The 227,493-nt window shown below is 53.8% G+C and overlaps 9 protein-coding genes across 17 annotated transcripts; 5 read left to right on the forward strand and 4 right to left on the reverse strand.

Moving 5' to 3' along the window:
• Positions 1 to 3,273: 3,273 nt before the first annotated feature.
• UBXN10 (UBX domain protein 10) lies at positions 3,274 to 8,377 on the reverse strand. 2 transcript variants are annotated; one of them, XM_008265776.4, is made up of 3 exons: positions 8,240 to 8,353; positions 4,593 to 4,764; positions 3,274 to 4,490 (listed from the first exon to the last, which is right to left on the reverse strand). In XM_008265776.4, the coding sequence occupies exon 3, from the start codon at positions 4,473 to 4,475 to the stop codon at positions 3,642 to 3,644; it is 834 nt and encodes a 277-aa protein (XP_008263998.1). In that variant the 5' UTR covers positions 4,476 to 4,490; positions 4,593 to 4,764; positions 8,240 to 8,353; the 3' UTR covers positions 3,274 to 3,641. The 2 variants fall into 2 exon arrangements, with proteins under 2 accessions (XP_008263998.1, XP_002716048.1); XM_002716002.5 differs by lacking the exon at positions 4,593 to 4,764 and having other exon boundaries at positions 8,240 to 8,377.
• PLA2G2C (phospholipase A2 group IIC) lies at positions 7,904 to 28,553 on the forward strand. The gene is made up of 5 exons (XM_008265775.4): positions 7,904 to 8,061; positions 16,409 to 16,525; positions 18,341 to 18,485; positions 20,597 to 20,700; positions 27,911 to 28,553. Exons 1-5 carry the CDS (start codon positions 7,995 to 7,997, stop codon positions 28,078 to 28,080), a joined length of 603 nt encoding a protein of 200 aa, XP_008263997.3. The 5' UTR covers positions 7,904 to 7,994; the 3' UTR covers positions 28,081 to 28,553.
• A 4,913-nt stretch (positions 28,554 to 33,466) lies between these two features.
• Positions 33,467 to 40,733, reverse strand: PLA2G2F (phospholipase A2 group IIF). The gene is made up of 5 exons (XM_002716048.5): positions 40,473 to 40,733; positions 39,887 to 39,939; positions 37,914 to 38,058; positions 36,945 to 37,054; positions 33,467 to 36,439 (listed from the first exon to the last, which is right to left on the reverse strand). Exons 1-5 carry the CDS (start codon positions 40,586 to 40,588, stop codon positions 36,228 to 36,230), a joined length of 636 nt encoding a protein of 211 aa, XP_002716094.1. The 5' UTR covers positions 40,589 to 40,733; the 3' UTR covers positions 33,467 to 36,227.
• Positions 40,734 to 56,355: 15,622 nt separating this feature from the next.
• Positions 56,356 to 63,819, forward strand: PLA2G2D (phospholipase A2 group IID). Its single transcript, XM_002716049.5, has 4 exons — positions 56,356 to 56,703; positions 61,179 to 61,323; positions 61,741 to 61,850; positions 63,020 to 63,819. The coding sequence occupies exons 1-4, from the start codon at positions 56,664 to 56,666 to the stop codon at positions 63,163 to 63,165; spliced, it is 441 nt and encodes a 146-aa protein (XP_002716095.1). The 5' UTR covers positions 56,356 to 56,663; the 3' UTR covers positions 63,166 to 63,819.
• Positions 63,820 to 75,709: 11,890 nt separating this feature from the next.
• On the reverse strand, positions 75,710 to 141,064 carry PLA2G5 (phospholipase A2 group V). 6 transcript variants are annotated; one of them, XM_070077030.1, is made up of 6 exons: positions 102,632 to 102,949; positions 102,208 to 102,271; positions 91,315 to 91,364; positions 89,350 to 89,494; positions 79,233 to 79,339; positions 75,710 to 78,605 (listed from the first exon to the last, which is right to left on the reverse strand). In XM_070077030.1, the coding sequence occupies exons 3-6, from the start codon at positions 91,352 to 91,354 to the stop codon at positions 78,481 to 78,483; spliced, it is 417 nt and encodes a 138-aa protein (XP_069933131.1). In that variant the 5' UTR covers positions 91,355 to 91,364; positions 102,208 to 102,271; positions 102,632 to 102,949; the 3' UTR covers positions 75,710 to 78,480. The 6 variants fall into 6 exon arrangements, with proteins under 6 accessions (XP_069933131.1, XP_069933133.1, XP_069933130.1 ...); XM_070077032.1 differs by lacking the exons at positions 102,208 to 102,271; positions 102,632 to 102,949 and adding an exon at positions 140,957 to 141,064; XM_070077029.1 differs by lacking the exon at positions 102,632 to 102,949 and having other exon boundaries at positions 102,208 to 102,498.
• LOC100351425 (phospholipase A2, membrane associated) lies at positions 124,373 to 128,799 on the forward strand. The gene is made up of 5 exons (XM_002716003.5): positions 124,373 to 124,485; positions 125,606 to 125,655; positions 125,862 to 126,006; positions 126,244 to 126,350; positions 128,357 to 128,799. Exons 2-5 carry the CDS (start codon positions 125,616 to 125,618, stop codon positions 128,497 to 128,499), a joined length of 435 nt encoding a protein of 144 aa, XP_002716049.1. The 5' UTR covers positions 124,373 to 124,485; positions 125,606 to 125,615; the 3' UTR covers positions 128,500 to 128,799.
• Positions 141,065 to 142,426: 1,362 nt separating the features above from the next.
• LOC100343913 (phospholipase A2, membrane associated) lies at positions 142,427 to 146,415 on the reverse strand. Of its 2 annotated transcripts, none has more exons than XM_002716051.5 (5): positions 146,313 to 146,415; positions 145,503 to 145,556; positions 145,178 to 145,322; positions 144,838 to 144,944; positions 142,427 to 142,841 (listed from the first exon to the last, which is right to left on the reverse strand). In XM_002716051.5, the coding sequence occupies exons 2-5, from the start codon at positions 145,540 to 145,542 to the stop codon at positions 142,699 to 142,701; spliced, it is 435 nt and encodes a 144-aa protein (XP_002716097.1). In that variant the 5' UTR covers positions 145,543 to 145,556; positions 146,313 to 146,415; the 3' UTR covers positions 142,427 to 142,698. The 2 variants fall into 2 exon arrangements, with proteins under 2 accessions (XP_002716097.1, XP_069933129.1); XM_070077028.1 differs by lacking the exon at positions 146,313 to 146,415 and adding an exon at positions 145,712 to 145,736.
• Positions 146,416 to 153,625: 7,210 nt separating this feature from the next.
• Positions 153,626 to 197,073, forward strand: LOC100344421 (phospholipase A2, membrane associated). 2 transcript variants are annotated; one of them, XM_051856757.1, is made up of 5 exons: positions 153,626 to 153,702; positions 194,199 to 194,248; positions 194,445 to 194,589; positions 194,812 to 194,918; positions 196,788 to 197,073. In XM_051856757.1, exons 2-5 carry the CDS (start codon positions 194,209 to 194,211, stop codon positions 196,928 to 196,930), a joined length of 435 nt encoding a protein of 144 aa, XP_051712717.1. In that variant the 5' UTR covers positions 153,626 to 153,702; positions 194,199 to 194,208; the 3' UTR covers positions 196,931 to 197,073. The 2 variants fall into 2 exon arrangements, with proteins under 2 accessions (XP_051712717.1, XP_002716099.1); XM_002716053.5 differs by lacking the exon at positions 153,626 to 153,702 and adding an exon at positions 192,266 to 192,522.
• Positions 153,640 to 177,887, forward strand: LOC138850437 (phospholipase A2, membrane associated-like). The gene is made up of 5 exons (XM_070077035.1): positions 153,640 to 153,702; positions 175,309 to 175,358; positions 175,546 to 175,690; positions 175,913 to 176,019; positions 177,430 to 177,887. Exons 2-5 carry the CDS (start codon positions 175,319 to 175,321, stop codon positions 177,570 to 177,572), a joined length of 435 nt encoding a protein of 144 aa, XP_069933136.1. The 5' UTR covers positions 153,640 to 153,702; positions 175,309 to 175,318; the 3' UTR covers positions 177,573 to 177,887.
• Positions 197,074 to 227,493: the final 30,420 nt, after the last annotated feature.

A 227,493-nucleotide genomic window follows, 5' to 3' on the forward strand; every position in this document is an offset into this window, starting at 1 on the left:
AGAGCCTGTTTCCAAGTAAAAAGCCGCTCTACGCCACGCCCAGACGGCAGGAAACCCACACTCCAGTATCTCCACTTATTATAAAGACCTTCATCCCGCCGGTGCTGCGGCTCACTAGGCTAATCCTCCGCCTTGTGGCGCTGGCACCCTGGGTTCTAGTCCCGGTCGGGGCGCCGGATTCTGTCCCGGTTGCCCCTCTTCCAGGCCAGCTCTCTGCTGTGGCCAGGGAGTGCAGTGGAGGATGGCCCAAGTGCTTGGGCCCTGCACCCCATGGGAGACCAGGAGAAGCACCTGGCTCCTGCCTTCGGATCAGCACAGTGCGCCGGTTGCGGCGGCCATTGGAGGGTGAACCAATGGCAAAGGAAGAACTTTTTCTCTGTCGCTCTCACTGTCCACTCTGCCTGTCAAAAAAAAAAAAAAAAAGACCTTCATCAAGCCTGGGCAGAGTGCCCTGTGTGGCCCCTGGGTGTTGGGTGGCCTCACCAAGCACCAGGAACCCACTGAAAATGGCAGGTAAGAGCACGGACCGGAGCGGAGTTTCATTCCTCCAACACCAGCCTTGGCAAAGCTGGCAATCCTGCAGGCGTCTTGAGGTCAGTACCTGGGCTGGAGCCCCTTGAGCCTTGCCTTTGTTTCCTTGTGAAGTGTGTTCCGTGGGAGCTCTGGGGTGGCCGCTGGCCCCCAGGCAGGCTCAGGGACCAGCTCTTCAGCAAGATACCCTGGCTTCACGGATGCTGGCTGGGTCCCCAGGTACTTGAATTCAAGGCCAGGACTGTTGTGTTAAAAACACCTGCCATCTGCTGGTGCTTTTTTTTTTTTTTTTTTTTTTTTGGATTCTAAATCGTGAGTCACTTATTTTCTCTTGCTGTTCCTTCAGCTGCCAGGACTGATTTACTTACTGGGCTTTGTCAGGGAATGTACTAGAATAACTTGCCATCAAGTGTCAGCCCATGCAACGTGCACAGTCCTAATGAGCAGTCTTCCCGGCGCCATCACTGGTAAAGGTGGGGGCGGGAGGGGGGCGAGACACAGCAGTGGCACAGAGCGATCCTCGCCCCGGGTACTGCATGGCTCCAGCGGCAGCCGCCCACTCCGGCCGCTCTGAGTTCAGAGTCCAGCAGGGCCTCCATATGTTCTCACCAACATTTCTCTTGCCGGCTGGGGCACCAGAGCCTGTCACCAGGCGTGGCACGGAACAGATCCTCAGAGAACACAGGTGAGATGGATGACTGAGGTCTGTGACATCAAGACAGGCGAGGCTGACCCATGCAGGGGCCCAGCGAGCAGTGGCCCAGGTGCTTAACTGGTGTTCCCCAGGTGCAGGGCCACCAAGGACTCTGCATTCTGGTAAGGGTCCGTCTCGCCAACCCTCAGAATCAGAGTGCGAGGGAGTGAGCACTCAGGAGCCGCTTCTCCCAGAGAAAAGCTAAATGCTCAGACAGGAGCTGGGGCCTCTGCAGCGGGCCTCTGAGTGTCCTGGGAGGGGGGACCCGGTGGCAGCCAGAGCCATAGCCTCGTGTTCCCAGGGAGCACCCAGAGGCTCACGTAACCGTGCCCCTCTGCCCACTAGGGGGCAGCAGCTGGAGTCTTGGGCCAAATACAAGCTGTGCTTCTCCACTGACGCGGTTCACGAAAATCAGATTTTATTGTTAGTACCATCATCTTATATCCCCCCCCCCCAAAAAAAGTTGGTGATGAGGGTTCAAATCTAGCCATAATCATACACCCCGAAACACCGTTATGCCTTGCGCCTTCCATTTTTTTTAACGCTCCCGAATTCTAAGTTAAATAAGAGCCGCAAACTCCAAGGCAGATCTGTCTCCACGCATGCTTCTTTTCCCTCAGGTTCTCCGGAGCTTTCTGCTGTGGAGACAGTGCCAGGTCCCAGGTGGGTGGGATTTTATTCTTACCACTGAGTAGGTGTGAGCATGGGAGGCCCTCCCCCAGCACCTCCCGATCAGGAGCGCAGTCACGTGTGCGAGTCCCGGTGGGAGGCAGACTCCTGTTCTGTGGGCCCCAGGCTCGAGCCACCGGCCCCTGCTGGCACGCTCAGTACCTGGAGGAGGTCGTTGGCTGCTCAGGCCTGCCTGCGGCACTGCCAGCCTGGCTGACCTTTCTGGCCCAAGGAGAGGCTCACCGAACTAGTCCAGTATTGAGAAGTCAGGCAAAACGTCCAGAAACAGCCTGTTCTCGAGAGATCCGCGTGGCGTGGGGTGCAGGCAGGACCGGGGGAGCCTCCTGCAGGGCACACAGTCGCGGCGCTAGCACGGGTGTGCAGAGGCAACATTTGCGCTGCCCGCCGCGTCGGTGCACAAGCAGCGGCATCTCACACGCTTCCAGAACCCCCGACTCCTGCCTTCTCTGGTGCCTGGAGGGGGGGCGCATGGCAGCACTCAGGGCTTCATGATGGCTGCGCCCGGGGCAGGGCGGGGGACGGCAGATGCCAGACCATCTCCACGTTCCCTACTCTGGGCGGTGATTTGGCTGTGGCAGGGATCCACGCGAGCCGCAGGAGTCTGGCTGGACTCACAGGACAAGAGAACTTTGGCAAGTTGTCCACGTCACCGCTTCAGAGTGGGGAACACAAGACTCAGTGGGCTTCGAAGCAGCTCGGGCTCAGGCAGGCAGGTGCAAGGAGCGTGGGCACCTGCTCTCAGCACGGGCACAGCGAAGGAACCCAAGTGAGGTGCCCCCCCTTCCAGAAGACTCGCAATCAGACAACTGGGGGCACTGCTGTCATCGCACCAAAGGACGGCCATGTGTGACGTAGGCAAGGCACGGATGCGACTTATCCCTGCCCAGACAAGCCGCGGGGGCTGCTGGCACACATTTGCACACATTGACAGGTGTGTGCATTTCAAACACAAAAGACTGCATGGCTGACAGAAGCCAAGGGGAAGCAGGGCGCGCTGGCTTTGCTGTCTGGGAGGCATTCTGCACGCAGACAGCAGCTCCCGGATCTGCAGACCCCGTCCCTCTCTACGGAAAAGCAGCAGTCCGCTGATCCGGGGCCCCGGAAGCCACGCCCTTTCCAGCGCTGGGACTAACTTAGGAATGCTGACCTACTGAGGGAGCCAGAGGTGTGCAGGACCCATCGGCCCCCGTGTGGTCCCCTCTCCCAAACAGTAACTTCCCAAGAATCCGTGGCCCCACCGAGCCCAGCAGAGGGGGTGCCTCCAAAGACAGGATCCACAGCCTGCTGCTCCCGGCTGCACGCGAGAACTACAATGCCAGGTAGGCCTCGCCTAAACCCTGGCTACTGACCACACCAGATCCTCTCCGGGAAGTGTTTAATCCTGCACCAAATACAGAAAGGCGAACCAGCGGTTTCAGGACAAGCAGAGTTCTGTGTGAAGGCAACCAGAAAGGGCAGCTGTTTGAGCAAGACTCGCCACCCTGGAGAGGAGTCCTAGCCACAGGGGTCTCCGGGAACAGCCTGGATTCCCTGCCAGTTCGCTCCAGGGCACCAGCAAGCTGTGAGCCCGGCACACGCATGGACCCCATAACCTCAGAGGAGACGGATCACCAGGACCACAGCGGCCCCAGGCCTGCCTGGCACTCGGATGCGGAGGTCCCAGCACTCAGCCGCGTCCCTTGCTCGGGGCCCCAGGGCCCCAAGGCCGCAGCTGGCTGTTGCGGACTCAGGGCCAGCCCTCCTCCTCTTCCCGGGAGATGCTCAGCACTGACTTGTGGGGGATTCTGCACTCCTGCAGGGACTTGGTGAGGTCGGGGAAGCGTCTCCTGGGCACCTCCACGGTCTCGATGCTGCAGGGGCGGTAGGTGGCCTGGTTCTTCCGCTCAGCCACGGCCACCACGGTCTGTAAGTCATCCGTTGGCCGGAAATAACGGATGAACCTTTGGCCTGATGGTGATCTGATGGCAAGCAGCAGCCTGGGTTCTTGGTCCGATGGTTCCTCCAGGTCCCCAGCCCTGCAGAAAGCCTGGGTCTTGGGCTGGGCGCTGAAGTTCCTCTCCAGGGCTCTGGAATCTTCGCGAGTCTTCGCGGCGTAGGAGTCCTCTGGAGCGTAAGGAGCCGGGACGCTGTCCAGCTGCAGCAAGCGGGCCTTTTCAGCCACTCTGTCCACAGCCCCGGCCGCCAGGTTCTTTCTCATGATGGAAGGAAGGACCGGGTACCTGTTGAGAGAGCAGGAAGTCCCAGCAGGCAGCTGCTGCCGCCACTCGGGGAGTCCTATGGGGGCTCCCTGGTTTGGAGACCTGGGTGCACAGGTCCCTGGCTTCTGGTTGCTCAGCGACTCGCAGGGCACGGCAGGAGGTGGAGACGCCGGGGCGCGGTGAGAGCTCGCCTCCGTGCCCTGGGCTCGGGGCAGACTCGGCCGTGTGCGGCCCTTGGCGGACTTGGGCCTTGCCACGTGCATCTGGAGTGAGTCTGGCTGCCAAAGCAGGCCGTTCGCGGCGGGGCTGACAATGGTGCCGCGCTCGGCTGCTGTGATGTTCACAGGGGCTTCTGTGGCCATCGCTTCTCAAGGCCCCTAAGGGAGCAGGAAATAAAAACACAACAACAATAAAACAGAGGAGGCCATGGTTTCACCTTCCGGGGAGTCCTGGACCCAAGCCAGTCACTCCCCAGGTACCTGGAATAAGCAAGGAGGGGCCACAGCCTGGGGGCCTTCTGTCTGGATTTCTGGCATCTGGAGAGAGACACCAGCTGCAATTCATTCATTCATTCTAGGCACTTGGACTGTATCAGTGAGCCGATGGCCATGAATCTTAAATTACTCCAGTGGGGAAAGACGGGGGAGAGACCTGGAGAGACGTTGGTGTTGTCAGTGAGCAGTCACTGCTTGGAGGAAAATCAAGTACTGCACCAGTACTGCTATTCTCACGAGGCGGGGCCTTCAGGAGGAAGGCACGTTACAGCCAGAGCAGGGGCTGGCCAACTCTTCCCACAATTCCTCTGGCTTTGGGAACCCCATGGTCTCGGGTGCAAGGCCCAGCCCTGCCGCCGGAGGTGGAGACGAGCGTGGATGGCCCGCTGAAGAAGTGACCGTGGCCTGTCCCAGCACAACTTCAGTGTGCGCCCAGCCCTGAGCCAGAGGAGACGTGTGCCTGTTGTGGGGAGGGCGAGGGCACGAGGAAGACCTGGACAGGTGGCGCGTGGCTCACCCCAGGGAATCTGCAGGCTCCCAGCGTGGGCAGCCCCCCACCCTCCCTCCCTTGGGGGTGGCCGTGGAAGCCTGCTCAGCAATGGTCCCTGGGGAAGCTACAGGGAAATGGGGTTCAGCCCCCCATTTGAGCACCACTCAAGAGCGCAGAGGCAGGTGGACCAAGTCCCCGGAGAGCCTCCCTGGCGAGGGTCGGCCTGCCCGGCCACCCCGTTTCCCCTTCCCGTCTCTCCTGCTCTCCACAGCCAGCCCCAAATTCATTCTCCTCCCTCCTGTCCTTCCTCTCAGCCTCGCGAATCACAGAACAGAACGGGGTGGGGGGCACCCCTTCACCGCCCTGGTAGTGTGGGAAGGGGCGGCGGGGTGGGGGGAGCGGAGCAGGAAGCCTCCATTGCTGGGTCTGGCCACCTGCGCTCAGATTCTAGTCCAGGGGCCAGCAAAGCGCCTGTGTCACAAGCCGGAGCCTGGCTGTGTGTGGCTGCGCAGGCCGCATGGCCTGCCCACTCCCTGCGGTGCCGCAGCAGCCGTACCCAGCACAGAGAACGGGGTGTGGCTGTCTCCCTAAAACTTCATTTATAGCCTCCAAATTTGAATTTCATGTAATTTTCCTATGTCACAGAATATCGTTCTTTTGTTCCCCCCTCCCCAAGGATTTAAAAATGTAAGAGCTATTCTTGTCTCATGAGCCATACACAGCCAGGTGCCGGGCCCAGATTTGGACCACGGGCTGTGCATTTGTCAAACCCTGTCCCAGCCAGCTCTGCGGAGGGATCTGGACACGGGCTGACTCTCCAGGAGGGCAGGGTGCCCGGCGGCGGACCACACAGCTAGCAGGTGGCAGAGCCGGACACAGAACCCAGGACTTGTACATTTAGTCCTACGTCCTCTGCACCCAGCGAGAAACCATCTCCGAGTGGCCCACTTCTCTATTCTACCTCCAAGCCCCCTCTGCCAAGATCCTGGTATCACACAACCCTGAACTAGGCATCATGGTACCACCGTGGCCTAATTTTAGGGACTACCCTCATCCTCCCCACCAAAACCGAAACCCATCACCACGCAGTGTCCCGCCTGCTCAGCTCCAAATCTACGCACAAAGCTCCCCTCGGTCCCTCATTTACTCGCGTCTACTCACAACCCGATTCCTTCCCTACTCTCATTTCCCACCTCTCCCTCGTCTTTCACACCCAATCTGGCTGCTGGTGGTAGAGGAGCCTGCTCCTTAGCAAAGCTCTGGCACCCAACAAGCCTGCCCAGCTCCATGTTAACCCAATGCCTTTGCCCATCAGCTGTGAGGGACGGCTCCCTCCCCTGGGGATCCAGTGAAGTGGCTCTGCAACTTTGGCCCCGGATGGCAGGAGGCAGCCGTAACTGTAGGCAGCCGTTGGCTTCGGCTCAGCTCTCTGGTAAAGCAGCCCCCCTTCTGCAGCCTGCAGTGGCCATTAATTTGCCACAGCTTTTCCAGATCCATCACAGGCTTGGCTCCCAACACCCACACCCGCCTCGGGAAGCCTTAACTGTCAGTAAGTTTGGTAACTTAGAAACCTCTTCCTTACAACTTCCACCATGCGTTCGCACAGGCCCCTCTGCCGGGTTATTTTTAACAGCAACACTTGAGTGTGTGCATGCACTCCTGTACCTCTCGCTCCTGTATAATTATCCGTGCTCAGGGGGAGTCATGTTCGAGCCACCCTGGTCCTAGGAGAACATGGCTGTGAGCCATCGCGGAGAGCAAGCTCAGTTATGACTAATTCCCAGGAACCCACTCACTGTTATTTACAGACCAATGTGTCCCTCAGGTGAAACAGTTCCATCCAACCTGCTTTCGCAACCCCCTGCCTCCTCCCCAGGGACCATCTGTTACCTCGACTGTCCCCCCAAGGAGGTGGGGGGGGGACAGGTGCCTGGGGATCCAGGCCAACCGCTGCCTTCATACTCACACCCGACCTCTGCCGGCCGCCCTCACCACCCCCACTCCGCTCACTTCACCACCTCCAGGCCTGGCACAGGCTCAAACACAGAGCGATCCGAGAAGATCCTGGTGGCGGTGGCGGAGTAGGTGGCGGCACATCCATCAACCGCCCGCCGCACAGGCAAGTGGCCTGTTTGCTCAGACACAATCGCTGCACCCCACGGGCTTGCTAGGAGGCAGCAAACAAACACAGAGAACTGTATCCAGGAAGCTGCCCGAAGGGCAGGTGCTCGACCCTCAAGATCCATCACCAAAAACCACAAAGCAAACTCGAAGGCAGAAGCCGAAGCCAGGGGTCAGCGTCCCGAGGCTGCCCCCGGCCACCACAGCAGGGTCAGATCAACCTGTTCCATTCGCAGCCCGACAGGAACCCTACAGCAAAGGCAGTAAAAATATAGCCACCCACACGCCATCTGCTGTGGTACACCAAGATGCATACATTCGAATTGGTCTTTTAAATGTTTATCTGTTAATACCTTCCCCCTGCCAACCAGCCCCGCTCGCGTCCCCAAAACACGCAGAGGAATCAACAGGGTGTGGTGTTGACCCAGCTCAGGGAAAACTTTGGGACCCAGCCCAGACGAATAAGAAACCACGCTGGCCTCTGCTGGCCCCAGCGCTGAGCCACAAGTGACCAAGGGGCTGGGGAGGGAACGGGCCAGTCCCAAGGTAAGAGGCAGCCGAGAGAAATCTTCCCAAGTACCGGCAGCCAGAGAAGGGACTAAGCTCCAGGAACAGAAGGAATGGCTGGGGGTGGGGCAAGGAAAACTCGGGGACGTGGGCAGGGACCTGGGTGACTGAGCGCAGGTCTGGGGGCGGCGCCATCTGCTTCCGGAGCTGGGCCGTCCCTTCCTCTCCCTGGGTCTGTGGCCCCATCTGGACAGCCCCGCCAGGCGGGCATGGCCCAACAGCCCCGGGGGTCCCTCGGCTTCTGCAGCGCCCGGGCAGCATCCCATCTCGGCCACGGTGAGCTCCGGCCCAGCTTGCTTTGCCCTTGGGGCGCAGCCACTGTCCTGTGTCCCGGGACACTCCTGGGGCCGGGTCTGGGGAGGCTGCCCCCTGGGGACACCTGTGAACTCCGGAACTGGCCTCTCCTCTCCTCTTCCAGGCCAGGAACCCCTAGGGGCAGGCGGCCCGCACTCACCTCACCGCTCCATCCGCCGCTGGCCTGCGCCCCGCTGGGTCCCGCTGGTAAACAGTCCCGTCTCCCGGGCAACCGCTGCGAGGTGGGTGGGGGCACGTGCTTCCGGCCTGAGCGCCTGACCGGAACCTTGGCCGGCTCGGGTTGGGGGAGCTGGATCTGCAAGGGCCACAGGCAGGCTCCCTGTCACAGCCAGCACCTCTCCTGGTCCTCCTTGGCCTGCATCTATTTCCATCCCCTGGGGCGGGTGGGTTTGAGGAAAAGACAGCTCTGGACAAGGGGTAGGGTAGGATTCCATCTCAGGGTCTCCAGTTTTGAAATGAGGCTGTGGGACTGGTTGATTCCTGCCGGCTGCAGCATCTGCATTTAGGGTACCCCTTTCAGCCCATGCCTCCCACCCCTCCCCTGAGGCCACATGCTGGACCTTGTGGTCAGTGGCACCCACACCTCCCCTGGTGTCCAAACTACAACTCATGCGCTTGAGCCATCTTTGGGACTTCCAGCCGCCTGGTCTGTTGAGAGTCTGGTGGTCCACACCTTAGCCCTCCTCTTGGCAAGCCTGCCCCTTCCCTTGTCCTGCTAGCTTCGCGTCCCAGTCTTGACTGGTCACTAACGCTGGTGCAGTAGACGAGGGTGGGGGGGTGATCTGCAGGCCAGCCGGACTGTCCGCCCTACACAGCAAGCCTGGCAATACCCGCCACACCCACACCCCCATCTAGTTCTCTCTCCTTTCGGCTCAAAAGCTGTCAAACCTTGACCTCCTTCCTGAAGTCTCCCTCCTGTCCCCGGTCTTGGAGAAGAACCTCAGTGCTCGGTGCAGAGAGAAGACAGAAACCCACTTGCCCAGCTTTGCCATGGAACCTACGAAGCTGCCTGCTGGTGTCCCCCCTCCTCCCTGTGCCATGGGAAGGGGCTGCCCACTGGGCGGGCGCAAGGTTGACCGCCCCTGCTTGGTGCTCAGAGCCGTCTCTGTGCCACAGCCTCACATCAGCACCTGGAAGGTTCTCTCCCCCTCCCGCCAGTCTCCTCCCCTTCATTCCCATCCCCTCTTCAACCCCAGCCTAATGAATGAAGCCTTTCTTCTCAACTGAAATTAAGACCGTTTCCAGCAGGCTCCTCACAGGACTGCTGTGTGCCGGTTGTGTTCTGGACTCCTGGAGTATGCAGACAAATTAATCTAGCAATTGTGTTACTAGAAGATTAAAAACTAGGCCTTTATTGTCTGGCCTTGTTGGCAAAATATTTGCTCTCTGGTCTGCCCCAGACAGAGGGTTGCCGTAGGCACCCAATCCCGCTGGTCTTCCTGCAAGGCGTTTGCAGTTGGCCTGGGAAGATAGGCTGTGTGCTGATAAGGCGCCACGAGTCAGATTATTTTTAATACAGTTTCAGCCAAGGCTAGAGGCGCAGGCACAGGCTGGACGTGAGCATGTGCCAAGTGACTGAGCAATCGGGAAGTTCTTTTGGGGCTGGAACAGCCGGGATGGGTTCCGTGGTGGTGGTTCTGTCCAACGCAGGGAAGCGGCTCTGGGCTTGGGGTAGCGCTGGTGACCCTGGGGCGGCCTCCTGCTGGGGCTGTCTCCCCCCTCCCCCACTGGGGACCTCAGGATGCTCTGTGGCCCCAGGATGGTGCGGGAGCTGGTGGTTTGGCAGCTTAGTGCGGGCGGCTGATTTCTTGTTAATGATGCTGTCAGGAATATCTAAGCGCTGCTTTTCAGCCCTGCAGCGCCCACCCGAAAAAGATGAAAGTGGATTCTTCCCCAGCTATTTTAGTATCACCTAAGAATTATGCAATCGTTTAGAGATTCACACTGGCTGCTCACCCTGTGTGTGCATGCGTGTGTGTGTGTGTGTGTGTGTGTGCGTGTCTCAGCACAGTGGCAGAGGCCGGGCCGAGTCTGTGTGGTGTTCCGCAGGCGATGCCTTCTGCTCTCCAGGTCGGTGGAGAGCACTGCCCCGGCGGGCGGCTGCAGAGGAGGAAGGACGGCCACCTTGGCTGTTGCTGCAGCCCTGCAGCCTTTATCGTCCGGCCTTCTTTAAAGAAAAAGCCTCCAGCGCTGGTCTGTGGCGCACACGCAGTGGCCACGATGTGTGTGTCACCGCCCTGTCCGCCGCACGGTGGCCTCGCTCTTCCTTACAGCCGTGTCTCATTCTACTCCCCATCTCTCTCTCTTTCTCTCTCTGGGCTCCAGCCAAACTGTTCCCCAAAGGGACTCATGGCTTTTCCAGCTCCAATGTCTGCTCATGTCTGTCCCTTATCCTTGATGTTAATCCAAGTGATCCTTAAAAGCCACGTCCTCCACGAGGCCTCTCCTGACCATATCCCCCCCACCCCAGCAAACCTCCTGTGCTCATCCTGGTCCCTTCTGGTCCAGCGGGTGGAGCTTAGGCTGGCGCCACACACCCTTGGTACTCAGCACTGCTGGTGACTCTCCCGGTGGAGGCTTCCTGGGCCTGGATTCGTAGCAAAGCCGAGCCCCTGCCCCCCCGCGTCCCCAGCGAATAAGCAGCAGAACCGTCTTAGAACTCACATCCAGCTGGCGGGTCTGAAGCCCACCCTGTACCCCAGAGTCCCACCTCAAACCCCTTGTTCCTGTCTCTTAAGCTGTAATCATAGGGTGGCAGGCCTGGCCTCTGGGGACCAAAGCTTGAACTTGAATCCTGGCTCTGCCACCTGCCAGCCGAGGGCCTTGGGCAGCTGATTTAAGCTGATTTCTCTGGACCTCGATTTCCGCATCTGTGGAATGGAGAGGCTAACGAGAGGACGGGTTGAGTGTGAAGGGAGAGATCGTGTAAAATGACCTGCACAGTGCCCGGTGCTGGGGAGTGCATCGTGAGGGCTGACGGTCATCGCGTGTGTTCAGCTCCAGGCACCTGTCCTGTGGTTGGTCATGGTCATGAGCGCCTCAGGGACAGGCATCCCCTGATTTGCCCCTTAATGTCTGCATAACGGTTGGCACTCAGCCCGTGAGAATGAGATGTGTGGTGACGATGATGCTGATTCCACTGCTGGCTTTCCTTCTGGGGGGTCCCAGCAGGCTGCCAATTGGTGACTGTCCATCGGCAGCTGGCTTGACCACACCCAGCCGAGCTCCCGTAGCTGGGCAGCGAGTCTCCAAGGAGCATTTGGCCCCAGTTAACATCAGTGACCCGTAGTGCCAAGAGCACCTCCAGCCTCCCGCTTTGTCAGTCCCTGAGCCATTGGATGTGTCGGGTTGAGGTCATGGATGACCCTGACACAGGAGATGAACCCAGGGAGGCCAAGAGACTGGCACTGTCCGCCACGCCTCCTGGGTGAGTGTGCTTCCCGAGGGGACCCACAGGAAGGAGGTTTCTGGGTAAGGAAACCTACCCCTGGCAGCATCGCCGTCTTTTGTTATTTGCTCCTCATTACTGGAAAATTTCTGAAATGTATTGTCTTCTTTTCAGTCTTTTTAAAGATTTATTTATTTGAAAGGCAGGGAGGGGGAGAGAGAAAAAGAGAGAGAGATTGAGAGAGAGAGAATCTTCTAAACACTGGTTTACTCCTCAAATGGCTGCAACAGCCAGGACTGGGCTGGGCTAAGCTGGGAGTCAGGACCTCCATCCGGGTCTCCTATGTGGGTGGCAGGAACCCAAGGTCGTGGGCCCTCACCTGTAGCCTTCCCAGGTGCATTAGCAGGAAGCCAGGACTCAGCCGGCACTGGGGTGTGGGATGCTGGCGGGGCAAGCAGCAGCTTAACCCACTGGGCCGCAGCGCTGGCCCCTTTCCAGTGTAATTGGTCCCGACTGCTGTTAGGAAGTGTTTTATCTTCATGAGCTGCTGGATGCTTGCCAGCACTCCTCGGGGGCCGGGGCCAGGTCTGCGGCCCACAGATGAGGCGGCCAAGGCTCCGATGGCTGAGATGGCTCTGTCTGGAGCCAGCGGAGCAGCTCCAGCCCTGCTCTTTGATGTAGAGCCCGAGTGACTTGCTCCCACCTTTGCCACGGTTTGCACAATGCAGCCTTGTCTGCACGACCACAATTCTGCTCCCGGTGCAGTCCTGTGGAGGTGGGTGAGCCGTCTGCCCCTGCACTCCACGGCCTCGGGTTCCGAGCTTTGCTGCTTCGTGTTCTGTGTCATTCCTCACTTTTCCTCCTAAGAAAGCCACTCCAGCTCCCTGCCTCTTCACCTGCTGGGCCGGAGGCGCAGGGGCCGAGCCGCCTGTTAGAACTGTGTCTAAAATAAGAGCTGTGGAACCCGGGGAGCTGCCTCAGTCGATCTGCGCTTTGTCTTCTGGGCTGTGTTTTGGATACGCACAGCCCTTGGGTGGGTGACGCATACGTGGATGCTTCAGAAACTTTGGAGAAAGGGGCAGTTGTGGCCAGCTGATTGAGGCCCCTTTGTGAAGCCTGTGTCCCCGAGCAGAAAGCCCGTTTGAATCCCAGATGCTCTGCTCTGATCCGGCTTCCTGCTAATCGCCTGGGAAGGCGGCAGGTGACGCTCCAAGCCCTTGGATCCCCGCCACCTGCGTGGGAGACCAGGGAGGAGGTCCTGTCTGTTCTGGACGTTGGGGGACTGAATCAGTGGATGGAGGAGCCCTCTTTCTCTGTCTCTGCCCTGTCACTCTGCCTTTCACATAAATAAATACAAAAGTAAGTAAATCTGTCAGCAGTTTTGTGAAAGAACAGGATGAAAAGCTGAGTTTATTATGGTGCTCTTTTTTTTTTTTAATCCATTCCTAGCTTTTTCATAGTCCTCATTTTCTGGGAACTTTTTGAAGTCCCCTCCTATGCATGAATTTCAAACTCTTTTGCACTGAAGCCGACTTATCTCTTAATTCCATTTTTTTCCAGGGACTGTGTGCGGGGTTGGAAAGTGAAGTGTGACCTGTAGGTGGCCCACCACTGCCACTGATGCTAGGCTCTACGCTGGGAGGGCCCGGAGATGAAGAGGTGACAGAGTGGGTGTGGCCTCGTCCTTACAGATTTTGCTGGCTCTTTCTCCTGGAGGGGAAGAGCCAGCCCGTGCTCCATCGGGGGCTCCTTGCTGCCCTCTGCACCAGGGAGGCCACCCCACGCTCCCTGCCACGTTTCCACACCCCGCCCCCCGATTGGGTCTCTGGTCCTCTGGCCCTGTGCTGTTGGGTTGATTTCAGCTCAGTCCTATGAGCCCCAAGCACTAACGCACGTGGAGAGAGCCGCGGCCGTCTTGCTGAATCGCGGCTGGTCTCCGTGAGGATGCGCCGACAGCTTCGGAACGCACGGCAGGCAGCGAGAGGTCCTGGCGGCGACCAGGGAGGGAAGAACGGCGACTCGGCGCTGGGGACCCGAGTGTCCGCCCTAGGCCTCCACCGCAGAGGCTGTGTGAACTTCTTTCTTTTATAAGATTTTTTGTTTATTTGAAAGAGTTACACAGTGAGAGGGAGGACAGAGGGAGAAGTCTTCCATCTGCTGGTTCACTCCCCAGATGGCTGCAACAGCCGGGGCTGGGCCAGCCCAAAACCAGGAGCCAGAGCTTCATCCCAGTCTCCCACAAGCACTAGGGCCTCTTCCACTGCTTTCCCTGGCCATTATCAAGGAGCCGGATCGGAAGTGGGGCAGCCGGACACGAACCGGCGCCCAGACGGGATGCTGGCACTGCAGGCAGAGGCGTTACGGGCTGCGCCACAGCGCCGGCCCCTGTGTGGTCTTTCTCAGGCCACTTCCCTCCAAGCCGTGGAATGTGACAGTCCCGCCACCTCCTGCCGGAAGTGTCTGCTGCCCTCTCAGGAGGCTTCTGAACTCAGGGGCACTCACTTTCACAAGCACTCGGGGCCCTAATGGGCACCACACGGAGCCCCTGGGAACAGACTGGGAGACAGAGACAGAGACAGGCGTGGCTGGGAGGCCCGGAGATGCAGGAAGTGAGCACTGGGAGACTGAGGAGAGGGAGGGGCTGGCACACGGTGGAGAAGCTGACCTGGAGAGAGAAGCTGACAGAGAGAAGCTGGCACAGAGAGGAGCTGGCACATAGTGGAGGAGCTGACCTGGAGAGAGAAGCTCACAGAGAGAGCAGCTGGCACAGAGAGGAGCTGACACATCGTGGAGAAGCTGACCTGGAGAGATAAGCTAACAGAGAGCGCAACTGGCAGAGAGAGGAGCTGGCACACGGTGGAGAAGCTGACCTGAAGAGAGAAGCTGACCTGGAGAGAGAAGCTAACAGAGAGGAGCTGCCACATGGTGGAGAAGCTGACCTGGAGAGAGAAGCTAACAGAGAGGAGCTGCCACATGGTGGAGAAGCTAACCTGGAGAGAGAAGCTGACAGAGCAGCTGGCAGAGAGAGGAGCTGGCACACGGTGGAGAAGCTGACCTGAAGAGAAAAGCTCACAGAGAGAGCAGCTGGCACAGAGAGGAACTGATGCACGGCTCTAGAAACTGACACCCCATGGGAGAGGCTGAGGTTGAGGGAGAACCTGACACACACAGGTGGCTGCTGCTCCAGGGAGCCCTGGAGCCAGAAGGAGCTTTGAGGATGGATGGACGGAGTGAGGAGACGGCCCCACCTCAGGCAGGCGCGGGCTGCAGCCACCACCCCTCCGCCCCTGCTCCGAGGGAAGGTTCGTAGTCTGGGTCGCACCGTCCCGGCTGCAGGGAGCGAGTGTGGGGGAGGGGAGCACCTGGCAGACCCTGTGTGAGCACTCCTGCGGCCGGGTTCTCTTGTCGGGGCCGAAGCTGCCTCTGGCCCAGACTCCCATCTTGGCTCCCCAGCCGGCTCGGAGCCTCCCTCGGCCAGAGTCCTGTGCTTGGAAGAGCGTCTGCCGTATCCCCGCCCACACGTGCACCCTGCCCCTCTCTTGCTGTCTCTGAGGTGTCACCGTCCCCGGCTTGTTTGAGAGACGCGAGTCCCTTCATGGTGGACAGCACCCGTGCAGATGATGGGGCGGCGAGCCTGTAGGGCCGGGGCCTCCCTGCAGCCTCCTGCCCAGCAGCCGCAGTGAAAGCCGGCCGGGGCCAGGCCTGCTCAGGACCCAGGCCTGCAGTGCTCCCCAGAATTTTGCCAGAGGTGGTGAAGAGAGCCAAGACACCGGGCTAACTCACCCAGGGTCCAGCAGATTTGCCACCGGCTGCAGCTCTACCTGCGGCTCCGCACCTGCCAGTTTCTCTGGGCTCCGCTGAGCTGTTCAAGCCCTGATGTGACCAGATTCTGCCTGATGTGTGATGGGGCCTGTAACTTGTGTGTAAAGAAAGCTGGCGCCCGGGCCTGTGACGGCTCCCCGGCAGGGACCCAAGCCCGCCTTCTCCTCTGCTGTCCCACAGTCGCAAGAATGGTGCTTTTTCCTGCGGCTGCAGTTTACCATATAAAGCAGTGTTCCTTCAGTATGACAAATGCCCCCCCCCCCCATACAACTGAGTGACTGAGGGATTTACTCAAGCTGTCTGGCCTCAGTTTCCCCATCTCTAAAATGATCATAGAGACTCAAGTTGCAGTGAGAATGGCCGAGCGTGATGTGCGTGGAGCCCTCGGCATGTCCTACAACGGTTTTGACGGCGCTGGTGGGCGTTTTTAGCGTCACTTGCAGGGGCTGAGTTGATGCGTAAGAGGAACCGTGAACCAGGAAGGAAATCTGTGGGATTGTGGTGCAAATGCCGTGGGCTCTCCCAGGCTGTGTTTTATTCTGCGGTTTAAATGTATTTTTTAAAAAAGATTTACTTATTTATTTGAAATGGAGGGAGAGAGGGAGGGAGGTAGAGAGAGAGAGAGAGAGATCTCTCATCTGCTGGTTCACTCCTCAGGTGGCTGGAACAGCTGGGCTGGGCCAGGCGGAAGCCAGGAGCCTGGAGCCCCATCCAGGTCTCCCACATGGGTGGCAGGGACCCATCTTCTGCTTTCCTAGGGTGGAACAGGCAAGACTTGAACCAGGCAGTGGCTGAACCTGCCATGCCACAGCGCCGGTCCCAGGGTAAATGTCTATGGCTGGGACAGACAGAAAGGGGGTGAAAAAAAGATGAAGGGATAGAGTTGCCCAAGAAGAAATTAAAAGAAAAAAAACTTACACTGTCCGAATAATGGAGCCATTTTTTGTTATATTTAGGTCTAGAGACCAGCAAGGACATCACGTTCACCGATAGTTAGCTTTGCAGAGGCTCTTGTTGAGCCCCCTGCCGAGGGCACGACAGTTGAGGTTTCGCACCCAAATGGCTTTGCCTCATTTTGCTCCTTGCCTGCCCAAACAGGAGCTCAGCCGGGAGCCTGCTCACGCTCAGACCACGGCAAGACCCTGGCGCCTCAGCGCCCGCCCGTCTCCCCGGGAATGAGGCTCCTCGCCGTTCTCGCCATCTTTGTGTCCTGCTGTAAGTAGCACGTCACCTGGGAGAGGACCAGGAGCTGTCCTGTCTCTGCCGGGGGGTCGGGGGGCCTCCAGGGCTGGTATCGGGTGCGGGGAAGGTGTAGCCACTCGAAAGAGAATCAGCAGTGTGGCAAAGTGCCCCTGCTTCTGCCGGACGGGGGCCGGTCCCACAGACCACGAGGGCCGCCGGACTCCTGGCCTTCTCTGCGAAGCGGGCTGTGTGACGACAGCCCTGCCACCCTCGAGGGCTGCCCGGTGCAGAAACACGGATGTGTATCTAGCTGCACTGGGAACAGTTCCTTCTTATTGGGAAGTCGTTGTCGTGGTGACTTCGGACATGAGCAGTGATTGCAAGGTGCTGCTGCTGGGAGCCCAGCTGCCGTCCCTCTGCGGGAGTGGGAAACAGCCTGGGGTCCGTGGGAGACTCAGGCAGGTGTGCAGGATCAGCGGAGGAGCACGGGAGTGGGAAACAGCCTGGGGTCCGTGGGGGACTCAGGCAGGTGTGCAGGATCAGCGGAGGAGCGCGGGAGTGGGAAACAGCCCGGGGCCCGTGGGAGACTCAGGCAGGTGTGCAGGATCAGCGGAGGAGCGCGGGAGTGGGAAACAGCCCGGGGTCCGTGGGAGACTCAGGCAGGTGTGCAGGATCAGCGGAGGAGCGCGCTCCCCACACCCCTCATTCTGTCTGCTTTGGCCGTGGAGCTGTAACTTCTGGGTTTGTAAGTCAACACTGCCCCAAATGGGCCTCCCTTCCCCCTTCGTCAGTGGTCTGGATGCCCGGTCCTCAAGCTCACGGTGCAGGGGCACGCAGCCACAGGAAGGGCCACTTCTGCAGCCCCAGAGGTTGACGTGTGCAGCAGGGGCCACCCTTGGGCTCACGGCCCCCCCTCTCTCCCCACTGCCCTTCAAGACAACAAGGCACCTAAACCCCAGTGAGACCAGAAGACACCAGGGAGAAGTCCCTGAATGCCCTCTCTCTTCTCCAAGTTCATGTTTTATTGCAAAACTCATATATGCTGGTAGTGAAAAGGGCCAATGCATGGGCACAGAGTGAGAAGACGGAGCCCCTCCCTGACCTTCCTGGCCCTCAATTCTGCCCCTGCACCCAGGTGTCACTGCTCCTGAGAGTCGGGGACCCATTCCCCTCAGGCTTTATACTCGCACGGTTAAACCCGCATAATAGAAATATGCATCATGAAAAAATCGGACGGCAGAGAAGTACACAAAACAGCCTTGCCTGTCCCTGCCTCCCAACCCTGCTGCCTCGGCACGTTGTCAAGACTCAAGGTCTTGCCGCTCTTCCCTGTGGGTGCTTTCCAGTTTTCCGCTATCACAAGTTATGCTGCAGCCAGCGCCCTGTGCTTCTGCTCGTGTCCACTTTTGTAAGCGTTTCCGAGAAGGGAAGATTGCTGGGTCCAGGTGTATTTGTTTTAATAAAAACAGACCAGGGGTGGGGATGACCTTCCTGCCTCCAGTATTTTGCTTTTCCCGCAGGATTGTTGAGCCTGTGGGGACTGGCACGTCTGGCTTTGGACTTCTCCTGTTCACGTCGCCCCAGACCTGGGGGCATCTGTCCGGCCCGGTGGTTTCCTGCTTGCAGGGGGCAGACTGTGTGGCTGGCATCCAGCGTCGTCCTAAATGGCATTGAACGGGATGTTTGTGCTGGGCTGGCCAGGAGCTGGCTGTGTCCCTAGGGAACACCTGGCCCCGTTGTCTTCTCCCCCTCCCCCACCCCAGGCAGGGCTGAGGACCCCACCACGCCCACTCGATTTGCAGCCCCCGCTCACTGCACCCTCCCTCCTCCTTGTTTGCTCGTCGGCAGGGGCAGCGCCGGCACACAGCAGCTTCTGGCAGTTTCAAAGGATGGTCAAGCGCATCACGGGGCGGAGCGCCTTCTTCTCCTACTACGGCTATGGCTGCTACTGCGGGCTGGGGGGCAAAGGGACCCCCGTGGATGACACCGACAGGTGGGTGCAGAGGCCCCGGGGCCGGCCAGCACTTGACGTGCGTTGAAGTCTACTTGGAAGCTGGAGAGGGGAGTCAGCACTCCTGCGTGGCCGTAACAAAAGCTGCTGTTGCTTCGCCTAAGAAAAGACGGAGGGGGCCTCGCAGGGGGTTGGGTGGGTGGTCTTGAGGAACCTAGGTCTGGGGCCAGCCTCTTTTGAAAAATTTTAACTATTTTCATTTTAGTTGTAAGAGAGAGAGAGAAAGAGAGAGAGGGAGAGAGAGAGTCAGTCTTTCATCTGCTTATTCGCTCCCCAAATGCCTGTAATAGCCAGGGCTGGGCTAGGCTGCACCCAGGAGCCTAGAACTCGATCCATGTGGGTGACAGGGACCCTAGTACTACAGCGTCACCTGCTGTCCCCAGGGTGCATATCAGTGGGAAGTTGGATCGGCAGCAGAGCCGGGACTTGAACCCAGGCCCTCCTATAGGGGATACAGGTGTCCCAAGAGGTGACCCTACTGTTGTGCCAGCTTCTGACTGTGTGACCGGCGGTGTCGCCCGGGGCCCGGCATGCCGAGCCCACTGCTCTGCCATCACAACATGGAGATCCTGACTAGCGGGCTCCGCATTCTCATTTTGCGCTGGGCCCTGTGGGTCAGTCCTGCCCAGCTCTCTAGAAATCTCTCACCCTTATGGCAAACGGGCTTTCTCTTGGCTCTCCGGCTTTGAGGGTTGCAGGTGCAGCAAGACTGCTTTGAGGCCTCGCAGTCCTAATACCATATTCTAGGACAGAGAGTCCAAGTGTGGCCCAGTTTGGAGAAGTCCATCTGGGCACAGTCACATGGCACAAACCTGGCTTCCAGGCCTCCTCTTAAGGATGGAGCTGGGGGAGTGTGAGTTTCTGGGGGAAGCGGAGGCTGCTCCAGTCTGGGCAGGGCCCAGGGAGGGAGAAACAGGCCAGTCTGTGTGTTGTTTGTGATGAAGAAATAAGAAAGAGAAACGCTGCTGGCTGCAGTCAACCCAGCGTGGATAAATCCGTCCCCACAGCAAGGACTAACAGTGTTCTTGATGCTCGGGTCTCCTGGGGTCATGGGATCAGGGAATGTTCCAGCTGGAAGTCCCCAGGGCCCTGGAAGGGTGCTGCTGCTTGCAAGACGCCGGTAGGTGTTTGGCACTGGCACTGGCAATTTGCACACGGCTGTAGTCCAAGCCTCACACTGAGTGTGCACGGCACAGTCCCCACCTCCATTTCACAGGTGAGGACTGTGAGGATACAAGACCAAGTCACCAACCCACACAGCTCCTAGGAGGCGAAGTCGGGGGCTAAGCAAAATTTGCTTCTTTCAGTCTCTCCCCTGTCCAAGTCCAAAGGAAGATCAGAAACATAACCCTGTTGGCCAAAAATACTAGCTGGCAAAGAGTGTGCCTAAGGGTAGGAATGAGAGAGAGAGAGAGAGAGAGAGAGAGAGAGAGAGAGATGGGAGTGGTTTTCCTGGCATTTCAGCCCTCTGTTTTGCTACCCCTCGTTCAGCGGATTAAAAATATTTGGAAAAAAGTTGCATCTGTACTGAACATGGGCAAGCATTTTTCAGTCACTCTCCCCAAAACGGTACAATGCAAGAGCGATTTCTGTAGCATTCACATCACTCAAGGGTACTTCAAAAGATTCCTGGAAAAATGCAATTAAAAGATAAGCTGCTTTTGTTGCAAAAAAAAAATGTTGAAATCCATGCATCAGTGAGGTCTTCAAGGAGCTCACAGAAAACACGTATTATGAAAATACTATGCACGGACTTCACAATTTTTGCCCTGAAACAAACCTGTCTTTTAGTTCTATTGTTCCACAGACTTCCTGAAGTTCCCTCGTAGTAGGTGTGATAAGTCATCCAGAGAGGATTTAAAATAAACGGGAGGATATGCGTGGGCTGCGTGCAAATACTGTGCCATTTTATATAAGGGGCTTGAGCGCCTGCTGATTTTAATAACTTTGGGGGGTCCTGGAACCAACCTCCCTCCTGTGGCTGTGGAGGGGCGACCGTCTCAGCCACCCCACCGGCAGTGCCTTCTCGCCTGCCCAGGGGTAGGGTGCGTCCCCGCAGGCGCAGCCCCTCACCCCCTCCCTCCTGGCCCCAGGTGCTGTCTGGCCCACGACTGCTGCTATGAGAAGCTGAAGGCACTGGGCTGCCAGCCGGTGCTGAGCGGCTACCAGTTCCACGTGGTCAACGGCTCCGTGGTCTGTGAGTAACCTCGCATGTGGGAAAGCACCTCTGAACTTGGGCTGTCCCCTAACACTCACCTGCTGCTTAGCCCGGGAACTGTTCACAAAATGGGATTAACCCCCCCCACCACCACCTCCCCGAGGGTTCTGAGTCACAGAGGGCCAATTCCAAGAATGAGAGCTCCTTGGGCGGCCCTTGTCTGGTCTCGCCCGGTGTCTTCTGCCCACACCAGCTGCCCGCAGCCCCTGTGAGCTGGGCGCCTGGCACGTGGCACGGACTCAGTGGCGATCGGGGAGGACACGGAGGTATGCAGCCGACCCCAGCAACCGTGGCCCTGGGGGATGTTGTTCCTTGTTCCTGCTGCGCGTTAACAAAGCAACACAACTGTCTTTCCGTTGAACAAATATTTAGTAAGAGCTAAGTGCTCTGCTCCGCGTTGTGGGGGACACAAAGGTAACTAGGAGGGGAGGGGCAGGGGGCTCGCGTGCCACTGAGGCTGTTTGAGGAGGAAGGGGAGAGCCGGGGGAGCAGGTGCACAGTGTGACCCCCCCCCCCCCGCCCTGCAGGGAGTGACCCAGGCACCTGCACGTTCTGGGGTCGGCAGGTGTGGGCGACTGTGGATGAAGCCACCTGGAAGGGGCTGGGCAGTAGCCCATGGAGAGGCTCTTCTGTGTGGCATGATGCCCTTTATTATTTGTGTATTTGAAAGTCAGAGTTACAGACAGAAAGAGAGAGAGGGAGAGGTGGAGGTGGAGGTGGAGGTGGAGGTGGAGGTGGAGGCGGAGGCAGGGGGTGGGGGAGGGGAGAGGAGGGAGAAATCTTCCATTTGCTGTTTCATTCACCCAAATGGCCACAATGGCCAGGTCTAGGCCAGGCCACAACCAGGAGCCAGGATCTTCTTCCAGGTCTCCCACGTGGGTGCAGGGGCCCAAGCTCTTGGGCCATCTTCTGCTGCTTTCCCAGGCCATTAGCAGGGAGCAGGATTGGAAGTGGAGCAGTCTAGACTTAAACTAGCTTAATCTGCTGCAGCACAGCACCAGCCCGTGGATGCCCTTACTGACTGCAGCTCACGACCCACCTGGCCTTGTGGGGTTGCACGGGGCATACCCACCCCAGGGGTGCTTACTCACACCTGTGAGAGCCTGGGCATTGGGCTGACTCCTTCCCTGCACTCATCTGCCAGGGCCCCTGGGGGCCTCAATCCCCTCCTACATGGAACGTTCTGTTCTCAGATCCCGGGACACCGAACAGGCCCTGGAGTCTGTGGTCTCTTGGAAACATCGGAGCTGAATGCACCCTGAGGGACGCTCCACACCAACCCCGGGTGTATAAAGGGGAGACTGAGGCTCGGGGGGCAGGGTCTGATCCGAGTAACAGGCAAGAATAAGACACGTGTCTTGAGCACACATCGGCAGGCCTAGGTTTCCTCATCCATGGAGTGGTTACCATGGCAACTGCTGTGGTTCATCTCTCCTATGAGAGATGCTTTATACACAGTGCCTTGAGACCTCAGGACAAATCTCCCAGGGGCACCTGAGGCTCAGAGAGGTTGAGTGAGTTGGCCAAGGTCACATGGCCAGGCCAGGGAGAGATGGGTGGGGATTCAGACCCGGCTCACTCTGCGTTCACACCAGCCTGCCCTGTGGGGGGCTCTCGCACCACCACAAGCCTCCCGGCCTGCAGCCATCTGGCCACCGCGTCCCGCCCTGGCTCAGAGCCAGCAAAGAGAAGCAGATGGAGTTTGGTCCCGTGGAATGATCTAGATGGCTCAGAGTCAGGCAGAGCTGGATGGGATCTCAGCTCCCGCCCTCTGCTGGCATGGCCTTAGTCTCTGCATCTGTAAAGAGAGCTTGTCACCTGCACCCCAGGATGTTCCTGGAAGAAGGCACTCAAGCAACCCCGCTAAGGGGCCGCCCTGTGGGCGCCTGGCCCACGCCCTTCCTTCCCTTTCCTTTGTGGGAAGAGCGCTGGCGTTTTCTTCCTGATTGTTCAGAGGCTTCTTGGAGGAGCTCAGTTACACCTCGGATCAAAGAGCTGCCCTTGCGAGGGTTAACCGCCTCCCCAGCCTCCCCCAAGTTCCCAAATCAGCTCTGAAGCCCAGGCCCAGGTTGCCTGGCAACCAGCAACCAGCGCTGTTCTGGGATGCGCTAGGTGAGCAGGGGAGGGAACGAAGGAAAACAACACGGTCCACCTAAATGCCACTGGGACTCCAGGGCAAAGAAAGGCCGGAACCCAAGCCCAGGGGCCAATTTGCCTGGGGCAGATGGCTGCCCAGCTGCCCGAGGGCCGCCTGGGAGGTGCTTGCCTGTCTCTGAGTGGGCTGATGGAAGTGCCTGGCCTGGAGAAAGGACATTAAGATCGCTGGGCAGTGACACCCCCCTTCCACCCACACAGCTGCTCATGAGTCCTGGGGGAGGAACTGGGTGTGGGAGGTGGAGATCGGGTCCCAGCCAAGTGTGCCACTGTCACCCCATCTCCAGGCCTCGGACGCCTCCCTCCGCCAGAGGAGGAAGGCAGCAGAAGCAGCCGGTGGAGTGTAGAGTTTGCCAGTGCCCCATCGCAAAACTCTGAGTCCGTCCATTCGCTGACAATTCACCTTTGTCTTCCTGAAGTCATCTTTTATATTTTAAAAATGTGTATTTATTTATTTGAAAGGAAGGGAGAGACAGAGAGAGAGATCTTCCATCCACATGTTCACCCCACTAATGAACACATCAGCCAGGGCTGGTCCAGGCCAAAGCCAGTCTCCTGCTCCATTCTGGTCTCCTACGTGGGTGGCGGGGGCCCAAGCACTTGGCCCTTCCTCTGCTGCCTTCCCGGGAGCATTAGCCAGGAGCTGGATGAGAAGAGGGGCAGCCAGGACTGGAACAAGCGCTCCGATGTGGGATGTCTGTGTGGCTGGCAGCAGTTCTGTGCCCTGTGCCACAACGCTGGCCCCACTCCCGTAAGTCGTCTGGTTGCCTCTGGCATCCAGTCTCCCCAGCCAGAGCGTCACTCCTCTGAGAGTCTTTCTGGGGTGCGTGGGGGACACTCACTCTCCCAGAGCTCACGGAATCCATGCCTGGACGGAGGCCACGCGGACTCAGCGTGCTCAGACCTGAACCCTCAGCTCCCGACACGTGGCCAGGCACGTTGTGGGAGCCTCGTTGTTTGCTGAATGAATGAACGCAACAACTTCATGAAATAGGCAATGCCCAGGCCATCATCTCCATTTGAAAACTGAGGCTCTGGGCTTGGAGGGGCGGGGAGAAGCACCCTGCCCGAGGTCCTGAAGCATCCCATGGTGCATCTGGAGCTGGAAGCTGGCTTCCCAGGTCCAGGCGGTGGGCTCCTTGCTCTGCCTGTCTGCAGACCAAGTAAGCGCAGCGGGTCACGACATGGACAGCTGACGACGGAGCAGTGAGTGAGCGCTTGGAGCTGGACGTCAGTGAGGAGAAAGACACGGTCGGGAGCTTGTGTCCCTTGGAGGGAGAGACCACAGCGTGTGCACTCACAGATGTGGACAGGTTACGGGATGCACAGGTGCTCCGAAGCGCCTCCACCAAGGGGATGAGCCAGGAATGATGAGGCCGAAGGAGGAAGGCGCCTACTCTAGGTGGTCCAGCAGGGCCTCTCCCAGGAGGTGGCCTTTGCCCCGAGACCTCAGAGTCAGTGCGGCAGGAGCCTTGGGAAGCAGCGAAGGGAGGCTGTGGGCGCTTCCATGGTAGAGGAGCCGTTGCAACGGGTTAGGCAGGGGATGGGCTGGTTTTGCTTTGGTAAGATCGCTGTGGCCGCTGTGCAGAGGAGTGGGGGAGCCAGGGAGGAGAGGGCAGGGCCCCTGAAGGCTGCTGCGGAGCTGTGGGGAGGAGTGGCCATGGTGCGGGCCAGGGTGGTGTCATGGCGTGGCGCAGGCCAGGGCATGGGGAGGGGCGCCGGATGCTGGGATGTTTGGAGGCAGAGGTGCAGCTGTGTGGAGGGGGGAGGGAAGGAGAGAGGCTGAGCTTGTGAAGTGAGGGAGAGCGGTGTGCACAGCCGCAGCTGTGGCATGTCGAGTCTGAGCTATGCCAGGGCTCAGCTGCGGTTGGCAGTGTCCCCGCTGGCTTCCCCCGCGGTGCGGTGGTGCTGAGAGGTGGTGGGACCTGGGGGGAGGCAGTTAGGTCACTGGGGCGCACTGCCCTTGGGAAAGGTGAAGGGGGCTCTCATCAGGCCCTAGAGAGCTCTTGCAAGGGAGCTGGTAGCCAGGAGCCCACTGGCCTCTCCCCATCTCTCTGGCCCCCTGTGTCTCACCCTGAGACTCCTTCCACCCTCCCACGTGAGGTCTCTGTGAGCTGACACAGCTGGGGGACCCTGGCCACATCCAAAGCCATGCTCTCTGTACCTTCAGCCTGCAGAACGGGGAGCTGAATAAGCCTCTTTACAAATCACCCAACTTCAGGTATCTTGTTAGAGCAACGAACAACTACTACACGATATGGGTCAGACTCGCAGGGCGGGTGGCAAGCAGACATGGGCATGGAAATCTGGGATGCACAGAGGGGCTGGGCTGGCACTGAGGACTTGAGAGCATTTAAAGTCCTGGAACCGAACAAGATCCCAGAGAGGGAGGATTCGGGGAGGCCCCGTGGAGCCTGGCAGGGTCTGGGCTGGCCACAGGCAGGCCTGCTGCCTCGTCTCTCTCGTGCCGCTGCAGCTCATGGAATGAGCACTAAGACTCGGAGCTGCCAGTGCGTCTCTTCATGCCTCAGTTTCTCCATCCACACCTTGGAGGCGGAGGCAGGATCTGGTGCTGGGCTTGTTTTTTGAAAGGTGGCTTCCGAAGAGGGCATTTCTTGGGCGGAGGTCGCCTCCGCTTCCAGGTCACGACAGGCCACGGAGAGGACAGTGCCCAGGGGAAGACACGGCTCAGAGGAGTGCTCAGAAGAACTGAAGACAGCAAAGCAGGGAAGGGCAGGAACAGAAGGAGGACGTGCAGAGGACTGTGGGGCGAGAACGAAGAGACGGCAAGGAGGAGAGGAGCGGACGCTAAGGAGAAAGGACGGGAAGGAACGGGAGGAAAGTGTCGAGGGTCAGTGTGTGTAGGGGGGTGGCGTCACCACGGAGCCACCAGTATGGGAGGAGCCTCCTGCAGGAACGTGCCTTCAAGAGGGATAGCAGCGAGCCAGTGGGTGTCGGGCCCAGTGGGAGACAGGGCCACCCATCCTGCCCAGGCCAGCGGCAGTGGCGTCTGTGGAGCCGTGCCTGGGCCCCGGCACAGCCAGGCCACCCCTCCTGTCGCCAGCAGCAGCCTCCCCACAGCCCTAGAATGCTGCGCGAGTGCGGGGCTGCCACAAGCACGGGTTAGAGTCCTCCCTTCCCCACACCCGACTCTAAGAAGAGTGGAACTGGTGTGGGGTTATTTAGAAAGGAAAGCTATACCTTACACAGCCCCCCTACATGTACATATGACACATGCACGGGCACACGTGTGTACACACAGACCTGGGCATGCACACGCAAGGCACTTGTGTGCACACAGGCACACACGTGCACATAAATGCACATGCAGGCACACACATTCTCACACAAGCATTTGCACACACAGGCATACACATGCACACTCAGGCACACATTCTCACATTAGCATACACACAGGCATGCACACACACGCACACACAGGTACACACAGACATGCACAGACACACACAAGCTTGCACACACACGCACACACAGGTACACACAGACATGCACAGACACACAGGCATGCACACACAGGCATGCACACACATGCACACACAGGTACACACAGACATGCACAGACACACAGGCATGCACACACAGGCTTGCACACACAGGCATGCACACACACAGGCACATACAGGCATGTGCACACACAGGCACACACAGGCACACACACACGCACATATAGGCACACACACGCTCACACAGGCATGCACACACACAAGCACACACAGCACTACACCAAAGGCCCCATCTAGTGGTGACTCATCCAAAGGTGGACGTTTGATTTCAAAGGTCGGAGAGGTGCCCTTCAGTTGTCCAGCGGCTGTTCCCCAGCACCTGTTCTGAATGCTGGGGAGACTGCAACGTGCCAGAGACCAGGTCCTAGCCTTGCAGAGTTCACACCCCACTGGGGAGAAGCAGACTCCGGCAGGTCAAGGAGGAAGAGAAACACAGCTTGTGGACACTGCAGCCCATGGACTTCCTGGGGGATGTGGGAGAGAGGCAGAGCGGATGAAGGGAGGAGCGAGCCAGGCCCCTCGCTGTCTGGCTCGAGCTGGTCATGGTGGCCTTGGCTGAGAGCTGATGGAGGACAGGCTCAGTGGGCAGAGGGAGGACCCCTACCACAATCCCCCTTCATCCATGGGTGACACGGTCCAAGACCCTCAGCGGATGCCTGAGACGGCAGACAGAACCAAACCCTATCTACAAGGGTGTTTCCGTTTGTGGGAAAATTGAACAAAAAGATAAGCTCACTGAGCCACACAAAACTCTGAAATCTTTCCTATAAGGGGTCTTCAGGAAGCTCATAGGAAACGCGTACCATGAAATAACTGGGCATGGATTTCAGCATTCTTTGGCACCAGCGTGAACCTCTTGAAGTCCCCTCACAGCTTATGCATGTCCCTACACATCCCCATCTAGGATGTACAGGAAACTTTATCTCTATGGTAAAGTTTCCTTTATGAATGAGGCAGGGGGCAGAGGAACAACATCCCGCAACAAAATAGAACCATTGCGACAGTTACTGGAAAAAATCAAGACCAATATCAATATTTTTAGGCCACAGTGGACTGTGGGCAACAGCAACTGTGGGAAGCAAAACTGCAGGTGGGGGCCTCATCTGGTGGAGAGGCTCCCTCTGACCAGCTCACATCAGAGATGCCAGAGACATCCGAGTGAGAGGTCAAGCAGTCAGTTAGAATTACAAGGTCAGCTCTGAGAAAACAGGTCCCAGCACCCTGGCCAGTGCACCGTGGGTGTGCAGTAATTCACGCCCCCTCCTTGAAGCCCACCCACTCTTCTCTCCTCTTTCTGTTTCTTTCTAGGCTTCTCCTCACCCCAGCATCTGTGGGCTGAGCAGGTGCAGCTGGGTGAGGAGAGGCTTGGGGGTCAAGGAAAAGGACTCCCTGTTTCTTTCTTTTGTGTCCTCAACCCTTGTTCCCCTGTAGCGAGCTCCCTGCTCTCCCCAGCCTTGCAGCCAACCCTGGGAGTGGCCTGGGAGCCCCAGTGACCCTGTGTGTCTCCACAGGTCGGTGCACCCTTGGTCCTGGGGCCAGCTGCCTCTGCGGGCTGAAGGCCTGTGAGTGCGACAAGCGTTCTGTGTATTGCTTCAGGGAGAGCCTGCCCACCTACGAGAAAACCTTCAAGCAGGCCTTCTCCAGCCGGCCACAGTGTGGCAGGCCTAAGGTCCAGTGCTAGGGGGCCTGGGCCCCCCTGGGTGTCCGCGTCTGCTCCAGCATCACTGTTCAGGGAAGGCGTCTCAAATCGCCATGGAGAGGCTCTGGTCCCTGCAGCTCAGCTCTGAGTGCCCTGGCCTGGGGTTTGTCTTGTCATTCAGCACCTGAGCTGGAGATCAGAGATGGAAAGGACAAAACTGCCTGCCCTAAGGGAGCTCACATTCTATGACATTCTACGAGGGACACGGCCCACAAATGTCTACATGTTGTAGCCTTGGGAGGATGAGAACCAAGCTGCCTCTGCCTATAGATGTGTGAGGGAGCTGAACTGACAGCTGCAGAGCCAGCCCACAGCTGCGGATGTGTGAGAGAACCCAGCCGAGACCAGAACAACCGCCCGGCTGAGCCCAGCCTAAACTGATGATGTGCAGACTGTGAGCCTATTAAATAAAGGCTGTGGGTTTAAGCCACCAAGTTTTGGTGTGGTTCGTGGTGCAACGATAACTAACTGGTGTCACAGGTCTTTAATATTCATTGAGGGTCCCATGCTCTCAGCATGGCGCCTGACTTTTGGAGGTCACCAAAATGTGGTAGCATGGCCCCTTGTCCCTGCCCTCGTAGGCATGGAAGGAGAGAGTCAGACTCATGTATTAATGACAGAGAGCTGTTCTCTCAATCCTCTGCACACCTGGCTGAGCAGCTGCAATGTGCTGGACCGCGGGGATCCACAGAGTTAAAGAAAACTGACAGAATTGGTGTAAAGATGCTGCGGAGAACCCTGACAGCTGTTGCAGCTCTTAGGAGTTACGGTACCTGGAGTCAGGACTGAGACAGGGGCAGAGGTGAAGGCAGAAGGGGGTGCAGAGGGTCTGGGAGCCAGGGCTGCTGGGCTCTGCCCACTCAGTGTGCACAGTCACACGGCCTGTAGTCTGCTGGTTCCCTACCCACACATGTGCAGGGATTTGCAACTGCAGATGCGGAGCCCGAGGTCGGCAAGCATGAGGCGCATCTGAGCCATCTGTGAAGGGCGTGGTTGGAGACAAACAGGCCTGGAGCCGGGGTGGCCAGGCCTGAGCCAGCGGGCATCTCCCTCCCTTGGTCCTGACCTCAGCAGAAACCAGCCCGGGACTGGGAAGCACTGGCTAGCACGGTGGAGGGAGAGAGGCCAGGCTGGGCTCTGTGTGAGGCACAGGTGTCCTCACGTGAGGTCCGGGACATCTCTTCCACTCCCTGGGCCCCAGCTGTAAGGCAGGCCCGTAGAGGGATTGGCGTTGTGTTTCCCCGGGGATGTGGTGTGGCTTGAATGTCTGTCCCCACCTCCCGCCCCTTCAGCGCAGGAGGGCAGCCCCACAGCCCTATGTGAAATGCTACTAGGAAGGTGGAAACTCATCCAATTGTGGTGCCTCCAGAGGGCCTTTGGGAAGTGGCTGGCCTGGATGCTTAGGGCAGAACTCCACGACTGAAGCCGGTTGGCTTTGCAAGGAGAGAGACTTGGACAGACACACGCCCTGGCTTGCCACGTGACTTTGTGCATGCTGTCCAGGCTCAGCCACTGGGAGCTGCCTGAGCCAGAGCCACACGCCTTCCTGAGAAGGTCAGCTTGCCCGGGGAATCTCAGTAGACTCCAGGCCTGGCCCTGTGCTGGGTACAGGGGAGTAAAGGCGTAGCAGACTCCAGGAACTCTCGAGACGAGGGGGAAGGAGGCACCTGCGGAGCAGCCTGGGAAGTGCTGGACTGGGGCCAGCTTCAGGACCACCCAGGAGGGTCGGGGAAGGGGCCTGGAAGAGGCAGAAAACTTGGGGCGGCCTGGGGAGGGGGGTGCACAGAGGGAGGGAGGCCAGCTCCACACAGGCAAAGGCCGGCTCCGCAGCCACCTCGCCTCTCCGATCTTGGCCCCTCCAGGCCAAAACCCTGAATGTCAGATTCTTCTTCTCCAATCCCACATCCCACATCCCACATCCCATCTGTTGCCACTACCTTCAAAGTATATCTAGATGCCGTATTTATAAAGTGCATCAGGCAAGTGTTTCCATGAAAAAAATAAAACGGGGCTGGGGGGGAGGGAACAAATCTAGAATCTGGCCGCTTCGTATCACATTCACTGCCATCTGCCGTCGGCACCTGTTCTTGCAGCTTTTCCTCATCCACCCTCGGCCCCTCCGTCTCAAGTGACCCTGCCCCTCCCTACTCACCCTCTGAGGCCGTATCTGCCCAGCGCCACCCCCGGCCCCCGGCCTCGCTGTAGCACTGCCCCCTGCTGGGCTTACGCTGACCTCTTGCTGGTGTATCCGGTCCCCGGTGGCCCCCAGGTTAGCTCCAGCCTTCACCACCAGGGCCCACAGTGCTTTCCACTGATGCTCCTGGCCTACAGTCCCCCCCACCCCACTGGAATAGCCACACCTGGGCATCCACTCTCTTCCTCTCTGTGGGTGACTCGAGGTCAAGAGAGCTTGGAAATGTCAAGGAGTTTGCGAGGAGCTCCGGGTAGGGCCCATGGAACGTGGAGGGCGGTGTTGAGAGCGAGCAAGGGAGACAAGGGTGGGACGGTCGGGTGCCGGAGAAGCCCGTGGGTGGTCCCTCTGAGAAGGCTGCCCTTGGTCCTGGGAGCAGGAGGGGTCGGCAGGGTTCCCAGTGACGCATCGCCCTCCACCTGCATGGCCTTCATCTTTTTTTTTTTTTTTTAATTTATTTGAATGGCAGAGTTACAGAGAGGCAGAGGCAGAGAGAGAGAGAGAGGTATTTCATCCGCTGGTTCACTCCCCAAATGGCTGCAATGGCTGGAGTGAGGCCAATCCAAAGCCAGGAGCCAGGAGCTTCTTCCGGGTCTCCCACGCGGGTGCAGGGCCCATGACGTGGGCCATCTTCCACTGCTCTCCCAGGCCAGGTGCTATGCCTGTGGCCCTGCCATCCCTAGGCTTGTCCCTTCTTCAGAAATCCAGGAATGCAGAGACTTGGGGCTGGGGTGACCCGGGGGCTTCGCCCAGGGGTTTAGTGCTGCCAGGGAGGGAGCCTCGGTTCTGGTCCTGGCTGGGCTGGGGAGCCCGGGAGGCGGGGGAGGGACTGGAGAGCAGGCCTGGCCCGGTGAAGGCAGCAGGAGCCAGGACGGCGTCACATGAGCATCTCGTCTCTCCGGGCCTCAGTTCCCCCAGCACCCGGAGCAGCAGGTGCTTGGGCGCCCCTGCCCCTCGCCGAGGCTCTTTCTCACCTGCTGTCTTGCAGGCCACCTGGAGGTCCCCCGACCTGCGCATCCCTGAGCCACTGAGGCAAAGGCAGGCCAGCGAGGGCCAGCGACTTGTTGCGGGCGGCCAGCAGGTGCACGATGGGGCTGCAGTGGGAGCCAGGCCTGACTCTGGTCTCCTGTCCCCGGCTCTCTGCGGAGAGGCAGTGCTGCAGGACTGTGGTCGTTGGCCTGGCTTCCCGGGGAGGCAAAGCTCACTGGGGTAAGAGGGTCAAAGAGATGACACGGGGAAGCTCCCACACAGCGCTCAGCCCACAGCAGGTGCTCAGCGAATCTTGCATACGGGGCCCCCGCAGCAGGGGGATGACTGCACCCCGCCTCTGCCCACCGGCGCTTGGTGCTTGTCTCTGGCTTTGCTTTCCTGGACAAGGAGTGGCGGCTCGCAGGCCCTGCTGAGACCAGGGCTGGGCAAGGCTCCTGGCTATGATTTGGGGGCGACACCTGCCCAGGGAGCCCCTCTCTCCATCTCCTCCTCCTGCCCCTCCTCCCTCGTCTCTCTCCTGCTCCCCCTCGTGCCTGCGTGCAGGGAGATTTTCCCCCGAGCCACAGAGCTGCTTCTGCCAGGTTTCCATGTTGGGGACATGGTCACAGGCACCCCACAGCCCCCAGCCGCGCCTCCTCCTGCCGGCCTGACCAGAGGCCCTGCCGCTCCACACGCGAGCCAAGGGCAGTGTCTGTTCCCCAGGCCCCGGGTTGGGGGCCGTCTCCTCCCCCACTTCCTGAGACCCTCCCATGCACACTCATTCCTTACCCCATGGAGGGAAGGGGCAGGGATGAGACTGGGGCATGATGGGACTTGCCGGAGATCATGTGGCCTGCAAGTGACCAGCCAGGTGCCACAGTCTGTGCCATGGCTTGGCAGGCTGCTCCTTCTAAGGCCAGGAGGTGACCCCTGGCCATTTCCGTCCTGGGCCTTCTCCGCCAGGTGTGGAGCAAAGAGCCTGTGCTGACACACAGTGTCCACCAGGTGTCGCCCACGTTCAAGACAACAGCCAGGCCCTGAAGGAGGGGCCTGGGAACTGGCAGAGGGGAAGGGAGGGGCCAGGAGTCACCAGAGACTGGGATGCACCCAGAGCCCGAGGACCCCCGCCAGGGAGGAGCGGACAGCGCCCTCAGGCCCTAGCGCGGAAGACCCCCAGGTTTCAGACGTCAGCAGGGGTCCCGAGGGACTAAAGGCCTCCAGGTTGCCACCGCTGGGGGTCCCACCTCGAACACAGGACTCCTGCTCCTAACTCCCCCCTGCCCTCAGCTGCCTTCCCAGCTCCCCACAGCCCTGTTGGGGCACCCCATGCTCTGTGCCCTTCAGTGGTCCCCCCACTGTCCCCCACACCCACTGTCCCCTCACACTCAGTGATCCCCCACTGTCCCCGACTCCCACTGTCCCCCCACAGTGATCCCCCCACTGTCCCCCACTCCCACTGTCCCCCACTCCTACTGTCCCCCCACACTCAGTGATCCCCCACTGTCCCCCACACCCACTGTCCCCCCACACTCAGTGATCCCCCACTGTCCCCGACTCCCACTGTCCCCCCACACTCAGTGGTCCCCCCACTGTCCCCCACACCCACTGTCCCCCCACACTCAGTGATCCCCCACTGTCCCCCACTCCCACTGTCCCCCCACACTCAGTGATCCCCCCACTGTCCCCCACTCCCACTGTCCCCCCACACCCAGTGGTCCCCCCACTGTCCCCCACTCCCACTGTCCCCCCACACCCAGTGATCCCCCACTGTCCCCCACTCCCACTGTCCCCCCACACTCAGTGGTCCCCCACTGTCCCCCACTCCCACTGTCCCCCCACACTCAGTGATCCCCCACTGTCCCCCACTCCCACTGTCCCCCCACACCCAGTGGTCCCCCCACTGTCCCCCACTCCCACTGTCCCCTCACACCCAGTGGTCCCCCACTGTCCCCCACTCCCACTGTCCCCCCACACCCAGTGGTCCCCCACTGTCCCCCACTCCCACTGTCCCCCCACACCCACTGTCCCCCCACACCCACTGTCCCCCACACCCAGTGCCCAGGCACCGCTCGTGAAGGGGTGAGTTCCCCGCCTGTCGCACTCCCAGGCCGCAGGCCCCGGGACGGAGGCCCCAGCTTGCTCTCGGAGTAGGGTCACAGAGCGAGTCCTGCCAGGGAGTTGAAATCTTTTTCCTTTTTTTTTTTTTTTTTTTAATTTATTTGAAAGGCAGAGACAGAGGGAGGGAGAGAGAGAGAGAGAGAGAGAGAGAGAGGTTGTCCATCTGCTGGTTCACTCCCCAAATGGCCGTAACAGCCAGGGGCTGGGCCAGGCTGACGCCAGGAGCCAGGAGCTCCTTCCCTGTCTCCCACGTGGGTGACAAGGACCCAGCTACTGAGGCGTCGCCTCTGCCTGTCAGGTGCACGCTCCGGGCAGCTGGACCAGGGCAGAGCGTCCCGAGCTTGCCCCGGGCCCCGACACGGCCAGTGACTTCCCACGCAGTGCAGCCACAGCGCTCCCTCCCGCCCCGCCCTTCACTACAGGGGGAGCAGAGTGGCTCAACTCAAGGCGGGGTGGGGCTCCTCCTCCCCAGGTCACCCCGGGGGGCTCTGGGAAAATCCATGTTTTGGTAGCAGCTGCTTGGTCTCTGCCCGCAACTGAGAAGGGGCAGGGCTGTGACCCGGGGCCCGGCTGCCTGCTGAGTTCTCCCACGGCTCCCACCCCACGTCTATATTATTGAAGGCACATCCTGCATGCAAACTGAATCCTAAGGGCGCTGACATCCAATCCCCCCCCCATTCACAACCTCACCCCTACTCCTTATCAGTGGCTCTCATAACAAGCCCATGACACTTCAGGCCTAAGACATAGACCCATTTCACAGACAGGACAACTGAGGCTGTGTGCATCACAGGCAGAGCACACACTGCAGGCTGGGGCCTTGGTCACTTGGTCACTCCTGCCACTGCTCTGGCTTGCCTGGGTCATCACTGGGGCAGAGGTGTGGGGGACCCTGCCCGGCGCCATGACGTCGGCGAGTGGCTTTCCCTCTCTGGGCCCCAGTTGTCCACTCAGAGGTGGACGCCGGTGCCTGTGGCCTCAGCCCCACCTCAGTCTCTCTCTACTGGGGTAGGACCATGGCCCCTAGGCTGGGAGCAAAAGGGGACTGGACCTTGCCGGCCACTGGGTATCAGGGAGCCTGCTTCCCCCAGCGCGGGAGGCTGGGAGGGGAGTGAGTGGCCACAGGGACGCTGGAGCCGGCCAGGGAGGGCGAGTTGGAGTGATGGCCCGGGGCCGAGGGGGCTGGGCAGGGCCCCCAGGGCCCCCGAGCCTTAGTGCTGGCCTGGGCTTTGGGAAGGGCACGGCTGGAAGCCTGGGCCCTGCAGGAGGGCCTGGGCACCCCATGCCAGCTCCACCCTGGTTTGAGGGGTTTGGTTCAGATGGCGTGAGCTGGAGCGGGGGGGCTGGGGTACTGGGAGCTAGGACCAGGAAGATCCCAGGGCCTGGCAGGCCGGGTCAGGCCCACTGGTGACCACTGTGGCCTCATACCTGGGCCGGCAGGAGGTGGCTGCTGAAGGCCCCTGTCTCAGTACCAGAGCTGCCCTGTGGGCTCCTGGGCCCATCCCACCTCTGCCTCCACCCTGCTCGGTCCTCCCGCAGCCCCTGGGGCTACGGCCTGCGGGGGCACTGCTAGGCAAGGCCCCACCAGGCAAGCCTCCTGGTGGCCTTTCTCAGGGTCTGGGGCTGGCTGGGGGTGGGGGAGGGGGCGTGGGGTCAGAGTGTCCTCAGGGCTGGCAGGGGACGAAGGCCGAAGGCCGGAGGCGGATGCAAGGCCGGGGCCGGCTGCACGGAGGCCATGGCCGCCCGGGAGGTCAGGGTGGGCGGGGCGGACAGGAAGGCGCACTGCGGACCGGCGGCTCCTGGCGGAGTGGAGAAACTGCCTGCTGTGGTCGGACCCCCACCTCTGCCCGCCGTGCCCCTTGGCCCCTGCCCCCCAAAACGCCGTCCCCTGCCGCCATCCCTTGCTGCTACTCGAGACGGCCGCCCTGGCCAGGTCTCCCCCACTCCCGACTTCTCCCCTTTCCCGCTTCACCACCCGGCCCTGCTATCTTCTGGAATGTTCTGCACAGCCTCCAGCCTTGACTCTCCCCTCCCCCCTTTGGGACGCTCTTCACTAAGGTGGGTCCAGCCCTTGGCCTCTTCCCAGTGGATAGAACTCCTGGTGTCTAGAGCTGGCCTGGCCTCCCCCTGGCAGGGACATGGGGTCCTTGCCCATTCCCCAGGGCCAGAAGGTCTGGGGAGGGCAGGGGTGTTCCCGGGAACCAGGCGGTGTTGCAGAGCAGGGTGGGGCAAACCTGTTACATGGGGGGGCCTGCGAGGGCTGGGGGCCGTGCTTGGGTGGGAGTGTCCCTGGCCACATGACCTCTCAGTGCCTGGGAGCCTGCTGTGAGGCATTCTGGGTAACAGGGCTGGGACACAGGCTGCTGGGTCCTGCCCTCCAGTGCCACCTCAGCCAAGGCCAGGTGGGGCCACCTGCTGTGCAGGGAGTTCCTAAGCAGAGGTCACCCTGAGCCACGCTGAGGGTCAGCCCGGGGTCCCTGGGGCCCCAGCTCATGCCCACACTCTCTCTCTCTCTGGGCTCTTGGCCCTAGGAGGCATCCACGCTTGGCACCTGAGCTGGCAGCTCAGGGGCTGGGACCTGAAGTCCCCAGGGAGTCAAGCTGGCACCACAACGGAAGCCCCGCCCCTTCTCTCTGGCCTCGCCTTCCCCAGCCCCCAGGAGAGACCCCCGGCCAAGCCCCACGCTTCTCACCGTGCCTAGAAACAGAGACAAGGGCACGGCCACGCCTAGCGCAGGACTGGGGGAGCCGTGGTCCTGCCAGGGCCCAGGATCTCCCTACCCCCACCTGCTCCATCCATCCGGTCTCCAGCCAGCCCGCCAGCCCCTCTTCTCTCTCAGACCTCCAGGGGGCTAGGGCGGGGCAGGGGTGGGCAGGAAGCCCAGCCCGCAGGCCACCTCCTCGGGCGGCGGGTCGTAGATGCTGCAGCTGGGCGTGCGGCCCTGGCAGTAGATGTTGAGGTAGCCGCGGTACTGATCCCTGTAGATCTGCTTCTGCAGGCACAGAACCACGCTCTTGTCACACTCGCACGTCTGCTTGTCACACTCGGTCTCGTTGAGCTCGCCTGGGGGGCGGGTGGCAGAGGCTGTGGGTAAAGGGCCACCCCCACCTCCCCAGACGGGGGGACGAGGAGCAGTGCCTGCCCTCTGGGAGCCCCCCTGGGCCAACCCACACCCCCCAGGACCCTCTCTGTGCTGTGACAACCTCTGCAAGCTGACTGTGCACCCTAAAACTGGAGAGGCAGTAAGGGAAACTGAGGCAGAAAGGGGGTGGGTTTGCCCAACTCACCCCGCCCCCTGCCAGTCTCTTTCTGCTCTCCCAGGCCCCTCCCTCTGTCTCACTCCGGGGGAAGAAAGGACTGGGAGAAATCAGTACTGACGCTAACTGCTTATGCAAATTCTTAATTGTAAGCTAATATTAATTAGCTTCATATTACCAGCTGCATTTTAGCATGGGTGTGTCGCACGCGGTATTTGGGACAGACTTCTACTAAAGCGGTGCCCGGCGTGTGCCTGCAGCCTGTGCTCTCTGGCCAGGCTGGGGGTGGCGGGGGCGGGGGAGGCACTCACTGCACAGGATCTCAGTGCTGTTCTCGATGGTGTAGTCATAGTGGTCCACGTAGGGCCGGCAGCCTTGGTCAAAGACCTTCTGGTAGCAGCAGTCGTGGGCGTGGCAGCACCTAGGGGCAGCAGAGGTGAGCGGGCAGGTGTGGCCCCGGCTGATGGAGTCCCAGTCCCTCACTGCCTGGCCGTCAGACTTCAGAGAGAGGCAGTTACTCATCTGAGATCACATGGGTTCTTGCCTGGATCCTTGCTCTTTGTTCTCACCCTTGGGGCTCCCGGCCTGCCCCCCTGGAGCCCTGATGTAGCCCGGGGGGCGGGGGTGGATCAGGTGGTCAATCAAGGGGCCAGCGTAGGAAGGGGGCTCTGTGCCTAAGTCAGTGTCAGAAGGGCACTGGCTGCACACAGAGGTCACATCTGGATGTGCCCGGCGGCCAGGGAGGGACAGAGGTGGGAAGGGTCAGTGGGTGCTGGCGGGAGGACAGGCAGGGAGGCAGCATGGCTGTCCCCTCGCCTCTGCAGGTGCCAAGGCAGTCAGTCCACATGCACCTAGCAAGCTCCCAGCAATGCCAGACTTGGTGCTGCTACTGTTAGGGAGATAGGAGCAGCAGTCTAGTCTGATGGAGGAAGCACAGCCCTGCCCTTCAGAGCCCCCTGTCCGGTGGGGGTGGCCCTCACAGCCCTTGCCCCATCGCAGAATCAGCTGCATACTGTCGCTGCCCTGTATGTTTGGGGCAGGTCAAAGGTCCCTTCCTGGAGAGAGGAGAGGGTAAGATACTCCCAAGGCCAGGACCCTGGAGATGGGCAACCGGAAGTGGCCGGAACAGGTGGAGAGGCTATGGTCAGAGGGCAGGCTCCTGGCCGCTAACTTGTCAATCAAGTCCGGTCCTCCGTGGAGGAGAGGTCGCTCTAACCTTCAGCTGTCTGCCCACCTGCTGTCCCTGGCCTGCAGTGGGATCCCAGATCTCCAGAACCTACCAGTCTACCTCGTCCATGGGCTGCCCGCGGCCGCCCAGCCCACAGTAGCAGCCGTAGCCCACGAAGGACAGGATGGCGTTTCTTCCCGTGATGGTTTCCACCATGGACTTGAGGTTCAGCAGGCTGCCGTGGGCAGTGGACAGAACTGCAAGAGAACCAGGGGCGTGTGAGGCCCTCGTTGGATGCTCACTGCGACTCTACGAATGCTGTTGTCACCCCATTTCCCAGGGGAGGAGACTGAGGCACGGAGCACTTAGTAACTCGCCCAAGGTCAGGTGGTCAAGAAATGATGGAGACAGAATTCGGATGCCCTCGGCCATGTGTCTGCCCACCCTTCCCAGGGGGCTGCCCAAGAACCTGGTGTGCAGAAAGGGGCTTTGCAAATGCCAGTGCTGTCATGAACCACAGGACTTGGACCTGGTCACCCTCTGCTTCCTGGCCTCTGCCCCCTCAGGGACTCAGGGGCCCCACCATGGTCCAGAGCTGATGCAAAGCAGGGTTAAGGCAGACAATTCAGTGCTGTGGTCTCTTAATCAAGATACAGAAAAGCCTCTATGTTACAAGCCAATACTGGCTGTGGGTTGGAAAACGGACACACACGTGTGTCACACACACACATACATGTGCACACACACAGGTAAAGCAATAGTGCAAGAACACTTCCTATCCCAGCAAAATCGCTTCCTGGCACCTGCCGGGTCTGCTGGGCTCTCTGAGCTGCCCCTGTGTTCTCCGTGTGTCTCCTGGGCTCAGTGAAAAGGAAGGCACTGGCATTCACACCCGTATCTGGGTGGAGCCACCACACCCACCAGGAGAGCTGCGCTAGTCCCATTGAATGGATGATGAAACCGAGGCTCGGAACTGGGGACGGCTTACCCAGCTCATGCAGGCTGGAAGTGGCAGAGCCCGGACGGGAGCCCTGGCTTTTGTAGCCCCGAGCTAGGAGGCTACTCAGCTTGCAGGCAGCCCCTGCCAGCACCGCCCCGTCAGATGGGCCCAGGGCGAGACGTGCAGCTCCGTGCCCTGCCCCCAGCTCTCTCCACATCTCCACTGCCCGAATGAGCAGATGTACCGTGGACGGGAGGCAGCCGAGGGACTCAGACACCCAAGGCTGAGTAGCATCCCAAGGCCACTCTTGCTTGCTTCTTGAGACTTGTTGTCTCCTATCAGTGACGGGGGGCTCACCACCTCAGGTCATGCATGGGCCCCTCTTCTGGCCTCTGTTTCTTCTCCTACGAGTGGGCTGTGTCCCTGCAGTGTCTCATAGTTTGCATGAAAAGCCAGAGAGCAATTCTGTGACAGTCCCCATGGCTGAAACACTCCGGCGTGTGTTGGGGGACAGAGGGGCTCATGCCAGACTCAGATCCCGAGCTTGCCCCAACATCCCTGGGGCGGCTGCCCCAGGTCCCTGGAGGCCTGAGCACCAGCCTTGCCCATCCACTGACTTCTGGTACCCACACGCTGTCTCCCTCTCTGCACACACCCCGTATGTGCCCAGCTGGGTGCACAGCCACAGCCATGGCCACGGGTGGACTCACAACTCTGACATTTGTTTTGTTGGTGTGTGTTGCACAGGTACACACTCCAAGATGGTCATAGCCACCTACACACAGACGCGTGCAGCTCCCTACACAAACTCATTAACTCCGTCTCACGCACACACACACACAGCACCACACACTCTGTGTACACAAACACCAGCCAACAACACTGTTTTACGATGCTTGCTCAGCCCCCGCACCCTGTTCCCTCGAGGCTCGTAAATGCCACTGAGGGTCCCTGGTGTGTTTGCAGGTGACCAAGGAATCAGCAACCCTCCGGGGTTAAGGAGGACAGGGAAGTGGAGGCCCAGGGAGAGGACGAGACTGGCCCAGGGGGTCTGGGCTACTCAGGGTGGGCAGGAACCAGGTGCCCAGGTGGCAGGAGAGAGGCTGGGCTGTGGAGGAGGAAGTCTGTGCTGAGCCTGGACTCACCGCTGCTGGCCAGGATGCTGATGGTGAGGAACCTCTTCATGCCCAGGCCGGACCTGAGAGAGGAGGAAGCCGGGAGCCTCAGTCTGTCCCCTGCACCTGTGTGGCCCCAGCCCCATTACTGTCCCCTGATGCTGTCCCAGCCCTGTGATTAGCATCCCGCACCTGCCCTGCTGCTCCTGCAGGGACACACCCCAGGCTGGCAGAGCCAGGAGGCCCCAGCACCTCCTTCCCTCCCATCCTACTTCCACTGTCTCAGATCAGAGCCTCCCCAACTGTCCCCCACCCCCGATCTGCCATCCACTCGCCAGGGAACCCTGGCACAGAGCCACATGACCCAGCCTGGTGCTGGGTCTTGAACCCAGAACCTAGCAACCCGGGTGGTGGGCTGCCCTGCTCCCCAATCAATGCTGAGTGACTGCAGGCAGAGCGTTGGACCTCTCTGGGCCACAGGTGTCTCAGAAGAGCTGATTCTATGATTCCTATGCCTCTCCTCCGGCTAGAAAAGCAGAAACCTGTCTCAGTGCACCTCACCTTCACCCCTGCCCCTCTCCCCACAGGACCCCATCCCGGGACAGCGGGCACCTACCTGGAGGTTCTCGGAGGAGAAGCGGCCGCAGGGCTTGGGCCCCTCCGCCCAGAGGGCTGTCTAACCAGCACCTTCTTCCTGAACCCTTTGTGGTTGGCCTGCGCCCCATCTGCCATGCTCTGGGCTCTGGGGGGCCAGCGACATAGGTCTCCGAGAGTGTGTGGGGTGCTCTGAAGGTGGCAGGGAGCAGGCCCCAGCTTCACGCTGCCACGCACGCTGGCAGGGTAGTGCCCAGGCAATGGCCCTGGGCAGAGGGCAGGTGACACATATGCCCTAGAAAAAGGAGGCTCCTCCCCCGACACAGCCCCGCCCCTGCTGGCTGCAGAGTCCCCGCCCCCAGTGTGCCCTGGTCTGCCCAGCTGGGGGTTTATGCCTCTGGCCAGGTGTTGGCCTCTCCTGAGAGACACTGACGAAGTAATGATTTAGTGATGCTTGGGAAAGCAACGATGGGGTATTGCAGGGGGGAGGAGAGAGCAGGCTCAACCCCAAATGCAGCAAGTCCTGCAGGTTGCAAGCACCAGGGGGCGGAGAAGGCCTGAGAGGAGACACCAGGAGGGAGAGGGGCTGCTGTCCCCGCTGCCCTAACAGGAGCCTCAGCGCGGGCGGCCAGGGCGCTCGGACGTCACTTGGGACACAGATATGGAGGATGGAGGGCGGGGTCTGCTGTAGCCACTTAGCAGGGTTCTCTCCAAGCTGGACAACACAGAGAGGAACATGGAAGTCCAGCCGGGAAGGCCAGGGCAGAGGGGGCTCAGGGGAGGCTGAGGGCAACTTGCGGAGGGAGATGTCCCTGCATTCAGGAGGCGGCTCGGTGTGGACATGCCCGTGTCTGTGGAGGACCCCGCACCCACGTCCGGAAGGGGACTGCATGCATGGGGAAGCAGGTCGGTGCCCACGTCTGTGGGGCCACCCAGGTTAAGAGTGGAGAGGCCTGGGTATGCACAACCAGCAGGAAGCCCCCCCCAAAACCGGCCCTGGCTTCCATCTGGAGGAAGGGGTCCCAGCCGGGCTGCGGCATGGCCTAGCCTATGGGTGGGGACCTCCTCGTGCACCCCGGGGTGTTGAGTGGCTTCTTCCAGCTCCCCCTGAGTTGTGGTCACCACGAATGTCTCCTGAGGTTGGGGTGGGCTCCCTTGCCTCTGCTTGAGGACCTGGTGGGCCTGGGAGTCAGTGCCACTGGCCTCTTGTCTGGGGCTGGGGCAGGACGAGTTCCAGGAGCCAGGTGCTGGTGGGTCCCTGCTTCGTGGCAGCAGGGCCTTGTCAGGCCTGTGCCCTTCCCCGGCCTCTGTGTGCCCCGCTGTGGAATGAACAGGACGCAGCCACGCGAGTGACGAGTGTGCTAGCGAGAACAGACATCACGTGGGACACGGGAAAGGGGCTTGGCTGGAGGTCTGACGGTGAGGCGCAGCCTTGGGCGTGGCGGTTAAGATGCGCGCATCCCACACGGAAGCACCCATGCTCCGCTCCTGGCTGCAGCTTCGGGCATTTGGAAAGTGAACCAGGGGATGGGCGCTCTGTCTGTCTATCTCTCCCTGTCTCTCTGCCTTTCAAGCAGATAGAAAGACAAAAAGACAAGATCTGATTGGGACAAAGTCGGAGCTGGACCTCCAGCTTGGAGTGAGCTCTGAGATGGAAGTGGGGTGAGGGATGGGGGAGGGAGAGAGCTCTTGGAAACTGACACTCCGGGTGCACCCCTCAGCTCACACTCACCTTGCTCTGCTCACGTCCCACACCTGCTGACCAGGGCAGAAGACATCCCAGCTTTGCCAACTTCCCCTTCTGCCTTCTCAAACCCGTGAGCCAGCCCTTGCCCGGCCCCCACCCTTCCTCTTCCCAACTTCCTGTCCTGGGATCCAGGCCTCTCTTTCCAGGAAGTCACCCTGGAATCCCCATCACACCTTACACGGGAAGGTGTTTATTTGCCCTTGCTGGCGCGTTCCTTCCTGGAGACCTGCGCGTGCCTTGGCTCACGGGGTCTGACTCTGCACTCGGATGGGCGACCCTGGAGAGCAGGGGCCTTTGTGTTTTCAGAAGCCCAGGGCTTCCCCATGGAGCAAGGGCTGCAACTGCCTTACCAGACTGGGAGTACGGGAGGACCAGGCCCCTGGTCTCACTTGTCAGCGCAAAGCCTGCTTCCTGGTTTTGCTTCTATTTTTTTGCACACACCTCTTCGTGATATAATCGCACTCCAAAGAAGGAAGAATCAAGAAGAAATGCCCATGGGGTCGGCGCCGTGACCCACTAGGTTAATCCTCTACCTGCGGCGCCGGCATCCCATGTGGGCGCAGGTTCTAGTCCTGGTTGCTCCTCTTCCAGTCCAGCTCTCTGCTATGGCCTGGGAGAGCAGTGGGTGATGGCCCAAGTGCTTGGGCCCCTGCACCCACATGGGAGACCGGGAGGAGGCACCTGGCTCCTGGCTTTGGATTGGCTCAGCTCCGGCCGTTACAGCCATTTGGAGAGTGATCCAATGGAAGGAAGACCTTTCTCTCTGTCTCTCTCTCTCACTGTCTGTAACTTTACCTGTCAAATAAATAAAAATCTTTTAAAAAAATGAAGAAATGCCCAGTACAGTCCGTATACTAAAGAACAAGCCTCCAACTGCAGGATCTGGGAGCCACTTAGGTCCATGTCCAAAAGGCCATGGTCAGGGCCAGCACTGTGATGTTGTGGTTAAGCCACCACTTGCAGCACCGGCATCCCGTATGGGCACTGATTCTAGTCCTGGTCACTCCACTTCTGATCCAGCTCCATGCCAATGACCTGGTAAAGCAGCAGAGGATGGCCCAAGTGCTTGAGACCCTGCACCCATGTGGGAGACCCGGATGAAGCTCCTGGCTTTGGCCTGGCCCAGCCCTGGCCATTGCTTCCACTGGGGAGTGAACTGGAAGATGAACACTCTCTCTGCCTCTGCCTCACCCTCTCTGTAACTCTGCCTTTCAAATAAATAAATAAATTCTTCTTAAAAAAATAAAATAAAATTTTAAAAATAAAGTTTGAAAAAGGCCCCAGTCAGGGAGGGCCAGGGACCCCAGGAGTCTCTCAGCAGCACCATTGCTGCTTTCCCATGGCCAATGCCCCCTGGACGCGCTGGCTGGCCCCGTCTGCGGAGAGGCCAGATCTAGGAGGGGAGGACGGGCTCATCCCACTCCCCTGCCCTCCCTCTGCCACGCACATGTGCTCAGCAATGGAGTCAGCACTAAACTGGTTGGCCCAGTAATTCCGCTTCTGGGACTGGAAACCAAGAGGCAAACCTGAGCTGTTCCCAGACAGAGGCAGACCAGAGACGGCACTGGTCGGGGTATTTCTCTGATGCCCGCCCCCTCCCCAGCTCCAAACAGAAGCAACTTAAAGTAGGCATTAGTTAAGGAAGTTATTAACCCTGCATCCATAATCATGTTTTCGAAGAATATTTGATGCTACAAACACACACACACACACACACACACACAACTATGTTTATATGGGGAAATAGTAATTAAAATAAAAGGAGGGTATGGGAGTGCACAGGTATGGGATTATCCAGAAGGATCTACTGCCCGGTATTAGTTGCGACCATCTTTCGGCTGCGGCATTGCTGGTGGTCTGTTTCCGTAGCTGTAACTTTCGGGGCTACAGTGAATGCCCTGGCTCTCAGTAACTGAGATGAGGTAATCCGCCTTCTTGGAAGGCATGAGCCTACTCCTCAAGGGAAGAAGCGGAAGCCATGGTTCAAGTTTAAGGAGCAGGTGCCTGCACTGGAGAGCTTGGTCACTCACCTAAGGGGAAAGCCTGGTCGATGGTATCAGTTTGCTAGCGTCACCGTGACAAACAGCACAGACTGGGAGCATCTACTCGCGTTTCTCACAGTCCCGGGGCTGGACGGTCAAGGTCACGGTGCCGGCAGGGTTGGGTCCACTCTGAGGCCCCTCCTGGGAGGGGGTGCTGTCTTGCTATTCCCTTGTGGCTCTCTCCTAGCTGCGTGGACATCCTGATTGTGAGGACGCTTGTTCCACTGCAGGACCCCCTGGCTATGACTTGATCGCCTCCCAAGAGGCATTATCGCCAAAGGCAGTGCCCGGGCTGCAGCCTCAGAGTTTGGAGCCTGAGGGGGCCCAAGTTGGCCCCAAATACCAATTAGACACAAATTCCTCCGAAAATTTGAAACGCAGGGAATATTTCCCAACTCATTCTAGAGAGAGAGATCTTCCATCTGCTGGTTCACTCCCCAGATGGCTGCAACAGCCAGGCTGGGCCAGGCTGAAGCCAGTACTGGATCCCTCATCCACACTCTCCCAGGCGTACTAGCGGTAAACTGGATCAGAAGCGGAGCAGTGGGGCCAGTGTTGTGGCATAGGGAGTGGAGCTGCTGCCTTCCACGTGGACACCTGTCCCTGTCCTGGCTGCTCCACTTCCAATCCAGTTCCATGCTAATGGCCGGGGAAAAGCAGCAGAGGATGGCCCAAGTGCTTCTACGTGTTCACAAAGAATAATTATTAAACATTCTTAAATGCATACAATAAACATATACAAACTTTACAATAATACCCCCAAATAGGAAATATTTAGAGATAAAACTGACAAGAAATGGGAACTCAAATACTGAAAACTATAAAATGATGCTCAGAGAAATAAAGGCAGACAAAAATAAGTGGAGGTAAATACAACGTTAATGAAGCGAAAGACTCAATATCATTAAGAAGTTAGTTTCTCTGTGTGCTCTATAGGGTCAGTGTACTCTCAATCAAAACTAACAGACTTTTTTTTTTTATAGAAATTGACAAGCCGTTCCTAAAATTCATAGGGAAATTAAAAGAATCTAGGATAACCAAATCAGCTATTAAAGGAATAAAGTTGCAATACTACTTGATTTTAAGACTTATAAACCCTATAACCCAAACACTTGTGCTGTTAGCATAAAGACAGAAGAATAAGGCCAATGAAATGGGATAAATGAATCCGAATCAGACCTGAACATGTTTAGAGAATTTGTTTCTGATAAAAATGCCAAGACAAGTCTATAGAGGAAGAATTGTTTCTGCCATTGGAGGGTGAACCAACGGCAAAAGGAAGACCTTTCTCTCTGTCTCTCTCTCTCACTGTCCACTCTGCCTGTCAAAAAATAAATAAATAAATAAAATAAAATAAAAAAATAAAACAGATCAGGACCTAAATGGAAGCCATAAGACCGACAGGAAAACACACGGGCACGTCTTTGTGACGCTAGGTTGGACGGTGGGAGTCAGTGCACAGAAGTCGCGGGCTGCAGACACACCGAAGATGATTTGAACTTCAACAGAACCAAGAATTTCGCGCTGTGAACTATGCCGTCAGGGAAGCTACAAGACAGCCCTCGGAGTCATTTGTGGATGAAATGTCTGAGCGGGAACTCGAAGCCAGAAACATTACTGAACGGTCCAACTCAACAGCAACAAGCTAACGATGCAGTTTAAAAACTGGCGACGCAGGGAGTCAGCATTTGGCATCATGGTCAAGGTGCCCACATCCTGTATTGAAGCTCCTGGGTTTGAATCCTGGCTGTGCTTCCTGCTACTGTGCACCCATGGGGGGGGCAGCAGGTGAGGGTTCAAATAGTTGGGTCCCTGCCACCCACGTGAGAGACCTGGGTTGAGTTCCCTGCTCCCAGCTTCCACCTGGCCCAGCCCTGGCTTTTGTGGGCATTTGGGGAGTGAACCAGCAGATGGGCAACCTCTCTCTCTCTCTGCCTTTTAAATGCATACACACCTACACACATAGTTCAATATAGGCAAAGGATTTAAATAGACATTCTCCGAAGAAGGATAATGATCAAAAAGCACCTGAAATGATGTTCAACCTCATCTGTGATTAGGAGAATGCAAATCCAAGGCACAATGAGATACCACTTCACACCCACTAGATGGCTTCAACAAAGAAAGGTGATAAGAGGATTGGGGAAGCTCTGCGGAAATTGGAGGCCTCATCTGTTCTGATGACAATGCAAACATGGCGCAACCCTGTGGGAAGACAATCTGGCAATTTCTCATAGAGATCGACAGACACCTGCCCCCGGATGCAGCCATTCTGGTCCTGGTTATTTATCCAGGAGAAAAGGAAGTGTGGGTTGATACAAAGACCAGTTTATTCACGAATGTCTATAGCAGCCTGAGTCATTGTAGCCCCAAACTATAAACAATCCCGAGTCCAACCACTGAAGAAAGGATCAACACCCTCTGCTCTCTCCATCCCACAGGACGCTTACTCCGCAACACCACGCACCACGCAACAGCACGGGCAAGTCTCTGAGGCAACAGGCTCGACCAAAGAATCCGGCCGCAAACCCCTGCATGTTGTTCAATTCCCTCTGCAGGAACTGTTGTCAGCCACAGCTGCCCTGACCCCGGGGGTGCGGATGGGACCGCTTCCAGGAGGCTGTGGGAGGACCCCACAGCAGTGGGCCAGTGTCATGGTGCAGCAGATTAACCGTCCGGCTTGAGTCCTGGCTGCTCCCCTTCCTATCCAGCTCCCTGCTGATGGCCTGGGAAAGCCGCGGAAGATGGCCCAAGCACTTGGGCCCCTGCACGCATGTGGGAGACCCGGATGGAGTTTCTGGTCCTGGCTTCAGCCTGGCCCAGCCCTGGCTCTTGCAGCCATTTGGGAATGAACCAGCAGATGATAGATCTCTCTCTCTCTCTCTCTCTCTCTCTCTCTCTCTGCCTTTCAGATAAATAATTTTAAAAAATAGAGAAAAGCAATATATATAGCCATTCATCAAAACTCACCAAGCTTCAAATGGGTACATTATGTTGTATCAGTTCTACCCTGAAAGGCCGATTTTAAAAGAGACCAAATGCTGTTTGTAATAGATGTTTGTCTAATGATTGTTTTGCCAACAATCCCTAATCATTAGCTCTGGAGGAGGGAGGTATCATTATTCCCATTTTATGGAGGCAGAAACTGAGGCGGTGAGCCAGGAAGCCACTGGCCTCGGCCTGTGAGCTCAGGCCAGCCCTGGACAAGGTCTGGGTCCCTTGGGGACCCCACTGCCTACAGTGCGGGGAGGCAGCAGCTGAAGACAGCCAATGCCCTATCAGCCGCTTCCTCCAGGAAGCCTCCCCGTGTGTTCATTCTTTGCTCTGGGCTCTCGCAACATCTGCGTTGGTTGGCCAGCACTGCCATGGCACAGAGCACAGACCCCGGGCCAGGACAACAGCCGTATGTTTTCTCATAGCTCAGAGGGCACACGAGTGACGTGAAGACGTGGGTGGGGCTTCTCCCCTCTCCACTGATCTCATCCTGGTCACCTCTTCCTACAGGGACACCGGGTCTACTGAGTAGGGCCCATGCCAGAGCCCGCGGCACCCCCACACCGCCCAGCCTGTGGCGAGTCTGCATCGCGGTCTGAGGAGTCGGGAACCCTTCAGAGCCCCAGCGCGTGGCCTGTGCACAGGACAGAGGGTGCCCAGCACGTGCCAGGCGAGGGGCCCTCAGGAAGCACGTGGAAAAGTGGAATTGGGGGCTCCACGTTGGTGCAGAAGCATTTGAAATCCACGCCCATTTTTTTCACAGTAAACACTTTCTGGGAACTCTTTGAACACCCTCTGGCAATCCTGCTTGAAGACTGAGCGGGACAAAATGCCGTATGTGCGGGGGTGTCACGATTTCCCGTGGAGTGAATGCTGTGTCCCACTGGGCTCGCCCCGCCCCAGATCTCACGCGCCTGTGGGTCCCAGTGGGATCATATCAAGCGGAGGGAACGTCCCTGGCCTCCTGTCCCGTCTGCTGAAGTCAGCGTCCACCGGGTCCCCTTAAAAAGGTGAAGCCTGAGTTTGCAGGGGGTGTGGGGAGCTCTCCGTCGCTCCGTTGCTCCCCCACTCCCCCGCCTGCCGATGTCCACTCACAGCTGTTGTTGGAGGCCCCGGCACCCACACAGCCTGGGCCAAGTCCAGCTGCAGACGCACAGAGGGCCCAGTGAGGCTGCCTGACCGTGCAGGTTCAGAGCTGCGCCCCAGCCGCAGCCGCAGCCCGGGTATGTCTGTAGCCTTGGACCCCCGTGCCTTGCAGGGCCCCTACCCAAGCCTGGGAGTTTACCAGGGCTGAGGGCTGGCCCACCTGACAACCTTCTTGATGGCTTCTAACACAGGGGCAAACCAACTGCATGAACATCAGAGTGAGGCCCACCCCCACCCACTGGACAGGCAGACGGGGCCGCCTGCAGCCCAGGTTCCAACCAGCGCCAAAGTGTCTGGTGGCTCCCGGGACAGGACACTGTCTGCTCAAGCAGGCGGGGACTTGTCCTGTTCTCTCTGCACCCTCAGCACGGTGCTGGGTGTGGCTGGGTGCTCAGGGAACACCTGGGGAAGGCGATCCTTTGCCGGGTCACTGTGGGTTCTCAGAGGTGGGCTCTCTGCTCTAACAGCGCCAACCCACCTCACTGGGCTCTTCTTCTTTGAGGCCCACGGCCAGCACTGTGCATGTTGGGGTCCTCCCAACAAGCCCACCAGGAGCAGAGAGGGAGTCGGGACCCAGGGCAGGGCTCTGTGAACCTCAGACTGCCTTCCGGCCGCCAGGCCCTGCTGCCTCCCAGCCTGGTGAGGCTCTGGGGCAGACAGCTGGGGTCTGGGTTAGACCTCCAAAGAAGCAAGAACCCAGGGCCGTGACCTCGAAGCGGGGATTTCAAGGGATGCGGAAAGCACCTTCTTGTGGTCTGGCTTTGAGAACTGAGAGGTCAGAGTGGAAATCCCGCTGCGTGTGTGATGTTTGGACACAAGGCTGGGTGGCGGGGTTCGGAGGGAGGTCAGGTTGCCTGCTCCTCGCCTCGGCCAGAGCCCGAGACCCTTTCTCAAGGCCAGGGGGTAGCCAGGTGTCAGGTGTTTGCTGACCACCTACAGTGTGCCATGTGCCAATCAGTGTACCTGTATCCATGGCAACAGGCCTGCGGCACCTCATGGATCCTATTATCCAGATGGGAAACCCAGGGCTCCAGGAGGTGAAGCGACGCGGCCAGAATGTGCAGCGGGAGCTGTGTGGTGTCGAAGCTGGGCTCTCTTCTGCGACACAGCCTCGGCTGCTCGTGGTCTAGGATGCCCAGGAATCTAGAGGGAAGTCTGCAATAGTCCCTGCAGGTGTTGGGTTCTTGTTGCACCTGTCCACGCATTCTACAGCCGACAAGCATTTGAGCCCTTCCTAGGGTTTGGCTAATCTCCTTGGGCTCTGCCTTGGTGCAGGAGGGCAGGGCATCGCCGTCCCATCCCCAGTCTCTCCCGCCACGCCCGTCCCCACCCTGGGAGGCCCAGCTCCAGTGCTTTCTTTGGATCTGAACACCTGCGCGGTTCTGTGCCTCGTCTCTCACCCACTCCGGCAGGTTGCTCCATCCTGGATCAGGGGTGTGGAATGTCCAGCCCGGGGGTCCTACCAGACCCGCCAAATTGTTTGGTATGGCCCTGCCAAGGCAACCACAGGTGAAACTCGAAATGCAATCCATCTATGGCAGGCTAATTTTTTAGTTGATAATTTTATACGGCCTGCGAATGATGTTGTAAATCTCCAAATGGCCCTTGGCGGAAAAGGGCTTCTCCGCCCGCCCCTGACCCTGGGTGGAATCCAGGGCGTGGAACTCTTCTGGGAAGTGGAGTTTGCAGGGAGAGGGGGCTGGAGGGAGGACTCTGGCCACTGGCCACTGCCCTCCATCCACAGGTGGGGCTCTTAGGAAAAAGGGGTCCTGTTCTTTTCTGCAACAACGCTGGGGGCAGCAGCTGTGAGCCCCACTCAGCTCTGTGGGTGCCAGGAAGGTGAGCAGGTGTGCAGAACAGAGCTCCGGGGCACAATGACTCAGCCCACAATGGGGATTAGGTAAGTGCCTGCTTACACGTACAGTGAGTGGGGTGCTTGGAACCATGCCCTATATGGGAAAAGGGGAGGCTCTGGCCCACCTGTGAGCTGATTGGAACTCTGCTATGTGGCCCTGGTCGAGTGTCCAGTGTCCTAATTGGCAAAATGGGGATAGCAGTGCGGCCGTCGTGATAACTGAGATAACAGCCGGTCCCGGCAGATGGCAGAGGCTGAGACAACAGTCACTTCTTCTTTTTTTTTTTTTTTTAAGATTTATGTATTTATTTGAGAGGCAGAGTTACAGACAGAGAGAGGGAGAGACAGAGAGAGAGAGAGGTCTTCTCTCCTCTGGTTCACTCCCCAGATGGCCATAACAGCTGGAGCTGGGCCAATCTGAAGTCAGGAGCCAGGAGCTTCCTCCTGGTCTCCCACATGGGTTCAGGGGCCCAAGCACTTGGGCCATCCTCCACTGCTTTCCCAGGCCATAGCAGAGAGTTGGATCGGAAGTGGAGCAGCAGGGACTTGAACCGGAGCCCTAGCCCCTGTACCGCAGTGCCGGCCCCAGTGAGAACCATCACTAATGGAATTTGTTTTCCAGCATCTGAGTCCTTCCTGCCCCTCCCACCTGCCGCCTGGAGTGCGGGGTGTGGGGGGGCGTGACCCTGAAGTCTCATCCAGGATTTCTCCCACAGGCCCCCAGGAAGTGAGAGCACTGAGCCCTGCTGATAAATCTCACGAAGCCACCAAGCCGCGTGGATGCTCAGGCTCCGCTGCCAGGGCATCCGGGGGCTTTAGAGGAAGGCAGGGCTGGAAAGGCCCCCCCGTCTTCAGACTCAGCGTCTCACTTCTGGAAATGATTCTAAAAAATCCCCGACAATAACAAAAGATCCAGAGATGAAACAGCTGATCAAATTAGTACACACCGAGAGTGGCATAGTAGCCGGATCGAGTCCCAGCTCCTCCTCTTCCGATCCAGCTCTCTGCTGTGGCCTGGAAAAGCAGTGGAAGATGGCCCAAGTCTTTGGGCCCCTGCACCTGCATGGGAGACCTGGAAGAAGCTCCTGGCTTTGGATCTGCTCAGCTCCGGCCATTGTGGTCATCTGGGGAGTGAACCAGTGGGTAGAGGACCTTTCCCTCTGCCTCTCCTTCTCTCTGTCTGTAACTCTGCCTCTCAAATAAATTAATAAAATCTTAAAAAAAGGACACTGAACATGGTTAACTATATTCTCTGTGTTTAAGAAGAGAAGAAGGGGCCGACACTGTGGGGTAGTAGGTTAAACCTCTGCCTGCAGAGCCAGCAACCTATATGGGTTCAAGTCCCAGCTGCACCACTTCTGACCCAGATCCCTGCAAATGTGCCTGAAAAGTAGCAGAAGATGGTCCAAGTGCTTGGGCCCCTGCCACCCACGTGGGAGACCCGGATGAAGCTCCTGGCTGCTGGCTTCAGCCTGGCCCAGTCCCAGCCATTGTGGCCATTTGGGGAGTGAACCAGCAGATGGAAGACCTCTCTCTCTCTCTCTTTCTCCCCCCTCTCTTCTCGTTCTGTATCTCTGTCTTCCAAATAAATAAAGTGAATCTTTAAAAAAGAGAGAGAGAGGCCGGCGCCGCAGCTCACTAGGCTAATCCTCTGCCTTGCGGCGCCGGCACACCGGGTTCTAGTCCCGGTCGGGGCACCTGATTCTGTCCCAGTTGCCCTTCTTTCAGGCCAGCTCTCTGCTGTGGCCAGGGAGTGCAGTGGAGGATGGCCCAAGTGCTTGGGCCCTGTATCCCATGGGAGACCAGGATAAGCACCTGGCTCCTGCCATCAGATCAGTGAGGTGCGCCGGCCGTGGTGGCCATTGGAGGGTGAACCAACGGCAAAGGAAGACCTTTCTCTCTGTCTCTCTCTCTCTCACTGTCCACTCTGCCTGTCAAAAAAAAAAAAAAAAAAAAAGAGAGAGAGAGAAGAGAAGAGAAGAGAAGAGAAGAGAAGAGAAGAGAAGAGAAGAGAAGAGAAGAGAAGAGAAGAGAAGAGAAGAGAAAGCTGGGACATGTTCAGAATGAGCACGGGAGATATAAAAAGGCCCAGGCCAGATGTACGGAGGGCGAGCCGAGCAGAGCAGAGCAGAGCCGAGGTCAGCGATCCATTGTGCTTCTCACAAGCTGTGCCGATGAAGATGAAGATGGGGCCGGTGGTGGAAGCAACCACGGCCAGCATTTAGTGGCCTCCAGCTGTGGACCGAGCCCGGTTCCTGCAGCGTCTCCTTTAATCCCCGTCCTTCTTCCACATTGGAGGAAGGAGCAGCCTGCCGCGGGTTAAGCGGCTGGGCGGCGGGGAGGCCACCTGTGGCCCCAGGCAGTCAGGGTTTGAGTCCCATCTTTCTTTAACCCCTGGGTCGGGCGGCAGCACCCGTGTTGCGGTGGCTGCGGTGGCGTCCTCTCGCTGGGCGAGGTGTAACGCCGTGTGCTTTGTGTGTGTCATCTGCAAGCCCCAGAGCAGTCAGAGAAGGGAGGGACCACTGGCCTCGTTGTGCAAAGGAGAAACCCGGGCTGGGGGCGGGGGTGGGGGTGGGGTGGAGTGCCCAGCAGCGCACAGCTGGCAGGAGAAGGAACCAGGTCTGATCCCAGCCAGCTGGGTGTTCCTTGGGGCCCCCAGCCATGGCCAGGATTTTTAAGGCCTCTTTTGGTGCTAGGATTTTATGGCCTCTTGGCAATGTCAACACCATGCCTGTTTTCCTGTGAGGGAAAAGGCTCTTGGAATCAACAAAGAGTTTGTGCTTCTGGCTGCTTATCTTATTAGTTTTTTTTTTAATTTATTTATTTATTTGAAAGACAGAGTTACAGAGAGAGAGAGAGAGAGACAGAGAGAGAGAGAGATGTTCTATCCGCTGGTTCATTCCCCAAATGGTGGCAACGGCTGAGGCTGGGCCAGGCTGAAGCCAGGAGCCAGGAGCTTCATCCAGGTCTCCCACGTGGATGCAGGGGCCCAAACACTTGGACCGTCCTCTGTTGCTTTCCCAAGTGCATCAGCAGGGAGCTGGGTTGGAAGTGGGGCAGCCAAGACATGAACCAGCGCCCACATGGGATGATGGCGTTGAAGGCTGCGGCTCAGTGCACTACGCCGCAACACCGGCCCCTGGCTGCTTTTGCTCCTGCCCAGGTGGTCCCAGAGAGGAAGGGCAGGGGTCCTGGAGGTGGCCACGTGCCCCTGTCAGGAGCCGAGATCTAGAAGGCGGTGCTCAGGGTAAAACACCCCTTGATAAGAGTGTCCAGGGTGGCTACTGAGGGCAGGTGAGGGTGGTGTGGCTCAGAACACGCCCAGCGGAGGGCACTCTGCAGGTGAGGGGTGCATCTGTGATCTCAGCAATGGGGATGGTTATCGCCAAACCCCTTGGCTTGTACCCATGAAATACACATCAATCACACTCAGTAGCGAGGCTGTGTTCTAAAAGACTTTATTTATGTGTTCATTTATTAGAGAGAGAGAGAGATCTTCTAACTGCAGAGTCACTTCTCAAGTGCCTACAATAGCCAGCACTGAGTCAGGCGGAAGCTAGGAGCCTGGAACTCCAGCTGGGTCTCCCATGTGGAGGCAGGGACCCATGTCCTAGAGCCATCGGCAGGTACATTAGCAGGAAGCAGAGTACCCAGGACTCCACATGGCATCCTGACATGGGATTCGGGTGTCCCAAGCAGTGGCCTAACTCACTGCACCACAACACCCTCTCCTCAATAATGAGGTTTTCCTTTCCTTTTTTTTTTTTTTTTTTTTTTTTTACAGGCAGAGTGGACAGTGAGAGAGAGAGACAGAGAGAAAGGACTTCCTTTGCCGTTGGTTAACCCCCGGTGGCAGGCGCACTGCGGCCAGTGCACCGCGCTGATCTGAAGCCAGGAGCCAGGTGCTTCTCCTGGTCTCCCAAGCAGGTACAGGGCCCAAGGACCTGGGCCATCCTCCACTGCACTCCCGGGCCACAGCAGAGAGCTGGACTGGAAGAGGGGCAATCGGGACAGAATCCGGCACCCCGACCAGGACTAGAACCCGGTGTGCTGGCGCCGCAAGGCGGAGGATTAGCCTATTGAGCCACAGTGCCGGCCATCCATTTTTTTTTTTTTTTTTTAGACTATACTGTTTGATATTGTCCTGTGGATTGCTGCATCACAGATGAGGTGGTCAGGTGCTTGACTGATTCAAGGAATCGAGGGGGAAATTGGATTTAAAAAGGAGAATAGAGTGGGAGAGAGAGAGAGAGGGAGAGAGAGAGAGAGAACCAACTTCCAGCAGAGACTCTTGCTGGTGCGGTTTCTCGGTGGACTGACTGGCTGGCAGCAAAGGGTCAGTCTCGGCATTGGCCTTGAACAGTCCTGTACAAGCCTCAAGAAACAAATCCCATCTTCCGTGCTCAAGGTCATCCATGGAGTCCCCAAGGCTGGTGTCTCTGAACATTGCCGATGCTATCAGCTCTTCCTCCTGGCCTGGGCTGGGCTGCGTCCTCTGCCTCGTTAGTTTTCCCACGAGATCTTCCGCGGGCTAAGGTGCCAGCACACATCAGTTGCTCTCAATTATTCTTTGACTCAACAAGTTCATGTTAGGAAACAACTCAGCTCGTGCACTGAGATCTAGAACAGTAAAAATTGTCAACAGCCCGTCTGTCCGTCACGTCGGGATTCATTGGAAAAACCGTGGAATATAAAGTGCCTTTCATGATCTTGCTGCAGAAGAACATTGAATGAAATAGAAATATGTTCAGGTTATACCCGTGATGAAAGACAGGCTACAAAGCACTACATGAGGGGCTGGGGTTGTGGCGCAGTGGGTTAAGCCACCGCCTGCGATGCCGGCGTCCCATGAGGTTCAAGTCCCTGCTGCTCTGCTTCTGATCCAGCTTCCTGCTAATGCACCCGGGAAACTAAAAGAAGATGGTCCAAGTGCTCGGGCCCTGCCACCCACGTAGGAGACCCAGATGAGGGTCCAGGCTCCTGGCTTCAGGGGAAACTTGTGGCCATTTGGGGAGTGAATCAGCAGATGGAAGAAGATTCTCTCTCTCTCTTTCTCTCTCTCTCTCCCTCCCTCCCTCCCTCTCTCTGTGTTACTCTGCCTTTAAATAGATAGATAGATAGATAGATAGATAATCGCTTTTAAAAATACTACATAAAGGCCGGCGCCGCGGCTCACTAGGCTAATCCTCCGCCTAGCGGCGCCGGCACACCGGGTTCTAGTCTCGGTCGGGGCACCGGATTCTGTCCCGGTTGCCCCTCTTCCAGACCAGCCCTCTGCTGTGGCCAGGGAGTGCAGTGGAGGATGGCCCAGGTGCTTGGGCCCTGCACCCCATGGGAGACCAGGAAAAGCACCTGGCTCCTGGCTCCTGCCATCGGATCAGCGCGGTGCGCCGGCCGCAGCGCGCCGGCCGCGGCGGCCATTGGAGGGTGAACCAATGGCAAAGGAAGACCTTTCTCTCTGTCTCTCTCTCTCACTGTCCACTCTGCCTGTCAAAAAAAAAAAAAATACTACATAAAACATTTCCTAATGTGGTCAGGGGAAAATACAGAGATAGACAGCAGACAAACATGCATGCATATGGACACAAGGGCTTTAAAAATTCGTGGAAAATGGAATTAAACGATGTTTATTGTGCTACGAAAATGTTGAAATCCACACATACAAGGAGTTCTTAAAATGTTCACAGGAAAATGCATATTATGAAAGAACTATGCATGGATTTGGAAAAATTTTGCACTCAAACAAACTTACCTTTTAATTCTATTTCCCATGATGTTTTGAAGTACCCTTGCGTATGCTACAAGTGGACCGATGGCAATGGAGCCAGAAGAGTACATAACAAAATGTTCACAGGTGCACAGGTGATTTTAAATTTCTTACTGATCATGTTTTCCACATCTTCTATACTGCAAGTATGTTTCTTTTATCAAAAAGGAAAAAAACCCAGATGTTAACATTTAAAACTCTAGCCGCAGGTGCGTGGCCTGGCAGTGGGATGCTGGTGCTGGTGCCCGGGTCTCCTCTGAGTACTTGGGTTCGATATCCAGCTCTGGCTCCCAATTCCATTTCCTGCCCGTGTAGACCCTGGAAGGCGGTGGTGTTGGCTCAAGTAATTGGATCGCTGCCACCCACACTGGGAGACCCGGAGTGAGCTTTGGCTCCTGGCTTCAGCCCTGACCATCGAGGGCATTCAGGGAGTGAAGCAGTGGACGGCAGCTCCCCACCCCCTTCTCTCTCCTCCTCTCAAATAAATAAGTAAAACTTTTAACAAGTTGCCAAGATTCCCTGGCACGGGGAAAGAGGAAGCAGAGGAGCAGGTCGCTCCCCCTGGAGCTGGGGCTGGGCCGGATGCGGGCTTGTCTGCTATAAGAGGCTGCCTATGTGCAAGGGGACTTCCAGCGGCCACTGCACGGCTCGGCGCCGGGGTCATGGAGCTTCCTCTGCTGTGCGGGCTACTGGTGATGGCTGGTGAGTCGGGCCAGGACCCGCAGCTGGGAGGGGAAGGCGGGATGCTGGGAAGCCCTGGGTTCGCTTCCCTGGACTGGGCTGCCGCTGCTCTGGTCCCCAGTGCCCTGGTTCCCTAGACCCGACACTTCTGCTTCTCATCCTGATGCCAGGCCCCTGGGATGGTGGCTTCGGCCAGAGAGCTCTGGGGGTCCCTCTGGCTGCCGTGATGGCGGGGAGCTGGGAGTCCAGCCCCTGGGCCTGCTGGGCTGCTGGTTGTGGTGCCCGGGACACAGATTACAGAAATGGGTGCCCCATCTCCCCTTGCCCACCGTCTCTCTGCCCATTTTACAGATGAGAGTATAGAGAGGTTGGGTGTGATCCTTCACATTAGCATAGTCCTCTGTTTCTAGGACCCTTTCATGTTCATCGTCTTTGCACCTAGGAAGAGAGTTCTTTTTTCATTTTTTTTCAAGATTCATTAATTTATTTGAAGGGAAGAGAGAGAGAGAGAGAGAGAGAGAGAGAGAGAGATCTGTTCCATCCATTGGTTCACTCCCTAAATGGCCTCGATGACCAGGGCACATCCAGGCAGAGGCCAGGAGCCAGGTGACAGGGGCCCAGCACTCGGGCCATCTTCCACTGCTTTAGCAGGGAGCTGGGTTGGCAGCAGAGCAGCCAGGACTGGAACCTGTGCTCTGATATACGGGATGCTGGCGTCGCGGGCGGTGGCTTAGCTTGCTGTGCGATGACCTTGGCTCCTGGGAACAGGGTTCTGTTGGTCATTGTGGGAGGGGACAGAGTGCACTCCGTGTTTAGCAGATGAGATGGAAAATTGTGGTTGCAAACTGGCTTACTCATCTCTCAAAACAGGAGCTAGTTGGAGAGATTTGCATTGGTAAAAAGTGGTCTAGGACTCTCCAGAGAAAGCCTTCTTCAGAGGTGTAGTGAAATCCATTAGGAGATTTGCGGTCAGTTACAGAAATTCATCCCTCACATGTAAAGAGAAAGTGCGCTGTGGTGTGGCCTAAGCTGCCGCCTCCGATGCTGGCAACCCACAAGGAAGGGCACCTCTTGGAGTCCCAGCTGCTGGGGTTCCCATGCAGCTCCCTGCTAATGTGCCTGGGAAAACAGCAGAGGGTGATCCGAGTACTTGGGCTTCTGCTACCCACAGGGGAGACCCAGACAGAGTTCCAGGTTCCTGGCTTCAGCCTGGGCCAGCCCTGGCTGTTGCGGCCATCTGGGGAGTGAGCCAGTGGACAGAAGATCTTTCTCTCTGTGTCTGTCTCTCTCTCTGTTTCTTTCACTCCCACTCTCTCTCTCCCTCTCTCTCCCTCTCTGTCTCCACCCCCTGCCCCATCCCATCTCTCCCTCTCTCTGTAACTCTGCCTTTCAAATAAGATAAACCAGTCTTTTATAAAGAAGAAGCAGCAATATGCCACGGGGACTCAAATGCATTGGCCCTATAGTCATCTGGCAGTGTCACCCTGGCCAAGACACCCAACCTCTCTACATTCTCATCTGTGAAATGGGCACCATTGCATGCTGTTCATAGGATTCTAGGAAAGGCTCTCCTGAGCAATCAGATGCAAAGAGCTGAGCAAGTGTCGGGAACGGCAAGGGGGCAATGGCTTCTCACGTGGCGCTGCACAGAAAATGGTGGTGACCGCCTCTCTGCCCTCACCGGAGAGAAGGGGCTCCGTCCCGCGGAGTGGCAGCCAAAGGATGAGGAAAGCACCCGAGGCAGGAAGCGCAGGCAAGCTCAGCCAGCGCCCCGAAGGCTGCGTCCCTTGCTCAGGCTGGGTTCTCCTCCCTCCGAAGTCACGAGAAGCGAGGCCACCCCACAGCACCCTGAGCCCAAGGCTGCCGCGGGCGGGCGCCTCACTTTGCTATGAGTTTGGCGTAAGTCTCCGAGCCGTGATTGAAGGGGTGAGATTATAGACAAGAAGGGGGACGGGGCACCCGGAAAGGCAAGGTTCTGCACTCAGGTCTCTGGTCTACAAGACAGGTTCTCACTCTCTCTCTCTCTCTCTCTCTCTCTCTCTCTAATTCATTTTTCCCTGGAGTTCCTGAACACGGAACGCAGGAGACTCCAGCGGGCCTGGGTCGTCAGCGCCACAGTCAGGCTTGGCAGGGTTTCTTCCTAATGTCCCATGCAGCTGGAGCCACCACGCCAGTCGGGGGTGGCGATGGGAGGCGACACGCCGGTACAGCTGTCATGTGCAGGCCAAGGCCACCTGCCCGGGATCTTGATCTCTCTCTGCCCTGGCTCGAGTCACTCCCCATCTCCGCCTCCGCCAACCTGGGGCTCACCTCCTGCTTCCTACTCACTTGGTGTGAGGCGCGCTCAGCATGACCTCCTGTGCCTGAGCTTGGGGGCGGGAGGACGTGCGCGCCCCGTGTTCTTGAAGAACCTCTTGGGTTCCGTGTCCAGCCCCTTGTCGCCTTGTTGTCTGTTTCTCCAACCTGCCTGGACCCCTTGATGCAATATCCTAACTCAGCACCACGCACGCTTCCCTCCCACGAGGTGAGTTCTCACCAGCAGCTGGTGGGTCTGGAACGCAAGCGCTGGTTCCCAAACCCTGCCGCACAAGGCCATCTTCAGCACTGGGCTTTCCCTGCAGGATGGGACAGGGGCAGGAAGAAGAGTGGAAGGGGTGTTCCTCCTGTGATGGGCGGGCAAGACCTCCATGCTCAGAGACAGAGGGACCTGGCCTGCCTTGGGTTCCAATTCTGGCTCCATTATCAGTCACCGTGACCTTGAGCGAGATTCTGAGCCTCTGTCTGCTCGTCTGTAGCAAGGGAATCACAACTAGCATCCATGCCTCTGTCTCTATCTCTGTGCTTTGCAAGAACAAAGCAAAACACAACGGGGCAGGGCAGGCATCAAGGCTTAGAGCTGCCACTTCCCATATTGGAGCGCCTGGTTCGAGTCCCGGTCACTCTGCTTGCAATTCAGCCTCTTGTCAATGCTCCCAGGAACTCATGAGGGAGACCCAGAGGAGCTCCCAGCTCCTGGCTTCTGCGTGGCCCAGCCCCTGCTACTTTGGCCACTTGGGGAGCGAGCCAACAGATGAAGATCCTCTTCCCTTTCTTCCTCTCTCTCGGTCATTCTGCCTTTCAAATAAAGCTTTTGTAAAAAGACAAGGCAAGGAACAGACAGGGTAGGGAATTGGCCTCGTGCTTAATGTGCTACATCTCCTATCTGGGGTGACGGAAACTGAGTCCCAGTTCTGTGCCCAATGCCAGCTTCCTGCGAATGGGCACCCAAGAGGCAGCAGGTGGTGGATCAAGCAGCTGGGTTCTTGCCACCCCTGCGGGAGACCTAACTCGAGTTCCTGGCTCCTGGCATCTGCCTGGCCAGCTTTGGCTGTTGTGGGGATTTGGGGAGCAAACAGCGGATAGGACATCCCTCTCTCTCTTCCTCTCTCTCTTTCCCTCTCCAAATAATAAAAAAAATTTTAAAAAACCAATGGTAGTTTCTTAGTTTTCACAATGCACTGTAATTATGTAGGCCAGTAACACTAAGAGAGACTAACACTAAGAGGTGCGTAGGAGCTCTCTGTGTTATCTGTGTGAATTATCTGCACATCTAGAATTATTTAAAAAGTTACTTGTTCTGAATAAGTTCATTTAGAAGTTCACTTATTTAAAAATAGTATTTATCTCATAGGGTGATGTCAATGAACTTACAATGCAAAAAGATCCATACTGAGCACTTGATAACTCTCACTATATATTTTTTAAATTCAAACACTTTTTACTTATTTATTTGAGAGGCAGAGAAACAGACACACACACAGAGACAGAGAGTGCCCATTTGTTGGTTCGCTCCTGAAATGCCCACAGTGGCTGGGATTCCAGCCTGAAGCAGGAACCTGGAATTCAATGCAGGTCTCCATGTTGGTGGCAGGAATCCACATGAGCTATCACGTGCCGCCTCCCGGGGCTCAGAGCAGACTGCTGGAGTCGGGGACTGGAGGCGGGACTTGAGCCCAGGGCCACTGGGCCAAGTGCCCAGCATCACTTTACTTTTTTCAAAATAATTTTTATTTTAGTTATTTGAAAGGCAGAGTTACAGAGAGAGACAGAGAGATAGATCTTCCATCTACCAGTTCACCCCCCAAACAGCCACAAGAGCCAGGGCTGGGCCAGGCCAAAGCCAGGAGCTTCTTCTGGGTCTCCCATGTGGGTGCAGGGACCCAAGGACCTGGACCATCTTCTGCTGCTTTCCCAGGTGCATTAGCAGGGAGCTGGGTTGGAAGTGGAGTGGCCAGGGCTTGAACCGGCGCCCATACGGGGTGCCGGCACTGCAGGTGATGGCTTAACACGTTACACTACAGCGCCAGCCGCCATCCTCTATTTCTAACAGCCGTAGTAGTTGTCATCGTTCTGTCACCATTCTCACTCGAGACCCCTCATTTGGGAGGGCAGAGCAGCAGTGCCCCCTGGCCCTCCCAGAGACTCACCCCTTCCCTGGCCCCTTGGCTGCCTGGCAGGTGTGATTCCAGGCCAGGGAGGGATCCTGAACCTGAACAAGATGGTCAAGCAAGTGACCAACAAGACACCCATCCTCTCCTACTGGTCCTACGGCTGTCACTGCGGCATCGGTGGCAGAGGCCAACCCAAGGACGCCACAGACTGGTAACCCCTCCCCAGGCCTGCCCCCAACCCTGGGACTCGCTCCCTTCCTCTCCACTCCTCCATTCACTGAGCGGATTCATGCTGACCCTGGGGTCAGCCAGGCCTGGCCCGCTCCCCTGAGCTACAGCTCACAGGCCGTGTGAGCTGGGGCAAGTGGCCTGACCTCTCTGTGCCTCGGTTTCTTCATCTGTGAAATGGAGCTAATACCAGCACCTGCATCATGGGGTGGTTGTGAGGATGAGAGGGTGCGTGGAGAAAGCAGAGGCCTGGACATTCTCAGTGAGTGTTAGCTCCTGGCTTCATGGGAAGGCTGGACACCTGCAGGCCTTGGCTCTTCTCCAGGGGGCAGCTGGGGGCAGACAGAGCCCCGAGTCGGCGGGGGACCCTGCTTCCCCCATACCCACGCTCCCCTTGCAGGTGCTGCCGGGTCCACGACTGTTGCTATGCCAGGCTGAAGAAGACCCACGGCTGCCACCCGCTCGTGGACAGCTACAGATACACCTTTGCCGAGGGCCACGTCCAGTGCTGTGAGTGTGGGGCCCTCGTTGCTGGCACAGGCTGGGTGACCGTGCACAGGCCGCCCAGCCTCTCTGTTCTCAGGGGTTCTGGGGCAGCAGCTGGCCTGGGTTGGGCGATGTAGAGCTGGGGAGAGGGCCTCCAGCATCCGGAAGCCAGGCCCACCACCGCCAGCCCTGTGACCACATCGTCATCTCCCTCGTCGAGTTATGGCAGGAATGAGCGGGAGACCGGAGTGAGCCTCCCTGGGGGCATGGGCGCACTCTGAACCACAGAGGGGCCTGGGTCGTCGCCTTCGCTTGCCTGGGTGTCAGCCCTGGGAACAGCCCAGCGAGGGTGCAGCAAAACCTTGGGGACCTCCATCTTGTACACCAGGAACCCAAACCAGAGTGGGGGAGTGTTTGCTGAGGTGTCACAGGCCTGCAAATGACAGTCTGGCCCCGAACCCAGGTCCCCTAGTCTCTGTGGCAGGGCCGGCCTCGGCAGCTTGGAGAAAGGCAGCGGGTCCCAGGGCTGGGAGTCCGAAGGGCCCATCGCAGCTGGCCGCTGTCCTGGAGGGCGTCATAATAATGTCCACACTTACTGTGAGCCTAGAGTGTGCCTTCCTACCACAGCCCCTAGGGGGAGCTCTTATCCCCACTTTGCAGAAGCTGGAGCTCCGGGGTCCCCCTTCCCGGCAGTCTTTGCACACACTGTTCCACTAGCCCGGAACCGCTCGGCCTCCAGCCCAGCCCAGCTTTCTGGAGGACCCTTCAGATCTCAGCTCAGCGGCTCCCTGACGCACTGGCGTGATCTCACAGCCCTGAATCTTCCCTGCTTCTCATGGCCCAGGTTGCTTATTCGCAGGGCTCCAATATCTGCTTCCCGCCCCACCCCCACCCCCGTGTCCCTTGTGTTGAGTCCTCCTGGGTGCTCTATAAGTGCTCAGGGAATGGGGAGTAGCTAAGCAGAGGAGCAGGGGTGCACGGGGGGACCAAGTGCTTGGGCCCCTGCCACCCATGTGGGAGATCCACATTGCGTTCCTGGCTCCTGGCTTCATCCTGGCCCAGGGATGTGCAGCGAGAGTCAAGGCTGCTGGGCTGGGTTCTTCCAAAACTGAGTGGGGGCTGCACCGCCTCCAGAGGTCTGAGCCCTGCCCCAGGGAGGGAGACAGACACCAAGCCCGCCCCTCCCCCCACAGCGGACAAGGGGAGCTGGTGTGAGCAGCAGCTGTGTGCCTGTGACAAGGAGGTGGCCCTCTGCTTCAAGCGCAACCTGGACACCTACCAGAAGCACCTGCGTTACTACTGGCGGCCCCGCTGCAGCGGCCAGGCCCCTGAGTGTTAGCAGGAGCCGCCCCGTCTGCACCAAGACCCACTTCGCCCCACGCCCGCCTCCACCTGCCAGGGGCCACCATGGCCTGCAGACAGTAACGCCGTGGCGAGGCGCAGATGTGTTGCAAGGGTTCAGCCTCCACTTGCGACGCTTGCATCCCATTGCCAAGCCCCAGTTTAAGTCCCAGCTGCTCTGCTTCTGATCCAGCTCTCTGGGTACTTGATAGCCGAGTACTTAGACCCCTGCCACCCATGTGGAAGACCTAGATTGTATTCCTGGCTCCTGGCTTCATCCTGGCCCAGCCCTGGCTGTTGCAGGCATTTGGGGAGTGAACCATGCAATGGAAGATCTCTCTCTCTGTGTCTCTCCCACTATCTCTGTCTCTCCCACTCTCTGACTCTCAAATAAATAAGTAAAGCACACACACACATGCACACACACACACAGGCACCATGAGAGGGGTAACTGCCCAGCCCCTCACCTCTGGGCAGGAGCTCCTGGTGCTGCAACTTCCCAGAATTCTCCCGGGATCCGGCGCCACCACGCCCCAGAGGCTCCTCCTGGAGCCACCACTCGGCTTCCTGTCTCCCCCTGGCCTGGCCTGTTTTCCTGGTTCCCTGCCGGTTTCTGTGGAGAGCACTCCCTCAATAAATCAATTGCGTAAGACGCTCTCTGGGGCCTTATGTACCGGGCACTTGGCTTCCGACGGCTCCCTGTCTCACCGAAAGACCCACACTCTGTCACTCACACTGGATGAACTGTGCTGCCAGTCAGAGGACAGAGACGCCTGGGACCACCCACACTCTGCCGTCGGTGACACACATCCGTGTGACGGCTGACGGAGCTGTTGTCCTGAAACTCGGTGGCTTGGGGGAAGCAGTCTAACAGGAATTAAGAACTCTGGGCTCTGGGTTCAGATTCCCGTTCTGTGTCGCACTCTCGGGGCGGGGTGGGGGGATATTGGTACGGAGGGAGGGAGGCTGTGCTAGAATCTATTTTTTATCTATTCTTCGAGTTATACCACTGACTCCCCATGGACCTTACACAAGGAAGCTGCTTCCTTGTGTGGAAGGCAGAGATGAACATAAGAGTACTCAGCGTGAGTACTGAATGAGATTTGTGAAGATCAAGCTCTTAGCTTGCCCAGCAGGGCTCAGACCCCTTCCATGGGCCCCACAGGATGAGTGGCGCTGTTACGTAGTGACCACCTCCGTCGTCACCTCTGGAGAGGCCAGGAGGAGAGAGTAGCCGATCAGTGGTGCCCTCTTCCCACCCAGCTGTAGAGGAGTAAGACTCCACTCGTTCACGACACGACACAGCACCAGGAGCGGGTGACTCCTGTCTGTCCGCCAGAGCTCCCTGGGGCTCAGGGACATTGTCTTCTTTCTCTCAGTGCTGGTACATGTGGCATTATCGTCCCCATCTTAAAATGCAGGGACCTGAGGCGCAGAGCATGGAGGCGGAGCCACAGCTGTGGCCCAGCCTCTTCCCGCTTTGCTGCCAGATCTCATCCCGTTGGGTCAAGAAGTGTCCATCTGAAAGCTGGAGTGATGAAGACACGTATAACCTCCCGTAACAAGGAGTCCAGACGAGAGCACCAAATACGGTTCTGCCACAGCTTGGTGGGGTCATCGAAGCCGGTTCCCTTCCTGCTCCTGGCTGGGCCACCCGCGCTGTGTTGGTTCTGCCCACGGCTGGCTTCCCTCATGGCTCCAAGATGGCAGCCGTGGTTCCAGACCTCAGGCCACAGCACCCGAAGGAGAAGACGCTGTCTCTTCCTTGTATCCCCTCACTGATCGCAGGCCACCCTCAGGACTGCTCACCCTAAACCAGCGGTGGCCCAAGACCACGGGGTGACCCTGGCTGGTTGAGATTCTTCGGGCTTTGTTTCCATCTGAGACAGAGCAGGGTCGGTGTCCGTCCCCTGGGAGGGGGCAGCTGAGAGAGTCCATGCTGGGGGGGCAAGCCCAGGGCTGAGGACCGAACATGCCTGGTCCCAGGTGGGCACGGTTGGGCGGGGAGCTGGGCAGTGCTGTGACCACCTCATCGCCTGCCGCAGGCTCAGCACCCAGTGGGTGACCAACAGGTGCTTGCTGAATGAGTGAATGAATGAATGAATGAATGAAACTCAGATTGCTGAAGTCGTGGAACCTGGGGTCAGGAAGCAGAATGGTCCAGTGGGGTCTCAGGCAGCCAGGTCGTGGGTTCCCCCAGCCCTGTGACTTTTGCACTGAACCAATTCCTAGTTGTTGAAATCGGACAAGAGGCACCAAGGAAGGAGCGAGTCCCAGGAGAGCGTAGGTGCTCCACCTGCCTCACCCAAAGACCCCGGATGGGAGCTGGTGCTGTGGCATAGCCGGTGAAGCCACTGCCTGTAACGGCAGCAACTCACTTGGGCACCGGTTCGAGTCCCGGCTGCTCCGCTTCCCATCCAGCTCTCTGCTATGGCCTGGGACAGCAGCCGAAGATGGCCCGAGTGCTTAGTTCCCTCCACCCACATGGGAGACCTGAATGAAGCTCCTGGCTCCTGGCTCTGGCCTGGTCCAGCCATGGCCACTATGGCCATCTGGGGAGTGAACCAGCAGATGGAAGACCTCTCTCTCTCTCTCTCTCTGTCTCTCCCTCTCTCTGTTTCTTCCTCTCTGTAATTCTGGCTTTTAGAAATGTTAAAAACAAAACAAAACAAAACAGGACTGAGGGAGGCAGAGCCGGGAGGATGCCGCAGCCCTGCTTCCTGCTGGCTCGGGGTCTCAGAGACCCCTGGGGCTGGGGAGGGGGCAGAGGCCACGGAACACCTGCGCTGTGCCCCAGCTTCCGCACTGCCTCAGGACGCTGGGGTTGGCGCCCGCGTTTTGCAGCTGCAGAAACGGAACCTCCCCAGTGAGTCACTTGCTGATGGGTGCCAGGGCTGGAATTTGAACTCAGGTCTCTCTGGCCCCAGGGCCGTGTCCCACCCTACCTCCCACACTCCTTCCCAGCCTGTCCCTGACTCAGTCCTGGGGGCCCCTGGAGGGGGTGGGGGATGGGATGCTCTCAGGGACCACACAGTGGGGGTGGGATGTGCAGAAGGCAGAAAGCTGGGGGAAAGGGTGATCACCCCCACCCCAGGAGAGTCCTCAGGGCTAGGAGACTTCCTGCCACCCTTGGCCCCTTCCTACCCATGGGCCACCGGGCCCAGGGCGCACTGTGGGGACAGAGTGGTGGCCAGGGCAACTCGGCGTCCAGTTCGGTTTGTGCAGCTGGGTCCTGCTCTCCAAACCCCATGTCCTGTCACCCTCCCGGCCCTGGCAGGGGTGTGTAGGGGAGGCTGGGTGCCACTGCTGCCCACACCTGCCTCAGTGTCTCCGCGAGGGAGACCGGGGGACAGTCACACTCGGGTCCCTGGCAGCCTTGCTCACTTCTGAGGTCAGCCCTGGAGCCACCCTGACCCCAGTGCCACCAGGACAGCCCAGCGTGGGGACTTGGCTTGCTCTCTCCCACTTGCAGTCTTCTCTTGCTTTGTGTGTGTGTGCATGTGTGTGTATGTGTGTGCATATGTGTGTATGTGTGTGTGCATGTGTGTGTATGTGCGTGCATGCATATGTATGCCTGTGTGTGTGTGCGTGCGTGCGTGTGTGTTTGAATAAATAAAGAGGCTTTGAGATAATTCGAGAGAGCTCAAAGCAGGTCTGAGAAGGCAGCCAAGGGGCCTCCCTGTCCCCTTCAGCTTCAGGTTCCCGGCCAGCACTTCCTCGGGGGCAGCCTCTCTGGCAAGACTGGCCCCGCCCCCTCCAGAGCTGGTCACTCCCCATTGCCTTAACCTAGCTTACTACATAGATAGATCGATAGAGATAGATAGATAGATAGATAGATAGATAGATAGATAGATAGATAGAGATAGAGCTATAGATATAAACTTTCAGAGACAAGGACAGATACACACACACCAAGAGCAAACTCCCACCCAGCCCTCTCCCCGTGGAGTGTGGGCCAGCAGCCCTCTGCCCGGCACACCTGCTCCCAGGAGACCCCTGCAGTGAGAGTGTGTCCTCCAGGTGGGCTGTCCCTCCTGGGGCTCCCAGCAGGGCCTGGGCCCGGGCTGTGGCTGGAGGGAAGCCATCCCTTCCCCTGCCCAGGAACTGTGGGCGGTCCCAGCTCTGCTGCTGGCCTCTGGGGAGTGGCCCTCCCCAGCCCCGCATACGGGAACTGCAGAGAGGGAGGAGGAGCCGGCCCGGGGCCCTGCCAAGACCCTCACATTCATCACTCCTCTGAGCTTCGCAGTGTGCAGCTCCGGCGGATCAGCGCTCTTGTCCCCATTTCGCAGGTGGGGGCACAGGCCCTGCACAACAGCCCCTCAAACCTCATGGGAGGTGTGGCTCTAGGACCCCTAAGCCTGGGTCTGCTCCCCCACAGCACAGAAAGCCAACAGCTGGCATCGGGGTGGCACAGGACAGGATTGTCACCTGTCACAGGCAGGGCAAGGAGCCAGCAGCTGTGGCTTAACCCTGGGCTCCCCGAGGGGGTGGGGGAGGTTCTTGTATGTTTCCATGGGGCTGAGAGGGGCTCGCCCGTGCAGCATGGGGGTCGGAGCTGGAGGCCTCCAAGAATCAACAGCGCAGCAGCAGTCTGGCCCTCCCGGACCCGCCTAAAGGCAGGGCGGCAGGTCCCCCGGAGGGGCTCCCCCTGCCCTCCCGAGTCCCGGGAGCGGAGAGCCATTCTCGTCATCAGAGAAGGGAGTTGGCTCCACGAGGAGTTTGCATAAACAGACCTCACATCCTCCATTTGTTCCCATGTGTTTCCTGCTCATTTTCTGCGAATGCCCGCGCACATGGATATTAATAAAAACTGCGTAGTTTCTCTTTTCTTAGTTTAATTTGCAGGCCCCCATGACTAAGCCCAAGAGGGTGGAGGGAAACTGTTTCCTCCTCATCAGCGGCCAAAGTGAAAAGGCTCAGATAACGTGAGAAAAGAAAAAACTGGCGTGGACCGCAGCCTGTCCGTCTTAACTCTGGGGAGGAAGGTAGGCGGGAGAAGCACTCTACATCATAACAAAGAGTGTGGGCTGCGAGCCCCACCCCCAGGGCTGCTGGAACCGGGGTCCCCTGACTGCTGGCCGTGGGTTCTTGGGGACAAGCATGGCAACTCTTGAGCCTCGGTTTCTTTACCTGTGCCGCAGGAAGCATCGCGTGGTCTTCACGGGGTGTTGTAAGGGACGAGTGACAGATGCCTGTGAGCGCTGGGCTTGCTGTCGGGTGGGGAAACAGACCCAGTCCGGGGCACTGTTCTTGCAGCAGCGTGGTTCTTCTGGGTACGACCACAAGTGGCAGCAGCCGTGGCCGCCGTGGCACAGCAGCCGTGGCGGCAGTTACTGATGCTCCCTGCTTTGCCCCTACAGAGCTCCTCCTCACCCAGGGCACGATCCAGCAGAGGCAGCAGCCCCTCCTTCTCTACGTCGCCTAGGGGTGTCTCTGTGGCTCGGGGGCCAGGGCAGCCTGTGGGATCCCCCAGCCAGGAGCTGCCCTGCGTGGGACAGCAGCCACACTGGCTGAGGTTTCGCCTGGGCCCCGTTGGGGCAGGGGTGGTCCCTGCCCTGGCACAGCAGGGTGCTCTGGGGTTCCAACTCTGTGCTTAGCAGCCACGGCCCCAGGAACAAACTCCCTGCCCTGAGCCTTAGTCTCTTCACGCCTAAGAAGGGACACCCGTAGCACTCCCGCACAGGGTTAACACAATCCGGGTTCAAGTCCCACCTCCAGCACCGGGAGGGGGAGCCTAAGCGGGATGCTTGCTGCAAGACTCGACATGGGGCCTGGGTTTGGAAACCCCGAGACTCATCACGTGTGGACAAGTCTGGGGAGCTCTACGCAGAGGGCAGGTGCACGAGCCAAAGTTCTAGAACTCTCCCTCGATGTGCCAGAGGACAGCACAGCCATCGGGAGGAGGAGGGGCTTCGGGAAGGTGACAGCAGGCTCCAGGTTCACACCTGGAAAGTTTATTTGAAACCTGAGTAATCTCGGCGTCCGGAAGCTTTTATTTGTAGGAAACCAGTGACGCAAAATCCCGAGTTCCCTCCATCAGCAGTTAGCCACAGCAGCTGCACAGATTTCAGGTTCTCCGAGTCAGGGCTGCTCGAACCCCAGACGTGGGATGTTTGCAGGGTCTTAGCATCTGCCACCGTGGAATCGTGGTGAGGCGAGACTTTGAGATGCAACTTCTCTCTCTGTAAGGTGCACCTCCCCCCTTTCTCCAGCTCTGTGCTGGGCCAGGAACAGGGGCAACTGTAGGAGGGTGCGGGGGTCCTACCACAGTGACCTGGAGTCATCCAGAAGACGGTCACACAGTGGCAAGGGTGCTCAAAAAGTAGGGAGGTGAGTGACATGTGTTAGGAAAACGTCGTTATAAAAGGTGAAGAGACAAGGCTGGCACCGTGGTGCAGTAGGTTAATCCTCCCCCTGTGGCACTGGCATCCCATATGGGCACCCGTTCAAGTCCTGGCTGCTCCTCTTCTGATCCAGCTCTCTGCTGTGGCTGGGAAAGCAGTAGAAGAAGGCCCAAGTCCTTGGGCCCCTGCACCCGAGTGGGAGACCTGGAAGAAGTATCTGGTTCCTGGCTTCAGATTGGCACAGCTTCGGCTGTTGTGGCCATTTGGGGAGTGAACCAGCAGATGGAAGACCTCTCTCTCTCTCTCTCTCTCTCCCTCTCGTTGTCTGTAACTCTACCTCTCAAGTAAAATAAATAAAAGGAGAAAGTTACAAAGAGCATGTATGTTGGGCAGATGGTGATGGTGACATGCTCCACTCATCGGGAGGACACGCCTCCTGCGCCTTGACCCCTGGGACCCTGTCCCAAATTTAGAAATCTGGAAAACCAGGACTGCAGGTGGCCTCATCCTCGGATGGCGATTCTTGCGGATCTCAGCAAGGGTGTCAGGTAGGCCTCACTTACCTTGGGGCCGGCAATAACAAAAGAGCATGCCAGGGGCTGGCGCTGTGGTGTAGTGGGTTAGGCCGCCACCTGCAGTGCTGGCATCCCATACGGGCAGTTCAAGCTCCAGCTGCTCCACTTCCAATCCAGCTCCTTGCTGAAAGCCTGAGAAAGCAGTGGAAGACGGCCCAGGTCCTTGGGCCCCTGCACCCACATGGGAAACCTAGAAGGAGCTCCTGGCTCCTGGCTTTGGACCGACCCAGCCCCAGTCATTGCAGCCATTTGGAGAGTGAACCAGCGGATGGAAGACCTCTCTCTGTCTCTCTGCCTCTGGCTCTCCTTCTCTGTAACTCTGACTTTCAAGCAAACAAATGACCCAGACAGCCTCCCCGCACTGTCTCTGCCCCCGGTGCCCCTACGGCTGACCGCTGTCTGCATTGCTGGAGTGCTGCTTTAGAATACAGATCCCAGCCCCTGTGGCAGCCACGGCTCTGATTCACTGGACTTTCCAAGGCAGTCCTTCTCTGGACAGGGCTTTCCCTCTCAGCACCGCCCCCATTCTCCACCCTCTCCGTGCCAACAGAGATCGTGCCATGCCCTTGAACTTGGGTTCTCTGAGCAGGACAGACAGTGCTGAGACCGTGGGTCTGGGCCTTTCCTATGCAGTGCATGGCACAGCTTGCTGCAGCGTGATGGGGTACAGGGCACCTGGCGGGCACCTGTAGGCGACAGCCTTGGGGTCCAGCTCAACATTCCTTGGCCACAGGAAGGTACTCGGGTGTCCCCCGTGTGTCCTTTCCTTAGACTGAGCCTCTTGAGGGGTGACTGATTGGAAGTGGGGTCCCCGGGGCCTAGCTCAGGCCTCGCACGAGCAGGTGCATAAGACACCTGTGTTGAAGGCCTGACCCTGGGTGTTTGGGAGCTCAGTAGGGGCAGAGCGCCCTCTGCTGGGGAAGCTGGAAAAGACCGTTGAGGAGGAAGATGGGGGCCGGGCCAGGTGCCCGGCAGGGTTTTGCAGATGGGGCAGATGCTCCCTGCTTAGGGCACCATGCAGGTAAAAATGAGAGGTGTTGTCCAGAGAACAGCTGTGGGGACACTTGCCCGGGCCTGGTTAGGGTTTCACTCCTGAGGGCCCCGCCCCATGCTCCCCTAAATGAGGCCAATACAATGATATCATCGACAGCAGCCCCAAACAGGATGGTGGTGGTTCATGGGGCAGCCAGGAACTCCTAGCTCGGCTCCTAGGTTTGTGTTCAGGGCTGAGGGCTGGCGATCCTCTCCCCGGACATGTGTCATTCGCTGAGTGCCCACAGCAGGCCAGGCACACTGGGCCGTCAGGGTCCTCTCACTCCACACTCCCCACGGTATCCTGAGGAAGGTGGTAGTAGCCCCTTTGACAGCTTGGGAAACCGAGGCTGCAAGAACTGAAATCACAGGCCTGAGGTCTCACGGCACGAAAACATCTAGAAGACCGCGTCTGAGTCTAAAACTGTGGTCCAGCAGGCTAAGCCCCGACCTGTGATGCCAGCATCCACTATGAGTGTCAGTTCAAGTCCCGGCTGCTCCACTTCTGATCCAGCTCTCTGCTAATGCTCCTTGGGAAGACAGCGGAAGATGGCCCAAGTGCTTGGGTCCCTGCCACCTTTGTGGGAGACCTGGATGGAGTTCCAGTCTCCTGGCTTCGGCCTGGCCTAAGCCTGGTTGCTTCAGTCATGTGAGGGATGAACCAGCAGACGGCAGACCTCTCTCTGTCCCTTTCTTTCTCTCTCTCTCTGATGCTCCACCATTTAAATAAATAAAAATTTAAAAGTAAAATAAAATGTGCACCACACAAGCTCTGCACAATTCAACTCAGGGGCTTGGATCTCCGTCCCCCTGAGGATCCAGGCCCCTGTGTTCACCTCCAGTCCCTGGGTTGGGTGGTTATTGATTATGTTGGGACTGAAGCTGTCGGAGGCTTGGAGACCCCCCAGAGAGAAACCAGGATCTGATCAACGTTTGGAGAGCAGGGTGAGGAGGGCCCAGGGGAGCCCTGGATGTGGGGTAATTAAGGCCCTGGTGCAGAAGTTGCTGACACCTTGAACTTGAGACAGAAAGGCCGAGAGAAACTCTGGTGAGCTCAAAGGCTGCCCAGGCCCGGGCAGGTGGAAGGACTGCCTTGGAAAGCCCAGTGAATCAGAGCCATGGCTGCCACAGGGCCTGGGAATCTGTATTCTAAAGCAGCACTCCAGTAATGTAGACAGTGCACTGAGAGTCATGCAAACAAGGGCTTCTCAAAGCCGTTCTGATGGCAACTCACAGAATGTCACACACACATGCACACACACGCACACACACACGCACACACGCGCACATAGCCACGACAGGCACGGCTGCGGGAGCAGCACTGTGCTGTGGTCGTCTGTGGACTCAGACACACCCACACACCCACGTGTACACACGGGTACGGCCCTCTAGCCAGGGCTGGGGAACCTTTTGTCTCCCATGGGCCATTGGGATATTTATAACATTCACGGGCCACACAGAATGATCAACTGAAAAATCAGCCTGCTGTAGATCTGCTGAATTTTGCGTCCTGCCTGTGGTTGCCTTGGCAATGCCACACCCAGTGATGTCCTGGGCTTCCTGCCGGACAGCCCCTGGGTTCTATGCCCACTGCTCTGGTTCTATGACCCACGAAGGGACCAGGACTGCAGCCTGAAAACACTGTCCCCGACCCATAGCGCTTGTGCAGGTGGAAATGCAGAGGCCCAGGAAGGGAAAGGGGCCTGCAAGTCCACTCCAAGGTCAAGGTCATGACCAGAACCCAGTGTCTAGTTCTTCGTACTTGTACTGCCCCACACTCTGATCTGTAGAACACCTGTGAGGGGTGTGTGCGGTTTCTGGGTGAGGTGGGCTACGAGACCCCACGCTTGGCCCCGCAGCTGCAGAGGGTCTCCTGGGCTCTGGGAGCCGGGGTCCAGAGGTCCCTGAGATGCCTGGGGCACCTCCAACAGCCACTGGCTTTCACAGAGGCCAGGCTCCCCCACACCACACTTTATTTTCATTTTATCTTTTTAGAGATTCAGGGGTCAGACTTGCTCTTCTTATATTATTTTTTGAAGATTTATTTATTTGGGGGCCGGTGCTGTGACATAGTGGGTAAAGCCATTTTTCAAAAGAGGAAACCAAAATGACCAACAGACACATGAAAAATGCTCAGGATCTCTAGCCATCAGGGAAATGCAAACCAAAACCACCATGAGGTTTCACCTCACCCCAGTTAGAGTGGCTCACATTCAGAAATCAACCAACAACAAATGCTGGTGAGGATGTGGGGGAAAAGGGACCCAAATCCACTGTTGGTGGGAATGCAAACTGGTAAGGCCACTGTGGAAGTCAGTATGGAGATACCTCATAAATATGAATACAGACCTACCATACGACCCAGACATCCCACTACTGGGAATTCACCCAAGGGAAGGGAAATCAGTAAACAAAAGTATTATCTGCACCCCCATGTTTATTGCAGCTCAATTCACAATAGCTAAGACATGGAATCAACCTAAATGCCCATCAACCGAAGACTGGATAAAGAAATTATGGGATATCTACTCTATAGAATACTATACATCAGTAAAAACAATGAAATCCAGTCATTTGCAACAAAATGGACGAATCTGGAGAACATCATAATTAGTGAAATAAGCCAGTCCCAAAGGGACAAATACCGTATGTTCTCCCTGATCTGTGATGACTAATAGCACACCTAAAGCAACATTTGTAGAAGTGCAATTGACACTTTGAAATAAAATAAATAAATTTTTTAAAATATTTATTTGAAAGGTAGAGTCACAGAGAGGCAGAGGCAGAGTGAGAGAGGTCTTCCATCTGCTGGTTCACTCCCCAAATGGCCACAGCACCCATGACTGGACTGGTCTGAAGCCAGGAGCCAGGAGCCAGGAGCTTCTTCCAGGTCTCCCACACAGGTGCAGGAGCCCAAGGACTTGGGCCATCTTCTACTGCTTTCCCAGGCCACAGCAGAGAGTTGGATAGGAAGTGGTGCAGCTGGGACTTGAACCAGTGCCCATATGAAAAGCTAGAACTGCAGGCGGTGGCTTTACCTGCTATGCCACAGCGCTGGCCCCCGGAGTGTGTTGATTTTTTTTCTAGCAACAAAACCACACCTGGACCAGCAGCTGCGGTGGGAGGCACTGCTGGCTGGCAGTATTCCACTGTCTTTCTCTCTCAGACATCTGCCTTCTACACAGGCGGCCAGACGCATTCACGTCCTCGAGTGAGAATTTAAAGCCCCAGACTCATCATTTTCTCTTCCAAGTTCTCCAAACCCTTAGTGTTCTTTCTTTCCACTGAAATGCACTGTGAATCATTTCCGGTCAGGTTTGGGGCTGTGAGGACAAGGCACCTGATAGGGTGTGTAGAAGCATTCACTTCGGTAGCTGTTTTATTTCAGCAGGCCTGAGACAGGCCATGCCCCCTTTGCCACCAAAAGCCAGTTATAAATGCTTTGAAATCAGAAGAGATAAGAAAAATGGTCCCAGAGGACTCAGAAGTGAGGCAGAGAGCCCATCCTGTCGCCCTGGTCCTCAAATTCTGTGGTAGCCGAGGGTTCAGGCCGGGGCAGGGCTGCCCAGTATGGAGCTCAGCCTTTACAGACGGGACTTGACCTTGAGCAGGTGGGGGAGCAGGGTTAGGGCTCTACAGGAAGCGGCTTCTTCTGTGTCTGGGGCTGCAGCGTGAAGTTAGCTGAGCACCCTGTCTGCAAGGGAATACGGGTGTTGGGAGGATTGGGGGAGAGAGGACACACGGAGACCCCAAGGAAGAGGGGCCGCACGGGGTGAGCCAGAGCCAGGTGGATCTCAAGCCTTGGGCTCCCTACTTCATCACCCTGCAGGAGAAGCCGGCCCCCTCACTTCCCGAACTAAACTCCCCTGGCCCCAGGGGAGGAGATGGTGAAAGCAGAGATCAGCAGGCTCCCTCCCGCCTGGCCAGCCAGCAGGTCCTGGACAAATGTGCCTGAGCCTCAGGCAGAACTGGGGCCCAGCTCTGGCTTCCCGAGTGTAGACAGAACACAGCTGCGGCTTTGCGGGTGCCTTCCAAACCTCACACAAGCACCCCCAGGGCCCTGCCAACCCCGAACTCGGCACGGAAAGAACTCTGGGAAGCAGATTTTAGCGGTGGTTACACAACCCGAACTTACCACAGCCACCCCGAAGGAACCAAAACGTGTTCTTGTCGCAAGACCTGGCCCGGGCTCCCCTCGCGCCATCTGTCCTGCAGCCTAAGAACACGGCTCCGCCATCAGGCAGCCGCTTCCCGCCCACCTGTCTTCCTTATCACCTGTGTGGTCTCAGGCAGAATACTTCGCTTCCCTGAGCTTCAGTCCCACTCCTCCCTGGGGTGGAACACCTGCCTGAGTGGGTAGTGGGGCGGCAGAGTGAGGATGACCTTGTCTGTGTGGTGGCCCGCACAGGGAAGGGACCCAGTGCACCTGCTACTGCGTCGTTTCTTCTCTCTCTGCCCTCACTCCTTCCGCCTGGACCCGTGCGCTTCCCCGGACTCCTGTTCAGTTTGGTAACAGCTAGGAGCGAACTCCTCCCCCTCCCGAAGCCACGCCCTCATCATGATCGCTTTGCACACCCTCAGAGGAGCACATTTGTATCGGAAGCCTGGTCTCAGACTGCAGCAGAGAACCTCAGACAATCTGTCCATGCAGTTTGTGTTCTCTGCCTACTCTTACACAGAGATGTGGCTTGGAGGCATGGTCTGTGCATTGCAGCACTTTCCTTTATTTTTAAAGATGCATTTATTTAGTTAGAGACACAGAGAGAGAAATCTTCCACCCACTTCTTCACTCCCCAAGTGGCCGCAATGGCTAGGGCTGGAACAGTCCAAAGCCAGGAATCTGGAACTCCGTCCAGGTCTCCTATGTGGGTGCAGGGGCCCCAGCGCCCAGGCCATCACCTGCTGCTTTCCCAGGCACATGAGCAGGGAGCTGGACCGGAAGTGAAGCAGCCAGGATTGGAACTATGGGGCTTAACCCACTGCGCCACAAGGCCAGCCCCTGCAGCAGCTTCCGGAGAAGGGCAGCCACGTGGCTTTGAGAGGGACCCGCCTTCTCCTGCCATCCCCGGCAGAGGCAAATCAGCCGGTTTAGAAGCCTCCTCCCAGTCTCGGGCCTCGCGTAGCTTTCCCGGCTTCTCCAGAGCGGCTCACGGCAGCAGACGTGGGTCCAGGGCAGCAGCAGTGGGGTCCTTCCATGGAGGACAAAGCTCAGAGCCCCGGCCAGACTGAAAGCCCAGGGGTGGCCCCTGGCCTCCGGAGAGGCAGTTAGAGCCGAGAACGAACGGAACTGCAGTCGGAGGGGTCCTCAGGGGTGGGAGTGGGAGACAGGTGAGTCCCTGAATGGCTCTGGGTCCCCTTTTCTCTTTTTGTGGTCAGAGTTGAAGGTCGAGAAGGTGGTGGTTTGGAGCCACTTCTGCTGTGAGTGTGCTGAACAACCTGGGGAAAGTCTCCCAACCTCTCTGGACCAAATGTTTTGGACTTAAATAAAAGTTCTCCATGGTTCCTTCCAGCTCAGATCCCCAGGGGTCACAGCCTCCCTCGCCTGTTTTGGCACGATGGCTCTAAGCTGGGGGGCTCTAGCGAGAAGGGCTCCACAGCCCTCTCCTGCAAAAGGAGCCAGCGAGACCACCCCACTTGCCCCTTGACCCCTATGGGGGGAGAGAGAAGCCCACCACCCAGAATGCTGAAATAGGAGAGAAATGGCTTTGGAACAAAGCTTCTCACTTGCCCCACCCACCCATGCGAAGTGATCTGGGGGACGGCTTTGATCTTAAAAATTGCCTGAACAAGTCGGGTATCAGAGCCCCACTTCTGCTGCACAGGCGGACACAGATTCTAAAGCTGCACCGGACACCTCTGAAACACCAGGGCTTTCAAGGCCATCTCAGACAGTCTCATCGCTGGAGGCTTTTAAATACAGCCCCCATGTTCTTTAAAAATTGAATTATATGTCTGCAGTCTTTTTCCATTTTTTGAAAGATTTATTTATTGGAAAGTTAGAGCCAGAGAGAGAGAGAGAGAGAGGTCTTTCATCCACTGGTTCACTCCCTAGAAGGCTGCAACGGCCAGCGCTGAGCAAGGCTGAAGCCAGGAGCCAGGAGTTTCATCCAGGTCTCCCCTGTGGGTGGCAGGGGCCCAAGCACTTGGTCCATCTTCCATTGCTTTTCTCAGATCTTTAGCAGGGAGCTGGATCAGAAGTGGGGCAGCCAGGACACGAACCAGTGCCCATGTGGGATGTCAGTGTAGCAGGTGGTGGCTTTACCTGCTACACCACAATGCCGGCCCTACAGGGCCCATGTGTCACGGGGAAAGTCTGGGGTCTGCGGGGTGCAGGAGGTGGGGGGCCTCTGCTGGGGGGGACCCTCCACCATTTGGGACTCCTTCTTCTTCCTGCAGCCTTGGTATCAGATGCCCCTTTATAAATGGTAGATGAGCTGCGTCTGTTAATGTCCTTACTTGGTAAAGATAAACCCTGTCACAGAACCCTATTTTTTTTTAATTCCTGCTCAATGCCATGCCAGAAGCTCTGCACCCCCCGGGTGGGCCTGAGGTGGGGTTCAGGAGTTTGATCTCGTGTTACCAGGAACATGATAAATTCTGCTGTCAAGCAACCGAACTTCACCCGAGAGGTTTGGGAACAGCCCCAAGGCCGCTCGCACAGCAGGGGAAGCCAGAGCTGGGGTTCAAGTGCCACCCTCTCTGTGTGAGAGCTGCCACCCTCTCTGTGTGAGAGTTGCCACCCTCTCTGTGTGAGAGCTGCGGCCACCAGGGTCACCCATACATGGAGGACGTGGCCAGGGCTGCAGAGGACCCCAGTGGCAGGGCGGTGAGCCCAAGAGGAGGCCACGTGGAGGACCTGGGGGTATCCGCCGCCACCTCCGACTCGGTCGCTGCAGGCCATGTTGGGCTCCTGCCCCGGCAGCACAGGGGGACAGTGCCTGTGTGGATTCCGCCAGCCACGGCAGTGAACTTCATCCAGCCTCTGTCTGGCAGGTGTCTGCAGCCACAGTTGCTTCTTCTTCTGGAAAACTCCTCTGGGGAAGGGGTCGAGGTGGGTGCAGGCCAAGCCTGTGGTCCGTCCCAGGACAGACCCTGCAGGTAGGTGGGAGATGGCTGCCGGTGGGAGTGGAGTGCACCCAGACCCAGAGGTTCCAAGTTCAAGTCCAGGGACCAGAGTCACTCCTGAGGGGCCCTGGGGTGGGGATGCTGGGTGGAGCGTGGCCCTGGGGCTCCTCCAAGCCCAGGATATCCACGAAGAAAGCTTGAGGGCACAGCCACGGGAGCCGGCCGTGAGAACCCCGGGGGCAGCCAGGCGGCGGGCAGGGTGGAGGAGGCGGCCTGGCCGGGGCTGGTGGAGATCAGCTAGGTGCAAAAGAAATTGGGGTAGTAGCGGTAGTGAGGGTTGTAGCTCCAGAGGTTTCTCTTCAGGCAGTAGACGAACTTGCGGTCGCAGGTGCACAGTAGCATCTGGCACAATGACCCCAGCTCTGCAAAGGGGACCCCAGCACAGGGTGAGAACAAGATGAGGCTGCACCGACTGGCACTCCCTTCTAGCCTAAGCAGGCTCCCCAGGCCGCTGCCTGCTCCAGGGAGCTCTCTGTCTAATGAGGGAGGCATGGCTGCCAAGCTAGGGAAACACATAGTCTGATGGGAGAGGCACTGCTGCTGCCCAGGGTGAGGTTTCAGTCCAGGGACACACAGCTCCTGCGTTTGGAGCTGATGGAAAAACACATCCTCTTCCCCTTGGTGGGGTACCCAGCCTGATGGTGGAGACAGCGTCTGGGCTGTGAGACTCCTGGCGGAGACACCATCCCCAGGCTTGGAGCTCAGCTCAGCCCTGGCAAGCTTTGGGCTTCAGGGCCCTTTTATGTAAAGCAGGGGCAGGGGGAGCGGGGAATGAAACTGACTCCAGGATGTGCTGGGGAGGAGCAAGTGAGAGAACCCAGCAAACGTGGCCCCGTGGCAATGGCGGGTGGCAGAGGCTGCACCACCCCTGGCAGCAGGAGTGCTGGCCCTCATCCCCGGCTCTGCCCCTCCACACATGGGCTGGCTGTTACCCAGAGCAGCTGGGATCCCGCTCTGCCAGTGGGCTGGGCGGGAAGGCAGGGGCTTACCGCAGGTGACCAAGCCCCGGGCAAAGCGGTACTTGTAGGACTGCGTCCGGATGTTGCAGGCTCTCTCCTCCAGCCGCCCGTAGCACTTGTCATGCACCCAGCAGCACCTGGCGACACAGGAGACTCAGATCCTGAGGAGGGAGGACACCCCCGCCCGCCTCGTCCCGGTGAAAGTCACCGACACCGAGATGAAAGCCTTCTTGTCAGACCCGCTTAAAGGGAGAGCTGGGGTGTTACAGAGACAGAGGGCTCACGCCTGCCTGTCTGGGTTAGCGACGCCCTAAAACCCCGCAAGAAATTCCACGCGCCTGTGCTTTGCACGCCTGGCACAGAGCATGCACAGCTTTCTGGAACAAGGTGTATCTTTAGCAGTCTTTATCCCACACCTGACTCGGAGGACACACCCAGGACAGAGCACCCGCCCCGCGATGGCACCCACATCAGTGAGCTGACGCCAACCCCTGCCCTGGCTCTCCAGGGATTTGTGGCCAAGTAGGGATGCACCCCTTCTCCCTGTTTGGCTGATACAGACTCCTGCCCTTTTCCTCAGCCTCCCAGTGCCCCACAGTTAACTGTAGCACACGGATTCCCTCTGCGGGGCCGGTACTCTCAGAAAGATCGCCCTGCTTATTATTGAGGCTGATGGGGCGGGGTGCAGGAGTGGCCCGAGGCGAGCCCACCTTCAGAGAGAACTCAGCCCTGCCCTCCCGGCGTGCACCCCCACCCTGCACAGAGGCTCCCAGCTGACTTCATCTGGGAGCTGGTTTAGCTAAAGTCACCTTCCATGGGAGGGGTCTTCAAAATGCATATTGTGAAAAAACTGTGTGCAATTCAAGCCTTATTTTTATGCCAAAATAAACTCACCTTTAAATTCTACGTTTCCTGGAACTTGCTGCAGTGCCCTCGCACCCCTCTGGGGACCATAAAGGCCTCGTGGTTCCCGGCCAAGCCCTTTCTGATGAGAGGGCAAGAACTCTGCCTCTCACCCAGCTTCCCTCTGTCCACGCAACTTGGTGGATTTCAACTGTTGTGTGTCAGGCTCTTTATAAAGAGGATTTATGTATTTATTTGAAATGCAGAGTGATAGAGAAAGAGGGACACACACACACACACAGATCTAGCCTCAATGGCCAGGCAGAAGCCAGGGGCCTGAACTCCATCCAGGTCTCCCACACGGGTGGCAGGTGCCCAAGTTCTTGGACCACCACCTGCAGCCTTCCCAGGTATGTTCAAAGGGAGCTGGATCAGCAGCAGAGCAGCCGGGACTTGAACCCGTGCTCCAAGGTGCGATGTCAGTGTTGCAGGCAGCAGCTTACCCCCCTGCACAGCGACGCCAGCCCCATGCACATGTCTCGAAATTCAAAGGATTGCCAAGGCAGCGCGAACCTTGGGGACTCGAGCCGGCTCTTCATCAGACATCTGGGGGATCGTCTGAACTCCGAGTGTTTGTTCATGGCAGCACCAATTTAAAAGCCCATGACTATGAGGTCAAACAATCAGAACGAGACACGTTTCTCAGTTGGCATCCTGGAGCTTTAAAATGCATTCAGGACTCAAAAAAAAAAAAAAAATGCCTCACTGCAAAATACCCACCTCCAGGTAAAAAAAAAAAAAATTCCCTGCTTTTCCCCCCTTCCACCCGGGGACTCCCCCGCCCCCACCATGAGCCTTCTCTAAGCTGGACTTGGTAACTTTCCCAAAACTGCTCCCGGGCTAACCCGATTCCTCCGTCCACAGAGGCCAGCTCAGCTCTCCGCAGGAGACCTCTCCGGAAATTCCAGGGGGAGAAAGCGAAAGTTAAAATGCGCTGGTCTAGACTATCGGCTGTCCAAGTAGAAACACTCAGAAGGCAGCACACGCAGGGGTGAAGTTGTTCTGTAAAAGACCCCGTCCTCTCACCGTCTCTGTCTCTCTCACACACAAATTTCTTTTCTGAAAGAGACAGACACCCTGTCTTCAAGGAAACCGAGAAACCATTGCACACGTTGTGAAAATGACTCCGCCCACCGCCATCCGTTCACAGTGGAGCGCTCCGTGTGCAGTCCAGGGGCGCCCCCGCCATGGACCTGCCTCCCCGGGGGTCTCACTCCCACAGGCGGCTTTCCACCCCACGGACAGCGCTCCCCTCCCCCGGTCCTGGAGCTTAGGTTCGATTTAATTCTCTGACCCAGCCGGGACCCTCAAAAGGCAGACAGTCCACGTAGGAACCTGAGACCTGACACAAGTGGCAGAAACGCTGAAAATCCCTTTCCCCAAACTGGCACCCCCAGATCTCCATCTGTAACACCCAGTGGAAAGAAAAGGGCTTTTCCTTGAAAACGCCTGACACAAATCGACTTCTACTTGTTGCATGTCCATGTATGCGTGCAGTATACACCCAGGCCTCCTGTGGATTTCTTTTCTTTTCTTTTCTTTTCTTTTCTTTTCTTTTCTTTTCTTTTCTTTTCTTTTCTTTTCTTTTCTTTTCTTTTCTTTTCTTTTCTTTTTTTTAACAGGCAGAGTGGACAGTGAGAGAGAGAGAGACAGAGAGAAAGGTCTTCCTTTGCCGTTGGTTCACCCTCCAATGGCGCTGCGGCCGGCGCACCACGCTGATCCGATGGCAGGAGCCAGGTGCTTCTCCTGGTCTCCCATGGGGTGCAGGGCCCAAGCACTTGGGCCATCCTCCACTGCACTCCCTGGCCACAGCAGAGAGCTGGCCTGGAAGAGGGGCAACCAGGACAGAATCTGGCGCCCCGACCAGGACTAGAACCCGGTGTGCCGGCACCACAGGCGGAGGATTAGCCTAGTGAGCCGCAGCACCGGCCTCCTGTGGATTTCTAAGAGGTCTGTTTTTCATTGGCTTGGAGATAAATGGGCGCTTAGAACCTGCCAAAAATACACTGGACTTAGCCCAAACACCTTCCGGTTCATACAACGTAAAGAAACCTTTGATGTAAATTTCTTGGTAAAAGGAAAGTGAAGATGCTTTCTGATTGCTAGTCTGAAGTTCCGCCCGGCTTTGCCAGGGCGATATTTGTCTCCACGAGATGTTTCACGTTCTCACCGTTTGACACAAAGGTCATGCAACTATAAACTCAGGGGCCAGCATCGTGGCACAGCTGGTTAAGCCATAGCCTGTTACCTGTATCAGAACAACAGCTAGAGTCCTGGCTGCTCCGTGTCCAATCCAGCTCCCTGCTAATGCACCCGGAAACGCAGCAGGTGCTGGCCCAGGGGCTTGTGCCTCTGACACCCACATGGGAGACCCTGGAAAAGCTCCTGGCTTCTGGCTTTGGATTGGCCCAGCTCCAGCCATTGTGGCCGTTTGGGGGAGTGAACCAGCGGATGGAAGATCTCTCTCTCTCTCTGCCTTTCCTCTCTCTGTGTAGCTCTGACTTTCAAATAAATAAATAAATCTTAAAAAAATAAAACCTTAATTACAAGCAGCCTTGATGTTTAACTCTGAAGTCTGACGATTTTTTGAAATTTTCAACTATCTTATGCAGCTTTTTCTTATTTTACAGTTTTCATTTAGTTTTTCTTTAATTATTATTTGAAAGGCAAAAAGATAGGAAAGAGAGAGAGAGAGAGAGAGAGAGAGAGAGAGATTGGGAGAGAGATCTTCCATCTGTTGGCTCACTTCCCAAACGCCTGCAACGGCTTGCCCTGGGCCACGCTGAAGCTGGGAGCTGGGAGGGCGAGCCTGGGCTTCCAGGTGGTGGCAGGGACCCAGGGATGGCGCCATCAACAGCTCCGTGCGGGCTGTGCATTGCCAGGAAGCTAGAACTGGAAACAGAGCCGGGACTCGAAGTCAGCACCCCCACAAGGGCCGCAGGTGCCCCCAGCTGTGCCGCACGCCTGCCCCCTCCCCACATCTAACTTCCTAATCTGAGTGCTGACTCTGTCCGTTTCTGTCGACTCCTGCGGGTTTTCTTTCTCCCCAGCTCTGACCTGCCTTCGCGGCCTGACACTGATTCCTCGATTCTTGTCCTTCCTGGGTGTGTGTGGGTTGCTCCAAGTAACCAGACAATTGTGTGTGCTGCTTCCAGCAGCATGCGTTCCCCCGATGGAGGGCCTGGTCTTCGTGTCCACTTCATCTATAGCACAGTGTGTGCTCGTAACCACCCTCCCAGCCCCTGGTAAACTCAAGTCCCTTTGCTCAGGTTTGACTTCCAGGTTATCCCAATGGGATTCCTGTAAGGAGAGACAATTGCGTCATCAGGGTGTTTTCTTGATCTTTTGGAAACGGGCCTCGGAAAACAAAGATCTTGTGCTTCATCAAGACAGCGTCAGCATTTCACATCGCCTTTATGCAGGCCTCGAGTGCTTGGTAAAACCGAAACTTGGAAGCGTGCACGTGGTTTCTGTTTTGTTTCTCCTTTAGTTTTTGCATCAATTGGCTATCGAAGCCTTTTAGGGCTCACTCTGCCAACGAGTGACTACTGTTTCGTGCTGGTCAGAGATCCTGTTTGGGTCAAGCAGGCTTCCTCGGGCTCCAGGTTCTACATTAAATCTTTCTGACTCAGAATTAGCCTGGAGTTTTTTTTTTTTTTAAAGATTTATCTGTTTATTTGAAAGTCAGAGTTACACAGAGAGGAGAGGCATAGAGAGAGAAAGAGGTCTTCCATCCGATGGTTCACTCCCAGATGGCCGCAATGGCCGGGACTAGAACCGGCACCCATATGGGATGCCGGCGGGTGCTTCAAGCCAGGGCGTTAACCCGCTGAGCCACAGCGCTGGCCCCAGCCTGGAGTTCTTCCAGTCGGGCCCTTTCTAAGAGAAACCCAGAGGATGGAGCTTTCAGAGTGCAGGGATGACAAACGGGCTCAGCTTCCCTGGTATCTTGGAATGCATGAAACATTATCAAACAATGAAGTGATGGCAAATCTTTAAGCTGTATTCTGGAGCGGTTGTTGACTTGGATGTTCTAGAGATTACGTGAACTTCGTAAGTCTGATCGTCCCAGGATGAAGCTGTCAGTTACAATTCTTATTTTCAATGAAAGCAACTGAATTTTGTGGTCAGTTGCTGAACTCTTTTCAGAATTTTCACCACAAGGGGGCAGTGTGGCAAAGCGGGGTTAGCTGCCACCTGCGATGCCGGCATCCCATGTGGGTGCAGGTTCCTGGCCAGGCTGTTCCACTTCCCATCCAGCTCCCTGCTACTGCACCTGGGAAAGCAGCAGAAGATGGTCCAAGTGCTTGGGCCCCTGCCACTCATGTGGGAGACCCAGATAAAGCTCCTGGTACTGGGGTTAGGGCTACGCCAAGCCCTGGCTGTTGCTCGTCCTTAAACATTCTTGTCTCGGAGGTTCCAAGAAGCCTCGATCCCAAACCATCTGTAGCCGACGGCAATTTGGCAAAGCGCACTTCTGTGAACAAAGTGAAGATGCTTGCTTTCTTCCTCCTTCTCAATTACTCCAAATTAAAACAAATCTCTCTGTTGTTTTGTCTGTCTAATGGCACTATGGTTGCTTGCATAGGTCCAGTAACAATCTGCTTGCTTTATAACAGGAAACAACTGGAAACGCTGGCTGGAAATAGGAGGCTGTATTGTAAAATGTACATAAAACACCTGGCTTCCAGTAAGGGAATAGAAGTTGTTGATTCCTGGCAGGCCCAGGACTTCAGGCAATTAAGTGCTACAGGTAAAACTGAAGTCTGCCTGGCTTTGGCTTTCTAGTCTGGGGAAGATTCTACATCTGAAATCATCATATGGAAAATCACTTTTCCTCGTGTGTAAACAAAGTCATTTTCTAAACAAATTTATTTATTCATCTCTGATTATGTTTGTTAAAAATATAATAATAAAATATGACTGCAGGGAAAAAATATTAGGTATCTAAAAAAACACCATGCCTGGGGCTGGCATTGTGGCGCGGTGGGTTAAGGTGCTGCCTGCGACGCCGGCATCACAATCAGAGCACCAGTGAGCCCCAGCTGCTCCACTTCCAATCCAGCTCCCTGCTAGTGTGCCTGGGAGAGCAGGGGAAGACAGCCCACAGATGTGGGCCCCTGCCAGCCACATGGGAGACCCAGATAGAGCTCCAGGCTTCTCGCTTAGACCTGACCTATCCCCAGCCATTGTGGCCATTTGCGGGAATGAACCAGCAGATGGAAGACCTCTCTGTATCACTTTGCCTTTCAAATAAATAAAATAATTTTTAAACCTGCCTTCCCCCAACTATACTAATCTTGCCATTAGATTGTAGCTCCGGTCATTGTTTTTGAGGGTATTTTTTTTTTTATTTGACAGGCAGAGTTAGACAGTGAGAGAGAGAGACAGAGAGAAAGGTCTTCCTTCCATTGGTTCACCCCCCAAATGGCCACCATGGCCAGAGCTTCGCCTATCCTAGCCAGGAACCAGGTGCTTCCTCCTGGTCTCCCATGCAGGTGCGGGGCCCAAGCACTTGGGCCATCCTCCACTACCTTCCCGGGCCACAGCAGAGAGCTGGACTGGAAGAGAAGCAACCGGGACTAGAACCTGCGCCCCAACCGGGACTAGAACCTGGCGCCCATATGGGATGCCAGTGCCGCAGGTGGAGGATTAAGCAAGAGAGCCGCAGCACCGGCCCCGAGAGTATTTTTTTTATTATTATTATCGATCTGTAGATTGTACTGAATTCTAAATTCTTCCAGTTTTCTCTAATATCTGGCTATAACTTTGCAACTAAGGACAGGAACTGCTCTGTTCTTACAACCCTACAAGCCAAAACAGGATAGAATAATGTAGGTTTCCAAGAAGTCTCACGTCTGATGCATTGGCCACAACAACCCTCTGGTGCTACAACCAGAGACGTTTGAACTACAAACCAGGATGGAGAGTTGACTCAGAACTAGACTCCAAATCATAATAAACTCATATGTCTTTAGCTTTCTTCGTTTATTCCTGCCTTTCTTACATGACAGGATGATGGGATTGTTAAAATTTCATTAGTCCACCTAGTGGGTGGATTCGGCAACACCTCCATGTAAATCTTCAGAAAGAACGGCTGCAACAGGTTTCACCTCGTTCCTCCTGATCATTGGATGGATTCAGTCGGTTACCTGCAAGCCTGGGTCATGGCTCAAAACCATCAGGCAGATACTGAGGCTGGGGTATAATTATTAATGCCACTTTTTTATTATTTCCTTTTAAAATTGTATGTGCTGTCTGAAGTCTCTGTGGAGGTATAAATCCTCGCAAAAGCCCCCTGGCCCAGCACTCCGAGATGACAGCCAGTGCCTACAGAACAGCTCAGCAGGTCAGGCTGAGTGACGACCCGGGGAGACTCAGGCTGACAGCTCAGCTCCGGCTTCCTGGATGTTCAAGTGGGGTTAGGGGGCTCTCGACATGGACTTCCATCCGTGAATCTCTTTTCCCCTGACGTAGGCCGTGACTGACCACCAGGACAGGTCCATCCCAGCACTGGGGGACACTTGAACCCTGGCCATAAGGTCACTGATCAGGGGCCCTTTTGGAGAAAGGTCATGATCAAAGGAGGGAGATGTGAAAGATGCTGACACGGGATGAAATCCTTCTTGTTAGACCCAGACCAATGAGAACTGGGAGGAAGCAAAGGGGTGCAGCCATGCCTAGTTGCCTAAGTGCTTTCTCCAGGACCATCTGAAGTCCACGGAAACTCCACGCACCCGTGCTTTGTGCACAGACTCCCGCCACCAACCTGCCACATTGCTTCACCCTGCAACAGTGCAGGGAAGGCACAGACGGGGCCATAGGAACCAGACCTCACCACGGAGCCGAAGCCACTCCAGTCCCCAGTCTCTGTGACCAATAACTTTGCATCCAAGCAGCAGTTCATATAAACAATTTCCTTCTTCATTTTTGGCTGATAAAAACATATTTGCCCCAACTTCCTTGGATGCACCCATGGTTTACTGTGATACATGTATTCCTATTGCCATGTACCGCCCATCCCAGATAAATAGCATTATTCTTTGGAAAACCTCTCTCTCTCTCTCTCTCTCTCTCTCTCTCTCTGTTATGTAGGTTGACATCCCTAACAGGAGTCACAATTCAAACATGGCGCTTCAGCAAAGGCCCCCTGGTGGCTGTGACCTGGCTGAGAAGGAGCCTGGCTCTGGGTGGCACCAGGGCATCTGAGACCCACTCTCTCCGCCCGGCTCAGGATCTAATTGCTTCCCAGCCTCCCTATCAACAGGTGCAGCCCCAGGACTAGGTTCTGGCCAGGGGGCTGCACACCGCGCCCATGCCTCCCACGAGAACCTCCTGCAGTGCCCTCCACGTTCTCTCCTTCCCTATCTCCCGGTTGAAAGGCGATGTCCTGGGAGAGGACCCTGAAGCCAAAGGAGACGGCAGTGCCGCAAGGCGGGCAGTGCCACAGTCCCTAAATCAACATCTGAAGCGCCTTAAACTCCTCTCTGAGCCAAAAATGAACTTCTGTTAGCCAGATTGCATTACCAATTGTTTTTCAATTTACTGAAAAATTGAGGTGATACAGATTCTTAATGTCTCATATTGGTATGGTACATTTACTGCCATTAATGAGCCCAAATGGGCATATTACTAATCAAGCATCTAATTATTAGTCAATTGCCTATTTGATAGTGCAGCGATATGATTTCATTCATTGTAAGCCTAGATTCCTTAGTCACCACCTCATGTCCTATTTCTGCTCCAGGGGCCCACCTGTGACACACGTTACACCCAGCCGTCCTGTCTCTGGAGGTTCCTCTAGGTTGTGACAATTTATCCCTTGTCTCTGATGACCTTGGCAGTTTTGAGGGTTCTGGTCAGGTCCTTGAGGGACGCCTGCTATTGGGATTTGTCTGATTTCTTGTTTCCTGTTAAGACCAGGGATGTGGTGATTTTTGTAGTTGTTGCTCAGGATGTTCTATTCTAGCTCCTGGGAGCCCTCAGCTGGCTCCTGTGCCCCTTGGACACAGCCCTGGTGAGGCGGGATCTCGTGTCATGGGTTTGTTGGAGCACTTCGTTCGTTGTCGGCAACACAGCAGCTCTCTGTCAGTCTGTGTACGCCCTACCTTATTCCTAGAGTTGGCCGTTTCTTCGAAGGAGCCCCGGATCCGGCCCCTGAAGGACGGTGTTAGCAACCAGCCCCAGGCAGCACCTCTGCGACGCTGTGCAGTTTTGCCACTTCCCCTGACGGAGCACAGCATGATACGTTTTTATGCTGACTCAGGTACAGACACCTACGTGTCAGTGAAGGCTCTTCAGGGAGTTCATGCAAAATGCATATTACGGAAAACCTATGCACTGATTTTTTTAAAAAACTTACACCGAAATAAACTTCCCTTGCAACCCTGCTTTTCCAAAACCTCCTGGCAGTACCTGCGGATGCATATTTCCCTCTGTAGCCATCTGCAGCTGTATGAAGCTAGACAGGAGTTCACACGGCTGTCTCCAGCTGCTTTCCACGCCCACATGGCTCCTCCTTGCTCCCCCCACACCACCCTCTGGATGATTTCTAAACTCCCACGCCAACAGCGAGACGCTGGGCCCAGCCACCTGCCTTCCGTTTGCTCGGCTGCCCCTTCCGCCCCACGTGCCTCGCAGTAGCAGAATCGTTGACCCAGCGATAAGACCTCCCACATCACCTGCTCATCTAGAACATTGGCTCCTCCCAGGCAGAAGGTGGAGTCTTCTCTGAAAGCCTTCTCAAAACTGCCTCAGCTGACCAGAAAAATACAATATTCTTTATCCCGTAGCTTTGGGACACTCGCTTTAACACCCAAGAGTCGCCATGCTGTGAGGTGTCCAAACAACCCTGCGGAGGCCCAGGCGAGAGGGACCGAGGCCCGCAGCCCCCAGCTCCGCTGAGCTCCCTGCCGGCAGCCAGGGGCAACGTACCAGGCCCAGGGGTGAGCCCTGTGGACAGTGCAGCATCCGGCCCCAGGGCGGCTGAAGCCGGGCAGAGCAGAGCCAAGCCACCCCGGCAGACCCTGCCCCGTTGAATGTCTTGGTCCCTCAGGATTTTACACCGGGACGTCTGTCACACTAGGTGACACGTTAGCCACCGCCAGCATCTCGGGCTGTCTGGGAGTTATCTGGTGATGCTGGTGTCTCTGAGACTTGGCGCTCAGCGCTCATCTTGCAGCACTGCCATTGGGCTCCAGTGAGATGACGTGAGTGCAGAGGCGGGGTCTACCCAGGAGCTCACCAATCAGTGCCATCCATGGGGGTGCCTCGGCCGCCCCAGCCACAGTAGCAGCCGTAGAAGCCGTAGTTGGTCAGGGCGTTCTTTCCAGTCACCTTCTCGATCATGGACTTCAGGTCTAACAAGCTCCCTGGCACGGCAGGCACACCTGAAAGACAGTCCGTGTCCCCAGGTGACCCTGGGAAGCCCGCTCCGGGTCTTCTTCCCAGTACCACCTGTCCTTTCCCCAACCCTGGGGGGTGGGAGTGGGGGGAACAAAGGGAGGGCAGGCAGGAGGCTGGAAGTGATTGAGTTTGGACATGGAAAATGGGCAGACCAGGGTTCAAATCCTGGCTCTACCTCTAATTAGAATCTGATGTTGGGGGCCGGCACCGTGGCTCACTTGGTTAATCCTGCGGCACCAGCATCCCATATGGCCACTGGGTTCTAGTCCCGGTTGCTCCTCTTCCAGTCCAGCTCTCTGCTGTGGCCCAGGAGGGCAGTGGAGGATGGCCCAAGTGCTTGGGCCCTGCACCCGCATAGGAGACCAGGAGGAAGCACCTGGCTCCTGGCTTCAGATTGGCGTAGTTCCGTCTGTGGCAGTCATTTGGGGAGTGAACCAACGGAAGGAAGAGCTTTCTCTCTGTCTCTCTCTCTCACTGTCTAACTCTATCTGTCAAATAAATAAATAAATAAAGAATCTGATGTTGAACAGGCAAGGGACCATTACAGAGCCTCGGTCTCCTCATCCAGAAAATGGGCGTCTATAATCAGCGCCTACCTCTCAGCAGTGTCAGGAGGGTTAAAATAAGAGAAAGTGCGTGAATTTCAAGCACAGAGTAAGTGACTGAGCAGTAGTCGGCGTCATTCATAGGATCTCTGCAAGAAGCAGGCAGAGAGGAACTTCCCGTCTCTCCGGCATTAACACCCTTCCCCCTGCCACCCTCACGGGCACAGACTCTTAATTATAAGGCATAGAATCTCCAAGCAGGATGGGGCCCTTAGCCGCCCCCACAGAGAGGCTGTTGTGACTCAGCGGCGTTAGCCGTGGCTTGTGATGCCAGCATCCGGTACCACAGTGACGGTTTGAGTCCCGAAGGCTCGGCTTCCAGTTCTGCTTCCTGCTAATGTGCCCAGAAGGCAGCAGTACCTGGGTCAATGCCACCCACATAGCAGACTGGGCTGGAGTCCCTGGCCCCTGGCTTAGGCCTGGTCCCGCAGCCCTGGCCGTTGTGACCATTTGGGGAATGAAACAAGAGATGGCAGATCTCTCTCTTCTCTTTCAAATAAATAAATAAATAAATAAATACTAACTGTACAATAAACAAATCCCACCTTACAAAGTGGGAGACCGAGGCCGGGAGGGAGAGTGCCCTGTTCAGGGATTCAGAGTGGGTCTCAGGCTCTCCTGCCCCAGGCTCTCCTGCCCTGGGGGCTTCTGGCTCCTCCATGGCTCTCCCCTGATGGCACGGGGTAGACAGCCTGGCAAGGGTTGAGTCCTGGGTTACAGAGCTGGAGGGACAGGGACTGGTCAGCTCTGGTCACCTCCCAGGTGGCAGGCAGCCCTGTGTGGGATATGCGGAAGACCCAGGCAGGCCTGGGTGGAGAATGGCCCAGGGAACACGGGCTGGAGCCCTTGGAAAAGGGGCGTGGTCTCTATTTTGCTCTCCCTGTTCTGTTCTGGCCTCCTCTTGCTTGCGTACTGGGAAGCAAATATGCCACGCGTGCCCCACACCTGCAACCTGGGCCTGCTGACATTTGTCTCCGAGGACCCTGCCTCGGCCCTCCCCGGCCGTGGTACCGTCCCACGGAACACGGGAGACCAGGAGGCTCAGAGACCCCGCGGCTCCTGCTGACATCCGCGTCCACGCGGTGAGTGCGGAGCTGAGATGCAAAAGCCGTCTCTCTGCGGTCTCCAAGACCCTTCCCCTTCTCCGTCTCATGCCCACGGGCGGAAGGTCACTCAGAGGCCACGGGGCCAGCACTTACCACAAGCCAGGAACCACGCCAGCGTCAGGAGGCCCTTCATCTCTGGGGTTCTGGAAAAGAAAACACATCCATGACACGACTGTCCTCCTGCCCCCCAACCTGGCTCCCACCAGGCGCTCCCCGCCCACCGCTGGGGTCTGGGCCTGCTGGAGCCTCTGTGTTGAGACTTAAAGAAGTCTAAGGGTGGGGGCGGGAGCCCTGGGGAGTGACCAGGGTTGGAGGAATCCATCACGGGAGAGGCCCCACGACGTGAGGCTGTGGACACACACGGACAGGTCCCGGCCCTTGCCACGTGATGCCCTGAGCCACATCGGGGCTCTGTCGGCAAGAAGGCTGTCACGAGACGCAGCCCCTTGAAGTGCACCTCTTTTCTCCAAAATGTTGGGCAGCAGCTTGGTGTTTAGGCACAGCAGGTTAAGCCACCATCTGTGATGCCAGCATCACAAATGAGTGCCGGTTCTAATCCCAGCTGCTCCATTTTCTATCCAGCTCCTTGCGAATGTGCCTGGGAAAGCAGTAGAAGATGGTCCAAGTGCTTGGGCCCCTGCACCCGTGTGGGAGACCCGGAAGAAGCTCCTGGCTCCTGGCCTTGGATCGGCCCAGCTCCGGCCAGTGTGGCCATTTGCAGAGTGCACCAATGATGAAGGATGTTTCTCTCCGTCTCTCCCCTTCTCTCTGCCATTCTGCATTTATAAATTTGTATATAGAGTTTCCCAGCTTCGGGTCTTTAGTCATAGGAAGGAGAAACAAACCAAGCACCAGGTGACCCTAACTGGAAAAGATGAGACAGAAAGCTCCAGGTGGTGACCAAATGGGGTCCCTGGAGGCAGAAGGGGCACTGGAGGAAGGCTTTGTGGGGACACTGTCCCCCCCAGAGCTGGGGGAGGACGAATGCCCGGACACACCCGCCCCTACACAGGAAGGGCTGAAAGCACCCAGAGACACGGGCCGTCTCCAGAGGAGCTGTGCAGGTGCGGGTCGAAGGCAGGGTCTGACGCACCTGGACCCAGCCATTGACCCAGCCCAGAGCCCATCCTGGCCAGAGAGAGCACGGGTGGGGGCAGGGAGGGAGCAGGTGCAGCTCTGTCTTAGGTTCCCGTATCTCACGGTGCTGCCAGCACCTGCTTTTGAGACATCACCTCTGCTGGTTCTTTGGGAGCAGAAGCTGGGCAGATTCACCCCCTCATCTCCACGCTGCTGCAGGGGGGTCAGGAAGGGCACACCAGCACCCCCGAGGGGTCAGTGGCTTCTAGGGCCTCCCTGGGGCTTCTTGGGGCCCCAAGCACTTTGTTTCCTTTAGTTTTTTTTTTTTCTTAAAATAACACTATATATGTATGTACATATGAAATTATGCTCGACATTTACACTGGCCGGAAGACACACACACACACAAACACACACACATACATGCACAAAACCCAGGCTGGGTTAATTATTATATATCCATTATTCTATTAATTTTTTTCTTCCTGATGTTGAAAGACTTTAAAATCAAGACACTTCCCTGGACCTACGCACTGTGCCTACTTAGAAGATACACTGACCCTGGGTGCTCCCAAAGGCTCTGCAGAGTCATTGTACCCATTTTACGAAGGGGAAAACCGAGGCTCAGAGAGCTCAGTGAGTTTGTCAGAAGTCACATAGCTGGTAAGAAGTGGAGGCAGGGAGCTGGCGCTGTGACCTAAAGGTAAAGCTACCACCTGCAGTGCCGGCATCCCATATGGGCACCAGTTCGAGTCCCAGTTGCCCCACTTTTGATCCAGCTCTCTGCTTTGGCCTGGGAAAACAGTAAAAGATGGCCCAAGTCCTTGGGCCCCTGCACCTGCATAGGAGACCTGGAAGAAGCTCCTGGCTCCTGGCTGCGGATCAGCGCAGCTCCTGCCACTGTAGCCATCTGGGGAGTGAACCAGTGGATGGAAGACCTCTCTCTCTCCCCATCCCTGCCTCTGCCTCTCTGTAACTCTGCCCTTCAAATAAATAAATAAATAAATAAATCTTTAAAAATAAAAAAAAGTGGAGGCAGGATTCACACCTAGGCCTTGAGGGCCTCCCTGGCCCCAAGCCCCCCACCCCCCAGGGGCGAGGACTTTGACCCTAGGGCGCTGTGTCCCTTCCACGGCTCCACCTCATAACATTTCCATCCCAAGAATCCATCTTTGGCAAATGCCCTCATCCCTTGAGTCCAAGGCCAATCATTGCCCGGCGGTGGAAGAAATGTCATGCCTGCTCCTACCGCGGCCTCCCTGTTTCCTGCCCTCCCTCCCAGGACCCCACAGGCCCGGCTCCTCCACGGCTGCCCAGCTGAGAGCACCCCTGCAGTGCCCTGCTGCACCAAGTCCCCAAGCAGAGGGGTCATTGGTGCCAGTGCGCAGCCGCCCGCCTGGTACCTCCCAAGGCCTGGCCTCCTAACACAGACCTCGGACTCCCGGGATGCCCTGGCTGCTGGGCTGGCCTCTGTCCACAGCCCTTCAAGCTCTGCGGACATTCCCAAGGGTTCTGTCCACCCCTGCTCTGCATGCCAAGGGCTCCAAACAGCCAGGGCAAAGGCCTTGGGCTCTACTCTTCCAGGCCACCCCTTCCCTGTGGTCCCTGACCACTTGGTGGGCAGTTCCAGGGTGCTGTGATCGTCCACTGTCCCTGTAAGCCCACAAGGACCTTGGAGGTGCACATGGATCAGTGTGCTGGCCGGGGATCTGCCCTCCGAAGCCGTGGTTTGCTGAATGAACTTTGGTTTTAGGGACACGAAGAGCGAGGCTCAGGCAGTCCCGGTTAGTCGGGGAAACCGACTGTGACCTTGACTGAATCCGCTCCTTGGCCTCTGGGCAGCCCCCGGGCACTGCACCTGCTCTCTCCCGTCTGTGTCTTGTTGATGCTTTGACATCCTGAGGGGCCTGCTGTCCTGGGAGACTCTGCCCTTCTTACCCTGTCCCCCAGGGCTGGCGAATTCCACCCCGGCCCCTCCAGAGAGCAGGCCCTTCCTGTGCAAACCACCCAGCCCCCTCTTTGCCCTAACACACCCCAAGCCACTGTTTCCCCTGCCCTCCATCGTGGGCCAGGCAGCAGCCAGCATCCACCTGCCCGCCCTGCCGTGTGGACCACAGCCAAGGCCCCACACTGTACTTTCCTCCTGCCTCCAGGCCAGCCCTGGCCCGTGCCCGCACGCCCGTGGCCTGCACGCCAGTTCCGTCTCCTGGGAACCCTGAGTAATGAACTCTCTTTCAAACGGCAGCGATTTCCCGATCCAATGCCCCCGCCCGCCCCTCCCCCATACATCCGGGTGCAGTTTAGAACACCTGGGCCTGCCCCTGCCCGTGTGAGGGAGCAGCAGGAGGCTCCTGCAAAGGAGTCTGGGAGAGAAAAGCCCACGTGTCCCGGGGAGGTGGCCTGGAGTCAGCACTGCCCCAGGGAAGGATGTGGCCAGGGCTGTTTTTATCCGGCCACCACAAAGAGCCGCGTGCTCAGCCACAGGTCATTTCCAAGGGAGCGGTGGCTGTAGCAATGGGCGGCGGCAGACGGACGGATGGCAGCACAGGACCTGGAGGCCGGGGAGCCACCGATCACCCGCGGGACAGCTCCCTGCGTGGCCACTGGCAGGGAGGATCAGCAGGCCCCACGCCCCTCTGCACGGAAGGCAGCGCTGAGACCCCCTGCAGACTGCGAGGGAGGTGGGGCCTCTCCACGCCTGGTCCCTGCACCAAGTGGGCCAGGGTCTCCCCTCGCAGCTGCCCACCCCCCGGGTCAGGCAGCCCCCAGAGACAGAGCCCTCACCAGTGAGACCGTCCGTGACCCTCAGGCTGGAGAAGAGGCTGCAGCTGGGCCCGGCTGTTTTTAAGGGCCTCTCTGGCTGCCTCCCATATTCCTGCCTGGGCCTGCTCCCAGATTCCCCTCTCCCCCACCCCCACCCCCAAGACCCTCGGGGACTTTTCCATCTTGCGTTCATGAGTAGCTACTTCCTGCGCAGGTCACAGCCTGGGTGACTCTCAAAGATGTGGAGGAGGGTCTGGCTGGGCCATCCACTGTCGGAGACTCTCCTCCACCAGGAACGGAGCCCTGGACCCCCCTGTGGGGGAACAGCCTCCCTCCCTCCCTCCCACCTCAGCAGGTCCCCAGCCCTTGGCAAGCGTCCTGGTTCTGCCAGCCCCTGGCTCCTGTTTCATCCTGTCTCGCTCAGCCTGAGCCAGGGACAGCCTGGGGAGCCAGGCAGCACTACCCCTGCCCGGACCGAAGCTTTGCCCCGGCCCTGGTCCTGTTGTTCCCAGGCTGGGGCGACTCGGGAGCCCATGAAAAGCCCACCCTGGAAACGCTTCGAAATGCTGCCTCCCCGGGTCCAGCAGGCACTGGCCTTCTGTCATCTGAGTCCCCATCAAACTCCTGCATTTTTTCCCTCAGGCACACGGGTAGAGAAGCAGTCACATCGTCGCTGTGTGACCCCAAGAAAGTTACTACACTTCTCTGTTTCTTTGCAGGAAACATGAAACTAATCACTCCCCAGCCCCAGAGGCTCCTGGTGAGGAATCCACCATGTGAAAATATCCACAATTATTATGCGTGAATCAAAACTTCGGCTTAAGGAAATGGAAATGCTGGCTACTGTGAACATTAAACATTATATATGCATCATGAAGGATCACACGTTAGCCCATAAAAACACAGTAATAAATAAGGGGGCGGGGTCAAGCATTTGGTGCAGTGGTCAGGTCATGGCCCGGGACACCCACAGCACACAGTGCAGTGCCTGGTTTGGGTCCCAGCTGCTCTGCTTCCAATCCAGCTTCCTGTCAATGAGCAGCCAGGAGGCAGCAGGTGTTGGCTCAAGTACTTGGGCCCCTGCCACCCATGTGGGAGCCCCGAATTGAGTTCCCATCTCCTGGTGCTGGCCTGGCCCAGTCCTGGCTGCTGTGGACATTTGGGGAGTAAACCAACAGAAGGAGGATCTCCTCTCTCTCTCTCTCTCTCTCTCTTGTTCTCGGTGTCTCTAAAATAAAACAAAAATCAAATATTTCTCAAAGGTATATAAAATACCGTCAACAGGGCTCTGGGTCGCATGGGCGTCGACGCAGGCTTCCGCACTCCTGGCCGAGTCGCCCCAGTGTGACCAGGAGTGCACCTGCCTAGGATTTAGTGAACTTTTCCGTTTGTGGCACCCAGAGCGGCGACAGGCAGAAGCATGCTGGTGAGTAAGTGGCAGCTGGCTTTCTAGAATGTTTTCTCAGGACCTGGGGAGCGCCTCTTGTTCTCCATTGGCCGCTTCTGTCCTGCCCCAGGCCTGCCTCCATCGGGACCCCTGCCTCTACTGTCTGCGAGGCCAGGGGATGGGAGCCCCTTCCTCCCCCTCCGCTGACTTGCTTTTCTCTCCCTGGCACTGGGGAACTCCCGTGAGCTACAGAAGAGTCTTTACTGAGTGTGCACTCAGGCAGGCACTGCTGGACCGAGCAGCCCTGCCTGCTGGGACAGAGAACAGCAGACGCGTGCCCTGGGCTCAGTGCTCCTCCTCCTCCTCCTCCTCCTCCTCCTCCTCCTCCACCTCCTTGCCGCCCCAGTGCTAAACCAAACTAAACCGGGCCAAAACAAAGAACCCGCCCTCCCTGGCCTCCGATGACCTCGCTCTGCTTTCGTTTTCCTCTAAAAGCCGGATTTCTAGGCAGAGGCCTCCTCCTTTCAGAGCTCCCCCCCTTGGCCGTACCAGGTCAAGGTCACAGTGTAATGTGTGGCTGCCCCCCCTCCCCCGCCTCCTAGATGCAGGTGTGCGCCCAGGGGCCTGCCCTCGACTCACCGTCCCCCATCCCCCGCCCCAGGTGCACCCATCTGGCTTCCGGGATTTCCATCCTATTTCTGTGCAGGCATTGAGCAGGTGCCCCGGGCTGACCCGTGTTTGGCTCTGGCTTTGACTTTCCAAGTATCACTCAGTAAAGGGACAACTGAACACGCGAGTGAGGAGAAGGCTCAGGCCAGGTACAAACTCCTGAGCTTCAAGTTGGCCCTGCATTCGGCTGGGTCCTGCCTCGGGCTCCCCGTGTCCCCTGGGCAGGCTGTTGAACCTCTGCGAGTCAGATAGGACCTGCTGGAGCCAGCCTCGCTCAGCAATCGGGATCAGTCCAGGAGCTGCACGAAGGTGTCTGGGGTCCATTTTCTCCCCAGAATGGGAAATTACTGTCAGCCGCCTCGCAGATGTGGCCCAAACTCACCAGGCAAACAGGATGGTGTGGAGGAGCCCGCTCACAGGGAAGATTAGAGTGCAGAGAAGGAAGGAGGAAGGTAGCTTCGTACATTAGGTGCAAGACTGCGCTCTCCGCAGTACTCAGCCGTAGTACTCAGGACACAGGGAGGGACCTGGGTGCTGGGTATAAAGTACTTGTGGGACTGCTCTGGGTGCACCTGCTCGTTGGACACCCGGTATGACAAGGCACACAGTGAGGATTCACCTCCATGCATTTCCGGAGTCTGAGTCCGTCTCTCGTGCGGACAGGTGAGGCTATTCCCCGCCAGGTGAGCCAGCGAGGGGCCCAGCACCGCCAGGGGCCCAGCCACCCAGCAGAGGCTGCTGCATGGCAGCCGTTCTAAGTAGTCTGACCGCTGTGTCTTCGAAGTGAACTCTGAAGGTAGGCTCGCTGCCTGCTCTGCCTCCGGGAGCCTGGCACTGGGCACAGAGCAAGTGCTCAGGGTTTGCTGAGTGACTGCCTGACTCCCCCAGCCCTAGTGCCACTTGCACCCCCATAGCCCCAGCTTATCCTTGAAAGATTAGGCACACACACGTGTGTACACACACATGTACACAAACACACGGAATACATGTGTACACACACATGAGATGGAACTGGAAAGTTAGCTTATTTGGGTGCTAAAATTTCTTTGGAATCCATGGCCAAAGAGGCCTTGTAATATGCACTTCGAGGAAAGCGCCTATTATGACAAGCATGGATTTCAGGATGATTTTTTGCACCAAAATAGACGCATCTTCTCATTTCCTTGTTCCGCAAACTTTCTGAAGCACCCTCATGGTTGCACCTGCCATATAACCCAGCTTGGAGACCCTGGGAACCTCAGAACCAAAGCTGCTGTCCCCTCCCGGTTCCCCAGTCCCCATCCTGGTGATGTTCAGCCACCGGGCTGAGCAGATCCGCAGTCACTTCAGCCCCACCACCAGGAGACTGCGGAGGGCAGAGTTCTCAGATTCCGCTCTGCTCCCAGCACCCAGAGCACCCAGACAGGTGCTCGAGAAATCAAAATTCCCACCCACCCGCTGCTCCCGGCACCTGCTGGGTCTCCCAAGACCAGGCTTGTCCCAGGGCTGAAGTCCGCCAAGGGCAGCCACAGAAACCTGGACACACGCTCGCCCCCGGGAACCTGAGCTGAAACGTCCTGGCCCCGCCAAATGCTTTACTGCCCTCCTGGACGTTGGCATGGATGACAGGATTGCCCGGCCCTCACTGGCAGCACCAAGTCTATATTGAGTCTTCCTCCTCCAGAAAGTCTTCCGAGATTCCTCCTTCTGCGGGGAGCTTGTCTGAAGTCATGACACCTTGCACACACTGTCCATCTAGCACTTCCTGCCTCCACGGCCCCACTGCCCCACAGCCCGTGTTGTGGAACCACCTAGTTAGCTGTGTGACCTCAGACGAATAATGGGTTCATGATTTCAGCTGCCTTGAGCCTGCATTCTGAGTTGATCCACAGCAGATGCTGGGCACATAGTGAGGTCAGGGGAGACACGCCCCCACGTGACTTATGAGGAATTCAGGAATAATGGGGAAGATTGAGCAAAGAGATACAGCGGGGTCAGCCAGAAAGAGGGCGGGGTGTCAGGCAGAGGCATCTGGGCTTTGGTCCCAATTGCATTCTGGAAAGATCTCAATCAACAGCAAGATGACCCAAGTTCAGTATGAAGATGGCAAACAGGCCCTGGCCTGAGAACCCCGCCCCCAACCCACCCACAGTGGACATGCACAGGACAGGATGGGAAACAGCCCAGCCAGCCTGTGTGGCCCCAAACCCGGCTGTGCCGGTTACGGGTTTTTAAATGACAGTTCACCAAGATCTTAGCACAGAAGAAAAATGGCGAGCCCTTCTGCTGTCCTGTGGCATGGAGGGAGCCGATGGGTATTCTGCGCTCCCTGTCCAACAGGTGCACCTCCACTGGAGTCGTGCCCAGGGGTGCTGCCGAGAGCAATGCCTTTTGCGAGAGATACGGACCGGGTGGGCTCAGGTGTCCACCAACCAGCCACCCTGTGGCGGGTCGTGCCCTCAGACTGACTGCCCTTAGACACCCCAAGCCTCTACGTAGAGCTGGGTGCTTCTGCACTTACTCACCGCCCCCACATACCCAGCAAGTCCTCATTCTCCCGACTCCTTGTCCTCAGATCTCAGCTTCAGTGACACTTCTCCCAGGAGGCCTTCCCTGACTACCTACCCAAGCTCACCCTGGTTTTTTTTCGTTCCGATCCCTTAATTCCTTGTACTCCTTGTTAAGGCTTACATCTCCCTCCGCTAGACCATAACACCCAAGGGCGGGAGACCCCTCCGTCTTATTCTTCATGCTCGCCTCAGCAGCCAGCACACCGTCCATACAGGGTTGGCGGCTGGAACTTATCTGTGGGGTAAGAGAATGGAAGAAGGAAGCAAGGACATCCGGAGGGAGCGGCGGCCCCGCCCAGGTGTCCGCTCGCTGTTGGGGTCCTCACCGGCAGGCATCGTGGCACAGCAGGTTACGCGAGTGCTCGCAAGGCCAGCACCCCATATTTTAGCTGAGGTTCCAGCCCCTGCTGTTCAAGTGCAAATCCAGCTCTCGGCTAACGCACCAGGGAAAGCAGCAGAAGATGGCTGACATCCTTGACCCCTGCTACCTCCATGGGAGACCTGGACAGAGTTCCAGGTTCCAGGCTTGGGCCTGGCACAGCCCTGGCCGTTGCGGCCATTTGCGAAGTGAATCAGCAAGTGGAAACTCTCTCTCCCTCTCTTTCTCTCTCTCTCTTCTCTCTCTCTCTCTCTCTGCCTTTCAAATAAATAAAATAAATCTTAAAAAAAAAAAAAAAACAGCAGAGAAAGATGCACACAGCTGGTCCTGGCTGGTGGCAGCCGACAGCCGTACGTCGCTGGCAGTTCTCGGTCACCAGTGGTTGGTTCCCTGTCCACATCTCCCCAGCGCTGCGGCTGACAATGAAACCCAGACACTGATCTGGGGGCCGGCACAGGCTTTGTTTCACCTTTGAGCACCGTAATCGGTCACACTGTTCACACCCCAGGGCTCTGCTGACCGGCTGCCCTGCCTGCCTGGAGTTCTGCCGTCCGCTCCGCCTAGAACGTTCTCCACTGTCCTTCTACCCGATCAAAGCTTTTCCAAGCAGTAGCGCCCCCTCGCCTTTGGAGGCAGGAGGAGCCCTGGAGCCTCCTGTGGTCTGACTCAGCGCTCGCCGAGGCGCCCGCAGCTGGAATGCCCGGCTTGTCCCAGTTCTTGAGCAAATCCTACACAGCAAACAAAGGCAAGCCAAATCCCCCGGTCCCTGCACTTCACAGTTTGTAATCCAGCTGTGTCTGGGAGGAAGGGCAAACGGGAACAGTGTCTGGAGTGTCGTTTGCACCCAGAACAGCCTTGAAACGTCTCCCTTGGACCTAAGGGGAGGGGGGAGTGTCATCTCTTCCCAGATGCCCTCCCTGATACTCCCTGCAGCATCCACGGTTTTCTCCTCTTCTCCTGCCTCAACTCTCCTGACCCCCACGACAGCACAAAGCACCCCCATGACAGCTGAATCAGAGGCGCCTGTCGCCCCGCCGCCCTCCCCACAGTCTGGGAAAGAAGGCTGACACTAGCATCCAGGCTCTCTCTTCCTCCCCCCTTCCCTTTCTCCTCCTCCTCCTCCCTTTCCTCTCGCCCCGCTCAGCCCTGTGTTCCTACTGCTCCCTGGGCACCCTTTTCCACCAAGCTCCTCCTCACCCTTGCAGACACGGCTTGCCTCTTACCCCGCAGCCACCCAGAGCGGCCCTGCTACTTGCCCAGCCCCGTTCTGGACACGGGGGATACAGCAGGGCACGGGGCAGGCAGAACTCTGCCCTCGGGTGACCTCCGTGCGAGACCACCCTGAAATCCTCGGACGGTCTCTTTGGAGTAGACGTCTCGCTGCTAGGAGCAGCAAGAGGGTGGATTTTCATAAGGACTCAGCTTAGCCGTAGTCCAGCCATGATGGCAGAGCCTGGTCCCCGGCTGCACAGGGGCCTCCGTGTGCAGCAGGGCTGGGGAGGGAGCTAAGGGGGAAAACTACGATGCAGGTTAGTAGTTGAGCTTGCTGACGGGTCTTGTCCTTTGCCTTTTTTTAGTTACCAACTCCCCCAACTGTATCTATAACCAGTAACCACAGGACCCCTGTCTGTGCCACATCCGTCTGAACCAAGAGCTGTCAGAAGCACTCTCCCAGACATCGCCGTCACCACACGTCCCCTCCCTGTGCTGCCCTAACCCCAGCCTCCCCCACTCTCCTCCCATCTGCCCAGCAACAGGCCTGGGTGCCCATCCCATCTCTGACACCATCCATCCGGGCTCAGATTATAACCCCCAACTTTCTCAACCAATGAGAAGCAGGGAAAAGGGGTCTTTGCGTGGCAGGGATAAGAGGAGCCGAGAACCCAAGACCGCCGGACGCTCACCAGGAGAAACCGGGAGAAATAAACGCCTTGCTTTCTGCTTCTGTCGTGTCTCTGAGTCCAGTCTTTGGTGGGCAGGTAGTCTCAGGAGGGCTCATCTCCCACAATCCCTGAACCCTTTGAAGACCCCTGTACTTAGCACAGGGCTAAACTGCCTTCCCGAGAGGGGGGTCCCGGGGAGAGGAGGGAGGAGACTGCCGGAGAAAGCGCCCGGGGCAGGGGTGGGGACATCACCATAAAAGCACGGGTACCCCATCTTACCAATGTCTGGCACACAGCAGGTGCCCACAGAGCTTCAGGGAGGCTGAATGGATGTTGATGACGCCTTTTCCCAAAAGGGAAGATTTGCTTGTGGTTTGGGTTAAAGAGAAATCCAGACGAGCCCTCCAGATGAAGGGCAACAGAAACGAAGGTCTGATCTCCCCGGTCGCAACCCTGCCCTGCGTTTGCACCACGCTTTAGGGGCGCTCTCCCAAGTGGCCCTCGTCTTCCCTTTACCTGTGGCCCGGCTCTTTTAGAGCCACAGCAGCTTACAGGGTTGGCCCCTGGCAGCCCTGGGGAGACCCCGTGACAGGTGCCCCGCCCGCCCGCCCCTCCTACGGCCCCTCTGGGGCACAGCAGAGTCCACCTGCTCCCTCCTCTCCCTGTCCAGCTAATTTGTGCAGCCCCCATGCCAGTAACTGACCTCTTTGGCCTGGCTCAGCTCCTGCTCCCCAGGCCTGCCCCCACGAGCAGCCACGTTGGCAGAACCTGGTGCCCGGGCCCTGCTGGCTCCCTGCCTCCCGCCAGCCTGCAGGCCCCCAGGGAGCAGCCCAGGGTCGCTCTTCCAGCTGTGACTGGCAGCCAGCTATGCAGACAGGCGCGGCGGAGGTGAGGAGAAACGTCTGCAGGGACCCAGCCAGCGCACAGCCCTTTGCACATGCAGACACGGAGCGGGCTCTGCTGCCCCAGGGGCCTGGGCGGTCACCCAGAGCATTCCAGCGTGGGAGGCTGGAAGTCCACAATTATCCAGGTCACGGCCTGAGCCACTGCACGGGCTTTGTAATCCCTTCAGCCCCGGGCACCTCACCCCGGCCCTGGGCTCAGAGCGTTCTTAGGGATCTGCCTGCCCGCTAAGCACCTTGACCGTGAGAGTGCCAGGGCCTGCTCGGTTGTGGCTGGCAGAGGAGGACGACACGCCCCGGGGCCCAGGTGGAGGAAACCAGACGAGGGGAACTCGCTCAGATGGGAGTTAGCGGAGTCACCACCAGGGAGGCCAAGGCGTTTCTGGAAGCGAGTTCTGAGAGAGGGGAACCAGTGGCCGGGATGCACTGGTGTCATTCATTCCAAAATCATTTCCTGAGCACCCGCTGCGTGAGACACATGGAGCAAGGTGCTTGCCCCTGAGGGGTTTCACGGTGGGGATTGCTCCCGGGTGTGCCACCGAAGCCGCTGTGGGAATGCGGGGAGCAGAGGCGTGGGCCCCAGAGCAGGCCAGGAGGGAAAGGACGGCAGTCACAGCCCTGCCCCACGCGCGAGTCCTAGCAAGTAACCTTCGTGGGCACCTGCTGTGTGCCAGGCACTCTGCTACACAGACACACGATTAGCCCCGTGCTCTGCGTGCCCAGGCCACGCGGCGACCCACACGCCCCAGCCTCTTACAAGGACTCTGCTCATTCAGAATGGCAAGCCGGCGATTGATTGACACAACACAGATGTTAGATCTTTCCTTCTCGTGCTCAGGGAGGAGGCAAAGCCTTAAAAACAATCCAGGGCGCCGCAGCTCACTAGGCTAATCCTCCGCCTGCGGTGCCGGCACACCGGGTTCTAATCCCGGCTGGGGCACCAGATCCTGTCCCGGTTGCTCCTCTTCCAGTCCAGCTCTCTGCTGTGGCCCAGGAAGGCAGGGAAGGATGGCCCATGTGCTTGGGCCCTGCACCCACATGGGAGACCAGGAGGGAGCACCTGGCTCCTGGCTTTGGAGTGGCGCAGGTGCCAGCCATGGCGGCTACTGGGGGGTGAGCCAATGGAAGGAAGACCTTTCTCTCTGTCTCTGTCTCTGTCTCTCTCACTAACTCTGCCTGCCAAAAAAAAAAAAAAAAAAATCCAGGAAAAAAGTGAGAAGGGGAACCTCTGGGTCAGGGTTTAGCCTAGTGGTTGTGCCTCCTGTCCTGTCTGAGTGCCTGGGTTCGAGTCTCAGCTGCAGCTCCTGACGATGCAGCCCCTGGGAGACAGCAGTGACGGCTCACGTAACCGGGTTCCTACCACGCACGTGGGAGACCTGGACTGTGTTCCCAGCTCCCAGCTTCCACCCCCACCCTCCCACAGCTGCTCAGGCATGGGGGAGTGAATCAGCAATAATAGGAGCGCTCGCTCACTCGCTCGCTCTCTCTCTTAAAAAAAAAAAAAAAAAAAAAGACCTCCTATCATTCACCCAGATAGGCTCTCTTAAGAATAATTTTTATCTCCCTTTCTTTTTGTTTTTGTCCACGTTGGCTTTTGCTGCCTTGTTTTTAGAAGCACGGCTTCACAGATGACGTCAGAATTCTCCGCGCCCTCTCCTGCCCTGCCTCCACGCTCCCTTCCTCCGTGTGCAGACGGCCAGCAGGAAACGGACCGCAGTCGGGTGCAGACCTGGCCCCCGCGCATCCACAGGGAGCTACCTCGCGGTTCCCTCTTTTTACTGGGCGTGAATGGAAGGACAATGTCCTGGACCTCTTGCAACCTATTCACTCTTCACATGAGACCTGGCACAGCAGGTGCCACGAAGTCCTTAGGGATACGCTGAGAAATGAAGTGGTGGCTCATAGCCACATTTCCCCCAAAATCTTATTTTAAAGAATGTGAACTTGACAGGAAAATGGCAGGATTGAGGCTACAGTCAATACCCATAAGCCTCTAATTCGCCAGTTGCTAACAGTTTGTTACAATTGCTCTACCTCTCTCACACACCATGACTTGAGGGCAAGCTGCGGACCCTGGTCCCCAAATAATTCTCCTTTTCTTACAGGATCCAGCACAATTAGACACGCAAGAAATTCGACACTGCTGTAGTGCTGTTATCCAAATCCAATTATCTAATGTCTGACATGCAGGTTCCCCCTGTCGTCCGGGGAATCCTCCTTATATCCGGTTGGTTTGCTTTTTCTCCAACCCAGAATCCGACTGAGACTCGGGCACTGCACTAATTGTTGGGAATCTTCAGCCTGCTCCATCCAGGAAATTTCTCAACCTTGTTCTTGTTTCCTGTGGCACTGACTTCTGAGTCCAGGCTGTCGGGTGGAGACTCCCTCCGTGGATTGGTCTCCTTGTGATCGTCAAGTGTGAAAGTACAAATGCAGGGCCAGCGCTGCGATGTAGCAGGTAAAACAGCCACCTGCAGTGCTGGTATCACATATGGGCGCCGGTTCAAGTCCTGGCAGCTCCACTTCCGAACCAGCTCTCTGCTATGGCCTGGGAAAGCAGTGGAGGATGGCCCAAGTGCTTGGGCCCCTGCGCGTGGAGGTAGACACGGAAGAAGCTCCTGGCTCCTGGCTTCGGATCGGTGTAGCTCTGGCTGTTGCAGTCATCTGGGGAGTGAACCAGCAGATTGAAGATCTCTCTCTCTCTCTCTCTCTGCCTCTGCCTCTCTGTAACTCTGTCTTTCAAATAAATAAGTAAATTTTTTAAAAAAGAAAGAAAGTACAAGTACTACGGAGGCCAGGTGGGGGTGGTGCACACATTTCTAACACGCCCCCTCGGCTGGTATGCCAAGCATACCAGCATGGCTGACAGCACTGCCGCCAACACCTGACAACAGTGCACCTGTCAGTTCCCCAGGGCCGATGAATGCTCAGGGTGTGTGTCACGGCGGCTCTGGTCCTCGCCAGCATCCAGTGTTGTCATGTTCTGAATTTTCGCTATTCTCACACATGTGTGGTGGTCGCTCATTGGTGCTGCTCATTTTCTCAGCCATCACTGTGTTATTTACATGTAAGTTTGATGTTAATCATTATACCAAATTCTGATTATTGGTACAGTCTAATAAAATATTATTTTAGAAGTAAAAAGCAAGTTTAGATATAAATTTAATAATTGAATGTAATTGAATTAAGCCAATTTCATAAAATATATCATGCACTCTTTTTAAAAAGATTTATTTTTTTCTTTGAATGATAGAGTTGACAGAGAGAGAGATCTTCCATCCACTGGTTCACTTTCTAAACGGCCACATTGGCAGGGCTGTGCTTGGTGGAAGCCAAGAGCCTGCAACTCCATCTGAGTCTCCCGCACAGGTGGCCGGGGCCTCGGTACTTGGGCCATCTTCTGCTGCTTTCTCAGGCACCTTAGCAGGGAACTGGATTGGAAGTGGAGCAGACAGGACACCAACTGGTGGCCGTACGCGATGTTGGTGTCGCAGGCAGTGGCTTAATGTACTGTGCTACAGTGCCGGCCCTGAGATAATACACTTTTTTTTTTTTTTTTGACAGAGTTAGGAGAGAGAGAGACAGAGAGAAAGGTCTTCCTTCCGTTGGTTCACCCCCCAAATGGCCGCTGTGGCCGGTGCCCTGTGCCGATCCAAAGCCAGGAGCCAGGTGCTTCCTCCTGGCCTCCCATGCGGGTGCAGGGCTCAAGCACTTGGGTCATCCTCCACTGCCTTCCCGGGCCACAGCAGAGAGCTGGACTGGAAGAGGAGCAACCGGGACTAGAACCCAGAGTGTTGGCGCTGAAGGAGGAGGATTAGCATAGTGAGCCACAGTGCCGGCCCTGAGATAATACACTCATAACTTCAGAGAACTGCTTTTGTTTGAAAATACTTAAAATCACTCATGACTATCAATAGTAATTCTATTTAGAGACTTTTTTCCTAACTAAATGCCAAGTATGAAATAAAAATTGATACGATGATAACCCCCTTACCCCATGCCTGGGAAAATACCTGTAATGTGGTAGGCATTGGATACACGTATGTTGAAATAGTGAATCAGTTAAGATCAAGAATGTGATAGACATCTGCCGACACATCTGGAGTTCAATATTGTATCAGTCATCTTAGCCAATGGATTAAGACAATAAAAATAAATAAGCATAAGATTGAAGGAAAAAAGACAAAATAGTAGACACTATCATTTTCTCTGTAGAAAACCAGAGACAATTAGTGTTATAAACTAATAGGAGAGTTTAACAGGGTTGTAGGTATAACGGCCATCTACAAAAATCAAAGGTGTTCCTACATCCCACTAATATCTGCTTTAGAAAATATAATGGGGAGATGCACTGTGGCGGAGCAGGTAAAGCGGCCACCTGTGTCACCGCCACCCCATATGGGCACCGTTTTGAGTCCCAGCTGCTCCACTGCTGATCCAGCTCTCTGCTGTGGCCTGGGAAGGCAGTGGAAGATGCCCAAGTGCCTGGACCCCTGCACCCGTGTGGGAGACCCAGAAGAAGCTCCCGGCTCCTGGCTTGGCTCTGGCCATCTGGGGATTGAACCAGCAGATGGAAGACTTCTCTCTGTCTCTCTCTGTCTCTCTCTCTGTAACTGTCTTTCAAATAATTAAAATAAGTCTTAAAAAAAGAAGAGAAAATATAATACACAATACACAGTCGGGTTGGACACATTTGGAGCTCTGTTTTAACCGTGCCTACAAACCACCCAGGCATCTAGCCAAGGTGCAGAGTTTGATCCACTAGGCCTGAGAGCTTTATGCTTCTAACAAGCTCCTCGTGACCCCCAAGGGGCAGCTCCACTTGGAGTAGCAGGCCGTGCAGAGAGATGGACAGGACTAGAGGCCCAACCCCGCCCCCGCTCCGCTCCCCAATCTGTTCACTGAATAAGGAGGAAGAAGTATGTCATTTCGTGGCGATGCTAAGCCCTGCTTATTTGTTTTAATCCACCTTTCAGGAGCTGTTTTCCCTGGCCTTTCTCCCTGAGCCCTGTACACGCTGTCCTTCCAAAGAAGCAGGGGACGCCATGCTCCGAAGAGAGGAGTCAGCTGAGATGGACGTTCAGCGGACACGAGGCCAGTTTGCTCGGTGACAGCCACCGAATCAGAGCGCTTGGGTAAGTCAAGGGCATGTGGCGTCACCGCAGCCGTGCTGGTCACTGCAAGGCCGCTCTGGGGTTCGTAAGGACACCGCTTTCTAGAGGGAGCGTCGTAAGCAGGTGCAAACATGAGGAGAAGAAATGGCTTCCTTTCCAAACTTCTCAGGCAGCCACGGCACAACGCGGACACTGAGGGGACTGGAGGCCCAGGTCTGCCACAAATCCCTCTGAGCCTCAGTTTCTCCATCTGTACAATGGGACAGTCATGCTCCAGCTTCATTAAGGATCTTTTTTTAAAAGATTATTTATTTATTGAAATTCAGAGTTACACAGAGAGAGAAGGAGAGGCAGAGAGTGAGTGAGAGAGAGAGAGAGAGAGAAAGGTCTTCTATCCACTGGTTCACTCCCCAATTGGCCACAATGGCCAAAGCTGCACTGATTTAAAGCCAGGAGCCAGGAGCTTCTTCTGGGTCTCCCACATGGGTGCAGAGACCCAAGGACTTGGGCCATCTTCTACTGCTTTCCCAGGCTATAACAGAGGGCTGGCTCAGAAGCGCAGCAGCTGGGACTTGAACCAGCGTCCGTATGGGATGCTGGTGCTGCAGATGGCTGCTCTGCCCACTATGCCACAGCACCGGCCCCTCATTAAGGACCTTGTTGATGGTGCATTCTCGTTATTTTCCTAGGCACGTCCATTTCAAAGCAGGCCCTGGCTCTTCTAGTCCAGGGCAAGGGTTTCAAGGTTCCGACTGCGTCTCCTCCTCCACACCCCATCCCAGCTCGTCCCGTGGGACAGGGGTCAGAGGCGGCCTCCAGCCCTCCAGCTCCCTGGCTCCCAGTCTCAAGGCTAGGCGGCTCAGTCCCGAGCAGGCCGGAAGTAACCCTGGGCAAGGCCAGAACTTGTCTTCCCTGCACCTCTGACTGCAGTCCTCGCTGGCCTCAGATGGCCTCGGGGACGGCTGCCCGGAGGAGCTTCCGGTTCTTCCCTGTTGTCGGCAGCTGCATGGTCTCACGGGCTGAGGACATGGCCGACGGGGTGGCCGGCGCTAGTTTGCTGTGAGGAAATCCAGCTCCTGAATTAACCTGTCCCAGCTGCCAGCAGCTGGGGGAGGAGGTGAGGGGAGCAGGGGGGAGGGGCAGGGGTGCCCCTTCTCAGGGCTGGGTCCCGGGTTCTGGATGCTTGGGCTGCGTGTCTGCCCAGCGGTGAGTCCATCGGCCCCTGCGGTGAGCAGCTGATCCGTCAGCTCAGAGCCGCGCCAGGGCCGAGCCTAGAATTCACCCCGCTGCTGTGGGCCTCTGACCTCCAAATTTCCCGTTTCTTCATTTGTTCAATCATTCATTCAGTTAACACCATCTGTGGAGCCCCCTCTATTCAGCGGGCCCTGTGCTACGTGCCAGGGGGCCGGGGACACTGGGTTGTGTCTCGCCCTGTCATTGCAAAGCAAAGCTCCTCTGAGCTTTGAGCTCAGAAGGCGGGGGGGGGGGGGGGCTCCCTTTAATCCCCCAAGGCCATCACAGTTTTTCCCTCGGGGCCTCCCTCGTGCACCCCCTGGGTCCTAGAACCCCACATTGGGTCTGAACTGAAGTGCACGGTCTTGCTCCCTCTTGAAGCATGGCATGGAGAGAAAGTCGAGCCCGAGGTGCAGGGAGCGCCCCCTTCCGAGGGCCCAGCCCGCTCCGTATTCTCGAGGGGCTCTTGGTGCAAAGAGGGAGAGGCAGCCTCTCCGCTCCCAAAAGCCCCTCGTCTGGGGGACAAATTGCAGACATCAATGCTGATGGCCACGGACTCGCGAGCCCTCCCAAGAAGCAAGGGGCTGGCAGGAGGTGGCTGCCCCAGGGGTGGCCCTGAAGGTAAGCCAGGTGCAGGGAGAGGGCCCCTCTGGGGGCAGGAAGAGCCCACGCTCACGGCCATCCTGGGGGATGCAGCACATGGGCGGGGCCGGCAGCAGAGCAGAGCGGGGCTGGCCTTTCTCCCTCAGGAACCAGTCTCCACGGAGAAACCGGAAGAGGTGTGCTCTCTGTCAGTGATGATGGGATGCATCTGTGTGTGTCCCGGTGTCAAGCCTCAGAGAGAGGGCGGCGTGATGGAGGGACGCAGGCGATGTGGAAGGGGGGCCTGGACTGGGTCCAGAAAAGGATGACCTCCCCAGGACCTGCTGCGGTGACGCTCCTGTCCCACCCAGCTCCCAGACGGACTGCCAGCCTCGTCCTGAACAAGCTGCTCGTCTCTGGAGCTTCAAACCGTTGGCCAAAGGAGGCTCCCTTCACGCCTGGCCTAAAGCTGCCGTGGCCCTGAGATCCGCTCTCTTGCAAGTGCTGACTTGATGGTCCCACGATATTCCATCTTTAGAGCGTGGCTTAACAAACAGTGCCATGGGGCAGGCGTTGGTTGTAACAGTGAGACAGCACGTGGCACACCTGTATCCCATGTCAGAGTGCCTGGGTTCAAGTCCCAGCTCTGCTTCCGATTCCAGCTTCCTGCTAAAGCACACCCTGGGAGGCAGTAAGTGTCGGTGCAAATGATCGGGGTCCCCCTGGAGACCTGATTGTGTTCCTGGCCCCCGACTCTGGCTGGGCTCAGCCTCAGCTGCCGTGGGCATTTGGGTGTGAACCAACAGATGGTGGATCCGTGTGTGTGTGTGTGTGTGTGCGTGCGTGCGTGTGTCTTTCTGTCTCTCTGTCTTTCTGCCTCTCTGTCTTTCTGCCTTTCAAATAAGTAAAAATGAAAAACAAAGCCAAAGCCAGTGCCATAGACTGCACCAGGGAGGCCAGTGCCCCTAGGACCTCCACGCCCTCACTCCCCAGTGGGCGCTGGCCAGCAGGCCCTTTCTCACTTCCCCTTGACACGCAGGTGTCACACTCACAGCTTCCTCCACCCTCAACAATTTCTCCCAGGGCACAAGTCGGGGCTCGAGGTTGAAGAAGGAGGAGATCCACAGAACGGCAGTACCTCCCACAGAATCCCTGGGGGCCCAGAAAGAAGGTCCTAGGCTTCCAGGTTCCAGGAAAAAAAAACTCCTGGATTCACATCACTGTACCGGTCTGTCCAGGGAACTGCTGCTTCCGGCCCCACCTGGCTGCTGAGCGCCCACCCCCGGACCAGGCCTCTGCCACCCAGCAAGCCCCTGCCTTACACCTGCCCCTCAGGTCGGATTTCAACTCCGCAGTGATGCATGTGACGGGCAGTCCTTGGGTGGCTGGGACTTGCCCTGCAAGGAGGCTTAGAAATGTATTGTGAGACTGGCGCGGTGGCGTAGCGGGTAAAGCTGCTGCCTGCAGTACCCACATCCCACATGGGCGCCGGTTCGAGTCCTGGCTGCTCTACTTCCTATCCAGCTCTCTGCTATGGCCTGGGAAAGAAGTGGAAGACAGCCTGAGTCCTTGGGCCCCTGCACCCATTGGGGAGACCTGGAAGAAGCTCCTGGCTCCTGGCTTCGGATCGGCTCAGCTCCAGCCATTGCGGCCAACTGGGGAGTGAACCAGCAGATAGAGGACCTCTGTCTCTCTCTCCCTCTCCTTCTCCCTCTCCCTCTCTCTCTCTCTCTCTCTCTCTCTCTGCCTCTCCTTCTCTCTGTGCATAACTCTGACTTTCAAATATATAAATAAATCTTAAAAAAAAAAAGAAATGTGCCATAAGCTCTCTAGTCCCGCAGGACTGTGGTAATCTAACCATCCAGTTCAATCCCACTCGTTTTGTGCACCCTACTGAAGACATTCCTGACTTGGTTGCTAATATCCTTGACCACACCCCCCACACACACACCCACACACAACTAGGTCACAGAAGCAGCGGCTCCCCTGGACACAGTTAGGAAGCTGAGCTGTCAAATCAAGCGGCTGTTGCTGGAGCGACAGCTCCGGATTCTCAGTGCCTCCTCCGCGCACGGCACCAGAAAACAGACTTCTCCAAACCCGCCTCCCTCTGCCACTAAGTCAGTTCAAATGCAAGGGTCCTGTGCGTGTGTCTCCTTGTGGAATCGCACTCAGAGACCTAGCTGTAGGGTCTGAGTCTCAGCTCCTCCGCTTCTGATCCAGCTTCCTGCCAATACACTTGGTAAGGCAGTAAATGATGGCTCAAGTACTTGGGTCCTTGCAACCCATGGGGGAGACCTGGAAGGCATTCCTGGGTCCTGGCTTTGGCCTGGTCTGTTGCAGCCACTGAATCAGTGCACTCCCTCTCTCTGTCTCTCTCTCTCTCTGCCTAATACTCTGCCTTTCAATTAAACAAATAAATCTTAAAAAAAAAAAAGGCATGTAGTCTAAAAAAGAAACCCATTTTAAGCATAAAGACAAACACAGACTGAAATTCAAGAGATGGACAAAGTTGCCCCATGCTAACCATAATCAGAAGAGAGTGAGGTAGCTACAGGAACTCAAGGTTGACTTTAGAGCAAGGAAGGTGATAAGGGACAAAGAGGGCCATTCACATAGTGACAGAGGGGTGGCTATGGTTTGAAACCTGCTCCCAAGTTCCTGCATTGGGAACTTAACCCTCAAGGCAGTGGTGTTGGAGGTGGGGCTTAACCAGCCGTAACAGGCCTTCACAGCATCAGTGTAAGTAAGGCCGAAGCTGACAGAACTGCATGGAGTAGACGGCGGAGACTTGGCTGTGGACAGAACCGGCAGGCAGCCTGGATCCGAGCAGCACTATTCACCAACCAGGCCACGGCAGTCACAGAGCACTTCACCCACAGCGTTCTTCTCAAGCACACGATGAACACGCCCCAGGACACACCACAGTCCGCTCAGACAGCATGCCTTCGCAAATATAAGACTAGAATTCCTCCGAACTCATTCGATGAGCCCAGAACTACCCTAAGTAAACTAAACAAAAAGACATCGTAAGAAAGGACAACACAGACCAACATCTCTTATGACTACAGGTATAGAAACGCTCTACAAATTTCCAGCAATTCAAGTACATAGTCCCTAAAATGAACTGTACACTACAACCAGGTGGGATGTATTGCATTTACGCAAGGCTGATTCAACATTTGAAAATCAGAGAATGTATTCCATCCCATCAACAGGTTAAAGAAGAAAACCCACAAAATCCAATATTTACTCATGAGTAAAAACAAAAAAACCTCAGCAAACCAGGAATAAAGGGGAACATCCTCAACTTGATAAAGAATACCGACAAAAGGGCCAGTGCCGTGGCTCAACAGGCTAATCCTCCACCTTGCGGCGCCGGCACACCGGGTTCTAATCCCGGTCGGGGCACCGGATTCTGTCCCGGTTGCCCCTCTTCCAGGCCAGCTCTCTGCTGTGGCCCGGGAGGGCAGTGGAGGATGGCCCAAGTGCTTGGGCCCTGCACCCCATGGGAGACCAGGAGAAGCACCTGGCTCCTGCCATCGGATCAGTGCGGTGCACCGGCTGCTGTGCGCCAGCCGTGGCGGCCATTGAAGGGTGAACCAACAGCAAAGGAAGACCTTTCTCTCTCTCTGTCTCTCTCTCTCTCACTGTCCACTCTGCCTGTCAAAAGGAAAAAAAAAAAAAGAATACCGATAAAAAACGTGCAGCCAACACCATGCTTCCTGGAGAGAAACTAACTGCCTTCCTGTTAAAATCTGCCACCAGACAAGGACGTCCACTCTCCGCATTCTTGCTCAGCCTCATGCCGAAGCCCTAACCAAGGCAACAAGGCAGGGCAAGGAAAGAGAAGGTTACTGATTGGGAAGTAAGAAATAACACTTCTTTTGCTGATGATATTATTATCTTTGCAGGAAATCCCAAAGAATCAACACCAACGAAATGCTGGAATTAATAATGACAAAATCAAGGATTTGGTATGCAGGATACAAGATTAGCATACAAAAATAAATTGCTTTTCTGTATTGCAGTAATAAACAATGGAATTTGAAGTTAGAATCACTATCATTTATTTAGTACCCTCAAACATGAAACACTTAGGCATAGCTCTTACAAAATATTTACAAGATCTATGAAAGGTAAACTCTAAAACTCAGATGAAAGACATCACAGAAATAAATGGAGACACCTTCCACATTCATAGATAGAAAGACTCCATATTGTAAAGATCTCTGTGTTCCCAACTTGATCTACAAACTCAACACAATCTCCACCATAATCCCAGCCAGTTATTTTATGGAAATCGACTAACTGATTTTCAGGTTTATATGGAGAGATAGAAAGACCCAGAACAACCAGTACTTCATGGGAGAAAGAGGGTTGACACCACTGATCAAAGACTTGGCATAAAACTATAGTCCTCCGTTCACTATGATATGGGCAAAGGAATGAACCAATGGATCAACTGGACTCAAACAGAAAGTTCAGAGACAAACCCCACAGAAATGTAGTCCACAGCCATTGAGGAAGGAGCAAAGGCAACTCACTGGAGAAGGAACAGTCTGTTCACCCAGTGGTGCTGCAGGGTCTCTCCAGCTGGCCAAGTAGGGATGCCCAGCACTGACTCCTCCACAGGGAGCAGCAAAGTGACAAATAAACAGCTGCATTTAGAAGTGAGTGTCCAAGAATTCAGCAAGAGAGATAAAGGAACTCCACAGGACAGGGAGACCTGGGATGGGCACACAAAGAGGAGAACAGAGACCACTGTCCAGGGGGACCCTGGCCCCAGGGCTCAGAGGTGACAGGAGGAAGCCCCCTGGCTGCGGGAAGGGGAAACGGGAGAGCCCCCACAAAGCCCAGGATCCATGGGCATCCCAGGAAGGGGAGTTGCCCGGGATGCTCTGCTTCCAAGAAGGACCTCACAGTCTGTTCCCCTCCACCTCCGGAGCACAGGCAGTGGCAAGGTGCCATCCTTTTGAGAAAGGAGGGGCTTTTGACTTCATACTGCCTTAGGAGAGCCAACCCTCTACAGAGCCCCAAGCCTGGAACCCCACGATTCCAAAGAGACCCAACAGAGCAAGAGTGACCCGAGCACGCAAGCCCACACAGGACTCAACTGTTCCAGGAAGAACAGCAGGGAGATCCTGCCCACAGGATCCTAAAAGTAGGGGCCCACTTGCACCCTCAGACTTGGAGACATCCCCCCTCTTCCCACCTGGACCATTGGCTCACCACAGCTGGGACCCACGCACCCTGGAACACACAGGCAGGGCTCCTGCACTCCCAGGTCCTTGGCTGGCTGTGGAGACATGTGCTCCACCTCGCCTGCCTGCCAGTGCTGCTCCCTTGACCCAGCCCCTCAGGCAGCTACTGGAACTGCGTGCCCTACCCAGACTGCAGGCTACAGGTGCTCCTGACCCAATTGCTGGACTCCTGCAGCCCTCAGGGAATGAGGAGCAGCCCCAGGCCCTTAGCACCACTGCCTGTGATTACAGCAGAAGGCGGCTTAGGGGGGAAGTGCCGCGGTGTGCAAGTGGAATGAAAGCCCAGGCGGCCTGCCCCACTGACACCCAAAGGCGTGTCTTCAGGGAGAATCTTTCAATCCATAAAAGCCACTTCTTAAAAGCAATAGAGATACTGAGCCATGAGACGTGCAAATATGAGCATAGAGACACAAAAAGTGTGAAACAGGCAGTGTGGTGCCTAAAAGGAACACCATAATGATTTTTTTAAGATTTATTTATTTACTTGAAAGTCAGAGTTACACACACACACACACACACAGAGAGAGAGAGAGAGAGAGAGAGAGAGAGAGAGAGGTGTTCCATCCACTGGTTCACTCTTCAGTTGGCCGCAATGGCCGGAGCTGCGCTGATCTGAAGTCAGGAGCCAGAAGCTTCTTCCAGGTCTCCCATGCGGGTGCAGGGGCCCAAGCACTTGGGCCATCTTCCACTGCTCTCCCAGGCCACAATGAAGAGCTGGATAGGAAGTAGAGCAGCCGGGACTTGAACTGGAGTCCATATGGGATGCTGGCACTGCAGGCGGTGGCTTTACCCACTATACCACAGAGCTGGCCCCCACAATAATGTTTCAGTAACTAACCCCAAAGGAAAAAATATTGACAAAATACTTAATAAACAATTTCGACAAGTGGTTATTTTTACTCAGAGATATAAGAGCACACAGACAGTTTATGAAAATCAGGAGGGGCCGGTGCTGTGACACAGAGGGTTAAAGCCCCAGCCTGCAGCGCCGGCATCCCATATGGGCACTGGTTCATGTCCTGGCTGCTCCTCTTCCCACCAGCTCTCTGCTGTGGCCTGGGAGGGCAGTAGAAGATGGCCCAAGTGCTTGGGCCCCTGCAGCTACATGGAAGACTCGGAAGAAGCTCCTGGCTCCTGGCTTTGGATCAGCACAGCTCCAGCCGTTGCAGCCATCTGGGGAGTGAACCAGTAGATGGAAGACCTCTCTCTCTGGCTCTACATCTCTCTGTAACTCTGTCTTTCAAATAAATAAAATAAATCTTTTTAAAAAAAGAAAATCAGGAAAACTATACATGATATGAGAAAGGAATTTAGCAAAGAGATAAGGAGCTTGAAAGAAAAGCAAGCAGATGCTTTGGAAATGAAGAACTCAATAAGTCAAATAAAATTACAGTTTGAAACCTAAGTCATACAGAGAAAAGGATGTCTGAATTTGGGATATCTGGATAAAGGAAATAAATAACAAAGATCCAGAGCAAAAATAAATGAAATAGAGGATAAAAAACAATATAAAGGACTGGCGTGGTGGCACAGGGCGTTAAGTTGCCTGCACACTGGCATCCCGTATGCTAGTTCCAATTCAGTTCCCTGCTTTAGCGCCTGGGAAAGCAACAAAATGCGGTTCAAGTGCTTGGGCCCCTGCACCCAGGTGGGAAACCCTGATGGAGTTCTTAGCTCTTAGCTTTGGCCTGGCCCAGCCCTGGCCGTTGAGGCCATTTGGGGTGTGAACCACTGGGTTGTGATTCAAATAAATAAAATTTCAAAGGCAGAGTTACAGAGAGAGGGAGAGATAAAGAGAGAGATCTTCCACGCATTAGTTCACTCCTCAAATGGCCACAATGGCCACAGCTGGGCCAATCTGAAGCCAGGAGCCACGAGCCAGGAGCATCTTCCATGTCTCCTACGTGGGTGCAGGGGCCGAAATACTTGGGCCATCTTCTGCTGCTTTCTCAGGCCATAGCAGAGAGCTGGATTGGAAGAGAAGCACCCGGGACATGAACTAGCACCCATGTGGGATGGCTTTACCAGCTACACAATAAAGCTGGCCCCAATAAATAAATAAATCTTTAAAAAGAAGGAAAAAAAAACAATATAAAAGATCAATGAAATGAATATTTGGTTCTTTTTAAAGATAAGCAAAGTAGACATTTATTTAGTTAGACGAAACAAAAAGAAAAATGCAAGACTCAATGAATACAATCAGAGATGGAAAGAGAGACATTGCAACTGACCCCACAGGAATAGGAAGATCATTTGGGACTGTTATGAAGAACTACGTGCCAACTAACAGGAAAACCTCGAGGAAATGAACAGTTTTGGACACACAAAATCTACCAAGGGGCCGGTGCTGTGGCCTAGCAGGTAAAGCCGCTGTCTGCAGTGCCGGCATCCCATATGGGCACCGGTTCAAGTCCCAGCTGCTCCACTTTTGATCCAGTTCTCTGTGTGGCTTGGGAAAGCAGTGGAAGATGGCCCAAGTCCTTGGGCCCCTGCACCCATGTGGGAGACCCTGAAAAAGCTCCTGGCTCCTGGCTGCAGATTGACGCAACTCCAGCCATTGTGGCCATTTGGGGAGTGAACCAGCAGATGGAAGACCTTTCTCTCTCCTCTCTCTCTCTCTCTGGCGCTCTCTCTCTCTCTCTCTCACTGTAACTCTCTCTCTCAAATAAAATCTTTAAAAAATATGGAATCAACCAAAATTCCCATCAAAAGATGAATGGATAAACAAAATATGGTACATATACATAATGGAGTAATTTTTGGCCATTAAAAGAATGAAATCCTCTCATTTTCAGCAAAATGGATAAAGCTAGAGGATAGTATGTTAAGTGAAATAGGCCAGACACAGATAGACAAGTGCTGTTTGTTCACCCTCATATGTGGAAGCTTAAAAAAACCTCAGTCTGGGGGCTGGCCTTTTGGTACAGTGAGTAAAGCCACCGCCTGCGATGCCAGCATCCCATATGTGTGCAGTTTGAGTCCCAGCTGCTCCACTGCTGATCCAGCTCCCTGCTAATGTGCCTGGGAAAGCAGCAGAGGATGGCCCGAGTGCTTGGGCCCCTACACCCTCTTGAGAGATGCAGAAGAAGCTCCTGGCTCTGGCCTGGCCTGGCCCTAGCCACTGTGGCCATTTGGGGAGTGAACCAGCAGATTGGACGCTCTCTCTGTCTCTTCGCTTCTACCCCCACTCTCTAACTGTGCCTTTCCAATAAATAAAAATAAATATTTAAAAAAAAAACCTCAATCTGAACATAGAATAGCAATTACTGGAGACTGGTATAGGAGTAGTGGAAGAGGGAAACTGGATGACAAGAGCGGAGCCGGATTCAGACGGAAGGGTTAAATTAAGCTCCTAGGGAGACACAGCGCAGTGGGGTGACTATGGTTCACAGCAACCCCCCATATGCTTCATGAACAAATAGAGGAGAGGAAGGAATTCCACGCCTCCAGTAATACAGGTGACATTAAGGAGGGGAAATGCTGATTGCACACATTATGAACACGGATTGAAATGTCAGGCTGTGCCCCAAAAAGATGCACAGTTATTGTTAATAAAAATAACACGTTAGTGAGGGTGTGGAGGAAAGGGGACTTTCATACCTCTGCCGGGGGGAATGGGAATGAGTGCAGCCCTTATGGAGAGAAGGATGGAGGCTCCTTAAAACGCTAAAAATGGCCGGCGCTGCGGCTCACTAGGCTAATCCTCCACCTGCGGTGCCGGCACACCGGGTTCTAGTCCCGGTTGGGGCGCCGGATTCTGTCCCGGTTGCTCCTCTTCCAGGCCAGCTCTCTGCTGTGGCCAGGGAAGGCAGTGGAGGATGGCCCAAGTGCTTGGGCCTTGCACCCGCATGGGAGACCAGGAAGAAGTACCCGGCTCCTGGCTTCGGATCGGTGCAGCGCTGGCCGTAGCGGCCATTTGGGGGGTGAACCAACGGAAGGAAGACCTTTCTCTCTGTCTCTCTCTCACTAACTCTGCCTGTCACAAAAAATTTTTAAAAAAAAGCTAACAATAGGCCTCCCACATGATCCAGCTGTCCCACCTGTGCGTATGCATCCAAAGGAAACGAAATCAGCGTATCGAAGAGATACCGGCGCTTCACATTTACTGCTGCACCAGTCACAGTCGCTGAGATACGGAATCAACCTAGATACCCGCTGACAGATGAATGGACAAGGAAAATGTGCCATCTATACACAATGAACTATTCTTCAGCCACAAAAAGAATTATAGTCTATCATGTGTAGCAGAATGGATGCAACAATGGATAGAATTGGAGAATATAATGTTAAGTGACATAAAAGAGACTTAGAAAAACAAATAGTACATGTTCTCTCTCATGTGGAAACTACAAAAAAAAAAGCACTCTGAGTGTAGCAGAGTGATTATTAGAGAGTGGGGAAGAGGAAGAAAGAGGATAGAGAGAGGTTAGACAACGGAAACCAAAACATGGTTAGATAGAATAAGTTTTAGTGGGGCCGGTGCTGTGGTGTAGCAGGTGAAGCTGCCTCCTGCAGTGCCAGCATCCATTATGGGTGCCAGTTCGAGTCCCAGCTGCTCCACTTCCTATCCAGCTCTCTGCTGTGGTCTAGGAAAGCAGTGGAAGATGGCCCAAGTGTTTGGGTCCCTGCACCCACCTGGGAGACCTGGAAGAAGCACCTGGCTCCTGGCTTCAGATTGGCTCAGCTCCAATTGCGGTCATTTGGGGAGTGAACCAGCTGATGGAAAACCTCTCTCTCTCTCTCTCCTCCCTCTCTCTTCCTGTGTCTCTGTAACTCTGCCTTTGAAATAAATAAATAAGTCTTTAAAAAAAAATAAGAAGTTCTAGTGTCCTACAGCACAATGAGGTGACAAGATTATACCAGCCCCTTAGGAAACGTCCTTGTGTGATTCTCTGAAGCTGGAAGGTGTCATCAGACCCCGAGAGCACAGCTCCTTGTGTTGGCCGCGGGCTTTGTGTGATGGCCACATGTCAATGTTGCTTGGCTGGTTGTAACGAATCCGGTTCAGGGTGTTGGTGGTGGAGAAGCGGTGTGTTGGGGTCGAGGCGGTGGCTGTGTAGGCCTCTGTACTCTCAGCTCGAGTTGACTGTGAACTTCACTGGAGAGACGGAGAAGGAGGCGCAGCGTTCCGTCTGCCAGCCTCTGCGAAGCAAGGGAAGCAGCAGGAGGCCGGGTCACTGCTGCGGGAGCTCACCTGCGAAGCGGCTCACCTCACCAACTCCTCCAGCTAACTCTCTGCACCTGAGAGGGCCAGCTCCCTCGGGAAACCGCTGCACCTGGAGTGCTTGAGCGCTCTGTGTCGCACAGCAGTCAGCATTCTGTTGGGAAAGCTCTGATGCTCCGAGCTTGGAAGGATGAGTGATGCATTGTGGGAAACAGACCTCGGACGTGTTTCGGAGGAGCTGAGGATGCCACAGCTCAAAAGAAAGAGGGAGTTAGAGGATGGGAGAAGAGTTCCTGCAAGGCCGCCTAACCCACGGGGCAGAGGGTGAGTTGGAGCTTCCAAGGAGATCTGAACAACGTTCTCTAACTGCCTACGTGAGGTGGCACAGGGGCTTCTGGAGAGATCACGGGGAGCTGTCATCCCGCTGCACCTCCACCTCTAAGTTCTGCAGCCAAAACCAGGTTCTGGGCCAGGGCTGCTGTCGGTGATCAGAAGGAAAAGCTGGAAGCAAAGTATATGAGGACGAGCCCTGAGACATCTGAGTACCCGCCCTGCTGGGACCCTGACCATGAGGAAGTGCAGAGAATGAGGGTCCCTGGCTTCCTTCTCCCCTCTAGAATTCACCTGTTGGCTCTTGCTAACCCAGAACTAGATAAGGGAAAGAGACAAAGTTCCCAGATCAACCCAACAGATGGCAGGACACAATCTTGTGTAGCTGTGTGTGTGTGTGTGTATATGTGTGTCTCTGTGTGTGTCTGTGTGTGTGTCTCTGTGTGTGTATGTGTGTGTGTCTGTGTGTGTCTGTGTGTGTATGTATATGTGTGTCTGTGTGTGTGTGTGATTATAGGAGTGATGCTGGTCTCCACTGCTAGGCTGAAATGGCATCAGAGGAGACACTGTTTCTCTTTTGCTCACCACCGTCTCCCCCCATATCGTACTTGAATTGCCTGGATTATTGAGTAGGTCTTCAACAAACACCTGTTGAGGTAACAGTGCTGTTTTATTTATAAGAACACATGCAACATTAAAAGTCTAGCAAAATCTTCTGTTGGCATGGCATGGAGGAGCAGGCATTCTCATACTGGTCACAGGAAAACAAACTAGTTCAACCATTCGAGGAAGGAATTGGGCAGTCCCGGACAAAACTACACATGTACTTCCCTTTGACCCACTAATCCTACTGCTAGGACTCCTTCCAGGAGACACGTGTGCCATGTTCAAGGTCGCCCACTGAAGCACTGTCATCGCAAAATGTTGGGAACGACCCAAATGCCAATCCCTGGGAGAACGGTTGAGAAATGACGGTCCATCCATGCAAAGGAGCAGTAAAAAGAGAGAGTAAAAAGAGTAAAAGGAGAGTAAAAAGAGAGCAGTAAAAGAGAGAGAGGCAGATTCCTATCTGTTGGAAATCACTTCATATCAGAAGCAAAGCTGTGTGGTGAACAACACAAACTGAGAGGGTGTCCAGCAGGGGTGGGGACCGCCCAGCCCGTGGACCATATTAAGCTGGCAAATCATCTTGCCTTGCCCACAGGTGGAACTCCAAATTCAATACATTTATAGCAGGCTACTCTTGAAGTGGATACTTTTGCATGGTCTGAAGATGATGCTGTAAGTATCCAAACAGCCCAAGGGTTCCCCTCCACAGGAGAAAAAAAGTAAAAGAAAATACGTAGGCGTCTGCTCATTCATGCAAATGAATCTCAGCAAGAACCAATGAGAAACTCATTGGCTTCTGATTGGCCCAGCTCTGGCCATTGCAGCCATCTGGGGAGTGAACCAGCAGATGGAGAATCTCTCTCTCTCTCTCTCTCTCTCTCTCTCTCTCTCTCTCTCTCTAACTCTGCCTTTCAAATAAATAAATAAATCTTAAAAAAGAAAACCTGGTATACACCACCTTCACCAAGTGATCGAGGTCAACCTCAGCAGTAACAAGACTTATCATAATCATGGGCCATTGATAAGATCCCTGAGAAGGGCACGTATCATTTCTGTGATACTGCTAAAAAATTGTCTCCCCTCAATCCAATTGTGGGAACATATCATGCAAACTCATATTGAGGAATATCCTGGAAAAAAAATCCCTGAAGTCCATCTTGCTCCTCGGCCATCTCTACCACTGCTGTGGGTTGGGGACTGCCTCACACCTATCATGGGAAGTCGGTGGTCACAGAGCAGGTGGCCACAAAGTCGCTGGTGTCAATCAACTCCAGCCTTCCATGTGCTATGAAACGTGGGCCGTGTGAGCTGTCACAAGCCAACGCCAAAGCCCATCATACAAGGCAAATGGAAAAGTCACCCTCGCCTACAGCTGCCCAGCTCTGAGGCTGTCCGACACGGAGGACCACGCCATGGTGGCCAACACCAATGTTCATCAGGACGGTGACAATGACACGGAGCTGGCACCACGTGTGGAAAATGCTACAGAGTGTGCACCCTGGTGATCACTGATCCAGGAGATGTTGACAGCATTGGAAGCATGGCAGAACAGATGGAGGAAAGTCAACCAGGCAAAATTTTCCTTTAATAAAACCTGCCAGAGGTTGTTTTTGAAAAATCCTGAAAAGGTGTGAAATGGAGAACTCCTGGCTGAGGTTCCCAGGGTCCCTGCGTGTTGGAAAAATGCTATCCCCTGAGTCCTGGACCCGATACTGGCCTGGGGCTCCAGGATCTGTGGCAGGAAGGGCGTTCTGCCTATTGTAGCTACAGGTGCTACAGGTGAGGTGTTTAGCCAGCGGGGCTGGCCTGGCCCCGGGCTGAGCCCTCTGCACCCTTGCTCAGGCATGAAACCCACAGCTCCAGGAGGGGAGAGCAGAGGGGCAGGGAGGGAGGCTCCCAGATTCTGAGGCTGAGCTTGCTCACCCTGGTTTTCTGCTGGGTGTTGCATTCCACCAGCTGCGGGCTGAAGCGATGGAAGCTGATGGTCTCGCAGCTGTGGAGGTCAAAGGTACAAGCTAGGGTGGTCTCATCCGAAGCTGCTCCAGGCTCTGCCCCGGCTGCTGCCGGCCGTGTGGCCTTCGCGGCTCTTCCTGGGCTTGCAGCAGCGTTGCCCATCTCCGCCTTCGTCTCCGCCCGTCCTCCTCCCTCAGTGCGTGTGTCTGTGTCCTCACAGAGAACCCCAGTCGGGTTGGATTGGGGCCCACCCCAATGGCCTTGACTTGCCTGCCTGTACAATGGCCTATTTCCAGAGAATTCACATTCTGAGGTCATGGGGATGAGGACTTGAACACAGGAAGGGAACCCAAGTCAACCCATAACACTAGCACTGAAGTGAATTCCCCTTCCGAGAGGGAAGCTTCCTGGATGGCTCTCTTTTTAAGATTTGTTATTTATTTGCAGGAAAGAATTACGGGGGTTGGGGGGGAGATATGAAGAGAGGGAGAGAGAGAGAGCGAGAGAGAGGCTCTTCCATCTCCTGGTTCACTCGCCAAATGGCCACAATGGCTAGGACTGGGCCAGATGGAAGCCAGAAGCTAGGAGCTTCTTCCAGGTCTCCCATGTGGGTGCAGGGGCCCAAGCACTGGGGCCATCCTCCACTGTTTTCCCAGACCATTAGTAGGGAGCTAGATCAGAAGTGGAGTAGCCAGGACTCGAACCGGCACCCATATGGGATGCCAGCATTGCAGGCAATGACTTTACCTTCTACCCCACAACACCAGGCCCTGGCTGGCTCTTAGGATAGACCAACTACCATTCTCTTCCGGACTGTGGATTCCCTAGGGGCAGGCCTGGGGATGGCCCCGCAGGTGTCCTGGTTTGTAGGGGCTCTGGGTGTACTTCCTTTGAACAAATGATTGAGAGACTGAATGAAGAGTACGAACAACCTCTTCCCTGTTCCCAGATGGCCCACTGAGTGATGCTCCCTCAGTAAAGGGCCCCCTTGTCTGTTCACGAGTCCACAGCCTGCCACCACAGAAGGACCTTGTCACCTTGAGAGTGGCCGCAGAGAAGCACTGCCCGGTGGTCACACTTAAAGCCAGTAGCGGAAATTTACTGAGTTAGAAGCTAAGCCTTTCGGCTTCGAGATGACCTGAAATTTATTCTGGCGCCAGCCCGTGACACGTAAGGTCTCAGCCTGCAACTCTGTTTTGCCAGCTGATGAGGGGAAGACAGGGGATTACTTAGAGGCATGGGTGAGCCAATCACAGAGTCCACCAGTGGACAACACCCATCCCCATCCGCTACCTCACCCACACCCAGCGTCCTAGACGGAGCAGCTACTTAAAGGGAGCTGGAACTCAGAAAAAAAACCAGAGAGTCACACGGAAATAAAATAGCAACTCCAGCATCCTCCAGAGGTAAGTACCCAGAAATGAAGCCTAGTCAAGAGCAGGAGAAAGCCGGCACCGCGGCTCACTAGGCTAATCCTTCGCCTGCGACACCGGCACTCTGAGTTCTAGTCCCAGTTGGGGCGCCGGTTGCTCCTCTTCCAGGCCAGCTCTCTGCTGTGGCCCGGGAGTACAGTGGGGGATGGCCCAAGTGCTTGGGCCCTGCACCTGCATGGGAGACTAGGAGAAGTACCTGGCTCCTGGCTTTGGATCGGCACAGCGTGCCAGCTGTAGCGGCCATTTGGGGGATGAACCAATGGAAGGAAGACTTTCTCTCTGTCTCTCTCTCTCTCTGTCTCTCTCTCTCTCACTGTCTAACTCTGCCTGTCAAAAAAAAAAAAAAAAAAAAAAAGAGCAGGAGAACTCCTGGCCTTTGGCTGACTTTGAGAACATTTGTGTCGTTTGTGAGTGTGTGTGCATGTGTGTGTAAGCATGTGTTGATACATGGGCACAAGAAAGCCTGGGCTTAATGTGGTGTGCACGGGAGACTGAGTGTGGGAGTGTGTGTGTGCATGTGTGAGCTACTGAAGGAGAGTGCGTTTGCACCAGCTCAAGCATGTGTGTGTGCAGGCATGCGTGTGTGTGTGCAAGTGTGCATGAGCATGTGTGAACAGGGTGGGAGCATCTAGCAGGATAGGATGCTGCTTAGCGCTGAAGTGAAGTATTCTGGAAGTTTCCAAGCCTTGACTCCCACGTGCAGACACGCAAGCTACATCCAATGGGAGACGCAACCTCTGACCACAGGAACCTCCTGCTTTTCTGGAATGAACTGGGGTTCCAACCCACTAAGGGTTTTCAGTCGTCAGCCTATCGTATAGGGTCTCCAGGGGGCTGAGGGACTCGCGTGGATGACACTGATCCCCAGAGCTGGGAAGGGTCAGGAGGCGGAGTGTGTGTACAGCGTTGGAAGTCACTCCATGTGTCTTCCCTGAGGACAGAGGGGGCCACCCTGCACATGGCTTTGGAGGGGGAGGAGCATGTGTATGCTCTCTGGGGTTGGTGGGTTGGGCGGAGAGCAGGGGCCACGGCAGAAGCTGAGGCCTCCTAGGAGAGCAGTGCAGGCCAATCCATGCGCACTTGTCCCTCACAGGACTCTCGTCATGAAGGCCCTGCTGCTGTTGGCAATGATCATGGCCTTTGGTGAGTGTTGAACCTGACCTCAGCAGACGTGGGGCAGCCCAGGGAGGGAAACACCCCAGACCCGTTTTCCCACCCATTGCTGCTGTCCTCTGTCAGGGGGAGGAGTAGACACTTCGGGGTTGGGGCAGGAAGTTTGGAGAGTAACAGAGGAGGAGGCCACAGGGCCCCGTGCCCCATGCCCAGGCCATTTCCCAATTTCTTTTCAGGCTTGTGGGAGGCCCATGGGAATCTTCTGAATTTCCGGAAAATGATCAAGTTCACGACGGGAAAAGAACCTTCAACCACTTACGGCTTCTACGGCTGCTACTGCGGCCTGGGTGGCACAGGGACCCCCCTGGACGCGACAGATCGGTGAGGCCCCCAGCCCTCCCTTCCCTCCGCTGACTTCCGGCCCCAGCAGGGCTGGTGCTGCCCGCGCTCAGGGGTCCCAGGAGGTGCCAGCCGGAAAAGCTGCCAAGGTGTTAGACTTCTGCTCTAGATGATTCCAGAGCCACTGAGTGTCTCCCCGGGATCCAGGGGGTGACACCACAGGGCACCAGGTCCCCTGCAGCTGTGGGAAGCCCCCCAACAGGATGTGTTCCTCCCCAGGTGCTGTGCTACCCATGACTGTTGCTACACCCGCCTGGAGAACAGTGGCTGTGGCACCAAACTCCTGAACTACCACTACAGCCTCAGCGGGAACACCATCACCTGCGGTGAGTGAGGGCCGGGCCGCCGCCAGGCTTCTCCCATGGGTTCACTGAGCGCACGGTGTGCTGGGCGCCGCAGACAGACACAAAGGGACATGGTCCCTGCAAAAGAGGCTCCGAGATGAGTGGGAAGGAAAATGAGAACAGTACGTGTGAAACACTCCGGAAGGAAGGAAGCAGAGGAAGCGCTCAAACCAGGGCCAGACGCTTGTCAGCCCCGGAGAGCAGCACCATCTCAGCTGGGCTGGAGCCATGCTGCAGACAGCCAGGGAGGGGCACTGCGGGCATGGCAAGGAGAGATCACAGCCCGGACATGAGGGACCAGAGCAGGTGCAGACGCCACCCTGTGCTGCCCAGGGAGACTGAGCAGGAGGGGGAGTGGGGAGCAGTGACGCTGGGGAGGGAGGAAGGGGCTGAGGCAAGCCAGGCCCTGAGCCCGGGAGGCATCTGGAGTTTGTCCCAGAGCAGCAGGGAGCAGGTACGCACAGGAGTGAGGGTCACCTGCACTTCAGGACTGGCCCCGCCTGCAGGGTGGATGCGACAGGAAGGGGAGGAGTGAGGGGGCGGGGCATAGAGCAGACAAATGCTGAGAGCAGGTGGGGGTCAGGAGGGAGGAAGGGGTGGAGAATGAAACCAAGATGCATTTGAGGCAGCGCCAGCCCAGTGTGGCGATGGCCTGGGTAGGGGTGGGGTAGGGAGCGCCTGGTCTGTGACTGTGGGGGCACCACGGAGATGAGGGTGGCAGGAGCCAGGGTGGAGTGTGGGGAGGGGCAGTTCTATCAGTGCACAGGGGCAGGTGGAGGGGGACTTGCAGCTGGTGGGGGGGGGGGGCTCTGGCCTGGGCCACACTCAGAGGCAGCAGCAGGGAGCTGCAGGGGGTCTGGCGCTCCCCCACTGGGTGGCTCAAGGCCCAGGAAGGAGACAGAGGGGGATGGGCACCCAGAGATGAGGCCAGGTGGGGGAGCAGGTCCGGGTGTCAGTGAGGAGATGACTGATAACACCCGCTGGAGTGGGGGCCGGCCATGACGGGGCCAACAGCGCTGCTCGGACCGAGAGGCAGGCAGGCCCCCAGGGGCACAGGGAGCTCTCCAGGCAGGGTGACGACCAAGGCAGAGGAGAGCCGGCCGGGCAGAGGGAGAACGCGAGGACGGGACCGGCAGTGGAGACTCTGAGTGGAGAGCCTGGCGCTGCAGGGAGCAGAGAGCTGGCGCTGCAGGGAGGGTGCTGGGGTCCTGCACAGGGGATCCAGGCTGGGCGGGAGGGCGTGGCCTGCGCCCACACCCCGAGTCCTGGAGGGTCAGGAGCTCTCTCTCCACCATGGCCTCTCCCTGCGGGCAGGTCCCAAGCAGCAGGTGCCGACTGACAGTGGCTGGGAACGCGGCCCGGCCGACTGCCGTGTAAGGATTCTGGGGGAGGCAGGGCCGGGCCTGGGGCAGCTTCTCAGCCCCAGCATCCGGGACCCAGGCTTCCCCAGCCCTGGGCTCTGCTGTCCTGGCAGCATCCACGCAGGGCCGTGCAGGCAGCGGCTGGGGCTCCAGCACAGCGGCCCCACCCTCTCGGGCGGCTCTCCCACTGCTCAGCTCTGTGTGGAGGCAGGAAGTGACTCCTTCCCAGAAGTCCTCACCGGCCTTCCCTCAGTGGTTCATTGGTCAGCACCAGGTCACATGATCCTAAAAGACCAAATATAACCAAGGAATAGAGGGTTCATTTCCAACCCAACCATTCACAGTCCACTTGCAACTCCGAGGGGTGGGACCTTGCCCCTGTTACATGTCTACTAAGAGGAAATGAGGATGATTTTTAGGAAGACCTGTGAAGACTCCCAGTGCGTGACTGCTGGGAGCTCACGTCCTGAAAGCAGGAATTCTGTCTCCCCCTCCATCAGAGGATCTCCCGTGTGGGTGTTGGTCTGACCCTGGAAGCTTTGGAGGCCTAGGGTCCATGCTGCACCCCACAGCAAGCTGCGGACCCCCATGACCCCCTGTCCCGTGTTTATTTCCTTGTGATTGCAGAAGACACAGACTACTGCCGGAGTCAGCTGTGTCAATGCGACAGGACCGCTGCCTACTGCTTTGCTGCCAATCAGAATACCTATAACAAGAAGTACGAGTACTATTCCAACAGCCGCTGCTCCCAAGTCAAGCAGACTTGCTGACGGGCCCTGGACACCTGCTGCCCCGTGCTGAATTTCCTTGTCTCACGCCCACTCCCACCCTCACCCACAAGACCTGGTCCTGGGGAAAACACTCCTGTCCCACCCTGGAGACAAGGCAGGAGCCCTTCTGTGGCCACCCAGGACAAGAAGCGCCTGCCTGGGGTGGGTCTGACCGGGCCCCTTTCCCTGCTTCCTTGGGCAGCTGGGCATCTCCCCAGGTCCCGCACTCTCCTCCAAGGCCACTCCCTGCTTAGCACTCAGAGCTCCACCCTCTTCTGAATAAAGCGATTCCCCAGCAAACCTTGTGTGTCTGGGTTGGGTTGGGTGTGCAGGGGCACTCTGCTGTGTGGGCTGCTGTCGGGCAGGACAAAGTGGTAGAACACAGTACAGCGCGGGAGTGAAAAAGGCAGGCTCAGGGGCCAGGCGGCTCTGCGCTAACCCCTCTACGCCACCACCCTGGCACCTGGTGCTCTCTGTAAATGGCCGTGAGGTGGGTGCCTCCTGCAGGGGCTTCCTTGAGAATGCAAGGGGGTGCAGGGGTGAAGCGCTGGGGTCCAGCTTTCTGCAGCTGGCATGGGGCACAAGTATCCCCTCCCTTCTGCATGCCAGCGCACCTCCTGTTGGCCTCCTGGGCTATGTGGAAGTTGTCAGAATCAAAATGGAGTCACTCATCAAGGCCTAACTAATGCATGCATTCCTGAGAAGTAGTCACTGAATAGAAGTATCAATAGAATGGAAGTATTCAGTGTCAGAAGTGACAAGGGCTGTCCACCACACATAAGAGATCCCTGTGCCAGATACACGTGCTGGGGCAAAGTGCTTTGTCCAACACCTTAACATTCCTCGTTAGAGCTTCTAGAATGTTCTTTGCTCTCCAGAGATAGATAAGAAATGAACTAAAATTCTAAAGCATGAAAGAAGTTTACCTTGGAGACCCAGACCCAGAGGTAATGGCTCTATTTGGTCCATGTTCATGCATATTTCATGCATTTTCTGAATCAATTGGAAAAGCAAAATCTTAAACTGCAATTAAAGAGTTAACATTTAAAAATTTTTAGCTCTTGGTGTACCTATGTTGCATCTCCTTAGCTTTATATTACAATAGATAATTGAAACAAAAATGGGGCAAAGTCTGTTTAAAAGCTTGGCTTATGGTATCTCAGCCAAGGGAGGAACAAAATCTTCAAGGGGTTTTGCAATGTAGACTTACTCAATGGCAACCTGGACCCTAAAAGTCATCCACTTTGAAAACAAAAATGTGGCCTTACCTGGCTGAGAGTGGCTTAGGGTGTGAACATGTCTGCCTTTTTCACCACCCCCATGACTTGATCAAAATCTTGAGCGGTAATAACAGAGCTGTCTGGCCTCAAACTCAGCTTTGTCTACTGCATGAGCCAGGAAGCACCAAGAGCAATCGCAAATCACCTTTGAAACCATTTTGGAAAATGTTCCCACCTGCACTGATCCATCAAACAAGCCAGACCAGTAAACCAAAGAAAGGATTTTGTGGCCGGCGCCGCAGCTCACTGGGCTAGTCCTCTGCCTGTGGTGCTGGCACCCTGGGTTCGAGTCCCAGTTGGGGTGCCGGATTCTGTCCCGGTTGCTCCTCTTCCAGGCCAGCTCTCTGCTGTGGCCCGGGAAGGCAGTGGAGGATGGCCCAAGTCCTTGGGCCCTGCACCCACATGGGAGACCAGGAGGAAGCACCTGGCTCCTGGATTTGGATCGGCACAGCGCGCAGCCGTTTGGGGGGTGAACCAACAGAAGGAAGACCTTTCTCTCTATCTCTCTCTCTCACTAACTCTGCCTGTCAAGAAAGAAAGAAAGAAAGAAAGAAAGAAAGAAAGAAAGAAAGAAAGAAAGAAAGAAAGAAAGAAAGAAAGAAAGAAAGAAAGAAAGAAAGAAAGAAAGAGATTTTGTTATCAAAGTCAAGGTTGGTGGGAGGGTGGTGGCTCCAGCCAGTCCTGGCGAAAATGAAAACCTGTAAGAGTGAGCCCTGAACTCATTTGAGATTGAAAAACCTGGCAGAAATAGTGCAGGTGGAGAGTGAAAAAGCCTTGAAAATCTAGCTGCTGTGTGAACTGGCTTCCTTGAAAATGTGGCTCACAGCCTACAAACAGCACCTGTCAGGGTGGGTGAGAGTCTTCAAGTGCAGCCCTAAAATCAGGGAACCTTTTTGTCAAAAACGTCTCATGTTGTCGAAAGACATAATTTGATTTCAATCATTCTTTATAAACTGCTGTTTTTATATTACCCCCCTTTTCTGTCTCATAACTAAAATTCTAAAAGGAAAGCGATACAATTTTTGTCTAGACAGGCGTTTTTCCTCCTGTGCATGTTGTCTGCTGTGTCTGTGTGGTGAAATTGCTCATGGAATTCTACTCAGATTGCCTTTCTGTAAGTTAAAAGTGATAAGATTATAGTAATTTGGCCGGCGCTGTGGCGTACCAGGTAAGGCTGCCGCCTGCAGTGCCAGCATCCCATATGGGCGCCGGTTCATGTCCCGGCTGCTCCACTTCCAATCCAGCTCTCTGCTATGGCCTGGGAAAGCAGTGAAGACGGCCTGAGTCCTTGAGCCCCTGCACCCATGTGGGAGACCTGAAGAAGCTCCTGGCTCCTGGCTTCGGACTGGCTCAGCTCTGGCCATTGCGGCCATCTAGGGAGTGAACCAGCGGGTGGAAGACTCTCTCTCTCTTCTCTCCTCTCTCTCTCTGTCTCTCTGCCTCTTCCTCTGCCTCTCTGTAAATCTGCCTTTCAAATAAATAAATAAATCTTTTTAAAAAGATTATAATAATTAGCCCAAATACCTTCTAATTCACCTTCCTTAAGTAAAATTTTCTGCAAATATTGTTTTAAATTTGTTAGGAAGCAAATTAGAGTTGCTAGCCTGTGCTCTGGCTGGGCCTACTGGCCAGGAAGGGGTGCCTGTGTTTCTGAGAGGTGAGAGGGCAAGAGAGCGTGACTGTGACCTAGGACAAGTGACTGTGACCGAGGACAAGTCTGCCTCGGGAGCTCCGGGCTTCTGTGTCTCGCCTCAGCATTTGCACTCTCCGCGTTTTTCTTTGGCCAAGAAGTAACTTGAAATGATGACTTCGCTTGCCTAATACCTCCGTACTCATCCGCGATCTAGTGTTCATGGTTAGAATGAGCAAATTAGGAGAAGGTAAAAAGGATAAATATGTATATGTATTCAATTAAAATTTAAATTTATAATCATAAATTAGGTAATACATACAAAATATCTCAGTCATTACTGAGTAAGTGAAATATTGAGGCATTGATTGCTTCGTAATAAATTCAAGTACTCTTGGCTTACAGAATTCTACCAAAAAGACAATATATTTGAGTATATTAATAGTTACTATTCTATGTTGAAAAATGTTTGCTCTGTTAGAGAGCACATGTCTTTACAAATTATAAAATACAGTTGGGGTGCACTGTGGCGCAGTAGGTTAATCCTCCACCTTGCGCCACCGGCATCCCATATGGGCGCCAGTTCGAGTCCCGGATGCTCCTCTTCCGATCCAGCTCTCTGCTGTGGCCTGGGAAAGCAGTGGAAGATGGCCCAAGTGCTTGGGTCCCTGCACCCACTTGGGAAACCCCGAAGAAACTCCTGGCTCCTGGCTTTGGATCAGCCCAGCTCCAGCTGTTGCAGCCATTTGGGGAGTGAACCAACGGATGGAGGACCTCTCTCTCTCTCCCTCTCTCTGTCTGTAACTCTACCTCTCAGATAAATAAAGAAATAAATAGCACACTCACACATGGTGGATCATGTCACAAACACCTCATCACTTCCATCCTCGCGTTCTGAGAGTTAAACTGTACCTATATAACTCATGACACAAAGTACACTGGAAACCAACGTGGGAGAGGTTTTTGAGGAACGCAATTGAACAAAATATTTGTATTAAAAACCAAGTAATTGTGTCTCGGTCAAAAAAAACCTGTAACACCCTTTCGAAAAGTCACTTGCAGAAAGGAAATGACAAGAGGACAGATAGGAACACGCACCCAGAGGGAAAGACGCAAAGGAGCCGATAAATGTGACCGCGTGGTTTGGGTAAGGAAAGTTTAAAACGGGAGAGCGACTGTTTGTCTACGAGAAAGAATGCTGTGAGCTAGAACAAAGACTTCCTCGGAAAGCGGGATGACTGGGCTCCTCCGGAACAGGAAAAAGCGGAGAGCGGGCAGCCCAGACGGTGCGGGCAGAGCGCACAGGGTCGGAGCGGGCGTGCAGCCTGTGAGCCTCACGCCCTGTGCGGCCGTGGCGATCAGTAGGAAGAAAAGACAAGTTTTACTAAAAACTGAGCTTCAGTCGACTGATGTGAAGCCAGGCTTTAATTCTGTTTCGGGGAGGCAGGTTTTCCTGCTAGGAGCTTTTTCCTCTCCGGATCCCAGTTTACAAGTCTGACGCTGGAAACGTTTGTCCTCGGTGGATGTGGACGGTCCCGTGTGGGTCCCGCGTGTTCACCTTCCCAGGGCGCCCGCCCTCCTGCTGCAGGTCCTGTCTGTGCACTTGCGTTCTGCCGCGTAGGATGCGCACGCGCAGCCCGGCCCAGACGCCCGCAGGTGCAATTGCGATCCAGCGCCCCCACCACGGCTGCCCACCAGCTAGGCCCTGGGCTGCCCGCCAGGAGAAGTGACCATAGGGCGGGAGGCGTTCCTTTACCTTTAGGCACCTGGCCCAGCATAATTTCCTGTGCTGATGGGATCTTCTAGGTTTTCTATTACTTCGTAAAACTGACCTGACCGGAGTTTAAGAATTATGTTGCTTCCATCTGCTTTTGAAGTTATTGTAGTCACTCTGATTAGATGAGTGACTGTTACTTCATGAAGATCTGAATCCTTAATTAGACGTTTTAAGCCTTTTGGCATTTTTGTCATTCTTCCCTGGAGGTCAAAATTCTAAACTCAATCTTTTTTATTTTAGATTTTCCAGTGGGTCCCTGGACATTCCCCCAGCTGCCTCTCACCATGGGAGATGAGGAACTAAGCACGCGTACTTGGTGTGATGGGGTGCAGGGAAGCTTTGCCACGTGATGAAGTGAAGCTAGGTCTGGGTACTGGTGTGAATGCTCTAAAGAGTGTCTGAAATTCACAAATCTGAGGCTCCTGGTGTGACACTCTCAGTTCAGACCACCGTCTTCGATACTGTTTGCAGCGAAAGCAGCTGCACTTTCTTGTTGAACTCTGATCAGAATTTCTCCCGTGGCTGTTCCAGAGTGGACTCTCTAAAAGCATTCGGAGTCATGTACTTTTTTTAATTAAAAAATCTATTTTCATTTCATTTGAAAAGCAGAGAAACAGAAGCACAGATATGGGCGGAGGGAGAGATCTCCTGTTTACTGGTTCACTCTCCAAGTGATTGCAACAGGCAGGGTTCCGCCAGGCCACAGCCTCATGGAAGTCCATCCAGGTCCCCTACATGAGTTACGGGGACCCAGGTTTTTGAGCCATTGTATGCTGTTTAAGTCATAAAATCATTCATGGAGACCAAACCAGGCGAGAGCTACTTATATGAGATGGAATGAGCTGGTAAAGTTTATGGAGTCTTGTATTTGATTTAAAATGGTGTTGGTTCTTCACTATTTCTGTTTTCTGGATGTAAGGATTTCTCTTTCTTAGCCTATTTTCCCAGCAAGTTTTGTAGACAGTAACATCAGTGTTTACTTTTCTCCACTCTGATGTCTCCAAAATTCAGAAACCACTCGTGACTGTTTTGATTTTCCATGGAAACGTGGTTGTTTGCATACATTCAAGGGCGGTTGCGCTCTTGTAACTGCATGCAATGACAAACATTGCTTTTAAATCTTTGATCTTTAAAATTTTGGACGAGCATGAAATACTCCTGTACTTATGGGGTATGGTGCAGTATTTCAACAGACACAGACAGAATAATCCACACATACCAGCCTGTTAGTCCTTCCTCTTCCCTTATACTGGACAGCAGTTACCCCACCGTTCTGTTCTGGCCCATGACCTTCACCCAACAGCACTGTGGCATCGTTGTCAGTCTCTGGCCATCATTATAGGATGCACGTTGAATACATATGTTTACTTCCACGTGAGAGACAACGCATCGTGTTTGTCTTTCTGTGTGAGTCCCGCACACCTCACTTGGCATAATGATCTCCAATTCTGGCCCTTTTGTTGCAAGCATCAGGATTTCATTCTTTTTGATGGCTGAGTAGTATTCCACTGGGTATGTATGCCACATTTTCCTTATGCATCCTTTGATGCACATCTAGATTGCTTTCGTCCCTTTGTTCTCGTACATGAGTCTTCAGTAAGCTTGGGAGAGCAGGCCTGTCTCCTGTGCTGACTGTGTCACAAGACTTTCCCAGAAGTGGGAGGGTAAAGTCACATGGTGGACCGACTTCCAGTTATTGGAGGAGTCTCCATACTGGTTTCCATAATGGCTGCACTAATTTGCATTCCCACCCCAGCATAGTAGGGTTCACCAAGGTTTGTTAGGTTTTATCTGTCTCACAACAGCTACCCTAGCTGGGGTGAGATGATACCTCACTGCGGTATTTATTTACATATCCCTGGTGACTAGCAATATTGAGCATTTTTTCATGTGTTGGAAAGAATGTCTATTTAAATCCTTTTCCCATTTCTTAACTGCATTTCTTGCTTTGTTGTTCTTGAACTTCGTGAGTTCCTTAGATATTCTGGACATTAACCCTTTACCAGATTGTTATACGGGGTGAAAAGTGGGGCCTTGCTCCAACTCGTGGAAATCTAGTTTTCTAAGCACTATTTGTTGAAGAGGCTGTCATTTCTCCAGGGAGGGTTTTCAGTGCCTCGTCAAAGGTAAGTTGATCATAGTGGATTTCGTCTGCTGTTTCTTGCTCTGTTCTGTTGGTCTAAATGTCTATGTTTATGCCAGTACCAGGCTGTTGTTAAAATAGTCCTGTAGTGTGTCTTCAAATCAGGCATGGTGATGCCTCTAGCTTTGTTACTGTTGCTCAGCATTTCTTTGACTATTTGCAAAGGTTTTGTGTTTCCATGTTAATTATTCTCAAAAGATTTATTTATCTATTTGAAAGGGAGTGTTACAGAGAGAGAGACAGAGAGATCTTCCATCCTCTGGTTCACTCCCTAGATGGCCACAGCTGAACTGGTCTGAAGCCAGGAGCTTCTTCCAGGTCTCCCACAAGGCTGCAGGGACCCAAGGACTTGAGCCATCTTGTGTTGCTTTCCCAGGCACACTAGCAGGAAGCTGGATTGTAAGTGGAGCAGCCGGAACTCAAACTTGTGATATAGGATGCTGGCCCTGCAGGTGGCAGCTTAACCTGCTATGCCACAAGGCCAGCCCCTTCCATATGAATTTTAGGATTGTTTTTTCTAATTCAATGAAGAATATCATTAGTATTTTGATGGCGGTAGCATTGAATTTGTAAATAGATTTAGATAGTTTGAAAATTTTGATAATATTTATTCTTCCAACCTATGAACATGTGATGCCTTTTTTGTGTGTCTTCTTCAATATCTTCCACTGGTGTTTTGTCATTTTCATTGTAGAGGTCTTTCACATTCTTGGTTAAATCCCAAGGTATTTAAAAATTTTTGTAGCTATTATGAGATCTTTTTAAAAAGATTTATTTATTTATATGAAAGGCAGGGTTACAGAGGGCAAGAAAGGCAGATAGAGAGATCTTCCATCCTCTGGTTCACTCCCAAAATGACCACAATGGCCAGAGCTGGGTTGGTCAGAAGCCAGGAGCTGGGCCTCAGGAGTTTCATCCAGGTCTCCCGTGTGGGTGCAGGGGCAAGCACTTGAGCCATCCTCTGCTGCTTTCCCAGGCGCATTAGCAGAGAGCTGGATCAGAAGTGGAGCAACCAGACCCAAATCAGTGCCCATATGGGATGCCAGCATTGCAGGTGGCAGCTTTACCGGTCAAGCCACATCACCGGCCCCAGCAAGGGATTCTTATTAGTTCTTTCTCAATGACATTGTGTTGGTGTATAAAAATACTACTGATTTGGATGTGTTGATTTTGTATCCTGCAATTTTGCTTAATTCATTTATCAGCTCTAATAGTCTCTTGGAAGAGTCTTTTGGTTCCTCTCTCTATAAGATATCTCTATATTAAAAATCTGCAGTGCCGGCGCTGTGGTGTAGTGGGTAAAGCCACCGCCTGCAATGCCAGCACCCCATATGGGCACCAGTTCAAGTCCCAGCTGCTCCACTTCTGATCCAGCTCTCTGCTATGGTCTGGGAAAGCAGTAGAACATGGCCCAAGTCCTTGTGTCCCTGCACCTGTGTAGGAGACCTGGAAGAAGCTCCTGGCTCCTGGCTTTGGATTGGCCTCACTTTGGCCATTGCAGCTATTTGGGGAGTGAACCAGCAGATGATAGACTCCTTTTTCTTTTAATAGAAAGCTCTTATTTAATAAATATAAATTTCAAAAGTACAACTTTTGGATTATACCGGTTCTTCCCCCCCATACCCGCCCTCCCACCTGCAAACCATCCCATCTCCTGCTCCCTCTCCCATCCCATTCTTCATTAAGAATCATTTTTAATTATCTTCATATGCAGAAGATCAACTCTATATTAAGTAAAGATTTCAACAGTGTGCACTCACACAGACACACGAAGTATAAAGTACTGTTTGAAGACTAGTCGTACCGTTAATTCTCAGAGTACAACACATTAAGGACAGAGGTCCTACATGGGGAGCAAGCGCACAGTGACTCCTGTTGTTGATTTAACAACTGACACTCTTATCCAGTAATCACCTGAGGCTCTTGTCATGAGCTGCCAAGGCTACGGAAGCCTCTTGAGTCTATAAACTCTGACCTTATTTAGACAGGGCCATAATCAGAGAGGAAGTTCTCTCCTCCCTTCAGAGAAAGGTACCTCCTTTAAAGATCCTTCTCTGTCTCTCCTTCTCTCTGTAACTCTGCCTTTCAAATAAATAAAATCTTCAAACACACACACACACGCATACATACACACACTTACTGCAGGCTGAGGGAAGAGGTGGGGGCTGGCAATATCTCCCACCTGCCTGTGAGGCGCTGTAGAGGAGCTCAGTTTCTTTTTCTGTTCTGTTCTTTTTTTTTTTTTTTTTTTTTTTTTTTTTTTTTTTGAGGCCAGTGCCGTGGCTCACTAGGCTAATCCTCCGCCTGCAGCGCTGGCACACCAGGTTCTAGTCCCAGTCGAGGAGCCAGATTCTGTCCCGGTTGCCCCTCTTCCAGGCCAGCTCTCTGCTGTGGCCCGGGAGTGCAGTGGAGGATGGCCCAAGTCCTTGGGCCCTGCACCCACATGGGAGACCAGGAGGAAGCATCTGGTTCCTGGCTTCGGATCAGTGCAGTGCACCGGCCACAGCGGCCATTGGGGGGTGAACCAACGGCAAAGGAAGACCTTTCTCTCTGTCTCTCTCACTGTCCACTCTGCCTGTCAAAAAAAAAAAAAGATTTATTTGAAAGGCAGAGTTACAGAGAGAGCAAGAGAGAGAGAGAGAGAGAGGTTTTCCATCCGCTGGTTCACTCCTCAAATGGCTGAAACAGCCAGAGCTGTGCTGATCCAAAGCCAGGAGCCAGGTGCTTCTTCCAGGTCTCCCGTGTGGGTGCAGGGGCCCAAGGACTTGGGCCATCTTCTACTGCTTTCCCAGGCCATAGCAGAGAGCTGGGTTAGAAGTGGAGCAGCTGGGATGCTGGCACTGCAGGCAGTGGCTTTACCTGCTATGCCACAGCACCATCCCCAGTAAATAAAATCTTAAGAAAAAAAGAAAAGAAATGTAGTCATGAGATAGAGAAATATAGTAATATAAATCACCAATTTATAAAAAGATAGTTGGAACCAAATTATGTTTCTGACACAATGGGACAAGTTAAGGTTACTTGTTCATATGGCAAAACTTTAATATTTCTTTTTCTTTTTAAAATATTTACTTACTTATTTGAAAGGCAGAGTTAGGGAGGGAGGGAGAGACAGAGAGAAAGAGAAATCCATCTGTTGGTTCACTCCTCAAATGGCGACCATGGCTGGCTGGGGCTGGATCTGGCCAAAGCTAGGAGCCCGGAATTCCATCTAGGTCTCCCGTGTGGGTGCAGGGGTCCAAGCACTTGGGCCATCCTCCACTGCCTTCCTAGGCTCATTAGCAGGGAGCCGGATTGGAAGTGGAGCAGCCGGAACTTGAACCAGCTGTGGCAGGTGGTGGCTTACCCTGCAGGCCCATGACACCTTTAAGTCTTATTATCAGGCAAAGCCTTTCCCCTAGCAGCTTTGTTTTTTCCTTCTTTTCAGTCTCAAGTGGATTTTGGGGCTGACTGTGGCATGTTTACGTTGTCACTGGGACTGACTGGAACAACAAAGCCAATAACAAAATTGCGTCTCTTCTCTGTGTTGGCTTTGTTTGCTTAACTCATCCACCTGGCTGGGAATCACTTTGTGAAACAGTTCTTTAAAAGGTGCAGGGTTGGGGCCGGCGCTGTGGTGCAGCGGGTTAACGCCCTGACCTGACGTGCCAGCAACCCATATGGACATCGGTTCAAGACCCGAGACCCGGCTGCTCCACTTCTGATCCAGCTCTCTGCTGTGGCCTGGGAAAGCAGTAGAAGATGGCCCAAGTCCTTGGGCCCCTGCACCTGCACAGAAGACCCAGAAGAAGCTCCTGGCTCCTGGTTTCGGATTGGCGCAGCTCTGGTCACTGTGGCCAATTGGGGAGTGAACCAGTGGATGGCAGACCTCTCTCTCTACCTCTCTTCTCTCTGTGTAACTCTGACTTTCAAATGAATAAATAAATCTTTTTTTAAAAAAAAGTTCCAGGGTTTTATTTCCTGGCCACTGTGGCAGCCAAAGACCTTTGATTATTGCTCAAGATTTTGACCAAGGCCTGAGGTCAAAAAGTCAAGAGCGTCTCACCACCTTAACTATGGGCAAGGCAAGCGAAAGTCTCATTTCCCAAAACAAGGATTCTTAGGTATGCTGGTTGCCATGGAGCTGCTTTAAATTGCAGGATTATTAATCTGACAGTGTTTTCCCTTATCTTGGCTGAAATACCGTAAGAAAAACTTTTTAGCTGGCATTGCTCTATTTTTGTTTCAGTTTGTCTTTGTCTTAACATAAGTAAAACTAAGCAGATTCAAAATAGAGGAAAAAATTAGAGAGATAGACCAAGAGCCAAAAGACCTGTTGTGGTCTAAGAATTAGCCTTTCCCATTGATCTTTTTTTTTTTAAAGTATATGTATGGAAACAGAATATAAAATAGCTGGTAGAGTCCCCAAGGGGAACTTCCCTGAGTGCATTAGAATTTCTGGACCCCACTTTGCCGGACTGTGAGAAGCGACACCATCTTACAGCCACACTGCTATCTTAGGAGCTCAGCCGTCAGCCCACACTCTCCCAAGCTGCACTGCTATCTTAAGAGTTCAGCCGTTAACCCAAACCCTCCAACTATCTAAGCGTTCAGCTGTTTGCCCAAAGCTCCGGCTTTCCTCATGGAAAACTGGTGTGGTTTGGGGGTAGATGGGCCTGGTTGGTTCTCCTTGCTCGTGGGTCACAGTATGAAGCTGTAGTTAACTGGCCTGCACCCATCTTGACATTGCTCGTGTTGCCTAGCTTGCCCCTGTCCTCCCAGGCCCTGGTAAAGGAGACCAAGGAGGCAGCTTTTAGGATGGGAGCTAAGGGGTGCTCAGTCCCATCCCAAATCTTTGGAGGCCTCGGCGAGAAATCTGTCATCACAGGCATGTTCTGACAGTGTCCACTCCCCCATGAGATGAGGCAGTGGCCATGAGTAGAGCTACATTCTAGGTAGGATCAGACTTGATGACCACCTTACCCAACCTACCTATACATTTCGAAGTCTTTAGTAAAACTTTTTCTCTCTCCCTTAGTTTGGTTTGAGAAGAGGGGTTTTGCCTGCTCACTGTGCCTCATAGCAAAACAAATGTCGCTATAAGATCATGTTATAATTTAGGTTCTCATTTTTGGATACACTATTTGGTCTTCTGTATGTGGGGGGCATTACTACAGAAAAAGGCTGGGGACCGGAGCTGTGGCGTAGCGGGTAAAGCTGCCACCTGCAGCACCCGCATCCCAAATGGGCACCAGTTCGAGTCCTGGATGCTCCTTTTCTGATCCAGCTCTCTGCTATGGCCTGGGAGAGCAGTGGAAGATGGTCCAAGTGTTTCAGCCCCTGCACCCATATGGGAGACCTACTGGAAGCTCCGGGCTTCAGATCGGCCCAGCTCTGGTCTTGTGGCCATTCGGAGAGTGAACCAGTGGATGGAAAACCTCTCTCTCTGTCTCTCCCTCTCTCTGTCTGTAAATTTACCTCTCAAATAAATGAATAAATAAATCTTAAAAAAAAAAGGCTGGTCATCTTTCTATTAGGTCTGGGGATCAAGTTGTATATCCTGGAGGAGATTCAGCATACAGAGTCAGTTTTCCATCGAGAGAATAGAGGAGAAACAAGGCCGCAGGCCAGCCTCCCAGACTGCTTACCTTGCCTATCTGGGCTTTCAGACTCAACAGGTTCTCATCACGTGGCCACGGCCTGGGTTGCTGGGCTTAAGTAGTGTTCATGTACTCCAGCTCCAGTCACCTCTATGTCTCTTTTAGGAACATTTTCTCCATTTGGCTGGACCTCCTTTTTTGATTTGACTTAATTGATTATGAATGCATGATAAAGCAGTTACAGGCAGCCATGCACAAGAACTCTTTTTTTTTTTTTTATAATCTCTTGTTCTTATTTAATTTTGTTGGAGGTTGACACCAGTGCCTTTACTTTGATTTTTACTACTTCCTCGTGGTCAAAATCCTTTTTGAGCACATCATTGATCAATCGCCTTGCGGCCAGCTTTTATTTGTCCCTCATCGCCAGGTCAGATTTGACCTGGTTCTTGATCTGGTGCCCTGTAGTGGGAGAAGAGGGAGCTGCCCAGGAGTCAGTGTCAACAACCCTTTGAGCCACACTGAAGCAACAAAGAGGTTTTAGGAGAAGGGATCCCCGGGGCAACTGTCCCAGGAGCCCGTTGTTAAACTTAGCTCTGTCTGTTCACAGAGCTGCCCCAAAGCACTCTATAGCTACAACCTACATCACAGAAAAACGTCCTTTGGAACCTAGAAGAGGAAACATTTAAACACAGAATCAACAATACTTTAATTTCCATGAGCAGTGGCTTTGCAATTTTTTGTAAGAAAACCTGCATTTAAGAACATTTGTTAGAGCCTTTTTCATAAATCTGATTGTGTTTTTAGAGAAGAATACAAAATTGCAGATGACAAAAAACTTTAAGTAGCCATGGTTAAAATTATAAAACTCATTCATCGACACACGTTGTTTCCCGTCAATCTCTGAGAGCAGAAACAATCTTGTAGGCCCCGCGAGGGAATTTTACAGGTTTGACAAAGTGCTTTGCTTTGCTTTCACCAGGGGATCTGGTTACAGGAATCTGTGAGTACCAGACGGATGGCTTTGGTGCAAGGTGGTGGCTCTGGCACAGGCATTCACACACCACCTGGCTTTACTGATTTTGATACAAACAACTCCATTTTGATTTCTGACTTGCTTCACATGGCCCAGCAGCCCAGTGGGACTTGCTTTGGCCTGGGGTAGAGCAATATCTGGGTTCCACTCTTAATAGTTCTGGTGGCTTTGTACCGGCCATTAACCCAGTGTTCTAGATTCCCTGAATCTCTGTTTTCAAATAAACCCATGCAGGAAGCATCGATTCTGTCTGTAGTTTGAAGAAACAAACAAGCCATAGGGAGCTGAGGTAAGTGCGACAGAACTCAGATATTTAACCCCAGAGCCTGTATTTTAACCCCTACATTGTCTTCGCTCAGTTTGTTCTCACAGTCACGGCCCACAGAGAAGAATGCACCTGTACACACCTGCCAGCACCACCCCCACCGTGCGCATGCGCGCCCATACACACACACACACACACACACACACACACGGGCACAGAGTTTGCGGATGAACTGCTTTATTCAAGTGACCCTCAGGACCTTAGCTGCTACAGCTGAGAAGGAAGTAGGATTTGGAATTCCAAGAATGGAGGAAGTGGGGAAATCTGCAGCCCAAGGAGGCCTGGGAAGGGGCCCCGCCAGCCCCGCCCCAGCAGTGGGCTTCTCCTTCTGGGTGGGGTGGGGGCAGGGGAGAAGTGCTCTTGTCTTGCCCCTAGGGTGGGTGAGGAGGGCCGGGGCGGGAGGGGAATGGAGCGCGGCGAGGCCAGGCGCTCTCAGCAGCTGGGGGTCCGCCCGCTGCAGCGATTGTTGGGGTAGAACTGGTACTTCCTGCTGTAGCTTTTCCGGTTCCTAGCAAAACAGTAGGCTGCCGCTTTATCACATTCACACAGCTGGCTCCTACAAGAGTCCTGTTTCCCTGAAATCCAAGAAAACAAACACGGGCAGGGCTTCGTTAGGTTTCTCCGGCTTCCTATGGAACCCTGGGAAAACTCAGCCCAGGCGCCAGAAGCTCCTAGTGTCAGGCAAGCACCGGCGCCCCGGGTGCCCCTGACAGCGGGGGAGCCAGAATCACTGCCCTCGGGAAGCCGGCTCCCGGCGGCGGGGACGCACAGCAACCGTGCGCTGAGAGACGGCTCCACACCTTCTGACAGCCATATTCACCTCCTTCTCGCTAAACACTGGTGGGAGGGGCAAGGCCTGCCCTGGGACCTGATAACAAACCGCGATTGGAGGAATCCCTCTTTCTTGGTTATGATTGGTCTCTCAGAACCATGTGACCTGGTGCTGACCAATGAGCCACTGAGGGAAGGCCGGTGAGGACTTCTGGGAAGGATTCACTTCCTGCCTCCACACACAGAGCCGCGCAGTGGGAAAGCCGCCCGAGAGGGTGGGGCCGCTGTGCTGGAGCCGCAGCCGCTGCCTGCGCGGCCCTGCGTGGATGCTGCCAGGACAGCAGAGCCCAGGGCTGGGGAAGCCTGGGTCCCGGATGCTGGGGCTGAGAAGCTGCCCCAGGCCCGGCCCTGCCTCCCCCAGAATCCTTACACGGCAGTCGGCCGGGCCGCGTTCCCAGCCACTGTCAGTCGGCACCTGCTGCTTGGGACCTGCCCGCAGGGAGAGGCCATGGTGGAGAGAGAGCTCCTGACCCTCAGGACTCGGGGTGTGGACGCAGGCACGGCCTCCCGCCCAGCCTGGATGTGCTGTGCGGGACCCCAGCACCCTCCCTGCAGCATCAGCTCTCTGCTCCCTGCAGCGCCAGGCTCTCCACTCAGCGTCTCCTCTGCCGGTGCCGTCCTCGCGTTCTCCCACTGCGCGGCCGGCTCTCCTCTGCCTGGAGAGCTCGCTGTGCCCCCGGGGGCCTGCCTGCCTCTTGGTCCGAGCAGCGCTGTTGGCCCCGTCATGGCCGCCCCCCTCTCCAGTGGGTGTTGTCAGTCATCTCCTCACTGACACCCGGACCTGCTCACCCACCTGGCCTCATCTCTGGGTGCCCATCCCCCTCTGTCTCCTTCCTGGGCCTTGAGCCACCCAGTGGGGGAGCGCCAGACCCCCTGCAGCTACCTGCTGCTGCCTCTGAGTGTGGCCCAGGCCAGAGCCCCCCCCCCAGCTGCAAGTCCCCCCCCACCTGCCCCTGTGCACTGATAGAACTGCCCCTCCCCACACTCCACCCTGGCTCCTGCCACCCTCATCTCCGTGGTGCCCCCACTGTCACAGACCAGGCGCTCCCTACCCCACCCCTACCCAGGCCATCACTACACTGGGCTGGTGCTGCCTCAAGTGCATCTTGGTTTCATTCTCCACCCCTTCCTCCCTCCCGACCCCCACCTGCTCTCAGCATTTGTCTGCTCTATGCTCCGCCCCCTCACTACTGCCCTTCCTGTGGCATCCACCCTGCAGGCGGGGCCAGTCCTGAAGTGCAGGTGACCCTCACTCCTGTGTGCACCTGCTCCCTGCTGCTCTGGGACAAACTCCAGATGCCTCCCGGGCTCGGGGCCTGGCTTGCCTCAGCCCCTTCCTCCCTCCCCAGCGTCACTGCTCCCCACTCCCCCTCCTGCTGAGTCTCCCTGGGCAGCACAGGGTGGCATCCAGTGCCCTCTGGTCGCTTATGCCCAGGCCGCGTCCTCTCTCTGCACCGTCTCCGACTGCCCTCCTCCCTGGCTCTCTGCACAGCTGGTGCAGCCCAGCCGAGGTGGCCCCCCTCTCGGGGTGACCTGGAGCACCTGCCGCTGTTGGGTCCGTCCTTGGTGTCCTTGCTTCTGGAGTGTTGGCCACCTCTGTCCTCGCTGTCCTTACTCCCACCCAGACCTGAGCTTCTAGAGGCAGGGACAGCGTCCGTTTGCTTCTCTCGCTGTGGTCCCACAGTGGGCGCTCAGGGGATGAATGGGGGAACTCGATGGGGTCGTGGGGCTCTCACTCACCACAGGTGATTTTGCCACGGCTCATGCTGAATTTGTAGCTCAGGAACTTGGTGCCACATTTACGTTTCTCCAGACGGCGGTAGCAGCAGTCATGGGCAAGACAGCACCTGAGCAGGAGGACATCCTGTGAGTGCCTCCCCACAGCTCCAGGGTCCCTGGGCCCCCTGTGTCACCCCCTTGACCCTGGGCAGAGACCCAGTGAGTCTGGCATCGTCTGGAGCCTGGGTTTGCAACACGCTGGCGGCTTTTGCAGCAGGGACGTGCTGGGACCTCTGAGTTCATGAGGCACCTGCTGGGCCCAGAAGTGAACAGGGGGAAGGGAGGGCTGGGGTGGCCTCACCGGTCTGTTGCATCCTTGGGGGCTCCTCTGCCCCCCACACCGCAGTGACAGCCGTAGGCGCCATAACTGGTTGTAGCTTCCTTTCCCGTCGTATAACGGATCATTTTCCGGAAATCCAGAAGATGCCCGTAGACCTGTAGGAAGCCTGGGAGAATTCAAGAAATGACCCACTGGTGGGAGATGGAGCCCTGTATCTGCTCTCTCTGTTACTCTCTCTCCCCAGAGTTCTTCTCTTTTCCTCCCTCTGAGAGAGGGCAGCCTGGGAACAGAGGTGCCTCCCTCCCTGTGCTATCCCCTGGGTTTAGAGGTCAGGGTCAGCTCTTACCAAAGGTCAGGATCACTGCCAATAACAGCAGGGTCTTCATGTTGAGAGCTGTGCCTGTTGGGACAAGGGCAAAGAGACTGGTCTAGACCCCTCTCCTAGGTGGTCTCAGCTTCTACCCTTGCCCCTGCTCTTCTGCCGAACCCCCGAGCCCCTAGGATATGCATGCTGGATCCCTTGGGCTCTGTCCAGGGTGGCCTCCTCTGTCCTACCTAGAGGACACACACAGTAACCTCCAGTACTGCACATACACCTGCAGGAATAATTTCACACACACGAGGCCCTCACACCCATGGAGATCCAGTAGCCCCATGATGACGAATAAGCTCCGCCCAGCTCCTCATCAGACTAAGAGCTCCTGCAAGGACACATCCAGATTCATCCCAAAGAGCGGGCGGGTTCCGGAGGTCAGAAACTTCTCTCCAGTTAGACACTGCTGCGTGTCTGCGCCTGGGGTGAAGGGTGAGCAATCTCATACAACCAGTGTGAGCCCCCATAGGTTCCTCTGGAACCAAAGCTGCGTCCTGTCCTTCTGCCCCTTACACACACACACACACACACACACACACGCACACGCACGCTGGAATTAGTGCACATGTCCTTCCCTACAGAATGTTCACATACCCATACGACACACTCTGTCACGCTCATGCTGCTGTACATACCAAATCATGCACAGACAGGTTTGCACACCTGTGCCCACATGCACATGCACACACACGGACAACACAGTCGGCTAATGCGAAAGTCAAGGTCAGCTAATGAGAACAAATTCCTTTGCCCTTGACAGAGCTTTCATTTCTGGGTGTTTACCTCTCAGAGGATGACGGAGCTGATGCCTCCAAGCCTTTCTCTGGTTTATTCTGAACTCCTGCTCCCCTTAAGTAGCTGACTTGTCTAGGATGTTGGGGGTTGGTGAGGCAGCACTTACGGGTGGGTGTGGTCAATTGGTGGACTCCATGATTGGCTGCCCATGCCCCTGGGTAATCCCCTTTTCTTCCCCTCATCAGCTTGCAAAACAAAGTTGAGGATTAAGACCTTCTGTGCCATGAGCTGATGCCAGAATAAATCTCAGGTCATTCTGAAGCCATTGCTGTGGGCTTAGCTCCTGACTCGGGCAGAGGCCCCTCAGCGGCTCCAAGTGTGACCACTGGGCTTTCCCTCGCTGCAGCCACACCCAGGAGTGCTAAGCCCTGCGTACTTGGCAGGGCTGAGGGCTCAGGAATAGACAAGACTGAGGGCGATGCTCCCCTCTTCCGCTAAATCAGAGAAAAAAACACTCCATGCTGTCCATCCATGAATCACTTGGTCACGGAAAGTACATCCTGAGCCTTGTAGGTTCCAGGAAATTGTTCAGTGGGGAGGGACCCCTTTCCCTTAACTGGGGCCAGAGCCTCCAGCCTCCCTTCTTCCTCTTTAGTGTCTTCCTCCTCCCCATCCCACTGGGGAGGTTCGAAGCCTGGAAAAAATCAGAAGCTGTCCTTGAAGTTCTCGGCCAAGAGCTGGCCCTCGTCTCATCCCCATCCCAGCCCAGCTGGAGCCGGGCCCATCCCTGCTCCTGGGATCAGCTGTTCCTTTCTGCCTTGGCCCTCAGGGACTTAGTGACTGCCCACTTAATTCCTAAAGCACGCGTCTCTTTATTCCAATGTGTGTGAGAATTTAGCTTCTGTGGTCTGAAGTCAACACTCACCGCCAGTGGTCCTCCAACAGCCCCCGTGCACAGGCTGTGGGGCTCAGGAATGTTCTGTGTGTTCCCCGCCCTCCCCAGGTCTGGCCCCTGACAACTTAGGCTGCTCAGATGCGAGATCAGGCTGGATCTCGCCCTGTCCCTGCCCCTTGGGGATGGACGCCAGCTGGTGGCTGACTCTCGGCCTGCAGAACAGCCGTCCTGGACCATGGGAGCCCCCGGGGGCCTAGGGAGGGAGAAACAGCCCCTGTGGCGCTAAGTCTGTGGTGATGGAGGTTGGTTACTATTGCAGCAGTGCCCGTCTAGCCCAGGAGCCATCCGGTCAGCTTTCCCTTGAGAATGCAACTCCCCCCACCCCTCCCCCAGTGCTAGACCTGGGTTTTTGGGTTGAATTGTGCCCCGCCCCCCATTCCTGACCTCATTCCCCTTGTTTAATTCCTAGTTATTCAGAGTGTGAATGTGTGTGGATGCAGGGTTACTGCAGATGTAATGACTTCAGGTCACCTCCCCAGAAGACCTTAATCCAACCCGCCTGGGGTTCTTAAGGCAAGGGGGCGTGAGGACACAGAGACACACAGTGAGGGAGGAGGACGGGCGGAGACGAAGGCGGAGATGGGCGATGCTGCTGCAAGCCCAGGAAGAGCCGCGAAGGCCACACAGCCGGCAGCAGCCGGGGCAGAGCCTGGAGCAGCTTCCCCGTCAGTCACAGCGCTTGGAGGGAACCACCCGGGAGGGGGGAGGGCACCTTTGACCTCTGCCTCTGGGACGGCCACTTCTGTTGTCTCAGCCACTCAGATGGTGGAACTCGGCACCCAGCAGGAAGCCAGAGCAAACCAACCCAGCCTCTGAAGCCCTCCTTCCCTGCTCTCGGTGCGGGGTTCCTCTCCTAGGGCAGTGCGTTTTATGGCTGAGTCAAGATTTAGATCTTGGGGTTGGCATCATGGCTCAGTGGGGTGAGCCATTGGTGCGATGCCAGCATCCCACATGGACACTGGTTCAAGTCCTGGCTGCTCCACTTCCAATCCAACTCCCTGTCTTTTCTGCCTGGGAAAGCAGCAGAAGCGTCAAGTGTTTCCCACGTGGGAGACCCAGATGGAGTTCCAGGATCCTGGCTTCGGCCTGGCCCAGCCCCAGGTGTTGCAGTCACTGGGAGAGTGAACCAGCAGATGGAAGGTCTCTCTCTCTCTCTCTCTCTCTCTCTCTCTCTCCCTTTCAAGTAAATAAATAAGCTATACTTATATGTATGTATGTATATATATGTATATATATACATATATATATATATAGAGAGAGAGAGAGAGAGAGAGAGAAAGAGAGAGAGAGAGAGAGAGAAACCTCATCCTTGGACCACACAGTAGCCTTTGGATCTTTTGTTACTGCAATAAGCAGAACAGCCTCTCTCTGTGTGAATGCTCGTGGTCCAGCCCTGGTATCTGGTCTTGGCTTTGGGCGGAACTGCTTGAACACACAAGGAGCCCTGCTGGCATCAGACAAGGTCTCTATTCACATCAGTGAGTTTGAGTGTAAACTTGAGCTGAAAATACAAAGAGCTCCCGCACGGTCCCTCCCCACAGCACACATGCTCTGCCATCATCAACATCCATACACCTGTTACCATCAATGAGCCGGCATTGACTCATCCTTATCAAAGAAAGACATAGTTGACATTATGGGTGTCACATGCTATGGTCTGCAAATACATAATGACCCCTATGCACCCTGATGCTGTTATACAGAGTCATTTCACCAGTCTCAAAATCCTCTCCTTTTCACCTGCTCATCGCTCTTTCTCCCAAACCTCTGGCAGCCAGTGGTGTTTTAACTGTCACCGTGGTTTTGCATGTAGTTGGAATCTTCCATCGTGCAGCCTTTTCGGGCTGGCTTCTTTCACTTTGTCGTATGCCTCTAAGTTTCCTCCATGTCCTTTTGGGACTTGAGAGCTCGCTCTGCTTCCTCCTTGAATAGTCCACTCTCTGGATGTAGCAGTGTATCTGTTCCCTTTTCGGAGGGCATGTTGGTCGGATCCACATTTGGCACCTTGGAATCGAGGTGCTGTAAACATTTATGGACAAATTTTGTTTTCATTTTGGTGAATAGCAATGAATAAAATAGCTAGATCGTTGGAGAAGAGTTTAATGTTTAGCTTTGAAAGAAACTGCCAAATGGCCTTCCCAACTGTGCCTTCCCAATGGTGATTGAGGGTTCCCGTGGCTCCACATCTTCATCAGTATTGGGCGTTGTCATCGCCATTCTCAGAGGTGCGTGGTGACAGCTCAGGGTAAGGGATGTGCTGTCATGGTGCATTAGATGGAGCGTCTTCTCGCGTGTTTGTTAATGTGTGTCTCCTTCTCTGAGACATCCGTTGAGATGTTTCCCATTTTTAATGGGTTGTCCTTTTCTGTTGTTGTTGAGTTTTAGGGATTGTTTAAAACTTTTTTATTTATAGAAAGTAAACAGATTTCATATATACAGACCCAGGAGCACAGAGGGACTTCTCCCCCACGCTCCCCCCCCTCCCCCCTCCTTCCTTTCTTATTCTTTCTTTCAATTCTTACAATGATACACTTTGAGTCCATTTTATAACCACAAGATCAACCCTCCACCCACTAAAGATTTCAAAAAAAAAAAGAAAAGAAAAGAAAAAAGATCCACTGCTCCACCATAGAGACAAGGGCTGCAAACAACAATCAATTCTCAAAATGTCGATTTTGTTTATATAAATTACTTTTTTGTACTTCATAGATTGTAAATAACACTGCATTATGAGTTATAATGTTCCTTTGAGTTGTATCTTTTGTGACAAATAGCTTCCTCCCTCACCTTTTTCCCTCTTTCAACATAGTCCAATGATTACAGTCTTGAGTACCTTGGTTATTTACATATTTGACCCTTTGTCACTTAAAAGAAGGATGAAAGTTGGAAACCAGGAGAGACTGGGTGTGAGTCCAGAGCCCCTGGAAGCAGATGCCAAGAGGTTGTGGGAAGGGCAAGAGATGTGTGGGGGAAACAGCTCTGCAGGTTATGGGGGAGGGGAGAGGGAAGAGTAGGTGGGGCAAGTGCTGGGGCAAGAAGTAGGTCTGAGGGCTCTGAGTGGAGAGGGGGAGGGACTGGGATTGCGTGGGAAGAGCCTCCAACAGCAGGGCAGCCCCGGGAACCCTGGGGAGGGCACAGGGAGTCCCCGCGTGCCCCCAGGGATGCCTCAGCTGGGGGGACAAGGAGTCCCCACGTGCTCCGGGAGCCCTCGGCCAGGGGACAGGGAGTCCCCGCGTGCCCCCGGGGATGCCTCAGCTGGGGGTACCAGGAGTCCCCACGTGCTCCGGAACCCTGGGGAGGGGACAGGGAGTCCCCACGTGCCCCCGGGGATGCCTCAGCTGGGGGGACAAGGAGTCCCCACGTGCTCCGGGAGCCCTCAGCCAGGGGACAGGGAGTCCCCGCGTGCAGAGTGCCTTCCAGCAGAGCGGGCGCTGTGGTGAGGAGGCCTGGCTGTGCCGGCCTGTCGTGGGCCTCCACGGGGAACATGGCACTGTCGGGAACACTGGTGGGTCCCCAAGGAGCATGCCCCCGGGACTGTCTGTAACGACTCTCCTTGCGCACTTGGAGACAGCGGAATTGTGCGCTCCTGGGTGGCTACGGAACAGCTTACTCTGGGTGCAGATTTTAGGACATTGAGGGCCACTTTTCGTTGTTACTGTTGTTTAATGGAGTCATTCAGCATGGCAAGGTAGAGCTTGGAAGGCAGAGGATTCGGAGCTCTCCTCACTGGTGGCAGGACTGTGGAATGGGACAATCCTTTCGGAAAGGTGTTTGACCTGCCTTTGGAAAATTAAACGTATCTTTATCCTTTAAGTAAATAGTTCGAGTCCTAGGTGTTTATCCAAGAGAAATGAAAACTTCCTGTCCACATAGATATTTATATGAGACTCTCCATGACAGTTTCTTCAAAACAGCCTAGAGCGGTAATAGTCGGAACTTCCATTATTCGGAGGATGGGTATTCAGCTGGTAGCGTGGGAAGGCTGTGGAATGGCCAATAAAAAGGAGAACAAACTATACTCTAAACTATTACATATCAATACTTTACAGTAAAATGTGACTTTATTGTTTATATCATTAGAACTATAAAGAACATACTCATGGCCGGCGCCATGGCTCAATAGGCTAATCCTCTGCCTGGGAGCCAGCATACCAGGTTCTAGTCCCGATCAGGGCATGGATTCTATCCTGGTTGCCCCTCTTCCAGGCCAGCTCTCTGCTGTGGCCCAGGAGTGCAGTGGAGGATGGCCCAAGTGCTTGGGCCCTGCATCCGCATGGGAGACCAGAAGGACGTACCTGGCTCCTGGCTTCGGATCAGCGCAGTGCGCTGGCCGCAGCGGCCATTGGAGGGTGAACCAATGGTAAAGGAAGACCTTTCTCTCTGTCTCTCTCTCTCACTGTCCACTCTGCCCATCAAAAAAAAAAAAATGAACATACTCGTGATACGCACAGCATCGTGAATGGATCTTACATTGTTACGCTGAATGGAAGATGCTAGTCATCAAAGAGCATGCGCAGTCTCTAATTGCATTTGTAGGAAACGCTTAGAGCAGAAAAGTAGGAAAAAAGAGGAAAATGATCAGAAGAGCAGATTGAGAAAAAGTCACACGTGAGGACGCAGAGAGAGCACAGAAGGCGTGATCCTGGGGGTGTCTTGGTACCGGTTTCCAGCCTCCAGGATAGTGAGAAATACATTTCTGTCTGTGGTTCTTTATCGTGGGCGGGCAGTGAGGGACACGGAGGGACAAGGGAGAACGTGGCTGGGGTGGGAATGCCTATGGTGTGATGGGAGGTGCTTCAGGGGGGCGTGTCTGTTCGGCACACTTGTTCAGCTGACAGTCTGCCTATCAGTGTATGTGTGTTTTGTATCTAAGCAGACCTGACCAGCGACCAGCTTTTCCCAAGGACTTAGCCTTTCCCCTTCTAAAACGTAGGAATGCAGGCATTTTGAAGCTAACACTAACAGATCAGAACAAACCTCATCTCAGTCGCTCATGTTAGACGCCACGTCATCAATTTGCACTTAAAATGGGTCAGTTTTCCAAAACCCAGGAGATTCAGAGCCACAGATCCAGAGGGGCCCGGCGCACCTGCCCTGGCATGATACGGACAATTTCTCACCACGAACCCTTTAGGGAAGTGACTTTGAAATTACCCATCTGCTTCTTGATCGTGGTTTCTGCTCTCTCGTCAGCCTTTTCCTGCCGATAAAGCCCACTCTGTCTGCTCTGCTCATTGGAGCTGCTGCACAGATGGGAAGCTGCCCAATTTATGCATCCTGAGAAAAGCAGGGAGCTTACTACACCCCACTCGTGGAAATGTCAGGTGTCGACACCCAAAAGCACTTTTCCTTTTGAGCACACGCTTTTCTCCAAGGATCGTTATTACAATTTCGTGAGGCAAGACCCCCAGCAATACCCTCCTTTGACTGGGGTCCCTGCCCTGGAGTGGGACTTTGTAGACCAAGAGCCAGGCCTGCCTGGAGCCCATGGCCTCTTGTCTAGACGGAGCCTCGGGGATCTGCAACCCTGAGTTTCTTGCGCAATGACTTGAAGGCAGTTGTAAGATCTGTCCACCTCGTGTGCCCAGGGCTGCCCTCTTGCAGGAAGGTGATGCTTGTCCTGTGAGCAGGACACAACCACAGTGCTGGCTGGGGACGAGAGACATCTGCGTGGGACAAGATGAGTATCAGTTATGTGACACTGTGATCGACCATGAGAATGTAGAGCTGCTCTTTGTCCAGTTCCTTGGCACTCGGCCCCTGCAACTCTTGGAAACACACAGATAGAAGGAGTCATTTCCAGTGCTCCACAGCACCGTGGTGTGAGCCGAGCTCACAGCAACCTAACGCACGTTTTGTGAATGACCGGAAGAGAGGCGCTCTGAGGCTCCAAACGTAAGAGTGATAAGGACAGGGAAATGTTAACTACCAAGGTTTGACCAGTGTACGCGGTATACTTTTATTGCAATCTCACACTGTAGAATCAAAATAAGAGGAAAAAAAATAAACACTCTTGGACTCTCCCAAGTGGTAAGGATCTTTATTCTGCTAAGCAGATGGCTGCTGGCTGGCATTTCCTGGACGGTGGCTGCATGGCGGCTGTGGCTTCCAGGGAAGCCAACCACGTGGTTAGAGTAGAATTTTCGAGATCTCAGCCTCCCCACCCCCACCTCCGGGGAGAGGAGAGGGGCTGAAGTGGCGCTGAGACTCATGGAGCCACCACAAATGCCCCGAAGCGCAGAGCCCGGAGAGCCTGCAGGTGACAGAGCGGGGTCAGGTGGCTGTGTGGAGACACACAGGGAGAGGGCGGGGAAGCCCCTCACCCCTGCCCCAGGCTTCGCCTTGCGCATTTCTCCATCTGCCTGTGCAGTTGTATGCAATCAGCAGTAATATATAAGTGTGACCCGGAGTTCTGTGAGCTGCACTTTCAACGGAGCTGGAGGAGGGGTCGTGGAACACTGACCGCTAGCCTGTGGAGCACAGGTAAAACTCCCTGGGCCTGAGGCTGGCAGCCGAAGGGAGCGGTGTTGTGGGACTGAGCCCTCAACCTGGGAGACCGGGTGCTACCTCCAGGTCGGGAGTGTCGGGGTTGAGCTGATTTGAGGACACCCAGTGGTGTGCGCTGGAGCGTCCCCAGCTGTGTGGGGACATGCCCTCGTGTACCTGCTGTCACAAAGGAGGCTTTGAAGGACGGGCTTTGTGGAGTAGCTGCTTAGCCCTCCACTTGTAGTGCTGGCATCCTGTATGGGATATGACTTCAAGCGCCAGCTGCTCCATTGCCAATCCAGCTCCCTGCTAATGTGCCTGGGAAAGCAGCAGAGGGTGGTCCAAGTATTTGGACCCCTGTCACCTGTATGGGAGACCTGGAAGGAGTTCTTGGCTCCTGGCTTCAACATGGCCCAGCCCTGGCCATCTAGGGTGTGAACCAGCCAATGGAAGATTCTCAGCCCCCCCCCCTCTCTCTCTCTCTCTCTCACTCTCTCTCCTCTCTCCCTGCCCTCCTCCCCGTCACTCTGCCTTTCAAATAAGTAAATACATATTTTAAAGAAAGAAGTGAGGCATTCGAGTGTTGGGAGAACAGTAAGAGAAGAGGCTGGGGATTAGTTTAGCTTTTGTCTACCTCACACCTGAGAAGTAGTGGAAGCAGCGGGGACTCAGCTATTTCACTATTGTTCTTTTTTTTTTTTCCCTAAGGAGTTATTTATTTGTTTGAAAGGCAAAGTTCTATAGAGAGAGGGAGAGAGACAGAGAGAGAGAGAGAGATCTTCCATCTGTGGTTCACTCCCCAAATGGCCAAAATGGCCAAAACTTGGCCAGGCCAAAGCCAGGAGCCAGGAGCTCCATCTGGGTCTCCCACACGGGTGCAGGAGCCCAAGCACTTGGGGCATCTTCTGCTGCTGTTCCAGGCCATTAGTAGGATCAGCAGTGGAGCAGCTGGGACTTCAGCCAGTGCCCATATGGGATGCCGGCAATGCAGGTGGTGGCTTTACCTGCTGTGCTGCAACGCTGGGCCCTGCACTGTGATTCTTGATTGAAGTCTGCTGAAACCATTGTTGAGCGGATGTGACGTTAGGAGGCTGCAGTCTTGGGTCTCCACATTACAGAAAGAGCAGAAGCACCAAATGATTGTCAGAGTGAAGCTCAAACAGAGGCAATCAGAGGCCCTTACACGGTCCCTCCCCAGGGACTTTTCACTCCAACCGACGGATTTATTTCCTTTGTGTTGCTTCCTTGGAAAACCCATAGAGATTCCCTCCTGCCTGCCCTGACGCCGTCGTTTGTGGATCCTCCTTTGGCCCGGTGCTGCAGTTAGGGAACCACTCTCTGATCAGAGAAACTTGCTAAAATCGCCACGTGCCAAGGGTTACCTTTCAATATTTCCTTTAGGAGATCAATACTGATTTGGTTTTTGGAGCTTTATTTATTTTTATGTATAAGTGTGTGTGTGTGTGTGTGAGAGAGAGAGAGAGAGAGAGAGAGAGAGAGAGAGAGAGAGAAACTGCAGTATCGCATGTCTACCACAGGGCTGTTTTGGAGGGTGCTATGGAGCCCAGGGGACGTGTCCCTCACTTGCAACACTGAACAGGAGTGCCCTGCTCTCAGGGGATGCCACACTAGATGGGCGGAAGCTGGATGTAGCGGAAGGCGTGGATGTGAGTGAGCGGCTAAGGCTGGCACGATGTGTGAGCTCTCTGGAATCATTTAGCACCCTCTGTCTCCCGCTGCCTCCCGACCAGGCTAGCAGTGAACCATGGACCACTTATAGTCTCCCGCTCATTCATTCTTCTTTTGGCTTCCAATTCCATCAGAGATGGAAAATATGCAATCCCAGAGAGCCACCTTTCTCTCAGTCCAGCCTGAATCTCCCATGATTCCATGGTTACCAGGGAGGAGGTACCAGCTACCATCCTAAAACTTAGGACAAACATGGAATACATTAATTTGGGGATTATCCATGAACTGTGTTAATATGGTCAAGGATTGGGGAATGGGTGTTTCATTCTGGCCAGCAGGTGTAAATTTGGATCCAGAAGTCCAGTTGGTCAACTAGTCTGCTCCCTGTAGATGAACTCTCCCATGGATCAAGCCAGCACTGGCTTAGAAGTCTCACTCCAAAACCGGCACACTGCCCCGTCTTGCAGTGTGTGTGTGTATATATGTGTGTGCCTATGCCGTGAGTGTGTGTGTGTGTGCCTATGCTGTGATAAGCCGAGGCTACTGAAGCAAGGAGAAATGCATTGGTAACTGAGCAGTTGTGGAATTGTGCACCCCACGGCTTCTCTCCACCACACACTATTCCCCTTGGATGTGGAAGACAGAGGCTTTGTGTGACTGTACTCATTTCTTACCTGTGTCTCCATCCCCACCCCCCAGTTCACCCCTCCTCTGTTGACTTGGACAGCAGCCTGGGTGCGCAGGGCTCTCTGTGCCTTGCGGTTGGACACGAATGTCGGGCTGTGCAGTTCCCCCTCCCTCTGCCAGGATTGCATATTAGCATAGGTTGCCGGTTCCCTCTGTCAGACTCAGTCTGGCAAAACTGCAGCCCTGAGAGAGAAGCCTGGATTAAGGAAATGATAAGAACTATGTAAATCTTGCAGGAAGCAGGAAGCTCACCTTCACTGCCCAGTGTGGTTGTGAGAGGGGGTTGGCCATGCCTGGGAGCAGAGGATGGGCAGTTTGGCCAAGCACTGGGGAGGCTAGGAGGAAGCTTCTAGTAGTCTGTTCTTCTTCCTTTACAAAACCTGACACGCCCACATTCTGCAGCCAGTATTAGGTCCAGGCAGAAGCCCAGCTTGGAAGAGAATTATAGAAAACAGAAGCCGGCTGCTCAGGTAACCTCTGGCACGCATTCATCTCATTCTCCTTCCTCCAGCCCAGGGCGAGCAGTTACAACGCCAGGAGGCTGCCTCCTGCTGGGACCGGAGGCAGTGTGACACCCCAGGGGGTAGTGATGAAACCCTCACTGGGCCACCTGCTGGGGGGGCAGCAGATGGGAAACATCTAATCCCGGATTCCCTGCCTTCTAGCTCCCCAGATTCACCCCGAGGCGCACAGCCACACCGACTGGGAAAGAGGACGCTCCCCTCATAACACACAGCGTCTAAAATGGAGTTGCCAGGGTGGATCCGCAGGAAACTGAAAGAAGCAGTTAAACAGCTAAGGGGGGATGTTAGCAACGTAAGGCAAGAAAAAGAACTCACAAAGAAAACCCTCAAATTCCGATATGAATTATAAAGATACCTGAAGAATCACTGAGTTAGGAGGTGACAGAAAGAAAGGGAAAAGGAAGAGAGAGGGACAGGAGAGAGAGAGGGGCAGGGAATATCACTATGTTTTTAAAATTGTATCTAGGGGCTGGTGCTGTGGCTCACCTGGTTGATCCTCTGCCTGCAGCGCCGGCATCCTATATGGGCGCTGGGTTCTAGTCCCGGCTGCTCCTCTTCCAGTCCAGCTCTCTGCTGTGGCCCGGGAGGGCAGTGGAGGATGGCCCAAGTGCTTGGTTCCTCCACCCACATGGGAGACCGGGAGGAGGCACCTAGCTCCTGACTTCTGGCTTCGGATTGGTGCAGTGCACCGGCCGTGGCAGCCAGTTGGGGGGTGAACCAATGGAAGGAAGACCTTTTTCTCTGTCTCTCTCTCTCTCTCACTGTCTATAACTCTACCTGTCAAATAAATTTTTAAAAAAGAATTGTATCTAAAAACCATATTGACTCTGTTAGACACCAACAATTAAAAGGAAAAGAAAATCTTTTAAAGATCTTATAGGAGAAGAATAAAGAGAAAACTAGAAACAGAAAGTACAAAGGAAATTTCAAGACCAAAATCCAGATAACAGATATTCTAGAATGAGAAGAGGAATGGAGGGGAGGAAACATTCAAAGCAATAAAGAATAGAAAATCCCCATAATTTAAAAGGTGAAAAAAATCTCAAAGCGCCGATAGATCAGATACAGAATTACAAACAGCCACACTGCGTAATGCGTGTTAAAGAACATCAGCGAAGACAGGTGCGCTCTCCGCTTCCGGAGGGAAATGCTTCCTGGGAAATGTCAGGTAACCAGCCAACGACGGGAGTCACAGCAAAACCAGGTGTCTCATCAGCAAAACTGCATTACAAGAAATGGAGGGAAAGCATACAAGGGAAAATGTGGGCCTAAAATACCACAGCCTTCCAACCGCTATTCATTTTAAAGCTGTAGAGATGCTACGAAGAAGGGTGCAGCCCTGTTTTTTTTTTTGTTTTTTTGTTTGTTTGTTTGTTTGTTTTACACAAAGAATTACATTGAAAGTGTTCCTGGAAGAAATGTCCTTAATGGCGCAAAGTCTACTGGGTGATGAGCTATCACAGAGCAATTAAGCTCCTCAATCAAGGTGGAAGAAAAGCCCCCCTGGGAAGCAGTTAGCCAGGGCTTTATGTTAAGGGGCATTCCATTCCTCTCTGAAGGGGAGAAGGAGTATGGTCCTGTGTTCCTTCCAGCTGCACCAAGAGGGTAACATACAGTGCAAAATGAAAACTATTACACTCATTTAAGAATTAGCAAACATCTCAATGTAGTTGAAGCAAAGCATTAACACAGGTACAACACCCGATTCTGCCTGGGTCCGTGCAGGACCGTGGGATTTCCGCGCCTGGAAGGCAGCCCTGAGTCAGCAGGTAATGCCCAGTGCGTCCAGCTGGGAGGCAGAGCTTCCCTGCTTCCCCTGAGAATCTGAATTACAGTCAGAGGAAGGCTCTCCAAAGACTGATGATGTTGCCTCCCAACAGGAACACACGCACCACGGTCAGCTACGGGGCTCCCTCTCTCAGGAGGTAGTTACGATGGACACATCTGGTGTCATATGTGGGATTCATCCCAGTAAAGTATGTTGCGTTAGCAATAGCACAGACATTTTCTTAGATAACCAATTCATAATTTAGAGTAATTGTATCATGGGATGCCCCATGATTGCACTGAATTAAGAGAGTGTCATACAAAGAGCCCACCGATATGATTTGAATAAAAAATTGCATGGGGATGTTGCTAGAGTTATGTACTAGTTTGACTGAAGGATTTTGTAGGTCACGTTCGGTCAGATTGTCCACAGTAGCTGCGGACTGGGAAATGTCACAAAGCTATCCTACTCTCCTGTTGGAGATGATAAGCATGATCAAGGCAAAAATCAAGAGCATCAAAGTCTCTCAAGAAAAGGAATCTCGTTCCGACTTCAGTTCCCCCCTTGTAGTTTGAATGTCCGCTTACGGTCTGAGGCTGTCTGTTGAAATTCCTGTGTGGCCCACACACGAGGAGGTATGAGGCTTGGTCCCTTGAAATTTGTATAAAGTTCCCCATTAAACAGCTGCTGTTCTTGACAGCAAGAGAAAACTGGAACCCACAACAGTTCATAATCTAGTGTAGTCAGCAGGTTGTCCCTACTTTTATAGACCCCCCAAAACGATGGACAGATCCACAGGCTAATGAAACATGTATTATGGTTTTTATTTAGAAGTGTACTTTCTCTCTTTAAATACTGACTTCTGCCAAAGAGAGTCAATGAAAAACCAAGTTGCTTTTCAAATGACCTAAGTTTTGTCATACTTGACGTCACTCACGCAAGTGTGTGCAGCCTAACAAGCGGTTTAGCTTATAGTAATCTCAGGTGTACAAACGTCTCAGGGCTACAAGGTGAAACCAAGTCAGAGATGAGATTTCACCGCCAGTGCCTCCCCTACTGAGGTTCCTGTGCCTGATAAGAAGTCAAAATTGTACTAACTCACTACATGCTGGAAATCTTTCAGCACATGCATGTTTTTCAAATAGATCAATGTTTTAGCTATAGCCATTAAGCAAAAGAGAGAAGCAAAAGGCAGGCAAATAGGAAAGGAGAAAGTAAAATTAACTTTGTTTGCAGATTTTTTTAATTAAAGATTTATTTATTTGAAAGGCAGAGTTACAGAGAGGCAGAGGCAGAGAGGCAAAGAGAAAGATCTTTCATCCACTGGTTCACTCCTCAAATGGCCAAGTCCCGGCTGTTCCACTCCCTACCCAGCTCTCTGTTATGGCCTGGGAAAGCAGCAGAAGATGGCCCAAGTGCTTGGGCCCCTGCACCCACGTGGGAGACCCAGAAGAAGCTCCTGGCTCCTGGCCTCGGATCCGTGAAGCTCTGGCTGTTTCGGCCATCTGAGCATGAACCAGTGGATGGAAGACCTCTCTCTCTCTCTCTCTCTCTCTCTTTCTCTCTCTGTGCCTCACAGGCAGGTGTGAGATATCACCAGGCCCAGCCTCCCTCCCACAGCCTGAAGTGTGTGTGTGGGGGGGTATTTTAAAAATTTATTTATTTATTTGAAAGTCAGAGGTACACACAGAGAGAAGGAGAGGCAGAGAGAGAGAGAGAGAGAGAGAGAGAGAGAGAGAGGTCTTCCATCTGCTGGTTCACTCTCCAATTGGCCGCAATGGCCAGAGCTGTGCCAATCTGAAGCCAGGAGCTTCTTCCAGGTCTCCCACGAGGTGCAGGGGCCCAAGCACTTGGGCTTCTTCCACTGCTTTCCCAGGCCATAGCAGAGAGCTGGATAGGAAGAGGAGCAGCTGGGACTCGAACCAGCGGCCATATGGGATGCCGGCACTGCAGGCGGCAGCTTTACCCACTACACCACAGCGCTGGCCTCCCAAAGTGTTTTCGATAGCAAATCTACCACTTATTAAAACTGACTCACTGAGTTGACGGAGTGCTACAGCCGGCTCCAATCACTGGCCCCACGCGGTCATTTGCTCCTCTAGTAGGTAACGGCTTGATGCTGTTTTGCCTCCAGGTTTTCCCCTCAGAAGCCTCAGACCCTAAGCAAGAGGTAACTACCACCCACACGGAGCCCCGACTGGCTGGAGCCCACTTTGCCATCAAAATCCCTTAACGAACACGGCGTAAATGCTACGGGTGAAACAGCGGCAGAGAAAAGATTACCTCGGTTCTTTGTCTCACTTGGGAGAAGAATTTCCACGTGGACAAGACAGAGAGAAACGCAAGATGCATTTAAAAGCAAGATTTACTTATGTCAGAGACCTCTTGCCAGAGTGGCCAGGAGGGGGTGCTCCAAGGGAGGCAAGACCCCAAAGGGCTTGTGGTAGTGGGGTTTGTAAGCACAATTTTGGGGAAGAAGAAAACTTGACAATCAGCTTGACATTCAGTTCCAAGGCAAGGACAAAACCCAGGCAAAGACCTGAGTTGTAATCTTGTTTGCCCTGTCTGGCTCACTCATGGAGTGAACTTGTTCTCACAGCAAACTCTGAGCTCAGATGGGTGGAATCACCATTCCCTTGAGAGCCTCCTGATAATATTGGACGCTCTCAAGCAGTGGGGCAGGCACTTTTGACCTTGCTAAAGACAACTTTTGGGGGAAGCAAGAATTTTTCACCCTCAGTTTCCACTGGGACCAATCTGACTGCCTCTTAACCCGCCTGACTCCTCACGTCACCAACCAAAGGAAGGCTGTGGGCACCAATGACCACCCAGGAACTTGGACATGAGCTGAACATGCCCCTCTCAGCCCCAAATCATCCATAAGAACCTGCACCCTGACCCAGTGGGGAGCCCGGGAATTAGTGCTAGTTGCCCTGGGCCTTGCTCTGCAGTTGACAATAAAAGCCCCCTTTCTTCCATCACCCACGTCTGTGCTTCCAGAAAGAACAAGCAGTGCAAAGGAAGCTTTTAAAAAAGATTTATGTTATATATTTGAAAGGTAGAGTGACGGGGGTGTGGGCAGGGGAGAATCTTCTATCTGCTGGTTCACTACCCTAATGGCTCCAATGGCCAGGGCTGGAGCCAGGAGCCAGAAACTCCAGCAGGGTCTCTCATGTTGGTGGCAGGGGCCTAGGTCCTTGGGCCATTGTCTGCTACCTTCCCAGGTGCAGCAGCAGGAAGCTGGATCAGAAGAGGAGCAGCTGGGACTCAAACAGGTCCTTGGATGTGGGGTGCTGGCTTGACCTGCTATGCCCCAACACCAGCCTCACAAGGGAGGTTTCAAGTGTGAGGGTATATTCTGGTGAGGAAAGTTAAAGATGGTGTGGGCGAGGTTGGGCCAAAATTAATATCTCAGGCTCTTGAGAATTCTAAGCACAAGCACAGGCGTGGTACGCAGTGTGCTAAGGTTTACGTTAGAGAGAGAGGAACACAGAGGCCCATGAGAGCTTTATTTAGGGAGAGTGGGCCAGGAAGGGAAAGGGGGAGTTTCATACCCTGCTCTGCCCGTTGTGGGTCCCCCCCCCCAGGTGGAGACAGAAAAAGGAGCACCCGCCCCTCCCCAGCCTTATCAGCTTTGTGGTTACATAATGCTGCCCCAAGCCCCAGGGAAGGGGAGGTGCGTCTTGGGGAGGCGTCATCTGACTGATGAGGGGACTCCATGGGGGTGGGGTGGGGGTGCCTCCCGGTCATGAACTGAGTCTATCTCCCTGACATTTCCCACATCAAAGAGAGAGGGGATATTTTTGTATGAGAAATAACTTTGTGAGATGCTTTATCCTAGGATAGAGTTTCTGGAGTGTTCCAGAATGGGAAGAAAGAAAACTAGGGCAACACTGAAGGTTTAAGCAGCACACGGGGCCGGAGCAAGTTGTGGGAGGGCAAGTGAACCTGGTGACTGTGTGTGATCCATTGGCTGTAAGTCAGAAGAAACTTACTCACCAGCTTCGCTGACAATGCAGACGTGATAAACTGATAGACAGCCAGAACTGCAATTCTCCATTTAAAGTAACAAGGTTTTCTTGGAGAGTTGATCTGTTCTTGTCACGAGTCAGATGGGCTAAGTCAGGTGGGGGGAAACTGAGGGTGCAGAATGCTTGCTTCTCCTAAACACTCTCTATAGCGATACCAAGTGCCTAATCCCACTGCACGTTTCCTCCCCAAAGCCGCCTTTCACAAAAGTGCCCACCCCACTCCTCGGGAGCCTCCAGCCTCATCATGAGAATAGCAGGGAGTGGAGCTTCCACCCTTCTGAGCTCACTGTTGCTGTGAAAACAAGCGATGGGTCCCACCCTTCAGAGGGCTCCTGTTTTATCATGAGCAAGCCAGATGGGATAAGTAAGATTACAAATTTTTCTTTTTCTTTTTCTTTTTCTTTTTATTTATTTATTTATTTGAGAGGTAGAGTTACAGACAGCGAGAGGGAGAGACAGAGAGAAAGGTCTCCCATCTGCTGGTTCACTCCCATTTGGCAGCAGACAAACAACAGGAAAACAGCAACAACTGGAGCTGTGCCGATCTGAAGCCAGGAGCCAGGAGCTTCTTCTGGGTCTCCCATGTGGGTGCAGGGGCCCAAGTGCTTGGGCCATCTTCCACTGCTTTCCCAGGCCATCAGCAGGGAGCTGGATTGGAAGAGGAGCAACCAGGACTAGAACCAGCATCCGTATGGGATCCCAGTGCCACAGTTAGAGAATTAACCTACTGTGCCACAGTGCCAGCCCCTACAAATCAGGTCTTATGATGGGTTTGTCCCTGCCTTGGACTGATTTTTTTCCCAAAATTGTGCTTAAAACTCCACTACCACCAGCCCCCAGCCCCTTCGAGTGTTTCCTGTCTTGGAGCTCCCCTCTGGGCCACTTTGACTGGAGGTTTCTGACTTAAATAAATCGTGCTTTCCTCTCTGTCTTGTCCACTTGGAAATTCTTCTTCCTTGTGAGACAAAGAACTGAGGAAGCCTCTTTGCCACCACTGTTTCACCCGTAACATTCCCTGTAAAAATTTGCAAGGCGTATTGGATTTTGATCCTGAAATGCATCTTGTAAGTTCCCCAGCCTCCCAAGCCCTCCCCACACTGCACCTTCTCCTGTTTTCCGTTCCCGCCGAATAGCTGCCTTTCTCCCTGCACTTTGCAGTCAACTCCTACAAGTCATTTTTATCCCCAGGTCTGATTCCCTAGATTAGATGCCCTGGTGATAAAAACGCTTGTGCCAATAGCCTGGAATAGAATTGTTCTCTGCTCTTGCCTTTCCTCGGTGGATGTGGACGGTCCCGTGTGGGTCCCCTGTGTTCACCTTCCCAGTGCACGCACCCTCCTGCTACAGGTCCCGTCCGCGCACTTGCGTTCCGCCAGGTAGGATGCACACACACAGCCCGGCCAGATGCCCGCAGGTGCAATTGCGCTCCAGCGCCCCCACCAGGGCTGTCCGCCAGCTACGCCCTGAGCTGCCCACCACAAGGAGTGACCACAGGGCAGGAGGCGTTCCTTTACCTTTAGACATCTGGCCCAGGAAACACAAATTCTGTATTTTGTCTGGATAATTTCTTGTGTTGGTGAGATCTTCTAAGTTTTCTGTTACTTGGTAAAACTGACCTTGACCAGAGTTTAAGAATTCTTTTGTGCATTTTGCTTTTTAATTCTTTTGATTATCAGTCCAGTTAAATTAGTTATTATCACTTGATGATCTGTGACTCTGTTTTGTTAAGATATTCTGAACCTTTGACATTTTGGGCAATCTTCCTTGGGATCCAAGTTGTAAACCAAGTCTTCTGATTTTTAGGTTTTTCCAGGGGGCCCCTGGAGACTCTCCGAGGCTCTGTCTCTCATCTTGCAGAGATGTTGAATACTTAGGCTTCTTGGTATACTAGGTTGCATAGGAAGGGTTGCCAAATAACAGAATAGCAGTAAATCTCCTTTCAGTTATATTTCTATGGATACATTGTAAATATTGATGGGAATGTTCTAAAGACTATGTGATGGCTCTGGACTAACACTATCAGTCACGATTGTTAAAATCCTGTATGCCATGAAAATAACTGAACTTTCTTTTCCATGGCTGAACTCCCATCAGAATTTTAAACATGGCTTGTCTAAGTCTTCTGTCATCCACAGTGTTGGTACTTGTATAAAAATATTTGCAATAAAATTCATAGAAAAGGTAAAACAAGTACTTACCCTTACAGGCTTCTGACAACTTTGACATCAATGGATGAAATAAAAAATTCTGAAACTGATTAGATCATGAAACTGATAATGAAGGTCAAACATAACAAGAATTTAATTCCATGAGACCGAATAAACTGGTAAAATTATGGTATTTTATGTCTTTTATTTAAAAGAGCATTGGTCCTTTAAAATATTTTGATTTCTCGTATCAAGGAAACTTCTTGCCTAAGCTGCCAATAGTTTACAGCTTTTTTTTTAATGAGGGAGGGTTTTTTTTTTTGTTGTTGTTAAAGATTTACTTACTTATTTGAAAGTCAAACTGAGAGAGAGAGAGGGAGAGAGAGAGAGAGAGATCTTCCATCCGCTGGTTCATTCCTCACATTGCTGCAACAGCCAACCCTGGGCCAAGCCGAAGCCAGGAGCTAAGAGTTTCATCCAGGTCTCCCACATGGGTGCAGGGGCTCAAGGACCTTGGTCATCTTCCACTGCTTTCCCAGGCCATCAGTAGGGAGCTGGATTGGAAATGAAGCAGCCGGGACACAAAGTGACACCCATATGGGATCCTGGTGTTGTAGGCAGTGACTTTACCACAACATGCCACAACACTGGCCCCTACAGCATTTTTTTGTTTTATACAAAATGTTTAGTATTTACTTTTTCATCCCCATTTGATTGTTCCAAAATTTAAAAATTATTCATGATTATTTTTATGGCAATGTGGTAATTTGTATAAATTCAGTAAGAATCTGTTCTCTTTGTAACAGGATACAATTGGAAACATTGATATATGTTAGGATAATATGATAGGATGGCTGATTCCAGGTTTCCAACATACAATGAGTAAATAAAAATTTTCACTTCTTAGTAGGCCCAGGAAAGACAAGAGATTAGCTACTACAGGAGAAATTCAACATCTGCCTTGGTTTCACTTTATGCTCTCAAGAGGTTCCCAAGTCTGAGATTAGTAAAATAAATCACTTTTCTTATAGCACTCATGTAATAATCAAGCCAAATCTAACAAAGTGAAAGGTATTTTGCACATAAATTGGGTTTTCTTTAATTATCTTTGCTAAAAGTCAATATGACTACAGAAAGATATCAAATCCTAAGTAAACGTGACAGTATACCTGTTACTGGACTATGGCTCTGTTTATTGCTTTTCAGGATTTTAAAAATTAGTATCTACCTATAGAGTACACTGGATTCTAAACTATAGATTCCTCCAATCCAATTTTCTCCTGCTACTAAAAATAGGAACTGATAAGCTGAATAATGATATAAATTTCAAGGACCAAGCCTTAGACCTGATGTATAGACCACACAGAAATCTCAAGTAAGAGCCCCATGCCGTAACCAGATATTTAAACTACAGATCAGGGAGGTGGAGCAGAAGCAGATGTCAAAACATCGAAGCAAGATTGCATCACGAGGAGGCTCCTGCCCTCTTAATTACGCCTCGGTCATGCTGTTCCCTTCTCACTTGACAGGACGCAGCCCTAGCAGAAATTTCTCCATCAACAAATGCTGCTGCTAACTTGACTGAACTTGATGAGGGGAACCCTTCAGCCCTCCCAGGGGAATATTACCAACATCCTCCACGCAACTTTTGTTCAAACCATACACGTATTCCTTTTATAACACTCTCTTAATTTAATGCAATGATAAAATTATCCTAGATTATTCATTAAATAAGAAAATGTGCCATTGCTAATGCTATGTACTGTACCTGGATGAATCCAACTTCTGACACCAAATGCATTAATCTAAACAGTGTCCTGAGATTCTCCTGGGAATAGTGACGTTTACTTGGGACCAGCAGAGCATTGCAATAAGAACATTCTCATACTGTTGCATGCATACCCTCATTGTGGAGCTCTGCTATAATCAGATAAATATTGCTATTTTGGGGAGAACCACCCGCTAATTTTTGTCTGACATTTGATGTTACTAATTAGAAGTCTGGCATTAACCTGATCCTAAACTCTGTCTGGAACATTTCCCTCTGGAAACAGAGAATGTACCTGTTTTTCTTGATGTTATTAGCTTTCAATACAGCAGGTGTTTTGACAGTTTTCTTTTTAGCTGATCTGTTGGCACTTTGAGGCCCTTTCAGCTTTCTTAAATTAGAGACTTATATTCCTTTGTGCCTTGAATATTTCTATCCCTCCATTGTTGCTTTCCCATTCTGGAATAACTGTTATCTGTACACTGGTGTATCCATACATTTCTTTTCTACGTTCCGTTTCTACCTCTAGTTTTCGCTTCATACTTTAGCCTGGGAAGATTTCTCAATCTGACCATTGAACTCTGATTTACTCTCAAACAGCTATTTCATTTCAGCGCTTAGTTCTTCGTAACTACACATTTTCTCTTTTTGCTGATTTGTTAACTTACCTTCTGAACATTTTGCCTTTTCTGCGTGCCTATGCTTAGCATCATTTTTTAGTTTCTTGCCCATGCATTCTGGCAATTCTGTCTTAGATGGGATGTGTTCTAAAGTAAACTCCATGCTTTGTGCTGGATATGGTCTGTGTGCCTCAAGGTAAATTTACGGAGCAGAGAGCCAACAAATTCAAAATTTGATGCTCCTCATCGTCTCCAGTCCCAGGCAGGGGATCCCGTCAGGTTTACATCACTGAACACCTGGGAAGTAGCACTCCTGGCAGAAGCAGCCTGCTGATCCCACTGCTGATCCCTGGGGTGGTGGAGAACAGGAGGGAGCAACAAAGGGCAGGATGAATGAACTCCCACAGAGCAGCCGGCCTCTGCAACAGCTCTTCTCCCAGGGAGGCTTTTGGACAGCCTTGATGTAATTTACAAAATGTGAGTTTCTGAGCCTTTGGTCAGCATGAAGGGGCAACGGAGGAGGCAGAGCAGAACTTACAAGGCTTCCTCCAAACCTTCCCCTTCTCTGCTCAGGGCACAGCCACACTCTCTCCCCCAAAACCACACCCAGACGTCAAGGTCAGCTTCCTACTTCCTGTGAAACTTCGGGAGGTTCTTTGATTATTTCCTCAAGTCGAGCTTCTCTGTCAGATCTGTAGTCTTTCCAGATCGGTTTTGGCACAGGAGTCAGCAGCTCTGCTAGTTTACAATCCTGGCAGACAAAGCGGGAAAGGGACACAGCACAGATTTGTGTCACAGACTCGTGCATACAGAGAATATTGTTCAAGGAACCAGGAGCCAGTCCACACATGAAGGGTGAATTGGGAGTGGAATGGAGGATAGAGGTGAGCAATGAGTAAAGTGAGACAAAGCCCTGGTCCTCCACCTCCAACAACGGCAGTGTGTGATGCAGGGAAATCGTGGAGCACACACTCGCAGAATGTCCCCCTTGTAGATGCATTTAGCATTTTTTTTTATTTTTTTATTTATTTTTTTGACAGGCAGAGTGGACAGTGAGAGAGAGAGAGACAGAGAGAAAGGTCTTCCTTTTCCCTTGGTTCACCCTCCAATGGCCACCGCGGCTGGCACGCTGCGGCCGGCGCACCGCGCTGATCCGATGGCAGGAGCCAGGTACTTCTCCTGGTCTCCCATGGGGTGCAGGGCCCAAGCACCTGGGCCATCCTCCACTGCACTCCCTGGCCACAGCAGAGAGCTGGCCTGGAAGAGGGGCAACCGGGACAGAATCCGGCGCCCCGACCGGGACTAGAACCCGGTGTGCCGGCGCCGCTAGGCGGAGGATTAGCCTAGTGAGCCGCGGCGCCGGCCACATTTAGCTTTTGATTCGGCAACCTCACCCGCACCACCACGCTATACACTTCCTTCTCGGGAACATTCCCTCCTGGTCCTTCCCAGCCAAGGCCCTCAGGGGTGCTTTCGTTTCTTGGGGACACCCACGACAAAGACTCTCGGACTAGGGGGCTGACACAATAGAAACGCATCTCTCAGCATTCTGCAGGCTAGAAGCCTGGTATCACCACCAGGGCGGGATTCTGTGGTCTCTTCGCCCTCTGAACTCATGCTACTGTGTCCAGATCTGCTCTTCTTATCAGGACACCACACCTGTGTCCACATATGGTCCCATTCTGAGGTCGTGGGGAAGGCTTCAACACACAACACTGGGAAGGCGCAGTTCAGCCCTAGCACCTGAATCGCATGGTTCTGAGTTTTTCCCCTTTATGCCAGTGTTTCTCATGTAGTATTTCCTATAAAAAGATTGGATATCATGCCTACACTGCTGTTGTCTCCTTTCCTTCAATACAATCGTGGTATGATTCATGCATGTTGTATATATCACTAATATGTTCTTAATATGTCCTTCTTCATGCTTCCAGTATTATGAAGGATACAGCATGACTTTAATGTGAAGTGCTAATTTTGCAATAGCACAAGGTGTACTTTGCTCATCTGTTTACTATGCATCCTACGGTATGCCTCTACTATGATTAGATTAACCATTCTTGCAACAGGCATTTCAACTATTTCCAGCTTGGGGATGTTTTGGGTCAAATTGTCATGAACATTCCTATTTTTTAAGATTTATCTTTTATTTAAAAGTCAGGGTTACAGAGAATGTTAGGCAAAGGCAGAGAGCGAGAGAGAGAGAGAGAGAGAGAGAGAGCTTCCATCCATTGGCTTGCTCCCCAAATGGCCGCACTGGCCATGGCTGGATCAGACCGAAGCTAGGAGACCAGGAGCTTCTTCCAGGTCTCCCATGTAGGTGTGAGGGCCCCAGGACTTGGGTCCTCTTCTGCTCTTCCCCAGGCACATTAGCAGGTGGATGGGTGGGAAGTGGAGCAGCCGAGACTTGAACCAGTGCCCATGTGGGATGCAGGCACCACAGGCAGCACCTTTACCTGCTGTGCCACAGCACTGGCCCCACCCTGAACATTCTTCTGCAAATGTCTGTAAGCAGACTCAGTTTTCATTTCTCTTGGATAAACGTCCAGGAGATGAATTGTTCCTGAAAAGGTAAGAGTGCATTTCATTTGACAAAGGCAGGTGAAACAGTTTTCCCAAGTGATCGTTTCCATCTACGTTCCCGCTGTTCTGCTCTGTATGCTTAAAACTGTAATGCACCTGACCCCAATAACCAGCAAACATGGCTCCCTTGCTGTAGCAAAATCTATTCCAATCCACTGTGACGAGGTTCGTGTGCACCACTCAGCTGTCCCTTCAAAGGAGACCTGCTCAGTGAGTGTAGTTGGTGGACAGCACCTAGGAGAGTCACCAGGGCTCATGACAAAGCCATGTCCCCAGTGGTGTCGCCACAGAGAGCACGGCAGGGAATGAAAGCCAGGCCATTCCGTCCCGATACAAGACTCTGCTGGCAGGCATTCATCACGCGGGGACTCCCCGTCACATCAGCGGAGGCTTCTCCAAGCCTCCTGCTGTGTGAACCTCCTACACAACTCCGCTCCTTCCCTCTCTCCCTGCAGAGGTGTCAGACCTGCCTCCCTACTGGAGCACGTGCTCCTTACTCTTCTCCCTCCCCTCCCCCATCATCTTCTGAGCTGCTTCCCGGAACCTCTCTTGCCCTTCCAACAACCTCTTGACACCTGCTGCCAAACAATCTGGATTCACATCTCTCCTGGTGTAGGCAAGAAGTGGAGAAGACGAGCAAAGTAGGACGGCTTTCCCTTCCCAACACGGCCACACACATCCAATGTTCCCCTCAAAATAAAACACACCTAAGTAAACACGGCACTCAAGGTTGTATTAACTGGGGCTGGGGCTGTGGCACAGGGAGTTAAAGCCCCAGCCTGCAGCACCGGCATCCCATACAAGCACTGGTTCATGTCCCAGCTGCAGTTCTTCTGGTGCAGCTCCCTGTTAATGCACCTGGGAAATCAGCAGACAATGGCCCAAGTGCTTATGCCCCTGACCCACATTGGGAGACCCAGAGGAAACTTGTGTCTCCTGGCTTCATTCTGGCTCAGCTCAAGCTATAGAGGCCATTTGGGGAGTGAACTAGCAGATGGAAGACCTCTCTCTCTCTCTACCTCTCTCATTAACTCTGTCTTTCAAATAAATAAAATAATTTTTTACAAAAAGATTCTAATAACTGCCTAGAAGGAAGCAAACAGGGCCAGCGCCTCAGCTCAATAGGCTAATCCAACCGGCGCCGTGGCTCACTAGACTAATCCTCCACCTTGCAGGGCCGGCACACCGGGTTCAAGTCCCGGTCGGGGTGCCGGATTCTGTCCCGGTTGCCCCTCTTCCAGGCCAGCTCTCTGCTGTGGCCCAGGAGTGCAGTGGAGGATGGCCCAAGTGCTTGGCCCTGCACCCCATGGGAGACCAGGAGAAGCACCTGGCTCCTGGCTTCAGATCAGCGTGGTGCACCGGCCACAGCAGCCATTGGCGGGGCGGGTGAACCAACGGAAAAGGAATACCTTTCTCTCTGTCTCTCTCTCTGTCACTGTCTACTCTGCCTGTCTATATATATATATATATATGGAAGCATATATATATATATATATATATGTATGTATATATGTATATGGAAGCAAACAGGATGATGGGAGGAAGGGAAGAGAGAAGAGGGGGTGCGAGTTAGGTCTTTCACAGATGTAACTCTTGAGGAATGCTATCCAAAATATGGGAAGAATTCTTAAACTCAGCAGTATAGAACCAAGGAGCCACCCAATCAAAACTGTGGGAAACGTCTGGAGATGCTTCACCAGCAGAGCCAATGCGGGTGGCAGACACACATAGCGATGCTCAACATCACACACCACAGGAGAGCATAACACCGCGCGGTGAGACCCCGTCACACCTGTCAGAATGGCTGGTGGCCGAAACACCGACAACACCACAGGCTGGTGCTGGCGTGGAGCAACAGCAACCCTCGCTCACCGTTGGGGCAAACGCCGAGTGGGGCAGCCACTGTGGAGGGAAGCTCGGCAGGCGCCTACAGAGCTGAACGCCGGCCCCTTGCCCAACGGCCCAGCCCTTGAGCTCCTTGATATCCCCCACAATGTGCAGACACAAAGCCAGCCCACCGTGTGATAGCTGCTGCTTAGATCCTGCGTGCCGACAGAGGGAACACCCCACATGGCCTTCCAGGGGAGTAGATGCAGGAACGACGGCACACCCAGAGGAGGGAGTGTTATTCGGAGATGAAATGAAAGGTGCTCTCAAGTCCCCAAAAAAAAAAAAAAAAAAAAAAAAAAAATATATATATATATATATATATATATATCAAGGGAGGAGGTGTAAAGGCGTTAGGTAAATGTGAAAAGGCTGCAGGCTGTGTGATTCCGGCCACATGACTTTCAGGAAAAGGCAAAACTACAGAGGTCATAAAGTCATTACTGGGCCAGGGATTTGGAAGGGAGGGATCAACAGAGGGACACCCCGGGTGGGTGATTCTATAAGGGTGGATACCGGTCACTGTACATTTGCCAAAGCTGGAGCAGGTGCTATCCCGAAAGTGCCCTATAATGTCAACGTTGACTTTGTTTGATAGGGACGTGTCAGCGTCGGCTCATTGATGGTAACAGATGTGCTGTGGATGTTGGTGGAGCTTGTGTATTGTGGGGGCGAGCCACATGGGAACTCTGTCAGCTCAACTGTACTTTGAAGCTCATTGTTGTAAAAAGTAGAGAGCTTGTCTGGTGCCAGCAGAGTGCTAAGGCACTTCTATTGCCTGTGCCTGGACCTCACACCGGGGCCTGGGCCACCAGGGTGTCTGGAGGCAGAGCTGATCTGCCTGCTGTGCCAACACGGATCCCAGAGCTGGGCTGTCTAACCAAAGGCCAGGAAGCACCCAAGGATGACGCCTCTGAACCCTGACTGAGACATGGATCCACTGGCCAGGAGAGGAGCCAGACTGGGCGCAGGGAAGGAGGCTCCCAGGGACCCTCAGGGACTGGGGTGGGCTGCTCTGGCTTTGTACTGGGTTCCCCTGAAAGGCCGAAACGCCAGACGTTGGTGGTCCCGCGGTTGTGGGGCAGAGGCCCTGGGTGCGCTCTTGAGTGGTTCCACCTACGACAGGTCTCTCTGTGCCCATGTGCACTCCTCCATTTGCAGAAGCAAATCCAGATCTCTGCCTTTCTCTTCAAACGCCATCTCCCTGCCTGCGTGACTGCACCCAATTTTCTCTTTTTCAAAGGACCCCAGTTCTACCAGATTAGGACCCACACTAATGACCACATCTTACCAACTCGCAAGACCTATTTCCAAGTACGGTCATATTCTGAGGTCCTGACTGTCTGGTCCTCCACACGGCAAGGGAGGCTGGGGAGGGGACACAGTTCAGCCGGTGACACGCGTCTAGCGCTGGAAGTAAATTGCCTTCTCAAGGGGGAAGGGGCCTGATGGCTCTTAGCATGGACCAGGCAATCTCTGTTGTCAGAGGCTTAGAACCACAGAAGGTATTTCTCACTCCCTAGGCCCCCTGGGGACTCACACTGTCCAGGACAGATCCCCCAGGCCATGGCTCAGCCACCAGGCTGCTGAGCCGCTGCTGCAGGTGGCACCTGGGGGGTGGAACAACTGCAGGTGACACCTGGAGGGCTGGAGCTGCTGTGAGTGACACCTGGGGGGCTGGAGCCACTGTGGGTGGCACCTGGCTTTCCCAGACATCAGCCTGGAAGAGCCCCTCAGCCCTGATCTGATGGAGACCAGCCTGAGCAGCCAGAGGCCACAGCTGTGAGGGGCTGGAGGTGGGGGGGAGTGGACACCTGGCATGTTCTCGAGTACCGCAGCCTCTGTATGGAGACTGTCTTGGGGCTGTAGTTGGTGAGCGTTTACCTGACACTGTGGAAGTTAAATTCCTAGTACACGTTGGACAGCATGAAAAAAGATGCTTACACTAGGAGTTAAAAGTGGAGTCATGGGACCAGCACTGTGGCATAACACGTAAAGCTGCCACCTGCAGTGCCGGCATCCCATATAGACGCTGGTTCAAGTCCCAGCTGCTCCACTTCCAGTCTAGCTCTCTGCTATGGCCTGGGAAAGCAGTAGAAGGTGGCCCAAGTCCTTGGGCCCCTGCACCGCGTGGGAGACCCGGAAGAAGCTCCTGGCTCCTGGCTTCAGATCGACACAGCTCTGGCCATTGCAGCCAATTGGGGAGTGAACCAGCGAATGGAAGACCTCTCTGTCTCTCTGTCTCTGTCTCTCTCTCTCTGCCTCTCCTTCTCTCTGTGTAACTTTGACGTTCTAATAAACAAATCTTTTTAAAAAAGTGGAGTCACTAAGCCCCTGAAGGCAGAGGCAAAAGGCAGCAACAGATCTCAGAGTCCTGGTGGCCAGGAAAGTGGTCAGGCAGAGGCGGCTCCCTGCTGTTCTTTCCAGGCTTCGAAGCCTCTGGGTCAGGAGGTGGGAGACAGGCGCTGGGCCCCAGCCAGGGGACGAGGAATCCACTCCTCGGTCCCTGCCCTGCTATCTGGGGGGTTCCCACGCATCATCACTTCTCGAGTCCCGTGGTGAGAGTCCTGGAACTCTGGGGCGGGGGGGGCTCAGGATGACCTCCTGGAATCAAGGACTGGCGGATGGAATGAATGCATTCCTCATGGCACACTGAGCTGCAGGAGGAGCAAAGGCCCCCTTGTCTGTGGGGTCAGTCCACGGCCTGCCCCCAGCAGATACTCCTCGTCACCTGCAGAGTGGCTGCAGGGAGGGGACTGAGCAGTGGTCACACCTAGAGCCAGGTAGGAGAATTTACTCAGGATCAAAGCCCAGAGAAAAAGCTTCAAATTGAGCCGTAATTTATTCTGGCATCAATTCTTGGCGCATATGGTCTGCGTCCCCAACTCCCTTCTGTCACCTGGTGAGAGGAATAAAAGCCGACTACACAATTGCACCAGGGAGCTGGCCTTTGAATCCACCGATTGGCCACACCCACTCCGTCCACTACCTCGCCACCCTCAACATATGAGAGAGCAGCTATTTAAGGGGAGTGAGTTCAGGAAAATCCACACAATCATTTGGAAGCATCCACTGCAGCACCTTAGGGGTAAAAACCAAGAAACGAGCGCCCTGGAAAGGGCGTGACCATTGGTGCTCATTGTTTGACTGTGAGAGTGGCTGTCATGCATCTACATGTGTGAATGAATGCACATTGGGCATGCATGTGTGTGGCTGTGCCTAATGAGGTGTGTACAGGAGGCTGTGTGTGCACAAGTGTGCTGGAGGTATGTGTGGGCAATTGATGGGCCGTGTGTACTCGTGCGTGAGTTCAAGAGTGTGTGTGTGCAGGCATATGTTTGTATGTGTGAGCTAGTGAGTTCTTGTACGTGTAAGGAGTTGGAATGTCTAGAAAAAGAGGGCACTGCGTGAATTCTGGAGAACAAAATTTGAGGTCAAATTCCAAGGATGGAATTCGCAAGTCTTGGATCCAGTTTGGGGACCGTCAAACCATGTTTAAGTGGACGGGCAAAGCTCTGACCTCAGGAACCTCCCAGTTCCTCGGGTTGAACCTGGATTCATCCTTCCAGGAGTTCTTGGTCTGCTGGGGAGGAAGGGAGGACTCGTGAGCAGATCCTACGAGGTCTCCACGGGTGCGAGGGCTTCCTGCATGGGAAACCGTCCACAGACCTGGGAAGGGTCGGGGCTGGTATGTGCCCGTGTGTAGTACTGCAGGTCACTCCGTGTGTCTGCTGTTGAAGATAGAGGGGGTCCCCCTGGACAGAGCCTTGGGGGTGTGGCAGTGAAGAGTATGTGTGACCTCTGGAGATGCCGGGTAGGGCAGGAGAGCAGGGGCCAGGGCAGAAGCTGGGGCCACCTGGGAGAGGGGTCTAGGTCAGCCTATTTGCCCTTGTCCCCCACAGAACTCTCAACATGAAGACCCTGCTGCTACTGGCAGTGATCATGGCCGTTGGTGAGTGTTGACCATGACCTCTGACCACAGGGGTCAACCCATGGCGGGAGGCACCTCTGCCCCCAGTCTATCCTCTCATGGCAGAAGTCCTCTCTAGGTGGGAAGAGGAGAAACGACTTTGGGGAAGCAGAATGGCAGAGAGGGTGGACACAGGGCCCTGCCCCGTCACTGGACCATTTTCTCCCAGGTTTGCTGCAGGCACACTGCGATTTGATAAAATTCGCAAAAATGATCAAGCACACGACTGGGAAGGACGCTCTTCTGAATTACAATGGCTACGGCTGTCACTGCGGTCTGGGTGGCAAAGGAACCCCCAAGGATGCAACAGATCGGTGAGGCCACCCCAGCTCTCCCTTCCCCCTACTCACTTCTGGGCCCAGCAGGGGCCTCACGAACTCAGAGGTCCCAGCACGTCCCTGCTGCAAAAGCCGCCAGCACAGGCTCCAGACGATGCCAGACTCACTGGGTCTCTGCACAGGGTCAAGGGGGTGACCCAGGGGGCCCAGGGACCCTGGAGCTGTGGGGAGGCACTCACAGGATGTCCCCCTGCTCAGGTGCTGTCTTGCCCATGACTGCTGCTACGAACGTCTGAAGAACATGGGGTGTGGCACCAAACTCCTGAGCTACAAGTATAGCATAAGTGAAGGCCAAATCACCTGTGGTGAGTGAGAGCCCCACGACCCCATCGAGTTCCCCCATTCATCCCCTGAGCGCCCACTGTGGCACCACAGCGAGAGAAGCAAAGGGACGCTGTCCCTGCCTCTAGAAGCTCACGTCTGGGTGGGAGTAAGGACAGCAAGCACAGAGGTGGCCAAGACTCCAGAAGCAAGGACACCAAGGACGGACCCAACAGCGGCAGGTGCTCCAGGTCACCCCGAGAGGGGGGCCACCTCGGCTGGGCTGCACCAGCTGTGCAGAGAGCCAGGGAGGGGCACTGCGGGCATGGCAAGGAGAGATCACAGCGTGGACAAGGGGACCAGAGGGGGACCAGATGCCATCCTGTGCTGCCCAGGGAGACTCAGCAGGAGGGGGAGTGGGGAGCAGTGATGCTGGGGAGGGAGGAAGGGGCTGAGGCAAGCCAGGCCCCGAGCCCAGGAGGCATCTGGAGTTTGTCCCAGAGCAGCAGGGAGCAGGTGCACACAGGAGTGAGGGTCACCTGCACTTCAGGACTGGCCCCGCCTGCAGGGTGGACGCAACAGGAAGGGGAGTAGTGATGCGGCAGGGCACAGTGCAGACAATGGCTGAGAGCAGGTGGGGGTCAGGAGGGGAGAAGGGGTGGAGAATGAAACCAAGATGCATTTGAGGCAGCGCCAGCCCAGTGTGGCGATGGCCTAGGTAGGGGTGGGGTAGGGAGCGCCTGGTCTGTGACTGTGGGGGCACCACGGAGATGAGGGTGGCAGGAGCCAGGGTGGAGTGTGGGGAGGGGCAGTTCTATCAGTGCACAGGGGCAGGGGGTGGGGGGACTTGCAGCTGGTGGTGGGGGGTGCGCTGGCCTGGGCCACACTCAGAGGCAGCAGCAGGGAGCTGCAGGTGGTCTGCTTCCCCACTGGGTGGCTCAAGGCCCAGGAAGGAGACAGAGGAGGGACGGGCAGATGGGGAGAAGCAGAGCTGAGAAGATCAAGGTGTTACCAGGGAGAAGATGATTGACAGCACCCATTTAAGAGAGGAGGACCAACAAGGCCTCTTGTGGACTGGAGCTGTCCATCAGCACGAAGTCGCATGCTACCCATGGACCATCACAGCCAAGGGAAAGGGGGTGACAGTGCCTGGCTAAAAACCATGACAATCCACTCCCAGGCCCCAGCAGCCAGTCCTGTACCCCCAGGACATAAGGAAGTGAGCCTGGCGGGTAGAAAGCCTGGAACAGCTCCCATGCTCAGCTGCTGTGTCCCCATAGGACGGGAGCTCGCTGGCAAGGTGCGAACTCTGTCCCCCATCCATCAGAACTCCAGAAACTTGTTGATCTTCCCAGAGGGGGAACTTTTGGGGAGCCGGGCTTTATGTCCCGCCCACAGGGAGCCACGGAGTGCTCCAAGCCCTCCTCTCATGTTGATCTGCTTTGTGGTTTCAGCACAACAGGACAGCTGTAGGAGCCAGCTGTGTGAATGTGATAAAGCTGCTGCCTACTGCTTCGCTCAGAATCAGAACTCCTATAACACAAAGCTCCGGAATTACCCCAGCCGGCTGTGCACTGGGAGCAAACCCAGCTGCTGAGAGCCCCTGGCCCTGACGCCTGCTCCCCCAAGGCTGAATTCCCTCGCTTTACCCCCTGCCTCCCTGGTCCTGGGGAGAACTCTCCTTTACACCCCACAGGCAAGGCAGGAGCCCTTCTGTGGCCCCCCAAGATGAGAAGCACTTGCCTGGAGCAGATCTGACCAGGCCTCTTCCCCTGCTTCCTTGGGCAGCTGCACCGGGGAGACCCAAAAGCATCTCCCCACTTTCCACGCTCTCCTCCAAGTCCAGCTCCCTGCTTAGCCCTCACAGGTGCACTCCCACTCCCAGATGCTCTTCTGAATAAAGCAATTCCCCAGCAAACCTTGGGTGTCCAGGTGTACCCTGTGCTATGGCGGACAAAGTCATAGAACACAATATAGTGTAGAGGTTAAAACACAGGCTCTGGTGTCCAATGAGCGGCTCCAGTGGTTGAGGGTGAAAGGGCAGTAGAGTGTGCTGACCTTGGTGCTTTGTCTCACGTGAAAGAAGAATTTTCACATGGACAAGGCAGAGGGAAGCAAGATTTATTTAAGCCAGAAATCTCCTGCCGCAGCGGCCAGGACGGGGTCACCAGGAGAGGCAGGTGCAAGGAACTGTGAGAGTCCAGTCTTTTAAGCACACATTGGGGTGGGGCGGGGGGTCGGGGAAGGGACCAGAACAACAGCTAACAATTAGTCAGAAGGTGGGAACAACACCCATCAAAAGGCCTCATTTGGAATCTTGTCTGTCCTGTCTAGTTTGCTCATGATAAAAAAAAAAATCAGGAAAGTTGGGATCTGTGACTTCTTTGTGTTTCACGGTAAACAGAGAACTCAGAAGGGTGGAGCCACTGCATCCTCGCTAAGGCAGCTTTGGGGGAGAAGCATGCAGTGGGGTTGGGTAGTGTGATCTTGCTAAAGACAACCTTTGGGGCAAGCAAGCATTTTGCACCCCCTTAGTGGGACTCTCTTTTTTCATTCCCTGGGAACAAGCTAACTGCCCGATAGCCCATCTGACTGTCACACAATCCCACCTGCCCTGGATGGCAGGTGTCAGTGGGGGTGTTCCCAGCTGGCCTTAGTGCAGGTTCTTCCCTCCACACGTGAAAGAATTCAAAGATAGAAGCTAAAGATTTACAGGAGACCAGGGTTTACCTGGAGCAAAGCAGAAATACAAGCTCAAGAATCGAGTTGTGCTTGAACAGCCAAAAATGCAGAACAGTCTCAAATACAACATAACAACAACAAAATCCCTCTCCAAGGAAAAACCTCCAACAGTGGAAATGCCCCCCAGAGGAACAAGACTCTGACCAAGAAAAAAAGCTTTGATTAAGAATCAGGCCCCCCAGGCGCTGTAGTGTAGCAGGTAAAGCTGCCACCTGTGACACTGGCATCCCATATGGGGACCAATTCAAGTCCCAGCTGCTCCATTTTCCATCCAGCTCCCTGCTAATGTGCCTGGGAAATCCACAGAAGATGCCCTAAGTGCTTGGACCCCTGTACTCACATGGGAGACCCAGAGAGGCCCCTGGCTCCCAGTTTTGGCCTGGCCCAGTCTGGCCATTGCAACCATTTGGGAAATGAACCAGTGAATGGAAGACCTCTCTCTGTCTTTCCCTTTCTCTCTCTCTCTCTCTCTCTCTAACTTTCAAATAAATAAAAATAAATCTTAAAAAAAAAGAGGAATTGGGGGTGATGACTGAAGTGGAGCCCAGTTGAATATTCAACAGGGGGAAGAGATGGGGCTGGACACTACCCATTTCCATTAGCAAGTACTGGAAGTGTCATGGTGTCAGGGGCATGATAGGCTTGGGCATGTCCTCCATGGCAATTTTATTAGAGTGACCTTATAATGATCTGAAGATCACGGTGGGGGAGGGGACACCTCCTGCAGTCATGTTGCCTACCTTCAGCCTGCGCGGGTTGCAGGGTCTCAACGTTGTGGAATTTGCATTTTCCCTGAAAGGGCAGGGGCTTGCTGGTGCATGGAAGTTGGCCCCGCACCATGCACAGAGAGGGACTTGACATGCAGGCCGGGTCAGGCCATCCTATGGGCAGCTGCAGCTGTCCCACAGTGGACCTACTGTGGCCTTGGAAAACATGAGTCCCCTGGAGCTGTCAATTGCCGACCTCTGCGGTCACCAAGGAGCTGTCCATGGTGGTTCAGCTGGAGCTGCGGGTTGCAGCTGGGTTGAAACTCAGACGAGCTGTCAGTCACCTCAACTAGGAGCGCAAGGCAGATGGCCCCGTCCCCTTCCAGGCTGGCCCAGGTCCCTCTGACCTGCTGGGCACCTCGAAAGGATCGGAATCAACATAGAGTTGCCTGTGACAAGGCCTGATCTGGTAAGCAAAGCCAGGAGGCGCACCCGCCCGCCAGCGAGGACTGTTCACAGCCGCCTCAGAACCACAGCCCTGCGCAAAGACTGTTTGCCAAGGAAGCAGAGATCCCTGTGCCCGTCATCCACACCTTGTCCGCACCCACACAGTTCCCTACAGAGCTTACGGGGGCTTCTCTGCTTTCCAGAGATGGACAGGTAACAGGACAGCTCCTAGAATTCTAAAGCATGCCCAGAAATGTCCCCAGGAGGGCTCGCCGTGGCTGTGTCAGGATCCACTCTCATGCATGTTCTTGTCTGTTTTTTCTTAATCAATGGGAAAGCCTGGTTCTTCAACAGCAATGGCTGTAAGGTGTTTTTTGCTCTCTCTATTTTTTTTTCCTATGTATTTTGAATCTGCTGAGTTCTTCATGACAAATAGGGTGAGCAGGAGGAAGCGAAAAAGTTGGATTCAAACTATTTCCTTACGGAATTTCCACCGAGATAGGGAAAGAAAAAGTATAAAGTTAATGATTTCACAATTCCCAGGAGCTCTGTGGCAACCTGGCGCCAGGAATCTCCCCCTCTGGAAACGAAACTCTGGGTTTTCCTGGCTGAGAATTGCTCAGGGTGGGAACCGGTTCTGCCCTTCGTACCCCACCCTCAGGCCTCAGCCAAAATCTCAAAGATCTGCCCGGCAGGCATTGGAACTGCTCTGCCTACTGCAGGAGCCAGGAAAAACCCCCAGGGGAAAAAACGGCACAGAACCTTGTAACGACTGTTTTGGAAAATGTTTCTGCAAACATCGGTTAGTCAAGCCAAGTGTACAAGCATCCAGTGTACAAAAGGAAGGGAATTTTGCTGTTAAATTCAAGTTGGCATAGAGGGTTGTGGCTTTACCCCAGTTCTAGAGAAAGTCGGAACATGTAAGAGCTAGCCCCGAAATTCATTTGAGATTGAATAAGGGGGGAGGTAGGGCAAAAGGCTCCTGAAAACCAAGCTGTTAGGGGAACTAGCTTACCTGAAAGTGTGGTCCACAGCCTTCCTAAGGCTGCCTGGCACACAGGTGGAAAGCATAGCACTATGAACAGAGAATCTCGTCCCATCTTGTCAGAACAACAATTCAGTTTCAATTGTCTTTGTATAAACTGGCAAGTTCATATAGCAGTCTCATGACTAAAATTCCAAAATGAAAACTGAATGTAGGCCAGTGCCACGGCTCACTAGGCTAATCCTCCGCCTTGCGGCACCGGCACACCGGGTTCTAGTCTCGGTGGGGGCTCCGGATTCTGTCCTGGTTGCTCCTCTTCCAGGCCAGCTCTCTGCTGTGGCCCGGGAGTGCAGTGGAGGAAGGCCCAAGTGCTTGGGCCCTGCACCCCATGGGAGACCAGGAGAAGCACCTGGCTCCTGCCATTGGATCAGCGTGGTGCACCAGCCACAGCGCGCCGGCCGCGGCGGCCATTGGAGGGTGAATCAATGGCAAAGGAAGACCTTTCTCTCTGTCTCTCTCACTGTCCACTCTGCCTGTCAAAAACACACACACACACACACACACACAAAACAAAACAAAAAACAAAAACAAAAACAAAAACAAACTGAATGCTGCCCCCGCCGTCTCCACAGGTGCATGTGCACCTGCTGCACCTGTCTGCCTGTAAACACCTCTTCCAGAATTCTATTCAAATTGGTTTACTCCATAAATGGCTGCCCACATAAATTAAAACAGCTAAGATTATGGTAATTTAGGCAAATGCCTTTTACTTCAAGTAATTTCATTAAACTTTTTTTTTTTTTGACAGGCAGAGTGGATAGTGAGAGAGAGAGACAGAGAGAAAGGTCTTCCTTTTGGCGTTGGTTCACCCTCCTATGGCCGCCACGGCTGGCACGCTGCGGCTGGCGCACCGCACTGATCCGAAGGCAGGAGCCAGGTGCTTCTCCTGAAAGGCAGAGTTACGGAGAGGTAGAGGCAGAGGCAGAGAGGTCTTCCATCTGCTGGTTCACTCTCCAGATGGCCGCAATGGCTGGAGCTGCGTCGATCCAAAGCCAGGAGCCTGGAGCTTCCCCGGGTCTCATGCAGGTACAGGAGCCCAAGCACTTGGTCCACCTTCCACTACTTTCCCAGGCTGTAGCAGAGAGCTGAATCAAAGTGGAGCAGCCGGGAATCGAACCAGGGCCCATATGGGATGCTGGCGCCATAGGCAGTGGCTTTACCCGCTACACCACAGCACCAGCCCCAAGGTTTTGATGTTAATTCGGAATTTTGTTTTTAAATTTTTCAACCATGTCTGGACTGCAGCTTTTCCTGTTTTACAGTTCCCATTGAAATGGTGAGTTTCTTCCTTCACGTCTCAGTCACTCTCTGTAAGCTTTTTCTCTCCCCACTTCTAAAATCCTCAATGCAGAGGACCTGATGCAAAAATGTTTGTCCTAGAGGCCTGGGAGAATCCGTTCTCCAAACTTGGCTTTCCTCGGTGGATGTGGACGGTCCCGTGTGGGTCCCGTGTGGGTCCCGTGTGGGTCCCCCGTGTTCACCTTCCCAGGGCGTGCGCCCTCCTGCTGCAGGTCCTGTGTGTGCACTTGCATTCTGCTGGGTAGGATGCGCACGCGCAGCCCTGCCGAGATGCCCGCAGGTGCAATTGCAGTCCAGCGCCCCCACCAGGGCTGCCCACCAGCTAGGCCCTGGGCTGCCCACCAGGAGAAGTAACCACACCACAGGAGGCGTTCCCTTGCCTTTAGGCACCTGGCCCAGGAAACACGGATAATTTCTTATGTTGCTGAGATAGTCTAGGTTTTCTACTACTTGATAAAATGGAACTTTAAAAGATAATTTTTCCCCCATTTGCTTTTGAAGCATTGGAACCATCATTCTGGTTGCATGTGTGACTGTTATTTCATGAAGATCGGCAGGTTTGGAACCTTTTTTTTTTTTTTTTTTTTTTGGACAGGCAGAGTGGACAGTGAGAGAGAGCGAAGGCAGGAGCCAGGTGCTTCTCCTGGTCTCCCATGGGGTGCAGGGCCCAAGCACCTGGGCCATCCTCCACTGCACTCCCTGGCCACAGCAGAGGGCTGGCCTGGAAGAGGGGCAACCGGGACAGAATCCGGCGCCCCGACCGGGACTAGAACCCGGTGTGCCGGCGCTGCAAGGCGGAGGATTAGCCTAGTGAGCTGCGGTTCCGGCTGGGTTTGGAACCTTTTGACACTTGTGTCAATCTTCTAAATTACACCATTGGCTTGGGACCTGGGACTGTATGGGAAAAACTGTCAAATAATGAAGTGGTGCTGAATGGTGCCGAGTCTTTGAGTTGCATTGAAGGGGATAGGTTACAGGTTTTGAAGTGAATGCTCCAAAGACTGAAATGTCTAAGAAGTCTAATGGTCCTGGTGCGACACTCAGTTACAGCTGTGATCTTCAAATGCCGTAGACAACGAAAATCACTGCACTTCTTGTCCACTCGAACTCTCTTCAAAATTTTCACCACAGCTATTCTAAGGTTTTTGTCTTCCACAGTATTTTATTCATGGGAAAGACTCTAACAATCATTTTTTTTAATTCTCTAAAATTTTTTTTTATTTTCATTTTATTTGAAAGGCAGAGATAGAGAGAGAATCTTCCATCTGCTGGTTCATTCCGAAAATGCTCGCACAGCTGGGGCTGGGCCAGACCAAACCCAGGAGCCTGGAACTGCACCCAGGTCTCCCACGTGGGTGGCAGGGAGTGAGTACATGAGCTGTCACCTGCTGCTTCCCAGGGCACATTAGCAGGCAGCTGAATCAGAGGTGGAGGAGCCGAGCCTTAAAGCAGGCTCTCCGATATGGAACTATCCCCACTAAAAACAGGAAACAGGAAAGTTATGTCATGACGCATACCATCTAACAGGAAACAGGAAAGTTATGTCATGACGCATACCATCTAGAATGGAATGGCCAGGATAGATAAACAGGAAAACGAATGAAGCATGTTGAACATGTACATTTAGGTAAGGGAAGATGGTAGCAATATAAGGCAGGAATAAGAAACGTCTCACTAAAATACTCTCAAGTTTCAGTACTTAGGAAGAAACAATCATTGACATGGAATAGCTATATTAGAATGACTCTGGGTGGAGCTGGTGCTGTGGTACAGCTGGTTAAGCCGCCGTCTGCAGTTCAGCATCCCATATGGGTGCTCCTCTTCTGATCCAGCTCCCTGCTAATGCACCTGGGAGAGCAGTAGAAGATGGCCCAAGTGTTTGGGCCCTGCACCCACGTGGGAGACCTGGAAGAAGCTCCTGGCTCCTGACTTTGGCCTGGCACAGCCCTGGCCATTGCAGCCAGTTGGGGAATGAACCAGCAAATAGAAGAGTGTTTTTCTGTCTCTCCCCCTTTCTATAACTCTGACTCTCAAATAAACAAACAAATCTTTAAAAAAAAAAAAAAACAGACTCAGGAGCTCCCTGCCAGCGCTCATCCAGTTAGCATAAAAAAGACAAAAAGACTCTGCCACTTTGGAGACTCTGTGACCGGGATTGTGACTGGTAGTATTATTATTTTGATTATCATATTTATGGGATGCAATGGGAGATTTCAATCAATGATCATGGCCTGTACTGATCCAACGATGGAAATTAGCATTTCCTTCTCCTCTTTTCTATTTATTCGTGGAGCAAAAAATAGGTTATTATGAACTACTTTCATACCACTGTGCTGTAGAGACAGAAATGACTCCTGCTAACTGTGCAGGAAGCCGTTCCCAACGGCTTCAGTGGCCGTGTGCAAAGAGCAAATTCATGTGCTCATGATCAACCACCCTGTCACATGGCTGATGTCACCATGTCCTTCCTCCCCTCCCACTGCAGGTGTCCGTCACTGCCAGCCAGCACCATGGCTCGTGTCTGGCTCGTGTATGACAAATGTCAGCTTCCCTCGAGAGGAGGAACCTGGGCAGACGAGCAGGATGTGTCCTAGACGTAGTTCAAGGTCATTTAGTCAAGAAATTCAGAGGGTCAGACCCTCAGAGCATGGTCTGAAATGGAAACCAAGGGACCCAGGTGGCACACCCCTTGGTCTGAGAAGTCGTCCGCGGGGGCAGGGGCCTCGGCCACCGGGTGTAAGGACGGTCTGGCCCCAGGAAGCTCTGGGCGTGGGCGCTTTGAGAGGAGTTTGTGCTCTGAAGAAGCGATTTGGGTATCAGCACGTGAAATGTCAATACATTGAGGGTAACGACCCAGCTGCTGCTGTTCTGGACAATTCCGGAACCAGGCAGTCTCCTCCACGTAAAAGGAAGGTGTCCCAGTGAGCTGAGCAGGTGGGGCAGGGCCTTCTAGGCAGAAGAGGCTTGACGGACAGAAATCGCGAATGAGAATGACTTCTGGCATGCGAGGGCTGGCAGAGAGAGGGCGTCCGCATCGTGACAGTCAGGCAAACCCAGTACCTTTGAAGCACCTGCCGTGAATCTCCAGGTTTTTGGAAAACCGGTCCACTCAGGGTTCCAACTGATGACCTGGCATCTAACGGAGGGACTTGAATTGGGCTTGGCCCCATCTATTGGTGCACAGAACAGGGGTTCCCTTCAGAAGAGGAGCTGCCTGTATATTTCAGAAGAGGAGAAGCTAGGTCTTTAGGAAAAGCTACCCATTGTCTTAGTGTCTTACTTCCCCCCCTCCTTTTTTTTTTTTTTTTTTTTTGAAGGAAAAATTATTTAGGATTCTTTTTTTTTAAGAGAAATTTACCACTACTTAAAGACAGATTGCCCTCCATGTAACAGCTATGTACAAAAAAGTTATAAAATTGTCCTTGGTTTTATGATCATAAATGAAAAACATTAAAATTCTCCAATCAAACAAGGTATGCAAGGATTTTTATGTTGTTGGGTTTTTTTGTTAAAACAGTGAGAGCGGCCGGCGCCGCGGCTCACTAGGCTAATCCTCCGCCTTGCAGCGCCGGCACACCAGGTTCTAGTCCTGGTCGGGGCGCCGGATTCTGTCCCGGTTGCCCCTCTTCCAGGCCAGCTCTCTGCTGTGGCCCGGGAGTGCAGTGGAGGATGGCCCAGGTGCTTGGGCCCTGCACCCCATGGGAGACCAGGAGAAGCACCTGGCTCCTGCCATCAGATTAGCACGGTGCGCCGGCCACGGCGGCCATTGGAGGGTGAACCAACAGCAAAGGAAGACCTTTCTCTCTGTCTCTCTCTCTCACTGTCCACTCTGCCTGTCAAAAAAAAAAAAAAAACAGTGAGAGCAAAATAACTCACTGGAGTGTGAAGATAAGAGCTGAATGCGCATGCCACTCATGGGGAAAGGGATATTTCCACAGAAACAGGATTTTTTCCCATTCCATCTCCATTTGATGTCAATCAAAACATACGATTGGCTGTTTAGTTTTTGTTTTAGAGGAGAGAGAAAGAAAAGAAAAAATGCAGCATGCCTGTGCACATGCACCTGTTACTTAATCTACAACAAAGGAATGGGGAAGGGACATGGAAGAATAGAGACGACTGCGCTGGAGCAGTCAGGATGGGATGAACCCACTGCAGTTTTCTGGTTGAGCGTGTGTTCTTGGTCTGAAGGACAGAGTTCTGGAGTAAGCAGCGGGTCCCCTTTTCAGTAGACAACACCCATCTGCTGCTGGAACACATCAATCTTCATCCTCCATGTCCAACTGTGCAGGTGTGTCTGGTTCAGTGATTGGCTGCCCGTCAAGTCGGAATCTGCTCTGCCTCATTGACAAACCCTGTTGTTCACAACAGGCTCTCATTAGCTGACTAAGTGGTGTGTGCCTCTTCATCTCAAACTGCACCGCAGAACCATCCTGCCCCGCCACTTGCAACTTAATAAGATCGTTGTTCCCAGTCTTGACTCCTTCCTTGGCTTTTCGTCAGCCATGGCGAGTGCCAGAGTCGCCTCAGCCGCCGCTTCACAAAGAGGTACCAGGTCCGCAGGGGACAAGCGCACAAGCAGCACCAGGAGCGGCAGAAGAAGGAGGCGGCAGAGGTGGACGAGGAGAGGGCGCGTGCACGTCGTGCGCTCCCTCCCCTTGACCCCTTAAATGCAAAAATTCCCATGGCTGACCTGCAGAAACCTTAGCCGGACAAGGTTGGCAGATTCCCCCCTCACTACCCACATCGCATGGCTCCATGGGAGGTCCCATCTCCTGGGGCGTTCCCTGCTGCCCCCACCCAGGCAAGGCCCTCACGGGGTGCTCTTGCTTCCTGGGGATGCCCAGGACAAAGCACCACAGGCCAGGGTCCAGCACGATAGGAGTTTATCTTGTCCCTATCCTCACCACTGTTCCTAGGTCTCCGAGGTCTCTCTCCGTGGCTTCCAGGTGTTGCTCTCCACCCTGCGTCCTCACAGGGCGCCCACTCTGTGCGGCTGTCACTGTTCACGGCCCCTCTGCTTATAAGGGCCCCAGTCCTGTTGGAGCAGGAGCATCCCGATAGCCTCAGTTTGACTGGATGACCTTCTAACGCTCCTGTGTCTAAACACAGTCTCCTGAGCTAATGGGGCTCAAAACTTTACCCCATGAATTTTGGGGGAGCACAGTTCAACCAACAATCCTGGGGAAAGCACTGTCCTGATTACTCTGTCCTTACTTTCATTTTTCTGCTTTAAAATTTCCTGTGAATGGAATCAGATATTATGTGTGTGCTTTGATGCCCGTCTATTTCCATTGACCGTAACAGTGGAATCCATCATGCTGTGTATAGCACTAATAGGATCTTCTCTATACCTTGTATACTAATACGAACTTCTCTATGCTTCCATTAGTGAAAAGGATAAAGTGGTTGCTTTAGTATAAAGTATTAATGCCATAATAACATAAAATATGCATTGCTCTTTTTACCAAGCATTCCATAGTATGCCTATGCTATAAATTGGTTGGCCATTCTCCTTATAATGCACATTGCAACTATTCCTGTTTGGCGATAAAACTGACAATTGGAAACAACCAACATGTCTTCTAAAGGTAAACAGATGCATAAACTAAGGTACATCCAGGTGATGGGAAATTATTGAATCATCTATTATTTTATTGAATAAAACTGCCATGAATTCTTACACACAAAAGATATATCCCACAAAGGAATGCTATCAAAAATATATGAAGCATTTTAAAAACTCAACAAGAAGGAATAAAAGAGCAACCCGATTGAAAACCTGGTGAACTATCTGGATACTTCCCCAATAGAGATAAACAGAAGGCAAACACATGAAAAGATGCTCAATTCACACATCACAGGAGAATATCACACCCGGATCACTACCACCATCACACACCTGTCAGAACGGCTGGTGGCCAAAACACCGACAACACCGCAGGCTGGTGCTGGCGTGGAGCAACAGCAACCCTCAATCACCGTTGGGGCAAACGCCGAGTGGGGCAGCCACTGTGGAGGGAAGCTCGGCAGGCACCTACAGAGCTGAACGCCGGCCCCTTGCCCAACGGCCCAGCCCTTGAGCTCCTTGATATCCCCCACAATGTGCAGACACAAAGCCAGCCCACCATGTGATAGCTGCTGCTTAGATGCTGCGTGCCGACAGAGGGAACACCCCACATGGCCTTCCAGGGGAGTAGACGCGGGAATGACGGCACACCCAGAGGAGGGAGTGTTATTCGGAGATGAAATGAAAGGTGCTCTCATGTCACAACGTGGGAGGAAACGTGAAGGTGTAGTCCCAAGTGAACAAGACTGCAGCTCAGTGGTCTTCTGGGAAAGGCGGGAAAAGCATCACTGGTTGCCTGGGTCCGGGGAGGAAAGAGAGATTAGCAGAGGAACACAGAGTATTTTCAGGGTAGTGACACGGCTGTGGGTAACACTAAGAGTGGAATATGGTCATTATACATTTGCATCAGCCACAGCACGTGACACCCCCAAGAGTGCTCCATAATGCCAACCATGACTTTGTTGGATAGGGCCGTGTCAGCATTGGCTCACTGATGGTAACAGACGCCCCACGCTGGTGCATGATGCTGGTGGTGGTGGAGCGTGTGTACTGTGGGGACGAGCCACATGGGAACTCTGTGTCCTGTCAGCTCATCTGTACTTTGAAGCTCGCTGTGGTTTAAAGTAGAGAGCTTTTCTGGTGCCAGCAGAATGCCCGAGTGCTAAGGCATTCTACTGCCTGTGCCTGGACCTCACAGCAGGGCCTGAGCCACCAGGGCGCTCAGAGGCCAAGCTGCTCTGCCTCTGTGCTAGCTTGGATCCCAGAGCTGGGCTGTCTAACCAAAGGCCAGGAAGCACCCAAGGATGACGCCTCTGAACCCTGACTGAGGCCTGAGATCCACTGGCCAGGAGAGGAGCCAGACTGGGCGCAGGGAAGGAGGCTCCCAGGGACCCTCAGGGGCTGGGGTGGGCTGCTCTGGCTTTGTACTGGGTTCCCCTAAAAGGCCAAAACGCCGGACGCTGGTGGTCTCGCAGTTGTGGGTTCAGAGGCTGAACACTCTTGGGTGGTTCCATCTGAGGGCTGTGAGGGAGGACCTGCAACTGGTCTCTCCATACCTTCTACGGGGTTGATTGGCACTTCCACATGTTCCCTGGCTTGCGGGAGCATGTCCTGATCTCTGCCTTGCCCTGTCCTCCCTGTGTGAGTGACTGTGCCCCATGTTCTCCTTTTGCTGAGGACCCAGTGGTGCTAGACAGGAGTCCACCCCCATGGCCGTATCTTTCTGACATGTGCAATGATGCATCTCCAGAGAAGGTTCTGGAATTCTGAGGTCCTGGGCGTGAGCACTGCAACACTGGAAGTGCAGGCCGGGAAGGGAACACAGTTCAGCCCCTGACACGGGTCTAGCGCTGGAAGTAACTTGCATTCTCAAGAGGAAAGGTGCCTGGATGGCTCCTAGGATAGACTGGGCACTGTTGCAATAACGCCAACCTCCACCATCAGAGGTTTAGCACAACAGAAGTTATTGTCATGCACAAGGCCCCCTGGGGCTCACCCAGTCCCTGACAGCAGTCCTCCAGGGTGACTCGGTGACCAGGGGGCTTCCATCTGCAGGTTCCCCCCTGAGGGGCAGGGACAGGCTGGGGTTGCCCCTTGACTGCCCAGGTTGCAGCCTGGAAGTGACCTTGGCACTGAACTGACACTGAGCCATCTGAGCAGTGAGGGGCCACCATACGAGGAGCTGCAGAGTGCAGGGCACGGGAGGAATGGTCCTGAGCACCTCCGGCACGCGGGCTGTCTCTGGGCTGCCATCGGTGAGTGTTTACCTGACACTGTGGACGCGTCAGGCAGGAAGTTAGAAATGAGCCTACGTGTGTGAGAAGGGCCTAAGGAAACTGACACCTACACAGTCCAGCACCTGCCCAGACCCTGACCACCTTCCAGGCGGCCCCACCCCTTCTACCTGGCCTGATGGACACCCTTCCTCTAAGGCGGGCACCCTAGAGAGAAGTCCCTTGGCCACGCAAGCAAGACTTCCCCTGTCTGACAACCTCAGTGGTAATGTTGGGTAGGAAGTCAGAAATGAGCTTGTGTGTGGGTGACAAAGGCCTAAAGAATTGACAGCTACAGTGGCCCACCATTGGCATCTCAAAGTCATCCTGATAACCTTCCAGGTGCAGCCCAGTGTCTGCTCTTCAAACATCCTGCCTGGATCCTGACAGGGTGCCCTGCCCCTTCTACCTGGCCTGATAACCATCCTTCCCCTAAGGCAGGGCGACACCAGCCAGGCTTCCCCTGTCTGATAACTTCAATGGGAAAAACTCAGAAAGGAATTTTTTGTATTTACACCCAACAAGTCCTTTGTTCTGGAGGAGAAGAAGGAGAGGGGGAGAGGAAAGGTGGGAAGGCAAGACCCATCCTCTCAGAGACCCCAGCCGGAGTGTAAGCTAGGTGCTCTCTCGCAGGTCCTGGAGAGGTGCCCATCCGTTCTGACGGATGTCCCTACCCTAATAAACCTTGCTGCTTTGCTTTCCACTGCTCTCTGTCTCCTGCCTGAATCCTTTCTTGCACTAAGTCCCTGAAGGCAGAGGCAAAAGGGAACAATCGATCCAGGAGCCCTGATGGGCCAGGGCCGAACAGCTAGAAAGGGGATGGCCTGCAGGCAGCTGTTCACTGGGAATGTCCAGGACAGACTCTGATTTCCCGGCTTGGAAAGCTGCTGGGATGGGATGGGGTGGGTGGGGGAGAGGGTGGAGGCACGGGGAAGGGGACTCCACTTCCTTAATCCCTTTCCCGGCTGGACTGTGGGGGCCCCAAGGACAGGCCCGGGAATGGTTCTCATCCTCCCAGATGGCACTTAGGACACCCCTCCCCTTGTCTGTGCAGCTGAGCCTGCAACTGTTCCTTGGGAAGTCAGAAATGAGCTTGTGTGTGTGTGTGTGTGTGACAAAGGCCTAAGGAGTTGACATCTAGGTCCAGCATCCGCATCTCAAAGTCACCCCAGAACCTCCCAGGTGCATCCCAGGATCTGCACTTCAAACGCCCTGCCCCTTCTACCCGATAACCATCCTTCCTCTAAGGCTCCTCTCAGGCTTCCCCCTGTCTGATAACTTGGGGGGGGGGGGCTCAGAAAAGAAGTTTTCATATTTACATCCAAAAAGTCCTTTGTTCCAGGAGGAGAAGAGGCCCTTAAAACCCCTGGCCTCAACCGGACTTTGTGCTCAGCCCTCTGCCTCGCTGCTGAGCCGCCCGCCTGGCCTGCTCAGGTGTAATCTCTCCACTCAACCATGTAACCTCGCTCTCCCCCAGTCTGAGCGACTGGGCACTCTCTCTCAGGTTCTGTCTGGAGAGGTGCCCATCCGTTCTTACGGATGTCCCTTCCCTAATAAACCTTGCTATGTTGCTTTCCACTTACTCTCTGCCTCACGCCTGAATTCTTTCTTGCCCGAAGACAAGAACCCCTGCCTTCTCCGTTAACACAACGAGTGCACAGCCGGCCACAAGTGGACCTTGTCACCTTGGGTAGGACAGCAGGGAGGGGACTGCCCGGCAGTCACACCTCTGAGAATTTACTCAGCAAATTCAAAGTCCACGTTCGGTTTTTTGTCTCTCATGGAAGAATATCCAAGTGGACAAGGCAGAGAGAAAAGTAAGACGTATTTAAAAGCAACATTTTTAGAGTCAGAGACCTCCTGGGGGCTCCAAGGGAGGCAAGACCCCAAGGGGCTGGTGCTGCTTGGGTTTTTAAGCACAATTTTGGGGGGGAAAAGCTGTCAGTTAGTATAAGATGGGACAAAGCCATCAAAAGACCTGATCTGTTATCTTATTTACCCGGTCTGTCCTGCTCAAGGTAAATCAGAAGGCTGGAGTTCACTGGAGCTCAGAAGGGGGGAATGACCACTCCCTTGCTATTCTCATGATAAACTTGGGAATTCCTACGGAGTGGGGCAGGTGCTTTTGACCTTGCTAAAGGTAACTTTTGGGGAAACAAGCATTTTGACCCTCATTTTCCACCAGGACCAACCTGACTGCCTATCAACCCGTCTGACCACATAATTGATTCTGGTATCAGCTCAGGGCACATAAATTCTAGTTCTCCACTCCTTCCCGTCACTTGATGCAATTACCCGGGGCCAGGGCAGCCAAATCTTGGACTCCATCAGTTGATCCCACACAGCCCCATCCACTGCCTCACCAGCCCCCAGCACCCTGAAGGGAGCAGCTATTTAAGGGGAGCTGGAGTTCAGAACTAACCACAGAGTCTCTTGGAAGCATCAACTCCAGCATCGTCTGAGAGGTAAAAACCCAAAAGCAAATGCCTGTCAAGGGCATAAGGATCTGCGTATTGGCTGACTCCAAGAGCGACTGTGTTGTGTGTGTGTGTGTGTGTGCGTGTGTGTAGGCAGGTGTGTGTACATCTGTGCACAGTTTACTGTGTACAAGAGGCTGCCCGTGTGCAAGTGTGCTGGGTGAGTCTGTGAGGATCTCAGGCATGAGTTCAAGTGTGTATGAATGTGGCAGTGTATGCACACATGTGTACGGGACTGGAGCGTCTTGCAAAGAGAAGGTTCTGCTTCAGTTCTGGAGATAAATTTGGGAGGATCAGATTTCATGAAGAATTCCCAAGCCTTTAATCCAGTATGGGGACAGGCAAGAAATGCCTAAGGGGAGATACAAGCTTTTAAAAACAAACAAACAAACAAAAGATTATTTACAGAGCTGGTGCTGTGGCATGGAGTTAAGCCCCTAGGCCTGCAATGCCAGTATCCCATATGGGCATTTGTTCAAGTCCAGACTGCTCCACTTCTGATCCAGCTCCCTGCTAACAAGGCTAGGAAAGCAGCAGAGGATGGCCTGATCTTTTTTTTAAAGCTGTATTGAATAGGGCCAGTCATGTGGCGCAGTGGGTTAACGCCCTGGCCTGAAGCACTGGCATCCCATATGGGAGCCAGTTCGAGCCCCAGCTGCTCCACTTCCAATCCAGCTCTCTGCTTCGGCCTGGGAAAGCAGTAGAAGATGGCCCGAGTCCTTGGGCCCCTGCACCAGCATGGGAGACCCAGAGGAAGCTCCTGGCTCCTGGCTTTGTATCAGCACAGGTCCAGCCATTGCAGCCAATAGGGGAGTGAACCAGCAGAGGAAAGACGTTTCTTTCTCTCTCTCTCTCAAGACCTTTCTCTCTCTCTATCTCTCTATCTCTTTCTCTCTTTCTCTCTCTCTCCCTGCCTCTCCTCTCTCTGTGAACTCTGACTTGCAAATAAATTAATATATCTTTAAAAAAAGATTTATTGATTTATTTTGAAAGTCAGAGTTAGAGAGCAAGAGTGACAGAGATCTGCCATCCCCTGGTTCACTCCCCAGATGGCTGCAACAGCCAGTGCTGGGTCAGGCCAAGGCCAGGAGCTCCATTTGGGTCTCCCACATGGATGACAGGGGCCCAAGTACTTGGGCCATCTTCCGCTGTTTTCCCAGGCCACTAGCAAGGAGCTGGACTGGAAGTGGAGCAGCCAGGACTCCAACCATTGCCAGTATGGGATGCCGGCATCTCCAGTGGCGTTGTAACACGCTACATTCCAACCCAAGCCATGGGAGACACAAACTGACTTCATAAGCCTCCCAGTTACTTGGGATAAACCTGGACACATCCATCCAGTAGCTGGCAGCCTCATGAGCAAATCACATGAGGACTCCATGGGTGTGAGGGTCCCAAGAAAGGGAAACCGTTCCACAGAGCTGGAAAAGGTCAGGAGGCGCTCTGTGTGTGTGTGTGTGTGTGTGTACATGCGTGTGCAGCATTGAAGGGTATCCCATGCATCCACTGTGAGGACAGAGGTGGTCACCTTGGACATAGCCTCGGGGGAGGAGCATGTGGGAGCCCTGGGCTTGCCAAGTTAGGCGGGAGAGCTGGGGCCAGGGCAAGGGCTGGGACCACCTGGGAGAGGGGTCCTGGCCAATCGCCTGCTCTTTCCCCTACAGAGCTCTCAACATGAAGGCCCTGTTGCTGTTGACAGCGATCATGGTCATTGGTAAGAGCTGACCTTGGTACTTGAACAGGGGACAGCCTAAAGAGGGCTACATCCTTGGCCCTGGGTTTTCCCGCCCATCACAAGAGTTCTCCCCAGATGGGAGGAGAGAAGATGACTGGGGCAGAGAGAGTATCAGAGATGAGGGAGACAGGGAGCGCCTGGGGCCACACCCCATCACTGGGCCCTGTTCCCCCAGGTTTGCTGCAGGCACACTGCGATTTGATAGACTTCTCAGACATGATCAAGTACACAACGGGGAAGAACGCTCTTCTTAATTACGGTGCCTACGGCTGTCACTGTGGTCTGGGTGGCAAAGGAGAACCCAAGGATGCAACAGATCGGTGAGGCCACCCCAGCCCTCCCTTCCCCCTGCTCCTTTCTGGGCCCAGCAGAGGCCTCACGAACTCAGAGGTCCCAGCACATCCCTGCTGGAAAAGCCGCCAGCACAGGCTCCAGATGATGCCAGACTCACTGGGTCTCTGCACAGGGTCAAAGGGGTGACACAGGGGGCCCAGGGACCCTGGAGCTGTGGGGAGGCACTCACAGGATGTCCTCCTGCTCAGGTGCTGTCTTGCCCATGACTGCTGCTACCGCCGTCTGGAGAAACGTAAATGTGGCACCAAGTTCCTGAGCTACAAATTCAGCATGAGCCGTGGCAAAATCACCTGTGGTGAGTGAGAGCCCCACGACCCCATCGAGTTCCCCCATTCATCCCCTGAGCGCCCACTGGGGGACCACAGCGAGAGAAGCAAAGGGACACTGTCCCTGCCTCTAGAAGCTCAGGTCTGGGTGGGAGTAAGGACAGCGAGGACAGAGGTGGCCAACACTCCAGAAGCAAGGATGCCAAGGATGGACCCAACCGCAGCAGGTGCTCCAGGTCACCCAGAGAGGGGGGCCACCTCGGCTGGGCTGCACCAGCTGTGCAGAGAGCCAGGGAGGGGCACTGCGGGCATGGCAAGGAGAGATCACAACGTGGACAAGAGGACCAGAGGGGGACCAGATGCCATCCTGTGCTGCCCAGGGAGACTCAGCAGGAGGGGGAGTGGGGAGCAGTGACGCTGGGGAGGGAGGAAGGGGCTGAGGCAAGCCAGGCCCCGAGCCCAGGAGGCATCTGGAGTTTGTCCCAGAGCAGCAGGGAGCAGATGCACACAGGAGTGAGGGTCACCTGCACTTCAGGACTGGCCCTGCCTGCAGGGTGGACATGACAGGAAGGGCAGTAGTGAGGGGGCGGGGCATAGAGCAGACAACCGCTGAGAGCAGGTGGGGGTCTGGAGGGAGGAAGGGGTGGAGAATGAAACCAAGATGCACTTGAGGCAGCGCCAGCCCAGAGTGGTGATGGCCTGGGTAGGGGTGGGGTAGGGAGCGCCTGGTCTGTGACTGTGGGGGCACCACGGAGATGAGGGTGGCAGGAGCCAGGGTGGAGTGTGGGGAGGGGCACAGTGCACAGGGGCAGGTGGAGGGGGACTTGCAGCTGGGAGGGGGGCGCGCTGGCCTGGGCCACACTCAGAGGCAGCAGCAGGGAGCTGCAGGGGGTCTGGCGCTCCCCCACTGGGTGGTTCAAGGCCCAGGAAGGAGACAGAGGGGGATGGGCACCCAGAGATGAGGCCAGGTGGGTGAGCAGGTCCGGGTGTCAGTGAGGAGATGACTGATAACACCCACTGGAGAGGGGGGCGGCCATGACGGGGCCAGCAGCGCTGCTCGGACCAAGAGGCAGGCAGGCCCCCGGGGGCACAGGGCGCTCTCCAGGCAGGGTGACGACCAAGGCAGAGGAGAGCCGGCCGCACAGTGGGAGAACGCGAGGACGGGACCGGCAGTGGAGACCCTGAGTGGAGAGCCTGGCGCTGCAGGGAGCAGAGAGCTGGCGCTGCAGGGAGGGTGCTGAGGTCCCGCACAGGGGATCCAGGCTGGGCAGGAGGGCGTGGCCTGCACCCACACCCCGAGTCCTGGAGGGTCAGGAGCTCTCTCTCCACCATGGCCTCTCCCTGCGGGCAGGTCCCAAGCAGCAGGTGCCAACTGACAGTGGCTGGGAATGCGGCCTGGCCGACTGCCGTGTAAGGATTCTGGGGGAGGCAGGGCCGGGCCTGGGGCAGCTTCTCAGCCTCAGCATCTGGGACCCAGGCTTCCCCAGCCCTGGGCTCTGCTGTCCTGGCAGCATCCACGCAGGGCCGCGCAGGCAGCGGCTGCGGCTCCAGCACAGCAGCCCCACCCTCTCGGGCGGCTTTCCCACTGCGCAGCTCTGTGTGTGGAGGCAGGAAGTGACTCCCTCCCAGAAGTCCTCACTGGAGTTCCCTCAGTGGCTCATTGGTCAGCTCCAGTGCCCGGCTGCCGTGCGCCCCCATCGCACGAGGAGCGCACTCTCCAAGGGCAGCCATCCAGTCTCCTGTCAGCCAGAAACACCCGTCAGCCCACCTGGAGAGGAGGGACTGGGTGACGCTGGGAGCTTTGGGAGGATGTGGCGGGGTCTTCTCCCCCGGTTCCTACAGGAGGCCACAGAAGACCAACCATCCCCCATCTGGGGTTTGTTTTCTTGTGATTTCAGCAAATGAGGACTACTGCCAGAGAGGAGTGTGTCAGTGCGATAAGATCGCAGCCTATTGCTTTGCTAGAAACCAGAAAACCTACAGCGTCAGGTACCGGCACTATCCCAACCTCTTGTGCAAGGGAAGCAAGCCCAGCTGCTGAGCCGACCACCTCCTAGTCCGTCTTTCCCGGAGCTAGCCGTCTCCCACCCCGGAGGCAAGGCGGGGGCCGTCCCCTCCCCAGCGCCTCAAGCCGGTGGGCACTCCCAGTGTTCTCTTGTGAATAAAACGTGTCATCAGCAAGCAGTGTGTGTGTGTATGTGTGTGTGTGTGTCCCAAGCACTGCTCTTGGGAGAATAAGACAACACGGTGCAGAGGTTCACATACAGGCCCTGGTGTCCGATGGCCGGGCCCAATCCCACCTAAGCCTTGGCTCGAGACCACATTGGTGCCACCCACGTGGGCTTGGGAATTGCGAGGGGCTGTGAATGCAAAGCACTGGCTTCTGGCCGTGTCCAGGATGCTCTCGCCATGGGTGACTCCGCCATTGCTGTGGCCTGAGTACTGGCTGCCCGTCCTCACGCCGTCTGCATGCCTCTTCCTCCGGGGCTCTTCTGCTCCTCTGTGGGGAAGAGTGGCTGCCGCCAGCCAAATCCTGCGTGTCACCCACTTACCCCTGGCTAGCTTCCTGGGCATTCGACCCATGCAGTCCCGCAGCGTGTGCACTGGTTCAATTTGTGGCTGTGGCTGCCTTGTAATTCTTACTAGTCTGTCTGGATTGATATATTTTGGTGAAGGTTGACCCAAGCAACCCTGTCTTGGTGTTGGCAGCTTTCCCATCCCCTTCATCACCCGCAGGAGGTGACATTCTACAGTCCTCTTCCCAGGAGGGCCAGCTTCTAATTCTGTCCGAAGACGCTTCCTTGGCTGGGAGCAACCCTGGCCATGTTCACTCTCACTCAAAGCCAGAGAGGTGCAAATTAAAACTCCGTGGAGACGATATTTGTACACATGAGAATGGTTAAAAGCCCCTGCCCTATTGGCCAGGTATGTAAGGAAACCGTCACAGTCATAGGTTAACTAGGGGGAGGGCAGAATGTCTACAGGAGGCAAACTGGCATGAGCCATCGCAGGAGAAAGGCATCGTTCCTTCAGCTCCATAATGCCACCTCTTGGAAACTTGCGCTGTGGTCCGCACAGGTGCACACGCATACACACACACACAGTGATGTGTGAGCGGGCTGGTTCTTCCCAGCAGTTTTCTCAATTGAGTTAGAAAAAAACCAAGTTTCTGCGTAGAGAAGACAAAGGAGTATATACGTCTGTGCAATGGAGGGAGCTTCCTTGTTCCAGTAGGAAGATCCCGCAGGGGTGGGTGTTGATGCCAGCATTAAGACACTGCTTTGGGATGGCCACATCCTGTACTGGAGTACCAGGGTCCAAGTCCCAGCTCTGCTTCCAACTCCAGCTCCTTGCTGATGCGCATGTGGGAGGCAGCAGGGGATGGCTCGGGTCCCTGCCACCCACGTGAGGGACCAGGATCGTGCTCCTGGCTCCTGGCTTTGGTTTGGCCCAGCCCTGGCTGTTGTGGGCATTTGGGGAGTGAACCAGTAGATAGAGGTTCTCTCTCCAGTTGTCTCTGTCTCTATGTCTCTGCCTTTCTCAAAAGATGTATATGCCATAATGAAGATTTAAATTGCCTATAGAGAGAGAGAGAGCAGAGAGAGAGAGGATTTCCAAGCATGTAGTTGCAAGTGAAGTAACAATGCACTACATTTATGAGCAAGGAGTGGGAACACCAGTATACACGGGCTCATATCTCCATCAACGCTGAAAGAACACACAAGAAAAATTTCACAAAAATGGTTACTGTGGGGAGTGGGGCTGGCAGGGAAATGGGGAGGGTACAGATGCCACGAGGGGGAGATTTTTCGATATATAACTTTTTATGTTGTTTTGATTTTTTAACCCCACGAATATATTTCCCATTCAAAATAAAATTAGCATTGTCAAACATGCACAAACATTCCTCTCGCCAAGTCTCGGAGACACTGAGGGGGCTGGCACCCTGGGACCCTAGGGCCAAACCTCTCCCTTGGCCGTTTTCATGAGGCCTGTGAGCTAAGGTTTCTATGGTTTTTTTCTTTCTGCTGGTTGGAAAAAAATATCAAAAGAAAAAGAATATTTTATGACTCCTTAAAATGATACAAAAATCCAAATTGTATGCAATAAGTGAAATTTTACAATAAAGCAATGGTGCTCTTCGGCATGCATGGTATGTCCGGGTATGTCCATGCTGCAGCTGCAGGACCAAGCCGGCAGCAAGCCACGGCCACGCTCTGGGCAGCCCTGGTGGAGGAGGCAGAAGTGGCGGCCACTGCCTCACAGTCAGCAGTGTGCTGTCCTGCTGGGCCTTCAAGGTAAGCGCCGTGGACTACGGGGTGGGCAGAGGCGATGTCTTCCCTGCACCCTCCCTGGACCTGCTGGGACCAGGATGGGACCGCACTGCCCCTCAGTGTTTGCTTTCTCAGCTCAAAGCACCTTTCAAAGGAGGGAAATGCTCCTTGAGATAAAGGCTCAGTTCAGTGTTTGCCCTGCCCTGATCCGGGAAGGGGAAGGGAGCGGCAGCTTCAGGGCTGTGTTACTGTTACTGTTACTGTTACTGTTACTGTTAGCGTTACTGTGTTACCTGGCACTGTTTCACTCTCGTTCAAGGACATACTCCCAGCAAGGCTTTCGTGCAACATCCTGGAGGTCTCATTTCCAAGAGCGCCTCTTCTACAACTTCATGTTAAATAACAAGTTGGGAGGCTATAATACTCTAGGTTTCTTTATTTTTATTTGAAAGGCAGAGAGACACACACAGAGAGATTCTCTACAGTGGTCCATTGCCCTAAAGGCCCACAACAGCCTGGGCTGGGCCAGACTGACACCAGGAGTTGCTAGCACCATCTGGGTCTCCCACACGATGGACAGGGACCCAAGTACTTGAGCCATCACCTTGTGCTCCCCAGGGTGAGCATTAGCAGGTAGCTGGATTGGAGGTATTCCAACATAGGATTCTGGCATCCCAAGCAGCGTCTTAACAGCTGAACCAAAAACCCACCCCCTCTGTTTCTTCTTGAGTCTGACAATAAGTCTGAATCCTCACCCAGGGTTGGTTATCCGGCCTCTCCGTCCGGAGGCCGCCAGAGTCTCTCTCTGAGTCTTTTGGTGTTGTTAGCTTTCACACCCCGTGTCTAGTTGACCGCTTTTCTTTATGCGCCCTATTGGCACTCTTTCTCTCATTTTAGGAATTTTAGCTTTGTCCTCCCTCCATTTTTCCTCTTTCTGAGACTTCTGTCATCCAGATGTTGATGCACCTGTGCTCCGTATTTCATGGATTTTCTTTCTTTTTCTCTATTTTCCTTTTACGCTTTCCCCTAGGAAGATTTCTCAATCTAATCTTCACCGAAGCACCCGTTCCAAGGATTATAGTCTTCATGAGCACTCACACCCGAGCTTCCTGTTTCCCAGTGGCTTCGTCTTGCCTTCTATGCCTGGCACCTTCCATGGTCTGCGTAAGAATGTCTCGCACGCTTACTGCACACGCTGGCCCACCCACTCTTCCAGACAGCAGACACGAGTTTTCCTTGTTGCTGCTGGGAGTATCTGAGTCCCTCAGGGGAATCTAAGGAGAGGGGTGGGATGAGTTCTAGGCGTGGAGCTTCTCATTTGCTGCCACCCCAGACAGGGGCTCTGCTCAAAGTAGTGGTCCTGGCAGGAGGCAGCATTTGCAGTGTCAGTGGCCATCTCTGGGACAGAGGGACGGGAAGAGGAGGAGAGGATGGGGTAGCCAAGAGTGAGAGGGAATGAGAGGTAGCTGAACAGCCTACATCGGTTTCCAACTGTTCCTCTCCCAAGCAGGGCTCTTTTTGTTGTTGTTGTTGTTGTTTTTTTATTTGAAAGGCAGAAATACAGAGAGAGAAGGAGAGAGAGACAGAGAGAGAGAGAGGTCTTCCAACCACTGGTTCACTCCCCAAATGGCTGCAATGGCTGGAGCTGGACCAATTCGAAGCCAGGAGCCAGGAGCTTCTTCCAGGTCTCCCATGCAGGTGCAGGGGCCCAAGCACTTGGGCCATCTTCCACTGCTTTCCCAGGCCACAGCAGAGAGCTGGATCAGAAGTGGAGCAGCCGGAGCCGGCGCCGTGGCTCAATAGGCTAATCCTCCGCCTAGCGGCGCCGGCACACCAGGTTCTAGTCCCGGTCGGGGCGCCGGATTCTGTCCCAGTTGCCCCTCTTCCAGGCCAGCTCTCTGCTATGGCCCGGGAGTGCAGTGGAGGATGGCCCAGGTGCTTGGGCCCTGCACCCCATGGGAGACCAGGAAAAAACACCTGGATCCTGGCTCCTGCCATCGGATCAGCGCGGTGCGCCGGCTGCAGCGGCGGCCATTGGAGGGTGATCCAATGGCAAAGGAAGACCTTTCTCTCTCTGTCTCTCTCTCTCACTGTCCACTCTGCCTGTCAAAAAAAAAAAATTAAAAGAAGTGGAGCATCCGGGACTGGATGCGGCACCCATCTGGGAAGCCACTGTCTTAGGCAGCAACTTTACCTGCTACACCACAGCGCCGGCCCCTGGTTTTTTAGTTTGCATGCGTCATTCACAGGTTACAGGTGCTCATTAAGTGCTTCTCTAAGTTTTCCTCATTTCTGCCAGAAACCATGTGGCATGCAGCAGGTGGATACGACTTCTCTGAGAGCACACACCAGAGAGGCGACAGCTGTGACACTCAGGAGAACAACACCAAGAGCCGGGCGTATGTCCTTAGCCAGGATCCCCTTGAACCAAACCAACCAAAACCAAATAGATCAAGGAATGTTCATTAATTTGTGCAACTGAGTTTATCCATGTACAAGAAGCATTGGCAACTTCCCCCCGAGTCAGCCAGTAGGCAGCAGTTCTGTTAAGTAGTATCCCATAACCCCCATAACCCATTACAGGAAAACAGGGAGTCAGAGCAGGTGGGTCTAGAAGTCTGACTCTATGGGAGAGACCCCTGGTGCAAGGTGAATCTTTGTATATATTATATATCGTATCAGAGAGGTTGCCAAAGTCGCCCACAGAGTGGAAGAAAGGGCCCCACGGGCAGCGGGAAGATCTTGATCTGACACGACAGGTGCAGCACTCTGCCAAGTCACCCCAGGGGCTACTCTTGTAATCTTCTAATTACACCCTTCTCCTGCCAAGTGAGCGTGGCTGGCATGAGCAAGGGGGAAATTAAGAGAAGCAAAAACAAAAAAACTAAGAGGGACAGAAGAGTTATTATCATGGAAATCCTGTTCTAACGTCTTAGGGACAGTGTCCCCAGCATGAAGTCACCTGTTTCTCACCCCTGTTAGAAGCTGGAGTGTCCCTGGTGCTGGCACTGGTGCTTGGGTGAGACCTTAACAGCCCACACATCAGGCACGAGGTTCATTCCTGGCAACTTACATTCCAGCTCCAGCTTGTAGGGCTTCCACCATGGGAAGTCCCTGTTTGTAGCTGGAGAACCATAGCCAGATATTGGGGAAAGCCAGAAGTCAGCATCCATTCCAGTTTGCAGGCAGACTTTTAAAAACTTAGAGACAACGAACAGGATGACTACATGATAACAGGTGCACCATCGTTTTTCTTCTGAACGACAATTTCTCTTTGTACTGCCACACTCATTTCTACCAAAGATCATCAAAATAAGAAAAATCTGTTTGCAAAATCAGCTTAGTCTCATGACCCTTTACATAAGCGCAGCAAGAATTGTGAATAATAGGCTGTTTTTAGTAACTTTTCTTTGCTTGCACTTTTGATACAGATTCTCACGCTAACTTTCGAAAGCCTCTTAGGGCTAGAAAGTCAAACCAAACGTTGCCTGCAGGACCCAGGAAATGGGGTGAATTCCTCTCTTCTCAAGGTGCCCCAAATATCCTAAAATTCCAGGACCTGGCAGGAAGTGGGTTTTTTCTTGCTCACTGTAAGTCTGGCATTCTATGAACATTTTCAAATATCAAATACAGTGTTGATGATATATCCAGTATTTCCAGTTGTATACTGTTATAAAGAGAATGAACTCTGAACTTACACAAACAACTATATTGATATAAAATAAGAATATCCACAAATAATTTTCTGAATTCTGTAGGGATCATGTAGGGAGAAAAAGTAAATATTTTAGTCTGTTTACAAAAGTATATATTGCCAAATTGTTATGGCTTATAAGAATAAAACAGGTTTGGCTATGTAGGAAAGCAGTTATGTATCCTAAGTGTGAAGTGGATGAGATGTTTACTTATTTAAGGTGAAGGCATTTGACATGAGTTGTCTTCATTCTCCATTTGGGTTTATTATTGTAGAAATAAATGGTGAGAAACTGTAATAGTGGAGACCATTTGGCTAGATCCATTTTTAACTTCTGGTGCTGTACAAAACGGATATTAAACTCGCTATAAATCAAATTATGTTTAGCTCCTCTGAACGTTTTAGGATATTTGAGAATGTATGATACATTGTAAATTCAAGACATTGTTAAAACTCCACTTTAATTGTATTGAAGTTAGAAGTGCTCTTCAAAGAGAGGCCCATTCATTGAGCGATGGGACCTCTCCGTTACAAACACAGGATCACATTGTATGAGGGGTTGTGGCAACATTACTGAATTTTTTGCGTCTGTAAAGCCATATGTTATTGTTTTTTTAAAGATAAATGTATAGTTGCAGCCTTTATTTTATTTATTTATTTATTTATTGACAGGCAGAGTGGACAGTGAGAGAGAGAGAGACAGAGAGAAAAGTCTTCCTTTGCCGTTGGTTCACCCTCCAATGGCCGCCGCGGTCGGCGCGCTGCGGCCGGCGCACCGCACTGATCTGATGGCAGGAGCCAGGTGCTTCTCCTGGTCTCCCATGGGGTGCAGGACCCAAGCACTTGGGCCATCCTCCACTGCACTCCCGGGCCACAGCAGAGAGCTGGCCTGGAAGAGGGGCAACCGGGACAGAATCCGGCGCCCCGACCGGGACTAGAACCATATGTTTTAAAGTAGTTTCTATTAGTCATAATTTCCACTCTGTTACACTGTGAACTTCTGAAGAAGAAGAACAAAAGCAGCAAGAAGGAAGAAGGAAGACACCACCGACCTCGTCTGGTTCAACAGAAAACCGCGCTGACGTAGCTCAGCGTCAGAAGGAAGCTCACCTCTACGCTAAGTTCAACTATGTTTAAGTAAGCGGTGGTATCTCATACCAAACGGTCGACAGTAGTATTGATTTAAGCACAAAATGTGCATTTTGATCAAATTAGTATTGTGCAATAAAGTATGAGAAAGTAAAAAAAAGTTTGGGAATCTGGGAAACTAAACATTAAAATAAAGAAAGAATCAATAAAATTCCAAAATAAAAAGACAACACTGCCCTTATCAACACATTTATTCTCATCTAACAAATTCTTATTTCTACTTGGTCTTTAGATGGCAACTTCATAAAGCCATCGCTTCCTGATTTCTCCTTCATTTATAAACTTACCTTTAATTTTTTTATTTCTTTACTTATTTGACTTGAAGACAGAAATAGGGAGACAGTCAGACCAACGAGAGCTTTGACTCGCTGGTTCACTCCCCCAAAGTCCTGCAACAGACAGAGAAGCCCAAGGCAGGAGCTGAGACCCGAGTCTGCCTGTCCCATGTGAGTAGTAGGAACCCAACCACTTGAGCCATCACCATTGCCTCCCAGGGTGCGCGTTAGCAGGAACCCGGAGTCAGCAGGGGAGGCGGGACTTAACCGCAGGCGCTCTGATACAGGAGGCAGGCACCCCCGCTGGTGTATTTTTTTTTAAACATTTATTTAGTAAATATAAATTTCCAAAGTACAGTTTATGGATTAAAATGGCTTTTTCCCCCACATAACTTCCCTCCCACTCGCACCCCTCCCATCGCCCGCTCCCTCTCTCCTTCCATTCACATCAAGATTCATTTTCAATTATGTTTATATACAGAAGATTGATTTAGTATAGATTAAGTAAAGATTTCATCAGTTTGCACCCACACAGAACATAAAGTGTAAAATACTGTTTCCGTACTAGTTGTAGCATTAATTCACATTGAACAACACATTAAGGACAGAGATCCTACATGAGGAGTAAGTACACAGTGACTCCTGTTGTTGACTTAACAATTTGACACTCTTGTTTATGGCCTCAGTAATCACCCTAGGCTCTAGTCATGAGTTGCCAAGGCTGTGGAAGCCTTTTGAGTTCTCCAACTTTGATCTTATTCAGACAGGGTCATAGTCAAAGTGGAAGTTTTCTCCTCCCTTCAGAGAAAGGTACCTCCTCCTTTGATGACCCATTCTTTCTACTGGGATCTCACTCGCAGAGATCTTTCATTTAGGTTTTTTGTTTGTTTGTTTGTTTGTTTTTTGGCCAGATTGTCTTGGCTTTCTATGCCTAAAACACTTTCATGGGCTCTTAAACTAGATCTGAATGCCTTAAGGGCTGATTCTGAGGCCAGAGTGCTGTTTAGGACATCTGCCATTCTATGAGTCTGCTGTGTATCCCGCTTCCCATGTTGGATGGTTCTCTCCCTTTTTTATTCTATCAGTTAGTAGTAGCAGACACTAGTCTTGTTTGTGTGATCCCTTTGACTCTTAGACCTATCAGTGTGATCAATCATGAACTGAAATTGATCACTTGGACTAGGGAGATGGCATTGGCACATGCAACCTTGATGGGATTGAATTGGAATCCCCTGGCACATTTCTAACTCCACCATTTGGGGCAAGTCTGATTGAACATGTCCCAGATTGTACATCTCCTCCCTCTCTTATTCCCACTCTTATATTTAACAAGGATCCCTTTTCAGTTAAATTTAAACACCTAAGAATAATTGTATGTTAATTACAGAGTTCAACCAATAATATTAACTAGAACCAAAAAATACTAAAAGGGATAAAGTATTAAATTGTACATCAACAGTCAGGACAAGGGCTGATCAAGTCACTGTTTCTCATAGTGTCCCTTTCACTTCAACAGGTTTCCTTTTTTGTGCTTGGTTAGTTGTCACCGATTAGGGAGAACATATGATATTTGTCCCTTTGGGACTGGCTTATTTCTCTCAGCATGATATTTTCCAGATTCCTCCATTTTGTTGCATGACCGGATTTCATTGTTTTTGACTGCTGTATAGTATTCTATAGAGTACATGTCCTATAATTTCTTTATCCAGTCTACTGTTGATGGGCATTTGGGTTGATTCCAGGTCTTAGCTATTGTGAATTGAGCTGCAATAAACATTGAGGTGCAGACAGCTCCTTTTTTTTCCAGTTTAATTCCCTTTGGGTAAATTTCAATGAGTGGGATGGCTGGGTTGTATGGTAGGGTTATATTCAGGTTTCTGAGGAATCTCCAGACTGACTTCCATAGTGGCTTTACCAGTTTGCATTCCCACCAACAGTGAGTTAGTGTCCCTTTTTCCCCACATCCTCGCCAGCATCTGTTGTTCGTAGATTTCTGAATGTGAGCCATTCTAACTGGGGTGAGATGAAACCTCATTGTGGTTTTGATTTGCATTTCCCTGATTGTTAGTGATCTTGAACATTTTTTCATGTGTCTGTTGGCCATTTGGATTTCCTCTTTTCAAAAATGTCTATTGAGGTCCTTGACCCATCTCTTAAGTGGGTTGTTTGTTTTGATGTTTTGGAGTTTCTTGATCTCTTTGTAGATTCTGGTTATTCTGTTGCATAATTTGCAAATATTTTTTTCCCATTCTTGACCCATCTCTTAAGTGGGTTGTTTGTTTTGATGTTTTGGAGTTTCTTGATCTCTTTGTAGATTCTGGTTATTCTGTTGCATAATTTGCAAATATTTTTTTCCCATTCTGTCAGTTGCCTCTTCACTTTCCTGACTGTTTCTTCTGCAGTACAGAAACTCCTCAGTTTGATGCAATCCCAAATGTTAATTTTGGCTTTGACTGCCTGTGCTTCCACGGTCTTTTCCAAGAAGTTTTTGCCGGTACCTATATCTTGCAGGGTTTCTCCAATGTTCTCTAATAATTTGATGGTGTCAGGTCGTAGATTTAAGTCTTTAATCCATGTTAAGTGGATTTTTGTGTAAGGTGAAAGGTAGGGGTTTAACTTCATGATTCTGCAGATGGAAATCCAATTTTACCAGCACCATTTATTGAATAGACTGTCCTTACTCCAGGGATTGGTTTTGGATTCTTGATCAAATATAAGTTGGCTGTAGATGTTTGGGTTGATTTCTGGTGTTTATATTCTGTTCCATTGGTCTATCCATCTGTTTCTGTACCAGTACCTTGCTGTTTTGATAACAACTGCCCTGTAGTATGTCCTGAAATCTGGTATTGTGATTCCTCCAGCTTTGTTTTTGTTGTACAAGATTGCTTTAGCTATTCGAGGTCTCCTGTGTCTCCATATGAATTTCAGCCTCATTTTTTCCATATCTGAGAAGAATGTCTTTGGTATTCTGATTGGTATCGCATTGAATCTATAAATCACTTTTGGGAGAATGGACATTTTGATGATGTTGATTCTTCCAATCCATGAGCATGGAAGATTGTTCCATTTTTTATATCCTCTTCTATTTCTTTCTTTACAGTTTTGTAATTCTCATCGTAGAGATATTTAATGTCCTTGGTTAAGTTTATTCCAAGGTATTTGATTGTTTTTGTATCTATTGTGAATGGGATTGATCTTAGAAGTTCTTTCTCAGCCGTGGCATTGCCTGTGTATACAAAGGCTGTTGATTTTTGTGCATTGATTTCATATCCTGTTACTTTGCCAAACTCTTCTATGAGTTCCAATAGTCTCTTAGTAGAGTTCTTTGGATCCCCTAAGTAAAGAATCATATCGTCTGCAAAGAGGGATAGTTTGAGTTCTTCCTTCCCAATTAACTGCTGCTCTCAACGCCTGCCCTGAAGTCACCACTTTCTTTATTGAAGTTCTGGAAGTTCTTACCCAGTACAAAGGTATGATCTTAAAGTTACCGGAAATCTATACTTGTCCACTTTTTCCCATGAATCTCCTTGAAGATCCAGCACTTTTGGATTATAGGTGACTGCAAAAAGCTTTCAAAAATATTGTCTGTGAGTGGCAAGACTTATAAGTGATCCGGGTTAAAATTCTGATACACAGGGGCCAGCGCTTTGGTGCAGCAGGTTAAGTGGCCTGTCGTGCTGGCATCCCACACGGGCGCCAGTTCAAGTCCTGGCTGCTCTACTTCCCATCCATCTCCCTGCTACGCACCTGGGAAAGCAACAGATGTCCCAAGTGCTTGGGTCCCTGCACCCATGTGGGAGACACAGAAGAAGCTCCTGGCCCCTGGCTTCTGTCTGGCCCAGTTCTGACCATTGCGGCCCTTTGGGAAGTGAATCAGCTGATGGAAGATTTCTCTCTCTCCAACTCTACCTTTCAAACAAAATAAATAAATACTAAAAAATATTAAGTTGGATCCTGATGGATAAAATTTGTCAGAAAACATCAAAACATTAAAAATACTTGATTAAACAGGCTCTTCAGTCACTATGAGAGAGTTAAGGGCAAATACAGAAAGGTTACTGGTTAAAAACCTCTGAAGAGGCCGGCGCCGCGGCTCACTAGGCTAATCCTCCACCTGCAGCGCCGGCACACCGGGTTCTAGTCCAGGTCGGGGCACCAGATTCTGTCCCGATTGCTCCTCCTCCAGTCCAGCTCTCTGCTGTGGCCCGGGAGTGCAGTGGAGGATGGCCTAAGTGCTTGGGCCCTGCACCCCATGGGAGACCAGGAGGAGGCACCTGGCTCCTGGCTTCCGATCGGTGCAGCGCGCCAGCCGTGGCGGCCATTTTGGGAGTGAACCAACGGAAGGAAGATCTTTCTCTCTGTCTCTCTCTCTCAGACTGTTTCACTAAATAATCAAAAGTTCTAGTAAAAGATAACAATGCACAAGAGATTTTCTTGATAAAGCACAAAATCATCCCCCACCCCACCCCCACCAAACAGATCACTTAAGTGGTATAGATGCCACTCGGGACACTTGCATCCATTTCAGAGTGCCTGGTTCAAGTCCCAGCTCCTCCACTTCTGATCCAGCTTCCTGTGCACCCTGGGAGGCAGCAGGTAACGGCTCAAGTACTTGGGTCCCTGCCACCCCCGTGGGAGACCCAGACAGAGTTCTGGGATTCTAGCTTCAGCCTGGCCCAGCACTGGCTGTCACAGGCGTTTGGAGAGCAAACCAGCAGATGGAAGAACTCTCCCTTTCTTTCTCTCTCTGCCTTTCAAATGAAGTGAAAATAAATAACTTTTGTGTGTCGCTCCCCCGTTCGCGGAGGAACGACACTAAACCCTGCACTGTTCTTTTGTCTGCTCGGCCCTTCCCGGGTTAGCTGCCGGTCCCTCACTCGTGGAGGAACGACGCCGTCCCGGGTTAGCTGCCGGCCCCTCCACCTCCGTGGAGGGGCAGTACCCCCGCCGCTTTCCCCGCTTCCACGGAGGAGCGGCACACCGCCGGCCGGCTCTCTCAGGGGCTGCTCAGATGTTCCTCAGGTGTTCCTCAGATGTTCCTGGTGCATGTTGTCTCTCTCCTCCTTTATAGTCCTCTTCCACCAATCCCAACTCTGCTACCCACATGCCGAGCATGCTGCTCTCCTCCAATCAGGAGCAGGATCAGCTCCTGCAGCTTATCAAACTGATGAGGCAGCTGCATAGTTGTTTGCCCCTCCCCAGCGCCATATTGTGGGAGAGCAGATGCATAGAATTAGTCCTAGTTCCAGGAATTTTGTCTAGTCTCAGTTGCTCCCCACATTTGTGGTGGAATGAGAAGGCCATGCCAAGATGGCACTGGCAAGTGAGTGTCAGTTACTCAGGAATGGCTTCAGAACCCACCTGGCGAAGGAGCCTGCCTGGCAACAGGCAGTGATTGGTTACGGCATAAATCGCCCCTTGACCGCATTGGCTGCCTCGGCTATATAAGCTGCTGCACCAACTGAAATAAGCAAGTCTGCGGGCTGCTCCCCTCTAGCCTGCTTTCACCTGGGGTCTGTGTCGTATCTCCACACCTCTTGCCCCCAGTGCACTTATCTCAGAACAAATCCAAAGGCAACATTGCTTAATACTGAGTGTGGGTGCAGAGGGGACACAGAGCCCAAAACTGCAAGTGCTGCCCCTGCATGTTTGCAGAAGGAAAACCTCAGATGTGGAAACAAACAAACAAAAGGGATTAACAGATAAGTTAATTTAAGCACAAAAAGTTTTTCATGGTGTGCATACTTTTTTTTTTTAACTTATTTGACAGGTAGAATTAGACAGTGAGGGAGAGAGAGAAGACAGAGAGAAAGGTCTTCCTTCTGTTGGTTCACCCCCCAAATGGCCGCCACAGCTGGCGCTGCACCGATCCGAAGCCAGGAGTCAGGTGCTTCCTCCTGATCTCCCACGCGGGTGCAGGGGCCCAATCACCTGGGCCATCCTCCACTGCCTTCCCGGGCTACAGCAGAGAGCTGGACTGGAAGAGGAACAGACGGGACAGAATCCGGCACCCCAACGTGGACCAGAACCCCGGGGTGCCGGCGCCGCAGGCAGAGGATTAGCCAAGTGAGCCACGTTGCTGACCCCAGCATACATTTTTTCATAATATGCATTCCCACAGTACTTTGTGAAGACCCCTTACATATGATTCCACTTATAAAATGCCCTAAAGCAAGCAAAAGGCATGGATTCAGCCTAGAGATGAAGACACCTGAGACCCCATCATAGTACCTGGCTCTGACGCCGGCTCCAGCTCCTGACTCCAGCTTCCTGATAAGTGGACCCTGGGAGGCAGCGGTGATGGCTCAAGTACTTGGGCCCCTGCCACCCACGTGGGAGCCCTGGATTGAGTTCCGAGCTCCCGGCTCTAGCCTGGCCTATCCCTGGCTGTTGGCATTGGGGGAGTGAACTAGCAGACAGGAGTGCTCTCCTTCTCTCGCAAATTAAGAAATATTAATAATGGAGAAGACGCACTAACCTAAGGTGACAATATCATAATAGTGGTTTCTCCAGTGTAATGAACTGAATTGTGTCCCCCTCAAAATTCCTGAAATGGGGCCGGGCTCCACCCACACAGGGGCCCTGGGCTGAGCCTGGCACAGGAAAGGGACAGCAGCTCAGCCTGCATTGGGTGCCCGTGTTTGGGCGGCCTGGGACTCAGCGACATCAGAACAAGGAAAACTGACCTCTCCCACTGCAGCCAGGGAGGAGGAATGCCTGAAGGTGGCGTGGTTGACAGTAATTAACAGGATCATTCAAATAGCTAATGGAGGGGATTTCGAATGTTCCCAAAGCAAGGAAATGACCAAGATCTGAAGGGGTGGACATGCCCATTGGCCTGATCCAGCCATCACACACTGTATAGCTGTATTGGAAGTTAACACTGCCACTACCCTCCACCTCTAATATGCACAATCACTATGTGTCAATTAAAAGTGGGGCCAGCATGGTGGCACAGCCGGTAAAGCCGCTGCCTGCAGTGCTGGCATCCCAGATGGGCACCCGTTTGAGTCTCGGCTGCTCCACTTCTGATCCAGCTCTTGGCTACAGCCTGGGAAAGCAGTAGAAGCTGGCCCAAGTTCTTTGGCCCCTGCACCTGCATGGGCAACCTGGAAGAAGCTCCTTGCTCCTGGCTTTTGATCTGCTCAGCTCCTGGTATTGTGGCCATTTGGGGAGTGAACCAGTGGATGGAAGACCTCTCTCTCTCTCTGTCTATAATTTCATTTTTCGAATAAAAGAATGAACCTTTAAAACAGAAAAAATTGATTTGGTTGCAGCCTGCAGAGGTGTAAGACAATACATGAGGGTTATTTCAAGCCAAGCTTGCAGTGCTCAGTCACAGGAAACCAGGACAGAGACTGACACACAAAGGTGGTTCATGGAGCCCCTGCAGGAACAGGAAGGAGATGGGCAGAGCCTGCCTGTGATTGACAGCTGGCCCTGGAGCAGGCCTTGGGCAGAGACACGAAAGTCAGGCTCTGGCCTCCCTGGGGAGAATGGGTGGGGAGCAGGAGAGGTGGGCGACAGCCAGGAACAGGCTAAGAGCCCACAGGCTCCAGGACAGCCCTGCACCAGCTCACAAGTGCTCAGGACACAAACATGGGAGGTCCCCTGCAGCCTTCATGCTGTAGCCGTTGGTCTGCGTGGGAAAGGGGAAGCCAAGGTTATCAAGAACCGGAACAAGGCAGGCAAATGGGATGAAGCATGGCAGGGAGCAAGGCTTGGGACCAAGTCTGTGCCCAAATGGGCAAGGCAGGAGCACAGGGGACAACCGCTCAGAGGTGCAGCCTCACCTGGGCACAGTCGCATGCATGCCTGACCCCTGATGGCTGAGTGCCTGGCGCCAGCCCCTCACAATGACAGGTGTGAGGGAAGGCAGTGCGGGCACCTGGGCAGCTTCCAGGCCCCTGTGGAGAAGGCTGGGCGTACAGCCATCCTGGCTGGCACTGAGCTGGCCAGTCGCCTCCCCCTAAGGTCAAGTTCAACTGGACACTGGACCTTGGCTCCCCCCAGAGCTGGCAGGGGTGCCTCTCACTGGGTTCCCACCTCAAGTGCTACTTCTCTCCCCTGAACAGACAAGCCAGGTCTATTCATCCTCCACTACCTCCTCCTGGAACTGGGGGAATCCACCCAGCCCCAAGACGGAAGGGGCCAGGGCCAGGTCAGCAGGCACGCTCCCAGCCAGGCCAGCGAGGGCCCCACCAGCCCCGGGGCCGAGGAGGGAACCCAGCAACACCTTGAACAACTTATAGTGCCTTTGTCGTGGGCTAGGTCTGGGCCTAAATTAATATCCCAGGCTCTTGCCTTTTACATAGAGAAGAATTCTAAGTACAGGCACAGACGCGGCATGCAGCGTGATAAGGTTTATTTACAGAGTGAGAATACACAGGCACACACACGCTTCTCTGAGGGCGAGTGGGCCGGGAAGGGTAGACGAAAGGGGAGTTTCATACCCTGCTCTGCTGGCCCCGGGTCCACAAGGTGGGCAAGAGAAAAGAGCCCCCTCCCCTTCACCAAGCTTCTTATGAGCCTGGAAAGGGGAGTGGTTGCATGGTACTGTCGCTGGGTCCCAGATAAGGGGAGGTGCATCCTGGGGAAGGGTCATCTGACTGACAGGTTGATAGGATTACAGGGGTGGGGTAAGTGTGGCCTCCAACTCATGAACTCTCTATCTCCCTGACTCGTCCCACAGCACCTTGATTTGAGCCCACATCCAAGACCAGGATGAGAACAATGGTCACTACAGAAGAAGGGACGGGGGCCAGCACTGTGGGGCTGGCTGGGCCCCTACTGAGCAGAGGGAGCTGACGTGGCTCCCACTGAACACGGCCCCGTTGGCTCGCGGGCTGCGAGGCTCCAGGACACCAAGGCAGAGCAAGCAGGACAAGAAGGCGGCTGGGCAGGCAGACAGGAGTCCGTCTCCGGACATAAGCTGAAGGGAAATTGTGAAATGCAAACTACAGGAGGCCGCTGTTTCAGACCAGGCCCCCACAGGCCAGGCTAAAAACCAAGATGGAGTCCCCCATGCTAGGATGCCACCTCGGCATGCAGAAACGAAGCTGGCATCTGGCTGGCTAAGGATTCAGGAGAGAATGAGGACAGCCAAGTGTCCCACACGGACCCGTTTCAGTCCCAACAAAGTTCCCTCTGCTTTAGTCCCCGAGACACTAAAGTAACCCCAGGCCGTTCCTCCGTGTTGTTCTGGCTCCGTGGCGCTCTACCCAAGGAAAGCAGCTTTGGGACAACCCATCTGCTGCTTGCTCTCTGCTCCTGCTTCCTCCAGCCCCGGTCCACAGAACAGCTCGCTGGTGCACACTCAGCACTGTACCGAGCGGAGGGCCACCTGATTCTAGAACAATCCGACCTTTAAATGGACAGAACCTCGTCTTCCACCATGAGCCTGCAGGGCCAGCTGCGGCACTGGCAGGGGTGAGGACGGGGGGAGCAGGAACGAGTTCAAGGTTTTCACCCTGAGCCACTGGAAGGACAAACGGCAGGAAAGGTGGAGGGGACAAGTCCGTGAGGCCGAGACAGGAGAGGGAAGAAACCCAGCGGCAGGCGAGACTTCCCGGAGGAAAGGCAGGCGGCTTATTCACGCACGCGGGCTTGGCTGGACTCACGTGTCCAGAGTCAAGCCCCGATCCTGTGTCCCTGTCTGCTTTTATACCCTAAATCAGCAAGGAAGTATTGGGGGCACGCAGCAACTAGTAAGTCCCAACCCCAAGGTAGGACAGTTTTATGACACAGGCACTGACCAATCCCAACCACAAGGCGATTTTAGGAGGCACACAACCACCTTACCTTAGGTGTGCCACTCGGCTCTCCTGGGAGGTGGGAAAGGGCTCTCTGAAGGCAGCAGCGGCCTATCCGGACCCCACTGGTCCTCTGATGGCAAGTAGGAGGGGGTCTGTAACAAGCTCACTCCTAAATCTTACAAAACAGAACAAGCAAAAAAGATAAGGGGCCCACGTGGTGGTGCAGCGGGCTGGGTCCCTGCTTGCGACACTGGCACCCTATATCAGAGCACCTCTCCGAGGCTCAGCTGCCCCACTTCAGATCCAGCTCCCTGCTAAGGCTCCTGGAAAACAGCAGATGATAACTCGAGTGCTTGGGCCCCTGCACCCACATGGACGAAGCTCCTGGGTCCTGCCTTTGGGCTGGCCCAGCCCTGGCCATTGTGGCCATCTGGGGAGTGAACCAGTGAATGTGAGAAGTCATTAAATGTATCTCCTCCTAAAAGGTATCTCCTCCTCCTCTCTCTCTCTCTCTTTCTCTCTCTGTAACTCTGACTTTCAAAGTAAATAATAAAGAGGGGTCAAGATGGCAGTATAGCAGCAAGGTGTGCAGTCGCGCAGGGAGAAATTGATAAATAGAGGGGACAGTCAGGTGACGGAACCACAAAAGGTTGGCTAGAGTGACATGGGAGCATGGCAGAGTGTGGGGGTCCACCCCGGGGCAGGTAGAGGTGCCCAGAACTGCAGAAAAAGAACGAAAAAAAAAACAAGCCGGGGTGGGGGGACGACTTCAGCGGCTTCTACCGCTGCTGCCGCCGCCGCCACACCTCCAATCCACCCTGGGATGGACAGGTGAGACACACACTTGGTTGAGTGGGGAAGGAAATGAAAACAAAGTGAATAGCGCCCGAGGAAGAGGGCACAATCCAGGGGAACAAACTGAGAGATTGAACACACCAGGATCCCTTGGTGCCCCCCACCCCATCAGAGCTGCACCGGGCAGAGTAGCCATCTTGTTTGTTTACATTCGGGCATGAAAGAGGGCGGGCTCTGCTTTCGCCATCCGAACGAGGGAACTTCAGTGGCGGGGACCACAGCAGTTTGGAGCGACTCCCCACTCGTTGTGCAAGGGCCAAAGTGATGGGAGGCTGAAACGGAGGCCCAGGGACTTTAGGGCAAACAAAGGAACAGGGAAACTGGCCCCAAGGGGCAGACCTTGGCATCTCAAAGCCCTGGCACCAGCCTACCCAAGTTACCAGAAATAAATGAACGCTAGAAGGTAGAGCTGCCTGCTTACACTGGCTATCAGTACAGACCCATAGCAGCCCATAGCAGAGGGAAATCAACCTGAAAATAAAGCCAAACAGAAATGCCAAAGAACAAAGGAAAAATCCAGAATAAGAATATAGAAGAACCTATGAACTCACCAATGGAGCAGGCTAAACCATCCATAATAGAGGCTGAAGAAGAAGAATTTGAAGTCATGCCAGAAAAAGAATTCAGAAAGTTAATAATCAGATTACTTAGAAGTAATGAGAAACAGATTCAAGATCTGAATGAAAAGCATGCCCAAAGATTAGAGATTCTAAAGAGAAGCCAGAATGAAATACTGGAAATGAAAAACTCAATTGACCACATAAAAAACACCATGGAATCCCTCAAAAATTGAACAGATGAAATAGAAGAGCAAATATCAGAACTCGAAGACAAACTTCTAAAAATAACAGTCAGATCAAACACAGGAAGAAGAAATTAGAAAATTAAAAAACACGGTTGGAGACCTACAAGATTCAATCAAGCATTGTAATGTCCAGATAATAGGAGTCCCTGAGGGTGTGGAAAGAGAGAATGGATTGGAAGGCATTTTCAATGAAATAATATCAGAAAACTTCCAACAGAGGCAGATTGATAGAAACAACCAAATTCAACAAATAGCCAGGAGCCCCAACAAATTAGAAAAGAAGAGAAATTCATCTTGACACATTGTGGCAACACTCGGCTCAGTGAAACACAAAGAACAAATCCTAAAATGTGCCAGAGAGAAATGACAAATCACATTCAGGGGTAATTTAATCAGACTCACCCCAGACTTCTCATCGCAGACACTACAGGCAAGGAGACAATGGCATGATATATTCCAAGTTTTAAAAGACAAACAATGCCAACCTAGAATACTATACCCTGCAAAGCTATCATTTATGAATGAAGGGGAAATAAAGATCTTCCACAACGAACAGAAACTGAAAAAATGTGTATCCTCACGTCCAACCCTACAACACTGGCTCAAAGACATGCTGCACACAGAAATACAAAAGCAAGAACTTCACTATAAAAAAACGCAATGTAGATAATGACCCAACCAAACTACAAACAAATCTCAAAATACATAAACAGCTCGTTTAAGGAAACATGACTGGAAAAAGACAGTATTTAACAATAGTCACACTGAATGTAAATGGCCTCAACTCTACAACCAACGGACACAGACTAGCTGACTGGATCAAAAAAGAGAATCCATCTATATGTTGCCTTCAGGAAAAACACCTTATTAGCAAAGATGCATGAAGACTGAAAGTGAAAGGATGGAAAAAGATATTCCAAGCTAACATAAATCAAAAAAGAGCTGGTGGCCAGCACCATGGCTCACTAGGCTAATCCTCCACCTTGCGGCGCCAGCACACTGGGTTCTAGTCCCAGTCAGGGTGCCGGATTCTGTCCCGGTTGCCCCTCTTCCAGGCCAGCTCTCTGCTGTGGCCCAGGAGTGCAGTGGAGGATGGCCCAAGTGCTTGGGCCCTGCACCCCATGGGAGACCAGGAGAAGCACCTGGCTCCTGCCATCGAATCAACACGGTGCACAGGCTACAGCGCGCTGGACGTGGCGGCCATTGGAGGGTGAACCAATGGCAAAGGAAGACCTTTCTCTCTGTCTCTCTCTCTCTCAATGTCCACTCTGCTTGTCAAAAAAAAAAAAAAAAAAAAGCTGGTGTAGCCATCCTAATATCAGACAAAATAGACTTTAATACAAAAACTATTAAAAGAGACAAAGAAGGGCATTATATAATGATTAAAGGATCAATCCAACATGAAGACATTACCATTACAAATGTATATGCACCTAATTACAGGGTGCCTGGCTACTTGAAAGAATTACTATAGGACTTAAAGGGAGATATAGACTCAGATACAATAGTAACAGGGGACTTCAACACCCCACTCTCACCAATGGACAGATCAACCAGACAGAAAATCAACAAGGAAACAACAGAGCTAACTGATGCTATAGACCAAATAGACCTAGTAGATGCCTTCAGAGCCTTTCACCCCACAGCCACAGAGTTCACATATTTCTCCCCAGTACATGGAACGTGCTCTAGGATTGACCATATGCTAGGCCATAAAGGGAACTTCAACAAATTTTTAAAAAATGAAACTATACCATGCATCTTCTCAGACCATAGAGCAGTGAAACTCGAAATCAACAACTCAAGAATCTCTACACCATATGCAAATACATGGAGAATGAACAACGTGATTCTGAACGAATAGTGGGTCATAGAAGAAATCAAAAGATTTCTAGAAACAAATGAAAATGACAACACAACCTATCAAAACCTGTGGGATACAGCAAAAGCAGTGCTAAGAGGAAAGTTTGTAGCAGTTGGTGCCTATATCAAGAAACTGGAAAGGAACCAAACAAATGACCTCTCCATGCACCTCAAGTATTTAGAAAAACAGCAGCAAATCAAGCCCAAATCCAGCAGAAGGAAAGAAATACTAAAGATTAGAGAAGAAATAAACAGAATTGAAACCAAAAAAAATACAAAAGATCAACAAAACCAAGAGCTGGTTCATTGAAAAAATAAACAAAATAGACACACCATTGGCCCAACTAACCAAAAAAGGAGAGAAGACCCAAATCTGTAAAATTAAAGACAGTAATGGAAATGTAACAACAGACAACAGAAATAAAAAGAATCATCAGAAACCACTACAAAGAGATGTATGCTAACAAATTGGGGAACCTGGAAGAAATGGATAGGTTCCTGGACACATAAAACCTTCCTAAACTGAGCCATGAAGATACAGAAAACCTAAACAGACCCATAACCATGAAAGAAATTGAATCAGTAATAAATGCACTACCGAAAAAGAAGAGCCCAGGACTGGATAGTTTCACCGCTGAATTCTACCAGACATTTAAAGAACAACCAACTCCAGTTCTTCTCAAATTATTCAAAACAATTGAAAGGGAGGGAATCCTCCCAAACTCTTTCTATGAAGCCAATATCACCTTAATTCCTAAGCCCAGAAAAGACACAACAGAGAAACAAAACTATAGACCTGTCTCCCTGATGAACATAAATGCGAAAATACTCAACAAAATCCTGGCAAATCGAATCCAACTACACATCAGAAAGATCATTTACCCGGGCCAAGTGGGATTTATCCCTGGTATGCAGGGATGGTTCAATATTCAAAAATCAATCAATGTGATACATCACATTAACAAATTGAGAAACAAAAACTATATGATTATCTCAATAGATGCAGAGAAAGCATTTGACAAAATATAACACCCTTTCATGATGAAAACTTTAAGCAAATTGGGGTTAGAAGGAACATTCCTCAACACAGTTAAGGCAATTTATGATAAACCCATGGCCAGCATCATATTGAATGGGGAAAAGTTGGAGGCATTTCCATTGAAAACTGGCACCATACAGGGATGCCCACTCTCACCATTGCTATTCAATATAGTCCTAGAAGTGTTAGCCAGAGCCATCAGGCAAGAATAAAAAATTAAACGGATACAAATGGGAAAGGATGAATTCAAACTATCCCTGTTTGCAGATGACATGATCCTATATACAGAGGATCCAAAAAATTCCTCTAAGAGACTATTGGAATTCGTAAAAGTGTTTGGCAAAGTAGCAGGATACAAAGTCAATGCTCAGAAATCAACAGCCTTTGTATACACAGACAATGCCGTGACTGAGGAAGAACTTCTAAGATCAATTCCACTCACAATAGCAACAAAAACAATCAAGTACCTTGGGATAAATTTAATCAAGGATGTCGAAGATCTCTATGATGAAAATTACAAAACATTAAAGAAAGAAATAGAAGAAGACACAAAAAATGGAAAAATCTGCCATGCTCATGGATTGGAAGAATCAATATCATCAAAATGTTCATTCTCACAAAAGCAATTTACAGGTTCAATGCAATACCAATCAAAATACCAAAGTCATTCTTCACAGACCTAGAAAAAATGATGCTGAAATTCATATGGAGACACAGGAGACTGGGAATAGCTAAAGCAATCCTTTACAATAAAAACAAAGCCAGAGGCATCACAATTCCAGACTTCAAGACATACTACAAGGCAGTTGTAATCGAAACAGCCTGGTACTGGCACAAAAACAGATGGATAGACCAATGGAACAGAATAGAAACACCAGAAATCAATCCAAACATCTATAACCACTCATATTCAACAAAGAAGCTAAAACCACCCCTGGAACAGGGACAGCCTCTTCAACAAATGGTGCTGGGAAAACTGGATGTCCACATGTCGAAGTATGAAACAAGACCTCTATCTTACACCATATACAAAAATCCACTCACCATGGATCAAAGATCTAGATATATGCTGCGACACCATGAAATTAATTGATATCATAATGGAAACCATACAAGACATTGGAACAGGCAGAGAATTCCAGGAGAAGACCCCAGAGGCACAGGTAGTCAAAGCTAAAATAAACAAATGGGATTACCTCAAATTGAGAAGTTTCTTTACAGCAAAAGAAACAGGAAAGTGAAGAGGCAACCAACAGAATGGGAGAAACTATTTGCAAACTACACAACTGATAAAGGATTAACAACTAGAATCTATGAAATGATCAAGAAACTCCACAGCAACAAAACAAACAACCGAATAAAAAGATGGGCCAAGGACCTTAACAGACATTTTTCAAAAGAGGAAATCCAAATGGCCAACAGACACATGAAAAAATGTTCAGGATCACTAGCCATCAGGGAAATGCGAATCAAAACCACAATTAGGTTTCACCTCACCCCGGTTAGAATGGCTCATATACAGAAATCAACTAACAACAGATGCTGGCGAAGAGGTGGGGGAAAAGGGACACTAACCCACTGTTGGTGGGAATGCAAACTGGTAAAGCCACTATGGAAGACAGTTTGGAGATTGCTCATAAACCTGAATATAGCCCTACCACATGACCCAGCCATCCCACTCCTTGGAATTTACCCAAAGGGAATTAAACTGGAAAAAAAGGAGCTGTCTGCACCTCAATGTTTATTGCAGCTCAATTCACAATAGCTAAGACCTGGAATCAACCCCAAAAGAAATTATGGGACATGTACTCTATAGAATACTATACAGCAGTCAAAAACAATGATATCTGGTCATTTGCAACAAAATGGAGGAATCTGGAAAATATCATGCTGAGAGAAAAAAGCCAGTCCAAAAGGGACAAATATCATACGTTCTCCCTGATCGATGACAACTAACTGAGCACCTAAAAGGTAACCTGTTGAAGTGAAATGCACATTATGAGAAACAATGTCTTGACCAGCCTTTGTCTTGACTGTCGAGGAACAACTTACTATTTTATTCCTTTTAGTATTTTTTTGTTCTGCTTAACACCATTGGTTAAACTCTGTAATTAATACACAATTATTCTTAGGCATTTAAAATTAACTGAAAAGTGATCTTAGTTAAATATAAGAGTGGGAATAAGAGAGGGAGGAGTTGTACAGTTCATCACATGCTCACTTGGACTTACCTCCAATGGTAGAGCTAGAAATGTGCCAGGGGATTCCAATTCAATCCCATCAAGGAGGCATGTACCAATGCCAGCTCACTTGGTAAAGTGATCAGTTTAAGTACATAATTGATCAAAAAGATAGGTTAAGTGTCAAAGAGATTTCACAAATAAGACCAGTATCTGCAAATAATGAAGGATAGAATTAAAAGGGAGAGGATGATCCTGTGGGGGAAGCAGGACACACAGCAGACTCATAGAATGGCAAACACCTTAAACAGCACTGCGGCCTCACAATCAACCCTTTGGGGCATTCGGATCTGGCTAAAAGGCCCATGAGAGTCTCACGGGCATGGAGAGCCAAGACACTGTGGCAAAACAACCTGAATGAAAGATCTCGGTGAATGAGATTCCAGAAGAAAGAACGGGCCATCAAAGAAGGAAGCACCTTTCTCTGAAGGGAGGAAGGAACCTCCACTGTGATACGGCCTTGACTAAATAAGATCAGAGTTGGTGAACTCAGGAGGCTTCCATAGCCTCGACAGCTCATGGCAAGAGCCTTGGGTGATTACTGACGTCATAAATCAGAGTGTCAAAAAAATAAAAAATAAAAAAAATAAATAAATAAAAAAGAAAGGCCGGCGCCGCGGCTCACTAGGCTAATCCTCCGCCTTGCGGCGCCGGCACACCGGGTTCTAGTCCCGGTTGGGGCGCCGGATTCTGTCCCGGTTGCCCCTCTTCCAGGCCAGCTCTCTGCTGTGGCCAGGGAGTGCAGTGGAGGATGGCCCAGGTGCTTGGGCCCTGCACCCCATGGGAGACCAGGAAAAGCACCTGGCTCCTGGCTCCTGCCATCGGATCAGCGCGGTGCGCCGGCCGCAGCGCGCCGGCCGCGGCGGCCATTGGAGGGTGAACCAACGGCAAAGGAAGACCTTTCTCTCTGTCTCTCTCTCTCTCTGTCCACTCTGCCTGTCAAAAAAAAAAAAAAAAAAATCAGAGTGTCAATTATTAAATCAACAACAGGAGTCACTGTGCACCTGCTCTCCACATAGGATCTCTGTCCTTAATGTGTTGTACTATGAGAATTAACGGTAAAACTACTAGTTGAACAGTACTCTGTATCTTGTGCGGTTGTGTGGGTGCAGTCTGTCGAAATCTTTGCTTAGTATATACTAAGTTGATCTTCTGTATATAAAGATAATTGAAAATGAAACTTGATGAAGAGTGGGATGGGAGAGGGAGTGGGAGATGGGATGGTTGCGGGTGGGAGGGGGGTCATGGGGGAAAAGCCACAATAATGCAAAAGATGTACTTTGAAAATTTATATTTATTAAATAAAAAAAAAAACAAAGTAAATAATAAATCTTTGAAAAGCAGCAGCAGCAGCGCCGCCCCACATAAACACACGGGGACTTAGCTAGAGCTGAACTCAGCCTGCACACCGGCTGCAGCAACCCAGCTCTGCCCCAGTGTCTGCGGAGCTCGCGAACAGGAAGTCTCCTCTATCCTGAGGAATCCTTGCTTCGGCTGTGAGCTTCAACTATCTGTCCAACTTATCCCAAATCACTTTCGCAATTTTTTCCTCTGGACTTTTAATGGCCTCTCACTTTTTTTTTTTTTTTTTTTTTTTTTTTTGGCAGGCAGAGTGGACAGTGAGAGAGAGACAGAGACAGAGAGACAGAGAGAGAAAGGTCTTCCTTTACCATTGCTTCACCCTCCAATGGCTGCTGTGGCCAGCACATCCCGCTGATCTGAAGCCAGGAGCCAGGTGCTTCTCCTGGTCTCCCATGGGGTGCAGGGGCCCAAGCACCTGGGCCATCCTCCACTGCACTCCTGGGCCACAGCAGAGAGCTGGCCTGGAAGAGGGGCAACCAGGACAGAATCCAGCGCCCTGACCGGAACTAGAACCTGGTGTGCCGGCGCCGCAAGTCGGAGGATTAGCCTATTGAGCCGCGGTGCCGGCCGGCTTCTCACATTTTTTAAACATTCACTTATTATTTAAGAGGTAGAGTTACAGAAAGAGAAGAGACACAGAAACATTTCTGATCCAGCTCTCTGCTGTGGCCTGGGGAAGCAGCGGAGGTCGGCCCAAGTGCTTGGGCCCCTGCACCCATGTGGGAGACCTGGAAGAAGCTCCTGGATCCTTGCTTAGGATGGTCCCAGCCCTGGCCATTGTGGCCATTTGGGGAGTGAATGAGCAGATGAAAATCAATTTCTCTCTCTCTCTCCCCACTTCCCTGTCTCCCTCTCTGTAACTCTACCTCTCAAATAAATAAAATCTTAAAAAAAAAAAAAAAAGCTGGAATGCCCTTGTCTGTCATATAATACCTTGTGCTTGGGCGTGTCCCACTTTAGCGTCTGGATTTGGCTGTTATGGAGTCCGTGATGCCCCACCCTCACTGTCGGCCAGACCACAGCAGGCTGAGCTCGGCTGCGGTATCTGTAAATGTGTCCGCCTCCAGCACGCCCCCTCTCGGCCTGTCTTCACTTTTGCTTTCTGTTTAGGAGGCTTTGGAAGTGAACTTCACGCTGTCTCTCAGATCCAGAACATCTTATCTCATCGGCATAGGGTTTTTTGTTTTTGTTTTTTCAACACCATAAAACATTTCAACCCAAATCCTGTGCAGTTTGACCTCTGCCACTTGGAAGTTAGGCTCCGTACCGGATTCATTTCATACTCACACTAAACCTTGCGTACAGCAGATGCTCAGTAACGCTGATTTAATGCGGATCACAGCGTCCAGGAATCCTGCAGCTGCCTGCTGGGTGTGACGTGGAGCCTGGCTGTGAGGCTGGCCCACAGCTTGGCTGCCCTCCCACATGCTGAGCTCTGACACTGCCTTGCAGACCCCGTGCCTCGCTGCCTCCCGTCTCGCTGGATGATGGGTTTTTCCTTATAGAGTTCCTGGCTAGCCTTGTGCTAACCTTTGAAGTCCCGTATCTTGATTCTCTGCTCACCTTTATCTTGATTTCAAAGCTTGGTCTGAGAATGTTCTGTGTCTCACCTCAAAGTATAACAAGGTGACCACGAGTAGGAAAAGCTCCAAGCTGTTTTAACCCTGGTTGAGGGGCAATGAGCGGAAGATGAGCCCGTGTTTGCTTGTTGATGTCTCACGCACAGTGTGACCGAATGCTGAGCAGTGTAGACGTGGCACACATGGTGGATGATAAATAATGCCGATTAAGAGAAGGAGGGGTCGGCTGGTGCCACGGCTCACTAGGCTAATCCTCCCCCTGCAGCGCACACCGGGTTCTAGTCCTGGTTGCCCCTCTTCCAGGCCAGCTCTCTGCTGTGGCCCGGGAAGGCAGTGGAGGATGGCCCCAGTGCTTGGACCCTGCACCTGCATGGGAGACCAGGAGGAGGCACCTGTCTCCTGGCTTCGGATCAGTGCAGCACGCCGGCCGTAGCAGCCATTGGAGAGTGAACCAATGGTAAAGGAAGACCTTTCTCTCTGTCTCTCTGTCTCTCTCACTGTCGAACTCTGCCTGTCCAAAAAAAGAGAGAGAGAGAGAGAGAGAGAGAGAGAGAGAGAGAGAGGAGGGGGCCTCACAAGTAGGAATCTCTCCCATGACACTCAAGCACCAGAAAGGGCACACGGCTTTAACTTTCCAAAGCAAATCAGCTCAACTCAGGTTGGTGGGCGACTTTGTCTTAGGGGTAATCACCTCCCCATCCTTTGAATTTGAGTGGGATTTGTCCAGCCCAGCACATCTGGAATGTCTCTGTTCAGCATGGCTGCCTTTCCTGGTGATTGCTTGGCGTGTTTGAAAGAGCGGGGTCCCAGGCCAGCACTGTGGTGTGGAGAATAAAGCCACCTGTGATGCGGCATCCCGGCGTCAGCACCACCCCAAGCCCCGGCTGCTCCGCTTCCAGTCCAGCTCCCCACTGAAGCACCAGGGAAAGCAGTAGAAGATGGCCAAGTCCTAGGGCCCCTGCTTCCCCTGTGGGAGACCTGGAAGGAGCTCCTGCCTCCTGGCTTTGGCCTGGCCCAGCCCTGGCTGTTGTAGCCATTTGGGGAGCGAACCAGAAAATGGAAGATCTCTCTCTCTCTCTCTCTCTCTCTCTATATATATATATATATATATATATATATAAACTCTGCCTTTCAAGTAAATAAATTTTAAAAGAAAGGAAGGAAGGAAGAGAGAAAGGGGGCTGTGTTTCTCTTCCAGCCAAGGTTGGGTCCCTGCTCTTGGATGAAGCTGCCGCAAGTCTCACCTCCTTGAGTCCAGGTAGACCCAGATTTCAGCCACCTGGGAAAGCCCTCTGGGTCAGTCTGGATGCTGTCCCATCTCCCACTAGCCTAAGCCACTAATAAAACCATTGGTTCACAGAACTTGAGGGTTCGGCGTGGACGGCCTTCCAGGTTGAGATCAAGTGTCTCCTCTGTCTGTCCCTGCGTTTGTCTCTTTGTCTCACCGTCTCTGTGTCCCTCTGTCTCTGTGTGTCCGCCTCCTGAAGCATGTTGGCTGCATTTGGTGCGTGTAGTCTGTCTCTTCCACTTGGTCAGGAAGTGTGGGCTGTTCCTGTGGTCTTCAGAGCTGCAGGCCCCAGAGAAAGTGGAGACCCCTGGGGAAAGACTCTGATGGCTGAAAATGGCCGTGTGGCCGAGGGAAGTGAGGACTGGGCTTGGCATTCGGGTCAGAAGTCCCCCCTTAGGCTGGGAAGGGCAGGGTGTGACAGGGACTCGCACAGCAGGGCATCAGATGAAGGGGACAGGTGCTCAAGGTGAGAAGTGGTTATTACCAACAAGACAGAGAGAAGGCGTTGACACAGACTCCTCCAACTGCCACACACATGCACACAGGCGTGCACACAGGCATGCATGCAGGAATGCTTACAGCCTTGGCCACTAACCTCCCTGCCCCGGGCCATGCTACCACCTCTGCCCTCCTGGCGAAATATCAGAGGAAACCGAATAACTCGGGCAACCGGTGCGGACTTGAATGCCCAAGATGGAAGATCTCTCCAGGCTGGCATCCTTGTCCATTCACCAAAAAGCAGAACACCCGGATAACAAGGCCCACCCACACATGTGGTGCAGTTTCCCTTCTTGTCAGTCTGAGCAGACAATCCAGTGTCACCAGACGGTGGAGAAACACTGCAAAGCAAAGAAAGTGAGAGACGATCCAGGAGAGATAGGTAATTCAGGAAACAGAAGACAATGTTTAGACCTCTAATTGCTGCTCTCAGAAACACTGAACAGGAGCCAGTGCAGGGAGCTAAGCTGCTGCCAGCAACACTGGCATCCCGTATTGGAGTGCTGGTTCGAGTCTCCGCTGCTCGACTTCCAATCCGGCTCCCTGGTAATGCACCTGGGAAAGCAGCAGAGGATGGCCCCAGTGCTTGGACTCCCTGCACCCACATGGGAGACTTGGATGGAGTTCCAGGCTCCTGGTTCTGGCCCAGAACAGCCATAACCATCACAGCCATTTGGGGAGTGAACAAACGGATGGAAGGTTCTCTCTGTGTCTCTGTTTCACTTTGTATCTCAAATAATATCACATCTATAAAACGACAACAAGAAGTTTGTTAAAGTGGATGACAGAAAGAACTCTTAGAAATAGAAACAAATATGAGTGCTGACACTTTTGAAGCTCAACTCGGCGTTAGACACCGAACACAGAAGGCAGCAGGACAATTCTCCCAAAGTCCCAAGACTTTTTGTCCAGAGCAAGGGCCAGCGAATTTTTTTCTGTAAAAGGCCTCTGTCACAACTACTCAGCAAGGCCGACAAAGTATGAAAATAGCCGTACTCCATCTGTAAACAGACGCACGTGGCTATGTTCCAATTAAAACTTTATTTACAAAAGCAAACAGCAGGCTGGATTCGCATAGCTGGCGAACCCCGGGTTATAATTATCCACATAGTGAAAATACCAGCCAACCAAGATACTTTTGGACACAAAAGGAAAAGACTTGGAAATTTGCCTGTTTTTCGGATTAAACCACCTGAGAATGCTGTCCAGTACCCCAGAAAGGTAAGCAAAGGGGAAGTCGTAAAGAGCAGAAGACACGGGGTGCAGCCCACAGGGGTAACGGACGCAAGTCCCAGAAGGAACAGCGAGTGTGCCCGATGGGGACCTAACGCCAGCCCGGGTCGCCCGGATCAGGTGGAAGGACCCCAGGGAGCTCTGTGGGGGAGCAGAGTCACTGATAGTCAGGCAATGGCCTCCAAGCTCAAGGAGACCCAACTGAGTGCCTGCACGTGTCAGTTCTGGGGTGTCCCCCTCGGCGCAGCCACTCTGGGATCTGATCACCGCCCCCATCCACGATGACTGCCCCCTGGTGGTTGCTCCCTCCAGGCTGTGCCAGCCCACACATCCCTCAGCCCGCAGCAGGTCAGCTGCCGCCCCTCCCACATCATCCTTGGCCAAGAGAGAGAGAAGCCCAGAACAAGGCTTTCAGGATGTTATGATGCTCTCCATACCAGTCTGCTTCTCAAAGTGACGCTAACAGAAGAACCTGGACGCTCTCGGGGGAGAGCGGGGAGGGGGCAGAGGGCAGGCGATGGACAAATGCAATCAGAGTTCCTGTGTCCTAATCATTGCGGCATTTCTCTGTCTACTTTCAGACAGTGGAGTCTGGTTAAGAAGGTGGGGTCTGGCTTTCTTGTCGCATGAGGTAGACCAGCATTTGAACTTGCCAACCTTGGCAATGGTATACTTACAGGTCTAACACCCAAAT

Source organism: Oryctolagus cuniculus, chromosome 7, assembly GCF_964237555.1.
Source record: "Oryctolagus cuniculus chromosome 7, mOryCun1.1, whole genome shotgun sequence".
Taxonomy (NCBI): Eukaryota; Metazoa; Chordata; class Mammalia; order Lagomorpha; family Leporidae; genus Oryctolagus; species Oryctolagus cuniculus.

Coding starts and splice junctions, on each gene's coding strand:
- PLA2G2D (XM_002716049.5), top strand. CDS start 56,664: ATGGAGCTTCCTCTGCTGTGCGGGCTACTGGTGATGGCTG. Junction 56,704..61,178: donor CGGGCTACTGGTGATGGCTG/GTGAGTCGGGCC, acceptor GCTGCCTGGCAG/GTGTGATTCCAGGCCAGGGA. Junction 61,851..63,019: donor CGAGGGCCACGTCCAGTGCT/GTGAGTGTGGGG, acceptor CTCCCCCCACAG/CGGACAAGGGGAGCTGGTGT.
- PLA2G2C (XM_008265775.4), top strand. CDS start 7,995: ATGGCCCAACAGCCCCGGGGGTCCCTCGGCTTCTGCAGCGCCCGGGCA. Junction 8,062..16,408: donor AGCATCCCATCTCGGCCACG/GTGAGCTCCGGC, acceptor CTGCCCAAACAG/GAGCTCAGCCGGGAGCCTGC. Junction 16,526..18,340: donor CGCCATCTTTGTGTCCTGCT/GTAAGTAGCACG, acceptor GCTCGTCGGCAG/GGGCAGCGCCGGCACACAGC.
- LOC100343913 (XM_002716051.5), bottom strand. CDS start 145,542: ATGAAGACCCTGCTGTTATTGGCAGTGATCCTGACCTTTG. Junction 144,945..145,177: donor CCCAAGGATGCAACAGACCG/GTGAGGCCACCC, acceptor CCTCCTGCTCAG/GTGCTGTCTTGCCCATGACT. Junction 142,842..144,837: donor CCGTGGCAAAATCACCTGTG/GTGAGTGAGAGC, acceptor CTTGGATTTCAG/GGAAACAGGACTCTTGTAGG.
- PLA2G5 (XM_070077032.1), bottom strand. CDS start 91,354: ATGAAGGGCCTCCTGACGCTGGCGTGGTTCCTGGCTTGTG. Junction 79,340..89,349: donor CCCATGGATGGCACTGATTG/GTGAGCTCCTGG, acceptor CTGTGTCGCCAG/GTGCTGCTGGGTGCATGACA. Junction 78,606..79,232: donor CCGGGGCTTGGTCACCTGCG/GTAAGCCCCTGC, acceptor TCCCCTTTGCAG/AGCTGGGGTCATTGTGCCAG.
- LOC100351425 (XM_002716003.5), top strand. CDS start 125,616: ATGAAGGCCCTGCTGCTGTTGGCAATGATCATGGCCTTTG. Junction 125,656..125,861: donor GGCAATGATCATGGCCTTTG/GTGAGTGTTGAA, acceptor ATTTCTTTTCAG/GCTTGTGGGAGGCCCATGGG. Junction 126,351..128,356: donor CGGGAACACCATCACCTGCG/GTGAGTGAGGGC, acceptor TTGTGATTGCAG/AAGACACAGACTACTGCCGG.
- PLA2G2F (XM_002716048.5), bottom strand. CDS start 40,588: ATGGCAGATGGGGCGCAGGCCAACCACAAAGGGTTCAGGAAGAAGGTG. Junction 39,940..40,472: donor TCTCCTCCGAGAACCTCCAG/GTAGGTGCCCGC, acceptor CTCCTCTCTCAG/GTCCGGCCTGGGCATGAAGA. Junction 38,059..39,886: donor CAGCATCCTGGCCAGCAGCG/GTGAGTCCAGGC, acceptor GTTCTCTTGCAG/TTCTGTCCACTGCCCACGGC.
- LOC100344421 (XM_051856757.1), top strand. CDS start 194,209: ATGAAGGCCCTGTTGCTGTTGACAGCGATCATGGTCATTG. Junction 194,590..194,811: donor CCCAAGGATGCAACAGATCG/GTGAGGCCACCC, acceptor CCTCCTGCTCAG/GTGCTGTCTTGCCCATGACT. Junction 194,919..196,787: donor CCGTGGCAAAATCACCTGTG/GTGAGTGAGAGC, acceptor TTGTGATTTCAG/CAAATGAGGACTACTGCCAG.
- UBXN10 (XM_002716002.5), bottom strand. CDS start 4,475: ATGGCCACAGAAGCCCCTGTGAACATCACAGCAGCCGAGCGCGGCACC.
- LOC138850437 (XM_070077035.1), top strand. CDS start 175,319: ATGAAGACCCTGCTGCTACTGGCAGTGATCATGGCCGTTG. Junction 175,359..175,545: donor GGCAGTGATCATGGCCGTTG/GTGAGTGTTGAC, acceptor ATTTTCTCCCAG/GTTTGCTGCAGGCACACTGC. Junction 175,691..175,912: donor CCCAAGGATGCAACAGATCG/GTGAGGCCACCC, acceptor CCCCCTGCTCAG/GTGCTGTCTTGCCCATGACT.